Source organism: Emydura macquarii, unplaced genomic scaffold (assembly GCF_026122565.2).
Source record: "Emydura macquarii macquarii isolate MOO-44397 ecotype Brisbane River unplaced genomic scaffold, CSIRO-AGI_Emac_v2 contig_3603, whole genome shotgun sequence".
NCBI lineage: Eukaryota > Metazoa > Chordata > Testudines > Chelidae > Emydura > Emydura macquarii.
Window position 1 is genome coordinate 8,190,547 of NW_027133740.1, and position 288,358 is coordinate 8,478,904.

Sequence of the window (288,358 nt, forward strand, 5' to 3'; positions counted from 1 at the left end):
TTAACTTTAACTACCATCAGATTGCAATTTAGTTTTTTAAAATATATGCACATATCTTTTGGTGCATGTAAAAGATATTTACATATCTTGGCAAATAAATCATGAAATAATATACATACATCACTGAGAGCATCTTTTAAAAAATGTATAAATAACAAAACACAGGTCTAGTTTCTTCACCCATTCTGTACAAACAAGATCCTTAAATCAGCCAGCCTGCCTTCCCCATATCTGTAAAATCAATACCATTCATGTAATTAAAGAGCTCCTGATGGAGCCATATTGGCCTCTTACTATTCTTTCTGTCTTTCCTTCACATCAGGATAGTTTGCAGTCATGTTTTCAGTACTGTCTCCTTCAGAAACTGCCAGCTTTTCTGAAACACTTAGATTTTCTTCACATGGGATTATACCTACCATTTTCTGAGTTTGAGAAAATCTTTTTGAAGTCCCTTGTCCTTATTCTTCTGCTCTCACTCCCTCCTTGCCTTAGAATCATTAAATCTATCTGTTCATGATCACTTTCACCAAAATTGTCCTCCACCTTCACATTCACAACTAATTCTTCCCTATTAGTCCAAATCAAATTTAACATGTCTATCCCCTAGTTACATCCTCCAGTTTCTGTAAAAAATGTCGCCGGCACATTCCAAGAACTTACTGGGAATTTTTTTGTTTTCCAGTATTACTTTTCCAACAGACATCTGGGTTGCTAAAGTCCCCCATTATTACCAGGTCTTGTGTTTTGGATATTTGTTATTTATTCTAAAAATGCCTCATTCACCTCCTCTTCCAGATTCAATGCTCAGCAGTAGATGCCTATCATGTTGTCACCTCTATTTTCTTCCATTTTTATCTCTATCAGGAGACTTTCAAGTGGTCTGCCTCTCACCTGGATCTCACAACAAGTGTACATATTCTTGATGTATAATGCAACACTTCCTTTTTATCCTGCTTGTCCTTCCTGGACAAGCTATACCCCTCTATACCAACATTCCCTCATGAGATGTATCCCACCAAGTGTGTGATGCCAGATAAGCCATAATTTAGCTTATGCACTGAAATGTGGAGGTGGTCTTGTTTGTTCCCCATACTCCTTGCATTTGTGTACATACATCTAAGATGTAGAGCAGATATCCTCACTTAATTTCATCTTGTTGCTCCTATGGCTACGTCTTCACTGACAGCAGCAAATTCGCTGCCGTCAGATCAATTTCTCTAGATCAACTGAGCGGTCAGTGAAGACCCACTCAGTCGATCCAGAAATCAACGTAGTAAGACCACCTTCTCAAGTGGTGTAGCGCTGCGTCGATGGGATATTAGAGAGACAAGGTGGGCGAGGTAATATATTTTATTGGACCATCTTCTCTTGGTGAGAGAGACAAGTTTTTAGCCATACAGAACTCCTCTTCATATCTGTATGGCTCAAAAGCTTGTCTCTCTCACCATCTGAAGTTGGTCCAATAAAAGATATTACCTCACCTACCTTTCCTTTTTTGTGGACAGTTTGAAACATAGTTTAAATTATATTTACTTTTGGGGGGAGAAGGTAGTAAGTTATATTCACTACTTTTAAACAGTTTTTCTTTCCTTAGGCAAAGAGGGAAACTTCCATTTTAAATAGGAAATTGTTAAACTTTTTTAGAATAAACTGATAAATTATAAAGGAAGTGTTTAAAGCTAAAACTTTTGACAATAATAATACTTGTCTATAGCTGTAGAGGTCTCAAGTTTAGGTAAAGATTTATTTCTCTCTCTCCTTTATATTGTAGTTCATGCCTCAGAGCTGCTTTATTTAAACAATCTCAACTTTGCTGAGTAACAATTAATGTTAAAATAGGCACCTTTTTTCCATAAGTAATGGCCATTTTTATTTAACCAGATTTTTCAACTATATTTTGAAAATATAAAACATGCCATTAAATTTTTTTGTGCATTAAGCACCCATCATCTTTCTTTGAAATGTAGCGTGGAAAACAGTGCAGTATTCCACATTATTCCATTACATTTTGGTGAATTTTTCTTCAGACTGTAGTTTGAAGAATTTCCTTGTATAATTCTTTTACATGTGTTCACAGAGGACATCAAAATAGCATAGTCAGACACCTCTGATGCACAGCACTAATTTGCATTCTTTTCACACAGCAGCTCATTAACAGATTACTACTGTGCCTGGCTTTTCAGCTTGCTCTGTATTTTGATTGTTAAATGGAATGAAGCAGAATTTCCAGCTGACAAATGGATCTGCAGACCATGTCCTCTCTGTCAACTGAATGTCATGACACCTAAACCAGTATGCTGTTGCGATAAGAAAGCTGTTTATGAAGTACAGCCAAGGGACATTCATCTCCACGTAGGCTGGAATCTGAGCACCAAGCAACAGGATGATCATTTGAAGGAAAACAAAAGGTGCCCAAGTGCCAAGAAAGCAGATGAGGAGTCTTGTCAAAAGCTGCTTTTTACAGACAGTGCGATTGCAGTCAGATGCATATGAAAAGATTAAAACAATTTCACTTGTAAAGGAAATAATCCGGACAGACCGCACCATAGTTATAACTTCTGGCCAACAAATCACAAGAGCCACACATATGACAAACTGGATGGCTAGGGATAGCCAGTGGCTCTGAACACTGATATAGGAAGGGCATCGATACGTAAAAAAGTGGTTCTGTATTTCTAATTCTGCAGAGACTGCTGGATGTTTCAAAATATAAAAGAGGACTGAAATCCATATAAAAACTACAGCAAGTATATAAAATAATCTTTGACCTTTGCTAGGAGGCTTAGAGGTTTGAGTTATAGTCATGTAATAATCCAGAACAGCCACAAGGCAAACTGGGTAATGCAAGACACCATACATAAAGGAAATTATCTGAGTTAATAGACAAATGTGGTACTTGGTAAATCTCACACCACAAAGTGCAAAGTCCTCAAAATAGGAGATGAAAGCTATAGTCACAAGAAGTGTGAAGTCAAGCAGTGCCAATGAAATACAGAAATATCCCATAAAACTTTGTTTTATATCTCGTCTTCTAACTCCCAACATGAAGAGATTGAGGGACAGTTTTCCAAGCATAATTAGGAGCAGCATACAGCTAGCTTCAAGCGGTTGGTTGATTTGGCTGTAGTATTGAAGGGAACAATTTTCACAAGACATGGCAGCCATTCTTCAAGGATAAGAGCCAGCAAAATAAATCTTACAGGACAGGTTCATACCTGAAAAGAGAGAGAATGATAGTCTTAAAGTATATTAACTGATTACTGCTGTAACTCTCTTGCCAATCATAACTCCCCTCCCCCACGACTGGATGGATGTTAATGAGCCACTTCATTTTCAATGATCCCCTGAAATATGTGTTATCTACTTATGCTAAACAGTCTGTTCCACCTTGTCTTTAGCTGTGACACCCTGAGTACATTTCCCAGACCTGAAGAGATCTGTGTAATCTCAAAAACTTGTCTCTCTGACCAATAGAACTTTGTCCAATAAAAGACATTATCTTACCCACCTTGTATCTCTAAATCCTGGGACCAACATGGCTACAACACTGAATATAATCATAACTTTGTTGTCAGTCGAACAGGTATAAAACTCCTACTTGAATTTTTACAAGCCTTTGATTGTGTATAAAGTTTAAATGAAACACCATTTTATTGCCATCATGTTCCTTTATCTTCTGTACATGTTCTCAGTTTTGGGAATTAAAAGATCTGTCATCTTAAAACATTTAGGTTTTGATTCTATTTTTTTACTGAATTATTTCACTGTTAGCACCATAACATTTGTTTTCCCTTTGGGGTTTTATGGGTTTCTTTTTAATAACTTGTTTACATATGTTCATTTCTATGCAAAGTGAGCCTGGGACAGCTTCTTCAGCTCCATCAGCCTGGCAACATCCTCTGGAAGAAGTCATTATGCTCTCCTATATTTTCCTAGGGAACCAGGATGTGGTAAGAGCAACTGTCCTTATGTGTGTGTTTAGAGAAATGAATAAGAGTAAATGCATTATACTGTCATCTAATAAAATTTTAAAACTCTGTTTTTCTAATCCCACAAAGCCAATAATTATCACTTCCATTTTTTAAAAAAGTGGCTGAAGGGAGAAAGCCAATCTCCTACAATGAAGCCACTATAAACCTGTGGGTGATGTCTGCTTGCTTGTTTTCTCCTCTGCCTGCCCCTTACGAGAAAATTGGGTGTGAGGTGCTTTAGGCCACAGCTTCTCCAGGGGTAACTCCTCCTGATTTGCTGAGGATGCTCTGGAGATTGCAGCAGTCCAAGTCTAGAGCACTCTTAGGAGCTTGTGCTCAGAGGCATATGTATCATGGAAGTATTAGTAATAGTTAAGGTTGAGTTAAGTTTTGCACTTTCAGCCAATGTTCAACTACTTTGTTACATATGAAGAATAGAGCATATCCTTCCCTAAATTACAGTACTTTGAATTCAGAATTAATTTTCTGAGAATTTACAAGTAAATCCATTAATTAAGTTGAGAAAATTAATCAAAAATGGGTCCTTTAAAAAAAAAATTAGTATTTGGTGTCAGACTATTTTGTATCTAATGGTTTCAGAACAGAGTAAGACACTTCAAATAATTAAAACTCAAATTTTGTGCATCAGCTACATTTGAAGAATTTTGGGGAGGATTATTGGTAACTTTTTGCCATTATTCTTCATAGCAGTTTCTCCTTCAGCAGAAACTGATAAATAATATTCTGCTATATAGAATTCCACAAAGAATTGCCCTCTTTCAAAATGGCAGTCATCTCCTTTTGTTCACTAGGAGACTGAAGCCATCAAATGCCCTCAATTTACAAATTAACTCAATTTACTGTGTGCAACATAACCCACATTTTCAGACGTGCACATGCAAGGGTTCACTCTGTATTTGTGTACTGGCTGTTTCATGTGCACAAGTCAAGCAGAAGCAATTGGGTGTGTGTGAAGGTAGAGAACAGCAAACATTATACTATATAAATAATGTAAAGCACTTATGAATGGATTGAAAAATAATTTGTACTATTCTGCATACATCAATTCTCCCACCTGCTGAGAACGTGAACGAGGACATGAGGTCAATCAGCATCAAAGGGGTTAGTGGTATTAACTCCTGAACAATACTACCCGAGTCCTTTATTGAAAGAGAGAACTTTTGGGCCAAAGGTTGTTGCAGTCATTTTCAGCTAGTAGTTGTTGTGTCAGCATTTCTATTATAAACTGCTATTTTCAAAAGGCCTAAAAGGTTCACTCTGGGGTGAAACTCAATTTTGTTGTCCAAATGCTTTAAAACAAAGCTTACTGTGTTAAAAAACAACTTTGTTTTGGTAGCATTGTTATAAGATATATTAGACACAAGGGGTGAGGGTTGCACCTAGTGGGAAGACTTCGTCTTTTCTTTTTCTTGGTCTTGTGGTGAGAGCAACGGGTCAGAGAGAATTGTTTAGGGAAGAAACAATGGGTGAACTAACCAAAGCATAGGTAAGTGACTGGCCACAGAAAAATCAATACTAGAGCTAGGAGTAGAATCCAGGAGTTTCAGCAGTGCTGCTCTGATTGTTATACACACTGCTTCTTTTAGACATCACAGGCGATGGGATTACCCTCTATCCATAGAGTGTGGTCCAGGATAGATGCCCAAGCGCAAAACAAAGCTTGTACTGCATCTATTCTGTAGAGACAGAGAGAGACTTCAGTCTTCCAGGCTGCATCTATACAAGCAAGCTTTGGAGCTGTAATTCTCTGCAATAGCAGAAGCTGTAGAGTCAACAGGATTGAGGTGTTTTTACACAGTACACCATCCACCAATGGTCGCATTGGTGGAGTTGTCCTCGTGGTGAATTAGATCTGAGTTTGCTAGAGAAGATGCAGCCACACTTGGATGAGTGGGAGTAGGAATCAGCATCAAAAGAAAAAAATTGGAGGGAAATTAAAAACATTAGAGCATTTTCTTGGCTTTGAATATCTGTCTCCCTCAAATTCAGTCCAAAGGCAAAGCTTAGCTTTCCATCCTACCTTAATACTCTGCAGCCCCATCTACACTACAACTAGAACTAAGTCAGGTGACAAGGTTACAGCACTGTTATAATACATAGTATGAATCAGATCTAGCTATCAAACGTGACTGAGCAAGGTTTTAGCCCAGTTGTAGGAAAACAATCCTTTCCACACTACATAAATTAAGCTGTTGTAGCCACGGACCCACAAAACTATGTTCTGTAAAAATAAGTTCTCAAAATCTGACACTAGAAATGTTTAATTTCATGTAATCAATTTTAAATTCAATATTAACAAATAGTCCCCTGAAGTGTGTCACCAAAGCAGATTACATATTTTTAAGTCTTAATACCAAAAAACAAAAAGTCACGATATTAAAAAAGTCAATTAAATCTCTGTAAACTTTCTGCTGCTAAGTTGGGCACTCAGACATCTTTGATCTAGATTAAAACTAGTAAATGAAATGACAAGTCTATTTTCATGTCTATGCTGAAATACAAGCGTAAATGAGCAGCAGAAGTGGTTAAATTTAAATTAATATTTATAAAATTGCTTTTAATAATTGAGAGTATTATGAATAAAGAAATCTAAGTGTGAATTCAAAGCCAGCTGCCCTTTAAAGAACAAAACAAATTGGCTATCAGAAAAGTGTACAGAGGATAATGAAGAGGCAAAGGATCTGCAAGGCTAGGAGAGAGATTTTCCAGAGAGAGTAACCAGCATTGTAAGAAAGGAGCCCATACTGGAAGGTGGATGATTTGTCTGTCTTTAGCATAGCTCTGGGTTCTGAAATCCAAACAGGCTGAGGAGGGGACAGTATGTTTATTATCATACTAAATGAGTGAACTGGGCCAAAGCCCAGAGCTCAGATCTGAGAGTGGGAGGTAGGAAACATTTTATGGGACTTTATATCATTGGACTATCTACACACTGTTTCTGGGTAATCCCATACTACTTTAATAGTCAGGGATTATGCTCTGAAGTTCCCCAACTCCAGGTTGTTGGGATCCTGCTCACACAGCCAGTCAGACTTAATCTGTTTCAGTTCCCAGAAGCAATTCACAAGCCTGTGTTGGTTGGGTTTGTTCTCCGCCTGGTGCTATTGTTTTCCCTCCTACCCCACAGTGCTCCTCTTTGCCAGGCCACAGCCAGCAGCATGGCTGGTACCAGTCCCTGTGCTTCATCCTCTCAGCTGAAGGCTGACAGGCTCAGGCACCTGCTTTCTCCAAGCTGGGGGTGATCAGAGCTCTCCTTCCACTTTGCTCACAGACAGAAGAGTTGGGGATGAGCCAGTGGGGGCGAGGGGAAGAACTGTGGGCATCTTCCCCAGGGAGTGAGTTGAGGTGCGGGGGGTAGGGGACATCTCCCATAGCAGGGGAGTTGGGGGGTAGGGCAGAGGTGAGTGCAGGAGTAGCAGTCCTTTCTCATAGTGGGTGAGCTGAGGTCTGGGAACGGGGAGAGGGGGCATCTGCCACAGGGGCTGAGTTAGGGTCTGGGGACAGGAAGGGTATGGGGCATCTCCCACAGAGGGTGAGTTGAGGTCCAGGACAAAGGTAGGGGCCGGGGTGCTGTAACTAGAAGGGCTGGAGGTGCAGCAGCCCCTGGCTCGAAGTGGTTTCCCTCCTATACAGGGTTGAGTTTTCTTCACTAGCTTTCAGCACACCCCCCCCCTATAAAAAACGCCACTGGGTGGGGCACATCTCTTGCAGAGGGTCTGTCGGGAGCGGGGTGTGCGTAGGGAGCAACTCTCAAGACAGATGAGATGGGGTCTGGGGATGGAGGTGTGGGGGGGAAGGGGTCCTCTCATAGTAAGTGAGCTGAGGTCGGGGGGGGGGGGGGCAAGTCTCTCTCCGGAAGAGAGAGTGTGTGTGTGTGTGTGTGGGGAGGGGGGGGGAGGTCGAATCTCTCCGGGCGCGTGAGGTGAGGTCTCGGGGCGGGGTCGAGGCTCTCGGGGCGAGGGGCGGGCTTCCCCAGCTGCGGGCGATTCGTGCCGGCGGGAGCTTTAGCCTAGGGTTGGAGCCCCTCCACCCAGGACTCTGCACAGGGACGCCCCTGGTTCCTGAGCTCTGAGGAGCCAAACCCACCTGCGGCTGCAGACGCTGCCTCCTCGCCTGGCAGCTCGGGGGAAGCGGCTTGCTGCACCCCAGGCTCCTGCCCCCCAGCCCCGGACGGCTCTGGCTACGCGGGGGATTTTGCTGCTCCCCCGGGGGTGGGGGAGGAAGGCAACTGCGGCTGCAGGGTTCCCCCGGGCTCCGCCCCGGGAAGTGAGCCGAGCTGGCTTGGCGGAGGAGCAGCAGGCAGCCGCCCACGGGGAGGGGACTGGTGGTGCAGAGCGGCTCGCACGGCGCTGCCCTGCCCCAGCCTGGAGCCGGCGGCGCTGGGCGGACCCGCGGCGCAGAGCCCGGCGTGTGAGAACAGGGGGTGTAACCGCACCGCGGCGTCTTCTGCCTCTCCCCAGGGGGCGCCGGACCGGACCGGACCGGACCGGCCTCCTGCACCCGGGGCGGCGATGGGGCCCCTCACGCGCCCGGGAAAGGGGGGAAGATTGTTCGCCCCCCCCCCGTCCCCTCCCCATGCGGAGGGAACAGGCCCCCGAGTTCCTCAGCGGCAGAAATGTTGTGCGCGCCTTCTTCGGCCCCGGGAGCGGGCTCAGCTCCAGCCAGTGCCGGAGGTGGGCAGCGTGATAAATCGCACGCAGCGCCGGGCTGTCGTTGTTGGGTGGGGGCAGGAGGTTGGGCTCGTCCCGTTTCACCTGGAGAAAGTCATCAATCCCCAGGACCAGCCACGAGGGGTGTGTCCCGCCCGTGCTTAAAAACTCCACTGCGGGCGATTCCTCCAGCTTCCGTGGAAGCCTGGTGTAGAGCCGAACCACCGACCCGGCGCTCTTGGGGCCCACTGGCGGAGAGCGGAGTTCACTGTAGGTGCCCTCTTGTGGGGGAGACCCTGAACCATTGTGGGGGGCTGCTAAGCTGGAAGGAGAAAGATCGTGAAGGGAGCCGGATGGAAGAATTATTGTGTAGATTGAAGTTAGTGACTGGGGACTGTGCTCGTGCTGCCTGAGTGGGAGATGGAGCCAAGTGCTCCTATCCATGGGCTAGGGCAATGTTTCCCAAACTGGGGGTCCTAACCCACCAGTGGGTCGCAAAATGCTGTAGGCAGCAGGTCACAGGCCCAGTGAGATTGAAAGAGCTGGGGGTGAAGGAGAGAAAATCTTCCCTGCACTCACTCCACAGCAGCAGCAGCTTCTCTCCTGAGGGTTGGGCCCTGCTCCTTACTCTGGTACTGCCACCTGAAGCACAGGATTGCACCACTGCCCCTCTGTCATGACAAAGGGGCAGCTGGGCCTCTTTTGAGTGAGTGCTGCTGTGGGGTGAGCTCACTGTCCCGTCTCTTTCCCTCCCCCCCACACACATACAGGGGCCTCCTCTGTGTGCTGGATTGGGATTGTGGTGCTGTTGTGGGTGGTTCCCTTGACGGAGAGAAGCAAGAGGAGGCAAAGGATGCTGGCCTATGATTTTGGGTCATCCTCATGAATTTGGACCCTGGGTGGGTTGCAATAAAAGACAAAATGCATTTGGTGGGTTGCCTTAGTAAAAAGTTTGGGAACCACTGGACTAGTGCACAGTCATGGGGCCCAGCCCTGGGGGGAGCTGAATAGCCAACTCCAAGTGAAGTCAACCTACCCGATCAAGCTCTGGGAATTTTAACGTTTGTGGAGTGTACATGTATTGTTTTGAAATGATTTTGTTTGCAATTTGAATGTTTAGTGTGCTATTGTATTCCTTTTCCAGGCACTCAGCTGATGTAGAAAATAATTTAAGGTTTGTATGGATACTAATTCCTACTTTGTTACAGTGATCCTTAGATTGCAATCTGCAGGCAACTTGCCAGCAGTTGACAGTGAAATATGCTGAGACCCAAACAGTGAGGGATGGGGATGTTGGCCCAGGAGAGGATTTATTTTATAAATTGATCCACAAAACAAAAAAGATGAACCAAAAAAATACTGCTTAATGGTAAAAAGCTGGGATCAGAGCCTGGCTCTTGCTCCAGCAGTGTAAGCAAACAAGCTGACGTAAATTGTGTAGGTAGGGTAAATAAAGCTAGTGTAGCAGTTCTCATCCCATTGCTTCTTTCCAGCATAAGGCATGTAGCCAGAGAGTCATTATGAGTGGCCAATCCCTGACAGCCACAACAGCTGCTTGGTAACTCTCTGTTGTTCTTCAGAACCAGACCAGCAGCTCCACTTCATGAGACATGAAGCAATATAATCCTGTAATTGCTCACTTTAGGCATCTGCACATCTTGAATTTATTATCAGAATGTAGAATAAGCTCTAGGTCAACTGTCTGTTAGCCTGTATCTAATCTCTTTGTCAACACTTTAGGAAGCATTCTATAATCCAGATGTTAGAATTATGTGATTCTCAGATGGTTGAGTGTTTCCCCTGAAACAAAAATATTCTAACTTGAAATGGGAAATAAAGAGTTAGCACATGAATGTGCAAGAAATAATGTTTGTTTTCTATGCAAAATTTTGTAATGCCATCAACAGTGGAAAGACAATTCTCAATGGCCCTTGCCATGTTGCTAAAGCTCCTTCATGTCCTGAAAGTGTAATTACTAAAGCACAGTAGGAACCTGATGCAAAGTCCATTGAAGGCAATGAAAAGAGACTGATGTTAAACCCTACGGTGGTTGATCAAAGTGGAAAACATACCCCCAATCAAATATTAGCACCTAGAGCTCATAATAGGTGCTTTTTAAAATAAATTGCCATAAATAAAATCTTTTATATTTAAACTGATGTGAACCTGTGAAATTTGCAGGTATCACTACAGCACTTACACAGCCTTTACAGCATGCTGAAATTGCTATTAATATGTAAAGACTGCTACATGCTGGATAACAGAGTACAATACTTTTACATTCCAAAATGTGCAAGAATAAAGAGTGTGATCCTTCAAGTTGAAAAGTATCCACAACTCTCACTGATTTTAATGCTTGTTAAGGTGATAACAGGTGCTCAAATCATGTGAAAGGTGTACTGGACTCTATTTAATTCCTGAAATCAACACTACCCCATAGTTGCATAATAAATCACCCTGCTATCACCCATGCCCCGGCATCACGTGTGCCTGCCTGTCTGACACTTCCCTGATATTTGCATGCAATAAACCACACCAAAGCCTAAAGTGTAACCCTGGTGCACACAGCTGTGTATTTGAGAGTTACTTAAAGGCAGATGGGAGGATTCCCTCAATATCTCCTGAAAGCCACAGAGCAGCAGCAGAGCTATTCTTCAGCCTCAACTCCAATCTGAGGACTGGAGTAAGCCCTGTGACATCTCCACCTCAGTGCCTGTATACAGTGGGGATGGCCAATGGATCTGCTTAGTGATTCACAGTGAATCTACCTGCCCAGATAGCAAGCTCCTGTGTGGTGGCACGCAGTAAGCCCTGAGGAGCTGTGCTTTCTGGCACATCAGGTGCTTACACCATATCCACTATGCCCTCAGCACAAGGAAACCACACTAGCTCCATTTCTGCAGAGTGTTGCGTAGGAATTGTAACCAAACCTAACTGAAGACTTCCACAATGTATAATTTTAGTTCCTACCTCATATATTTGGATCTACATGGCCATGAAGATGTTATGGTTGTCATTCCCGTATAGTCAATGGGAGTTACACCCATGTAACATAGGGCAGGATTGGGCTCTGAATCTTCCCCCTTACAGAGCAAAGCCTCTGAATACTTGACAAGTCAAGCCTTTTGCACCATGCTTCCACACTTAACATTGATTAAAAAACAGGAAACAAATTTGAGCATTTAGGAATTCTGCCTAGTGTCCTGGTTACAATGGCATGAAAATTATTAATATTACTTAGTGCTTTTATTGAATGTTTTCATATTCATAGTACAGCACAAATGTTATCTAATCTCATAGCCATATTTGTTCTTTCACAGGAGTACTTCATATCAAACTGGTAACCGCCTACAGGTAACAATAGTTAGACTGTATCTGCCCTGGGACTCTTTCTTTGAACAGAATGTAAATATGTTAAAGGGACTCGATCCTATCTGGGAATACATAATTTAGGGAGTGTCCAGGGTGAATGCATTGTCATTGTTCTGTGGAGCGGGGGTAGGCCCTCTCTCTGGAAAGTGGGAGGTGGCCTCTCTCTCCGCAGAGGGAGGAGAAGTGAGTTGGAGGAGAAGAGGGGGACAGTTGAGGGACAGAGGCAAGCAGGGGGGAGCCTGAAAGGCATGGAGAGGAACGAAGAGTCTGGGAATAACCTGAGCAAAAGAGGGGTAGAGAAGGGGGCAGCCAGAGGGAAACCAGCACTGAGAGAAACCAAGACTGGATGGAGAGGCTGAGACTTGGCAGGACAGACAGACGTGCAGGAGAGGGGCCCTTCAGTTTAGAACTGGCTGGTCATCAGTCCAAGTTTGATAGCATGTTCCTGAGCATCGAATCTAGTCATCTCTTATCACTAGTTCATATTGTCCCAGCGATCCAGAACAAGAGAACTAAAGGTCCTTCAGATCCCGTGGATCTGATCTAATGTGCGCCCCAGCAAGCAAGCATCACTGGAGTTAAGTCCCTCTCTACAGGAAATCCTGAGAGGTGCTTGAGGCTTAAAGACTCATTTTGGCATTAGACAGCATCCAGTGAGAGATTGGGAAAAGGGGAACCTTGAACTAATAATAATAATCTATAAGATAATAGCCTGTGCATGCAGAGAAACAGATTTTTTATTGAGGGTTATATGTAGTTAATTACACTTAGTAGTGAGGTATAGGATGTGTGTGTGTATTCAAAGTTATTTTTTGTTATATATATATCTCCTTCATATATTTAATGTTATTTTAGGTAGGTGAAATCCAGTTCTGTTTGTTCTGGTTTAAATAAAATCCCTGTTATGTTATTTTTTTGACAACCAGTTCTATTATGTTATCTACCATTAAAATAACCTTTTTACATGGTGTAGCAGCCGCTCAGCTTTTACCTGCCAAGTAAATTATATCACCACTGTGACGGACCATTACTAAATCTTCGTCAGTGGTTTCAGGACAGGGTGACCCTCGACTGTATTTCAAATTATAACCAATAACTGAGAGATCAGTTTACAATAAACTTTGGAAGAGGAATGATTAGCATGAAAAACAAAACACAAGCTATCTCTTCCCATCCTTCAATGTTCTGAAAGATTAAGGGTTCTTTAGTAATGAAGTGAGGAAACTGTGCTACCCATAGCCTGTTTTGGATGTAAACAAAAGCTTTTGCAACAGCTGTAGGAAGGAAATGTATCAGATTTGGAGCTAGTTTACTTGGATTGCATATCACCTTTGATGTCTAGCTTCTACTGTTTTTTTAATTGAAGTAAGAACTTTCCTTGACCAATTTCTTCTTGTTTCCAAATCAAGCTGTTGACTTTTGTATTTTTTTTAAAAAGCCACTTGCTGACAATAGGATGTTAAAGATATTAAAGTATTTTGGATTGTGTCCATAGAAATTCAGAAAGGAAGTCGTTTGGGATTGTTTCAGTGCCTATGGAAACCTTGATTTCTCTGCAAGTACAAACTCTTATTTAACACATTACATTAATACTTTAATATTTTTTCAGGAAAGCTTGCAACTTAACTCCTTTAAAGATAAAAAGTCCTTTAGATTTGCTGCCTATTGCTATTTCCTTTCACTTAGTTAATTTAGTTGCACTTAGTCACTTTAGTTTGTTTAATTTACTTAGTTGCTTTCCTTTATTTAGTTGCAGTTTCTGGAGGCGGCACTTCCGCTTACCAGAATTCCCCAAGTACCAAGCATTGATATGAAGGAAATTGCCTTTTGAGACATTTCCTTATTCTAATTGCCACAGTTAGGTCTCCATCTCCCACCTCTCTTCATGCTCATCTTCATATTTTACTTTAGAACAAAGAAGGACCCAGGCCAATAGTGACAGGGGCAGAGGGACAATTTGGTCTACTCAACCCCTAAAGCAAGCCAAAGAGAGCTGTGGAATCCACACAACTACCCACACTGCTGGGTTAGCAACAAATCAAGCCATTTTCATTCAATAAACATCCTTAAAGTAAACAATGTAGGAATGTTGGACTTGAAATAGACTTCCCAATTTACTAGGGTCCTTAGGAGCGGTTGCCTGTGTCTGTATCAAGCTGGTGGAAGATCCCTTGTAACTCTTGCTTTGATTCTCACATCTGGCTTTTTGTTTCTCAGGGTGCACATGGCTAGGAACAATGCAACTACAACAAGCTCAGTCTTGGGGGTGTGGATTCTTTCACTTTCCATAGCGCAAGCACAGTTTTGTTTCGACATCTGCTTTATGAGAAGCAATGATCGTTTATTAAGGGAGTCATCGTGGATCTTATGTGGATTGGAGGTGGGGTGGGAGGGAAAGAAGGCAAAGAAAGTTCCCTAGCTGCTCTCTCTCACACAAAGCCAGAGAAGACCTAAGTAGCATTACTATCTATCTCTGCCCACCTTCATTTGCCGTGTTAATCACTGCTGGCCTTTTACAGCCATGTTGGAGCTCATTTGCATATCAGGGAGAAGCATTGTCCCCTCTCCCTGACCAGATATAACTAAAAGTATTTTAGAATTAAGGGCTACAAAGCTAGATCACCAGAAAACCCACCATCTAATCCTTCATCAGATATCTGATCAAAGAATACCATTGCACTTACTTACACAATCAATCTGCGGTTATGTACATCAGCTGCTTGGGCAGCAATGTGTGTTGCCCTTGTTCTCAACAGATGCTAAGGAACTGGACACCATCCCAGAATAGAGATCTAGCTAAAGTAGGTAATTTCTCTTGCAATCACTTCTTGTATTCCATAAAATAAAGAAAGCCGCTGGCTGGGTACCCTTAACATAGACATCTATATCACCAATCATCTAACTCTTCAGTTCAAATATGTTGTCAAAAGCAGGATACACTGCTATAACATATCTTTTCCTGGGTGAGCAGCCAAACTGGAAACATTTGTAGTTCCTTTCAAACCCTTCTGATAGGAACTCCCCTAAAGTCACTAGGAATCTCTAAAAGGCTATGGGCCTGTTAAGCAAAAGGAGTTCTTCTTCAGAGAATCTAGCCACACAGATAATACTAAGCAATTTATTTAGCAACCCGTTGGGAAAGCTCAGCAAGTGACTTCAAAATACAATTGTTACAGCAGTGTCTTAAATACATTTCACTCATCAAGATTAGTTTAAACCGGTTTAGTCTATCACCAAAAACAGTTCTTTACAATTTGGGGAAAACAACTCCATATATGGTGGGGAGGGGAGAATGAGGGGAAGTGGTGTCAATGAATAAAGAATATGTTGTGAGGGGCATGAACATGTATTCGTGACGGAGGGCAGGGGCGCAGTGAGTAGTATGTGATAACATGCAGGAATAGTACAAAAATATCTTGTTTGCTGCTTATTTAAGTACTCTCTGTGCTTGCAGTCCCTTGAGTGTGTTCTGCATAGAAGTCTTACCCTAACAGGCCAAATTCTGCCCTCATCCATGTGCAGCCACAGTGAAGCCAATTATAATTACCCCAGTGTCTTCTCCCAGTTACACTGGTGAAAACCCATAGATTTCAAAACGCAGGTAACAAACAGCATTTGGTTTATAAGCCATCTGACCCAATTCCCATGCAAAATTTGGTCCATAGCCATATTCTCAATTCCCCATTTTTGGAGGGAAAAAAAATTATTTCCAACATTATAACAAGGGGCTCCAAATTGCCTCTTCCTTGGGTATCATAGCTAATGTAAATGGTCATAATTCAGTAGAATATATATGGAAAGTTTCTTGCCACTGACTTAATCTGGCTTCCTGAACTCTCCAACTTTATTAGGGGCATCTGCCCTTTTAAAGAGCAAGCTTGAGTCCATTTTTGACTCCTTCTTGGCTACATTACCTCTCATTGCTATAGTAACTATCTCAAATAAATAAAAGACAGCTGTGTAATGGACATGAGAAAACGCTTAATTTTAAAGAGACAGCTTCACACAATGTTTTATCCATTGTAGAAAATTATACACTTGAATCAGTATATGATTCTTTGCATGATTGTTGTTGAAATACAGAAAATATGTAGAGGCCAATGGAGTTACACCGACCTACACTAGTTGATCTGACCGTTGATGCAGAATGTTAGGCATCAGAGGACATCCCTTATAAAAAAGGACAAGTGGACTTCACTCTAAGACATAAGAAACATTCATGCAACTCGTCTCGTACCCAGTGAATTTTCAAACTGCTATACTATGGAGAATAGACCAAATTCAACTCTAGCATAATGACCACAGCTCCAATGAAATCAATGGAAGCGATGCCTTACAGCAGGAGCAAGCATGACTCAGGATTTCAAATGACAAGTGCCACTCTTAGCTCTCTCTTCCTAGGCGCAACCAGTGTAGCTGCACTGAGAGTATCTCATTTTTCTTAACCTAAAGAAAAAAAAATCAATATGGCAGGTTTCACATCAACACTGCAGAGTAGAAACCATAAACCATCTTAAAATGCAGAGAACAAACTCACTTTGGTCCCAGTGCCACTCCCCATTTCCTCATGCCAAGGAGAGCTCACCACACAGCTGAGCTGGAAGGAATTGTATGCAGGTAATTGACCTTGTATAGTATTGTCTCTTATACAGGCTCTTCCTAGAGAAGGGAGAATTTGGCCCTTTATTAGGAAGTTGGAGGGTTTAGACTGACAACCTGCTGTTCTCAACTGCAAATTGAGATACTGGCTCAGATTCCACTGCATTAAAGTGACAGTACAGAATTCAATACACAGTCTACTTATAAATAACATTACAGTTTTTTTTAACGCTGACCTGGTTGCCAAGTAAGTTCTATCTCACCACAAGTTATCCAGGACCCCCCTTCTTTTCTTAATTTCTTCTATCATAACTCAGTTTTTTCTTCTGTAATCTCCTTCATAGCTGTGGTGACAGCAACTCAATGAGCGGAATTTACAGTTGTCTAATGACCCCAAATGATCATACAGTAAGCACATCGTGCAACAATTCCACATTACTCTGAAAACCCTCTTCTGATCTTTTCTAGAGACCAAACTGAGCATTACTGCAGCATGTAAGCTCTAGATGGACAGTTTTATACAGACAAATGAGCTTCAGAACTATGAACTATTCAAATGAATGAAATGCCCCTAAGAGATCAAGTGAATCAGGTGTCACTAGCAATTTCTAACTGTTTGAGGATGATCATTCTGATAGACTTACAAAACCTAGGGCCAGCAAGTGGCTGTGAGTGTGCTTGCTTGTGACGGAGTCCCCCAGGAACAGTGCTCTGGAACCACTCGGGATACAGCCAGTCAGGATTCTAGTGCTTCAGAGTCTGCCCCCTCGGAGCTCCACACACCAGTGCAACCACCTCCTGAATCTGGCCTTGGAGGGTTCAGCATCCCTACTCCACCTGACAACCCTCTTGTGGGTCCCCCTGGATGGGACCTTGGGGAGCTCTTCCATGCCTCCAAAGGGGCCACGCACCCCACCTTGCAATCAGGAGTGATTCACAGCCAGCGTGAAGAGTCAGAAGGGTTTATTAGTTCTCAGGATCACAGCGTAGAAAGACTTTGTTAGCAGATTAATTAGAAGTTACAACAGCAACCAACTGGAAAGCCTCAGAGCTCCCCACTCTCGGGCCCTACAGCCCTCATGGAGCACTCCTCTTCCTCCCAGCCACCACACAGACACACCTCTCTTACCCCTCCCTCGTCCTTTATCTTTTTCCCAGGCAAGATGTTACACCCTGTTGCAGCTGGTTTGACCCAGGAGAGCAGAGGGGAAGGCCCATCCACCCTCTAATGAGCTCTGCAGTGATCACACACCTGTGTCCCATCTCTGAAATGCATGAGTAACATATGAGAAAAACTGAGGTGCGCACGCAGCCCTCAGAGAAAACATTAGGAGCATCTCCACTTTGTCATACTACTATCTAAGTTGAAGGATAAGGAAGAGGTAGAGGCTAGTAGCTCGAGCACTCAGCTGACCTGCAGAAGACTAAGACATGGAATTGAGGTTTAGGAGCTAGGGCTGTGTTCTAGTCTCTGTTTTGCCACTGATTTACAGAGTGAGTTTCAGCACTTTAATTAGATTAATCTAATCAGAGAGTAAACAGACAAGCTCCTCTTCCTGGAGATCAGCCTGGTCCTGTGATCCCTAGCTGTGGAGCCCAGCATTTCCAAAGACATTCTCTCCCTTCTGGCTCCCAAGAAGCCACTGTTTAAGATTTTTTTTGGACACCTGTGCAAGATGAGATAGAATTAATCTCTTATCACTGGGACCAGGAAATGACCTCTTGTGTTTGTGTCTGATCCAAAGTCTGTTGAAGTCTATGGGAATCTTTCTACTGAAGTCAAATGGGTAAGATGGTTTAGGGTCTGTGTCTATTTTTCATTGTTGTGAAAGCTGTCATGCTGATGTTCTATTCCTTAGATTAAGAAAAATGAGGTGATATCAATCTACCTACACTGGCTGCTCCCAGGAAGAGAGTTGCTTTCTAGTGAATCTTACAGTTAGAAATCATGAGCCATATTTGTTCCTGCTGTGACTTCACTGGGAGTTGTACTCCTTACACCTCTAGTCACTTAACACTTGTAATTCTGGCATGTATTCACTTAACATTTGCAATTCTGGTATTGGTATAATCAGCCTTTCATAATCTAGGCCCTCAGTAATTGAGTAATGGTCTCTTGTTCTGTGTCTCTGCTCTGAAGTTACAATCAGCTAGTGGGGGACTGGCTCTTGGTTCCTAGGAACAAATCTACAGCAGAGCTTTCTCAGTTGAGGGTTGATGATAGGGCACTATGCAAAGTCCATGTATTGTGTCAGGCTCGCCCCTAATTGGCTTTTGATTCCCCATGTGTTCTCCCTTTCTTTTTTTGTTCTAAGTATATTAATCCCATTCCTTTCCCTAGTCCTTACATTACCTGGGAGTAGTTTCCTTGTGTGTGATTAGGAGAACTGCATGAGGGTTATTTGGCTTGTGGTGGATGTTTTGGTTCTTGTTGGTGGCCTGCCTACTTGGCCTTCATTTGTGATGTTATTGTGTGCTGGTTTCATCATAGGACACTTAGATGCCAGTCTCTTGGACATAAATAATCCACTTCTCTCCTCAATTTCCTCCTCTGCATGAGATGGGTAGTGATATTTACTCATCTCACAGGATGTTGTGAAGCTACATAGCTAATAGTTAATGCTTGCAATGCCCTTTGAAATCCTCTTTAAGTACAGGAGTGCAAGGTGTTGTTAGTATAATAATAATTGTCCGGTGCATCATGTTTGTCAGAGTATAAGTGCCAGGACCTGGTCTTAAATATGTTTTATAACACTGTCTACTGTGCTGTTTGAATAAGAATGGGACAAATTATCCCACCCCTCCCAAAGGCTACAGCTTTTCCTCCCAAAGCTCATGGCCTGGGATATAACTTATAATGTGTTATGCTGATACCACTTTGCCTAATACATATTCAGTGGGAGTTTTTCCCCTCCCCCTCCTTATTTGTATTTCCTCACTGTACTAATGTTGGGCTGCCCTCCCATCGGTACTAGGCCTTGTCCCTCAAGCTTATCAGAATATACGTCAATATGTTACCATGGCACTCGTGTGAACAGACATCTATAAATATTCCTATCCTAAAATATCCAAAAGCTGATATCAGTTCATATTCCTGTGCTTACCTATTTCCATTTTACAGAAAAATCTCCTAAATGTAATATTCCCAGTTCTCTAATAACTCAGGGTCACTGTAGGGTAATTCACTCATGCTAAGGCTCATAGGCCTCAAAGCCTTATACTAACTGCTCAAGCTAACAGGATGTAGGTCTGTAGGTTTCTTGAATCATTGATACATAAAATAACTTTAAGCAGCTCTATCGGTTACACCAATCTAACTACTGTACTTATGTGACTCCACTGTTGTAGTGTCTAAGCACCTGAAGCTGTATGGATTTTTGCATGTGCTATTTCTGCACTTTGTATATATCCCCTCTGTCTTTATGGAGTATTTCAGGAACAGTTGCCTCTCTTGAATGTAACTATGGAACTGTTATGTTATTTTCTTTTTCTGTACTGATCCTTTAAATGTCTAAGAACTCAGTGTGGGATCCATGAAAGTACTTCGGGATCTAAAAATGGGATTTAGGTGCTTAAGTCATCTACTGCAATTCACAAAACTCCTGCTGAATGCTGTTGGCAGCTAAGTTCACTCATCGCCTAAGTCTTTTGAAGTAAAAATTCCATAGGCACCTAAGTTTTTGCCTCTGGGCCACTGCTGCTTTACTCTAGGTGTCTGGACGCCTATCTCCCACCTAAGCCCCAGGGAAAGATAGACATTTGGCTGCCAAACTTGCTCATGGGACCTGATCTGGTATGTGCCCTCTGAGCATGCTTGTCAGATCAGGTTCCATTCAGAAGCCAGCCAGACGAGGAGGAGATGGTGGCTGTCTTATAACTTTTATCCCAGTGGTTAGAGCACTCACCTAGGATGTGGAAGACCCAGGTTCAGTTCCCCCCTCTCTGCAGGAGAATGGATTTGAACTGGGGACTCTTAACTGTAAGGAGAGTGCTCTAACCTCTGAACTCAGGGATATTCTGATGTGGGGGGCTTCTTCAGTCTCTCCTGTTGAAGCGGTAGCACTGTGGATAAATAATGTAAGACTGATTGGAGCGGAGGGACTTGACTCAAGGACTCCTGCCCCCCAGGTGGGTGCCCTGCCCACTGGACTACAGAGTCATTCTCTCTCTGGCCAAGTGACTCTTTCATCGTTTATTCACAGTGGAGCAGCTTCCTCTAGCTCATAGGTGCCTCATCATAAGAATGAAGTAGGACCCTGGGTGCTTGGAGAGGCTGCAGTCATTGTGGAAAAGAAGAGAATATAATATTGGGGGGTGATGGGACACAGCACCTGGACAAGGGGACTGACAGAGTTGGAAATCAAATGAGGATTTTCTGACTGGGAACTAACTAGATATAGTTGGTACTTGTGTATTGCAGAGACAGGTACCTTAGAAATATCCAGGAGACCTGTATAGGTATCTAGAGTGTGTCCATCACCATAGATCATGGTATCTGAGTGCTGTCAAACTTACATAAGAGACTTGGGCCCCAATTCTTTTTCTCTGTGCTGAGTGTAAGAATGGCTTTGAGGAAGTGGGGGGCAAAAATGGCTTTAGGCCACTTTTTTATTCTGGGACAGTTTGGAAGTGATATAGCCCCAGCATCCCTTCCCCCAACAGTTGATATGATAGGTGTTTGATGGTTTGTCAGGCTCATTATTTAATCTCATCTGAATTAATCTGGTAATTGCTATTACTGCAAATGCAGCGTCTCATGTCCGTTTGCTTAAAACAAACACATTGCGTAGAATAAAATTTCTCAAAAATAAAATACCTTGCACTTGAGAAGAGAGGTCATTTTGGGCCCTATCCTGTGAAGTGCTGAGCTCTGCCAGCCTCTTTTGGTTGCAATGAGAAGTAAGTGCGGCATAGGATTGACTTGTTTTTCACTCTCTCTTCTTTAGCACCATGTTGATTTTAATTATGTAACAAAGCCACAAGCTTTTTGTTAGGCATCTGTCAGTAAGTTTTGTAAATAATGGGCTGGATTGCCCCTTCAGATTTGGGATGTTTTACTCCTGTTTGCACCTGCGGAAGCATTTTAGGGTGATAGCAGTTATGTTTGCTGAGTGGTAGCTGAGCCGGAGAGGGGATTCACCCAGGGTTGTTGCATGCAGGAAGTGTTGCCAGCTGTGCTAGGGGAGAGCCGTTTTAAATGCTGACAGGAACTCCATAGCAAATACCCTTCCAGTAGTAGTGTGGGACTGATTCAGTGTATCATCCAGGTACTGTTGCACTGGTTCGGTTCAAGGCAGGACTTTTGCTAGAGCCAGGTTTGCAGTAAACTTGCACAGTTGTGTCCCCACTCCTGGTGCACCTTTTGCTGCTGAGAGCTCACAGCCTGAGTTCTGCAGTGTGTTTCGTGTCACATCGTCCTCAAAATTGTCCTACAGCGAGGACAGAAAGAACAAAAGGCTGTTGCAAGAGAAAAGCTGTGGTTTGTTGCTTGATCAGCTTCCTGTGTTGACCAGTGTGTAGAAATAGTGTTTACTCCCCCACTGCTAAGTCCTTGCTATTTCTTCCTCTCCCAGAAAAGAACTAGGGATTATGCTGGAGGAATGGACAGGGAATGCTGCCTTCCATCTTGGAAGCAGTCAAGTTTTCTTTGCATTATTCATGCAGCCCTTTGAGTTTGTTTGCTTCTTTCTCCCCCACCCCTCAAACAAACATCTCAGGGTCACCCAGCCTACAAGAGCAAACCAGCATGCAGCCCCTTAACTCTTGTTTTTCATTCAGTGGGCCCCCTACTCTCAGAAAAATGACTCTCCTCCTCCTCCATATCTTCACCTGCTTTAACCCTTCCACCAACAAGGCTATTATTGCAGCCTCCATCAGCCTTCCAGCAGAAGATGGTCTAATGAGTCTCCCTTTGAGACTGTTCTGAAATTGCTCAGAAGGACTGGCATAGAAAAGCAGAATGGACTCCCTGCTTCCATGATCAGAAGTTTGTGTGCTGCTTCTCCATCATCCCCAGCTCTGGCTGGTTCAGGTCAGGTCGTTCTCATTAGGCACTGGGGTACGCTGCATGAGTAGTTCCATGCACTATGTCCCTACATCTCCTTAAGCTTCTAAAGAGCCCAGGCTGCAGTGCAAGCTGCACCTTTAGAAAGATGCAAGCTGTGTTCTCCTCATGGCAGCCCTCTCTCCTTTCCTCCCATCCCCTTCCTTCCCCTTGGCTTGTGTTTCCAGGGGCTAGTTGATAATGGTCCCTGCACCCAGGAAAGAATGGGGAGTGCAGTTATGACTGGCCTCTGCATAGGCTCACAGAATCTTCTCCCCCAGTTGGGCATCTCACAGTCTGGCCCTCAGGGAGCAAGATATGAGGATCAAAAGCATATCTGGATTAATAATGTAAGTGTGTACTGAGAAAAATGAAAGGAGCTGAGATTGAAAGGAACTTCTCTCAGGAGTATTATATGAGAAACTAATATGTAAAAAAAGGAGAGGTTGGGCTGAGACAGTATGTGGAGATCAAGGTTTTATTGCATTAAGGGACACTTAATAAAATATTTAATTGCGGGAGGAAAAAAGAACCAAAAAAGCCAACCTGTTACATCTAAGGAAATACTGCACTACCCTTCCATTAAGGAATGTTTTCTGTTTCTTATAAGGAATCCCTTAAAGGGACAGATTATTCTATTAATTAGGGCTCTTGTTCAGACCTATTTCATACCATTTGTTCCTGGGCTGTTCTTCTTAAGTAGATACTTCAACAATTTCCTTTGTCAACTTTTAATTCAAAAACGTCTCTTAGTTGTAATCTGGTTCCAGATACTCAGTTAAAGGCCCAGTAAACCCTACTGTACTCAGGTATCTTCTGCTGCTGCATGTTGCAGCTCATCTTTCACAGGGGGTCACAAATGATATTCAAATCCAGCCTTGAATCATGATCAGTATCTCATTTACTAAACAGCAAGTTTCCTTATCTTTTATAACTGCAGCATGTTTCCCTATTTGTGGTGTAATCATTGCCCCTGTATGTTGTTATGACACTACATTTCTCTCTGCTTGTCTTTATCTGGTTGTAATGGTTTTGACAGATGGATAGGAGAAGGATATATAGTGTAAGGTTCTACTGAAAACACACTCAAGAGCTGCTCATTTCAAGAGTTCATTTGCATGGTAGGGTTATTTTGTCCTGCACTTTATCTGTAAATGAGAAAGCTACAATACAGCTCATAGGGTATGATGCAGCCTCGCACCATTTTATTTCACTCTCCTCAAACTTTTCAAGGCACTTGATCGAAATCAATGATAAACACCACTCAGCAGTAAAGCACATACCAATTCTGAAATAAAAATGTGCACAGCAATAAAACAGGATTTTGACTTCCAAGTGTTTTACAAAGGATGATTCATACATACTCTCAGTGCCCCTGAAAAGCAGGTAAAGAACTACCATGTTGTTCTCATATTACAGAGAGTTTAAGAACAAAATTCTGTTTGTAACAAGACTTGGAATAAAGTTGCAGTCATGCCTCTAACTTGCAATGGTAGTGGAGAGGTTGACAGAGAAGAACTTGGCCCTACATTGTTTGACTGGTGCCCTGGAATGAGTAAGTATCAAAGTTGGCATTAGAATACAGAAGTTCCTGGTTCCTAGCTCTGTACTCTGATCACAGCACCACCCCTTTCTTTGAAATGCTGAATAGAAATGATCCCTTTTTTGTTCTAGATTCAAAAGTTTTGACAGCTGCTTTAAAAAGTAATGGGCCCTGTAGATTGGTGAACACAATGGAGATGGGAACCCTTAATTAAAACACAAAACATAATGGTACAATATTCACTGATGATCTAAATTATTACAGCCTAGAGTAGAGCTACTAAATTTTTTTTGGATCATAACTGCAGACTGTTTGCAATGGAAAGACTCTCCTTACATTGGATGGTCAATAAATATTCCTCAATAAGGACAGGACAAGAGAGAGTTTAAATTAGACCAAGATCACAGAAAGGTTACTGGTGCAGGGTGGGGGATGATAGCACCCCTTAGCTTGAAGTAATAGCAACAACCCAATGCATGGCTTTCATTGTACACAGAGGTTTCAGTTTTCTCTAAAGGTTTTCAGCACCGTACTATAAAAATTGTTCCAGTATCTCTGCAGATGTTTGAGATTGCTGTTAAGACATACTAAAAGGCATCAGATATGAAACTCTGTGACAAGTCAACCAAATAATAATGAATTATTAAAAAAGTAACACTAGCAAATAAACACGCAGCCTCCGAAGGGAATGGGTTTTGAAACCAATCTCTCTGACCAATCATAAAGCAGCACTGACTGTCCTTCCCCACAGGTGGAAGCAGAGTGGCTGAGATAGAGGAGCAGACAGATCCTGGTCTCAGCTACACCTGAAGACAGCAGAGCTACTATGGACTGACACCTGTATGATTCAAAATAGAATTTGGTCCCACTTATGAAACATGTAAAAAGTTAAGAATGTGGGGTTTCCAGAGGTCTGACAGTAACAACATTCACATAACATCTTTCATGGTGAAGGATTCCAACACAGCACTCCTGAAACACGTCTGAAGTAGAGTGAAAGTCTCAGTATTTTGCACAATGACAATGGGAAGGGATACTTTAGTTAAGGACACTGGATGACTCCTCTGTTCTTAGAAACAAGGCATGGGTACTTTTAAACACCTCATAGCAGATAGGAGCACAAGTTTGAAGTCTCATCTGGAAATGACCAACAACTAAATTGCTTGCAATAAGTTTCTCTGTATTTTAGCATAAATGCTAGTGATAGTGAAACGCATAATAAATAACTTAGCTGCCTTAGGAGGATGAGGGGATAAGTCAAGACAGCTGGTCTAGGAACTTGTAGGCTCATGGAGTCTGAACATTATGTCCCTAAAGCATCTCTGCAATTAGGCTCTTTTCCCTAATCAGACATAAAAAAAGACTTATGGTTAAAATGTAATTTAGATTTTACCAGTTATTTGTTTGAGCTATTCCCCATCCCCTTTGTCTTGAGACTATATGACACTCTGTGGATCTAATTCAACTGAACTTCACTAGGAGTTGGATCAGGCCTCGACTGAGGCAATAACAAAGGCCTTTTATAATTTAAAATATTTATGAGAAAATCTGAAATACACAGCGCAGGATGGATATAATCCCACTTGTCTAATATATATTAAAATTCTACTAAGTTTCTAGTAATTATATAGTTGATCAGCTACACAGTTACTAATAAACCTCTTGTCTACTGCCATACCCTCTAATGCAGGGGTAGTCAATAGGCGGACAGGGGGCCAAATCCAGACCCCCAGATTTTTTTTGACAGACAGTGAAATCTCTTTATTTACTTGTTGTTTTTGTGTTTTCTCTGAAGTTTGACCTTGACCAAAAAATGTGAACCTTCACAAAAAAATAATTGATTACCTCTGCTCTAATGCATACAGTACTGAATTGGGAATAGGATTTGATTGAAGAATATTTGAGTCTTTTAAACATTACCAGATAAAGAGCTGAAAGAAAATTAATGTACACTAGTTGAGAGATTAGGTTGAAAGTTGTAGTCTACCTTTTACCCAGAGCATGGTTTGGTATAACATCACCTTTATAAGTTGAGCTGCATAGAAAGTTTCTGCTTAAGTTTACAATTGTATTTCAAAATTAACAATGCTAATCACGTTTTATTGGAAAGAAAAATAATCAGAAAAGAGTAACTTTATTATGCTTGTTATATAGCTATAGGGAGAAAAAAATCAATGAGACTACTAACATTTTATTGCAATAAGGCAATTTTAATAGAGTAACTGTTTAAATGTTCCACTAAATATAAATAAAATTGTTCCCATTAAAGTGATCCTACTAGACAGGTATAGAAGATAAGGAAGTAAAGTCAAAACCAGGGAGGAGAGGAGAAGCAACTTAGTCTGAAATACTTTTGATTTAAAAAGTAGTCATATATCTTAAGAGAACCGAACGCTGGTTGGTACCTTCATTATTTCCGTATCTGTTTGGATACTGTGCCCGTTTTGGAAGTGTATATGCAAAAAAGTCACATGTCCACTGCTACTTTTTGGTTGTTGCTGGCATATCACATTATAGCCACTCATCTCCTATCTAACCCTAAAATATTTTTTTAAATAATTACAGTAAATTTAGTATTTGTGGAAGTGTTTTTATAGAACTGGGTAGTGAAATGCTTTATATATCCACAAAAGAGCTCTCAACGCAACCCTGTCCACGTGTTTCAGAGTTGATCACTGCAAATTAGGGTTAAGGCTAATCAGGGGTACATGAGCTTGGTGTTCCATCCACTTCACAACAGTTCTTTTTAAAGGTGATATGTGAACCAATAAAATTTGGGAACCAGGGGATTAGAGGATAGTTCCATTTCCATGCCTAGTTAAGCTGTGAACTCTCTACCAGGGTTGATTTGGGTTTGAGATTCAGACACCTGTCCACGAGGAAATGGACTGACACTACAAGCTCATTTCAAACAGGCCACTGCACAGACAGCAGGTGGAAGCTTTACTAAAAAGGTGTTTAATATTCCAATTTAAAATGATTAAACTTAATTTTTTCAACAGGATTAAGATGTCCTTTCATTTTAGCTGGGGAAATAGAGCTATAATTCTTTGCCCTAAAGGCTTCAAACTGGGGTAGCCTAATTGCTTATTACTTTGAACAAATGCAGGCTCTTATTTTCAAAGTTAGTAAAACCATCTTCAGCTTATTCCATACACAAATTTTCCCCTCAGGGGCTATTCTACAGCTGGCTTTTAAAAACTAGATAGAGGCCAAATGTCAGTCTTACTTGATTTTAATTCACTGATGTTATTTTAATTCACTGGAGTTTTACCTGATTAAAGACAAGATTTAGCTTCAGTATAGAATATAAAAGGGTTTTACCATCCTGCATATTATGGTAAAAACAAGGGTTCTGTGCTGTTTTTGCTCATCTGAAAGAAGACTGCATGTGTACTATTTTATATCTGTTAATACTGGGTGTTTAGAAGGGTACTGAGACATCACAGAACCAAATAGTTAAAGAGTGTCGTACACCAAGGACTCCAATTCAGTTCCCAATGCTAGCAATGGAGATGGGAACTGCAAGCATGGTAAATATTAGCTTCTGTCTGAAGGCAGTGTATTGTTCAAAATAGCTGCTAAACTGAGTGGAGAGAAGAGTTTTGAGCCAGTGTACTATCCCCTTACACATGCACATATTAATAAGGTGGTGGATGGTATTGACAGGGGTCTGTTAAAACGACTCATTGTAAACAGCAATAACATAAAAATGTCAGTTTGCCAGGGAATAGGTTAATAACATTTCTTCTGTATCAACAGAAAAATGCATAACAGAGCCAATCTCTGTTCCCCCATACAATAAATATTCAGAAATAGTAAGCAAATCAGATCATATCCATGACATGTTTATCAACACACATGTAAAATGTATGTATTTGCACAATCAGAAAAATTAACATCTTCATTCAAAACACTGGTGATGGAAAAGAGCAATTCAGGAAAAAAAATCTTTCAGTCAACTGTTGAAAATTCAAGCAATAACTAGCATTCTTTCCGCACGGTGGCATCAGGGAGCATTTATATCTGTATTCACTATTTCAATTTCAGTCTGAAATTGAATGATTCAGAGGAATGATGCCAAGTCTTTAACTTTTTAAATGCTTATATAACTAAACACGATACTCTCCAACAATCTAGTAAATAAGATGTGTGAGACCAACTGAAAATTCAAATTGCTTCAAGAATTAAAAAACAAACACTTTGATCTTGGCTGTCTTTTGAATTAACTATTTATCTGTACTTCTGAACAAGTGAGTACTCTCAAGCAGTACCCACTCATCAGTTAATACAGTACTCTAATTTCTGAATATTGAAAACATTACGATTAACATTAAGGCATACAGACAGCTGTATTCTCTGCTTTTGTTTAATAAGGATCAGTTTACTCACTCAAATACATGGAATGTTGGCACGAAACTAAAGCTCCTGGGACAAATCTACCAGTCACACACAGATTCTGTGAGGTCCTCCGACTTGCATGTCTCTAATAAACACACCCTGAAATGGCTTCAATTATACAAATTGAAATCTGATAAAACTTCTAAATAATAAGTAACAGTTAAAATGAACAGGGTTTGCCTTATTTTTAAATTATGTACAATTTATTTTCTTGAATTATGAGGCTGTAGTGGGGGAAAAAGAAGACAGCCATAGTTTCCAAACTCTGCTGTTCCTTTTGTCTCCTCGAGATGACATCTTTCTCTGAACCAGATGTACAAAACAGTTTGGATTTCTTAAGTTGGTGGTATACTAATTGTAGAAACTGAAAACACAGCAGCCAAATAAGCACTACCAGCTTGTATGTCTTTAGCAAAATACTTTAAAATAACCTTCTGCTAAAACTACTTTATCTTTTCTTACAATTTTATAAAAATCAAGAATATCAAGAGAGCCATGAGCTAAGAAGTGCTTTACTTAACTAGCTATCAAATGAATATACTAGGAATAATCTGAGACTTGGTCATTCAACTGTTACCATTTTACAAAGCTATTTGGAGTAGGCTATATGTTCTGAAAAGTTATGCAAGTTCTAGAAAATGACAATAGAGAAACTGTTCTTCAGTATGTTTGAGGACTATCTGGATAAATCATATGACTGAAAACTTGTAAATTGACAAAATTTTTGTAAATGTGTATTAATGACTTCAGATTGTACCAAGTAATCAAGTTAATAGTTTTAAAAAAAATGAAGAAGCTAGATATAAAACTGTTTGGATAACGTGTATTTCAGCAAACAAACGGAAAGAATGTTACTTTGACTACATTTTGGTGATCAGCCAACGAAGAAAATCCAATTGTTTTGCACATATTCAGTCCCAAAACTATAATGAGTTAGGATTTTTCATGTAAAGACCTAGTTTCTTCCTCTTCCTCCTCCTCCTCCTCGTCCTCCTCACAATCTCCATCATCTGTTTCCTGTTCAAGTTCCTCTTTTGTGATCATTTCAAAATCGTTTCCATTTCCACTACTATGCTGGGATCGGTCATCCTCACGCTTGTCACTGTCTGTGTCTGAATGCCGCTCTCCTCCAGAGCCTTCTGCTCCTGAGTTGCCTGTTGCTTCTACTTTTCCATCCTCCTCTTCCTTTTTCTCACTATCTGATTTCTCCTCACTGTCAGACTTTGGCTGCTTTTTGGACTCTGATTTCTCCTCTTTCTTTAAGTCTGCTTTTGGTCCTTTGTATTCGTGTGTGTACAGGGGTCTGAAGGAGTCAATGAAACCCACATCTGCTGTCAGATTTGGCAAAAACCAGAAGTGATGCCTTCCTCCAGTTATGAGCCAAATAATAAGGAAGAGGATGCAGCGGGCTGTGAGGAGAGAAAACCCAAATATTTTATAGTATAAACATTTACAGTATATAACAACTGTGTTCATTAGATGTCTCTCCCCTGCTGTACTCAGAATCAATTAGGGGACAGAAAAAGCACCCAAAATATAATTAAAACCAAATTCCTGGTCTGGAAGAATGGGTCTACCAGCATATTCTCAGACTTGGTGGTGTTGATCAAGGAGTGGGTGAGGGGGAGAATTAAAAAGGTGCCATCCCCTTCAGCCCCCTCCCAAAAATAAGTCTGATAGAACATTTATGATAAAAGTTAGAAACAGCAAAGATCTAATGGATAGAAAAATCTCTCTCCTGCAATGGGATATGATCATTTGATTTTAGCCAAAGACCAAGTTCTCTATTTCGTTTTTTGTAAGTCTCCATGAAAAATAAGAGGGTCGGTGATCTCTCCTCTGAATTTTAAGCATTGCTTTGCTGAGCTGCACACCATGCAAAGAAAGCTTGATTACGTGGGTCCAGATCAGCAAAGGTAGTTAGGCTCCTAACTTCCATTGATTTCAGATTTGAGGATCTGGGCCGTGATCCTTAATAGGTTAATCACATTCTCAGTTTTATTTCTTCTGCAAGTGCCTTTGTTTTGGTCCTGTGCCATTCCTTAAGGGCTCAACATCTAATTCTAGATTAGATGAACTCTAGAAGGAAGGCGGGTGGCCAAAATGCTGGCCTCTGATACCAAGATGCAAAAAACACCTGAATGTGAATCAAGCTGTTTTACTTTCCTTTGAATTCTATCTACAAGCAATTCCGACAAGTTTATAAGTAACACACTGTTTCTAGGTCAGGTGGTTCCAACTCCGCCCAAAGCCTGAACTGGCTTTTCAGGAGGAAGCATACATTCTCTGCCCGACAAGAAGCATTGCCTCTAGTTCGTAGAGGATGGTCCTCTTCCCTCATTTTCTCAAACTTTTTCTCTTCACCGTGGCTGTTTCTCCTGCAGTTTAAATATCCCACTCCCTTGGCCATCTTTCTGGTCTCCCAACCTTACTAATAGTTCTAGCATTAGACATTAGCAGCAGCTCTAGTGTCTGAAACAAGAGTGAAGCAGCAAGAGAGCTCTGACAGGACAGAGTGCTTGTGCTATCCCAAGGATTATGATCTCCACTATGCAATATCAAGATTGCACATCCTAGTGCAAGCCTTCAGCCTGCAATGAACCCTGAGGAACATTTATTTCCATGCCACAATAGTGACATACAGTGGCCATTAAGGAACTACTCACATAGGATTAGTCTATGGCTATTTTAAAGAACAGGGTAAAATTTTCAAAAATAAGTTGAAAGTCAGAGATTTAGACGTCTAAGTACTTATGTCACTTTTACAGGTCAGACAGGGTCCTAAGTCACTTAAACACTTCTGAAAATGTTACCCTGCCTGTCCTGTTCAGTTAACTTCTGTTGATAACAATTGACACTTACCAACAGCAAGGAGGAGAATACTGGCTACAAAACAGCCTGCACCCACGCTGAGGTAATAGACACCTACTCGCATCTCTGCAGGCCAAAGTGGGAAGAGAGTTGCAGCTATAACAGCAATCACTAAACATGAAGAAAAGAAAACTATGAGAAACAAGAATAATTTTCAAATTACCAATTAAAGGGCTGTAGTGATAGGATGTTGTTGCCTGTATTACAGTTTGTACAGCACTTTGAATAGGCATTCCCATTATTTAAGTGCCATTCAGAAACAGAGAATAGGATCTCTCTTGGCCCACTAATACACATGTATAAGTGATCAGCTTGGGACAAAAAAATAAATTTAAAAAAATACATGTTTGGAGAGCAAGTGAATGCCCCCTATCCTTTCATTTTGTTTTTCAGCCCCCACTCCTCTGGTCTTCCATAGAGGTATGCAGTTTCTATCTTCCTGCTATTTGTTGAAATCTACAAGATTGCACATACACATAATTTGCTCTCCACACCACTTTAGAAGCCAGGCTCATCACCTTTCAAGGCCCTAAATACATCAAGGTCATAAAAATTACATCATCACCTTAGAGAATGGTACTGCTAGAGAGATGATGTGAACATGGAACTGGGAGCCAGCAACTCCTACATTCTAATGTCAGCTCTGACACTGACTTACCCATGTGGTCTGGCCTTGACAAGTCGCTTCACCCCTCTGCCTCAGTTTTCCTGATCTTATAATTGGAATAAACAATAAATACCTGCCTCAGAGGGTTTGAAAAGATTTGTATAATTCTCAAGATAAAAAGTACTACATAAGTAGTAAGTATTCCCTGGTAAGTGTAGACAGATCCTAATCATGCTATAAACCCAATATACAAAACATACTGTACATAAGGCTCCCACCAGTTGTAATATAGCATGGCTTTTATATACAGATAAAAAATATTTATCCATCTATCTTGGGTATTTCCAAGGTGCCCATCACCATAGTGGTTAGGCATAAAGTGTCAACATGATTCTCTAGAAAGGTGCTACCATGATTTCTAAACTCAGGGAAGTTGGGTGCCTTTTAGACCCCAACTTTTTCCATTTCCCCATTACACAGCAGCATCTAATGAAAATAATAGAACAGTGTGTAAACATTAAAATTGGTCTAGACTGTAAAAAGAAATTGCTTGGGCCAATGATCTACATAAGTAAAATTGGGAGGTGGAAGGGAAAGAGAATCAATTATGAGTGCCCAGTACCTGTTAAGGACACAATCTATGAGCTTTAAGTAACTGAAATCTACAGATCGGTTAGTAGGTGTAACTCTAAATTAGGTGCCAATTGATAAAAATGTTAATTCTCTGTCTGAATATGAGAAAATAAAAAGGAGCCTCGCTATTCTGCGGTTTTTACTGCATGCACCTTTTCTCTCATTGGTACCAAGGCTAAAGCAGGTATCAAATTGGAGCAAAGTGTAAACACCACAAGGTTTGCCCATGGGAAAGACAGATGTCTTGAGGAACAAATACGTCAGTTTGGTAATATAGCCTATACTACACATTAACATCCATTTTTACTTACCAAGTACAAGTCCCATAGCAAATGTTTTAAAATGAACTGGGTCATAGATCCACACATACACCTGCAGTAAGAATAATCAGGTTAAAATTAACACATTATATTCCAAAATAAAGATCTTTGGTCAGAGCCTTCAGATTTGTTTTCCCATCAGCATGTTTATTTATGACCATATTACTTTAGTAATCTGTTACATTCTCCACCAGGTGCCACTCTGCCCTCCAAGTCAGCACTGAACCATGTTACAGCACTGTGGTGCAGAGCACTGCATTGCTGGAGGTTTTGAATTTTGGCAGATACGTGAAGCCAAGGTCTATGTCAATTCTGCTCAGTGAAGTAGCTGCAGAGGCAAATATATAACCTTGTGACTACCACCTTTATAAGCCTAAACAAATTGCCTCAGCAACGCACTGATCTCAATCCAACCTAGTTAGCAGAAGGCCTAAGCGCAGTACTCTTATTGGAGAAGGATGTATAATGTAAGTATTTAATATTCCACTGGCGCCATACCTTGCCAGGCACAAGGCTGAAGGCTGGGAGCTTTCAGCATCTGATAAATGCTATTATTAGAATATAATGCTCACACCACGGTGTGTGTTGGTGCTTTTATTTAAAATAAATATTTTAATAATGTAACTTACTAATATTATTTTCCATTAATAATACATGGGCGTTTTACACTTTCAGCATCTTACAACCATTAATCCTCATAGCATCCATGTGAAGTAGAGAAAGGAAAGTTACTTTCATCTAGCTTATCTGAAAATACCATTTAACTGTATATTTTTACTCAGAACTGGAAGTTTAGCATGAGACAGGCATAAAGTCCCCAAACCCTCAAAGACTGACATTTTCAGGTGCTAGTGGTTGTGTCTCATTTACTGACCAATCAGTGGTGCCTCAATCACCTGAACATTCATTTGTAATTCTTTAATGAGCAGGAAGCATGGAGCTCCTTAACTTCTAAGAATCATTTGTAAGGTTAAGATTCCGTCACAGATACTTTTAGTAAAAGTCAGGGACAGGTCACAGGCAAAAAAAAAAAAATTCATGGAAGCTTGTGACCTGTCCCTGACTTTTACTAAAAATACCCTGGCAGAGGGGGGGAAAAAACAGAGCTACCAGGGCTTGCTGCTGCTCTGGCAGGCTGGCTGCTGGTCAGCTGTTTGGTGGCCATGAGGCTGACAGCTGCTCCAGCCCTACCCCAGAAGTCACGGAGGTCCTGGAAAGTCACAGAGTCAGCAAGCTCCATGACCTAATCATATCCTTAATCCTTTGTGAGCAAAAAATGTGCTAGATGGACAAAAGGTTAAGTTATCAGAGGTGTTCATCTCCTAATTGACAGCAAGATGGGTAAGCAAGCAGGAATATATCAAAGGATATTTTCAGAGAAATACAGGTAAATAATTTTCCCTTTTCTTAAACAACAAAATCACCTTACTGAATGGATTACCAGAAGCGTTATTTCTTAAAAGAAGTTTTAGCTAAAGGCTAACTTTTGAAAGACGTTTTCTCCAGGAGTTCACATTAGGTCACAGACTCTCAGAAATGAAAGAGCATCAGAAGTGTTCAAGCAGCTTTGGAGATACTGGGCATGAAGCCATAACTTTCAGTTAAAAAAGCCGCAAAAAACAATGTTCCCAAAGGGAAAAAAATATATACTCTCTAGGTGACAAGAGGCATCCAGAAGAAAGAGATCAGAGGGAAACAGGCAGCAAATCAGGATGCTCAAAAGTAGGAATAAACTGAGATAAGGGAGTTAAGCCCTATTGACAAGATTGGATAAATGGCAATTAGGAGCAATAGTTTATACCCAGTACCAGGGTACACTGTCATCTTAATCCTCACAGTTGCACCACTCGTGTTTATGGGAACTACACAATCCACTTGAATCAGAAATTCACTCACCCTAAGGAAAAAGCTTCTTTCCAAAGAGTAAAGTACTTTGAACTAGTATGATTAATTAATGTCATTAAAGCCAGATAGTGTCTTCATCTAGTAGTGAAAACTCAAAGAAGTACCTGACAGCAGTAAACAGTAACCTTCACAGCTGAAAAGAAGGTGACTCTGTTGTATCAACTGCATACCAGACATATACAAACCCACTACTGCATGTACTCACCAATTTTGTGAAGAAAGTTTCTCTCGATGCATAGTCTGCAGGATAGGCAGAGAACTGGAACCAGCCATAACGGTCACAGTCCTAACGGGACACTCATTTGCTGACCACTGTCAGAAAGTAGTTTAAGGAAACATTCCAGGGGCCACTGAGACACAGTAGTTGGTCTAGGTATGAGACACACTTCCCTCTGTTTAAATGGGCAAAACCACTGAGAAATACAGGAATTCCCTCTTGTCTCAAGATATAAGTGCAAGAGCAGGAATCCAGACAGTATGGCAGCATTAGAGAAGTAAATCGTCTGATTTAAAGAGGCGGCAAGTGAGGCACAGAGAGGTTAAATAACTTAAGGCCACGCAGAAATTTGGTGGCAAAGCCTAGTTTAGAATTCAGGCACGCCTGACTCCCAGTCCCAGGCTTAGACCATGAGACAAAACTATCAACAGGGCAGGAAGTAACAAGAGATATTCATCAGTCTCACTATTTTATTGTCAAGGTACTGGTCACCATTAACAAATGTAGGAAGTGTAAAAATATAAGTTACACACAAACCTCACCTCATTTCCATCCAGAAAAACTTGATCTTCATGTGGCTCAAGTTTAAATTTCCTCTTAGTTTCCTTTTTCTTGGGTGTTCCTGGGCTCTCATCCTAAGAACATATATCAATCATGAAACAGAAGGAATAATTAAGAAGGAATTTAGAGCTTGTAAAAGGTCCCAGACACATAGGTCTTATTTTGAATTTTTGGCTGCATGCATATATCACTATTACAAAGTTGCTTACGAGTGCTGAACGACAAGAATACTACTTCAGAAACACTCCCCATACTCGCAAAAATTTCAAACTGGGACTTTCGTTTCTATGCATACAACAGCACACACAAAATTGGTGCACTGTCTTATAAATGTACAAATGTTAATATACTATTACAATCACTGCACATGCCAACTTAAGACAAGTAGATTTTGTTTGTTAGTGTAAATTTTATCTTCTCTGTCATTACTATAAAATGATGAGGTGCACAAATGGAGGCTAGGTTGGGATCCCTTGGAAAATTTAGATCCAGATATTTAACAAACTAAGTATATTTTAAAGCCTAAAGTAATAGAAGAGCAAGGAGATGGGTAAGGTTGTTTGATCCAAAATTTAACCTACCATTAAAAACTAGGTTTTTCACAGTAGTTAATATGTTATCTGCTAATAGTTTTGATTGTCTTCTTTTTTGGAACTTACCTTCTTGCACTCTTCTTTCTCACCATCCTTCTTCTTTTCCTTTTCCTTCTCTTTCTCCTTCTTAATCTTTTCATCTTTGCCACTTTCCTTCTTGCTCTTTTTCTCATCCTCTTTCCCACTCTCAATCTTTCCTTTCTCTTTCTCTTTCTCTTTTTTTGTGTCCTTATCAGGCTTCATTTTCATCACTTTCAATGCTCGGTGAAAGAACTGTTTCTTTAGGAGCCTTACAATAACAGGGTTACATTACTAAATCATTTAGGAGTTACTGGCGTGGTTATATATTTATAACGCAATTATGTTATTGGATATCTGTGACAGCATGACTGAAAGACAGTGTCACCCCCAGCAGGACTGGTTATTAGTAAACACAATGGACCTGATTCTCCTCTGCCTCACACCCTATGTGCTTTCTTTGTACACCAGTGCAAAGTGCGAGTAAAATCTCTGCCTTCCTGATTCGGTTGCATTTTGCAGAGATGTAAATGACAACACCAGGAGTAAAAGAGTGGAAAAATCAGGTCCATTGTTTAATTATTTTTCTTACACCCTCTCATTTGATACATTTCCTTTCAACATTTGTCTTTAATTACATGTCAACACTTTCCATAGCAGCAGGAGATCTGGGAAGTGGATATATAACTTACCAGGCTATGTGGTTCAGAGCTGCAGGTTCACCCAAGATGGGCTACTGGAAGCAAGGTAACACACTTAGGCAACCACATTCTATGCGGTCCTAAGCAGAAACTTGGTGCAAAGTGGTGGGGAGGGGGGATTGTCGGGGAGATTGCTACAGCTGAGAAACATGCCAAATGAAATAGCCAGAGCACAGAATATTCTGGTCATGGCCCCTCCCACTACAACGGTAGGTGGGGTTGGGAACTGCAGGAGGCAGGGACTAACAAACACAGGAGAATCTGGCCCTTTGTGGTCTAGTTTGTTTGAATTATTGCCATTGCTTCACCCAGTAACTAATTGTGCTCTCTTCATTTATCTATTATTACTGTAGATCAGGTGCTTTTTGTCAGAGCTATTTATGACAAATTTACCTAAATATTTTACAAGGAAAGAAATCAGATGAACTATTTAATTGGAAAAACTATATGTAGAATGTTATTAAAATGAAACAAATACAACTGGAGCCACAACAAAAATTAAACAGAGGAAAAAAAAAACCCCAAGGTTTCGTTCTTTTTTCCTTCCCTCCCCACCCTTTTAAGGCAGAGTAACTTCAGTAAGAATATGTTTGAAAAATAGCCTCGTTCTGCTAATCTGATCCTAAACTACATTGCTTTCAGCCTGACCTTGCAGTTCCTATGCACATTTAAACTCCCACTGACACCAGTGGGAATATTTAATGCAAAATGGCAGTAGAATCAGGTCCTCAATCTCTTATTCAAAAAAACATGGTTTGGTAACTGCAGTTCTTTAGGATGTGTTTTCCACGTGGATTCTACTCTTACAGGCATGAGGAACAGCGTGCCAAGACTGGATACTTTTGGACAGCAGTGTCCGTTGGGGCCACACCTGCGCCCTAGATATCCTTGCCTCCCACCCACTCCCCACCTGAGGCATAAGGGTGGAGTGGCCCCAACCTTCAGGTCCTTCGCCAAAACAGAATCCCAGGGAAGTAGGATTCTAATAGCAGGAAAGGAGGGCAGGGTGTGGAATTTACCTGGGAAACACATCTTGCAGAACCACATACTAAGATGGGCATCCATTTTGGAAGCCTCTGCCAAAGAATAAGTGTCCCCGCAAGTTATTACAGAATTGGGCTCTATGATTTTAATACTTGCAAAATGAGTTATTTTGATTGTTATTGATTATATAATTAAAATTATTAAGCTACATTATTTCTTTGTCACTGATAAAACACCACAAATATTTTTTCAAATAAACATTCTAATAAAAAACATACATGGCTTCGGCAATCTTTTTTGAAGTAAACTATAATGTACACACAAAGGGTAAGAAAAATATTGAAAATATAATTTGCAAAATTATCTATCCCATTTTCAAAAGGTCACTTGGGCTTTTGAAAAATGATACTGTTACTAAGACTATTTATTTTGACTAGAAGGCCATACCTGTTGCAATAGTCAACCACAGACTCTCGAGTTGTAAATAAGGCCTCCTCTCCCTTCTTGGCTTTTGTCCATTTAGAATCCAAAAGGCAATCCACAGCTTTTGAGGCTGAAAGGAAAAAAGAAAAAACAAACCTGTGATATAAATCGGATCAAATGTTGAAGTAATCTATCTTCTATCCAAATACTGCAAAAACAGAATCTGTAATTAATTCTCAGTTTTGCTAAATGCAGAAACAAACTCTACCTGCATAATGAAACAAACAAACAAAAAAACCCTTAGAGAGGCAGGCCACAGTGTTGCAACAGAACTCCCACTTATGCCAACGGGAACTTTGCCTACATAAAGAATCCAGGTTCAGATGCTTACTTTTTACAATATTATTTTACAAACTAATTTTTAGGGAACATTGCAAGGTCCAACTCTATCTAAAATAAGAATTTTGTTAATCAACAAAGGCCTTTACCAAAACTAAGGTGTGGAGGGTTTCTGTTTCAGAAATGCCAATGGAATCTTAAAAAAATAAAAAAAAATTGCCCTCTACAGTGTTTGTGATCAAAAAGTTAAACTGATTAATCCATTTTTACTATCCAAGCTGAAATGCAAAAAGTAAAATATGTTAGTAAAAAAAAAAAAATTCAAATTTCAAATCACAAAATTTTTATTTTTAATTTGACAGTTAAATCTTTAAATATCCCTTCTCCCTTTCAGCAGCTAGAGGTAGAATGTGGTGTCAGATTTATCAGACACCTACTGCTCAGTGACTGATGTGAACATCAAGCAGGGTATAGGGACAACTCCCTGTTAGAAATCTCAGTCCTCTTCCCTTCCTAGCAAATATGGGTGGCAGATAGACCAGGCTTTTCACCTGCGTGTCTTACTCGACTTCATTTCTGCTTTCCTGACTGCGTCCTTTGCATCTACTTCAGGTTGGTAAATTTAATCTTCTGTTACTAAGGGCCTGGTTAATTTCCCTGGGCTATAAACATTATACTACTTACTAATTAAAATACTAGTAACCTAAATAAAAAAGATATGTAATAAATATGCAGTATCATTATTTGGTTACAAGTAATCTTACCAATAAAATAATCAACCCTGTGGCCCATCATGTTGGTAGATTTTGTTGGACAGTTGAAACGTAGGTATTTGGCTACAGCCTTCTCCTCTTTGAATGGCTCACCAACTTCCTACAATATAAAAATATATAATTAATACTGGTTTAAACACACAGGCAAGATAGTTTCATTTGAACTTCAATCTCAACTGCTTTAAAAACCCACATTTTTATGGCAATATATAAATAATGAACAGCATGGAATAAGATGTGTAAAAAGTTATGCTTTTTGCACCAAAGGGTTTTCAGTCTACCTAAGACAAACTGAGCCAGAAGTTCAGTTCTGAGATGGTCTGAAGACAATGTGATGAGATCAAATCTTGAAGACTTTGCAAAAGTGAGTTAAAGAAGGAACTGAGGAGGAGGAGAAGGAAGGTGCTTGGCACATGGAAAGTGGGATGTTGTTCCAAGTATACAGGACTGCATGAAAGAGGTTATGAAGTTGAGAGTGGGAAGAGACAAAATGGAGAGCACCCAGGAATGAGAGACTGTCAGGTGATAAATGTACAGACACACTGGCAGAGCTGAGTGCCACAGAACTTTTAATGCAATGAGAAGCTTGAATCTAATGTGGAAAAGGAGTGAAAACCAAAGAAGTGTTTCAAGGTAGGGAGATACTCACAGAATCTTATGGTTTGACTGGTAACTGTAAGTGATACCATATGACTAGAGAATGACCTTACAAGCAGAAACTGAGACTACAATTGAAGAGATGCTACCAGTTTGGAGAAAGGAAGTGTCAAGACAAAACATGCTGGGCTAAATGTAAGAACCTCAATTATCCTCACAAAAATTGATATTTTGGTGGAAGGATTAGTTGTTTTCAATGTGTGACTATTTTTGTTCATTTACTCATTTTGCACTTACAAATGGGAGTTTTGTAGTAAAAATGCTTAAAAATATTGCCTCACTATATAAAATTTAAGGATGAAACATTAACATATTTGTAAGTACGTAAAGTGATGTATTAAAATTTTAGGAAGTTGGAGAGGACCCTTCTATCCTCCTTGAAGCCCAAAGGCTTCCTCCATGTTACCAATAATTCCCACACCCTTCCCCAAGGACCTTTATTGGAGTTGCCTTCCTTCTGGTCAAGAGTGCTGAATTAGAGTCTCTGAAATCCAAACACCGCTCCTAGAGCAGTCATCACAGAATAATGCTATGTCATCAAACTGAAAGTACTCTCTTTGCCTGACCTTGTCTTTCTGGCCTAAGGAGCATGACACTAGATCAGACTGGATCACCTACACGTCACTATGGAATATGAATGCTCAATAGATACTTAGTAGTTATTTTAAATTGATAACATGCCGGTCATGAACCACCTCTGGTCTTGCATTTAAAATGTATTGTCATAATTCTGCAATGAGCATTTTAAATGGAAATGCAAAGATTAAGTATTTTTTGTTAAACCAAACTGAAAAGTTTTTAGACAAAGTGAGAGGCTATTACTAAAATTAAACATTTTTTACATAAATGTGAAGAGCTTGTAAAATAAATTGGTGTATGAGTGGTCATCTCATCTGAGCACACTGTTGCCTTTCCTATCTGAGTGGACAACTTTAAAAGGAAATTACACCCAACATATGACACCCAAGTTAGCAAATAACAGAATGCACTGGGTAATTCTCAGAATGCCAACGTTTCCAGACTAAATCCTTTGGAGGATGTATCCTGTACGCATATATATGCAACATACATAAGGTTAAAGACACAGGCCTGTATTACAGCGGATGATTGGACATTAGCATAGGCAAAAATGTATATAGGCACAAAATGTACATAGGTATAGGCAAAATGAATCATTTATCCATGCTCATATTTGATTTCTGAATTTTAACTTGAAATATTTGTAAGTCTGTCTAATAGCAATGCACAGAAAAGTATCTGTACATGTAGACATACACAAACATCACACAATTATGCATCTATAATCGATATGAATTGACTTGCTCTATTGTGTTGATACTATGGTATGCATACTGATGCTATAAATACAGCAGGTTAATTTTCAGTTAAAGCTTTTATAATATATGTGAGTTGCCCCCCATCAAATAAGCTATGTTTAGTACAATAGCTACCTGCAGGACAAATGTCCTTCTTTCACAATGCAGAAGCATGGAACTGTTCTCTTGGAAAAGCTATGGTCATTCACATTTTAGCATCAATGCTTAATTTTACTGCTATTCTTGTTTATAAATACTAAAGAAGGGGGAAAAACCATAATTACACTAGATCACCTACTCTGTTATCCAGCCAGTTCAGGATTGCTCCCTACATACAGGGCATTTTCTAGTGTTCTGTCCAGTCTCGTTTTAAATGTTGCAAACAATAGGGTTCTCTTTCTTAGACCATTCTATAAATAGCTTTTACTCTTAGAAAGTTTTTCCTTGATATTTAGCCTACATGCTAAATCCCATTACTTGCAGTTCCAGATTTGTATTAAAATGTTAGAACAGATTGCTGAATGAAAAAAAGTTGACGTGACAGACACCAACTGTACATATGCATATATATATAAAAAAAAGAGCACAAGTGTCAGAGATTTAAATACATTGCTCTTTTTAAAGATGCAGTTTGACAGACCTTTATTTCAGGCTAAGAATATTTAAAAAACTAAATATTTCAAGTTACTCTACAAATGTTGAAAAGATTACAAAATTTAACCAAGATATGTTGCCAAAATAAATAACTATTTAAAACAGATGACATAGTTTCAATAATCATTAAAGCACTCCACAGCATTTAAAGTTTTTTTTGTACAATTCCATGAAAATACAGGTACGCCAAGAAACATTTCAGGGGAAACACATTTCTGGAATTTAAATATTTTAAACAATGTATAAGAAAGCAGTTTCTGTAATACAATATCTTCTCAATTACAATGTTTCAATTAAACTGTCCACAATTAATATAAAGCTGGTTGGTTTCAAACTTCCAAGTCCTGATTATTTTCCACCTAGATTTTCTACTTGAATTTCTAATAAGACTGTAATCCTAAATCTGTTTTCATATCTGCCACCATCTATAGCAGGGGGAGAAGACTAGAAACTCTTCACTAGAAAACATGTAAATATATGGAGCTAATTATACTGATTTATACAGACTGGAAGAAAGTCACTAAAACAAACCAAACTGAAAACGAATTTGTAGCAAATCAGAAGGATACCTCCATCTACTATAAAAGATAGGAAATAAATAATCACATTCAGTAGCGCTCCCCTTTATTTGAGGATGATCATGAACTGTTCCTCATCTTTCCATGTGCTAGTAGGAGAATACCATACATCTACCCAGACTGCTGGTATTAGAGATGGTTTTAAATTATATTAAATGAATAAGAATCCCTTTCTCTTCATTCTGTTTCATATCACCATGAAACTAAACATCACTACTAAGGCTCAGAATTTAAAAACCTGTAGTGAAATCCTAGCCCCAATGAACTCCCCTTGACTTGTGTGGGGCCAGAATTTCAGCCCTAATTTCCATTTTTGCACACTCGTTTGCTTGTAGGCACATTTTATGTCATCTAGATGCCTAAATAACAAATTATGTACAAAGAAACCACAAAGGTCTAAATGCCCTAAATATATCCTAAAATGATTGCAGTTTCAAAAATATACCTGCAAATGAAGCCTGGTTTAGATCCACATGAAACAATTAACCCTATGTACTCTAATCTCCCCTCAACATGCATTTATAGTTTTCACTGATGCTAATGATGGCTCTGTGTGGGCCCATGCAGAGAATGGAGCTACAGAGATTATTTGAAAATTAAAAGCTTTTGAAGCCTGTGCATGCTAAGCTGGTTTTAAGCTTCTTTCTCTTTAATTCCCACCGAGGTGTGACTTGTTCATTGGGGCTCTTCTGATTTGTAAGAAGATGGGCATGACCTAAGACAAGATTTTTCCCTTCAACAATATAAACAAAGTTTCTGGAAAATCAGAATAGAACTAATGATGACATCATTAACAAGAGGTTTAACGTGAAGATAAAATATTAAGAGTCTTGGTGCCTTTCTATCATTAAAGAAGTGATCACACTTCTAAATATTCTTTGAACTTATCCATATGAATATTTAGTAATAATACTTTGTACTTCTATAGAGCCTTCTACTGGAGGATTTCAAAACATCTGAAAACAGAAACGAGAATTAACAGGCTTCATTCTCAGAGCTGCTTGACATTCAAAGGTCCTACTAACTTCAGTGGGATTTGTGGATGCTCTGTAAGTCTGAAAAAACAGGCTGTATGTGACCTCTCCATTGTTACACAGCAAATAGTGGAGCTGCCAAGTCAGAATAGATCCCGACTCTCAATCCCTTGTTCTAACATCCCCTCTCCTATTATTATAGTAATTCAATTGTGCTATTTTAGTTCAATCCTGTTTTTACACACAAAACACTGGGATGGATCCTAAGGCACACCAGTGCTCTACTTGATGTATAGTAGGGAGGAGGCAGAGGTGTCATAACACCATCTTTCCATCACCTCCTCCCACTTTGGGGGGCATAAATTAAAGCAGCTGCAGTCCTCAGGAGTTGTTCTGTTGACACAGGATCACCAGAGTACAGCATCGTGCTATTTCCGCCTGTTCCCCAAAAGTCCCCCAGGCAGAGTAGGAGAGCAGGTAGTACAGAGCATTCTATTATACCAGTTCTGTGCCACTAAAGGATTCCCTGGCTACCACTTTACAGCATCTTTAAGACCCCTTTGCACCAGTCCTGTAGAGATTGAGCCCCAATTTAAAAGAAATTTGTTAAGATAAGCTATTAATCATGGCAAGATGGGGCTCCTAATATGAGTGAAGTAATGGATATTTTATAAAAGCATATAAGCATCTATGGTCTCAAGTTACAGTTGTGAGTTGCTGAATTTATGGTAAAACCCAATTTTCACTCACTTGCCTGTCCAAATATTTTGCTGTCTGGTGGGAGACATTTATGGAGAAAAGACTGTGCTCCTGTTTAGTCTGAAAAGGATTGTATTTGATAAACTGATTGGCAAGGGTGCCTAGAACCTGGGACTGGCTTCAGTTATGAATTCATTTATTTATTTACAGTTAACTAAGTTAATTTCACTCTTTTTCATAGATTTATGTACTCATTCAGGACACATTTTTATACAAAATGTAAGCAAGTGAACTCAAGCACACAGCATGCCTAAGCCTGTGAAACTCAATTATCTTGTCTAAACCACATGAAGGATGGGAGACTAGAACAAAATTAAAAATCAAGGCTTACACTTTGTCCTAGAGAGAGAACATTTATTTTCTGTTTTTTGTTGGTTTGTGTAACATCTTTAGTGCTCATTTAAGAAATCTGTTGAAGTAGGAAATCATAGTGAAAAACAAATTGCTCTTTTATAACACTTTCATCCAAGGATCTCAAAGCATTTTACAGACATGAATTAGACCCACCAAGCAGGTCAGTACTGGAAACTCAGTCACAAAGGTTAAGGGCCAGATTTTCAGAAGTATGTAAGATTTTATCTTGCATCTTCTGGTGCTTAGTGGAATTTACAAAAGCACCTATCTGAATCCCTAGGCACCTAAATATCTCTGACAATTTAGCCCTAAATGACAAGCTAAGACTAAGGCTAAGTCTACACAAGCACTTTGATCAGTAAAACTTTTGTTGGTCAGAGGTGTGAAAAAAAACACACCCCTGACCGACATAAGTTTTACTGACAGAAGTGCGGGGGTGGACACTCTTTTGCTGACACAGCTAACGCTATTTGTTGGGAGTGGTTTAATTATGCCGACGGGAGAGCTCTCTCCCGTCGGCATAGCATGGCTACATGGGAGACCTTACAGTGACACAGCTGTAGTCGTACAGCTGTGCTGCTGTAACATCTCTAGTATATACATAGCCTGACACTAACTCTAGACTAAGTGACTGGTATGTGAGTTGCCTCTAATCCCTCAAAGGAAGTCTGTTGCAGAACCAGGCCTAGAAGCCAACTCTCTTGACTACTAGGGTCCTATATTTTAACCACAAGACATGCATCCTTTCTTTAAGGAAAAAGATGAACAATACTGCTCATTGCAGTGTTTTTGTAGCCACGTTGGTCCCAGGTTAATAGAGAGACAAGATAAGTGAGGTAAGATCTGTCATCGGTCCAATTGAAGATATTGCCTCATCCACCTTGTCTCTCCTACTATTGCTCATTGACACTGTGTCCCATAAATCTCTCTCATTAAAAAATAATTATTTATGTTCTCCTTTGTTGTATTTGGTCATAGCTTTAATTTTGTTGTGTAACAACTAAAAGCATCACATTTTAAAATTAATAATAAGAGGATAGGACAGGACAACATTTTAAAAGCAACATCATGCCTGATTTTTTTCTCCTAACCTTATGCCAGGTGATTTGGCCCCTTCCCCATACATGATTTGGATTTTTAGGAGATCAAATACTTGTCTGACTGACAGTAAGTGCTGTCATCATGGAATAAATTATCTTTGTCTTTATATCCTGATTTGCTACTTTTCCTGTTTTTCTTGTTCTTCGTGTCTTCCTTCTCTACTATCCGACATCTCTTATGTGCACACTCTTCTCTACCTCTTGCCATTCTCCCTCCCTGTCTCTCCACCAGCATTTCTATCTTCTGACCTCTTACCTTTTGTTTTTCAAATCATCCTGAAACTAACCGAAAAGAGCCCTATAAAATGGGAAAGTTGGATTAGTTTTAGTGAAAAGTGTTCTGTTGTCATTTCTGAAGACCAGTCCTTTATTCATCTACTGAACGGGTAAACCACAGGAAGCCGTGGTGCAAGCTATTGTACAATGTCCTGCCAACAGATTCCAACCAAATGTGGAAGAACCAACTGTAGGATAAGGAAGTTAATGGCTTCATAAAAATAATGACCAATACAACATCTTTCATCTAGTTGAATCCTGAAAGCCTGTGTATAGTGGTTAGAGAAACTGACAAACTCAAGAAATCTGGGTTTCTATTCCCAGGTCTGCCATTAACTTGCACTCAGACATTGGCCAAATCACAATCTTTGCGTCAGTTTCTCCATCTATAAAATAGTGGTAAGAGTGGCCATACTTATTAATATTTGTGAAATATAAGGGACACTGAAATGAGAGGCATTTAATAAGTACTAATTATTTATTCAAATGAAAGTATAGATAGAATTTTAGGTAGGCACCATATAATTATCCACTTTGGAATCTGGCCAGTGCAGTTCAATCTAAGCACCTATTCAGTCAATAGCATAGTTTCTGAAACTGCCAACAAAGTGCCAGCTGTGATGACCAACTGAACACCTGTCCAAAGGAACTGGACTAAGACGACTTTGTGTTTAAGAGAATACTTTCATGGTAGGTTATAAAACATGTTTGTTTGGTTTTTTACAAGAGATGAAAGAGCACCTTGGATCAGGTTTCTTGGATAACAGGTATTCAGGGGTAGGGGTATTGTGGTGGTGTTTTTTTCTTTTTAGAACATATGCATTTAGGTTTTTTTTTTAAACAGATGTTAACCTGGAGACTCTAAAGGAAAAGGTTGGGTTTTTTTAAATAAATCCATTTATATATAGAGAGAGAGTTGTTTCAGTGAAATTGAAGTCTTGGGTACCACATCAGTTTTAGCATTCTGATTCCCTCAGGATTTTCTCTTTTCAACATTTTGTTTAATACAGTTCTCTTCCTCTTACCTCAGTTAAACTGCCACCCAAGTAAAGTTTACTAGAATCTTTATCTCCAAAATCCCTTTTATTGACCCTTCAAAAAGACCAGAATTTTAGTACATTTCACCTTGATACCATGACACTACACAGAAAAGAGCCGTGTGGCAGGAAAACACCAAGTGGAAACAGAGCAAAAAGAAAAGAGATGAAGGTGGGATTCCAAGAGGGAGAGAAACAACACAACTAGATATGGGGAAAATGTGAGGCTACATAACTATGAAAAGGAAATAAATCCTGGTGAAGTATGAGAAATGTATTTTTTCTCATGTCACCTAAGTCAAGAGGCTAAAAACTCCTTTGTTGTTCTGTGTCTAGATTCGTATATTCCAAGGCCAAAAGGACCATTGTGGTCATCTAGTCTGATCTCCTGTATAGCACACGCCACAGAATTTCCCCAAAATAATTCCTAGGGCATATCTTTTATAAAAACATCTGATATTGATTTAAAAATTACTAGTAATGGAAAATCCACCATGACCCTTGGTAAACTGTTCCAGTGTTTAAATATTCTCACCCTTAAAAGTTTACACCTTACTTTCATTGTGAATTTATCTAGATTCAACTTTCAGCCATTGGATTGTGCTATTCCTCTCTCTGCTAGATGGAAGAGCCCACTATTAAACATTTATTCCCCATGTAGTTACTTGTAGACTGTAATCAAGTCACCTCTTTACCTTCTCTTTGTTAATCTAAATAGATTGAGCTGCTTAAATCTATCACTATGAAGCAGGTTTGCTAATCCTTTAATCATTCTCATGGCTCTTCTCTGAATCCTCTCCCATTTTTCAACATCCTTTTAGAATTGGAAACACCAGACCTGGACACAATATTCCAGGAGCAGTTGTACCAGTGCCAGATACAAAGATTAAATAACCTCTCTACTCCTACTCGAGATTCTCCTATTTATGCATTCAAGAATTGCATTAGTCTTTTGACAACAGCATCATACTGAGATATCATGTTCAGCTGATTTATCCACCACAACCCCATATTTTTTTCAGTCACTGCGTCCCAGTATAGAGTTCCCCTCTCCTGTAAGTACGGCCTACATTCTTTGTTTCTAGATTTATATATTTATATTAGCTGTACTAAAACACATATTGTTTGTTTGCGTGCAGTTTACCAAGCAATCCAGGTCTCAGTGTATTACTGACCTGTCCTCATTATTTATCACTCTACCAATTTTTGTGTTATCTGCAACTTTATCAGTGATAATTTTATGTTTTCTTCCAGGTCATTGATAAAAATGTTAAATAGTGTAAGGACAAAGAACAGATCCCTGTGGGATGCCACTAAAGACACATCCACTTGATGATTCCCTGTTTCTAATTACATTGAGACCTATCAGTTAGCCAGCTTTTAATCCATTTATCGTGTGCCACGTTAATTATATATTGTTATCTATGCAACACATATCAGGCAAAGTGTCCTTTTTAAAACCCTATGAATATATTACTAGCCATTGCATTCTGTTGAAAGCTACCAGCAAAGAACTATTTTAAGAACATTTTACAGAATTGTACTTTTTATTGGAACTAGTTTTCATCTCTGTCCTCCTGTAAAATCATTTGACTTAATTACCATGAATTCAATGTCAGACAGACATAAAATCCTCTAAGAAATTATTTAAAATAGTTTTTCTAAACATAAAATTGTTTTGACTGAACTGTTACCTTAGTGCCTTCCATAGCCAGATGTTCCATGGCTGGGAATCTCTCCCTTCTCAATGGGATAAAACTCCTGCTTACTGCCTGGCAAGACCACAAGATGCCAGACTTTAAAGTCAGGCTTTTTTATAGCTATTCACTAGCAGACAATTGGAGGCCTAAACACCAGCCTAAAATAAACAGTTGAGGTGGAATCCACAAAGCAACATAGGCGCTTAACTTCTAGTTAGGCTCCTAACTTCGACTGATTACAATAGAAGTTGGGCACCTATGCTGCTTCATGGATTCCACCCTTGGTTCCAGAAAATCTGAAATACACTTATAATGGAAAAATGGACTATTGCTTAGAAAAGTGGTGACCCTTTTTGAACTATGCCAAGTCAGTCCTAAAAGCTAAGAAAAACAACCTCAATTGACTCATTTTGGCCAATTAAGAACTGTGTGTTAAACAGTACTCTCTCTTTGTGGACTCCTCTCCTACATTCTGTTTGATATAGGACAGAGAAACTACTAAGAAGGCAACATATGTTTATCCTGTTAAATTAAGCAGAACTTCTTAAATGCTTTAAGTACGCTTATGCGTGTTTGCAGGATTGGAGCCGTAGGCTGTTATAACACCAGACAATAAATGTCACATTTAAATTGTTATTAGTGAATGTTCTCCCTGTACTGTATTTAATTTTTGTTTGTTTGTATTTTGTATACTATATAAAGAATAAAGAATAATTCAATCACTGGTACTTTATAGAGTATTGTACCATATTATTGTAATGGATGCAGCTCTATCTTGTAAGAACCTGATTATTTTCTTATTTTAACAATGCTTTTTCCAGTTTTTTATAATAATTTTTTTTAAAAAAAGTTAGAAAAAACATCACAAGTCACAAATCTTGCCCTTCTTGGGCCTTAAACCAGGTTTGTTTGGTTTTTGTTTTTTTGCTAGGGTTTGTTTTGGTTTTGTTTTGGGGTTTTTTGGGGGGAAGGAAAGGGGGAGAGAAGAGGTTCAGAAAATTTACATTGGGAAGAAAGAGGAAACATTTCTTCGACAGGTTTTTTTAATGGCGGCTGTTTGACACCGCTCACTAGAATAAGCCCCAGTGAGATAATTAGTTGGGGCACAAGGCAGAGATGATCAAAGTGAAAAATAAATACATGTACTGTATGACTGCAACTCATTACATGAATACTGTCTCCATGAATTCACAAATATGCACACACACACATATATATATTCCCAGACAAAAAAAAATGTTAAAATGAAGTTAAGGTTGAGAGTAGTATCAGTAATTTAACAGTAATATGACACTGGGGAATTATTACATCTCTGTAAAGATGCATTACAAACCCAGGAAATTCAGAGTTAAAGTTACATTTAAAAGAACTCCAAAGATATTCAGGTAAAAAATACATGGTGAAGAAATCTAAACAATCTTAACTCTGCCCTCAAGTGATAACACACAATAGCCATGCCATTATGATTAAGGGATTTTAGTATTTGTGATCCCAGATTAAATTTATTTTTAAAAACAGATTTTCTTACATATTCCCCTCCCCACATAGCATCATTTCTGGGTTTGTACTTCTCTATAATGTTTTCAGCTGTTAAATTACTAATATATAGGATATATATTCTCAATCTCAAACAAGAAATTCAAGAATATTACCATACAATATTTCTAATGATTTGAAGATCTGTAATATCAACCTCAAATCATTTTTTTGAAATGTTAAACTTAGGGGAAGATTTACCAGTAAACCAAAACAGCCAGAGCACATCAGCTACTTAAGATGGTTTTACAGCTTACAGAGGTTTTACAGAGCAGCGCCAAGCATAGTGGAGAATCTGACCCTCAATTTGCAATTGATTTACTGAGTGAGACAGCTGTATAAGCAAAACTGGTGATATGTGTAGGAGGGAAAGAGACTTTATGTAAATCTCTGTGCTTCAAGGGTTCCCCCTATGCTCCTGCACAAGATTTCTATTAACTATATAGGAAGTCTGAAATTCCTGCATTATTCCATTGTTTAGATCATTTGGGAAGAAAAAAATGACAATTTTTTAAAGGATTGCTTTTAATTAACAAACTAATTAACAAAACTTGTAAATTCTCAGAAACTCCCTCTCACCCAATGACTGGTCCACTGTGGATAAATCATTAAACAGTCATTGGACTAGAGAGAGAGAGACAATGACTGTACAAAGGCATCCAGGTAGGAGATGGGAAACCCCAGATTCAGTCCCTCTGCTCTACTTACTTACTTATTATTTATCCATAGAGGACCAGTTTTAACAGGAAAGATTGGGAAAGCCCCACATCAGAAACTCAAACAGCTCAGTGGTTAGAGTACTTTCCTGAGAGATGTAGAATGCCCCTGTCCAAATCCTGCCTCTCTCTTTGCTGGGTGGAAGGGAATTGAACGTATGTCTCCACATCCCAGATGAATACTCTAACCAGGGGGCTAAAGTTATAAGGTGGGCAGCACCACCTCCTCTGGCCAGATTCTGAATAGGACCTGATCTGGTAGGCATAGTCAGAGACCACCTATCAGTTTGGGCAATGCATGTGAGACAGACAGCCAAATGCCTACCTTCCCTAGGCTTATGAATCACCCTGGGGTTTAGGCAGAAGACAGTGTCTCAACATCTTGAAGGAAGCAGCTGTGCACACACACAGCGGCATAAACATAGGCACAAAGGAACTTTTACCCTGAAAACGTAGGCACCAAGTGAGTCTAGTCACCTACAGCACTTAGTGGGAGTTTTATGCATGGCAGTAGAGTCAAAACTGGGACTTAGGCACCTACCTACCATTGTGGATCCAGATTTTATTGCTCCAGCTGTAATAAATACTTTATTTCCCCAACTTGAATATTTACTGAAAAAAGCTCCTCCCCACTTTGTTAGTATTGGTGTAAATAAACATTTTAATATGTACCTAAGACTACAGGATGTGGGGACAGGGGCGGACTTACTATATCTCCAAAAATACCCATTCACAAAAGTAATCATTTATCCATGTACATTTCAAGGAAGCTTGTCTCTCCCACCAACAGAAGTTGGTCCATTACCTCACCCACCTGGCCTCCCTGAGAAAAATGATGAGAGGGTTTAAACCATATTAAAAAGAAAGTCACTGGCCAAGAATTGTTGTTTACAACTAAATAGGTCTTAAAGCGACAAGAGGGTGTAAGAAAGTCCGACGGTCTTTAGAGCATACTGGCTCCTTCCTCTCCCAGGAGAAGAAAACTGTTCTGTCCCTTAAATCCATGGACCGCTGCGCTTCTGCTACAGGTGCAGCGCGAGGGGGGGGGGGCGCACCTCTGCACAGGTGTGAGGGGGGTTCTGCCAGCAGGCACAGGAGATGGGGGGAGGGGTTGGAGCGGGAGGGGGGGATGGGGATGTTGTTGTTGCTACGCTACCACACCAGGAGTAACACGTAGTCGCAGGGGAGAGGGTGGCCGCGGTCCCTGCGTGCTCACGACGATGCCGGGGGCCAGGTGGGCTGCGGGCGGCGCCGCTGGGGACGGGGAGAGGGGCGGGCAGGCGGAGGGGCGCCCAGGCGGGTGAGGGCCAGGGGCGCTGCAGGGAGGGGAGGGGCGCCCTGGCAGGGCCCTGCGGGAAGGAGACAGGGGCTGGGGCGGGAGATTCGTGGGGGCTCCCAGGGGTGGGAAGGCCAGGGGCTCGAGCGGGGCCGGGGCAGGAGGACGCAGCGACTCCCGGGGGCAGCTGCACTACCTGGATCCGCTTCCTGTGTCTCCTCCGCTCCGCCATGTTGTCCCCGTCTGGTCTGCCGGTGACGTGGGTGGGGGCGGCGGAGGCGAGGGGCGGGATGGGAGCCTCGCGAGAGGCCGCGGAGGCTGTTATGTAAGCGAGGCGGAGCTGGCGAACTGGAGGGGGGTCGGTTCACGTCAGGCGGGGCCGGGGCCGGTGGGGGGGGACGGGAAGCCCTGCTGCAGCCCTTCTCTCCACGCTGGGGGACGAGGCGGTTTTGGCTGGGGAGCGGGGCTCGAACCGGCTGCGTGCGCTGTCGCAGCGCTGCCCAGTGCGGGGGGTCTCCCCTCAGTAGCGCGCTCCCTTCTCCATCGCTCCCCCGTTCCTCCTCTCCGGGACGGGGGAGTGGCTGTAGCTGTGGTACCCGCCCTTTACCGAGCGCCCATGGCGGGTCACACATGGTCGGTGCTAGTCATCCTTCCCCCCCTGAAAGGCTGGCGTGGGGTCTACACTAGCGTTCACACGGGTGTTAGTTAACGCTTATTAATTAACACGTTAATTAACCCAACTGGCCATCTCCTGGGGTTCTTTTCTCACCTTTGTGTCTGATGATTGACATGAGCCAAAATAATGGGTCACTACCGTTTCTGGGCATTGGTGCCCTTGGTGATGCCTAGTCTCTGCCTGTGACACACAGTAGTTTAGTCTGAGGAGGACTGTGATGTTTTAGTCTAATTCAGGTTATTGGGCTCGATTCAAGGGATAAGGGGAGGCTCTTTGGCCATACTGGGTCCGACTAATGATTCATCTAGCCCAGTATCCTGTCTGCCGACAATGGCCAATGCCAGGTATTTCAGAGGGAATGAACAGAACAGGTAATAATCAAGTGATCCATCCCATCGGCCATTCCCAGCCTCTGGCAGACAGCAATCCCTGCCTACCCTGGCTAATAGCCATTAATGGATCTATCCTCCACGAATTTATCTAGTTCTTTTTTTGAGCCCTGTTATAGTCTTTGTCTTCATGACATCCACAGGTTTTCTGTATGTTTTGTGAAGAAATACTTCCTTTTGTTTGTTTTAAACTTGTTGTCTATTAATTTCATGTGATGATTCCTAGTTTTTGTGTTATGAGAAATAAATAACACTTCCTTATTTACTTTCTCCACACAAATCATGATTCTATAGACCTCTATCATAACCCCCTTAGTCATTTTTTTTCCAAGATGAAAAGTCAGTTTTATTAATCTCTCCTCATATGGAAGCTTTTCCATACCTCTAATCATTTTTGTTGTTCTTTTGTGTACCTTTCCAATTCCAATATATCTTTTTTGAGATGAGGTGACCAGATCTGCGTGTAGTATTCAAGATGTGGGCATACCATGGATTTATAAAGAGGCAATATGATATTTTTTTTATTATCTATCCCTTGCCTAATGATTCCCAACGTTCTGTTGGCTTTTTTGACTGCTGCTGCGTATGGAGTGGATGTTTTCAGAGAACTATCTGCAATGACTCCAAGATCTCTTTCTTGAGTGGTAACAGCTAATTTAGACTTCATCATTTTATATGTATAGTTGGGATTATGTTTTCCAATATCCATTATTTTGCATTTATCAACATTGAATTTCATCTGCCCTTTTGTTGCCCAGTCACCCAGTTTTGTGAGATTCCTTTGTAACTCTTAGCAGTTTGCTTTGGACTTAACTATCTTGAGTAGTTTTGTTTCATCTGCACATTTTGCCACCTGAATGTTTCCCCGTTTTTCCAGATCATTTATGAATATGTTGAACAAGTACTGGTCCCCTGGGGTCTGAAATTCTGAAAATTGACTATTTATTCCTTCCCTCTGTTTCATATCTTTTAACCAGCTACTGATCCAGGAGAGGACCTTCCCTCTTATCCCATGACCACTTACTTTGCTTAAGAGCCTTTGGTGAGGGACCTTGTGAAAGGCTTTCTAGAAATCTAAGTACATTATATCCACTGGATATATTCTTGTCCACATGGCCCCACTCCAAGAATTCTAGTAGATTGGTGAGGCATGATTTCCCTTTATAAAAACCATGTTGATTCTTCCCCAACAAATCATGTTTATCTATGTGTCTGATAATTTCTATTCTTTACTATAGTTTCAACCAATTTGCCTGGTACTGAAGTTAATTTTACCGGCCTGTAATTGCTGGGATTGCCTCTGAAGCTGTTTTTAAAAATTGCCGTCACATTAGCTATCCTCAAGTCATTTGGTACAGAAACTGATTTAAATGATAGGTTACATACCACAGTTAGTAGTTTTGTAATTTCACATTTGAGTTCCTTCAGAACTCTTGGGTGGATGTCATCTGGTCCTGGTGATTTATCAGTTTGTTCCAAAACCTCCTTTAATGACACCTCAATCTGGGACAGTTCCTTAGATTTGTCACCTAAAATGAATGAATGAATGGCTCAGGTTTGGGAATCTCCCTCACATCCTCACCCATGAAGACCGATGCAAAGAATAGATTTAGTTTCTCCTCAATAGCCTTGTCATTCTTGAGTGCTTTTTTAGCAGCTCAATCGTCCAGTGGCCCCTGATTCTGATGTACTTAAAAACAAAATTGCTGATACTTTTTGAGTCTTTGGCTAGCCGTTCTTCAAATTCTTTTTTGGCCTTCCTAATTATATTTTTACACTTTGCTTGCCAAAGTTTATGCTCCTTTTTATTTTCCTCAGTATTCAGCATATAATCTGATGGGGTGTTCTCTTCTGGCCTTAAACTCTGACTCCCTGTTTTGAAAATGTAGTATGTTGAATACAAATACTGGACAAAATCTGTGGTCAAAATTTTCAAACTGAGTGCCCAAAGTTAAGTTCCTAAATCTATATTTACTCAGGTGCTTTTTTTCATCTCTGACTACTTTGCTCATGTGTTCTATTCATCTGCAATACAAAGCATGTCAGGATGTACCAGCTGTGTATGGCAGCACTCCAGGTACATTCTGCCAGGTATACTATTTTATGCCAGGCAATAGGTTAAACAAACCAAAAAGTATCTGTAAATGACCATAGATGTTGTTGTTTATCTTGAAAGTTAGTCTGCCTCAAAGCTAGATTAATAATAACCCAATGTTTTGACAATAGGCACACAAATTTAGGATGGATGATTGACTAAACATTCCTAGATGGGAGATTAGACTGAAGCAAAAATAATTAATGCACCATTCCTCCATTTGAGTTGCCTATTGATATGTACACAAGTTATGAAGGTGTCGTACCTGTTTAGGTTGGTCAGACTCTCTTCCCCATAGTTTAATTGATAGGTGTAGATATGTAGCTTACATAAAAGCTTACCTTTTTATCTGAGACTGTTTCACCACATGCTTTTACTAATAGCCCATGAATATTAGCAAAGCATGTGTAGTTCTGCAACCCCCATTACCATGAGAAAAAAATTGGGGCTAAATTGTAGATCATGCCTGAGGATGTTTATAGAAACTTATTTCCCTGTATCTATTGTCCAGATCTTGTGAGATTTGCTGGAGCCAATCAGAAGCAGTGTTAGAGCAGTCTCAAGCAACATTCTGAACAGAAACAACAAGACTCCTGTAGCATCTTAAAGACTAACACATTTTTGCGGGCATAAGCTTTCGTGGGCTGCAACCCACTTCGTCAGATGCATGAAATGGAAATCACAGATAGGAGGTATATATATACATCCAAGGGTAAGAAACAACAATGGGGAGGGCAAGTGCTAACAAAGTCAATTCAGTTAGAGTAGATAAGGCGTATTCACAACCGTTGATTAGAAGGTGAGAATTTGTGAACAGTGACAATTCTTGTAATGAGAGAACCATTCCAAGTCCCTGTTCAGACCCAGTCTGATTGTATCAAGTTTGTATATGAGTTCCAGCTCTGCAGTTTCTTGCTGAAGTCTGTTTTTGAAGTTTTTTTGTAGAAGTATGGCAACTTTCAAGTCAGCTACAGAGTGTCCTGGGAGATTGTCCTGTCTATATTCGATATAGAGACTCTGTCTGTGGCACTGGCAATTGATGACAAAGAAAAGCTGCCAGAACATGCATCATGTGTCTCCAAGCTAATGCTTGAAGATAGTCAGGTAGTATCACCATTAGCACCACCACATTCAAAAAGTTTACAAGAAGCAGGAGAGAGTAGTGCTACACTATCTGATTCTTGTCTTTTCAAAGATCCGGGCTTGTGGCCTGAAAAGCCACAAAGTTGTGGTCTGAAAAGAACGGTTAAACCATCTAGCTATCTTGTCTATTGAGAGTGAACTTACAAGAAAAATTGACTTGACAGGGCTAATTCATGATTTTGCAATGAAAAAGGCCAGAAAAATAAAGCTTTAAAGTTAATTGGCTTAATTTTGTTTGCAGTCACATTGGTTCATTAGAATAAAAAAATCAAGACATTGACAGGATATAATACCTTTATAATGACCAAAAAGTTACAAAATAGTCAGCAAACTTGTAGGATTCTCAGGCTGTTGCCCTTGTACAAACATATAAAAGGGCATGGTCCCTGCCTTTAAGATTTTACAATCTAGAGAAGAGGGCAGTCCACCTCTACTTAACAAACTGGTCAACTCATTGTTTCAAGCCTGAGACCTGGATAGTAGGAGAATTCATGATATTGGAGCAGTATGTGGAAAGTCTGCCTGGAAGAATGCAAACTTAGGTGAAGTTGGCTGTGCAACAAATAGAGGACTACCCGGAGGCCAACACAGCAGAGGAACTGTTGTGGCCACAACCTAGATCTGAAGGATGGTTGGATAGATGGTAGAGCCATCCCAGAGAAGAATGAAGGGACTTTGGAACTCCAAGGGATGAACCAAATAGGAATAGGAATGCACACCAATAATCCAGAAGGGAACTATTGGCCTTCCCCTTAATTGCCTTTCATTGTGGTGGATATGTGGCATATAAAACAATTCTTTCCCTTGGTGGAACCTGACCATGGGGAGATGTGGTTTTACAGATGTCACAGAGTCCATTGCTCTCAGGGGACCTCCTGTGCCAGTGCAGCTGAGAGAGATGGTATTAGCCCTCATGGAGTCGGGGTGTGTCCAGACATTAGTATGATAGGACTTAGTCAAAACTGAGTGACTGTAGGTAGCAGAACCTTTCAGGTGATTTGTGTCCATTTGGATTCCAGATGTATAACTCGGTTATTATCTCTCAATGAGTAAAAGGAGGCAGATTTGTCAATTGATAGTGTGGATATCTCAGTTGTTCCAATGGCTTATTGTCTTGTGGAAAGTGGGAGCATGCTCTTGCTGGAGTTCAGGAGTGGGGAGGTGGATCATAAAACCTATTTATGAGCATGGTAAGAGAAATGTAGATAAGGAGGAGACTGGATCTGCTGGCAGCAACATAGGACTTCAGGAATTAGGTGCTGAATTTTGTGTATTGTGTTAGGAGTAGAGTGGGAATACAAGCATTTTACACAGTGGGTTTTGGGTAAGTGAGATTCAAATAGTCAAGATTATTCTGTATTGTATCCATCTGATTTAGATAGTAAGCTGCACGGGACACAGGCAATGTCTTTGTAAAATGTCATCCACAACTATGGGAATGAAATGTTACTGCAGAACCAGTGTTTACAGATTTCCTTACAAACCCTGATATTGGGTTCTCATACTTTGATGTTACAAATGATGCTGCTTTTAAAAATCAAGATGGCTGTCACTACACGTGCACCCACATTTGTCCATTTTAATTAGTAACTCATTTTCTAGTACATTTCACATGTGATTCATGGTGTGAAAGTCTTGCAACGATGTGAACTTTCAAACTGGTCTGCTTTCTTTTTTAAGGGAAATCCTAGCATAGCTTTCTGTATCCTTTAAGGCAAGTAATACACAATTGACTGAAAAGGACGATTCAGAAGTCCCCCCCTAACCCACTACAGGGTCCAGACAAAAGAATGGAATCAATATGGTCCATCGTGTAACATATACTTAGGGACAACTTAATCTGAAGATCACTGGCACTTTAAGCTTTACCAGCTGTTTTAAAGCTGTATTGCGTCAATTGTAGAAAGGGAGCCTTTAATCAGAGAATCTAGTTGACATGAATAGTAATACTCCATACTAAAATAAAAAATCCTTGTGCAATTTGATATTGAAGTAATAAATGCAGATTTGCCAAAAATATTAAATGTATTTTAAAATGCATAGTATGTATTGAGTTACAAGTATAGCTCAGAAACAAAGAGAAGGCCATGATTGCAAGTGAACTATACTCTATTTTGCCCAGTCTTTAACCTTCTCTTTCCAGGAAGGTTATTAAGAAGGTTATAGCAGGGCAACTTTGGTGTCATCTGGTGTCAGATTTCCTTGATCTCTTTCAGTCTGGCTTTGGGCCTGATTATGTCAAGAAGAGTGGTCTCATTGGTTGATGATCTCCTAGAAATAGACAAAGTACATGTTGAAGCTGATTTTTCATTTTCTGTTCTTTTCTTTTCAAGATTTTTAGCAGTTTTTTATACCAGTGCCCATGAAGTTCTGTTGAGACACCTGCAGACCCTGGCTAGGGTAGATGGGAAAATGTTATTCTTCTCAGATATATCCTAAATTGTGGGGTTACAGAATTGTTCATAATGCCTAAAAGCGCTCTCATATGGGTTCTACTACTTTGGTACTACAGTAGAACCTCAAAGTTATGATAACCAGAGTTATGAACTGACCAGTCAACCACACACCTCGTTTGGAACCAGAAGTACAAAATCAGGCAGCTGCAGAGAGAGAGAAATAAAAAGCAAATACAATACAGTACTGTGTTAAATGTAAACTACTAAAAAATTAAGGGAAAGCAGTATTTTTCTTCTGCATAGTAGTGTTTCAAAGCTGTATTAAGTCAATGATCAGTTGTAAACTTTTGAAAGAACAATCATAACATTTTGGTCCGAGTTACAACATTTCAGAGTTACGAACAATCTCCATTCCCGAGGTATTCATAATTCTAAGATTCTACTGTATTCAGTCGCTGCTTCAATTAATGTGTACAGTATGTGAGGCCATTGGAAGAAGATAGTAAGAAATTATGTGAGCTATGTTGCCATCAATGTTCAAGTGACACACAGCTCTATATCTGATTTTTATTGAGCCTAGGTGGTACAGTATCTTGCTTTCTCAATGCAGATCAGGATTGAATTTGGATAGGGTGAGGTGGTTGCAGCTCAGTCCAGACAAGTTGTTGAAGCTGGTAGGATGGGAGAGGCATCTAGAAGGTAAGAAGGGGTGATGCCTGCCTCTGTCATTAAGGAGGACTGACCGCCCTTTGTCAATGGAGTTTGCAGTTTAGGCAGAGGAAACATTTGGATCCCCCTTTGCTCCTGAATTCTCAGGTGTGTCTACAGCCTAAAATGCTTTTTTTCATATAAGTCTGGTTAGGAAACTAACCATTTTCTGTGATGTAGGCCTTGCTGCTGTTACCTGTTCTTCTAAGATTAGATTATTGCAGTGTTGTGCTCCATAAGGGGGATACCCTCAAGAAACAGCTCAGAAACTACAACAGATACAGAAAGCAGCTGTCCATCTGCAAGGAGAATTTAACACCAGTTTTCCAGATTGATTGTGCTTCCTATTTGCTTCCAAGTGAAATTCAGGTTATTGATAATGATCTATGAAACTCTGTATGACCCCTGTTTGGGATCTGACTACTTGAGATGACACCTTGTGTTATATGTTATTTAGAATGTTGAGGCAAGCCAGATACCTCCTTAGCTGTAAACATCTTCAAGCTGGAGTCAGGGCCTTTGTTTCTGGTATGTATATTTCTGCTAGTCTAATAGAACCAGGGTTTGTTGATCATCTTAGATCTATTTTCACAGGTTCTTACTTCAAGGAACTGATTTTGAGGGATGTATACAGCTCACAGTGTGGAGGTGGGAATTTATTTTACTTTTGCTTAAAGTGGTCAATAAATTGTGTATGAATTTAGTAATTTTATATTTGCATTTGGAGACAATGTAATGGGCACATTTTACATATAAACACAATGAAATAGATATTAGAAATTGGGGGTAATGCCCCATATGTGATATTTTACATACAGCCAATGGTAAAACTGGGAGTATATTCCATAAGCTCTTAACAGTAATGACTGGTGGATTTTAATGTGTGCATATATAAAGTGAGGCATTCTGGTTCTAAGAATCATAAATTAACCTGTATGATGCCATGTAAAGAGCTGGAATATACGGACAGGCATAGGTGGCTGGTGCAAATATTCTTGGAGTTGGGTCTGAGCAAGAGGGTAGCCATAAGTGGGCCATGGTCCATTCCAGTTAGCACGCAGGCCCAGCAAAATCTGAGCAGCAGGCACAGTGCTTAAAGTGAGGAGGTGGGGGTTGCAGCTCCAGATTGAGCAGAGTTGCTGAGGGGTGCGTTCTTCTAGTTAAGGTGCTGCCTCATACCAGTCAGCTCAGCTCTCCATCCCCACCCAGTCTGCCCCATGCCACCCAGCTCCAGTTGGAGCCTCCCCGTTGGCTGATTGTTTAGGAGCTGCAAGCCATTCTGGCCAGGTCCCTGCCCCACCCTCCCAGCAGTGGGCAGGGGCATGGGACAGGGCACACCTCCCCCAATGGGGAGTGACTGTGGGCAAGACGAGTGTAACTCTGCCAATAGGGAGGCAGTAACCAGAGCTGGGTGGTGTAAAGGCAAAGCCCCTTTCCTGCTTACATGGTGAAGGGAAAGCCAGATCAAATGTGAGTTACTCTGCAACTGAGCGCATGGACTCCTGGTCCTAGTGCCACGCTCTGCCCCACAAGACAGAGCTTGTGTCCAGGGGAAAGCAGGGCAGAGGCAGAGACAGGACTCTGTACGCCTAGCAGAGAGAGATTTGTGGGGACTGACCCCCTCTAGCCGTAGCCATCAGCTGCCTATACAGACAGAGATTCAAGTCACCAGTATGGGAATGTGTTGTTCAGTTGTAGCAAAGAAGACTAGTCAGTTCCTGAGCTGCATCAAAAGAAGTATTACAAAAAGAGAAGTCATTATATTATTATACAGTAACTGAGAGAAGTGCCATGTGAAGTGCTGTATCCAGTTTTGGATACTCGTCTGTAAAATGTTTGTGGGCATGCTCAAATTCTGGAGAAGATTCTAAGGAGATCTGCACCACTGATAAAAGTTATGTAAAATCTTAGCTGTGACAACAGGTTGGTGAGCACAAGCTTATAGAGTTTGTAGAGAAGTTTATGAGGATCATAATGCAGTAGTTAACAAAGACATAAAAAGTTTAGGTGAGAATCTATTTGAACTAAGCAAGAGCAAGAGAATATGTGGACAGCCCGGAAAATAAAAAAAATTAAATTTAAGATAAAAAGTTCAGATGTTATTTTCTCCTCCACACTCAAAGAAATTAACATTTTGCATTCTCTGTCCTGTGAACTCACAATTCTAGGATTTTTTTTAAATGAACAATTATTCGGTCACTGAATGGCCTGAAATATCAGTGGCACATGAGTCTTAATTGGCATTTCCTTCTTTCATGCACTGAATTACAATAATTATCCGATTTGGGATCAGTTGGGAATTCTCCTCACTGATCATACTCTGCTCTGTTTCCTTTAGAGACTTTTCACCTTACTCTGGGCTATTAAGAAGGGAGTCATCTCTTAGGACTGTATAGGCATAGTCCACATAATCAAATCCTGCAATATAGGGGTGAGAGAAGACTGATATTGGTGGACCTTCCAACTTCTATTTTTTCCTCTTGTCAGAAGTATTTCTAATTCAGTTATTCCTAGCACAGAGTGATTTTCCATGCACCCAGTATTAATTTTTATTTATTAAGCCTTGTCATTGGGCTTGGCCCTGTACAAACAAGAAGTCACAGTCCCTGCCCCTATTCACTTACACATCTAGTGCAGGCACAGGCAAAATAATCTGGACACATATAAGATATCTTATAAAAGATATATGCCCCTTCATTAACTGCTTCACTACTGCCTAATGTGGCAGGTATATTAAGTAAAACATTTCCATTGCTACCACATGTATTCAGGTACATCATCTGCATTCCATTGTGATTTCAGTGGCACATCAGAACAAAAGAACGCAGAGGTGGCATGGACACTGGAACACCAGTAAGTGACAAAGCTCAGCCAATGTGGGTTACATATTTGAGATTGTTAGTTACATCCATGGTGTAGCATATAATATTTGTTTAAAATAGAGAAAGAATGTGCAGGTATTGATAATCAATAAGGCCTCTAATGTTTATATATAAAAATAATCTGAAAAACACAGCAAGGGCTGAATATGTGGCCCTGTCTAGTTGTGTTGTGAAGAATTTATTTTGCTTTTCTTTCTTATTCCAGGAGCTAGTAGGGAAATCTTGGAGAGAACATTCACTACTAGAGGTTTCTCTCTGTATATAAAGAGAATGGATGTGTCTGTTTGTATGAATCCTCTTCCTTCCCACTTCACCCCACCACTGATTGCCACCCTGCAAACTTGGGTTCATTATATTTTGGCTCCCCTAGGTGAATCTTCTCCCCTCAGGCATAGAAAGCTGATAAGTAATTCTTTTTTTTTAGCCAGGGGCAGAATAATCCCGCATGTGCAAAATGATCTCACATTTGTTTCACAGTCCAAACTGCAAAGTTCGAATCCCAGTTTTCCCCGCCTTTTGGAGTTGTTCAGATTTGATCCCATTTACAAAGATAGGCCTAAACCCCAAAATTCAGCTCTAGATCTGAAATCTCTGTATTCTAGGGTATGGGATACTGTGTTAAGTTTCTCTCTGGTTTCTTTAAAAATAAATTTGGCTCCTTCCTATTGTTGTTAATAGGTAAACTGTGCTGCAAAAGTATTGTACTCAGCTCCAAAGAGATGTCCCATTAGTCTCTTGTAGCTTTACAGTGACATCTTGTGGCCAATTGACCTGAGAGACTAGCCGAGCTCTACCCTTACAACTGGAGGAGAGTCTCATGTGTGTAACCTCTTTTTATATAAAAAGAAAAACAGTAAGGCTTTCATGAAGGTACAAGTTTGAAAGTCTTTCTTGCGACTTAAAATTAAGTCATAAATGTAATGTTCCATACAATGAGAGGGAAGAGAACAACTGGAAGACCATTTGCATTAATTGTTTTTAATAAGATAAAAGGACACTGCCAACTTGAAATATAGTCAATTTTATTTAAAAAAAAAAAAAAAAAAAAAAAGTTAATAATAGCTTCAGGTAGTACATCTGTCTCTGAGTGTCCCTGAGAATTTTTGTGGTTTTACAACTACATTTTTTTTTTTTAAATTCTTCTCTCCTGTTGCTGTGTTGAAAACCTACACAAAACAAAAGGGAAACTGACTACAGTGAAACTTATTATGAATAAAGAGCTGCCATGAGCACAAATGAAAGAATGAGGAATAATTTTTTTACTTTAATCTCTTTCAGTTTCAGTAATCATAGGCATTACTTACTAGAGTAGTAGGTAAAGATGTTTCAGGAAGAATGTGATTTTTAAGTTGACAGTGGCCTTTTATCCAAAAGTTTTAGAAGTAAACTTTTGATTATTTTCCAAAAATCCCCAAAATTGTTTCTTAGAAATTTTTCAGCCATGAAAAATACAGAAAAGTTAATGAAAAGGGTAGAGGTAAATATTTGCTAAAGTTATTTGAGAAAAATTGAACAGCAATTGCCATTCTAAGTTTAATAATGCCCACTTAGGGTGCTGGGTGGTTTGTTTTTGTTTTTTATAGAGAACCTTATGGAGTTGTATTTAGGCTTTCCGGCTTCAGGATTTTATTTTTTTTCTGATTATAGATTTTTATTTTTAGGAAAATTTTGACTCATATTTTAGTAGTAAACAATATTAGTTTTATTATCTCAACTTAAAGAATTGTTTTCTTTTTGAATTATGTCAACATTTTTTCCCTTTTGTAGCCCTGTACTCCCAGGGATGAGCTCCAAAACCTGATCCAAAACCCAAAGTCTATGGAAAGACTCCCATTGACTTCAACAGGATTTGGATGAGGGCCTTAATGAGTATGAGAAGACTTTAGGGTCCTTCAGCAATATAAATAATTTTAAATACTGCAAAAATGGCAAATTTGGGATATTTATATATATATATAAATATATCAGACATATACATCAGTAGGATTTATTGGGTTTTACTGATTTAGCCCTAAAACTGGAAACCTTCACTATAGTATGTAGAGAAATACACATATATATCAGTAATAGAGTCCAATCCTGCTCCAATTGAAGTCAATGACAGAACTCCCATTGAAAGCAGAATCAGGCCCCCCTACTCTTTTTAGAGCAAAACTTTGCTGTTTCAGAAAGAGAATACTCCTAAAGGCTGCACAATGTGAACTGTACAATACAGTAAGATAAGCCTCTTCATTTAGTTACTGCTGTTAGCATCTTATCACAGATTATCTAACGCACAAAGGTATAACCTACAAGACCAGAGACATAACATAGTTTACTTAAAGATAAAACAAAGAACAGGTACCCAGAATTTAAAATGTTAAATTACTTTTCCCCCACAATCATGGTGAATTAAAAATATACTTAGACACTTATTATCCTAAGCATCAGTTTTCTTTTTGTTTAATTACTCAAGGCCGCATAAACTAGACTAGGGGAAAGAGACTCTCTGTTAATGACATACAGTAGAACGCCAGTTTATCAATCCCCAATTACAAAACTCCATTTTATCCAAAATATTTGTGTGTCTCCTGGCATAAGGGCTCAGTCCTGCAGGGATGCGGATGAGACTGGGAGACAGCATTGCAGAGCCAATATTAAGGCTACTGACTGTACCTCTCAGCCTGCCAAGGCCTGACTGTGGGACACTGTGCGATTAAAAACCCACAGTGAGGAACACATAAAATAGTTAATGCGGAAAACATAAAATGCTGTGAGATTTATCCCTTTCTAAAACCTCAGCTTCACGATCCTTGTTTGCTCTATTGTAAATAATTTTCAACAGAAAAAGTGAGGGGACACCAAATTAGTGCAGAATATAGATAACTTTGGCATTAAAATAAGTGACATCCCTTGAAATGAGTTACACTCAACAGGGTATGCTGCTGAACATGGTGCTTTTTAATACATGGTCTAATAAGGTAAATTAAGACATGGGAGTGGGTGCTGCTGCATGTTGATGGGCCAGCAGGAATTCTGAGCTCAGCATTGATTGTGAGGCATTGAGCCAACCAGCTGCAAGAACCTGGGAAACATTTCTTTCTTGGCTGGTCTTCATGACAGCCTCAACGGCAGCTGTATCTTGGAATAATGAATATGGCAGTTGCATGCATCATTTTAATGTCCAGGATTTAACCAGTTTGCCCTGTCCACCCCCTGCCTCCACTTCTCCACTACTCACAAGTGCTCAGTTCAGGGTGGCATTGAGATTTATTCAAATTGCAGAGAGAGCACTGAGCAAATTTCTCTATAGTTTTAAATTGTTTCCACATGCTTCCATTGAATTCCATGTGAATTTTGCCATTGACTTCAGTAGAAGCAGGATTGGGCTGTCAGCGGAAGTTGCTAACAGATGCTGAGCAAAAGCCAATTGCTCAATGCAATCCCTTTCCCTCTCCCACCTTGTTCCTCAGCAGCCTGCAGGATCAAGCCCTAAGACAGTATTATTTGAATCCCTAACAGTTTTGATTTAAATTTAGGTTTTAATTGCATTAATATTCACTTATATGAATTGCACTTGAAATTAATTGCACTGATGTGTTTTTGCACTTTTTAAAAAATGCTTTTAAAATACCTTACTAAATCCTGCTTCATTTGTAGGTTATGTCACCATCCCTGATTTTACAAAGTTTTCAGATGTTCTCTGAAACTATTTGTAACATAGGAGTTCTACTGTATTACTAAAAACATTGTACATGTTGGACCAAGCTCAGCTCTTCTGAAAACTGATAATCTGGAAGTCAGCCTGGGCTCCAGCTGTGTCGCATGGATTTTCCTTGTTTTCCGAAACAGTCTGCTCCACTGTTTTTGAAGTTTCTGGGTCCTGGGAGCAGGGACTGCCCAATGTATCCCCACTGCTATTGCAGTGCGTGGGAGAGGCCATGTCGGAGGGCTGATCTGATGGTTTGGCTGTAGCAGAAGGAAGGGGCATAGACAAAGGAAGATTCATCATGCAAAACACATTTCCCAGACGCCGAGATACCTTTAAAGACATAAGCAATTAGAGTAATTAGTTCAAATAACATCAGTTTAAATAATTGCCCAACTTAACCTTAAATTTGAATCTAGGGCTAGGTTATCCACCTGATGGGGACATGGCCTCAGAACCTTCAGGCTGTGTGGCCTCTGGCCCTCTCCTAGAGCCAGATCTAATTAGGATGGTAGAAAAAGTTCAGAAATGTCCTCCACAGCCCCTGCCTCCCCATATCTGCTATACCCAGCTTCTGCTGAATTGGTTTGGCTGTGGTCAGGACAATCTGTAGGGGAAGGGGAGCAAACACCCTGTTGAATCTAGACAGCAAACTTCTTCCTTCCCAGTAGGTGGTGATCTTTAGCATGCATAATGCAGGCTATTGATGGTACATAAGATAAATGATTGTGGGACAGAGAGAAGAGAGGATAGAGGTTTAATAAGAGGAGAATGAGAGATATGCAAGGGTTTAGAGGAGGAAAAGGAACATGGGTTAGGAGAAAGACCGAGGAGACAAACAGAAATGAGAATAGATTTAAAGTCAGTGGATGAAATTAAGAACAGGAAATTTGTAACTGATGGGCAGGAAACCCTTTTCAGTGAGATCTGTAAAATTGTGGAATAGACAGTGTCCCAAGGAAAGTGATGGAAGCTTCATCCCTTGAGTTATTTTAAAAGACAGGCCAAAGCATTGGAGAATATACAGCAGAGAACAATCCTCCAATGGTCAGAGGAGAGAGGGAAATAGGGGAGATGGACTAATTGAGTAGGCAAATCTTTCTCATTTCCAATTTCTCCCCAAGCTTATTTCCTTGGCTGTGGATCCTAGATTTCCCAAAGGAATTCTCTCCCATCACTGTCTCTCAAGCAGCTGTTCATAGTTCTTTCCCTGGGCACTCATGAAAAGCAAAGGGAAGATGAATTGGAGTTAATGTGCTGTCCACCAGGACTAGATAGTGCAGCTTGTCACAATACTATTTCAGATATTATATGGGCGAAAGAGTGTTATATAACTTCAAAGAAAGTTATCAAAATTTTATCACAAAACTTTCCCATGCAACACAAATCTTTCATTCCCCTGTTATTTGGCATTTCAGTACCTGAGAACGAATTTTTAGTGCTGGTCCAAGTTTTAATCCCATTGTGTCCAAAAGATGTTCTTCTGTGAGTAGTGGCAGGATTTCTCCATCAATAGCTTGATCTTTAAATATCTTATCAAACAATAAAATGCACATAATGGCTTGTTAAAACAGACCCATTTATATCTTCTATTTTAATCCTGATACCCAGGCAATAAAGGCAGGAATCAGTAACATGGAAGTAATTCATCTTTATATTAATCTGATAGCAGATGGATATGGCTGTCATCATCTGTGCCTGTAGCACATCCACTTGCTCTCAATGAGTTCCAGCTGTGTAATGTTGCAACATTTAGTTTTATTATTTTAACAAAAGTGATCAATTAAAGGGAGGCTCACATCTTAGTCATTCATTCTTTAATCATGAATATGCAGATTTTCAGCCTCCTGTTGGCACTGCTTTTGATTTTTCATAAAACGAAATGCAGTAATTCCACTATTGCTTAAAACATTGCTTAACATCACAAGAACATACAATTGCTTCTGCCTGTTTGAAAGTTGTGCAAGTGCTCTACTAGCATAGTGTGGGAGATTAAAACACTTTCCTGTACAGTTGCTTTGCTATTAACATTCTCATGTTACGCCATGATAGAACACTCTGTATTGCAGCATACAACCACAAACGAATTTTCACTTTAGGATCTTGTACTGCATGGTGTAGATTGTCTAGCACAGTGGAGCCGCAAAATACTATTCTAATGCAAATAATAAAAAGCAATAATAATGTAACTTCTGTAGATAAAATGATGTTAGCTGAACTTTAAACCCAGGGCATGTATCTTTAAACATCTAAAAAGGTAAGTATGATTAATACTTATGATCACCTGTGCATAGTCTGAACAACCTGGAAGGCTAACAATAAAATTGTATACATCATCAACAGTCCATTTGCGAATGTCTTCAATGGAAGAAATATCTTCTCCACTCAAAATCAGGCCATGCGGTCCTTTGAGAAGGAAACAAAAATGTTGTATTTGTCTGACCTTGACAGGCAAAACAATAGGAAAACCTTATTAAAAGTAAGAGTTCATACATATCTACAGGCCTACTTCATACACTAACAATACTGTGTGGTCACATATGTATAGCATAGTCCTAAGCAACATACTAAATAGTCACTCATCACTTTCTAATTCTGAAGGGTTTGTTTTTTCCTTTTATTTGGTGACTTTTTTTTTCTCTACTCATAGTGCTGTACAGGCCGACCATGCTGCAGTATTTTTTCTAACATTATCTGATTATTTCAGTTTGTTATACTTTACCACTATTTTAACTTGACTGACTAATATTTCAAGTGAATAAACAGGTAAGCCGATAAGAGTGCTCTGTGTCACACTCATTCATATCACAGTACTGATGGAAGCATGAACTGCATTATGTGTGTCAGTCTCCAGGTAAATACTAAAAGGCAATATCTTCTATACTGTTTGAAGGCACATCAGTTTCTAAGTGAAGAACTGTACTAGGGACGTCTTCTGTAAAATGACAAAACAGCACTTCATAAAAAATATAACAAAGCTAAGATTGTATGTTATACACAGATTATACATGCACCCAACCTCAGCCCATCACAACAAGTGTCTGCTGCAGAAAGAGTATGGACAGAAGAGATGGGCTTGTTCAGAAACTTCAGTAATTTCTTTTAGTTTGGCATTGCATTAACCTACATTCATTTTGCAAACAGGAAACAAATATGTAAGGCGTGTCTGCAAGCTAATGAATTCATTTTGCAACAATACAAACTGGCTTTTGTGGATGTTTTAGGATAAAGACCTGAACCTGCTGCCATTTAAGTAAATGGAAGTTTTATCAGGATTGGACCCATTGCTGTTAGAGCATTTAGCAATGGCTGCAAAACTTTAGAACAGTGATCCCATGAAGCTTTCCTGCCAACATAGCGCTGTCCATGCCAGCACTTAGGTTGGTGTAACTTATGTCATTCAGGGGGGTGGTTCATTCACACTCCTCAGTGACATAACTTACACCAGTGTAAGCTGTAGTATGTACATAGCAAACCTGAGGCATGAATTTGGTCTCAAGCAGAGGGCAGCTGATGGGATGATTCCCTGTGCTGCCTGACACACATACAGGACTGTTGATCAAATGGGCAGTTGCTGCCAGGATCCCACCAAGCAGCCTGGGGCAGGTGGGAGGACGGAATGCATCAAATGGGGTTGCAGAGAACACAAAATAATCCTGCCATGATATGTGTATTAGCATCCTATTAGCATGTGATGAGATCATGTTGCAACAACATAATGGCATGACACACTATTGTGATGTTTGCATCAGGAGGTTGCTTTGTGACTTTGCTCCTCTCTAACTCCATCTGCTTCCAAGTGGTTCTCCAAGATTGAACATCATTGCCTTACAGAATGAAATCTTTATATGCCAGCAAATAACATGTGAAGATCTCTATAAATGGGAGAAAAAAACTGTTTTCCATCACTGATGTGTACTTATTAGGTCATTTTTACTGTTAGCTTCAGCACATGCCCCTGATTAACGAAGTCCACTTTTTGAAACCCTGACTCTACTGTCAATGTAAGTGAGAGTTAAATAAGGAGAGGATGATGAAAAAGCTAATTAAAAAAAAAAAAGGCCAACAAATTTTATTCATGGAGACTTGACAAACCTGGAAGCAGTAATGGATTGCTGGGCACTGGGAAGCTGTATGGCAGTGCTGAGAATGGGATCGCAGAAGAATACGTGTACTTGTCATCAAAGGCTGTGCAAGAGTTACTGGGATCCTTCTCATTTGAACTGCTGCAGCCATTTGTTTCAGGGGGAATTTCATGAGTAGCACAACTTTTTCTGAGGCTGTGTTCATACTCTTTACAGCTTTTTGCAGCTGTAGCAGATGGCTCAACGTGGCTTTTGCTTTGCTCACGTTTGTTCAGCATCTCAACCTCTGTTTCTTTCTTGTCCTCTTTCTCATCATCGGGAGCGGTGGAAGCGGAGTCTGCATTTTTGTCTTCAGCTTGACTCTTGGTGCTATTGGCATTGCAATCAGTTTTGTGATTCCCAGCTCTTCTCCCTGGCCGTCGGCCTCTTTCCCTTTGCAGACTGCTAATAGGAGGATATGGGCTGGTTGCCATGAGCATGGTATTGCCATGAAGGTCATCAAGGGTGGTTCGATGAACATATAGGTCACTAGGAAGGTGACCTTCAGGCAGTCTGTGCCTGCCACAGAAGGCAACGGGGCTAGCTGGGATTCCATGGTAGAGAAAAGGTGCTTCCAAACCCAGTAGCCCTTTACGATGAGCTTTCTCAATTTCTTTTTGTTGAAAAATAGCACTCATTTCCATTTCCATCCTAAGAGATAAACAGCATTAGCAGTGAGAACTGATCAATTCTCTAGTCATTTCTTTTTCAATGACAGATTAAAACTAGAATGATTTAATACACAAATAGAAAAATGTTTCTCTTCCATGTTGCTGTGTGTGAAAGATCCATATGAACAACAGAGGAAACAGTGAAAGTGACTATACAAAAAGTGCTGTCAAATGCACAAAAGAAAACTAAAAAAAAACCCAGAAAAATATTATGCTTGTGACAATAGGGGACGAAATATTTTCTGACGAAAGCATGATTAGTAAGTTGACAACACAGTCATCACTGCATCAGTTAACCTTCAAAATGTAAAGTGAGTGTATCTTCATAACCATAAGGACTAGAGACTTAAAAACAAAAACATTTAGATTTCCAAGCAGAAAATTATACAACACCTTGAAAAAGGGCACTTATGTGCCAACTGATGCAGCAATATAATCACATTATACTTGGGGCCCTTACTACACTACCGGAGCCAGTTTACATCAGTAAGTAAAGATCGTGGGTCAATTCTCCATTGTACCATGGCCTCTGTCTAATGCTCAGATGGTGCAAAGAGCTGGATTCTGGCAGTAAATGACAATCTCAGAATTACCTTGGTGGAGAGAATTATCCATTGATATAAAGCCAATGGAACAGGCTCCTGTGCCAGCCTCCCCCCACAGCATCCACTATGCTATGCCAATCCTCTCCTGGCACTAGATCCTTTAGGGGTACAGGCCAGTGCAGAATCAGGAAGCTGTGGCTGGCTCCCTGGCAGCCCTTCCCCTGCATCAAATGGAGCTCAAATCCAGGGGAGAATTGAGCCGCTTTATCTGATTCAAAGTAGGGAAGGCTCTGCCTACCATTCTTGCCTTGAAACGTTAGCAAGTGGAACTCCCAAATTCTTAAATGAGAAAAGGATTGGGGCCAAACACATATTTTAAAGTGAGCTAAGACACCTTTCTTGTGTTGTCATGCAGACAAGGGTGAGAGAGAGTTTGGAGGGTTCTGGTTGGAGCTCTTACATTGGGGCAGGAGAGTTGTCAGGAGACAAGTTCGGGATGGAGGGGATTGATTTAGATGATTATTGCATGGAGGGATTGAGTGTCCACGCTGCAGATAATTGGTTTTCCTTTCTGTCTTTTCTCCACCTTTCCAGCAATTCTCTGCTCCTTGCTCCTACCTTCAAAGAACTGTTGGAGATCTATCTGTCTTTGTACTAGATTTGTGTGTGGCACCCCCAACTTTCCTTGCTACACTCTGGTGCCTAATGGAGCTTGAATAGCTTGCACAGAATACTGGTCTGAAACCTGGATCTTGTGCAATCTGGGGCAAATTCTGTGGTGATATAAATGGAATTCCAGAGGGGGTAGCTGTGTTAGTCTGTATACAGCAAAAACAATGAGAGACCTGTAGCACCTTAAAGACTAAAAAATTTCGGCATAAGCTTTCATGGGCTGCAGCTCACTTCGTCAGATGCATGAAGTGGAAATCACAGTATATATATATATATATATATACAAAGTTTCTTTCCCTTGGATGTGTATATATGTACTTCCTATCTGTGATTTCCACTTCATGCATCTGACGAAGTGGGTTGCAGCCCACAAAAGCTTATGCCTGCAGAAGTTTGTTAGTCTTTAAGGTGCTACAGGACTCTCATTATAAATGGAATTGTAGGTTACACAATGTTCAGAAGATGGATATAAGAGGTGAAGAGTGTAAATTGCAGCAGCTTTGGCATTCAGTGGACATGAATGGAATGAATGAAATGTGTACATGGAAAAGACAGAAAGGAGGGTATAGCAGGAAAAGCAAATAATAGGAGGATTTAAGTTGCTGCTCTGTCCTACCCCCCTTCTGTTAGTTATTTTTTCCTGCTGTCTTCCCCTCTTTTAACCCTTTGAAGTGAGAATTGCATTGGATTTGTGCATTCAGTCAGTACCATGTTGGTGCAAGTCACACTACTTTGCCACTTACAGTAGTTTTCTGATGAAATGATATCTTTTGTGTAACTCAAAACACTTTCCTGTCATCATAATTTTTGGCCTAGTGCCTTCTGTTTTGCATCCCTTTTTTGCCCCAAGGCTCCAGTGTACACCAGAGGTTACCACTCAGTGGTAAAGTGCCATATAAAAGCCCAACACAGTAAGACTGTTTGGATTCAAGTTCCTCTTTGAAGGTAATGGTGCGGTAATGAGGGGGATGCTGCATGGGAAAAGGAATCCAGCAGATTGGTGAATGACTAGCTGATTTTATTGAAATGGGGACAAATCACCAAATTTCCATATAATCATCTAGGACACCAAAATTGTCTAGGACATCTGGTCATCCTGTGCATGGTGTAGGAATTTCCAATCCTCCTCAGAACTCCAGCTGTAGAATTTAAAATACTCTGAGTGGTGGGTCCAAGCTGCCAAGTTGAGATCTGGTTCTGAGCTTTCCCAAGATATAGGGTATTTGAATCCAGGGTTCCAAACTGTGAAGTTTAGATCCATATCCAATTTTTAACCAAGTTCTGTGTGTTCCAGCTTGGGCCTATCTCTTAAATTTGCTATTTAGAGCTAAAAACAGTTTGAGGGAGACAAGCAGAATGTTTATCTGTGCTCCTGGTTTCTTGAAACACTGAGGACTTTTTGCAGAGCTGTATGGTTTGAACAAATACTGCAAGTACCTTTAACAGGGCACCAAAATGTATGTATTACAAAGCTTGCAGTTTAACCATCTGAGTCTGCCTCCTCCATCCCCACTACAGGCCGGCACCTCAGTGCAAAATTTACATTCAGTTACCTGGCAATATTTTGTTTTTGAACCAACTCCTGCCTTCTGGCCACAGCTTCCATGGATTCTGGCTGGAGAAAACTATATCCTAGAAAAAATAAACATATATGGTTAGAAATGCTTAGAATTGCACTCATAATTCACACATTCCCTTAAGTAGGTGGATGCACCTAAAAGTATTGCTAAAAGTTAACAGTTAAAAAGCCTATTGAAAATGTAGCCTATGGAATATTTTTCAAAGTCACTGGTATAACTTCAAGCCAGATCTTGCAAACATTTCTCTCTTCAATGGGACTAGCAGTAGTAATAACTAAGCTCAGTATGAAGTGTTTGCAAGTTCAGGACCTTAGTCAGGAGCACCTGCTATAGATACTTCTAAGGCAAGGGAGAGAACGGACATTTATGAGATGACTTCTGTTTTTGAAGTACATGCAGGACCCGCTGAGTAAATAATAAGTGTTAGTTAAAAAAGGAAAAGAAATGCAAGAACAGTCCTTAAAAGTCTATTTACAGCCTGGCTGCTGTGGACTTACATGTAATTCTTAATAGCATTTCCTCTCTGAGAACTGTTTCAGACCCAACTGTGGTAAATCAAAGGCAGAGAACCACAGAAGGAGGAGAAGCTGAAGCCAAAAGTTCCTGTTTCTGGATCCTCATGGCTTCTAATGCCCTTTTAATCATTTTAGACCAAATCGGGGGTCCTTGCTCAGTTTTCACTCAGACCTAAGTAAGAATCTCAAGATACGGCCCCTTATTATTAACGTATTATTCCCAGCCTGACATGTGTTGCGCAGTTCTGCAGCCATGAAATTTGCTATTGTATCCACCCCTTGCCTTAGGACTGTGCACCACAATCTAAACTTTATTAAAACAAATATATAGCCAGCCTATGTGGGAATAAATTATATTCAGGTAGCATGGACCCTGACAACAACGGGATCAAAGAAAGTGATCAGTGAAACAGCCCCTTAAAATAGCTAAGATAAAAAACATCCTATTACAGAGAGTTAAATGTGTGTAACACAAAGAACATTGCTAGTCAGATAAATGTTTCTGGCTAGAGCATTCAATTTACATGGAGAGAGATGCACAAATACCACGCTATTTGGAAAATGCAAAAACAAGGGGAGGGAACACACAAAATAAGTACATAGGATGGAGATGGCTCTTGGAAGCCCAGTGCACCTAATAAATTCTAACCTGTATGTCTAAAGTCTCATATTGGTGCAGATTGGGATTTCTGCTAGGCAGGCCCTTTCTCAAGGCTAATTTAAAAAAATAAGTATAATAAAACATATTTATTGCCATTAGTGATAAACCTTATGAAAAGCTAGGAGTAGCTGTTAACTTTTTCAGTAGTACCCCATTACTTCACAAGATCATTCATCTGGCTGTTACCTGGACCAGGATAAACCCGATTTGACAATAGGTTTGGCATGTTTGCATGCTGTGGGACTGAAGGTCCAAGGTGGGAAGCTACATGGATCTGTCGTGGGTCAGCTGGTGCTATCATTTCAGTGGAAGGCAACAAATCTCTAGGGAGAAGGAGAAAATTACAGTTAGACAAGCAAAGTATGTGCTCTAGCTTAACGTGTCCTATTCTACCCTCACATTGGTACAACTCCCTTTGACTTTAACAGGACTGGCACATTTGACTGTGGCAGAACTGGGATGCTATTTGCAAAATTTGCACAAAAAAAAGGCTTTGTGGTCCTTTACAAGTCCAAGTGGTCAGGCTCAATTGTACCTATCAGCTGAAAAACAGCATCTCCAATCTCAATATGGTCCTGGGACACAGATGCTTAAGTGACTCAGAGGAAAGATCTACTAAATCATTCGTGCCACTTATAGCAGCACTCTGTTTCTTCAAGGTCTCCCATGCAAGTACTGACTAGTCACAACTCTTTTCATTTCTAACTCTCAAAAAGGTATGTCTACACTGCAATAAAAGACCTGTGGCATGGCTGCAGCTGGCCCAGGTCAGCTGACTTGGGTATGGAACAATTTGTATAGTGCGGGTGCTGAGAGCCATTGGACCAAAGTGTTAACACTGTATATGATGGAGATCACTTCAGGGAGGGTGCAGCAGTATCCTCAGCACCTCTAGTTCCAGCACCTATGCCCACAGGTCTGGGCTGCGGGGCCATAAAATTTCAGTGTAAACATTCGGCCTCAAGTGAGTCCAGGCTCCAGCCTGAGCCAGAACGTCTATACTGCAATTTTAGAGCCCTGCAGCTGGAGCCCTGGGAGCCCAAATCAGCTGACCCAGGCTCTGAGACTTAGTGCTGTGGGTTTTTTATCGCAATGTAGACATACCACAAGTCTCCTTAGATCACAGCCTAGGGAAGTAGTGGCTGCAGACCTTTATCAAAGAAATTACTACTCTGTTGGTTTGTATTGTTTGTGTAATGTGTTGAGGCCCATTGGCCTTTCTGACATCTCTCCTGGCACATTGGTCTATACCAATAATGGCCAGAAGGGCATTATGTCCTAGGGAAGTAACTCAACCAGCCTTCCTGTCCTTGGCAGATGCATGTCTTTCAGATATTGGTCTTTCTAGGTACAGATGGAATAAGCCACCCGGTTATGTCAGAAAATGTTCTATGTTCACTTTAGGACTTGAAGGGGACTTAGTAAATATTCTCCAGAGCAAAGTGACTGGTGTTAGTTGCCTCAGCAATTATCCATGTGGAACTTAGAGCTGTGTGCATAGGTGGATAGTACCATAGCAGGAGCTAAATATTCTGTATCCGAAGACAAGGATATTAAATTTTTATCTAGGGTAGAGCTAAGCAGACGCAGCTTCATCCAGCCCTTAGTTATGAAGGCTATTTTAGAGACTAGAGACCAAAGTGTTAAAAATAATCTCAAATCTTTACTCTCTACATATTCAAGAATATAAGGTGATCTGCTGTTCTTTAAATGCGGTGGAGAAGTGGTGAGAAATACCTGTCTACAAATCGAGGTTCAAACTGTGAAGGAATTGCCTGCATTCTCTGCTGGCTTGCTCCCATTAGCTGCGGGTTTACTGCCATCATCTGGTTTCTCATTAGCAATTCTTGTCGCTGTCGCAGTTCTAATACAAAGCATATAAAATTATATTGTAAGTGCAGTATATATCCAGTATGAACCTTACCAGAAATACAATAATTAGCATATAATCTTTCTTTATATCCCACCTATTAAAAAGGAAAACGAGACACAAAAACTTGCCTACCACTTTAAAAAATGTAGCCTTATATCTCCCTTTAGCTACACTGAGCAGCTCATTGATTAATATAGCATATTACACAATCTCTAACTCCACCAAAAATAAACAAGACTTGCAGAGCCTCACGTAAACACAATGACAATTTATGCAGTCCATATTGATGCATGCCTCACCACTATTAAAGGTGAAGGAGTAGTGAACTCCTTTGTTTGTGGAAATTTGTATTTAATTATAGGGCAGATCTATGAAAAATGCCAACATGTCCTGATATGAAACAGTGCAATCTAATGGAATAAGCATGTGGCTATGAGCCAGGAACTATTTGAGATTTGGCAAGCTAAAGTTAAATACAGAATTCCATACATAAGCACCTCATAGGAGTCTGATCCAAAGAACATTGAAGTCATTGGAAAGACTCACGTTGATTTCAATGGGTTTTGGACTAGGTCACAAGTGACCTGATTTTCACTGCACCCTTGACTCCCCCTGACATCAGGTAAAAGAGAAATATGTTTTTCCTGTTTGTTTTCATTGTTTTTAATTATTGTTAAATATCAAATTAATTAAAAGTTCCATGGGCCCAAGGACCCTTCACATCCTTAAAACTTGTGGGAGGTGATGCTAGCTTCTTGATTCTGGCTTCAGCCTCAGACTTTGCATCTGAAGTATCAGTATCTTCAACCAGAGTCAAATTCAGATGATGGGGGGAGGGAGGGGAGGGTGATTTTATTAGAACTTGTCTTTCATTCTGTTTGCTGCCAGGACATGCATCTGCAGCAGCTCTATTTCTCTCATGTTAAACTCCACTGATGTTCTTTCCTCTGCTTTCCCTTGCAGATATGCAGGGTCTGGGAAATGGTCCTTTCTGTATTAATTTCTTTTGGAAGACTTGCTATGTTTGAGGCTAGCATTTGAAGTTTGCCATTAAAGTGATCCCACTTTACATTGGGGTAATAGTTTACAAAAGTTTAGTAAATGATTAATAGATGTTTTAATAAATGGTTATCAATTGTTATAGGTCAACAGGTCAATAGGCTGCTTATAACCATGACTTATACCTTCCACACCACTTTCTACTGATGTGCTTATAACCCTCTATAACATACGCTGCTCCTGTCTATGACATGCTTATAACATCTAATAACCCTTTGTTAACCCTTTATAAACAGAATCCCCAATATAAAGTGGGACCATTCAAGTTTTATTTGGTTCAAATACGCTATGTACAAAGTATTTTGGGGGGCATATTCCAACAGATAGAAGATCCAAGCTCCACACCAGCCTGCTGGAAACGGAGGAGGATAGAGGAAGAGAACGTGGCCAACTGAGTGACCCTTCTGCTGCTCTTAGTCCAGCCAGGATGGGGCTGCAAGGGTACAGTCACAGTGCCTCCTTTCAGAAATCCCTCATTTGTATATGTCCAGAACTTGGACTCGGCGCTTTATAGGGCTCACCAGCAAGCAGTCAGTTTTTCCACAGAACTTTTGAAAATGGGCACCATTCTCACAGTGTAGTACAATGTTCTCCAACAGGAGACATTGTGGGTCCAATCCAATTCCTTGAAAATTTGTCCCTCAAATTATATGATTAAGCCTCCTGGCAAATTATTACCCCTTGCCCCCAAATTAACCAACAAAAATATTTTAGTGTTATTTAAAATAACATTGTTTAATAGTATATTTATTATTTTTTAAAAAACCCTGTATGACCACAAGTTGTTAGACAGATGCACATCTTGTACTTCTAAGTCTGTATCTCACAGCTTGTGCATGCCCTGTTATTGTGTCCCAGAGTTCTGGGAGTTTCTTGAATCAAAGAAAAGACTTTGCATTGAGGAACATAACTATCTGTTGCTCATAGTTGACTAAGGGCTTGATCCTGCAATGTAATAAGTGCCTTCTGTAAGACACAACCCTAAACTCAGCTTTGTCGGTGACAAAGCTGCCAGTGAATGGTGCAAGATCAGGGCTCTATTCAGTACCAAGCATCTTGCAAGATCGGGCCCTAATGGGATGGACTAGGTCTATGGGAGTTGCAGGTGCGATGCCCTCCCTGGTGCTGGAGCACCTCTCAGTATCAAACTTTAAGTCCCAAAGACCCACTCCAACATAAAATGGGCTCCATATAAAACCTGGAGTGAACTTTTTGGAAGCCATTAATTCAGTTTTTCCCCAGGTCCTGGTCAGGAATATGGAGGGGGATCTTTCCAGGACATTAGACCTGTCAGTCATTATTTCTCACATATTGTATACATGTTGTGAATACTATAAACACGGTCTTGGAAAATTCTAGTTCTAGCTTACCTCCTGCTGCCATGCCACTTGCTAATCGGTATAAGTGCTTTTCATCCAGTGTCCCTTGTTCCCCAAGCATAGACATCTTTCTCATGTGATCTCGGGGAGTCATGTTATGAGGTGATGCAGCAGACCTCCCTTTTCCAATGTAAAGAATGAAGTCAGAAAGGCCCAAGAAGATAATAAAATATTCAATCTTTTAGAAGAGATCAGGTTCCACATATAGGCTTTATGTTAAGCAGATAGGCCTGGAAGGCTGTCGTGCAATGCTTGTAGGTGCTGTAGGGCATATTAAGAAAGATCTGAAGTGGGATTATGCCTTTCTGAATCTTTGCACAGCTAGCGGCCATAACAAAGGTGCCAGAATTCTAGTGCTAGTATTTCCTTTCAAAGTTAAAAAAAAAAATCTTTGAGACTTAAAAATTCAGCTTAAACCAATGCTAATTTTCCTGTATGTTCCAATGGTCCCTTGATATTTTTTTAAGTGAAGCTAAACGCCAGGAAATTTACATTGGTAATAAAGTGAAGAAACACAGAGACAGGGGTAAATCTAGTACATCTCCAACGAATTCAGTGAAGGTGCCCTAGAATTATACCCGTTTAAGTTAAATCAAAATCTGGCCCAGAGTTTAAACCTCCAGTAGCACAACAGTTGCTGTTCTTTGTAAAAAAAACAACAATAAACCCAACTAAATGTAGCTACACTTTTAGTAACCTTTCTTTAAAAATAACTCTAATGTACCTACCTGTTGCTGATGTGCCACAAGCTTTTTTTTTTCTGTTCGGGTCTTCAGAACTATCAGATGTTTTCTGTTCTATCATTAGGAGACAAAACAAGATAGAAAGCCTTTGTACTGGTGCTGAATCAAAACTCAGCTGACCAAGCTCTCATCTGTGAACACAAGACTGTACCAACTTCATTCTAAATCAGCAGTTCTTAACTCAAGACTCTTCACAACCCTGCACTGGGGAATGGAGCTAAAGCTAGACAAGGTGAGTCCCTGCTCTGCTGCTCATATTAGACGTGGTCCTGCTCCTATTGAGAGTTTTGTTATTGATTACTACTGGAACAAGATTGGGCCCATGGACATAGTTTGGTACAAGGTAAAGGGGGCATTGCTCCCCTAAATGGCAATCCTTGGGCACCCATGCACAGCCCCATTGGCCTAACTGCAGTTGCCCTCCCCAAACATAGAAGTCAAACTATGCCTATGATTGGGCCCACTATTAGCATTTATTTAGCCATTTTAATGACCATTTTAATTGTTACTCAAGAATGGGATGATCACATCTAAGCAACAGCAGCAAAACATTGATAGATACTAAATATTAACTGCTTTTTCCTCAGCAGATAATAGATGTGGATATCCAGAGACATCAGTCTCATGGTAACTAGCAATAGCTCAGGCTAACTTTTTGCCTCTTAAGGAGCGTAAAGCCTGCTTTGAGCAATGAACAAAGACTAGAGGATAGATAGGAGCTCAGAAACACAATTAACTTAAAAGCTTTGCTGAGAAAATCTTGCTGAAGGAAACAAAGAAGGTAAAATACAAGTATCCCTGGACCAAGTCCTGAAGCTTTTATGCAGGCAAACCTCCCATAGCTTCAGTGGGGTAATTATGGTTGTAGAATGTGCTCTGAATTAAAAATCTTCGGTATGAGATTGCAGTAAAGTGATCATGATAAGGTTAACTGGGTTACCTAGAGAATTATGGGATGGAACCGTACTCCACTCCTTCCTTACTTCCTGTTTTGATCAGTGGGAGTCCCCACCCTTCCACCAGTTCTGACGTAGTTAAACAAAGCAGCAAGTTCCCAGCCAGCAGTCCTGAGAGTAGACTTTTTTTGGTTGCAGAGTGGTTCCTTTACAAAAGGTAGGATGTCTCTTACTCATTATGGGTTTAGTCCTCCATTCTCTAAAGTCAGTGACAGTAGGATTGGGCCTTATTGACAATACTCCTAGTGGCTGTTATTCCTCTAACAGATCAGAATCACCGTAAGAAGGGAAAGAGAGGCTACACAACCACATTTTCTAGACCCAAACTGTCACAGTGCAAACCTACGGATAATCCAGGATCTGCACCTCTCTCTTCTCCCCTGCCCCAATTCCCACATTACCCAATAGACTGCAAAGGGGTTTGCTGATAAGATGAGAGAGACCAGAACCAGAGAGGAAACAAGAAGCTGCAGCTAGAATTTCTGGACCCCAAACCCTGTATATCTGTTACTGCTTTTTAGAGTTAGCCAGTGGTCCCACTTCCCTCACTGAACAGACAACAAAGGGGATAGGAGTGAATGAGGAGTAGGAGTGGTGTGCTAACAGAGCCAGAGATACCAGGACTTGGAGGAAAGAGTTTGCCTCAGCAGTGCCACAGACTTGTAGTAGTCCAAGCAGCTTTTGAGAGTTTATGGAAGGAGATGTGGGAGTCCCCAGCTCAGTAAATAAGCAATGGGTCAAGAGGTGGGAGAGAACTCCTGGAAGAATGTTCACACTCCACATTCTGTAATACCTCCCATCCCACTAAAAATACTGAGCAGAGGATGATAGGAGACAATGGATTTCAGGCAACCATCTTGTATGCAATGTCTCCCTCAGCCCACACAAAGACTGAATTCAGAATAGGGGTGAGGGGAGAAACTTTCGTTTCTTCCATTCAGACACAGCAAGGACACAGAAGATTTACTATGTCTCCCCGAGAAGGGCATGTTGCTTGTCATTTTCTATCATATTTTAAATTGTATTTGCAATATTTCAATTTTGTCATGTTTAAAAGACATGCTTATCCATTGCTCTGGGTGCACTCAGAATTAATACATGCACTAAAATTCAGACTTCAATGTTAACATTCTTGCTATCCCCACCCTCACCATAAAAACCTCCCCTCCCTCAGGAAGGTACTAAGGAAATAGGCCTTGGTCTTGCTCTGCTGGACCAAGCAGGGGAAGTAAACCCCAGAGTAAAAGAACCTTCACTGAAAATCACCTGCCACCAGCCACCTCCCATTTTAACTGGGAACCGGCAGCTGAGGCACCTCAACTAATTTCAAAAGCCACGTTGTCACTCAAGAAGGGACATGGTCTCTGAACCAAGCAGGGCCCAAACCATTTCAGGGCTTTGGTTTATCTGATTTTATATGGCTTGTTAACCAATTTATTTTTGGAATATGGTGGTAAGTTTTGATATATTATAGTATCATTCTCCTCTGAAAAGTGTCTATGTAAAATCGGCATTTTCTTACCTAGATCTACTCCTTGTGTGTTCAGTCATTCTGTAACTAAATTTATAGATTTTATAAATGTCATTTTTACTGACATTTATAAAATGTCAGGCCAAACAGCAATTAGCTTGTGCCCTAAATCATGGGTCAAATTCATGATTCTTTTAAAAGGCTCACGCTGTTGCCTATCAGCTATCATATTGGAAACTGACACATAAAACAAAAACACTTCGAAAATAGGGAAAGCATACTTCTGATTCATATATCAGCGGGGACGTTGGTGAGAACTCAAAGGCTGCTCAAAATTTTGAAGCAGAGTTCATATAAATGCATACACACCAGCTGGCCAGTGCTACATTCATGTATGACTCTTCTCTGATCCTATTGCACAAATCCTGGCTGTACAGCACATTACAAGGATGAAGACAAGTTAATCTCTACCTTTGGAGTCTTACCCTCAACAAACCCTTCTTGGCAGCAGGCAGAACCACTCACCCAGTGCTAATTCTGTCTCAATTTATTAGACAAGAGGTGGCAAGACACAAACTTCATGAACTAAAAGCACTTGCAAATCTAATCATGTTATGTGGAGTGTCAAATTGTGTATAACAGTTGTGTATTTAGAGAATTTATTCAAAGCCATCTACTGCTTTTGGCAAAACCGACCCTAACAATCACAGTATATCATATATAATATGGGCTTGTTGGAAGACTGTCATTCTTTACAGTTATATAAATTAAGATTTCATTAATTTAAATACTGCTTTGACATACTTCATATGCATATACAATTACCATTTAAAATGTAATTTGCAATATATCATTGCAATGGCTCTGCTGTACTCTTTTGGAAGGACATAAGTATAACTTGAAATGCTCAAATAAGTTAAAGAAAAAGGAAGCATTTAAAAAAAATTACATCTTATTCTTCAATAGTATTAAACGTAAGTACATTGATGTAAATATTGTAAATTTCCATCCTGACATTTTTTTGCCTTTTCTTTTAGAAAAACTTTCTAAAAGTTGCTTCAAATATAGCAAGTTTAGATTCTGTTTATAAAGGGAAACAAATTAAGTCCCAACAGTAAAAACTGAAATCTTTATTGTTTTTGCCTTAAAACTACCCGATAACTACTAAAGTTAGAAATTGTGCTGGATTCATGAGTCCACAGTTAGCAAAATAAATGACAGTTGTTACAAATAAAGAAAAAATATGCTGTCATTGGATCAGACAACTGCATAAAACATGCTTCCTTAATTGGGGTAAGGTACAAATTGAGAGACTAGATTTAGAGGGCTAAATTCTAATCCCAGATACGTGGGCGCAAACTGCTCTGAGTCTGAGATTAGAGTCTAGTCCTAAAACTGAATTGAAAACAATACAGTCCCTCAAGGAGGAAAAATAACTATATTTACTTTATGTATGTCAGCCAGTGGAGTTTGCATTGCATACTTTTATAATGTGCGTACACTGTATAAAATATCTCCATGTTACACCATTATTGACCCATCTAAATACTAAGACTGGAAGTTGTAGTCCATTCAGCTTTTCTTTTAAGTATAGTGGCCTTAAGAAATAGTTCTAGGGCCAAATTCAACCCTGATTTTAGTAGGTGCAACCCCCACTAAAGTAAATGGAGTTTAATTTCCACATGCTGAGACTGATTTTAAAAGTTGTTATTATTAGGATTAAACTTGTCCCATTGAAGTTAATGGGAGTAGGAGCACATTTCTAAAGCAATCTTTAACTGTACTTATTACACTAGCATCTAAAAGCAATGACCAAGGTCAGGGCCCCTGTGTGTATCCAACGCTTAGTAAGAGACAGTTCCTTCCCAGAAGATAATACAATATAACAGACAAGAGGTAGGAGAAAGAAAGAGTTATTTCCATTTTGCAAGTAGGGAACTATGGTACAGAGAAATTAAATGACTTGGCCAAAGTCACAAGGAGGTCATGGGAGAACTGGGAATCCAACCCAGATCTTTTGAATCTCATTGTAGTGCTTTAATCACAGGACCATCTTTCTCGTAACCATAGCTCTATTGATATTAAGGTTTATTTGTGCTAGCAAATAAAGTTTCAGTTGATGGCCTGTTGTGCTAGGCACTTTACAAACATGTAGGAAGACACAAGCCCTGCTCTAAGAGTTTATAATCTAATATCAATCTGAATTAGATGTTTAGATTAAGGAAAATAACAAAAGATAGAGCCCTGTGACCCAACCCAAACCCAGAGGAAACCAACTACAAATTTTGGGTTCGGGTCAGGACAAAAATAAACTTGACCCTCTTGGTTTGGGTCCAGTTGGCTCTGATGGCCTTCTCCTGTCTGTGAGATAGGAACAGAGGCAGCTGCATGTCCCACTCCTCCCAGTCTCTGTGGTGTGTGTGTGCTGTGGAGTGAGTGTCCTGATGAGTTGCAGCATCCACAGGGCAGCATAAATCAATGGCTGGCAGGAGTGGGGTGCACAGCCATTGTGCCAACCCCATGGGCAGGAGGTACTGGCAGTGCTGGCTCAGGTTTGGTGGGGAAGGGTTGGATTGAAAAATGGCTTGACCTTCTTGGACTCGGATATAATCCAGGTGGGCTTGGAACAAGATCAGGTCCGGGTTGGACTTAGGCTCAAGAAGACCTCTAATGGAAGTGAAATTTAAATAAGAGCACAGTATGTTTGTGTCTCTGTGTGTACACGCTCTCTAACATTCTGCATCCACCATGACTCCCAATAAAGCAGCTGCTCCTGAACACAAAGTATTTAGAAACATAGTACAGTGAAAACAAAGTAATAATAATTACTAGACTTCATACATCACACTAAATACCTCAGACCTACAACCTTGCAGTAGATGGTCCATTGTATTATGTTGATTTATAATGGGAGATCAAAACATGATGGTGTTTTGTTTTTTCTTTAACATATTCATAGTTCTTGATGAACCTTTATTTCATCGTTATTGAAATATTGTTACCTTGTCTTTGTTACTTTTACAGGCCTGAAGTTTGCCAGCGGAGTGCTAGATTAATGAGGATCGGCAAAGAGAAAAAAATTGAACTTGTGCTCTTTTAACTGTTTTGACTTATAAAGATGGCATGAAAAGGTTGGTTTTTTATATTTTCTGTTTTTTAACATTGGAAATATAGGTACTGGACAAGCTGGAAAACTCTTTGACAATTGGAGAGCTAGACTTGAACCTAAGGGAGTTAGGCTCCCAAATCCCATTGAATTTCACTGGGATTTGGGCATCTGATTTAAATTTCTTTGAAAATCTTACCCTACTGCAGATAACATAATCACCAGACCCAAAAGAATGAAAACTGTTTAAAAGTCTTTGGGACTTGGGGGTTTTAAACACCTGTTCAGCTTCAGTGTGACTAAAAAAGCCTTAGTTAAATATTCAACATCTTGCCCCTTCAGTTAAGGTATTAGAGATCACAATAAACATCCCTGAAACCTCCCAGAAGTTCTCTAGCAAAATCAGGGAAAACCACACTTGACATTTCTTATATATCTAAGATAAAACAAGCTGATTTTTTAAAAAAAATTTCAGGCATTCTTTATGAAATATGAAGCAAAAAGGGGCACAAACCCAAATTTAAAAAAAATTCTTTGGAGGTCACCATAAATTATATATAAGCTGCTGTTATCAACTACCAACCCTACAACAATGACCAATGTTATTTTCTGAGTTAATATGCAAAGGCACAAGACTTAAGCCAAACTACATTTTACTCGGTGAAATTACTACATGAAATCTCAGACTTCAGGCCTGATCCACTGATCCCCAGCGGCTTCAGCTCAGCACTGTACAGGATCAGACCCGTACATGGTAACTTGGGTCAACGCTGTCTTGTACTGTAAGTACAGTGCTCTCTCTATAAGATGGTGACTGGAAGATAGGAGCTTGTTGTACAGAATATGGAGAGAAGAGCCTATCTTGATTTTTCCATGGACTTGAGAGAAATTATTCACTATAAAAAAAGACAACATGCAGTTCATGTTCATTAAAACGCTATGGAAATTCCAGGGATCTTGAAATATTAAGTCTACAGTGCAATATAGGAGAGCCTCAGTCTTTCTCAGTCTACAAACCTATGAACTCTCTTGAAGTCTTAGTGGTCACACTCCCTGTAAAAGCAGCATGTAAGGAAGTCTCATCTTAGTGAGACATCAATATTTTTACAAAATATACTGCAATGTATAAAGATGTACAAAATACTGGTATTCTGCAAAATAGCATCATTAGGATCCATTAGATATCAAGAGGCTACACACTCTAGAGACATCTTAGATCAATCTAAACTAAGATTGTAAAAATAAATAAAACAACATTTTGTGATTCAGTAGCCTTAATTAATCAAATTTTTATACTTAAAAATTCAGTAATCCATACAGTATCTCCCAGTCATTAGTGCAAATAATTGAGGTTTCTACTGTACTTCAAGTAATAGAAATTAACATGAAGACTAAGTTGTATCCACTTAACAGCTTGTTAATTTTAAGGAATATTTTATTACCATTAGTCATTCAATATTTTTAGTTCTTCTGGATCACAATAAGCGACATTCAATTTTCTATTGTATCTCTTTGAGATTTTCTGTTAAGTATGGCAACATTTTTTTAGAAGTGTAAATGTATATGCAACAATGAACCATTTGAAAAAACAGGACATGTTCTGTTTATGAAAGAGATTTTGAAAAAATCTTAAAACTGATCCATTTGATTTTGTAAAAATTGTGAAGCTTCCACTTGCATGTGGAAGGAGTATTCACTCAGGAGAATATTTCTAATAGATAGCCAATGCCCCAATGCACATAATTTATCATGTACATTACCTATTATATACCATACCTATCTCTTCCTAAAGTTCCCTTTCTAGAGTGAAATACCATGGTTTAAAAATGCCATAAAGGAGACTAAGTAGATGTGTGATTTTTCTATTTTGATGTAAGGATATTTAATACCAATATCTGAAAAATCATACATTTCCTGATATTGTATAACTGTGACTATACTGTACATTACAGTAAAATAATTAGCATCTTTTATTCCATTAATTTGTATACTTACACCTATTATGAAGACCTTAGTTTCCAGATAAAGGAGGACACCATGAACATCCAAGAGTTTGTGTGTTCACCATCAGTCTTCGTTTCAGGCTGCCTTAGTCACATGATTGGCAGCTTTTAAAACATATGAAGATTAACACATAAAAAAACCGTCTTAACTAACACTGACTTTGCTTTAAATACAAATTCAATTTATCTTGATTAGCTCTCATCCCTCTTTTTAAGCCCTACCCACTCTGACATCACAAGCCCTTCCCCTATACCATCCCCTAAAGAGGCTGTAAAAACATAATTACAAGAGAGCATCATGCTGATCTGCTAAACCTATTTCAACAGTTAACCTGCTAATCTGTTGTTAGCCTCTAAGATGCTTGGTCCATTCACTTCAAATCTTACTGTTCTCAAAAGAAATACAAGAGAGGGTTCAGAATTGCCTCAGGTCTTATCCATTATATGGTTGTTTCTATTGATTTTAGGAGCTATATGCTTCTGTCGTTTGGCAAGCAGATAACTCAGAATTATATATCCTATTGGATTGGGGGGGACTAGAGGATGAAAATCCTGTTAAGCATATTGTGAGGCTAACACAGGGATCAGTTGGTTATACTGCTCAAGCTGACAGTTTACTCTTTAATTCTCACAGTCAGTGAGTTAACACCTCTCAGAGTGACTGCATGGTCTTACTGGGTACTGGGATGTGGCCTAAAAGCCCCTCCACACCCTGAGGGGAGGAGCTACTGAGCCTGGGACTCAACTAAGTTCGGGGGGCAACAAATGAAAAAAACAGAAACAGGTGTGAAGGTCAAAGGGTCAAAAGTAGGGTACCTGAATGGAACACTGAGCAGAGAACCCCAGACAGCACCCACTGCTCCTCAAAAGTGTCTAAGGAGCCAGCAGACATGGCCCAGAGGAACTCTGCCCGGATGTGTGATGGAATAGGGAACAGAAATAGGCCCCACAGTCATAGAGTACCTCCTCGGCCAACATCCTCTCCCTGGTGTTATAAATTGCCCCTTTGGCCAAACCTAGGAGGAGGTTGATGAGAAGGTCCTGCAACTTTGTGGGGCCATGGATAGGGTGTGCATACATCAGGAGGTGTGGGGAAAACTGCAATCAAAACCTTAGAGAAGGTTCTGGAGGAGCCAGAAAAGGGGCTGCAACCTGGTGCACTCCAGGTAGACGTGCACCAGGATCTCCCTCAAGCCGCAGAAAGGGCAGATGTCAGGGAGAGAGATGAACCACACCAGGTACACGTCCATGCTCACAGCTCCATGAAAGAGCCGCCAGCTGATATCCCTGGCAGGCCCTCAACAGGTGACAAAATGTCCCGCCACTTAGTGTCAGGGTGGGACACGAGGGTGAGGAAATGGAGAGTGTGGAGCACAAGTGTGTACAGATGTACCCTTGCTGCAGTTCGGAAACAAACTAGCTATAGATCTCACAGCAAGTTCAGGGTGGGTGGGGGGTTGCCTGGCAGGATGTGGAGCTCATGGGACAGAGGCCAAATAAAAAGATCCAGAGGACCTGGGTTGAGGGATGCATGGGGAGCTCCCTCCTGCAGGATCCGCTCAAGGAAAACCCAAGAGGTGGGCAATAAGTCTGCCCCCACCTCCTGGAGTACCTGCCGGGGGGTTCAAGAGCACCATGCGCTGACCCAGCACCTGGGAATCCATCCAGTGCCCCTGGTTGTAGTCCAGGAGGTCTCCGATCCTGGTGATTCCCAGAGGAGAAAGATGCGAGATCAGACAAAAGCACCCTGAGCCCGAAAGTCTTCGAGGGCCCAGAGCTCCTCCCACTTCTCCCGGCATGCTCTGCAGAGGGATGGATCCTCAGGGCTGGCGGCCAGATGCCTCTCCAGTTCCAACACCTCCTGCTTTGACTGCTCTATTGCCACGTTCCTCCACCGGCTGGCTCCTGGCATAGTCACGGCAGAAGAGCCGGGTGAAGACCTTCCCCACATCTCATCACCACTGTGCCAAGGGAAAGGCGCACCTCTTCCCTTGCCAGACCAGCCAGAACTCCCGTAAGGTCGCCACAAGCCCACAACCTCCAGCAAGCTATTATTAAAGTGCCAATAAGCCAGCCCCAGCCTCTCTGATGTGAGGGAGGCCGTCACAGCCACCAAATGGTGATCCAAGAATGGGGCTGGCTGGATACTAGAGGAGTGGGCCCACAAGAGATGGAAACAAGATAAATAAATGTGATCTAACTGGAAGTGACACGACCGATCGACCTCTACCCAGACATAAGTGAAGGTGGACACATTGTCCGGGTGGTGGTCGCACCAGACATTCACCAAGGAATGATGGTCTATGATCTGGAGGATGCCTGCAGCGGCCGGGCACTGCACTGTTCCTGTGCAGTGATGCTCCTCAAAGGTGGTGTTAAAATCCCTGTCCAGGAGCAGGCACCCGCGAGTATCCAAGGAACTGAGGAAGGCGGACGCCTGCTGAAAAAATGCACCCGCTCCAGGCTCAATGTTAGGGCATAGGCATTGACAAGGTTCAATGTCAGCCCCTCCACTCGAGCCTGAAGATGCAGCAGGCAACCCGACACAACCTCAGCAATCCCCAGCACCTGGGGCCATAGGTCAGGGGAAAACAGAGTGGCCACTCCAGGTGCACAAACTATGATGTGGCTAAAATACACCCTGTCCCCCGCTCCAGCCGCCAGTGAGCTTCGGTGGCTGGGTCCGTATGCGTCTCCTGCAGGGAGATCATAGAGCATCTCCCTTTCCTGGAGGAAAGAGAGCACTTGGCTCCTGCAGAGACCCATCCTACAGCCCCAGTTGTTCAATGTGGCGAAGATGGTCAGCGTCATAATGGGGCCTGGGGAGAATCCTCACAGACGGGAATGCTAGCAGCCCCAATAAGCCCCACAGAAATTTGTGACCAACTCTGAAAGTCATCAGGGAGTCATGGAAGCTATGGGCCCACTGGTAGGCCACGGCATCCTGCCTGTCAGTCCCTTTACCTTCCCCCAAAATGGCCTTCACAGCCAGTCAGACAAGGTGGCGAGCTGACAGTTTACTCTTTAATTCTCACAGTCAGAGTTAACTACTCTGAGTGAATGCATGGTAAAAGGCAGACTTTAAAATGTCAGACAACTACTTATATCTTCTAATGTCAGTGTCAGCCACCTGACACTGCCAACTTGCTAATGTTGTTGTAACTGTTAATTCTCTGTGCTGTTAATGTTCAGAGAAAGGAGATAACCTAAATGAAGCAACAATAAAATGGCCCCAAAACCTGCTAATTTAATGGCTAACCCTGAAAAACATTCAGCCACTCCCACTAACCATTGCTCCTGGAAAGAAGTTTTCACCAGCAGAGAGGTTATTTACCTTTAATGATGCCTTTTCCTAAGGAATCTGACATTAATTTTGAAGCCTTTTTAGGGATTGGCATAGCATAAATTTTCCCTTTTGTGGACATTATCATGGCTACTGGATTGCTTCATGTAGTTTCAACACAAATTAAAACGTGAAGACCAGATCCACAATCTTCAGACAATTTCCAGTATCAGTTCTTGAAAATCATTTCGGGAACATAATTTTGCCAGTAAACACCAGCTGACGGTGACTGAGAAACTTTTTTAATACAGTTGTTCAAACCCATACAAGCCTAGACAGTGCTAGCTAGCATGCTATGCTCAAGAATCATTTTTCCCAACTGGTTTTCCCATCTAGCCAGCCAGGTACCTACATGCCAAACCTTGTGATCTGAAATGTCGTTAGTAGAATTAATCTGCAAAAATGTTTCCTAATTGGCGGATTTTTAAGTAACATGGCTGCAGCCTAAAACTAGGAAACACTGTGTAAATTGGCAGATTTCCCCAGTAAGACTAAGAGCAGGGTCCTGCATCAGGAGAGTTCTCTCACAAAGTTTGTTGGGAATCATGAACCAGGTTTCAAAAAAACAAAACAGAGGGTTTAATACAGATGGCCAAAAAGGCTCTCTCAGGCTGAAGCAAAATCAGCAACATAATTATGACTTTTTTCTTTGATTTTACTTAGCAGCATTAGGCTGGAGACAGGAAAATAGTTTGCAAAATCAGTGGCATCTAGAGTTGGTTTCTTGAGAAGAAGCAGGATTATTGCACACTTCAGGGAAGTGGGGTTACAGCATTTTTGGAAGGAGTCACTAATATAATTGGTCTTGACTGGATTAGGAAACAGACTTTTTTACACAAGTTCCAATTATTGAAATGTTATCAGCTTTTCCATACTATATTATGATTTATGAAAAGTCTTAATTGGTCTTTAGCTTTAAACTCTCTTCTGTGGCTTATTAGGATAAAAATTTGCAATCTGTTCTGGAACTAGGTACTTAAGACACATTCCACGTGGCATTTATGCTTGAGAATTTGAAGTGCAATTTTTGTATCTTGCCTTGTCATGTCTTCATGGCTCATCCTTATCTCTATTAGGGGGCCAAACTTGAGCATAATATCAAAACAGCCCTGAACTTTGGGAAAATCCAGACTCCAGTACAAATCTGGTTCTGAACTTCAAGAATAAGGGCCATTTCTAAATACATATTTTAAATTTACCTTTACCCAATTTCTTTCTCTCTTTTTCTAACCATGGTTATTCTAGATGGATGGCAGCTCCAGAAAAAAGCAACAGAGTATACCACACTAACCTAATAGACACAAAGCACAAAAATTCTGTTGTTACATGAATGTAACTTCAGAGTAACTCTACTGACCTCAGTATCCAATAAACAAGAGTATCCTTAGTGAGGCATGATCTTTGCATGTTTCTTGTTTAGACAGAAAATACCTGTTCCATCATGTAATACATGCCTACACTATAGCAGTGTAATGTAGACATACCCAGAGTTATGTTAGTTTTTAGTCTCGTCTACAAACTTGTCCAAGGCTGCTTTTCATGGCTGGAAGTGCTGTATTGCTTTTTTACCTGAGTTATCCACAAACCCACTTTCACATTGAATTAATTCACCACATCTGTGTAAAATCTTCCCCCCCCCCCCCCTTTGAAGCTCTTACTTGACTAAAGTCAGCTTTTTAGCAATGCCAATCAGAAATGCAAATTCCAGCTACTCCTCCTGTGATGCTCCTCAGGAGTACCCAGGGTTGTGAAGCACCACCTGCTCCTATCATAAGGAAGTCTTGTCTTTGTCTGCTGTGAATCAGCTTCCTGAAACCACCAGCCTCTGGCAGTACAAGCACTGCCTTCCAGGTCTTTGCAAGCTTCATTTTCTCTGTACAGATTGGCAAAAGGCACATACCAGTCCCTGAATCCTCAGACTGTTCCCTGTAGTGTCCAGTCCCTTATCCACTGGATACTCACAAAATTACCAGGCCTGCTGGTAGGATTCAATTCAGGATCACCACTTTAACGCCACAGCATTTACATATATTTATAGTGAAAACAAGAATACATTTATTATCAAAGAATAGAGACTCAAGTGATGATAAGAGTATTGGACACAAATAGTTACATATAAAGCAAAATCATAACCCATTTTCTAGAGAGTAAACGTATCTGACAAGTTACCCTCCTGTCTAAAGAAGCTTTTCTCACCCAAAGTTCTCTGCGGCATTTTCAGCTAAGCTGGGCTGAGACCCCTCTTTCATTAAGCAAGCTCACTTTCCATTTATTTCCTAAGTGAAGGATTACAGGGTGTCTCCTTTGACCCCCAAATATACTAGAGTAAACCTTTGATGTGCAGTTTAAGATAGGGTTCTCCTCCCTCCCACCCCCCATGATGTTTACTTCTTCGTGTTACCTTTCTCTCTTTGAAATTTTCACAATCCTTTATTAGCATTCAGTTCAGACTGGAGATCCTTTGTGAACCATACCATACTTAATTTACATGTAAACAGCCAGATAGATAAATATTTCTTGTCCAACAGAAAATCTGTTTTTCATCTTTGCTGGTGCCCAGTCCTTAGACACAGACCTTTAAGAATATAATTTTCAGTGTACAGTATATACATAATTCCTTACACAACATCTATATATGCATTTCAGGATGATATTGATGAACAGTGTAACACCGGTTTTTATTTGACACCTCACATGACACTCTTTGGTGAACTAAAATGTACATCACAGACCTAGGCGATCCCTTTGCACTGCTTTGCCAGTCAGCATCAAGACATTCTTGTGTCACAACTTCTTGCTGGCAAGAACTGTTTCTCCATTTCTTGATTCTATGATCTCAGGTGAAAGACTGATAACCCTTATTGAGAAAGTAGTAACATCTAACAGAGTCCTAGAGCACATGGTGGGGGTTAAAAAATTATTCCAGAGTCACCATCAGACACATGGTAGATTAACTGCCCTAGTCTTCCTATGACTCTCAGTGGAACTCTTTGGAAGATTGTGTCTCTACATTTGTATGAATGTTGAAATTTGCAGTGAACATATATTGGACTTTCCCCGAAACACAGCATGCGTGTTATACTGCAAGCAGTTCTACTAAGTTTACAAAAGCAGTTGAAGGAGGTTTTGGAGAGATTTGGCGGATTATAGTCTGATGACACAACCGTCTCCGTCTCAATGAAAATCAGACTTGATCTAATTAGCAACAAAGAATGGGAACCACCCAGGGATAACACTGAAAAACCATACAGAGAAGCCACTGAACCTGTCCATGACCGATCCCAAATACAAGGGTCTGAGGCTGAGTAGAGAACAGTCACCTTGAGTTCCTTTCCTTTCTTTTAGCACTTCATAGAATCATAGATTTTAAGGCCCTAAGGGACCATTAGATCATCTAGTCTGATCTCCTGTATTACAATTTAAAACAGAGGCTCCAGATTTCTACCCCAAACCTATATTTTCAAAGGAGATTGTGTCACAGCTCATTAATCAAAATGATAGGTTTAAAATTATGGGTTTAAAATTATGGAGTATCAATGAATTCAGAATTGTCAGTTTTTAGAAAACTTACACTCCTTCCTAGCTACTAAGTGTCAAGCAAGTGTGATTGTTTGGTCAAACTTTCCAGCTGAGTGCTGAAAAAGCAAATCATTTGGTAAAAATGTACTGGTATTTACATGCAGATAACTGGGGACCCTGGCTCAGATCTGCAAAGATATTTAAGTTCCTAACTGCCATTCAAATAAATGAGAGTTAGGTGCCAGAATAAATACCGTTGGGGATCTGGGCCTCTACCGAGTTCCTGTGTTTTACATATAGAATTGCAAACTTATCATTTTGGACAGTATGCATCCTTTTATGTTTGAGAAATAAATATGCTTATGAAGGTAAACCACATTGCATATGTTTTGTGTTTCATTTCATAATTTGGGGGGATGGGAGGGAACAGTGGTATTGTTGGTTTGTTTTCATCAATACAGCTGTTTTTTGAGTTAGGGAAAATCACAACCATCCTGATATCTTGGTCAGAATGAGAAGTATTGGGTAAAATACTATACCTATAGGCTAATTCATTAAACAAAAACTGGAAATACGAAGTCTGCCATCATTTAGGAGACTATTGAAGTACTTTAGAATGAATTGCTAATCACCAAACACAAACATGCGCAGTCCAGAAATGCTTATTCTGGCAGAGGTTCCATAGAATTTAATGGAGAGTTTTTCTGAAGTGAGGCCTGTAGGATCAGATCCGTTACACCAGATGGTACCGTATGGAAGAAACACTGATCCTTTGACTCTGTTGATTTCTAATTAGGTTTCTAGTAATTAATATAGTTTGCAGGCCTTGCATGAACTCAGCAGCTTGCCCATTCATGTAAATGATTAACTGAAAGGGGATTACTCCTGGCATAAGTTCAACCAAAAAGAATTTTCCAGCACTGAAGGGCTGCTTTGATAAACTAGGAAATGGTAATACAGCATGGAAAATTTTAAAAGTACTTTTCTAGCCTTGCAGTTTTTCAGAATAATCTAATATCAAAGCATTACAAACATGGTAATATAAAGGTACATTTCATATTATCAATCACACTTTTTCCTTTTATGAAATCAAAGCACATTCTCAGTGGGATTCTGGAAAATGGAAATTAGCACAAAGGACAATTAATTTTTAAAAATACTTACAATGAAAGAATTTTAGTCCCAGTCTTACAAACTCATACATAGGGGTGGACCTCTGTGCCAATGTGGATGAGAATGCATGCCTGGCATTTTTATTGCTACCATGAACTTTTGGAAGGACCAGATAAGTACTCTGACAAGTCATACCTTTCCTTCAGAAAATCACTACAGTGTCCTAACTGAGAAAGTTTGGAAGTCACGGGTAGGACTGAATAAAACGTCCAGTGTGGAAGCATTAACATCTCAATCACCTTCTCAGGAAGAAAAATATTGTGGATACCAGCATCATAATTTCAAAACATTAAAAAACCCACATCTAGTGAGGAACATTTTGAATGGTATTTTTGAAATGTAAAAAACATAGTGAAAAGTCAAAATCTGACAAAATATTCCTGCATGAGTAGTCTCACTGAGTTCGGCTGGATTACTCAGGTGCAAAATTACTCCTATGCATAAGGGTTTATGGGAGTGCTTGGTATGTTCTCTGTAATACAATCAGTGCAACTTCAAGGACTCTTTTTTGTCATGCTAAGACATTAGATAAATATTAGAATAAGGCGTTGGTTTAAGTTTTCATGGTGATACCTGATTTAAACAGCCATCCAAGAAACCAGTGAAAAACAGATTGTCTAGCAGAATCAGCTAAAAGCCAAACATTATTTCATAGGAAACCTCGAGGATACGCCAAAGACTTTCAGCTGAATTCAGTCCTCATGTATGCACACTGAAATCAATGGAGATACACCAACAATGGTCAGTGGAGCTGCTTTCCCTGCACCCATCTTCAAGTAATGACATTTTCTGCTAACTGTAGCCCAGTCCAGGATGGTTTTCAGGGTTTCCAAAGACGTTTTAACCAGCTTTGTACAGCTGATGCACATCTGTCTTTGGCAGGAGTTCCCTTGGTTTAAATTTAGCCAGCAACAGATTAGTGGATGACACCAACATTCGAGGGGTAGCAAACAGAAAATTTGAACCAAACAGGGAAGAGGCATGAAGAAATTATAGCAGGGGAGGCAGCAGATAATGAGATTATCCCAGGAAAAGGAAATAAAATAGCAGATAAAATAGCAGATATACAAATTAAGGGGAGGGAAGAACGGGCAATCATAACAATCATATTTTCAAGTTTATTTGCATCCAATCTCCTTAACAGTGTTGTAGCATAACATTTTAGTATAGCCAGGATCTGAAATTGCTGCAAATAAGGTATGGGACCAGTTTTGGAATGGTGATTGGTAAGAAGAGGTGATGATTTCTGATTCTGCACCATTGAAGTTAATGGGAGCTTTGCTATATTGGCTTCAGTAATTGAAAAGGATCAAGCCCCAAGAGAGGATCTGTTTTAAGAACTTGCCTGCATTAGAAAAAAAGCATGGACCATTGGGCCAATAAATGCTGTAGTCTGAATTCAAAATGATTTTTAAAAAGAAATTCTTGGTTATGAAATATATAAATCCCTTACATTCTATATAGACTTTGGGCCAAATTCATCCCTATGGAACTCCATTAAAGGGACTGGAATAAGAGCAGGGGTGAATTTGGCTCAATGTACTTACGTTCTGTATTATTTTAGCTAAGTGTATTTTTTTAAATAGGTACATGAAATAAATAATGGGGAGGGTGGATTTATGCCCAGATTTATGTTAGAAGAGGCATTACTAACCTGAAGAGAAAATCCCCAAAATGCTACTCAGTGATTAAGTACATGGAATATAGGATTTCATTGTTTGCAAATCCTTTTTTTCAAATCAATTTGTGGCACTAATCTTCTAATGGCATTATTCTCTTGGAATATATGCTGGATTAAGGAGTCACAATGAGGCAAAGTACAAAAAATCCGAATTAATCTCTCTACAGTGGATGCTGCATAATATGCATTTTTAACTAGCTTGTTCCAGAGCAGGTTATGTTCCTACCCTCACCCCAGTTATTACACAGTGCAAAGGGTTGATACAAACGTGTTCATGTGGGGCACTCAAACAGTGGTATGGTCACAAACTACCTCCCTGCATATCAGCTGGGAGATACAGCTGATCTTTCTTTAGCTATAAAGGCCAATCCTACCTGGTCCAGTGTGGGGGGGCCAGTGGGGGAAAGGACATAGAGAGTCTCTTCATCACACAGCAGTAGAGCAAGTACCCAAGAGTGCACCTTGGAGGGAAAGTCAGCCATTGCACTATGACACCAAGGATGCAATCTGCTGAGTAAGGAGGATGTGGCCAGGCCTATACACTGCAATCTGCAGCACATACCAATCCAGGGCACAAACTGTGCCATTCCAAAGCAATATCAGTGTTTACCCCACCACAGTGCAGCTGCCTGACACTAAAATACTCTGCTGCCTTCTTTCCCTATCGCTCCTGCAAGTAAGGCCAGAGATATGCCCTAAGGGAAGAGGAAATTAGGCCACTGCCAAACATAGTATTATAGTATTACTAGATGTTGTTGCAGTGGCACAAGATTTTCTATACAATCCTTTAAAAACCTGTAGCAATGAAAGCATTTCTGAATGGAACGTACACCACATAAAGTGTTAGTGTCAGAGGATTCGGGCAAAAGAACTTCAGTCTTTAAGAAATCCACAAATGCCATGAGCACAGATTGTCATAAGTTGCAATTTTACAGTCTCGGTGGACCTGCAGTGAAAGTTTAGCATTCCACTCCATTGGCATCTGAGCCTTTGTCGTAAGAAAGAAGGAATAGCTTGTCCACATTTCAACCCCTGCCACTGGACGGGGTTGAAAGCAGGCAGGAAAAGAGCAAGGCAAGGCAGGGGGCCAGCTAGACTGGAGTTGGTCTGACAGTGGCAGCAAATGTGGGTTGAGGTGCTTGGAGACATGATATGAGATGGAACATGGTGAGATGATAAAAATGTAGCTCAGAGGATGGGACTAGTCGGAGTGAGTATCACCCATGCAAAGATACTGGCATCAGGAGACAGGATAGCATTACCATTCCTGGCGTAGGATAATACTAAAGAATGGTAAAGGCCAGTAGAGACCTACATGGTGAATTATAGTAGCTGGAGATGGAAAAGACCTACTATGCCAACCCCTCCTTCCCCCTGCCAGAGAAGTGCACTGAGATCACTACCATATATTTTCTACTCTTTTTTCCAGTCTAGTGTAAACACTCCAAACACAACGGGGAGACTCTTTCACAGCCTAATACTGTCAAGAAGATTTTCCTGATATTCACTCCAGGTTTTTCCTGTCTTAATCTCATCCTGTTTACTCCTAGCTATACCCCTGTGCATTGCCCTAGATAATTCCTCCCTCTCCTTGGTGTTTAAACCTTGCAGCTATTTACAGACTGGTATCATGTTTGCCCACACCACCTGTCTTTTAGCCAAACTATATAATTCCTTTTAAATCCGTCCCTGCAGCCCCCTGATCAATTTTGTTGTTCTTTGCCAAATGCCCTCTGGTTTGCCAGTGTCGCTGGTGGGTTGGGTGGATTTTGCTGGGTTCATGATTTGTTATCAGTGGGCCTCTGTTTGTGACCACAGTAGCTTTCTGTGTGTTGGAGACACAGACTTCTCTGAGGAGGGATCTAGTAACTCGTGTTCCTTAATTTTTACTAATGTATTATTTGAATGGATTTAATGCTCACTCAGGGGGCCATTCTCATAGTCCTGGTGATGAGGGTACCCACAAAACAGATACAACACAGGCAATGGCACAGCAAGCTTCATATATTGCTCTCTCCATAAGCCTCCTTGACCTGGAAGATCCGCAGATGAGAATAGTTCAGTCTCCGTGAGCCATACAGTCCTTGGTCTTTCTTCTGTGACGATAGCCAAAATTGCTTACTAGAGGTAGTCATGATGGTGTGTCTTGGTTTGTGGAGCCCTGTCGACTAGGAACTGAACAGATAAAAATCACTATGTTGAACACACAGGGCCAGCGCCTGCAAACTTTACTCAGGCAAAATTGACTTCAATGGAAGCTATGACTGAACAAGGATTTCAAGTATGGCCCATAGAATTGCATCAGTTACAGTCCAGACAATCGACTACCTAAGGCAGGGGTTCTCAAACTTTTTTTGCTGGGATCCCCTTTGAAAATATTTCTGGCTGTGATGATCCCCCCACAAAAATGATGACCTCCGATACCATGCCATCCTTACTGGCATGCACAGGGGATGACAGCTCATGACCCCCCCATAATAACCTCACGACCCCCTGAGGAATCACGACTCCCAGTCTGAGAACCCCTGACCTAAGGTGAACGAAAATGAACTAGCTCCTATTATCCCTCTTTCTAAAACATTTCCAGCCAAAGTATGCAAACTTTTTAAACTCCCTGCTTTGCTCACGCTCCTGCAGTTCTTTTGGAGTTTACTGAGGGTGAGAGAAGAGGTGGAGGAAACAAAGAGCTTTTTCTTCAGATAGTCTTGTAATTTGATCTATAAATTGACTCAGCCCTTCTAAAAACAGCTGCTTTCAGCAACCTGTAGGAGGTAGAAAGCTCAGTATCGAAGTCCATGCAATGACTTCCTGATTTTTTTTATTATTAATTTATTCTAAAAAGAAAACTGACAAGGCTATTCAAATGAATTATTCGTGCATCTGGTTACAAAAAGAGTGTTTGCTAAATATTTTGTGAGACCTGACTGAATTTAGAAGACAGCTCACAATCAGCAGAAGAAACAGCCCAACAAATTGCATTTGATCAACCGTTTTTTGGCTGAGCAGCTGATTTCACATTTGTGAAAACAGAAACTCTCTGCCAGACAACAGCAACAAAAAAAGAAAACACCCAGAAAAATCTGTCACTGAAGGAAGAAAGAACTTCACGTCTAGAGCATGGTGCATTTGTTTTCCAAGCCACGAAAGTGTTTTAAAAGGTGCAACTGATCCTTTATTCCAGAAATGGAAAAGACAGGTACGTAACTTTGTCTATTACAAATATTACAGTCCCAGTGCATGAAAAGTTACAAATGTAAACAAAATTGCTTTACATCATGTATATATAATTCTGCTTTATATTGTATCATTTGTTTTGTACATTAGTCATGAGAAACATAGTTGTGACTAATCAACTAATAAATAATTGTAGTTAGAAGTTCTCCTTTCCCATCTCTTAAGCAGATGTCACGGCAAAGACTTTCCAACAGAACATTATACAAATCAAACAGAATATTTAAAAACAAAACAAAGTGGTATAAAAAATTTGATGTATACAAAAGTAATGTTTGCTAACAAACTTTTTTTTACCATTTCTTCCTTCAGTCTAATTGCTGGTAAAATAGTATAAGAACGATATATGAAGGATCCAATGTTTCTGGTGTTACTTTACAATTTTGCTTTTCTTTTGAGGGACATAATGCTTACATTGTTCCTGAAATTAACTGGTAAAATCGAATCACCGGGCTTTTCTGGCTGGTGTAAATATAGAAGGTAAAATTCCAGCTCCATTGAAGCCAGTAGGAGTCTTTCCAGGATGTCATCCCCAACATTTGGCACTGTTACAAATAATTTCCACGTGGACTGTTAGGAAGGGGGTGACATAGGGGCTGCCCACCTAGCTATCCCCCTCCAGTGACAAGATAAGCTGATTTTTAGGGCTACTATGCCCAACGAACTAACATGAAATGGTACCAGCAGAGTAGAGACTTGGGACCATTAGGTCCACTTGTGCAAAATACTAAGCCCCTCCACTGTGGTGCTAAACACCCTCAGCTCCCTTTGAAGGCAACCGGGATTGCAGTGAGTTTAGAGTCTGATCCCCTGAATGATGTATCATCATTGATACTGACATGGAGAGAATGGTGGGAAAGCAGCTAAGACATTCCGGATCATATCCACTATTATGACAGGCAGGTAACCAATAGTAAATGTTGCTAAATACAGTTATGCCTATGTTTGTCAATCTTCTGAAAGGAACAGAACAGTGTCCCCAGGATAGATGTGAAGATGGCATCTTGAAGAGATCCCCATTTCAGTTGATTATGAACCAGATCCAAAGGAAGAAATCCCCTGTGGAAAAGGGAAAACATCAGTGCTCATTAAGCACTAGATTCTTCAGGGGCTTAGACACTGGGAAATCTAATGGCAAAAGCAAGAGAGAAACTGAAGGAGCAGAAATCAATACCTCTAGACCAGCTAATCAGAATGAGGAGCAAGCTTCCCCTGTAGCAGGTAATGCTAATAACACAGTGATGGGTGCATGAGAAATGTGTTGATGAACGAGTGCTTGGATTTACTGCTAGCCAGAATCCTGTGATTTGTTTGTGGTGGCCTATTTTGTATGTGTTGTTTTCTTCTGATTAAGCCACTATCATGCTGTGCCTTATAATCTGATGGACACCAAGCAAGAACTGGGACCCATGTTGCTAAGGCTCGAGGGAGGGTTAAAGCTTTTGAGTTACCTTCCTCTTGATTCCTAGTGTCAGAGGTCAATGTCAAAGTCAGCTCATCAATTGCAGAGTTTATGTGGGATGTCAGCACCCCAAGTGGTATCTTGATTTGCTTGTGTTTAAGGTCAGCCTCTGCCCACTCTGCTGCTAGAGCAATTTTAAGGCAACGACAAAAGCAGTTATTTCTCTCCACTTGTATCGTGAGGATGGAAATCAATCTTCTAATAGTTGTGTGTATCCAAGGTTGCTATTAACTTCTGCACCATGGAGGAAACAAAGCTATCATTGAAAGCAGGGTGGAAGGTGAGGTTTGCAAAACCCATCCGTTCTCCCAAGCTTTTGGGGTTGGGAGGGTGAAACATTTTGAAACAATGAGAATCGAAGTGTGGAAAGGGGGGGGGTTATTGTATTTTGTGCAGCTTTTGACTGCTCATTTTTGGCCAGGGGTATTAGGTAAAATTGCTAGAGGACTATTTTTACATAATTGTTAAGGGTTCCTAAAGCCCAGGGTAGGTGCACTGATACTCACTGAACAAATTGGAATGAATGAATAAATAAGAGGAAAAAAGAGTTACAGTGCAGATCCAAGACCCACCAAGAGCCACCTCAGAACCTACTGGGCATGCATCAAACAGGGTTAACAGGTGATAGAGAGAGTGTTCAGAGCTGTCACTGAAGAGTGGGCAGAAGCATTGTGGGATTGCACTGCCAGGACTAAATGAACTGGTGCAGCTCTGCCGTCTGCGCTTCCAGAATACCAGCCCTGTAATAGTCAGGCAGAACTGAAGTGGTTATGTGCAGGGCTAGTGTAGGGGTAACAGTGCACAGAATATATTGGTTTAGTGATTTACAAACATTCCGTATGCTTGAACTGGTGCTGTCAATGTCAAAAGTCCTTAGTGTAGATCAGCCCAAAGACTCCAATGGCAGATTCTTCTCTCATACAGCATCAGGTACCAGCAACCAGGGTATGGTGCACCTGTTCCCATTACTCAGGATAACAATGGAGAATTGACATGGTCCAGAGGTTTCACCAGTAACCTCTAAAATGGGAATGCAGCCATTCCACAAATTCTGCCAGGATTAGTATGTTTCATTATGTCTTAAGCTGACAGTTGTAGTTACACAAGACAAAAATCTCATCAATAAGATTACTTGTAGAGGTAACCACAACCCTATTTTTTGGTTATGCAGACAAACCTCCACATCTCATTTCCAAAACAGATGCAACATCTGGTATATGGAGAGTTAATCAGTTCATGCAGAAATTGGGCAAGAAGCCCAACAGCAAGAATATGGACCTAAATAATTGTGCATTAAGTGCAACAGATTTAATGGATCTGGGTAAGCACAAGTTTTCCCACCTATCTACTGAAAGCTTATGGAACAGAGTTTTCTATTCTCATTTCCCAATGAAATTGTCCAACCCCACTCCTTTCCCCTCTCCTTCTGATAATGATACTTTCTTCTTATTCAGCATTTTCATCTGATGATCCCAAAGCATATTGCCAATATTAATTAATGATTTAAGCTGCACAGCAACTATGTGAGGCAGATAAATATCCTTATACCCATTCTACAGATAGGGAAACTTAGGCACAGAGAGTTTATTCTGAAGACAAATCGCTCTCTATCATATTATCATACTAGTTTTGAAAAGCACCTCTGTATTAAGGCATACTGACACACACACACACACACATTCAGAAATTAAGTGGGTTATTTCTGCTGTTGTTTGTTTTACTTCTAGTTGCTGTATTACCTTTTCTACCAGAGCTGGAGGAACTCAATCTTTCCTGGAATGATTTTGTAGGAGAGGCTCTGAAACCCCTTGCTCTTCGGCTCCATCATGTGAGCAAGTTAAAAATCCTCCAATTAAACAGCTGCAGGTTGACCACTGAGGATGTTACTTGTTTAGGTATAGTATGACCATTACATTTACCTTCCAAACAGCTCATTACCAAGGATCTATTGTGAGCCATTAAATCTGTACTTCCATCACACCACAGCAGCCAAAATCTCATTCTTTGTCTCCAAACCTGACAATGTAAACTCTCAACTATAAAGAAGTATAAAACTCTTACACTTGTGAGTAACTTTATACATATGATTAGTCCCATTGAGTTCAATGAGGCTATTCATGGGCAAAAAGTCTCTCACATGCACAAGGGTTGAAAACTCAGGGCTTATTAGTACAAGAGCAACAAAATTACTCAAATTGGCTTAGCATTTTAAGCAACAGGCTTCAAATGCCCAGTGGTAGATTCCTCAGAACTGGATGATCAAATCACAACATGATCAGTTTAGACCTTTCTCCTTCAGCGGCAGATACAGGGAGTTCTATGTAGATGATGGTGTACTGAGATCTTTTGGAAAAGACCTTAAAAACAGATGGGCTGCCTATTCAGTGTCACCATTCACGATCCCTCTGCATTTTTTGTAAGAAATCTGGTCACGTTTTCACTTCCTCTCACTGTTTTGCCATAATTGTCTGTAATTAGCTGCAACCCGTCATCCCAAAATGGATGAAGTTCATTTTAGAGATTGTATTTGTATACAGGCCCTGATCTTGCAAACACTAACCACTGAACATAGAATTTACTACTGTGAGTGAGCTCATTGTGTACATACAAAGGAATGGCAAACCCAGTGGAGTGTGAGGTTCTGCAAAGTTTATGGATTATTCTGGAGGTTCACAAACTATTGCATGAAATGAGGTAGAATCTGCTTTTAATTTTTTGTTTGATTTTTTTCTCACCCCTTTTTCCATACTTTCTACAATTTTTCCCCTTTCTTCTGTGTTTTATATTCTACCTTTTACAATGGGTATTTTTTTGTCTCTATCCTGTCACTGCTCCCTTTCCCACCACAGCCTTTGCTTATGGGGATGCAAACCTGATGATGGCTGTGTTGAACTTTCAAATCGTGGATGGATTCGAAATTAGGCAAAATGAACTTGTCCACCATTAATTCTTATAGCTGTAAATGCAACTCTAGCTGTAAATTCTGTCTCAAGGCCCGATCCTGTGAGGTACTGATTTTCATCTGTAATGTACATAGAGCCCTCAGCTGAAGGTGGCTTTATTAGTAGATGAGCTGAGCACCAAACCAGATCAGTACCGTAGTTTTATTTTAGGGATATGTAATACCAACATTGTGTCTACAAGCCTGATTCTCTTCTTGTTACATCAGTGTAAATCAGGAATATTTTCTTGGAGCCAATGGAGTTACACGGATGTAAAACAGATTTAAGTGACACCTGGATCAAGTCCGGGGCCTTCAGTGTCTCTGGCGTGTGCTTCAGAGCTAATTGTTCAGTTTATTTATTTATCTTACCATGATGCATTTTGAAAACAATATGCATGTTTGGTGATAAAGTGGTTAAACTAAACAAGTGCCTGCTTGAATATGTAAATACCTGCTTTTGAAAAATGCATTGAATGTGTTCACAGTAAGAAAACGTAAGTCTGAAAACACAATTATTTAATTACCATCTTTCTTGTAGAGGCTCTGACTATCTTATGTGAGAAATGGAAGAAAATTGTTCTTCATAGTCATTGTCCTTTATTTATCTTTAGGGTGGGAAAGGTGTCTGGAATGTTAACTGCTGTATCAAACATTAACACACTGCACTGCTTAGGAAAAACAGCTTCTCAATGGAAAAACACTGGTCCATTTTCAAGATTTGGGAAATTATTCTAAGTAGATATCAGACAGATAAAAATTAGGCCTGATGAAGAGCTCTGTGTAAGCTTGAAAGCTTGTGTCTCTCACCAATAGAAGTTGGTTCAATAAAAGATATCACCTCACCCACCTTGTTTCTCTAAAATATTAAGAGGCATTTAAAGATTTTTCTTTCTCTCTCTTATTTAGACTTCTATACTCATTTAATATAGAATAACAGGCATTGTTATTTTTGTATTATAAACCTTATAGTGAGAATCCAGTATTAAAACGCAGTGTCATATAAGGATTTTCCCATTAAATTATAACTGTAAATTATCATGTTGGTAATGATAAAAAATAACTTAATTAAATAAATCTTCATTTGGTTTTGAACATCCTGAAATTGCATTGACATGTAGGCTGACTAACTGATTTCAATTGAGAACTAATTTATGCTAACAATTTTTTTAAAAATGTCCAGAAAAAGGAGCTAGCCTTTTAACCATTGTGTACTGTGGTTCATAACTATTATTTCAGTCAAAATGCGCATGAGGTGATGCCTCATGCCCTGTTCTGAAGCATGAGCTTTGCAATGGAATATTAGCTAACACTTTTCACTTCAATGCCAATGGCAGTAAAGAGATGTCAAAGGGGCAAGGAGCAGCCTAGCTGCCTCTGAGTGCATCCAAGATGGGTAGTGCCTGCATGCTTTGCTGAGCCTTAGAAATTCTGTTTTAATTGGGGAAGGTCAGTTTGAAGTTAAGCAACACTCAAGTTGATTCTGTTTGCCAGAAATGATGTTTTTAAAGGTTCAGAAACAGCTATGAGAGGACTTCTTCCTTCTCAGCTATGCCCTTATCCAAGATGGCCTCAGCATTGACAACTCTCATGATTTTGTCATGAGTCTCATGATAATTATTGTTTTCCTTAAAGCCCCAGCTCCTGGAGTCAAGTGGACATGTCATGATTTCAGCCTTCTTTCTTAAAGAAAAAGTAACTTGTGGCTGTGGAGAAAACTTCAGAATTTGACCTCAGTGCACCCTAAAGGCATAAAAAGCAGAAGACAAGTAAAAAGAACACCGAATCTATTATTTTTACATAATGTCATGATTTTAATAACACTCTCATGATTTTTGTGAGCCTGACTCAGGATTTTTGAATATTTGGGGTTGGCAATACAGTGGCCTCCAGATGCAGTACAGAGGATGTTGGAAAGTTGCCAGATGTCTAACAGAGCAGAGCAGAGCTATAAAGGATAATCCATACATATCTGCCATTTATACTGATTTCCCTGTAGATTACAGAGTCTGGGTCCTTGACAGAAGTATACAGGGAAACAACCAATGTGTTTTTTTTCTGAGGCCAAGCTAAGCATCAGGGGTGGGGAGTAGGAAGGATGCGTGTGTGGTGTGACAAGGAGTTTTGGTCTATATTTACATCTGTTAAAGAGCATGTCTATTTATGCAACAATAAATCACTTTCTGACATGCACTTTCTTTTTCAAAGAAGAAAACAAAGCAAAACTGCATCATTTAAATGAGAATTAAATGACTAATGACATAATTAATATTATGTAAAACTGTATTTTTATCCTGTACTCAAAAGTGTATATAGAATGATTTATCTTAGACTTCTGGGTGCTTTGTATCAGGAGAGGCACTTGAAACCATTCCTCACCTTGAAGAACTGGATTTATCCTGGAATTATAACATAGGTGGAAAACTATCCCTCTTGACCAAAAAATTCCAGAAAGGGTGCAGAATCAAAATCCTAAAATTTACAGATTGCAATCTAACAGCAAAAGATGGAGAATCTCTAGGTAAGTGTATTTCACATACCTATGCTGAAATATTGGCTCCTCAAAACTGTAACTACTTTGATTTCAGTTTTAGCATTTTACAAGAATCAATATTAAGCTTAGTATTGATAGAAAGTTAATTAATTTCTGGCTGGCCACTATAACTGTATCTGTATTGGTTTCCAAATAAGTCATTTCTTTCTAACCATGTGAGGTAGGATGATTTTGTGGTTAAAGCATGAGGTTGAGAAGGATACCTGGGTTTGAATCTCAGTGCCTTCAATGATTTCCTGTATGACCTTGGGCAAGTCACTTAGGCCAAAATGTTCAAAGCTGAGAGCCTGAAGTTAGACAACTAATTGTATATTTAAGCATGTGAATAAAAAATCTGGAGGCTCTTCAAACAGAGACTTAAATGAGAGTTTCAAGTGCTGAGCCTCTTCGAAAATCAGGCCATTTATATTGATGTGACTAAATTTGGAAACTCAAGCCCCAACCCTGTGAAGCTCATTACATGTTCAGGGCCCAAGTTTATAATCGTTGGCCTAAGTCTACCTGTGCCGTGGCTTTTCCCCATCTCCATAATGGGAAAAAAATACCTGTCACACCGAGATGGTGTTAGGCCAGATTCATGAATGTTTATAAAGTGTGCAGGTGTAGATGGAAGGTACTATAAATGTGCAAAGTACTGTTTTTTGTTCACTTATAGGGCCTGATCCAAAGCTATGGAAGTCCATGGGAAGATTCATTGGGTTTTGCATTAGGCCCATTGTTAGGCAAGTTCCTTCAAGTAGATCTGGTAACTAATCAATTCTGTTTTCCTTTTTTTCAGCTCAGCTTCTAAATGTGATCCACGACCTTGAAGTATTAGATCTTTCTATTAACAGAAACATTGGCTGCAGTCTGAAGAGTATTGCTCAGGAATTAAAAAATGTGCCAGTTTTGAAAGTATTAAATTTGAACATGTGTGGATTAAAGCTAGATGGCCTCCAATGTTTAGGTTAGTCCAGCTTAGAGTGGTTTAGATTTGGAATCACAAGTCTAAATCTAAAACCCATCCAAGAATATGTCAAGGCTAAAGGCAATGAAATAAGTATTTTGTGTGATGGAAATCATAAGAATTATTTAGCTTTGAAAATAGTTTTTAAAATATTGATAGACATTGATTCTCTTCTGTTTGGGGACTAAGTTGTTTAGTAAAAGGAAGCAGAGACTTTCAGCACTAGTTTCTTCAAAATTCAAAGTCAGCTTAAGGGACGAGTGACACAGGGTATGTCTACGTTGCAATGTAAGCCCAGAGTTAGTGGGACTTGAGTTAGCTGACTCATGTTAGGGAACCCTGGGTTTGAGCATCTACACTGGATTTTAACCCTAGGTTAAGAATTTTCTGACCTGTGCTCGAACCTAGGGCTCTGGTGTCCACACTGCGCTGCGCTGATCTGAGTCAAAAGTAACCATATCCCAGAGTCCCTTGTGCTCTGTCCCTCCTCTCCTGAAACATGGCTGCTCTAGCCCTAGGAATGTGGTGCACTGAGGGAAAAATTTAATGCCTTGCCTGCACATTACCAGGAGGCAGCTCACTTTGCGGAAGGCTTGTTCAGTTCACTCTCCATTGCAAACCCAGGAGCCTCTCTGATAGTGTGCTTGCAGATCGGTGATAAGAACAGAATGGGTTAACGATTTGCCACGGGGTGGGGGTAGGAGAGAGAAGTGAAGTCTTCTGTTTTCAATAGAGTGGATTGCAGATTGTTGGGATAGAGAGGACTAAAGAAGTTGGCCCATGGAATTGTGGGATACTTCCGATGACTCCTGGGACCTGAGTCAAGTGGGGCTGTGGCTACACTGTAAAGCAATAGGGTTCAGACCCTGGGCCCCGGCTTGACTTGAGCTCGGACCCTCCAACCCTGCAGGGTCCTGGGTCCCTGGGTCTGAGCCCTTGGGTTAGCACAGTTGCAGTGTAGATGTAGAGGGAGTTAGCCTTGAGCCTGGGCTCAAGCCCAGGCTTACATTGCAGAGTAAACATACCCTAAAAGTCATCACCTGAAAGTCTGTCCAGATTATCTTTGTCTAGTTTGTAGTGGACTAATTATTCACCATGCAAAACTCAGTACCACAATTGGTGCTATTTGGCACCCTTGACAGTCTTCTCAGCAAATAGACTAAATAAAGAATTAATGGGTATGAAGGCTGAGCTGTTCTCTCACTTTTGGGTGGTTCTTTTAGAGTAAGATTGAATGACACTGGTGGGAAGAGCTTTGCAATGTTGCTTTACTTCCGTTGTGACTACGCAGAAAACCTCATTCTCCAGAACTGTCATGCTGACACCTTTCACAAACATTAACACTAGGTAAAACAAATGTTAAATCCACTGTCTGCCTTCTGTGTTAGAATAGTCAGTGACAATGAATTTTGCCTTTTTCATTTTAGACAGTGCTTTCCAGTACTTACCAGAGCTAAACAAATTAGACCTATCGTGCAATAAAGAAATTGGTGGAGGGTTGAAGGACTCAGCAGCTCATTTGGCCAGTGTTAAAGACCTAGAAGTTCTGGATCTCCACCGGTGCTGTGTAACAGAGGAGGACATGGTGGCTCTCAGTAAGAACATTGTTAGAAAATTCGTTACAAATATACATGTTTTTAACTTTTGAAAACTTCTCAAAGGCAGAAAAGAGGTCCACCTTACACTTTCTCCATCAGATTTTAGTAGTCGGGACTAGTCTTTATGCACATGGATTTGGTAGTGCAGTGATTGTGGAGAACAGCTAGCCTTTTGGTTAAGGCACAGGACTGGGAGTCATGACCTTGGGCTAATCACATGGGGTCTGATCCAGAGAGGTGCAGAGAACCTGCAACTTCCCTTGTTCAGCACCCTAGAACTTGTCTACACTTAAAAGGCTACAGCGGCGCCACTGTAGCTGAGCCATTGTAGTACTCAGTGTAGACACTACCTATGCTGACAGGAGGGATTCTCCCATTTGCATAAGTAATCCACACCCCCAAGAGGCAGTAGCTAGGTTGACAAAAGAATTCTTCTGTCGACCTAGTGCTGTCTTCACACCCCTAACTGACGTAATTAAACCGACTTAATTTTTTAGTGTAGACCAGGCCTTAAGATAGCCTCATGTGTAAAATGGAGCTAGTAACAGTTACCTTTCTCACAGAGATTTTGTGAGGCTTAATTCATTAATGTTTGTAAAGCACTTTGAGATTCTTGGATGGAGGGTGCAATGTGAGAGAAAATAGTGTTATAATATTATTTTTGATAGGCCAGAACACTAAAGGGGCATTTCTCAATGCAAGCGACATAAGTATTTTGGACAAATGTCCAGATCATAGGTGCTAGCACCAACGAGCAATCTTGCTGATAATTGATCATACTGGAGAGACCAAGGGCCAGATCCTCAGTTGGTGTAACTTGGCATGACTCCAAGAGATGAATGCACATGAAAATTGAACTGTCCTGCATCCCCTATTGGTAACTCCATGTCAAGGCAGAAGTTCAGTGGCAGGGTGGTGCTAAGGGAGCATGCACTGCTGCTACCGCTGCTATCTCTGTTCTTTGACAAAACTGAAGACTTGTTATTCAGACCCCTCTCAAGAGCACTAATTTCACTTCCTGTTACAAGAAATATACAGTTCCCCTCCCTCCCACCAAGGAGATGGTTTGGTTTCAGCGTGTTTTCTGTTACCATTGTATTTTAACATGGATTTTAACCTTTAGAGTAAAAAAATCTTATGACTTGAAGCCTACAACTTAATTTTCCTGATGGGGAAGATAATGAGAAAAGCTACTGATAAAGTAATACTAGTAAGGAGAAGAGTTAACTTAATCATTTTATAAATAATTTTCAGTTCTAGTGATTTATTTTTTATTTGATGCACATTTAATAGGACTTTGATAACTATCTGCTGGTATATATTATATGATCTTACAATACTTGAGATTAGCAAAGGCAGTGAGTTATGGACACAGATCCCTCCCCCCATTCATTTTAATAGGAGTTGTATGTCTAAATCACCTAGTTGGCTTTGAAAATCTCAGCCACTCTATCTATTGGAGGCCAGACTTACTCACACTAAGTAGTGCCTTACTCCTGGAGTACTCCTATTGAAAACAATGGGGCTATTTACGGCTATTTATTAATGGGGTTTACTCAGCATGAGTAAGGGTGTCAGAATCTGGCCCTGTGTTTTGCGTTGAGTTATAAAGAAAAGAAATTGTAGCAAATAAAACTACAGCTAGATAATCATTTAGGATCAGAATGACTCTAATATATATTGTATATTTTTAAAGCACAGGTGATACCTTTACTCTCGAGTCTTCAAGAGCTGAACTTATCATCCAATAAAAACATTGGAGTGTCTTCCAGTCACCTTTTCAGCAGGCTCAGATTTTTACCAAAGTTGAAATCTGTGGCCATCAGCAGTTGCTCTTTAGGGGAAGATTCTTTGGTATCACTTGGTAGGAATGTTTTTTAATTTATTATATATTGTCTGTATGCAGCTTAATGGGATAATGCAATAGCTTTGCACTGTCCTTTGATGGGACTCTGCAGATCTGTGGTTGAATTCTGGTTTTGCTCATGAGTGAAAATGCATTTTTCAGTCTCACCCTTGGCTCTGTCTGCCCACGTTACAAAACCAGCACATAAATTGGCTTGACTGCAAAGGGAAGTCTGAGAGTGCTATAGGTCAGGACTGAGGTACCTTGTAGCTTCTGACCATATTATGCCTGATTTGAATCTAGTCCTATTAATCTTTCACCTTCCAAAGAACTATAATTTATTAACTAATTTTAGAAAAGAAAGCTACAGTATATGATCTCATACTATGCTGGAATTGTAATCATTAATGGGCAGACCTTGTAATAATTATCCATTTAATACTGATTTCTTAATATTTACCACTCCTGAGTGGCTAAGGGATCTTGACACATGTCCATAATAGAGATCAATACACCAAGAGCATACACCTTTGTGTCTGAGTAAAGATTTTTCATCTCTATGTACCAATAGAAACTTTCTGGTCTTCAAGTAAGCACTATGAGTGCAAATCAAGAGCTTATAAAGGGATTATAATAAATGTGACATACAGAAAGAAACCCTGTTATTGTTTATTACTGCTGCTCCCACTGAAGTCAATAGCAAAATTTCCACTGACTTAAGTGGAACCAGGATTAGGCTAACACTGGCTTGAGGTCTTTGCAGGCAATATGCTATAATATATTATTATTTAAGAGTGATTTCTTGATATCCCGGAAGTCAACATTGTCAGAAAATGTAATGAATTTTGCCTTGCATAAATGAGTTTGCAGCAAGAATTGCTCCCTTTAAATTGTTGTAAAATGGTCAAAATTGCTCTTTACATTCAATTGACTTCAGTAGGGCAGGATCAGGCCAACTTTGCTAATATTGTAAAACAAAACGACCCAGCTGTGATGGTTTGTGTTTCACCCAGGCCAGTAAAAGGTTCAGTGAACACCTGCCTTGCAGCTCTGGATGCCTTAAATGCTATGCTGCTGTGGCTCACAGACCAGACACCAACAGTCCACATTCAAGCATGCAGATCTCACTGTGGCTTCCACTTCACTGGTACTCTTTCCAGGGGGGTCTCAACAACCTTTCCAGTCCCAATTTCTCCCCCAAAAACATCTTTCTGCAGTCCACAGCCTCTCTCATTGTGACACTCAAAAAACCTTTTCACACTGCTCCTATCAAGAGACAGCACATAGCAGCCTGTTAGTTTAACTGGGGTTAACATATCTTACTCTTCAGTCGCAATGACAAGCTGGTTTATAGTAAAATAAAATTGGTTTATTAACAAAAGGACATAGGGTTTAAGTGATATCAAATAGGAGGACTAAGGATAGAAATGGTTACAAACAAACACAAGTTAAAATACTTTACTAAGACTGAAACACAGCTTAACAAATTAAAGTCTTTTGTTTATCATTTTCTAACCAAAATCATTCTTCCAGTATGTCTGACTAATCCTTAGCCAGGATCCAAATATACAGTTCAAAGCACTTAGTTTCTTTGTCTGCTCAGATGACAGATAACATAGGGGTTCCCTCCCACTCTCTGTGTAGTTCATTCAAACTTTAAAATGTTTTCTTCTGAAGTGTATCCCCAGATAAAGTTCCTTTCCTCTGATGAGTATGGATGCAATACTGTCTGGTGTAGATGCCATGCTGGCTTCTCCCCCACTTGTGATTTTTCATAATGCAAATGATCTTCCTGCAATCTCTGATACAAATGAATAGGCCACTGTCCTGGGCCACACCTGGCTTGAGGTGTCAGTCCTTTTTTTTTGTCTGGAAAAAGTTGTTTATCAGTTTCCCCTGACATGCCTTGTTTAAATACATTTTAGTTACAAATTTCCAGCACATTTGGATGTGCTGAGCTGTTCACACCAACTGAGACTCACTGCTACATACCAGGGAGCTCCATGCCATCTGATATCTAGATGCTCAGAGGGTCACATCATCCCAACCCCTTTTAAGAAAGACAACTCAAGGACTTGTCTGTGTTCAATGCCCATTCTATATGTGAACAATTGAACATTCAACTCTTCAGAGAGTACGTGAGATTTTATTTTGTCTAACTTTTACCAAGATCCATTAAACCTAAGTTCTTAGCACAAGTAGGAAGGCAACATACTTAAAACCTATTTACAGGTGAATAGAAGGTGAAATGTCTGCTAAGGCCATGATGATTTTTCTTAGTAAGCAGAATTGCTGATGTTAATCTTTTCAGCTGAGACTGCCCTTCACCTCCCTGAACTGGAGATATTAGACCTTTCTTGGAATAAATGCGTTGGTGGGAACCTAAAGCTGCTTTTGGAAGCACTAAAGCTTGCAACGGAGATTCGAACGTTGAGACTGAGCAGCTGTAATTTGGTGGCTGTGGATCTGAGTCTTTTAGGTATGTATAATGTGATATTTATTAGCAGTCAAGCAGTTGCATTTAGACCATAATTCAGAGGGGATTTGTTCCTTGGGTAGAGCAAATTTATGCATAAATCAGATGACAGGAGGCAGACTGCAGGAGTATCTTTCCACCAGGGAATTTTCAACCTGCTGAGAGATAATTACTCAGTACTTTATACAGTGAGGGGGCAAAAATTGAAGAGAGTGTAGACAACACAGGAAAAACATGCAATGACCCATTTTAGCTGAGCTATTTTTATTACTTCACAAATGCAATACTTAGAAAAATATAAGTGTACAATATAAATATGAGATTTAAAGCTACCTCTGAGTAGTTTTATACTGCACAACCAGTATTTCTGTGCTCAGTAATTCCATCTAATTATATTTTGACAGCATTACATGCAATAGCAGTGGAGCCAAATCTCTTGATTTTAGGTGTTTTTGTGAAATCCCCAGCTCCTGGAGTCATGTTATTAGAGGAGACATCAGTTTTTTTCTTTTTAAGTAAATTTCTAACCCTGTTAGTTGCTGAAAAATGCTGGAAAAATGTGAACCCTGAAGGCTCAAAACTCAGAAATCAAATACAAAATTCTCAGAATTTAAAAAAAATCTCATGATTTTTAGGCCAGTCTCATGATTTTGGGGAGCCTGACACATTATTTTTAAATGCTTGGGGTTGGCAGTACTGTAATAGCTGTCTTAAAACTTTTTGGATCCTTGTAGACCATACAATGGTAAAAAATGCCTGAGCCCTGTTAACCCTACAGCCTTCACCACTGCTACCACTGTCAGAGTGGCACCAGTAGTAATTTACAGGTCCTAATTTTCTTAGGGTAGACAAGACTTCAGCCTCCACCTTGGCCCCAGCCCCCCATAACATTCTACCATTACGTGTGGCTCTTTCAACATTTTTCTCTCTCCAAACCTCACTGTAAAATCTTCCTGCTCATTTCATCCTATACTTGATACTAAACTCCATCTGACTGATCCATCACGAGGTCGTTACACACTTTTAACCTAATACCTTTGTAATCCCTTTAATTCCCTCTGAATTGCATGTTGTAAACTATACAGCTTCATTTGTAATAAAATAGGCTTTGTGAGACCGATAGCAAGTTTCTCCGATTAGCGTGAGCAACATGTTTTATATCACTGAGTAATTAATCATTGCCATGTTTTAGTGCTGAATATGACTATTCTTAGTCAGAAGTGTTTTTAAACAATATTTGTATGTATTCCACGTATGTTCCGATGTCCATTTCTTTCAGCATTAGAGGTCCAAGCTGGTCATCTTACCAAATTACAGAAGCTAGACCTGAGTTATAATGACAGCGTTTCTGATGAAGGATGGGCCACTTTCTTTCAAGGCTTAACTGCGCTCCGAGAACTTTCAGAGTTGGATGTCAGTCTTCGGCCGTCATCTTGTCGTGACGGTGGAATGTGGTTCAGCAAGTTGTTAACAGCTTTGTCAAAGCTGCCTGCATTCACAGAGATAGGGATGCAAAGGTGGGCCCTTCCTGAATCACAGCAGAAACAACTGGAAAGTTTTAATCAGGACAATAAAAGGAATGTTCACTTTGACTACTGATGCAGGGCCTGGGTTTCTGAAAAGACCTTTCCAAGTAGCACATGAACTATGTATTGTGTGATTCTGACTCAGAAAATAGCCTAATTTTTACTAGTAAATCTATTTTCATCATGTCTCGAGATAATTCCCAACTACATAATGTTATTTAACCTGTGAAATACTGATAACTCCATTTGATGACATAAACTCCAAATGCCTGGGTATGCAAGGAAGCTCTGTCTTTCTTATATACAAATCTGTTTTTTATAAGCCACATTTTAAATTTAAGCCTCTTCTGCCTTATTTATACTGATGCTCTTACACGTATTTGCTGATGGAAAGGATGGAGCACATTGGAACACTTATTCATAATTCAGGACAGCACACAATTCTAGCATACAGGGGACCATAAAAGGACCACAGCGGGCTGAAGGACAGTTCCTGTGGCACAGGAATAGCATAAGAGCAATGCAAACAGCCGGGGTGTGCTGGGGATAGGAGTGGGCAAGACAGGATTATGCTTAGAACTCTCAGTGCTGCAGAGATTCTAGGCTGCAGAGCCACCCATAGGCATTCTGGGTACAGCTGCAACAAGTTACTGGACCCCTTCGGGCTGTTCCTGCTTATGTGAGGAGATACTTCAGCCCCTGCAGCAGCCTTTATTGCCCCTCTACTCAGACTACACCTTCTGTGTTGCCTCACTCAGTAGGCACAGCCCTGGGGTCTAGCCATTAGCATGAAGGGTCTGATCCACTGCTCATTGAAATCAGTGGGAGGCTGTGCTTTGTGCTCCCTACACCAGCCGGGGGAAGAGTTGAATTAGGACAGGTGGGCCCAATCAGCCAATTAAGATGTAATATGGGGGGAGGCTTAGGCTGCTTGAAGGGCACTAATTAGGCAGAAGCTCACCTGTGAGGGAGGAGATGGGGCTTCTATAAAGGCAGGAAGCTGACCCCTGTGTAGGGGAGCAGCAGGGAGGAAGTTTGTAGAGCCTTGCTGTCAGCTAAGGGCGCAAGATGGGGGCAATGGGATAAAAGCAGTTAGGTGGGTGTAGACACAGGCCTTCATAGCTCTGTGCAGGGTCCTGGACTAGAACCCAGAGTAGTAGGTGGGCTTGGGTTTGGATTCTGCTGCTAAGCACTGCAGAGTGGTATTGCTAGGGGTAGTGAATGGGAAGCCTGCCTGACTCGCTGCAGGAGTGACCTAGGCAGGGCAGTAGGCATGAGGACTGCCTGATGCTGCTGGTGGAAGAGGCTGTCTTAGAAGGGGAAATTATAGTATGACCTGGCTGGGGAGCTGAGCTATGAAGCAGCAGTATTGCAACTTGGAGAGTGGTATGTAGGAAAAGAAGAAAGGGGTTGTTTGAACCCTGTGGGGGCTAATCTCTAGGAGGTGCCACCCAGAGTCCTTTAGTGACTCCGCTAGGTACTGACTCAAGCAGGCCCACAGCAGAGGTGTTACATGTTAGAGGTGCAGCACAAGCCTCCCATCAATTAATTCTCAGTGTTCCTGTGAAGTAGGCACCGTTAGTATTATCTCCGTTTTACAGATGGAGAAAATCAACACAAACAAATGGCGTGTTTTACTCCAGGCCATATGGCACGACAGGGCAGAATCACGAACAGAGTGTAGGATTTCCTGGCTCCCAATCTTGAGCTCAGCCACTTGACCCATTAAAGCCGGGAGCTGACTAGAGAGTGCTAAGTAGCCTGTCTGTTGTTAGTCCCTTATCCAGTGTTGTATCCTACAGGGCCAGATTCAACCCCCTTGCTCATGTTAATTACTGCCTTACAAATATTTTGCAACATGTACTTGTGCTGAGTCACACCTTAATCCCTGAGTAGCCCCGTTGACGTCAATGGGATTATTTGAAAAGTAAGGGACATTTACTAAGGCTATGTCTACACTACCACTTATTTCAGTGTAATTTGTGTCACTCAGGTGTGAATAAACCATCCCCTTGAGTGATGTAAATTACACTGACAAGCACCAGTGTAGACAGCACTATGTTGGTAGGAGAGCTTCTCCTGCCAACCCAGCTATCGCGGCTCATCGGGGATGGATTAATTATGTCAAGGGGAGAGCTCTCTCTCCCCCATCGGCATAGAGTGGCTACACTAGAAATCTTACAGCGGTGCAACCACAGCAGTACAGTGGTGCTGTTGTAAGCTCTCTATTGTAGACATAGCCTAAGTGGTAATATCAGAATCTGCCCTAAGCGAGGAGTCCTACTGAAATCATGGGACAGTTGGAGTAATAAAGTACTGCTCAATTAGCCCTGAGCCTCCAGGCAGAAACCCTTTCCCGGGGCAAAGACATACTAGGATCATTCAGCTCTAGTCACTTAACGCAGTAAGGAGCCCCACTCGGAAAGCACTGCTCTGCAGGAGCTTAGTGGGTTGAAGATTCTCTGGCAGCTTTCAGCACTGGCTGCACTGTAGGAATTAATTTCTGTAGAGGAAAATAATCTTCTGGCTGGTCAATATGTGTAACTGTTTACTCTTCCCATACTGAGTCACTACTCTGTTTACTCTGAGTTCATCTGGGCATCTCTGTGAACTGCCTTGTTCCAGTCACAGCTTGATTGTAAAAGCACACTTCACTCCCCCACGGAGGCAAACCTGAGCTCAAATGGTATGTTTGGTCAGACATGGCAGAAAAAAGTTAGTTTTCAGAAGAGAAATGCCCTAAAGGTGAGACCGAACGCTAATCATGCTATGGAACACGGATATTAAAAAGGCAGAGCTTCCGTTTCAGTTCTACACAGGACTAATATTTACTTCTTGAAGCCTGTGCTGTCAATGTATCCAAATAAATATTAGTTCTAGCACATGCTGCTTTATGTGGCATACCAACTGAGAACATTACAATGATCTACTGAAACATCTGGGTTTCTGTCTCCTTTTCTACATCCCATAGCACGTAGGTAAGTCCAGCTGAGTCTTTCTGATATCGCCAAACCCCTAGCTTCTCCTCATTGTCCCCAGTGCAGAAACCTTTGTCCATATGCAGGTTCTCTCTCCCCTTGATTACAGTAACCGGGCTTGTCTCACTGCGTCTCACCCCAAAGTCTATCCATAACACAGTGCAAAACTCATTCTCTTCTCCTCCTCCTCTGACTGCCTTTTTTAATCCGTCTCCCTAGCCCTTATTCAACAAAGCTCTTAAACACAATTATTTGTAAGCATGTGCTTACGTCCTTGATGTCAACTGGACATAAGTGTGTGTATTAGTTAAGCATGTGCTTAAGTATCGGGGCCTCTTGCTGCATCAGATTCAAGCTCCTTGCTCTCAACTATGAAGTGCCACTTATTCTCACCTCTACCTACCTCTCCACTCGAATTTTACCCTGCTCCCCTTTTCAATCCCTGGGCTGTTCCTAAAACTCCTCCCTTCTTGCTCTGGCTCCTGCCTCTCTGAGAACTCTCTTCACATCTGCCAAATCCCCTAGCTCTCACTCAAATCCCCCCATCTCTTCCAGCAACACCCACTTCAATCAGTCCTGTACTCTCCGTAACTTAAAAAGACACGACACAAGACAATAATCCATTTAGACTGCAAGGTTTTCAAGGGCCAGAAATCTGCCTTATTTATTCATTCTTTTAATTAAAAAAAAAGTTTACAAAGAAACCTCTCTGCATGAGCTCTAGGGGCCTTAATAGCAATTATGTCCCCAATCAATTAAAATATCACCCGCTAACCCAATACAATGGAAGTGTTAGCATGCCAACTCAAATACAGCTGCAAAACTCCATCCAAAGTGCCCTGGTCCCTGCTGTCATCAGAAGACCTATTAAATAGATGGCTTTTGCGGGAAGTCTGGAAGGTCAATAATCTATTGACCAAATCCTTAGTTGTGGAATGTAGGCCCAGCCCTGCACTGGGAGCTCCAGGAAGCATTCTATCCGAGTGCCTGTGCCCCTACATCCCTTCAGCGAGTACTGCATACCAAGGGATACCATACGTCTGGGTTTTCCCAGACATGATTTCTGTTTTCAGTCCCCCGCCTTCTGTCTGGATGGATTTTTCAAATAAGAGGCAATGTCTGGGACTTTTGCAGAGCAGATGTTGCAGCTCAAAGAACCATCTTCATGCCCCGAGGGTTCCCTTCCTTGCAGCCACATGCCACTCACACAGGCCCTGGCTCCCAGCCCTGGGGAGCAGGAGAGATGGCTGGTACTGCATCCCAGGCCTGCACCGGCGGCCAAGCCACCCTGACAGGGAGCAACGCTGCCCCCCCACCTTGAGAGTGAGGATGTGGGTACCCCCTCCAGTTCCTCCATTCCACTCCACCAGGCAGGGTCCTCTTTTGGGGAACATGAAATATGGTAACCCTATGCAAATGCCTCCCTTTCTGTGAGCCAATGGGCAGGGGACAGAGGCAGTCCTACCTTCTCCCCACCTCTCGTACAAGCTGGGAGGGAGCAGGACTGCAATTGTGTCTCACCCTCACACAGACCACCTGAGTGGGGTGGTCAAAAGGCTTCTTGCTTCCACCCACTCATGCTCCGTGCAGCTGTGTAAGAACTAGTCACAACCTGACTCTTCGTTTGGAGTCAGTCCTCACCCAGGTAAATCTCTTAGTGAAGTCAAGGGAAGGCGGCATAGCCTGAGCAGTACTAAATAAAACTAGGCAGGGCCTCTGAATATGGCCCTCTGTGAAGTGTTGTGTGAATGTGCGGCACTATATAAGTGGGTTATACTAACACAGCCAGCAACGTCCATAACAATTGTTTTAGATGAGCAGGGGCACGTTAATATGTGAAATCCAGTAATCACGGTACAATTTTGCAGTTTGGAAATTCACTGTATGTTGCAAATAAGCTTTTTATACGAAGACATTTTGCAACTGAATATATTGTTTTTGGGACTCGCCATAAAACGGAGGACCTTTCCATTTGCAGTTATTAAAAATGCTGTGATTAGACCTACTCAAAAATGTCGCTTTTAAAAAAGGGACAACATTTTTGCAAAATTGGAAATTCGTTGGACTTATTTTTTGGTAAGAATAGGGGCGGTAATCCAGATGTTGGTGTGTTAGTACGTTCACCTAATGAACACTCCTCTGGTATTGCTGAGTGAGGCCTTCATCACTTCTAGTTGTTAACTATAGTGTCGTATTGCTGTGTTCAGTGCTACAATGGTGGCTGCACCTCAGTTGTGGCAAAGTGCTTTCTAAGGCCATGTGTACACTTACGTCTACAGCTGTACAGCTGCACCAGTGCTGTGTAGTGAGTCAGTGCAGACACTACCTACACTGACTGGAAGGGTTCTCCCCTCAGCATAGCTAATCCACCTCCCCAAGAGGTAATAGCTAGGTCGATTGGAAGTATTATTCCGTCAACCTGGATTTTTCACACCCCCGACAGAGGTAGCTCTACCGATGTAAGATCCTAGTATAGACCAGGCCTCAACGTGCATTCCAAATATCACTGTAAAGTGCTTTGGGATTTTTCTGCATGGAAATCACTAAACCGGATTGTAAGACCATTCTCCTCATTACAGAAGACATGAATTTTAAAGCATTTAGCTGGGACAGAGCTCCACTGATACAATTCACTTCCAGTTAATCATTTGCCCATAAGAATTTATATGATTGCAAAGCATATTTTACCATCCAACCTCATTTAATTGGAGTAATTTTGACACAGGCACAAAACTGGTCATTAACCCCTAAATTTTTTTAATTGTAATTCTCAATATTCTAGAAACTTTAGTATTGATTATCCCTTATTTTTTTGCCTCTTCCTGTATCTGCCTTCCCAATCTACAAGGGCTCTAAAGACTTTGATGTACAAGTCACACACGAATTACTTTTTTTTGCCCTTTGCGCCTTTGTCAGGCTTTTCTTTCCCCTTTTCTTTTCCTTTCTTATCTTTCTTTCCTTTCTTCAACAGTTTTTGAAGCTCAGCAAAAGTTCCAAACCCCTTCCGCACCATCTGCCCACGCCACCATGCCTGGATCTGAAAGAGAGGATGGAACAATACTGTTACCCAGAGAAGAGGGTGATGTCAAACAATTAAATTGAGCACTGAGCTGGTAGTATTGATGCAAAAAGCTGAATGCATTGAGGTCTGCTGGAGTAAACCTGGGTTAAATTCATGATTTGACTAAATTAAGAGGACCTGCCAACCAACTGAATTATATTTTCCAGATTATTTCTACGTACGATTTTAAAATTAGACTAAACTGTCTTTAACAGAGGGAACACAATGCTTCAAATGAAGAGAAGTCATCTTCCCAACTTTAAATGTCACTATTTGTTTTTATATTAGCCCATGTAACCAGAGCCAATTTGGATGTTGGTGATGGTGTGGCGTTGGGCAGAGAAGGGGACTTGTGTTTCCTTTCAATTGTTGGATAGCAGTGTGTTAGATCATGAAATAATAAGAGACAATAACTAGGAAAGGGAAAGAATTTGGAGTATGGGAGAATCAGGGATTGAGGACCTGCCCCTTGTTCCTCATCCCCATTGTTTGAGCAAAATGACTCTGCTGCCCATTGGTGATGTCGACTGAGATTCTAATAATCCTCTAGGGCCATTCCAGGCTGAATCTCTGTGCAGTCAGGGAGTAGAGGATGCAGTTTATAGCTTCTTCCCTAAACAGGGACTTGGCTTAATGGCTCTGCATCGTGCATGGACCCAGTGGCCATTCCCCATCTGGCAATGAGATAGATACCTCACTATGTGCAATGGAGATCTGCTGTTTTACTCCCCATCATAGCTGACATAGGGTTTTTAAGATGCTTTTGGGCCTTGCATAGCATACATACCCTCTAGACTGTCGTGTAAAACACTGGATTACTAATAATGCAGTTTGTGCAGTGTAGTAGCTCGTTCATGCCTTGTACCTTTGTAGCCTTGGCCTTTTGATTCCTCTTTTCCTGTAAATACTCCCAGATAGCCAAGTTCCCCTGGCTGCACACCTCGATTGGAGGGTCTGTCATAGGGTTCCCATCCAGCAAGACAAGCTGCAACTTCTGAAGACTATCCAAATTTTCTGGAAGTTGGAATAACTGATTGTTTTGAACAAGCAATTTTTGCAAACCTGAACAAACAAAACCACATAGCTGCAATGAACAGAATAATAATAATCTGGAGTGTTTCAGTGGATGGGCTTCCCATAAAACACTATATTGCTGGGGTGTGAAATATTTATCGTGTGTGTATAAATATTTCCCAGACCATCAATACATTGTTTCACTGTAAAAGTATAAAAGGCCTAGTTCCCAAACCTGGAGAGATTTTCACAGGACTTTAACAAAACCAATATAAGTTTGGTTAATGGTGTGATCAAAGGTATTTTTCTATAAAAAATATCAAGAATTGTGTTATTGCTGTTGTACCTTTCTACTTCCACATCACTGAGTTATGAGTGGTTAGACTTGGGCTCAAAGTATAGCAAAGCAAGAATACAAAACTGTTTTTCTCCAAAATGGGAAATAGATTGAAGAACTCAACAGAAAACTTCACTTCCTAAATAACTTGCCACATCCCTGGGTGGGTTGCTGGCAATCAGAAACAGACTTGGGAGCTGGGGATCTTAAAGCATGATCCTCTACTGCACTAGCTTAAGACACCTGTCTCTGAGCCAAGGCTGAAGCAGGCTTACTGACCTCTATTTGTGGCCCAACCATCGTTAGGAGAGAACAGAAGGCCACACTGAGTGGGTGTGGGTTAACACCACCTACATGCTGCATCTGAGCCTCCTACTCAGGGGAGTTTTGTGAAGTATCAGAATGTTTTCTTGGTAAGAAATCTCCAAGCATTGTTAATTGTGCTACTTTGTCATCAATTGATCAATTTGAAAAACCAATGCCACGTATGATATCTGCAGATCATTACCTTGCCAATGGCGTACATCACATCGAAATCTATTCAGTAGGGGTAAGTCTTCAACAGACCATTAGACAATAAGAATTTTTAACACAGATTACTCAACCTAGTCTCTTATTTGGACCAGGAAAAGTGTCTGAATGGGTGAGAAGATTATTTTTAACTCTGAAATCCCTGCTAAAACATGTGCCTTTACAGACACAAATGCACATTTGCATATTTTTTCACCTTGTACTTGACATATGGAGTCTGGGAGCTCTTTAAGGAGGTTGTTGTGACAGTCAACTATTTCTAGGTTGTTCAGCAAGCCTATGGAAGGTGGCAGGTACTCCAGACAATTGTTTTCTAGGTACAGCTCTTTCAGATTCTGGAAAAAAAATGTGCATGGATTTTCTATAAATAAAGGATTTGTTTCCTTACATTGATCTGTGAGCAATGCACAGCTGACCATTGGCAAATGCAAAACAAAAGACCGGTGATGATAACATCACTAGCTGCTCAGATCCTATGGTGATGAGTGTGATATAACTGGATAAATGAAACTCAAAGAACGCTGCTGGATAATGAGCATCCCTTTAAAGTGCAGCATGACCTATCAAGGTTTGAGGATTTACTTCCTTTGCCTTGGTTCACAGTCTGGCACATGTTCTCTGTGTGGTCTTGCTGCCACTTCTGCATGCTAGCAAGCTCTTGAAATGTACAGCGCTTGCTCTGTAGGCAGCCAGAGAAAAGGCACAACATGACAGCCACCCGCAATTGTAAAGTGGCTTATTGCCTGGAGTTTGGTGGTGATGGGTCACCCAGTAAAAGCTGGGTTTAACAATGCTGCAGCCATGGGAGTAGAGGCCCAACACATTTTATAGGATCAGAAATATATAGATACAAAATAAAATATACATAAATAAAATGTGGAATGGGTTACGTTTTGGGCCCATCAACTTTAACCAGGCCTTTTGTTACAAATAGTTTATTCAACCCTCCCAGCCCTCAATGGGCCCAATTCTGCAAGGTGCTGTCCTTTTGAATTAAATGGGAGCTTAATGCACTCGCTGCCTCAGAAGGTACTCAGCCCCTTCCATTACCAGGCTTTGTGTGCTTAATCTCACTGAAGTCCATGCAAGGTCTGTTTGTGGAGGACCTGCAGGATTGGGCTTCATTCTCTTCAAACAGCTTAATTTTCCTGTGCCGCTTTGTGATACCAGGCAGAGTTATTATGGAGCTCCTCCCCCGACTGTTTTTCCTACCTGCAATTTGCTGATGTCTCTTGGTAGAGTTAAGAATTTGATCCCTTTATCTTGTCCCAGATACAATTTCTCTAATGACTCAAGGAGAAAGATTTCCTCTGGAAAGACACTGAATTTGTTTCCAGTCAGACCAAGGCATTTTAAGTTAGAGAGTCCTGTCACCTCTGGCGGTATCTAGGCATGTTCCAAAACATACATTTAAAAAAAAATTATATTGGTTAAATAGCAATATTTCTGTTCTGTTCTGGGAAATACTCTGTCAATTATTATTGATCAATGCAGAATATACTGGCCACATTCTATTATATTGCCACAGTATGGTTGAAATTTTTGCAACATTTCCATGCTGTATTCCTTTACTGAAAGGTCTGTCTCTGTCAGGACTTAAATTCTCAGAGTATTTCCCAGAGCCTGTGGGACTCTGTGCTTCAGCCATGTGGGGCGTCTTGGAGCTTGGGGCTTCTGCCCCCCTGAGTTTGAAACTATTTATCAGAGCTCTGCTCTGGACAGCTCGGCTGAATTTAAGTCCTGCTCTCTGTCCATCTTATCTGAATTGGACTAATTCTTAGCATATATGTTCCTTGCCAGAAGTGTCTGTAATGTAAGAGCACTTCCCAGTCCCTCCGACAGTATCTGTGCATTATAGGATAATTTACATGAATTAAAATTTAAAATAGACTCATTTGCATAGATTACCCATTTCCACAAATTTAGCCTTTAAGGAAAAAAAACTTGCACAAGTCACAAACTCCTGGCAGAAAATGGGCAGGGTTGCATTACATCACAAAAGGGAGATGTGCTTGATACCCTAACAGGAAGCCATTCATTATTATTGGTCACATAGTGACATATTTCAGCTGTATCATTGTCCCCTAGGGTAGCATAAGACAATGGTGCTAATGGCATTAACAACTCATACATCCATTGTCAACTTGCCTCCTGCTGTGTTTCAAACAGTATGTCACATTTATTGCTACTAAGCAAGTGCAGTTCTTCTTAGATAGTTACTTCAGAAAAGATGAGAATAAATGGAAGTAGGCCCTTTTAGCATCTAATTGCTATTATTCAAAGCAGATTGCCATGTCTAGCTTTTCACTTTGTAGTACTTGGGTTTTTTTCTGGTTCCTTTTTTCCTGACTGAGTACCTGACTGTCAGTGGCAATGGGTTACAATGAGGAGTGAGGCTTTGATGCACCCTCAGGATTAGGGAACAAACTCTTAGTTATGATGTTTACAATTAGTAGTTTTATTGACTGTGATTTTAATCTAAAGTCACTCAGCTGCTCTAATGGCTTTAAGAATGTGTTATTTTAGCACCTTGCTGCCTTTGGGTAGTGTATAACGTCTCACATTACAAACAGCTTGTACATGACGCCTTATGATGAACACTGCACAAGCATCAAAGAAAATATCCAGTAAGTAAAGCACTGAGGTGCATGAAATACAATTCTTCCATGTCATGTGACACTTGGCAAATATAGGCTCCCATCCTGAGTGAAACCCATGCTTTGCACCCCAATACCTGCATGGACCTTATTGCAGGATTGGGGCCATCGAATACTTAGAGGTGAAAGGATTCATAATGCCTTGGGATATAGTTTCAAGACTCCTGTATGTGAAAGGAAAACAATGAATAATTAGAATACCTTAGACAGCAAAATACTATCTTGTAAATATGTGTTAAAGAAGAGAGCGCTGCAGACATCTGAAGAGATTAAAAATTCTCAGGACAGCTTCAGTATCGACACTCATTGAATGGGGCTAGTAGGGAGAGGGGGAACTGTCAGGTTACTGATACCTTACTCCACTGCCTAATGCAGGGTAGATTGAATCATGGGAAAAACAGCTCTGAATTGTAATGAAGGAGAAATTAGAGAGGGTAGGTATGTTATATTTCTTCAACAGCTGCCCTCATCTAATGACTAATGTGGATGAAGCCATTACAGCAATAGACATGGCTCTAGGTTGGGAAGAGAGAAGAGGAATGACAACAGGAAGTCACATTGTACAGGAGGTTGGCCTTCTGTACTGGGTAAACATCTTCCCTGTAAAATAATAATTAACTCTGTTATATTAGCACTTTCCAGTCAAAGATCTCATAGTGCTTTGCAAGACAGTGCAAGGATCATCAGTTCTGTTTTAGAGATTGAGAGACTGAAGCAAAAACAGGTGAAGTAACTTGCCCAGGATCACACAGCAGATCAGTGGCAGAGCCAGGAACAGAATCCTTTGTTTCCTGCTTCCCCAGCTAGTGGCATCTCCATGTAACCTATGCTACCTGACATGAGGATTGCTGGGGTTTGCAAACCTTAGAAGGTTATATATTCTTGAGTCTGTTTGGTCCCTAGAGCCAGATTCTGCAGTTCTTGCACATGCTTGTATTATTATTAATACTATTTATTATAGCACCTAGGAACCCCAGTCATGGACCAGAATCCCATTGTAACAGGTGCTGTACAAACACAGAACAAAAAGATGGACCCTGCCCCAAAGAGCTCACACAGATTATCTCCTCATGTTGCAGAGTTAAGTGGTTCAAACTATTACATTTGAGAAGCATATAAGCCTAGTAAATTTGAAGAATATATAGAATCCCATGCCAAAAATAAAGAAATCAATACCTCACGTATTTGATTGTCATCCAGTGACAATATTTCCAGATTTTCCATAGCACAAATCTCTTTAGGAAATTCATCAAAGAAATTTTCACTAAGATCTAATATCTTGATATGGGTTAATCTGGGAAAGGAAGAAGGTAACGTTTGCAAGCCAGTGTTTTTCAGGTAAACGAGGCAAAGGGACATCCAATGGCAAATCTGACGTGGAAACTTTTCCAAGCTGTTACCAGACAGACCAAGTTCGTTCATTTCTGTGAGCTGCTTGAAGCTTGGAGGGAGCCTGCGCAGGAAGTTATTAGACAAATCAAGTACAGTCAGGCTCCGGCAATGATGCAGTGTATCAGGAACTGATAACAGGTTATTGAAAGCTAAAAATAGTTTCACTAAATTTGTCAAAGAGACAATCTCTTCGGGGACAAAACTCACTAGATTTCGTTCCAGATCTATTATTTCCAGATCAAGAAGATGACAAAGCTCCAGGGGGAAAGTTTCAAATTTGTTTTTTTGCAAGTAGATCTCTCTCAGTTTTCTCAGATTCACTACTTCTTTAGGCAGATACCTTAGATTATTGCCAGAGAGTCCAAGCAGCTCAACATGATGAAGGCATTTACAGATCTCCACTGGGAACTCATCCAAGTTTACATCATACAGCCTGAGCTGACGAAGAGCCTGAAGTTTGCTGATGATATGCAGCGAACTGTAAGAGAGCGGATTGTTACTTAAATCTAAGCTCTGAAGATATTTCAGCTCCCCAAGTTCTTCACATAGGTAATGTATGTAGTTCTTATTCAGATAGAGAACTTTCACCTTCTTAAGATGATGGATGTCTCCTGGGATGCTTTCAATTAAGTTTTTTTCCAAGTGCAGTTCTTCCAGATCTTCCAGCTCAAAGACTTGTAATGGGATAGTTGTCTGTTCTTTATTGGCTAAATCAATAAAAAATATCCGATCTGCGACCTGTACAGGTAGAAGAGCTTCCTTCTCTAGCTCTTTAATCACTGGTGTTTCCTGTGAACTCTGCAAACTGTCATCCTCAAGAACTGTTGTGTCTGCTCTTGAGAAATGAACATCCACTGTGTTAGCATCAGGGCTCTGCTGAAGCTCAACCATCTGTGCTACTTATTTTTAACTCTAAAAGAGAGAAATAAGAAAACAGCAATACTCTAACTTTAACCCAATTAAATAAATAAAACCATGAAATAATTCCCTATTTAGGGACAGCTTCTGATCTCAGATGCACCCATACAACTGAAGCTGATGTTACTCACTGACATCCAAAGCTTGAATGGGTGTAAATGAGGCCATATTTTGGCCCTTATTGTATTGGTAACGGCACAAAGGGCTAAATTCAATGGATGAAACTCTGTTAAATCCAGTGGAGATACATCTGCTTACACAATGGCTGAATTTAGCCTAATGAGCCAGAAAGTCCTAGATATAAAACTATATGGGTCAAATTTTGTTCTCAACTACACCAGTGTAAATCTGGAGTAATGCCATTGAAGATAATGGAGTTACTCCAATTTACATATTGTCAAGTGATTATTTTAAATTGAATAAACAGTTGTTACATAGTGTGTCTTGCAATAAATTCAAGACCTCTTTTGAAGTAAGTTTTATGGGTCAGATCCTCATTTAGTGTAAATTAGCATAGCTCCATTGAGCTATAGAAATTTACACCAGTTGAGAATACATGCTCATATTCTTAAAATGTTTTCAATACAGATTCATTTGGATTTCTCCTCCCAAATTTCAGTGGTTTTTTTCAGTGTTTACTAGAGCAGGCAGTATTGATACATAATGGAAATTACATCCTTCCTATATCATTAAAATGTCCTGATTTTCATTTCTGCTGTTGCTCTGGAATTTTTGCTCAGTTGGGGCATGATCTTGACTTCAGTGGGAGTTGATGGCTCTATGCAGTATCAAGCCTTTATAGGCTCAAAGGCAGCAAAACACTTAACTTAAACGTGTGCCTATGTGCTTTGCTGAATAGGAACAGGATTACCCACGTGTTGAAGGCTAAGGATGGGTTTAAATGCTTTGCTAAATCAGGACCATAGGGTTGTTCTATGGGTTTTTTGTAACAGCTATTATGTTGCATATAGTTTTATGTTTGTACTGCCCCTAGTACCAGAGGCTCCCCCCCGATTCATCTGAGGCCTTTGACCACTATTGTATTTAATAATAATAATTCAATATCAGGAGTTTTATAAATGATAGCACCCGTTTACATGATACACGCTACTGCTGTAATTTCTGATCAATATGGACAAGGTAAGTGTCATTTGACTCTTTTAGATATATACGTGTGTGTGTACATTTAAAATTCTAGGATCGCAGAATGTTAGTGAATAAAGGAAAATGGGGAATAATAGGAAGAGGAGGTGATTAGCTCACTTACCTGTGCTGTCTTAAATTTACTGGGGTAGATGTCACAATCCTACCAGTCAATTTTCAAAGAGCAGCAGCCGAGAGAGCAATGGGAGGAGAAACCAAGAGGGTAGTGGCTGACATTTATCTCTGATATCATAATCTCCCCTGAAAGGATGTCATAATCCCAAACATTACAAGCAGGGCCCCCACATGGGGTGGGGAAAGGCTACACTTTACTGGGGCCCGGAGGCTGGTCCAGGCTGCAAGCCCCATTACCATGAGGAAAAAATATTTCATGGTTCATGAGATTGTACGTATGGGATGAGGGATTGTGGTATGTGTGTGGGACGGGGCCTGTGCTACAAGTTTGTACTGGGACCGAAAAAATTATGCTTGGGCCCTGATTACAAGCACCAGCAGAGAGGGGGGAGAGGAATGAAAAATATACAAAATAAGTTATCTAAAGAAAGTGGATTGGGAATTTCTGTTCCCTCTGTCTCATAAAGCAAGAACCAGGGGACAGCCAATGAAACTGAAGGAAATACTTTTTCACACAATCCATAAATTAGATTGCAGAACTCATTGTCACAGGATGCCCTTGAAACCAAGAAATTAGCAAGACAGAAACAGAGATTGGACATTTATATGGCTAACAAGAGTATCCAGATTTATAATAAATGCTTTAAAAAAACCCAGAGTTTTGGAAGCTATATAAAACTCATGCTTTGGGACTTAAACCAATCTCTAACTATTAGGGGCTAAGAGGAGAATTGCTAGGGGGCAAATTATTCCTCATCTGCCTACTGCAGGGTTTCTTGTACCTTCCTCTGGTCACTGTCTCAGCAGGATATTGGACTGGATGGACCACATACCTGATATACTATGGTGATTCTCGTGTTCTGTGAATGGAAAAAGAGATGGGAGAGTAGAAAAGAAGCTGGGGTTTGGAGATAAAAGCAGTAGCCATCATGACCATCCAGGTTGGGATTACCAATGAATAGTATAAAGTGAGAGTCCCCAGTTTTCTATTTTTTATGTAGAAACCAAGTGTGTGCACTGTTGGCACTCTCATAGGGCCTGCTTCTGCCCTGTAATCCAGTATACAAGGATAATATTAAGATGGTGACAGACAGTAGAAAAAAATGTATTAAATGAGAGAGACAGACAGACACCTATGTGTAATGGGGTGTTCTGTGCCTTTAAGGTCAGGCAGCTTGGGACCCACCTGCCCTGTTCAATTATCAGACACAGCTAGGAAGGGTGGGCGGGACAGGTGCTCGCTATAAAGGTTGAGAAATCACAGTTGGATACTAGTTAGACTCAGTTAAAAGCCTGAGAGAGGGCTGGGTGTGGTAGGCATTAGTCTTTCCTGGGTGTGGGGGATAGACCAGGGGCCTACGTGTGGTGTAGAATGCAAGTTGGTGAAGATGACTGTGAGTCTTCCTCTGCGCCTCTGAGTGAGTGACCATCACTGCTGGCTGGGAGACATCAACTTGGGCAGTTAGGATGATACCATACCTGCTAGGAAGAGGCCCAGGCAACGTACTGAGCGTTGAGTGATGAGCAGTCTGGCTCATAGCCTGATGTAAAAGCTGCCACTTTAGACAGACAGGGAGCAGGGACTGACTCAGAGGCATATTGGTACTAGTCTGGATTGAAGCCTTTGCCCAGGATCATGCCCATCTGTAGTAGCTCTGTGGTTACAGGACCTTGCTACCTGTTGGTTGTGCCCAGAGACTAATTCTGTGGGGATAATTGTTGTGGGAGTGGTCCTGGACCCATTCTTGCAGCTCCTGCATGTGGGAGCCCAAAGTTGGGTGAGGGGGTTTTGGCCATCATCCATGGAGAGAACTGAGCAAAGTGGGAGTATCCCATGGAGGAAGGCAAGAAGGGGAGGTTGGGGGAAACTCGCAAGCGGCTAGAATCCTGGATAGCCCTAGATGTAGGGTTTGAGGAGCAGTCAGCCCCACAATGTTGGGGGAATTTTCCCTTGAGGGAGAGAAGTCCTATTGCTAGGTTACCCATCTAGCAAACCTGGGCACATCAAGAGATACTGTCTGGTAATAAAGTGCAACTATGCAAGGTGCTATGTCAGCTGAGCGGGAGGCTGGGACCCCTCTCTTAACAACTCATCCACTAAGCCATAGTTTCTCAACCTGTGGTATGCATACCCCAGGGGGTACATGAGACACAGGCAAGGGGTACATGGCAAAAAACCCAGTGAAGGGAAGCAGGCGGTAGCTACCAGTTTCTGGGGAAGCAGGCGGCAGCTGCCCGCTTCCCAGCTGGGAGGTAGATGGCAGCTGTCCCAGTCCGGAGAATCTGGGAGGCAGCTGCCAGCTTCTTGGAACGCCAGGCATCAGCCGCTGGCTTGGGTGGCAGATGCTGGCGTCCCGCCCGGTCCCAGCTCCCAGGTGGGAGCCCAGTGGCAGCCTTTGCACCTTGCAAGTTGGGCTCATAGCTGGGTGACTGCTACCCGTGCCCCAGCTCTGAAGCAAGGGACAGCCTCCCAAGCCCTGGCTTGAAGATGGGCAGCAGCTGCCTGCCACCTGCCCACATCCCCGGGTCCCAGCCTGCGCAGAAGCCTCCTCCGCCCCAGCTCGGAGCAGGTGACAGTTGCCCACCTCCCAGGTTGGCAGCCGTCTGCAACTTGCCCAGGTGGCAGCTCCCTTCCCTGGCTCAAAGCCCAGTGCCCAGAAAGCCAGGGGAAGAGCCCAGTTGCTTGCCCAGTCCTGGAGCCAGGCTCTACCCACAGGCTTACTTATCAATTTCACTTCTCTAGCTGAGCAGTGAAATTGACAACTATGACAGCCCCAGATTGTACCAGTATAAAAATGTTAAGAGGGGCCCACAGTGTGATTTGCCCCAGGCCTGCACCCCTCTAGGGACGGCCATGGGGAGCGCTGCTATCTGCTCTGGGGGGCTGCTAGTGCCTGCTCAGACCTCACAAGTTCCCACCTGTGTGAGAAGACCACCAGGTGACCCCGCCATCAGGCCATAGTGATTGGCTGGCATGGACCTTTGCTCCTACATGGAGGAAGGAGGGGAGAAGCAGCAGGGGTTTTGTGAGCTGCCACAGCCACACAGCATTGCAGAACTTGGAACTCCTCTGCTTTATGAGAAATACAGTCGTCTAGTGGTAAAGGGGAAAGATTGTATTCCTCAGAGTGGAAAATTGAGTGTTGGGGTACTTATTGAAATGTTCAGAAGTTAGGGGGTACTTGCTACTTAAAAGGGTGAGAAACACTGCACTAAGCCATGTGTGAGACATCCTTTAAGGGAGAGACAAAGTGGGTCAGAGCAGCAAAGAAGTGCTCCCAGTGCAGTCTGTAAGGGGCACACCGATCAACGCTCCAATATCAGGGTTCTGAAAAATTAATGCCTTCACAGGGGGACTCAAGACACCACCAAAGTGAGAGCTTGTGCGCGGAGGGGGCTGGACAGCTCATGCCTTTGCCAGGAGGATGGATGCCCATCCAACATCCTCCTGTGGAGGGCACCCCTCCCCCTGGTCTGTGGGTTTTCAGGATGAACCGGCTGTAGGGAGGGGTATTTTCGTGGCTGTGTAGCCCTAGGTTCACGGAGAGGGGCTCCCCAGGCTCACGCCGCTGCAGAGCACCCCAGTGCAATGCATTCGCTGGGAGGGATCCCGAGTCCCGCCCCAGTTTCACGGCTCGCAGGGGATCCCCCCCCCCCACCCAGCCAATGCATTTCATGTCGCCGCAAGCCGCTGCCGAGGGGCTTTGGGGGCGCAGGGAGGGCTCTGCGCCAGCAAACCGCAGAGGCTCGGAGTCACCCCTGCAGTGGGGGAGCAGGGTGGGTGGGCTCTCGAGCGGGGTCAGGCTCGCCCAGATCCTTCCCTAGCAGTGGGAGGGGGGGGTCGAGTCCCTCCCACCCCGGGACTCGCTCCGTTCCTTACCCAAACGCGGGGCGCGGAGTGGGGCGAGGGAGTAGTACGCAGGCGCACTGGAGAACCCGGCCGCACGCTGGCTGGAAGGGAAGAGGAGCGCGTGCGGCCGGCGTCCCCCTGGCAACCACGGCCGGAGAGCAAAGAGCGAAGCGCCGAGCTCGCGCGGGATGGGAGGGAGGGAGTCCCCATGGCAACGGCCGCAGGCGCAGGTAGCCGCGCGGGGAGGGGGCTGCCTCCCGCCCGCGCCCCCACGCTCTGGCCCCGGGAGCCTAGGGCATTCAGAGCGCAGGGGCCGGCCGGGGCGCAGGTGGAGACTCCGGCCCGTGTAGGGCGCAGCAGACGGGCCAGGGTGGGGATCGTTCTGCACGGCGCCGTGCCGCGGGAGAGACAGGCCCCGGGGGGGCGCCCCCCACCCGCCCGCCCGCCCGCCCGCAGCGGGGCGAGCTCGGACGGGCACAAATGAACCCCCCACCCCGCAACCGTGCCCCCTTCTGTCAGCAGCGCTGCCTAGCGGGCACAGTGCGAGCGCTTCGCCCACCCTCCGCCGGGGGCTTTGCTCCACCTGGTTTTAAAACAAGATTATTTTAAACTAAAGTCCTGCTGAGAGGATAGTTAGTGTTCTACGGATCTGCCCGTAATTGCCCAGCAAAAATAGCCACGTTTGCTCAGCAAAGATACGGACGGATTAAAAGGGGGGGGAGAGGGGTGCAGAAAGGGAATTGTTTTATTTATTAATATCAGGCTATTACTTTTTCCCCCTGTAGTGTGACTTCAGAGTTCTTAGTAAGAGCGCCTGGGTTACAGTGTGTTTTGTGAAGGGACAGCCCGCACCTCTGAAGGTAATTTTATTGCCAGAAAAGTTACGCAATACATGAATATTTCATTTGTGTTGACATTCTTCACGGCTGCGTATTGACGTATAGTATTTATTAGTTAAGAAAATATCAATATAAGGTCCAGGCCTTTGAGAATATGGTTCTCATTTAAAAGCACGTTCAACACAATCAAGTGTGTTGCAACAGTGAAATCACACTCGTGGTTTTGTTTAGTAAAGAAAAAAAAATCTGTACTCACACACTTGAGCTTGTTGTGTTGCCATGGAGGAACGCATGCCTATGTCTACACTGCAGCTGGGCGCAGGCAGCCAGACTTGTGCTAGCCAGGCTTGAGCTATTGTACTAAAAAAAATACCAAGTCTAGAATCTTTCTACCAATGTGGTGGGTTTTGGGTTTTTTTTTTTTCCAAGTTTGCAATCTTTCCAATGGATCAGTCTTGCTATCAGAACTGCTGACTGTTGAACCTCAGCCCAAAAGGGCAGAATTGCTCTGTGATTTACTTGTCAAAAAATTGCAATTATTTTTATTTGAGTTATTTTAAAAGTTCGTGTGTCTGTAAAGTTCACATCTCAAGCTTATTCCAGGTAGAACTGAAATAATGTATATAAGGAATTTGATTTCACTCCCTGGAGTATCTACCTCTCAGTCGTGGTCTATACTACAAAATTTTGCAGAAGTCTACATTCAAATTTGTCTCATGCTGATGTAAACCCCACGTTATAGTGATGCAGTAACACCACCTCCCGAATGGCATTAAGGCATGGTGGACATACTGTGGTTGATGCAGTGCAATGTAGACACCATGTGATTTGTGTTGATCCAAACAGTCCTCCAGCAGCTGTCCCACAATGCCTGAAACTGACTGTTTTGGTCACAAGTGTGAATTGTGCTGCCTAGGGGTCAGGAAGATTAGAAGCTAACCACCCACCTTCATTAACCATCCCACATGTTATTTAAATACCTTTTCCTGATTGCCCAGCTGGTGGAGCACACCATGTAGCTTGTTGTGTGCAACTGCCGAACCGACTATGCCAGCCACATGCTCCATATACACTCCTGCCTGGAATAGACAAGAGGTATTGGATTTCCTTGGCCTCTGGGGAAAAGAGGCTGTGCAGGCACAGCTATGGAACAACCATAGAAATATGGCAGATTGAACAGGGATGCAGGTGAAGGGGTATGACAAATCAGCAGCAGTGACATGGGAAAGCAAAGGAACTGCAGCAGGCATGCCAGAAGGCCCAAGATCTGGTGCTGAGCTGCAGACCTGCTGCTGTTACAATGAGCTGCATGCCATACTTGCTGGAGACCCCACTAGCACCCTGCAAAGCACCATGGCTACCGCCGCGGAGTCTGAGACAGAGACCCTGCTGTGAACAGCGAGGAGGATGGGGGACATGCAATCGGGGGTGTCCAGCTATGCTACAAGCCAGGATCTCTTTGAGGCTCCACTGCTGTCTAGTCAGTCCCAGCAGCAGAGCTTGGGTGAGCAGGGAAAGGAACCTTGGGTAAATGTGTAAATGCAGTTCCCATTACAGTGATTAAATGTACAGATGGTGTCCAGCTCAACACAGCAGGAGACAGGTATTGACTTATCATTAATTTATTCATACTAAAACAGGTAGCAGTACAACAAACAGAGGTAGATTTATCTGGTTTTCATTCCCGTGTAGAGTTAGGCAAGAGGGGCCGTGCAGAGCAGTTTGTTTACGTATACGGGGATGTCCCTTGAATCCTCCTGAGAGATCTCAATGAAACTTTCATAGGGATTCTCTGCAATCCACTCGCAAAGATTTCTAGGAATGACACCCTTATTTCTTCCTCTGTGGTAGGATACTTCCCCACACCAGTCCTCAATGACTTCAGCAAGCAGGCTAGCAGCTTATGGGCCCAGGTGGCTTTGGTGCTGTCTGTGCCTTTGTTACCCTCAGAAACAAGATATCAACTAAAATCATGACTGTCTGTGGAAAATAGTGGCAGTATTCAGTACCATTGCCCTGCATTCATACCCATAGAAATAGGGGCCAACATTTTATTGTTTCATTCAACAGAACAATTTGCTGATTTCCCCCATGCCCTTGCTGGGGGCATACTCACCATGGCTGAGACTGGAGAGCAGTGCTGTGCACAGGTGCTCCAGAGCAGAAGGGTCAATAAGCATGACTTGTTTTAGGAGAGCAAGGGAAGGGAGTTCTGAAACTTAACTTTCACTTTCCGTAATGAATATAAATACGACGACACTTCTGTGTATTTTATCTCTGTCTGCTGTGGTTGTGGCCTTGAGGGGTTCCCTTCCACACCTGTGGAAAGTCTGACCTGGATAAGGAGGAAAAAAAAGAGGACCCAGGAGGATATGTTCTCTGAGATCCTGCAAACCAGTGCTGCTTCAGACCATGAACAGAGGGACTGGTGGGTGAATATTTCAGACAGCATGGAGAAGGGCCCAGGAGTCCCATCAAGAAAAGGAGAAGGAGATGCATCAGGACATAATGGGGCTTCTCTGGGAGCAAACACGGATGCTGCAGACTCTTGACCTGCAGGTTCAACAAGCATAGGTTCACCTCCCGTTATTATCAATGAAGAACTCCATTTTAGCACCTCACTGTGCCCCCAACTTTCCATGTGGGGCCGTGTCTCTACACCTACCACCCATTCTGGAGGACAGAAAGAACAGCTTAACATAAAAGAGCCATGGTTGCTGTATGTATAGGCAAAATGGACTGAAATGCATATGAACATTCTTTCCCGTTGTATGTTCTGTTCTGTTAATTTATTTCAGAATTTTTTATTGTATTTGTTTTTTAATTGCACAGGTTTTTTACACTGGTTTTGGGATGCAACAAAATTATCTTTTTTAGCAATTAGTGCATCTTTTTACTTCACAATATACGTTGCAGAATGTCTAGAACTAGTGAAAGTAGCTACTACTTATTATAGTACAGGGCAACATAATTTATAAGATCAGTGACAAACACAGTGTAATAATTATAAAGGTACCCCTAGAACTGCAAAATGAATAGCTGCATTAACAGACAGTGTTACATTCATAAATGTACATCAAACACCACATAGTTCCCAACAGCTCTCAAAACTTCAGGGCCAGATAGAGAGTGTAGTCCACCACATCACATTACATTATGGTGGCTAACTGTTAGGAAGCTTCCAGCGCTCCAGCTCCCATGGCACAAAGGCAGCAGGGGACCGGTGCATCTCCAAAGGGAGATCTGGCATTTGCCTCCTGCATGGCCGGCCTTTTTTATTTTGGGGATGCTAAGTCTCCCCAAACCTTTTATACGCCCCACCTGTCTCTGCACTATTGTCATGAGCGTTACAGAGCTTCAAGAACTGCAGCAGTGGGAAACATAACAATTTCTTGGAGGCAGGCAATGAGAAATACTGTGTGATTTTGTATGGTTTTTTTAAAAGGCACCAAATGATAAGCTATTGATGACATGGTATGCAGAAAGTTGCATGATGGGAACTTGACCCCATGCTCCCAGTTACCGCTGCACAACTTATTTCTGCCCTGCCAGGCGTTGCCTAAATTTCCCAAAAGACAGTGTGCTGGATGATGGTGAGTCACACACTGGAATACCTATCCACAGTGCACCACCGTACATCAACACATGCACTCCAGGTGAATATGCACCTCACTGACACAAGGAGCAAGTATACTTCCACCCAAGCAAAATACTGAAGGTGGCAGATTTATGCTTGTGTTGACAAAAGTTTGCAGTGTAGAAATGGCCCAAAAGTCAAGATGGTTCCGAGTCCCAGATACTAATACTTGTCTTGTATCATCAAAAAGGAGTAGCCTGAAATGCATTTTTCTGTCCAGAAATGACTAAGTAGTTGCACCATTCCCCTCTGTTATGGCCTCATCACAGAGATTCATGCATATGGATCCTCCAGACTGGATTATTGCAACACACTCTTACCTGGTGTTAACACTAAAGATCACTCTGGGCTTGTCTGTATGGAGAGTTAGTGCATGGCAAGCTGGGGTGTAAATCTACGGCACATTAGCCTGCCATGTATTAATTGGCCATAGGGACACTCTTACAGTACCCTAAAAGTTCCATAGCATGCTTTGACTTACTGCTGTATCTCAATTTTGTAGGGAGCCCAGATTCTACATGATAAGCACATTAGAAATGCATTAAACTGTCTACTAAATTTATTTTATTTTCAAGCTGTCATGTCAACTCGTCTAAGTCTCCACAAACAGTATCTGCAAGCCTGCCAAGAGTCGAGCCAACAAGAAAACCCTTTCGTTGCACATGTGCTCGAAGAAGCTGAGAAAGCAGATATAATGTAAGGAGATAACAAATAGCATATTTTAAATACTTCTGAAGACTTTGGATAGAGTAACAGGACCAGGAATGGAATGATGAAAAAGGAAAGTTCTCCCGAGTCTCAGGCTTAAACACAAATCACAGTTTTTGGGTTTAGGTTTTGTTGCAGGAGTCCGGGTTTAATTCAAATTGAAACCAGCTTGGCAAAATTCTCTAGCTGCATTTCCCTGCCAGGCAGAAAACTCAAAAAATACAAAACATTTAGGATAAGAGTTTTCAAACTACATGAGCTCTCGTCAGGGTGTATGCGAGAAAAATCCTGTAATGGCAAACACTGCATTTTATTTAGACAAAGGTTTTCAAACTGTTGGGTGTGCCCTCCTAAGTGGGCACGGAGGAACATTCAGGGGGGCAAGCAGCAATACCAGGCGGCTTGGGCCAGCCCAGGCAGCGGGGCTTGGAGAGGAAGCACCATCTCCACCCCCTGATTCACCTCAGCAGGCCACCCAAATTTGAGCTGAGCTCCCCCTTGAGTTAATTTTTGGTTGTGCTCTCCTCAACCCAGACAGGCTGGGTGGCCCGCTGAGGTGTGTTGGGGGGTGCAGGTGGTGCTCTCTACTTGAGCCCTGCTGCCTGGCATCACTGCTCTCCCCACCTCTCCTCTGTGAATATTTCTCCATGCCCCACAGTTTGAAAACTTCTAGAAGCTGTTGCTAAATGGAAGGCAGAAATCAGTGGGGGACGTGACCCCCCCACCCACACATCGCCTCTGCCTATCTCAGATGGGGGTATGTAGTAGACTACATTATTTGGAAAGGGGTATGCAACCTAAAAAGTTTGAAAACTACTGATTGAGGGTGACACCTATTTTTCCTAGAGCAATCTCTCCTCACTTCTGATTAGCACATGCCCCTTTTTATACCTCTCTCAATGCAGTGTATACCTTTCTTGTAAATTGCTGAGTCTAAATAGGTTCAACTGCACCTGATTAGCTCCTACTGGTTCCCTGAGCCATTCCTGTCTGGGAATTAAACACCAAACCCTAGTCCATTGTCTGACTTGATAGAGCTTCCTTGTAGGAACACCACTGGGGCAGGATGTAGCTGCGCTTTAGGCAGAGAAGTATGCAGTGTAGTTGTAGTCGTGTCAGTCCCAGGATATTAAAGAGACAAATTGGATGAGGTAATATGATTTACTGGATCAACTTCTGTTGGTTATGAGAGAGAGAAGCTTTCAGGCTCATCTTTTGAAAGCACATTTTCTTTGAGGATGAGGACTGATAGGTCAGATATAGAGTGATTGCTTTGTGAGAAGTGTTCACCCACAGGTGATAGGGTGGTTTTGTCTTTTACCCTTTTTCTATGTGAGTTCATTTGAGAGTGTAGAGATTGTCTGTTTCACCCACATAATTGTTATGTGGGACATTTAGTACACTGGATGAGATATACCACATGTTGTGATAGGCATGTGTAGGATCTATGGATCTTGAAAGGTGTGTTCTGGAGGGTGTTGATCACTGGGAGCAGTGGAGATATGCAGGTTTTGGATCTGGTGCTGCTTTGAGTGTGTGTGTCCTGGTTTTTGGGGAACTTGCTTCTGATGATAAGCTTGAAGAGGTAGAGGGGGAATGATTGAAGGCCAGAAATGGGGGTTCAGGAAAGATTTTTTTCAGGATGGCGTCTCCATCGAGTCTGGGTTGCAGTTGTTTGATGGTACCCTGTATGGGTTCTAGTGGGGGGTGAGTAGGTGACAACTAGGAGTGTGTGGTCCGAGGGCATTTATTTCTATATTGAAGCAGGTTCTCTTGGGGTATTTGGATGGCCCATTCCGTGATGTGATCTACTCCTCTGCTGGAGTGTCCTTGTTTGGTGAAGGCGGTTTTAAGTGTGTTAAGGTGTATATCCCCGACTTTCTCCTTGGAGCATGTTCTGTGGCATCTGAGTGCCTGGCTGTCGATAATAAATTTCTTGGTGTGATGGGGTAGTTTGAGGGAAGATGATGTAGAGAAAATGGAAAGAAAGCTGCTTTCTTCTGTGCTCAATTATTGAGGGTAGAGTGGAGTAAACAAAGGAAAAGAAGAGAATGGGACTTGCAGAATAATCTCCTGAATCATTTTGCCACTAAAATTTGAAATGTGGCCTTGTGGCAATACAGTGTATCAGGCAGCCAAAATGAACAGTTATGAATTACAGCTAGTATAGCATTGTTCTCCACAGGTTTTTTTGAGATCCAAATTTCACGTTCCTGATAAATATACCAGAAAGCACCATTGCATCTCTGTGCTGTGTTACAGATAGAACTAATACTTTTGTATAGAAGTGTTTCTTTCTCCTGCCATCCTTACGTTTCAAAGTATTTCTACATTATAACAGACTGACAAAAGGGATCACATTAAAAATAGCTGGAAATAACCACTTGGTGCCAGTACAGAAAGTTACAGATGAGGATTTTCGAGTGCTTGCCTGTATCTTAAGCAGTAACACATTTGTTACAGGTAGGTTGTCTCATATTAATACAAATCTCTTTATAAATTTGAAGCAAGAAACATTTTTAAGCCTTGGTTCTTTGCTCTTCCCTTCATGTAGAGATCAATTAGTTATTAATAAGTATTGTTAGTGGTATTTATTTCTGTATTCTTGTTTTCAGGGCTGGACCTTAGATATAATATAATAACTGATGTTGGAGCAGAGCATGCTGCAAAATTCCTTCAGGTAGTTTACTCCATGCCAAAATATTTGATTTTTACTTCAAGTTTGTGGTTTCATTGGCCATAACAACATTTATGTGCAATATGTTGGTGACAGAATGTGTTGTTTTGGAAAAATTCTAGGAATCTTGGCTTTTCATATCCGAATCCATCAATTTAGAATATCAGATTGCATTCATCATAGAATTTTTGCAGTTGTTTCAATATATATGGTCTTTACAATACAATCTGCAAAAGAGGCATTTGTATGATATTTTGGTAGTATATGGTCCATGAGAAAAGACTTACGGACATGGACAAAACCATATATCCTTAGTATGTATGGAAACGTAAAAACACAGGCTTCCAGTGTCATCCGGAGGCACATTATATACAGGAATCCCTGTAATCTGCAACTTGACAGCTATGGAGTCAACTCATTGCTGCAGAATCATGCTCCGAACCTAAACTTTCGTTTTTAAAAGAAAATGTATACTTCTAGCTCCAACAGTTGTGTAGAAAATCTTGAAAATGTGACCACAGTGTAAACCAATGCAGTATTGCTGCCTGAATTTGCTGACAGCCTGAATCAGTATCTCTGGGGCATATATTATCCCAGTCTTCTCAAAGGGCTTTTAACTGAAATCTAAGGATGACAATTTAAATATTAACAATATTAACCTTTTTATTGATGATCGTTTTAGCACCAGTAAGAGTGCTTATCCCCCCAGTCCCAAGCTGCCTTCCATGCCTATTAAGTATTTAAAGCCCCTCCCCACTTGCCTAAACCTTCAATTTCTCCATTGTCATCTTCTGTGATATGGTTATTTGTTGTAGGTACAAAAACCTTTGGCATATTGAAAACTGAAAATGCAAATTCTAGCAGTGTGAAGCTGGGCCATTGGTTAATAAGGATGTTTGTTAGTTTTTGGTTAATCACTGCTGTGTTCCTTTTTGTGTTTCAGTTATTTTTAAAGTTTGATGCTCAATACATTAATTATACGCAAAACTGTTCTTAAACTAAGTGTCTTTCAAAACCATGTGAGGCATCATCTCTTTAAAATGAGAAAATGCTCTATAAAATATATTCTTGAGCTTGGTGGTGTTTTCCTTTATGTGTACTCTAGGAAAACTCAACCCTGCGCTACCTCAATCTGATGTTTAATGATATTGGCACCAGAGGAGCAGAACTGATCGCTAAAGCATTATATGTAAGCATTAATCAGTATTCTATAGTAATTATGACAATAGCATCTGATTTGGTATTATATCTTCTGATAGACAACACTAACTCTTTCATCAGCATCAAAGTTAATCTGAAAAAACTCTTCTCTTTCCTTCTGTCCAGTGTTTTGTTGTAACAAAGAGATTGCTTGTCTTTTCAAGACAGACTGTTTCTCTGCTACTTTTGGATAATTTTTCAGAAGAAGAAAAAACTGCCCTCTGTAGCCATTGATATTTATTGATTTCAACTATAAAATAGCTGGATATCTTTGAAAATTATGAAACTGAAAATTAAAACCAAATTTTATGAATTTCATCAAAATTTGATGAGGCAAAATTTCACACAATTCCATAAATAGTCAAGAAACTTTTAAAAATGTTTTCATTATGTTCTGAAACTTGCTACCAGATGATAAAGTTGCAGTTACTTGCCTATTTTTGTGTTTTTTTAATTTTCCTTTTTTTATGCTGTCATTATTTGCCTTGACATCAGTTTGTTGGGACATCACTGCATAATCTCACATATTAGCATTATAAAATATGTTTTTTGTAATTTCATATTTAAATTGCTCATAATGGATTTTTGAGCAGAATTTCTGTTACAGTGGCACTGAGGAATTAAAAAAACATTATTGTGTATACACTACAGCTGGGTCCAGATGGGAGTATTTTCATTGACTTCGGTGGAGTTTGAATCAAGCCCTTAGTTTGCCAACAAAGGGCCCAATCCTGCAGAGATCTGCACACAAGCTTAACAGTCTGCACATGAATAATTCTGCTGAAGTCAGTTGACTTCAATGAATTTGATTACTCATGTGATAAAGGCAGATGAAAGATGCTAGAAAGATGAAAGATGCAAACTTCTAGTTTTCTACATTAAAAAATCCAGCTGTTATCTAAATATGTGAAATGAAAGACATTATAATAAAATATAATGATGAATGGATTTAACTCAATTTTGAAGTAGTTTGCATCTAGGCTGTGAATTTAGACACAAATATCAGTCTGGCATTCTTTATGAAAATTGGGAGATTACAGTGGAAGCACAGATACCCATAAATAATTCAGAGCTCCAAACCCTTATGCTCGTGGGTAGACCTTACTCAGGCAAATAGTCCTAGTGAAAAGAGAGTCAGTTACTTAGTTACTGTTAACAATTGGCCATGTTCCTTACACAAGAGGACATTTTGTCTTTTTGCCACAATGAATAACTATAGTAAAATGTACAGTGTCACAGCTTGGATGATTTCAGGGAAATCGTTTTCAATTTTTTTCCTCTAGAGGAATGAAACGCTCCTACACCTGAGAATGACTGGAAACAAAATTGAAAACAAAGGTGGGATGTACTTTGCTTCAATGCTGCAAATTAATTCAACCTTAGAGAAGTTAGATCTTGGAGACTCCGATCTGGTGAGTAAAGTATTAGTTTGCAGTTTAAGTTTATAATTTTAGTCTTTCAGGTGTATTATAAAAGTCCTTTGGTTAAATTAGTGGAAGATGCCATCTGTTGCCGCTTGTTTTATGATTGTAGTATCTTCAACTATCACAAAATATCCTGTTGCAACTAGCAAGATGCACTCGGAAGGGCCTGTAGCACAGTGTGTCTAGAGGGGTATGTGATGTAGTACATCATAGCCTCCAACTGTCGGTTCCTTTACTCCCAAAGTGCCATTAGAGGAGTTTGACTGTTGCACTGTAATCGCTAATATTTTGTGAGATTCAGTTTGTGTTATATATTTGTCATATCATCTAGATCTCAGGTCAGAAAGAGATTCTTTATTCCCTAAGGGCTCTTTTCATTCTGAAACAGCTTCTGCAGGGGTTTGAAGCAATGGAAGCTGCACTCCCTTTTCAGATATTCTCTCCTCTCATTATCAGCCACATTGTGTCAAAAGCAAAGTTATGTGGGTGCCCAAGGGTGCCCCCCAACTTTCCCTAGACAGAGTCACAGACTACCCAGTTTAGTTGTCAGGCCATCCATATTCATATGGCAGTGGGTTCTTTTCTGGAGAACAGAGCTACTAATATAAACAATGTGGGTTTCTAGTGAAGGGTACTATCTGAGTGAAGAAACCTATGCAAAATGAGGTTTCATTTTAAGCTTAGTAATATTTCTGGTGCTCCCAAAGAGGAAAGTGAAAATGCCTTTTAAAATGAAAGGTATTACAAGTATGTATACTGGGAAGATATGGTCACCACAGATAAACACATCTCTTAGAAGCTTTGGATAATTATACTTTTATGCCTGAGTAAAATCAGTTTAAGGGAACATCACCTGCTTCACGGTATGAGCCTAACCGGCTTGTCAAAAGACAGTGTCCTTTGACAGATCAGAGTGTTACAGAACTGACTAAGGGGAAAGGAATTAAATTTCAGAACTGGTGGCTACAGTAGAACCCAACTAGCTTGACTTCATTCACACACTTCGTAATTTTCATGTGGAAGATGATACATATCCACTTAATATGAATATAATTAATAGAAGAGTGTTAGCTTGAGTGAGTTCTCATCTACCTTGGCCTGGGCCTAGGGAGCCATGCATTCCCCAGTCCTAACCCGAACCCTAGTCTGAGGAGCTCTATCCTCCAGAACGGTAACCTTTAGCCCAAGGAGCCCTACGTGCCATAACTTAGCATGGAGGGAACTACCTTCCATATCCCTAATACTCACCTACCTTCCATATCCCTAATACTCACACAAACCCTAAACTCCCCAACCCCAGCCTGGGGAGCCCTGCACACCACAACCCTCACTTTACCCAAAGAAGTTCTACCCTCCAAAACCCTAATCCAGGGAGGCCAACCCACCTCAGCTCCAGCCTTAGTTTAGGGACTTCCTATCCTTGTGAAAAGTATAACCCCCAGGACAACGCCCACCCTAACCCAAGCCTGCGGAGTTCTACCCTCTACAACCCTAACTTTAGCTTGGAGAGGCCTACTCACTTGAACACTAACCCCACCCCTATCCACAGCCTATCCCCTCGAGCCTACCTGCCAAAACCCTACCCCTAGCCTCAAGAGTCCTACCCACCTAACTACTAAACTTAGCTGGGAAGCATATACTCCACAACCCGAACCCTAGCGCAGTGAGGACTACTGACCTGAAAGTTAACCTTTGCCCAGGGAGCCTGTTTAAGCATACATACCTGAACACTAACTCTAGCTCTGGAAAGCCTACCCTCCACAATCATAGCCCTAGCTGAAAAAGGCCTATCCACTTGAACCCTAACCTTAGCTCAGGGAGGCCTACCCACCTGAACCCTAATCCTCACCTAGAGAATCCTACCCTCCATACCCTCACTTAGAGAGTCTTACCTCCACAACCCTAACCTTAGTCTGGGTAGCCCTGTGTTCCCCAACCCAGGGAGCTGTGCTCTCTATCCCCATGATATTACTAACAATTTTACACCATACATTAGGAAAAATAACACAATGTAAGTAAGTGTTCTGTTAAGTATGTAAATCAAACTGTCATCAAATAAATGTACAAATGTCACTTTGTTAGCTATTTTTCTTGCCTTTGTGTATGTTTTCTTATTCTCCGGTTAATCAGATTCTCTTTATTTTCAATAGGTCTCCTTGTAATTGGTGCCAATTAGTTCACTTCCTCTTTCTTAACATCCTTTGCCTGCTGGTATTTTCAGGAAATGTAGTTTGTATGTATTGCAATATTGCAGAGACAGATGGTCACTGAATATCTCCAAGACACATGAAGCCAAAAATAATAGTATTTCTAACTTATGTCAGTTTGATGTTTATGAGCTTCTAAAAATACATCCTGTAAGGAGGCCTGGCATCTTTGGTATGTCGCTTTATTTATATATTGAACAGGTTTCTCTAAAGAGTTTATCTATTTTTGTTTTCAGGGTACACAAAGTCTAATAGCAATAGCAACAGTTATGAGCCATAACAAAGCAATGAAAGCACTAAACTTAAACCGTCCTATACTATACAGCCAAGAGGTATGTACATAAACTGTACGGTCAGTTCAATTAAACAGATATATGCCTACAGAGAATCAATAGTGGTAGCTTTATGGAGGCCTTTAGTGGTCCAGGACTGTGAGACTCTCTGGGGCTTCTTTATATGCTTGTGTGTGAGCTGTCAGAGTTGTGCACAGTTTAACTAAAAGTATGATTTTAAACCAATTTAGTTAAACCCATGCAAACCTCTGTGTGGACACTCCCATGTCAATTTAAAACTGACTTATACTAGTTTAGCTTATGCTGGTAAACGTACAGGTGCAAGCTAAACTGCATACCACTTTTTAAACCAGTAAGGCTGTCAACAAATGGGTTTTGCACTAGTTTAATTTTTTTCAACAGATTTTAGTTAAACCAAGGCAATTGCTGTGTGTAGACAAGATCTCATTTTCACTGAGTACAGCTGCTTGTCTGTCTTGAGTACTCTGCTGTGGCATTGAGTAGCTTTCTCACAGACCTTTCATGCCTTTATGTGGTGGCACTGACACCAGAAGGTGATAAAAATCACTGGGCCAGATTCTCATTTACGGTATGTCTACACTTCAGAGTTAACTCAGGATCTTACCCACGCTTTAGCCTTAACCTCACCTACAATCAACACCAGAAAACCTGACTCAGGTTGGTGCTGCTTTAAGCCTGGGCTAATTTACCCAGATAGGGGTGGGTTAGAGCTAGGGTTGTATTTCAATAATAAGGGACTATTTTCTTAGCACCCCCACTCCACTCATTCCCTTATTATTATTAATAATGATAATAAGCAGTACTCCTCTACATTTGCCAGGGGGTATTTCTTGCTGCTTTTTTCAGCCCTCAAACTCCTGATTTTGTTGTACAGAGATGAAAAAATAAGGGATATCCCTTGTAATAAGGGATTGTTGGCAGCCCTAGAGCCCAGGTTCTACTTTAACTCAGGCTGGAACTTGCCCACTTTGCTGTGAGGATGCAGGCTAAATCACTTGAGCGCTGTTAGCCCTCAAAAATCTTTCCACAGTTCCTCCCAAAGAACAGACAAGTTCTCCCACAATTGACTGGGAAAGAATCCTAGAATGTCTCAACACAAAAAAAAAAAACATGGACTGTGTTCTTTCTGTCAATATAGTAAATGTCTGCCTTGAAGTCAATGGCAAAATGTCAGTTTTGTTCATTAGCACAGGATCTGCCTCTAGAAGAGGGAACAGCAATAAAAAGAATTGTAGACTCAGACTTAGTGGCCATTTTCATACCTAGTTGCCTAAAGTTATGCTCCTGAATCATAGGTTAGGCATATGAAGAGACAGCCTCCTTTTTAAAGTGCTCAGTTTTTGGCGTCAATAGGAGCAGTTGGATGATTAGTACTTAGTTAAGGGTTGTCTAAATAGGAATTGCAGAGCAAGAGTGGCTTTTTTGGTTTAGCTTAAACTCCTTCCTAAGCGACATAAACAAAACCAAAAAAAGGCCCTCTTATGTTGAGGGAAGTGTCCATGTGGGGGGTTATACCAGTGTAACTACATCAGTTTAAATTCACACCTTGGCTTATGCTGAAAAAGCTTTTCGGTGTAGACAAGACTGTAGGTGCCTACCCATGGATTTAGGAGCCTAATTTTAGGCTCCTCCTTTTGAAAAAAATCTAGACCAGAATGAGCCTCACACTATAGTAAGGGCCCAATCCAACCCCCATTGATGTTTCTGGGAGTCTTGTCTTATTTGTCACTTCTTTCTGGTCTGTAGGCTTCTCCATTGTGTCTGCCTGACTGAAGCCTCTTATAAATGATTGTCTTAACCAAAGGTGATAACTTTGAAACCAATTCACTGCCTCTTATAGAGGCAGGATGTATGTTTTTTCTATAGTTAATCCCTTTTACCAAGACTTCTGCTCTTCATAAAATAATTATTGATACCTAATTCTGTCACACCATTGACATGAATGGGAGTTGGATCAAGTGCTAAAATGGGTCATGGAAGAGAAATGATCAAGGTGTCTGAGAGAACTAACAGTTGTTAGAGTATGGACTTACCTGAGATTTACGCTGCAGTAAGATACAGTTCTGTAAATCTGCAGCCACATTTTGGTAAACTTCCACTATTTTTCCAATGACGACAATCAGAAATTGTTCCCCAGTGTTTTTTTTAATATATTAAGTTGTAATACATTAGAAGGAAGATTAATTAAGGCTAAATTCTGCTCTTGGATGTGTGTAAACATCTACTGTTGATTGCAGGGAAAGTTGCATAGCAAAGGGTGGCATTTGGCACCAAGAACAAATCTGATGTTAAAATTATAGTTTAACTGAGATTTTATTTTTAGGAAGAGACCACAGTTCATACAGCTCTAATGATGAAAAATAACTCTTGTCTTATGGAACTGCATTTGTGCAAACATGAAATGAAGAACTTCGGTGTGGAGCGACTTTGTGATGCATTGTATGAAAACCACAGCCTACGCTATCTTGACCTCAGCTGGTAAAAGATTCACCCTCTCTTTGTTTAAATTACACGAATATAGAGTATGGTAAAATCTATACACAATGCAATGCAATACAAAATATAATGCAATATAAATATAGCAGACAGGAAGGGTATTATATGGTAATTGCTACTGTTCTCTCCAGAAAAATGTGATTTTTTTTCTAGGTGAGATGGAGAGTTGGGGTGGAAGTCATAGTTGGAAGGTGTGCAACATTACTAAGAGAGAAACTGGTATTTAGCCACAGCCTTGTCTGTGGGGGTGGTGCAGAGCTGTGCCACTCCAGAAGGAGTATCAGAAAACATTCCTCAGGGAAGTGCAGTACCTCCTGGATAGGGAGGCATTGTATATATGGAGGAGCAATTGAAAACACCCTTTTAAGTGGTTGGTGCAGCATCCTCCACCCTCCCCAGCCTGGCTGACTAACTTTGCTATGATGCTGAGAAACCCTCACATGGACAATGGAAGGAGGGGCAGAGGAGTTTCTCTCCCTCTTCTCCTCTGCTGCTTAAGGGCTATTCCATAGTCTAATCCTAAATTTGCAAGATTCAGGTATAAGGTTTGGCTCTCTCTGGAATATTTTCTCTTAAGGCCCAAGTGGTCAGCTATATCTCATTAAATCATTTTCCTGCCTTGCAGAGACCTCAGTGCATTTCAGTCCCTCCGATTCTCTACCCATTGGCATACAATAGTTTAGTCTCCTGAGGGCTTTAATAGTAGGGTCTAATTTTTGCTGTTGAGCTTGGTGTGGGGTTGGTTGGGTGGCGTTGGTGGCCTGTGATATACAGGAGGTTAGATTAGATAATCTGATGGTCCCTTCTGGCCATAAATTCTATAATACCATACAGTTGAGTGAAGAAAGAACACTTACTCTACAGTACATACTAATCAGACTGTGAAATTATGACCACTCTACAGAAGTGGTAAAAATCAAAATTGGAAGAATACATGACACATTTAGGACCTGATCCTGTTAGCCAGCAACTATTGGGAGTGCCTGCACATGAATTGCAGGAATGGGTTCTAAAAATCTCATTAATCTATTATTTTGTGTTAATGGTTGCCAGTTGGAGGGAAAATCCAGGTAGAGTACGTATTGTACATTGCTTCAATAGCTGTACATTTCAGAAAAGTTTATTTAGAAGTCTGAGGCATTTGCTGCTTATAGACTAATACAGCACATTTCTCCATAGTATCCCTCTTTTAAAAATATTTCTCTTTCAGTAATAAAATAACTCGAGATGGTGTGAAATTTTTGGGAGAACTGCTGAAACGGAACCAGACCCTGGAAATCTTAGATCTTAACTCAAACAGGATAGAAGATGATGGCGCTATCTATCTGAGTGAAGCCCTGGCTTTGTACAACAGGACTCTTCAAGCGTTAGTATAGATAAAAATCCCCAAAAGAGATTGCAGGTGTAAACAGTGGAAAATGTGACACAGCAGTATATGAGCCGGTACTGTACATCCCTTTTTTTACACTAGTGATCCAAACTGAAAAGTCCAACAAAGTTTCCAAAATCACATCTGGGTGAGGACACTGACAGTCCCGTGTCTTCACCTAGGCTTTGGCAGAACCAGTGAGATTCCAATTCAAGGAATGCTCCCCACTCAGAAAGGCAAACCTGAGTGTCTGGACTGGGTGGTATTGAACTGGTGGGTCAATCTGTGGGAGTGAAGTCACATGGACTCTTCTCTCTTGGGAGGACGGATGCTGGGAACAAGAAAGGCTAGGTGGGGAAAGGGGAGAGAGAAAACATGAAGATGCTCCCTGCCCAACAGTGATAAACCCTTAGCGGTCTTCCTCTCCAGCTTCTGACCCCTAAATTTCATCATCCACCTGACAAAAAGAGGCCAAACTCTACCCTCTCAATGATTAAACCCTTCCCTGCATTGCAAAAGTCATAATCTCTCTCCTCCCCACACCACACACATTTCCAGGATGCTAAATTTTCTGGTTTACCCTTCCCACTGCCAATTCTACTAAAAGCCCTTTAACTGTTTTCCATTGTACTTGTTTTTTCCCCTTGGTTTAAGTTATTAATTGCTATGAACAGTAGTTCCTGTTGGAAGTGTTTTTACTGCTTGTTCTCAAATTTTGGTATTTTAGCAAGTCCCCCCCCCCCCCCCCCAGATTAGTCTAAAATTAATTGGATAGTCTTTTCCTTTGTATTATACTTCATTCACAGTATACTTCTAGCATCACTCTAATGAACATTTGGCTGTTAGAACTTGGTTCTCGATTCCTTCTAGTATCTTGACTGTCTAGGCCCTTTCTTGCAAAAGGATTGGCAAACAAGAATCCTTATTGCAACACAGAATGCTGTTTAAGTCATTACTGCACTTAGCAAGAATAAGGGTCTGTGTTTGTTGTTTCAGGACTTAAAAAGGATTTTCTTGAAGCCTTCTTTTAGTTTATTTCTGGTTCACCAGGAAGTTGTCTAATCTCTCCTAGAGGGTATTTCTTGTGTCTTGCAGAAAATCATACCTTGGCTGGATGTAAGCACTGATCATAGGAGTCACCTGAAGCCATTAGTTTGAAAAACTGTCAGGTTCACCAATACAAAGATACCTTTCCCAGCTCAGGGATCAAAGTTTAACTTGTCTAGAAGCTCGGGACATGCTTCAAAGCAGACTAAATAGGAGAGCTGGCCAACAAGCTTAGAGCAACCTGCTTTGAAGAAATTAATTGTCAAAGCCTTTGCCACCCAAATCGAGGAAGTGCCTTGAGGAATTATATTGGACTTAATGATAGAATTGAGCTATAATAAAATAATCTTTCTTGCTAATTTGTTTCATATACTGTACTTACAAGTTAGGAATCAAATGGCTTGGAATTTACTTATATAATTAATTTATCGTTTATTTATTCTGTTTACTAGGTTAGCAGTAGTGAGCAACAATATAAGTGGAAAAGGACTTGTTGCTCTTTCAGATTCAATGAAAACAAACATGGTGCTTTCCTACATTTATATTTGGGGAAACAAATTTGATGAGGCCACCTGTGTGGTAAGTGTTTTCTTCATCACTAAGCTTTTCCACAGCTATCTTCCTTTTACCCAACTAGTATGCTCACTAAAACTATTTGTAAAACTAATGTGTAGTTCATTATATTTTATTTCATTATAAAATTATGGTAGTTGTGACATGGTCTTCCCATATCAAGCAGTTATGGGATTGTAAGTGTATATAAGTCATAAAAATGCCACTGAGGGCTGACCTAGTGCGCATCATCTTCTAGAGTTTGCACTTTCTAATCCTCTGGAAGGTAGAACATGGTAAAAGAACGTTAAATTTAAATCCTTTGCATTTGTTCATTTCAGGCATTTTCAAACTTAATTAAAACTGGCCGCTTGAAACCAAATTGTACAGATGTAGATCCATATGAAGTGGATGGGTGTATATACCTTGCAGAACTCTCTCATGGCCTTAAAAGGCATTACTATTGGACACCAAGTTATGGGGAGGTTGATAACAAAGATGCGAATGCCAGTCTTGCAATAGCAGCAGCTGCAGAACATTTGTGAACAAGGTAACAACTTGATGCATTCATATCTATTCGCTTGAAGGTTTTTCTGGCTTATTTCTTTGTAAAATCAAAGTGATAATATGTAGTTTTTTGAGGAAGTTATTTTGGAATGCACTAATACACATTTGAAAAGTGTACTAGAGATAAAACCAACTCAAACTGAGTGCAATTAGTTTTATAACAAAGTAGTATGTTGTTTCTGTAGATTAAAAAGTTTGGTAAATGAAGCCCAGGCTATGATTAAAGGACTCTTATGATGAAAGTGCATGAGTTTTATTGCTGTCATTTTTCATTTGAAGATACACAATGGTCTCCTCTGTTACAGACTGTTGTCTTGAGCTTCTGTCTTCCTTCTCCAGCCCCTAGTTTAGTCAATATGATCCATCCTCCCACAGAGCAACAGAGGAAGAGCAACTACTAAGCAGTACTTTGCACTGAGATCTTCCCCCAACTACAGCACAAAGTTGGGGGGGAGGTATTCTTGGTGATTTTTTAAGTGACAGATTATACTGCCCTTAAACAAAGAGTGTACAATGGCAAGAAAACCAGGCTTTTAAAATAAGGCATAATTGTCAGGTAGCTACAGCAATGCACTTAGAAAGCAACTATGTAAGTACTATTGTTAGCTTGACTCTCAGTGCCACAAGGTTACTATCCTAGAGCTATAGGAGTAGTTAGGGCCCCACTGTATCTGGGTCTTTAAGAGGGTATTGATACTGATTGTGCGTGCTCACTTAGAATTTACTTTAGCTGAGGATGAGTTGCTCTCAAAAACAGTTACACCCATAAGAGGAAGTAACAAAATCTGATTGACACAAAATCCCAACTAGTCAGTCAGTTGCTGCGGAGCAGATGTATTACCAAGCAATAGCTAAGCTAATAAGGCAAGCTAAGAGGACAGCTTGGGCTTGTCACTCTGCTGAGCCAAAATGACTCCTCCAGTTAAGGGGCCGCAAAACAAGATGGACAGATAAAATAGGAAGAATGGAGATGATTTGGTTACTTAACGTGGTCATATACTTGCTATGTGAACAAATAACCAGGTTCAAGAATAACCTGAGTTTTCTGTCATTTTAGATGGAGAACTGAGGCAGGAGAAACTAATATGCTATCCTGTAAACCAGCTTCTCGTTTTCTCTGCAAGACTCTAAACAACTTCAGTATAATTCTTCATTGTGTTTCCCATTGAATGGGTTGTGAAAGCTCATTAAAAACATTTAGCACCTTTTATTCAACTTTTCCCCCTTTCATAAAACTTAAGTACTTCAGAACAGATATTGTCCTACTCAAATCTCATACACATAGTTGGTGAGGTTAGACCGATTCAGTTTTACTTCATCTTCCAGACAATAACCAAGTATATGTAGCATTTTATAAGAAGGAGAATGTAATGGAACTTAAAGAATAATTATACAAAACTTACCATTATTTAATAGCATCTAAATCATTCTGAAGCAAAGTTAAGAGACTGTACTTTAACAGAGCTGTTAGACCTGGACACTGCATCCTTTCCAAAATCCTGCAAGACAACTTTGCTTCACAGGACTAATGTCGTTAGATAGACCTAGGTTCCGACTATCAGGCACTGTGAATAGAACATTCACTGGTGTGACCTTGTCTGTGGAGTTTCTTGTCAGAGATAAGCCTAACCAATTCATGCCATTTAGCTCAAGGTATGAAATATGCCTTTTCAATACAGCTTTCTTTCAGCACAATAATAATAAAAAGAAAGCCATGCACAAAGTCAGCCTTAGCCTGGAAGTGGAGAGATATTGGGGTTTTGTGCAGATCAAAATACCATGCAGATCAAAATGTCATAATGAGTCAGGTCAGTGTTTGATCTGTTCCAGTATTGTATCCCATCTCATCGTGTCCATGAGAGCTGCATATTAGCCTATGATGGACAGTTATGGAATAGCCTGCTCCCAGGTAAAGTTTCTTCCTACTGTTAGTGGAAAGTTTATATTTAGAAACATGATAGTTTGTTTATATTCGTTGTCAAAATCTGAGCTAGATGATCATTCCCACATATCTGCCTGATCATATCATCCTCTCCTTTTGCTGAACATGTATATTCAAACTATTTCTACTGATTAAAATTAACAACTTAGCTAATGACAGATAATTTTATTCATAAAAGTAACATACGCTTAAAAGAAGCTGTGATAAGTAACCGTGACTCTGCAAAAAGCAGTGTTTTAATTTTAATTGGTTTGATGAGAGCAATAACATCACAAACCAAATGTCAAAGGATAAATGGCATCTACTTTCAAAATAAGTGGTGGGTATTTTCAAAGAACACCTTCGCTGCACCTCATTATTCAGTTTAACAATAAGAGTCTTAGCCTGTGACAGCATTGGTCTATCGATATTATCCACAAAAGTTGTCTGTACCTTTAAGACAATTAGTTCTGTTACATGCTTTTTATAAGAGAGAGTTATTCGATGACTACTACTAACTCTATTAATTATAGTACTTGTTTCCGCAGGTTTCTTCAAATTAAAATAGCCAAAACCACACACTCTTGTCAGAGGAATAAGTTACCTTGTATACTTCTGAATTTAAAAAATTACTATAGTCAAAAAACTATTACTTTATTCCTGTGAATAAAATTTAATAGGTAAAATAATATCATACCACTTACTTTTTATACCATCTTTGGAGCTCCATGCACTTTACAAGGGGGAAACTGAGGCACAGGGAGGGGAAATGACTTTCCCAAGGTCACCCAGCAGCTCAGTGACAGAGCCAGGAACTCAGGTCTCCTTAGTCCCAGTCCAGTGCTTTGGACAACAGGCTGTACTACCACCACTGAAAAAATAAATACAAATGATTTAAAAAAAAAAAAAGGTATCCTCTGTGAAAGACAGTTTCCCTGCAAAGTAGTTTACATCTGCTTTAAAACATGGGGGTAAACTTTCAAAGCAATGTGCAAAATAATGTATCTTTTACTGCACAGGAATAATTATACTAAGTAGTATTTAGAATAAAGTTTTTGTTTTGGCACACACAAAATATTACCTTGTACCAAGGGATTTTGGTGTTTTTCCTGTTGGAAGGAAAATGTAATGAATGATGTGCCCAAGTAACCTCTATACAGTTGTATAGTGCTAAGGGCGGTCTCTGAGCCCTCTATGACGTCAGTGTAGTGTGATGCGATGCTGGTTATGTTAGACTGCTTCCCTCCTCCTTTAATCGCTACCCTTTGTAATTACAAACACCAAACACAAGCTGAGAGAAAATTACAAAACAAGTTTATTAAAGTCTAACATAAACACTGCAACCTAAATATATACAAAACCCCCACAGGGGATTATAAAAAAAGAACTGAACTATATACACATAACAGAAAGAAAAAACTTTGTATATACAGGAAAAATACTTCAAAAATAACTTAACCCAAATCAGTTACTAGTTCTTATCTAGACCTATTTCTGTATGTCTTACCAAGAGCCTCTCACAAAGCCCAATCTTGCTGCAATCCTTACTCAGGGCTTTTCTACACTTGGAATTTACCAAAATAATTATTGCAGAGTGGCTATTCTGGTATAACTCCCCATGTGGACACGTTTATTCTGGGATAGGTATTTTGATAAATTTCCAAGAGTAGATAAGGCCTCAGGCAAAACTTACACTGAAGTTAGTGGAAATTTGAGTAGGGACTGAAAGAGTGGACTTGTTGAGATTTGGATCACACTAGAGAGATTCTCTAGGAGTCTTTTTTAAGCTTTTAAAACATTTTTCATGATCCTGCTTTCATTTCTCAGAAAGGAGAAATCTGACTATTAACTGCATGATACTATTCAAGATGTCCATGTTTTCCCTCTATTCATGGACCATAAACCTTCTTGATGTAGCTTCCAGCTCCAAACTGAACTTGAGTAGTAAGCCTCCACATAAGAGATGCAAGGAACATACTCAATATGTTGTCACAGATATTCAGTACAGATCTCTCTCAAAGTTCTACAGCACCCAGCTGGAATGCTCTTACAATTTTTTTTTAAATATTTAAAGAAAATCAACTCAGCTGCTGAGTCATTTTCATGAAAGCTGAGGATAAGAATTGATACTTGAGTGCAGATCGTTAAATTATTGCTGCAAGAGAACAACTTTATCAGAACCTGTGTATTCTGTGAAGAGAGGTTTAAAATCGTTGTCTTGTAAAAATGACGATCTTCCTGTGTATAAAGAAAACTAAATGAGTAATATAAAGCAAATGTCACCTCTATAAATATCTAAACTGGAACCTGTATAAATCTAAGCACTGATTATTTTTTTTTAAAAAAGTCTGAAATGTAAGAATACTGTAGTAATCTAAAATTTTAGAAATATAAAAACAGTTGAAACAAACATTCTTATGGAATGTATATTCTACATAGGAATGTTTTTCAGAGTTAGTTTGCTCTTCTGGTCATATATGCATTTCTCAATAGTTCTGAACAAGTTAAACTTCTTTTTTTGTTTTGTTATAGTAGTAGTATCACATCAGAAGAGATGTACTTTTATACATTTAAAGATTAACTTGCCAAATAGCAGTATAATCATATGCATTGGCAAAGAGCTTAAAACTGCTTTTCTTTTGTGCTACACTAATTACTAAAACTGCATTCATCTTTATACCTTTGCTGTATTTTTGGTCAGAAAATGCTGCCTTAGATCTGGTCACAGGGAGTGGACCTTTGTCACTTATATTCAAGGCCCTGCTTTTTGGTGCGATTCTTCAGTCACTGAATTACCAGTTGGCCATGGAATCCTTGGGAGATTACGAGGGGGGAAAAAAAAAGATTTCAAAAGAATGAAAAAAGCCACACTTGCACCACTGAAAACCCAGAATGATTCATCCAATGTCCTACACCCTGTGCTGAAGGACGGTAGATGCTGACAAATGCTGTGGCATGAACATGATGGAAACAAGTGCAAAGCAAATACAGTGAAGGTCAGGAAGCAATGGCAAGGATTAGCTTCAGTGCAGTGAGAAGACGCCAGGGAGACTTAGTTGTACTTCGTGCTGTCCAGTAACCCTCAACAGCAAACTGATCACATGTAATAAAGTATTAAACAATCAAAACCAGCATTACACATGCCACATTTAAAATGATCAACAACAAAAAAGGATGAAAGGTCTATTTCACTTAAAAGGTACAGACAAAGAAGAAAACAGACACATGGATGAAGAAAGCAGTAAACCCAGGATCCAGGGGCCTATTTGCAGAGGATTTCAAAATCCTCTAAGAATTTTTTTTGAAACCCTTTTAATTAAGGTGAAGATGAGTTACATTACTTCATGCAATAGGAATTCTATTAAGAGGCATATTCTACGCTCTTCTGGTTACCAAGGCCTGCACCCAAGGCACTAATGGAGATAAAAGTATCAGCAAGTAAATAACCAACAAAGAATGCACTTAATATCACTGATGCTGTGTCTTTAACTGGAGAAAACATGCCTCTGTGGCTCTATTTGATGAGTCTTGACAATTCTAAGATTAGCTTGGTGAGGCATAAAAACAATCACAATGGAGCTTAAGCAGTGACACTCTCAGACACCAAAAACGCTGGTTGTAAAAGAAAAAGATAATGTAACCTCATTGGGCAGGGCTTACAGACAATGGGATTCAAGCTACTGCGGCCACAGTTGGATATTAATATAGGCAGAAGAAGAACTGGATAACTCAAGAGACATGGCATCTCACTGAGGGAAGAAAAGTATTGAAATGAGAACTCCTGAATGTTAAAACCAACCAGGTTTTGGTATTGGAAAAAGCAAAGAAGTACATGAAAGCAGATAGAGTGGTGAAAAGCAACATAAGGGCAGATAAATGGAGCTACACTGAAGATCTAGCAACTGAAGCTGCTGCTATGATGAGAAATCAGGGCTATTATTAAGTGACTAAAATCCTGTGTGGCAATTTCAGAATAGGAAATGGGCCAATAAAAAGCACAGATGGAAAAATGCTTACAACTGAGGTAGAACTGAATGCTCTACCCATTTTTCTAATTCATTCTCAACTGACCAAGGCCGACTTCAGCACCAGACTTCGATTAAGCATGCAAAGCTGACCAACGTGACATTAACATCAATCCAAGAGATGTCAGAAGCACAGGTCACAATCAGTAAAGCTGAAAAAAAATAATGAAGCAACAGGAGATGATTAAATCACAGCAGAAATGCTAAAAAAGCACTTATCACCTTAACAAAACTGTTAAGGTGTTTGATGAAGTTTGGGAAAAAGAGAAGCTTCCTGACCAATGGAAACATGGAATCACTGTCAGACTGTCCAAAAAGGGTGATCTTACTGACTGTAACCACTGGAAAGGAGGCTACACTACTCTCTGTTACAGGGAAAGCCTTCTGTAGTGTGATTCACACAGGATGAAAGAGGCAGTGGATGCAAATCTTAGAACAGGCTGAATTCAGGCCGAAGAGATCCTGTGTAGACTAGATATTCACACGAAGGACCACCAAAGAAGAAAATATAGAATGGCAAGCTTCTTCTCATCAATTTCACTGATTTTTATTTTCAAAAGGCATTTTTTTTCCAAAGACAGACATACATGATGGACTATTCATTCTTCAGTCCTACGGAACCCTAGCTAAAGTTGTAATATCAAGGCCATGTACAGAGATGTGAAGTGCTCTGTAAGGGTGAACAACCAGACAATGGAGTGGTTCAGTATGGACTCTGATGTGAAACGGGGCTGCATATTATCGCTGCTCTTGTTTGGCATTGTCATAGACTGAATATTAAAGAAGTGTATTAGCAACACAAACACTGGTATAGCATGGGGAGTTGGCAAATGTCTAGAAGGCCTAGACTTTGTTGATATCATGCTGAGTGACAGCCATGAAAAGTTACAAATAACAGACCGACAATTTTGTCAACAACAACAGACCAAGCAGGGCTTAAAATGAGTCATGCTAAAACAAACATCTTTGAAACCTGGACTTCCAACGGAAACATCATACTGGAAGGCAAAAATACCACAAAAGTAAAACTGTTCATCTACCTGGGCAGCACCATATTGACCAATGGACACCTCAAGAAGCAAGTGAAGTCAAGAATAGGAAAGGCATCCACAGCATTTACTAACCTTAATAACATATGGAAATCAATGAGCAAGAGAGAGATATACCATCAGAACAAAACTGAGAATTTTCTATTCATATGTAATCTCAGTGCTAACGTATGGCGGTTAGAGTTGGAGATCTACCAAAAGGTTAGACAGAATACTAGACATATTTGAAAATAAGTGTCTATGAAAGATTCTGGACAGTGGGAAAGACTTCATTACCAAAGAAGAGATCCATGATCTCCCATCAATCAGCAGTTCATTTCCACCAGCATCAGAAGGAAGTGTTGAACAGATATGGGGCATGTACTCTGGATGCCAACACAAAGGCTCCACATGAAGCTACTGAGTGGAAATCAAGTGATGTGAGGAAATGAGGAGCTCAAGAGAAACCTTAAGAAGAACCCTTAGCAAAGAGGGTAGAATAGTCTGTATCAGCACTAAAGAGCAGACAGAAGCAGCAGCAAAATACAGAGAGGACTTGAAGAGCCTAATTTCTGCCCTCTGCACCAACCCTGGCGTGAGAAGGATGTAAAAAAAAACAAAAAAACCCAAAACAAAAAAACCCCTCATATTGCCAGTATAAAAAACCTGTTTTCACATGGGTCTTGCTATAAACTGCAGCAACTGCCTAACACTGCTTTACTGGCATGTGAAATAAAACAATAGTAAATACTGCATTTATTTTTTAATAAAATGTTTTTCTATTATACCTTCCTGAATTCTGTCATGGAATAGTAAGAGCCTATTGTGGGTAACCCCAAAGTTTAGGGCCTTCAGTCAATCTTCCTTACTAAAACACCCCATATCTTTAGCTTTCACTTAATTTTTTGAAAGTAAATTTATTGTAAGATCTTCAGGGCAGGAACTGTCTCCTCTGATGTGTCTGTACAGTGCTTAACCCTTATCCTGATTGGGAGCTCTAGGTGATACTGTAATATTAATAACTATGATGATGAAAGTCAGACGTGCTACTCGTGCCTCCTCACAGCTAACTCAACACACCTTCTTACCCACAATAATCTTAATCTAATCTGATCTACAGCACTCAGCATATTCCGTTTTTTGACCTCTCCTGAGCAGAAGACTGTCACTTATGTCAAACTACGAGATGTTTGGAGGGATGTGGAGAGATGACAGCTAAGGTCAAACTCATTTTTGTCACTTCTGAATGTGAATCCAGGCCTTGGAAAGGGAGAGGCTAGATAGAACAGCTTTTGACTCATTTCTCAAGGAAAAAGTCTCCTTCAGCTATCGGTGGCATTTGCCCCACGCTTTCCATCTAGTCTCATACTGGAAGTGCACGCAAACAGCTGCTTCTGATAAACACCAATATTTCACAAACATTTCACCAGACAACTGGCCCAGCTGCCATCATATGCCCCTCTTACATTGGCCTGGAGTGTGGGAGCTTGTGTTTAATAAATTTAAGTCATGCAATTTTTTTTTTTTTTTTACAATGCCGTACACAAGGACCACACCTGTGAGTTAAGGTATTTAAAGTAACTAACAGTAACAAACATATGGCTCGAATGTCTGCTCACAAATGACATTGTATGTTCAGTCTGCATGAGCATTGAAGTCGATCTCCAGAGTACAGTTACGTATCTATTTAACAGACAATTCTTAAGGCAGATGCTACTGGAAAGGTATTACTTCCTAGGAAACGGTGGTCAATTACAATGGTAAATATGATTCTGGATTAGCAAAATTTAACAAGTGAAAAACAGCACCGCACAGGGTAGATACATTACCAAGTGCCTTCTCTCAAAAGAATGAGTACGAGTAAGTCCAACAGCTTGGATGATTATGTTCACTACCAGGATTGTCTTATTGGTTCCATATCGCACAGAGAGTCAGTACAACTGCTGCAGGAAAATAAACTGAGGTTCTGAATATCCAGTCACAGCAGACCTCAGCAATGTGTCTGAGGAAGGAGACTGATTACCAGTTATAGGCAGCAGCATCTGATGGTCTTCAGTCCCAATGGGAAGAGGAAGTGATAAAGACATCTCAGAAGGCTTCACATCTGCAGACTCTGACAAAGGGCTTTTCTGATTCTGAATGGATTCTTGCTCATTGTAGGAATTATCTACTATGTTAGAATCAAGGGGGTTTTCAGATCCTCAAAACAAAAGAAAACAAAACTTGTAACACATTCATTTGTGAGGACAAAGTAAAATGCCTGAAATTAATGTGAGGAAAAAGTATACTAGTGACAGGAAAAACAACTGAATGGGTGAGGTAAGTGAAGAGAGGAACTTTTTTTATCCTTCAAAACTCAACACTCCCTCACCCCCAAATAATAGAATCATAGAAATGCAGGCGTGGAAGGAAGCCCAAGAGGTCATCTAGTCCAGTCCCCCCGAGCTGAGACAGGAACAAGTACACCTAGTTCAGTCCCCTTAAAACACTTTGTTACACAACCATTCTCTTCTAGGGAACAGGGACCGGATAGAGAACTGCTCAAAACCCTTCAAAGGTGCTCTGCAGCTGGCTGGCAGGCTTAAAAAAAGTTCTTTAACTGTAAGCATTTGGGGTGTCTGAGAATGACACGCCTGAGACTCAACCACCAAGCCAGTTTGAGCTTAGCCTGAGCATTAATTATCAAGTCCCCTGGTATCTGTGTCCAGGTCATGATGGCTCAAGGAATGATGCATCACAACTGAGCCTCCATTATCTGGGCCAAAGCAGTGTAGCAAATCCTTAATGTCATAGTAATAGGGAACTATGGGAAAATCAGTTAGCAGGGACTCCTTGAAATACTCTAGCAGTTGGCCGTAGAACCGGGGGCATGTCAGGCATCATCTCTTTCAATTAACACATTAATTTGCTATACATTATTCCACCGAAAGTGCTAGGAAGAACGGAACATTTGAAGGACAAGGTTGTTTTTACACAGTCACTGTCTAGAGTACAAGTGAACTTGAAAAATGAGTTTTGTTCAGTTCCCAACTGAAATGGCTGACAATGGACCTTTCATTAATTTACTTTCACGTTACGTCTCCCCCACCCCCAAATCTTTGTAGGGCTTTCTGAGTCGGGCCCTGCTGAGGGTAGATAAGGATATTATTTAATTGTTGCATGCTAATACAACATTATGGTAACTTGTAGGGGCCACACTCTAAGCAAAGGTTTTCAGCTCTCCTGTTAATGCTATTCTACCTCCCTTCTCTCCGTCACCACTTTTGTTTCTTCCTCACCTCATCTTCCATGTCCTCCTATACCCAGCCTGCACAACATTCCAGCTCCCAGGGCCTGCCCCTCCTTTGCTTGGCAGTCTCTAACCTCTCCCTCTCCCAGCCTGTCTCTTTCCTATTGTTCCAGTTCCACTTCCACCAAACCCTTCCCAGCAGCTTACACCTTGTCTCCGCCTGACACTCCCTTCCCTTATCTTCCTGCTCTGCTAGAGCCTCCCCACCCATCTCCAAAATGCAGTTTCACCGGTCCGTAACCCTCAAAGCTGCCACTGCACATTACTCTCCTCTCATACTGCTAGCCTATCCCCAACCCTCCTGTAGTGGCCAGGCCCGCTCTCATGATTTCTTTTTTCATACAACTAGAGGCAAGGGGGTTATGGTATTAATGCACTTAAATACGGACAGATGCGACCCACTGTAAGAAGGCACGTGGACCCAATCTGGAAGAAGCTAGTTTACATCATCATCTGAACTGCCCACATAGTTTACAGTACTGAGCATGGAGGAGTTCTATCTATATGTCAAAGTTACTGCCATTCCAACATGTATGTAAATCTAGGAAGAACAGGACTAGGTATATCTGAGAAATCTTTTTTAGGATAGAATTCCTAGTCATTAGCATTGCACCAGCTGTCTGTCTGAGTTTGAGTGCCTCTTAATCCATTTTAGACATGGATTAACTTTGACTATATAAAAAAAAACAAAAAACAAAAAACACCCACCATTTTTAACAGCTGGATAAAGGAACATTTGGGCCTACAAAGAATCAGGAAAGGTAATTCCTGGAACTGTTGTGTCTCATTCACCTGAAATCTTTATCTTGAAGAGCCATTAGAATGTAGGGTACAGCCATACTGAATAGGATTCACAAAAGTATTTTGTGACCCAGATGACTTTCACAGCTGCCTTAGAGAGCAGAAATCTTTCACAATTTTATCAGATGAGACCAGATCTTTAAATATTAATATTCTTTTCAGCACAGCACCCCTCCCCCCCCCAATTGATAATAATGGCTTAATGCTGTAGTCTTTGCTGCATTGTCTTTTTTAAAATCTCCCCAGGTCCTTTAGTTTTACCAATCCTTATCATCTGAAAGGTTTGGGTGCCATTAGAGCAGATATTCTAGGCATCAAATAGAGCTACTAGCCAGACCTTTTTTCTTATCTAATTTTGTTACATTTAAAAACATTTATTTAGCACTAAAGCAGAATTGTTATTCTTTGATCCCAAAAATTCATTTTACAAGACTAACACTCACCTGTGTGAACTTTTGTTTTGTGCTTTTTTAAATTTTTTATATCTGTGTAAGAATTTCCACACAGTTCACAGATAAATGGTCTTTCACCTGAAAAATGGTTTGACAGTTAGAATTTCAGAACATAGATTTTCTCTGTTGTCATTTTGCAATTATTTCTTAAGCTCTCTATAGGCAAAAGGCAAAATAACTGCAGTAAAAATTACTTTAACAGCTTTATGAACTAAACCCATCAAAAAAAGTATCCAGAATGAAAACATTTAGAGGATGATGAGATGAAAATGGTGAATAAAGGATTGCTTCATTTGAAGAAGATCAATCTATGAGCAGATCATACACCCAACTTGTCTTTGTACAAATGTTTATTTGACAACTGCAATACTACAATATGAATATTTTCTTGAATATTTAAATAGTTCCCACATTATCCCGTATTACAGTACTTTATAATTATACTGAACTTCATAATCCAAGGAATAGACAAAAAAGTATTATCTTTATTTTACAGTTGAGGAAATGGAGGCACGAAGAGATTAAGTGACATGCTGACTCACACACAAAGTTTATCATCAGAATTTCTGATTCCCTGCTTTGCAGGAGTCTCGTTAGTTTAGATTTACAATAGTTTAGTTGTTTTTTTTTTAAAGAAAAATTATATGATCAATTTTTAAATGATTCAAAACAGATACTTAGTACGTCCTCTTAATTTATGTCTCAATTATAGCACAGTACGTTATATTTTAAATGCAAAAGAGCATACTGAAAAATATCTATAACACAGGAAGTGGCCTGCCTGGAAACTGACCTGTATGGGACCGAAAGTGTTTATTGAGCTCTCCTGAGGAAATAAAACTTTTGCCACAAATGCCACATATATATGGTTTCTCTCCTAGAGGGTACACAAGAAGGTTAGCATTTCAATATAGACGTGTATATAAAATATAAATTAAACAGAATCAGTGCACAAATGGTAGGAAGAGCTCCCCAAACCACAATGAAAATTCAGATTTCCACCACTAAGCAATCCTCAGGGAAAAGCCTGAGGAAAGAGCTCATATGTGACTCTGGTACTTTCTCCTATACAGATTCCATACTCACTAATGCAGACTCCACTGCTCCATTCTCTCCCTCAATCCTGCTCTGTAGACTCCCATATCACTAATTGCTCCTCCCTTCACCTTTTGCGCTGCAGCCAGCCCTCCTCAAGATGAATCCCCAATTTATGCCAGCTCACTCAGCAGCCCATTTATCCTCACCTGTATGTTTTCGTGAATGAGTGATAAGAGAACTGGACACTGCAAATGCTTTCCCACAGGTGTCACACACGTACGGCTTCTCTCCTGTATGGCGACGAACATGGTACGTCAGTGTGCTGGCCTGAGCAAACCTCTGTCCGCACCTATCACACACATAGGGCTTCTCACCACTGTGCTTCCTGTTAAAAAACACACACATGAGGGGAATCCCACACAAAGGAGGAGAAGAGAACACAAGATGAAAGGAACTTTGTGTAACACCGCTTAGTATCTTATCCCCTGGTCTTGCTATGGTGATATTTTGTGGCCTAAAAGGAGAAAAATTAGAGTCTGGTTTTCAGATGGAAGTTTCTCACCCTCAGGGACTGCTCCAATTCTCAAACTCAACAGAAAGAGTCCCACTGACTGCAGTGGCAGTTGGATCAGGCTAAGGACATTGCACAGGCAATAGGTCAATCCTGGAAAGCAAGTAAGACTTGTATCACTATAATATGAAAGCTGGCTACCAGCAATACTGACAGCCACCGCAGAGAGACACATTGTACCTTGCCCTGCCAGAGAATATAATGGACCCATCTCCTCACCAAAACAGCACTGGGAGAGAAGTTATCTTCTCTTATGGTTAGAGAGGGAAGAAATTATCAAATGCAACAGGGACCCTAGTGTGAATGATTCAACATGGACTGCTGTTCCAAATTACTGCCTTGGGTGGAGGAAGCATGCAGAGTACATACCCTACCCTGCAATGAAGACTTGGACCTGAAAGCAGGGAAGAACTGGGAATGACAAAAACAAGTAAACATTTCTTTAGGTCTGATCCTGCCCACACACACACACTGAACTTCATGCGCAAGTAGTCCTGATTAAGTCAATTATTCACATTCATGAAACTAATCTTGTGCATAAATGTTTGCACGATCAGGGCTTTTGTTAGTACTTTCACTCACCTGGCATGGATCTTCAGATTGCTTGAAGTTGCAAACTGCAGATTGCATACGTCACATTTATATGGTTTTTCTTCTCCATGGTGCATACGACTGTGGAAAACTAGCTGGCATTTCTGGGCAAAGCCTTTGTCACACAGTTCACATTTGTATGGCTTCTCCCCTACGGAAGAGATAAAACTGTTAGACACCAAGACAGTGGAAGGGTATGTAAGAAAGCCTTCCTTTAAGTTAGTTGACTCACAGTCAAGAGTCGGCCCTAGTACTTCTTGTAGTGATGCCACACAGCACCCATCAATCAAGCAGCTATGCCTGCACATTACAAGAACAGCAGCAGATAAATAATCTTTTAAAAGCATCACCATTTGAAAATCCTTTGGTAATTAACTATTAGTTTTCATAAAATCTATCCTTCATAATTAATACTAGCAATGCACTGTCGGTAGGCAGAGAATCATTTTAACTTATGCAGAATCCTTGATATTAGAGATAGAGAAGACCTATTAAGTCATCTGGTCTGTCCAACTAGTATGCTCTTCAGTTCTTGCTAATATTTCATTAGCATCTGCTGCAGGATGCTAACAGTGGTTCCCTGACCATTCGCTATTTCTTAATAGATATCATGGTATTCTCTAATAAATATGTGCTAGGTTTCATGTGACTATATAGTAAGAGAACGTGAGCTTGTATTACTATGGTAGCGCAGAATCTATTAGGAGGCAGAAGTCTCAGAGGTCTTTTAAATACATACATAAAGATCAAGGCTTGACAAAAAAAATAAAATTACCAGACACCTGCTTTTCAGAGGACTAAACCTGCCATCCAGTGGCTAATACAAACAATAAGATTTCCCACCCATCCATGCAAAGTCCAGGTGAAAGAAGAAGGAAAGGAAAATGCACTGCTGATGCCTCTACAAAAGACCTGTCATTGGACCCTTGTCATGGGCTCCATCTTTCATATCAAACTCTGACTAATCAGTGTCTAGTAGATTTGAAGACCCCCCTCTCCCCTACTGGAAGGGGAAAGAATTCTTCCTCTGCCCACTCTTATACACTCTTATTTCCCCCTACTCTACTCCTTCCTGAGATTCCTAGAAATAGCTCCACTGTCAGAATCTGCTCATAGTTTTCTCAAAGAACATAATGAAACTGACATTTTTTCTGGCAGTTTCACTACTGTCCCAGACTCCTGAAGAGCAGCAGTAAAAGGAGCCTGGGTGTAAACAATTTTGCTCTGTCACCCACTGAGAAGGTTATGAGCAGCAGCAAAGGCACTGAAGCGCTCTGCATATAGCACAGCATCAATTCCTATTTGAAAGATTATTTTCATAACCACGTGCTATAAACTTTTTAAAATTAAATGAAAGCTCAAATTCTGTAATAACTTATGGCTTAACAACCCCTCTCCTGTAAAAAGATATCACTGGGGAACTTTCCTACTTGCCACTGGAGAGTGGATTTTTCAACCCCTGATGTTATCAAACTCATTCTAGTACATCAGGGCTTGACAGACATAAATAACTGTACAGATTACTATATTGTGTACATCATGGAACTCTGATAGACAGTGAACTAATAAATTATAAATGCCATTAATGTGAGACAGCATAAAAGGACAGTCTGACCTCTTGTATATCAGTCATACATTTTCTGCATTGCACTACCTTTATCTTAGAAGGATAAAGGACAGCGTCAGCTCTGCTGGGACTTCGGGAAGTCAAAATATTCCCTACAGGGTGCTTAGACTGCAATGCTCTCCTTTCTAGCTATATTATTTTTCTATACACATTCATAGTGTCTATTTTAAAATATTACAGGCTGGTGGAATGCAATTAGCAGTGACCAGCAGCTACCATCCAAATACACAAAACATCAGCCTGAAGACTGAAAACTTCTGAAACAACGTATTAGAAGAAAACCTGGTTCCTTTCTAGCTATGCTTCCCCATGCTATCAGTAAAACCAAAAGAAGCCCATATAAACAAGACCAGCAGCTTACCTGTGTGAGTTCTAACATGTGTTTTCAGCTGATTACACTGTGTGAATGCTTTCCCGCAGAGCTGGCACACATAAGGCTTTACTCCTTTGTGTATTCTCATGTGTCGTCGTAGACTACTGGCTTCTGAAAATATTTTCCCACAAGTGTTGCACACTGGTTTGGCCTTGGAATATTTCTGATCAAGTTCTTCTCCTGAGCTCTCCAGTTGATAAGAGTTCTTTTCACTAGCTATATTAGACATACAGTGTTCTTTCAATGCACAGTGCTGCTGTGGCTTCCCCCGTTTTTGTTTCACTGTAATTGTCTGAACTAAAACATCCTGTGCTGCAAAAGTTTCACTTTCCACCACAGACGTTAGCTGTAGCTCTGAGTTATCGCTCCCTTGGGCAGCTTGTTCTGTTATCTGTGTGGCCAGTTTATTTGCATCTAAAAACATATCAACTGATGAGTTCTCAATTAAGTCGCTCTGATTTTGCACTGGTTTATTTTTCATGTTTTTCTGGGAGTTAAAAGTCTTTTTTCGCCTTCTGGTTTTTGATTTCTTTTCTAAACCCACTTTTTTTGCTTGTGGCTGAACTGAGTCTGCAGAAGGAGCATCTGATTTCTCCCGATTATTGTAATCTCGAAGGGTGAGGAGGCAAGTCTGTTGGTTCAGTTCAATGTTTCCAGTGATACTAGAAATCTCTGTAGAGGAGGGATTAGCAATAAAAGCAAAGTCTTCCATCTTTATTTTACATTTAGTGACCACCTCCTCCACTTTGAGATAGTCAGCAACCTGGTGAATTTCTTTAACATTCCAGCTGCAATGAAACAATGCTAAATGACAATATTCTGGACAAAGAAAAACATTTGTCTCTGAGTATCAATATAAATAAATACTAAGAGAACAGCCATGTAAAAGTCTTATTTTAAAATAGTTTCATGATTAAAAATTATAACAACTGTCGGGAGAATCCAGCAAAATCTAGCCGTATATCTTTGATATTTTAAGAGATATTATTTAACACTGACGTATGATAGGAGACATACAAGCTGACGAGAATAATAATTCCTTATTGGTTTCATTCAAGGCTCTTCACAAACAATGAATAAAGCCTTAACACCTCTGTTAAGGAGGTATTAACCCCATTTTATAGACAAAATTGGTTTCAAATGGTCATTACCGTGTATCAGTGGCAGACAGGAGTAAAACCCAGGAAGTACAGCTTTAGGCCACTATACTTTTGCTATACCTGAACAGAGCTCAACCTATAGTGATTTAAAAAAAATCTAAAAAATGTGTTATGCAGTATTTTAACAAATAACTATCTCTAGAGCTTACAATGCTTGAAAACAATGTCAGTGGTAAACAAAGTGATTTTAGCATAGTAATAGGTTACCTAAATAAATATTTTAAATAATGAAGCTATTCTCCATCAACACAATATACACAGCAATTACTTTCAATACAATAAAATGACTAAGAGTGATACAGATCACCTTGGTCTAAGCTTATATAGATTCAGTATAAATGCAAAAGGGATAAAACCATGATAAAAAAAGAAAAGCAGTGAAGTTCAGAAGGTCAGCCCAAATTTTGATATTTCGAATATTCCTCAATGTGAAATAATATGCAATACTAAAGCGAGTAAAACAGAATTTACCACAAGTGTTCTTTCAACCCTTTTTTTCTTTTTCCATGTCTCCTTCCCATTCTCCTTTCTTGTCTTATCTGTCTTTCTTTCCTGCCTTTCTTCTTGTCCATCTATTTTCTCCTCCTCTCGCTCTCTCTTTACCTCTCTTCATTAAGGGCAAGGCCAGCAGTTACAGAAGCATTCTAAGGATGCTGCAGTGGTTTGTAAAAGCACTTTCTTAAAGAAAAACTGCAGTAATTGGTTATAACAGCTCAGAGAGTTAAATATTAACTACAGAATAATATCTTGAACACAAATCCCCAAGTTAGTTCAGCATTAGGGTTGCAGAGTTCAAATCACAACAAGCCAGGAAATATAAAACTCAGGTTCCATCTATTGGGTTAACTTGTCTGCATTGCTGATGGAACCTTATATTTTACTATACATAAGGTACATGATCGTACCACAAAAATATATATCAAAAATTCACAAAAAATAGAAAATACAATGGAAACTATTAAAAACTAGACATTTATCATGGGACATGAAGTATAGCCTGTTCTAATAATAGGGACTATCACAAATACAATAGTATAAAAAGTAAATGCAGTGGTGCTGTAAAAAATCCTTATTTTTAATAATGCCCACTGTATTGCATATGTGCAGTGTGGCAGAACTAATGATGCTCTTACACTGCTTGACTTTTTGTCATTTTATTTGTGTAACCAGGATGCTGTACTAACAGTTTCACATTCAGTTTCTGCCAGAGTGGATCCAATTGCAGGATCAGAGCCTAAATAACTAAAAAACTGCTATTCTTTGTACTCAGATGTAGTGATTAGAATACCTCGTATTATACAAATTTTCCTTTCAAGCATTGATTGCAGAGTGAAACTGTCTATGGCTCCAGTCCTTTAACTACTTCTGCACAGAAGTCAATGGGGTTGTGTGTGCAGGTGCATGTAACAAGTTACAGGATCAGGGCCTAAGAAGGCACACTAGTAGACCATTTTGCCCTGCATGTGGTGCTGCTAGTCAAAAAGCTGTGCTCACTGCATGCCATTAGTCTATTCCTCCTTCAGTTGCCAGTACTGACTGCTTCATAGACCTCAGCTGCTGTAAGAAAGAGTCCAAAGACTAGTCAAAATGCATCAAAGGCAGGAGTAATTCTGTACCAATCTGTTCATGGCTTGAGAGTTTGCATAGTGTGAAGAAATAATATAAGAAATAATATTGCATTCCTTTATTAGTAGGAATGTTTATCTCTATTTTAAAGGGACACTGTGCACTTATTCTAATCAGTAAAAAAATAAAAATAAAAAATGTAGGGGCTAAACCTGCTTAGATCCCCCTGTCAATGTTATGGTTTGATTATCATATTTTTCTATTCTTTAAAATTGTTTTCTTTCTCTAGTTGTGTGAAAGAGCCACACGAACAACAGGGAAAACTGACTAAACACAGAGTGATGTAGAGTGCACAAAGTTAATAATTAAAAAGATGGAGAAATATTTGTTCTCTAATTCCTTTCAGGTACAGTAATAAGAAGTGTTACTTGTAACAAAAACAGTTAAAACAAATTCAGACAGAAGTGCAATTTTTAAATTGATGATGTCCCTTAAATTATCTGTCACAGAGTGACTGGCCCCTTTAAGAGGGAATGGATCCAGTTCACCTGTGATTAGTTAGCTACCTCCCAACAGACCTGACAGAAAGCATCTCACCTCTATAAAGACCAGTTGAGAAAAGGGAGCAGGTAAGAGTTACCTGGAGAGTCCATGAGACTTGAGAGAGCACGATAGGAGCATCTAAGAAAGAAATGTGGAAAACTATTGGGAGAGTGAAGCGGATGGGAACTGTTGGAAAGAACTGGGCAGAGGAGGAAACCCTGAGGAATAGAAGACTCATACAGAAGCCTCTAGGTAAAGGGGAAGAACTGGTCAGTCAGGGTAGGCCAAGCCCATGAACTAGAGAACTGATTCTTAAGTGGGGTTCCCATAAGGAGGGTAGGACTTGTAGGCAAAGGAGCCCAAGGAAAATAACACTGTGGAGAATCCTCTAGAGGGGTGGCAGCTTGGGCATAAGAATTGGAGAAGAGGAATTAGTGACTCCTGGGTGGTGGCCAGGAGTGTGGGTCTGGAGGACTGCTACATTTTAACCTGCCTTATTTTGGGGTTTCTGAGATCTGTCTTTCTTGGAGGGACTTGCTGAAGGTTGCAATTCTATTAATAAGTTATACCTGGAAGCACAGCTTGAATTGGATACAGAGGGACAACATTCCTTTTCCACGTAGGGGAAAGTGACCATGGGGAAAAGATGGGCAATTCACTTAGGCCTGGAGATTGTAGGGGAAACTGAGAGAGGACTAGCCCTAATCCATTACAGTTGGTTGCAGGAAGGTGCTGTGGTGGTGGTGAGCACTGTTACATATTTTCTCAAACTTTGGTATTTGCCTTTTATGCACATGTAGCTAAATCAGTCTATGTATATGGGGGAAAGTGGGCTCTTGTACAACCAACATTACTGTGGTGGTTATCCTTCTCAGCCCAAAAATCAAGTGGGATGCCTTTTTAATATCAATTCAGAGAGCAAGAGTCACAAATATGAAAACTCCTACCAGCAAGTCATTAGACCAAATTAGTTTGGAGAAGACTTATACAGACACTATTGAAAGTACAGAAAGTTGATTCTAGTTAGACCCCTAACAAACTAGTTATAGAACACATGCCTCTTAATATGGATGTGGATTGTCTGACCATTCCAGACACCTGCTAAATGGTTTCTGGATGGTTTACACTAACAGTTGCAATACTTATCTAGCACATGTACCACATGAGGTCAGGGTTGCCATTGTGAATCTGGCACATACACAAAGAAAGAACTCTGGTGTAGAAATTGAGTAGCTGAATGGGAGAGGGGGCAGAGAGAACTGCAGCAACTCAATCTGAAAAATAATTAGGTAACCGATATTGTAAGGGCTAATATGAGATTAAACACCTTACCAAGAGAGAAAACAGGAAACCACTTTCAATTTTAACTGGTTAGATGCCATCATACATTTTCAATAGAAAATAAGGGTACCCCTAGTTGGTTCATATGCATTAAAATACTGTCATGCATGTATAGTAAGTCATGTAAACGGGTGACCTTTATTCTTTGGCATGTACTGTATCTGCTATTAAATGTGTTCTTCCATAACTTATGGCAAATCAGTACTTGATCTCTTTGTTAAATCAACCTTTTAAAAAAAAAAAGAAGTTACCTGTCAAGGTTTAAGTTTCCTGTGTATATAAACTCCAGGAGTTTCTGAAATCCATCAGCCTTCACTTGAGTCTGATCCAAAAGCACATTACTGTCAGAGGCATCCCTGTAAAATGCACCGAAGTACTCGCTGAAAGAGGCAAGCACATTTCTGTGAGCTTTGAACTGGAATTCACCAATAACTACCGTACAGTCACAAAGGAAGCCTGCCTCTCGCTGCTTGTTCAGTCTCTCTAGAAGATGCTCACTGTGATGGGAATACTGCATTTTGTAGAGGGATGGAGCGTCTTCGTTCTGGCCTAAGAAAGCAAAGGAACTTGTTTACAACTGTAATTTTAATGTTCTTCAAGCACAGTAAATGAACTAGGAGACTGTGTCCAATGCTGTTCCTATGATCAGTGCAGTGCAACTCACTTTTATTTAGTGTCCTTTGTACAATATAAAAAAACGGTGAAAAATGGAGCACTGAATCCCTCTGTGGGGAACCTGTTAGTTTGAATGTGCACAGAGACCAGGTGTGGGAGGGAAAGGGACACATCAGTGTATATGTAAAGTGCCCCCCCCCCCCCCCCCCAAAATCTGAACACTAGGTGAATTGTTCATTGGCCAAAGTCTATCAGCCTGATGCTGCTACAGAAATGGTCCTGTAAGATGAATCTTAATGTTTTTAAGGGGTGCAGCATCTTCCTACGGCTTTTTCCATTGGCCAGATCATGGGAGTGGGTACCAGGCACGCCGGAGTTCTAGAACCAGCTCCGCAGCTGACTCAACGTGGCTTTTGGCAAGACTCAACCTCTCTGTGCATAACTTTCTCCAGGTACAATAGAGGTTATAATGATAAGGTTTACTGGCAGCGATGTCACAGCTGTGCTGGGAAGAGCAGAGGCCCTATCAACCTTTTTTTTTTAAAAAAAAATCACTCCGGCTTGCTATAGCTGAGGGCCCTGGCTAGGCCCTCTCCTCACTACACTGCAGTCAGCTGCCCCTGTCTGAGCAGGTCATTCGCACAGCACCAGGGAGAGGAAGACAGCTTTGTAAAGCCAGCCCAATTGCCAGGGGGATGCACCTCACGAGTAACCTAGGGCTGTCGCTATTTGCTTCTGAGGCAGCCAGTCACCGCAGGGGGAGTAAGCGGGCACCTGTCCTCTGCCACCCCCACTTCCAGGGGACTGCGTGCACTCTACCGGGGGCGCTTCCCTTGCTCACTGACTGGACCCCCCCCACCACTTACTTGGCTCGGTCCTGTCCCCACCTCTCCCCTCAAGGAGGTAGTTCGGTCCCATCTCCAATTCTCTCCCACTACGTCAGCCCCCCTCCCCCGCAGGCTGGCTCGGCCGCGCCCAATGAAAGGACTGGCTGACTCGATACTCTGCCTACCCCCCACCTATACGCCGGGTGGTTGGTTCCGGTCCATCTCGCTCTCTGCCGCCGCCCTCCCCCGCCCGGAGCTGAGCGATTTGGTCCCGTCCGCTCCTATAGCCCCCAAAAGGGGTCAGTGTGGTCCCGCCTGTCCATCCCCTCCCAAGCGGCGGGCCCAGCTGATTGAGGCCCAGCTGAGGACGGTACACACACCTGAGTGGGTTAGGGGAGACCGAGTCCGTTCACCTCAGGCCGCCATTTAATGATGACGCCACACACACACGCACCGTCCGTCTCCGGAATGTCGCTTCCGGTCTCGTTCTTGGAGGTGTCTGCCCCCTCCAGATTGGAGCCAACCAGGCTCCGCGTTACTTAGCGAACAGGACCTGCCTCCCACAATGGCACGGCGTCAGCCTTCCAGCTTCCGCTCTCAGTCTTGTGAGGGGCAAAAGGAAGGGGAGGGCAGCGCGTCAACTACAATTCCCGTCATGCACCGCAGCACGGTGAGTGGAGGCCCGACGCAGCGTGGAGCAGTGCACTATGGGAGACGTAGTCCCATCGAGGCTGCCCCTCTAATCCGTGGGGGTGACGGTGGCGGGTCATGTGGCTGACAGAAATGGGCCTCCAACGCTTCGTATTACAAAGCCTGGCCAGTTCCCTCCCAAATCCCAGGAGTCCCCTGCGTTACTTACAGGGGGGCTCCAGCTGGGGATGACCTTGGCTGGGTGGGATAGTTTACCAGCCATAGGGGCGCAGCGCCTGCAGGGGCTCTCTTATTCTGCTGTCCCAGTGGCTTTACTTATCTGAGCTTACACCTCTTCCCAACAACACTGAAAAGGGGCTGTCCATCAATTATGTAACACATTTCTGATGATTTTTCAAGACCCTCCTTCCCCCGACCTCTTGAAATACTGAAACACCGTCAGGCAAAATTAAGTGACTACCCACACCCCGGTCCCCGTCCTCTAATGCATTACATAATTGATGGGCAGCCCCAAAATGGCACCTTCACAGCAGAATTGGAAAGTCTATTGGAGGATTAAAATGGTATAATTATATTGGTACCAATCATAGAAAAGCTGAGGGAAGAGGATAGGAAACAGGGTGTCACCCTCCATTTCTAAGTGTAAGAGAAGGCTTGGAAGACTGTAAACTACATGGATTGATGTCATACAAAAAAAGGATTTGATTAGCTGTGAGGTTTCTGAGGAACTGCTTCAAGACAGACTGGAATGAAGAAAAAGGACTCAAAGAGCTGACCTATATAGATGGTACTAAGACTGGAAGAAGAAAAACTATATTGACTTAAATTCACACCGAGCCTTATACTGGTAGGGGACTGAGGGGCAGAGGGAGGCTTCCTATGTAGACAAAACCTATTAAAGCAAGGAGCCTACTTGAACTTAAGATCCAGCTCTGAAGCCATGATTCAGGAAGTCAAGTTCCTGGTGGTTCGTTTAACCCTTTCTCTAGCAGAAACACACAGAACTCTTTAAACATAGTTTCAATTGGAAAACAGGATGTAGACACCAATGAGGAATATGTATCGTGAGACACACAGCCACATGCATGCGTATGTGACAAGACAAGAGCACACGGACATGCACACAGAAACATGCCCATAGAACCACCTGCACTCACTCTCACAGATAACTGCCACAGTGTGAAAGGTGTAACAGTTGGGTCTGATTAGTTAGATCTTCACAGATGATTGTGCAGCATTCTTGGCTTACTTTGCCTCATCTAGAAAGGGAAATTGTAGGTATTTATTTCTGACTTTATGCTACCTCACAGCTATCTTATCTGTAAAATGAGGGGAATACTGGTTGCCTGTCTCCACACTAGGAATATGAGGCTATGGTCAATAATTAGGATTGTGAAGTGAAGAGAATCTTAAATGACACAGTCTAGAGTTAAAGGAGATAATTATTTAATTAAGCCAGTAGAATACTCTATTTTAAAGGTTCCATCTTAGTAGATGAACTAAATTAAATTCAGTTTTATTTGCTGTTGAAGATTGTGAGCTGCCTGGTCTGTCTCTTTGATTCTGTTGCATTTGTTACCAAAGTCCCTAAATTTCACATGTCAATAATATGAATGAAAGTGACAATATTACAACTGTTATTTATGTATCAGTACTAATACTGCCTGTCAAAGGTTCAGACAGTGCATTTCAGGCTAATTGTCTGACAAAGATAGCAAGATATGTAAACCCTCTATCTACCCTTTAAATATATGCACACAACTACACTTTCTTGTTGCAAATCTCTCTGATGGCCAGGTGTATTATCTTAACATTTATATTTTAACAATTGTTTCCAGTATTGGCATTGCAAAGTACCCTATTTGCAACATTAATTTTATTAGTGCTTGCTGTATTATTATTTGTTGTTTACGTGAGCCATCAGTATGCTTTGCACCATTCAACACACAGAAGAGAATAGGGTCCCTGCCCAAAAGAGCATACATGCTAAAGTCCCAATCCTGCAAGCACTTATGCACATGAGCAACTTTACTTGAACACAATGGGATTGCTCAGAGGAATAAAGCTATCTGTGTGTGTAAATGTTTGCATGGTCAGGACATGCATTAGACAAATAATACAGTTCAAACAAAGAATGTACCAGCTTATTTTCTCTCTCTCTCTCTCCTTTTTAATCTTTGTCCTTTCTTTGGTTGATGAACATTGAAAGGCTTTGTAAAAGAAGTGTTTTGAATAATTAATCAATATTATTCAAATAATAAAAATAACACCTTAATAATAAATACTCTACTAATTTTATTGTATGTTATTCATAGAGATCACAGAATGGTACAGAAGATTGAGTCAGCTTTAAGTTAGACAAATTTTGCTGTCAACAAAAAAAGAATAGCAATATTATGATCTGCTAAACATTACTTGCTATTTCAAGGGCTTTGATAGTGCCTATAGGCACTTCTCATATATGACGTATTATATCTTCACAAAATACACATTACTGAATGCTGAAACCTAAAATGGTGCTTAAAACTTTTAATCAAATGCAAATTATGTATTTTTGCACTCACTGAAACTGCTATTTAAAAAAGACTGTAGCAACATTATTAATTTGAAACAGATTCCACTCCTGTACATTCAAGTATTAATTATTTTTTAAAAAAAGCCAGCAGTCAATGCTATAAAGCATTTGAGTTACTTTTTCCAAGATCTCATGCTGGTAAAATGAAATAATTAAAATTGTACCAGCCAAAGAGTCTTTAAACTTGGATATGTATCCTTTTTTTCCTAATGCGATAGTATCCAATGTAGTATAATGTCTTTAAAAGAGGTTTTAAATTTCCAGCCAAAATTGTTTCCGCCCGGTTTCGAACCGGGGACCTTTCGCGTGTTAGGCGAACGTGATAACCACTACACTACGGAAACTTGCTCAGAGTTAGTTTTTAGAATTGTCTCTTTTATGATTGTGCTGGAGGACCCTGTTCACTCTAAGAAGTCAAGCAATCAATTTACACACCGTTAGTGCCTCAAACGGCCACATTTACCCGAGAAGCAGCCCCTGTCTCAGTGCAGCTCCGAGCACAAGTATGGGTTAGACTGACGCAAGAATTGCTTGGCTGAAACACCACAATGCAGACTCAGAGCAAGCAACAGGCGAGGGCGACGGTCGCTCTCCCCGGCTGGACCAGCGCAACAGGGCTCGGCTGCACTGTGCCTGAGTCCGGAGCATGCACGGCACGCCAGGACTATGGATTGCCCCCCTTCATGCATGCACGGCTCCCCAGGACTATGGATTGCCCCCCTTCATGCATGCATGGCACCCCAGCGCCTGGGGGGCAGCACCCTCCCCTGAGAACTGTAACGGATCGTTGCACAGCACGCAATTTACTCACACACACACACACACACACCCCCGCGACTTTCCTGAGCATGCACAACAGAGCCGCCGCTCCGGAGCGTGCATTAGAGCCCCCTCCCCCCGCCAAGTCCGGAGCAGCTGCAGCGCCCAGACCCGCACATGAACGACTCAAACGGTCACATCTCCACACAGCCTCCTGGACCCACAGCTAAGCAGCAGCCTCCTCTTTTTGACCCCGACCTTGCCACAAGCATCCATTAACTCTTTCCAGTGCTTGGTGCAAAGACAAGGGTTAATCAGGGATCAACAAGGGCAAAGTCAAGGAGAGTTCTGGAGCACTTTAGAGACTCACACATTTAATTTCAGCAGGCAAAAGCTCACTTTTTGTAGGGTGTATGTTGTATGTTGTAGGGTGTATGTTGCTGGTGAGTATTTGCTTCAGGTTCGGGTGTTGTGTGTAAGCCAGGATGGGTCTGTCGCCCACTGCCTGAGCGAGTGAGGGATCATCTGCTAGGATAGGTTGTAGATCCTTTATGATGTGTTGGAGAGCTTTTAGCTGGGGGCTGTAGGTGATGACCAGTGGAGTTCTGTTGTTTTCTTTCTTGGGTCTGTCCTGTAGTAGGTGACTACTATATATGTTACCTATTTGCTGTATCATTTCTACCAACTGCATCTGAGGAAGTGAGCTGAAGCTCACGAAAGCTTATGCCTGCTGAAATTAAATTTGTTGGTCTCTACAGTGCTACAGAACTCTCGTTGTTTTTGCTGTATACAGACTAACACGGCTACCCCTCTGGAACTCAAGGGCAAAATGTTTCTTCCTTGGCATTTCCAAAGGCTACCTCATTAACTGAAACATACAGAATACGGATGGGAGGAGCTGCTTTAATTTCACGAGCAAGGTGGTGCTCTTTTAGCAGCTTCAGCGTGATTCACAGTTTAACTTTCTTTCTAGTAACACACGGTTTTGTTTGTTTGTGTTGTTTTTTGCTGGCATATCATCATTACTGTTTAGTTTTTTCGTTTTATAGATTGAATGGTTGGTGGGAGATATTCCTCCTTCAACTACAGTGCATTAAAATTACTAACTGAATTCTATTAAAATGTTATTCCTGCAGATCAGGTGACTCAATATTCTTTAGCAAGGTAGAATTAAAGGGAACTCAACTTTGGACTAAAATTTAAATGTTGTTAAAATATGTTTTTAGCAAACCAATGATCAATCAGATATTTCTATTATTTGTTTTTAAAAGGGCTGTAGAAGCAGTTTAAAAAAAATCAGAAAGCAAACTGTCCCCCTGCAGTGTTTGCATCTAAACATTGCAGCATTGAGTTAGTAAATAGTGGAAGTTATGCTCTGATCCTGCAGTTGGATGTGCATGGCTAGATCCCAGTGGCCACCTACATAGACCCAGTTACATAATCCTGGCCTTAATTTGTAGTTCCAAGAAAACAAGAACATTATAGCAACATTGAAAAGGGTAAAATTCCTCATATAAAAAGCTGAAAAGAACTATACGATGAAATATAAATAGGTTGTATTCATATTAGCAATAACATATACCTACGTCTAGAGTCTTTAATTCCAAAGAATAGCAAACCCTTTTACAAATGTAACAGATTGATATGCAAACTATATATATGTTCCAGAGGGGTAGCCATGTTAGTCTGTTTTTAGCAAAACAGCAAGAGTCCTGTGGCATCTTAAAGACTAACAAATATATTTGGGCATAAGCTTTCGTGGGCAGAAACCCACTTTGTCATATGAAAGCTTATGCCCAAAGAAATTTGTTAGTCTTTAAGATGTCACAGGACTCTCATTGTTAAACTATATATAGGAATCACTTCATTTCACCTCAGAAATGCAATTGTCTTTGGAATGAAATTCACCCACTGTTTAACAACATCACACAGTTTAGAAAAAGTAAAGAAGACTGAACCCAGCTAAAACTATATTGGGAATCTAAACTGAAGAATGGAATTGCCTGAGTTGGGATTTGTCTTGGATACCATGGTTAACAGCTTGATTCTTACAAAAAGTGCCTGGGATTCTTTCATGACTTCAAATCATCAAGACCTCATATCCTATATTAAATTAAACTGCTAGGACCTGCATTAGGCATCTATTGGGAAACTTGTGTATTTGGGAACCCAGGGAACTAATTCAGCACTGTAGGGTCTGTCCAAGCCCAACCTCCATTTTGAGCAACAGAATAAGAAGAAGTTCCCCTCCACTGGCCAGGGCAGAACTTGGGCCTGTCCATGTGATGAGGAGCCAGGCTTGCCAGTCTCAAAGTGCTTGCCTTAGACTCAGAGGCGTTTCAGAAGATTTCGTTACGGACTCAGAGGGAAAAGTTCCACCATGAGAATCAACACCATCAATTCCCAGGGGCAACTTTAAGATCCTGGGCCTCTTTAGCAGATTAGTCTAATTATTTTTAAAAGTATATTCATACAATTTAAAGAAAAAAATCTCACCCCAAGCAAAGATTTTACCCTAAAAAGAAAGAAGCTCCACACATGTTGTTATTGCTGTCGATTTTCATGTGTACGGCACTCAGATACTACAGTAACAGGTAGCAAGTTAAATTATTTGGCTTCAAGCCAGTTCCTCCCACAGTCTAAGGGAGTTTCTCATTCAGGTAGAGAACAGGCTGGACTCCTCTTAGCTTGATACGGGGTGAGGGGAGGGGGTGTCTTAGCAACCAGGGCACTATCCCTGTATGGGCTGCTGTCACAATAGGAGGGAATTATCACATGAAGGGGAAGTTGCTGGCCCCCAGCACTCCCCAGTGGCCTGAGTGGGAAGTGGCAGGAGGAAAGTCACCACCTCCTGGGATGGGGGATCTGTCACCGGCTGTGGTTATAGACAATGGCTCGGGCCTGATCAAGGCAGGCATCGCTGGGGACAAGGAACCACGTTACATCTACTCCAACATAACAGGCCGGGCTAAAGCCAAGTCTGTGATGTTAGGGGCCGGCCAGAAGGACCTCTACATTGGGGATGAGGCACAGGCCAAGCGGGGGATCCTCTCCATCAGGTATCGGGGGAGGGGGCTAGGCCTCGGGGAATGAGGAGAGCAGGCCAAGGAGGGGGTCCTCTCCACCTACTACTAGGTAGGAAAGGAGAGGATGGGGTCAGGGCCCCCTGCCCAAGGTGGAGAGGGAGCCTGGCTTAGTGAAGAATGTGTCCATTGGGTACCACAGGGGGAGGAGGAGCCATTCTCGCTTACAGAGGGGAAGCATGCCAAGCAGGCGTGGGGAGGTCCTGTCCATCAGGTACCATTAGCCTTGTGGGAGGGAGGGGTGTTGTGAAGCAGCAGTTAAGTGGATGCAGGGCTAGGAAGGCTGGCATCTGAACAAGGAAGGTCTGGAAGCATTGCCCCAGACAGCAGTTTTCTTTGCAGGCCCCTCCTTATAGAGAGAGTTTGGTATACGAGTAAGAGTTTTCCTCTGCACCAGTCATTTAAATGTTTGTTCATGGAAGGGGCTGCAGAAGGAAATGGCCAAGGACACTGCAGGGCCTTTTCCAGGTGAAATGCTGTTGCTACTGCCTTTCGCTCTGCACAGACTGATTCGGGCACCCAAAGGATAAACATGAACTAAGGCCAAAAAAGTGGGAGGGAGAGCAAAACAAGGAACAAAGAAGAAAGAGTAGAGACTCCAGAGGAGGCTGAAAGTGCGGAAAAGAAGGGAGCAAGGGGCCACAGAAACAAAGATAGAGAGGGTAGAGACAGAAAGATGCATCCCAAATTCTGTGCAGTTCGACAGCTGCTGCTGCACCATTTGTAAGCATTTTTGCAGCCAGTGTGAAGGTTTCCAAAGGGCATGGGGAGGTGTACAAAACAATCTCATCGGTTTGTTTTCTTTTAAATGGTATAGCTCTTCGCCAGCTATGGTTAACTCCTACAAACCACTGCTTTGGGGGCCTATGCTGGGAACTATAAAATATTGCACCCATTTTACAGTAGAAGTACGATGATTGAAAGGAGTGGTGTATGTGACATGCTGAACAGTTTTATAGTAGCCAAGATGGCTAGTGTGTCCACACTGCACCATTACAATTTACAACAGTTCACAGGAACCACTGTAAAATGTAATGGTGCTATTTTCTGATGTAGATAAAGCTACTGATTGACAATGCACCTACAAACAGGTGGGAAAGTTGTGTAAGGAGTAGAACAGCAGGGAGAGGAATGAGGGAGGGAATAGGAAAAGCTCTGGATTAGAAGAAGAAGAAATCAGGGATCAGGTAGAGAAAAGGAAGCACTAAAAGAGGAAAAAGAAAAATTGGAGAGAATGAAAAGAAAGAAGAGACCTGGAAATTGGACATAATGAAGAGAAAAAAGGAGATAGGAAAGACAAATGCATAGACCTCTCAGGGCTTGTCTAGACCAGTGTTTCTCAATTGGTGTTCCATGGCACTCTGGGGTTCCGCGAGATGAATTTCAGGGTTCCGCGAAAAATTGAAACAGCACCTCCGAAAGCTGCTGAAATCGCGCCGCTGAAAACAGCTGACAGCACGCGCCACCGAAAACAGCTGATATCATGCCGCTGAAAAGGGGAAGATGTCCCGGATTTTTCAGCGGAGAGTATCGCATGGCCCCGCAGAAGTTAAAAAGGGTTCCGCGGCCAAATTTAATTGAGAAACACTGGTCTAGACTATCTTACCAAGTAATTCAAATGAGAAAAAAGGTGGGGGAAAGTGATAAACTAGATACTCTACAGACATTTTACCTTAGGACTCAGCCCAAGGTAAACCATAAACAACCAGTTCCTCAAGTTATAACAGAACTACAAACTCTAGTCTAGACAAACCCACAACTTCTGCAGGTTTGGAATGTAAAGACAAAGGTTCCTAGCACCTAATGACTGCAAAGAAAATCTGAATGTGAAGACTGGGCTCTCTTTGGAGTGGTCTGTGCAGAAACTTGCACTGATATAATTAAACTGCTTTTAATGAATACTTTTTGTTATTTCCATGCAAGTCTGTGTGGATACACTTCTTTACACACACACACACACACGCACACACACTTTACATGGAATAACAAGAGATGTGAATTTAAACCTTCCATTGCTGTAGGCTACATCTACACTACAGCGTTATGCTGCTATAGTCTCCAAAATGTAGATATTTTCTGTTTGTTCTCTCACACAACTACATACACTTGGTCACAGACAATAACCAGTTGAACCCTTCGCTTACATAGAACCCTTCGCTTGTTCTAGTTTCTAGGCAGAGTAGATTCTATTAGGCTTGGTTTTAGGTGTGGCATTTTAAATGTTTCTTACAACTATCTTAAGTGAAGGCTGTGTTCAATCTCAATGAGTTTTTAATTCAAGCCATAACAAAGTTTCACCCAGAGCATAACATTATTGTGAGGCAGATTTGTGTGTAGACCAGTCCTTCCTGTGTCTGCATCCAGCCAGCCAGCCTAAAAGAAAAGAGAGTTACAAACTTCCTCCTTTCAGTGTTAACAGGGAGGACTGTGTAGAGCCAGATTCACTGCAACTTGTGCCAGTTTAAATCAGAATAGTAGCATTTTGCACCCACTTTGTATACATTAAGTACTGGTGTAAATGACTGCACAAGATGCAGGCCAATGGAGAATCTGGTCTTCAGTTTCTGCATACCATTGCTAGTGCTAGTTGAGCTCCAGGCATTAGCAATGTTGAGAGAACTACCATAGGCATAGACCACTTAACACCAGTGATATTTTAAAAACCTTCTTATCCAGCCCTGCCCAGATCAGAATGAATAGACATGGTGCTTAAAACTCTGCCAGTATCCAAGGTATGCTAGGGCTCCCAATGTTAATGGTGAATTTTTGCAAGATTTCTCTAGTTTAGACAATGCTAATGTCTGGGACTTTCAAGAAGCTTTAATCATCTTTCTCCACCCTTTGCACTCCCTATGCTTGTTGAACACTATCAGAGAGTAAGGTAAATCTTCTAGCTACTAATCTATTGGATAATTTTTTGAGGGCTGGCAGAAGAAATATTCCCATAATAATGTTTAGTAAATATACATTAACAATAATGAAATTAATAACTTGCAAATTATTCTTATTGACCTTTTCAGTAATATTTAAAAAATCATATTTAGATACTTTTAAAAAATGTAGGTCCTAATCCTGTAAAGCGCTACATCCCTTCTTGGATGTGCTGAGTACCCTCTGCTACCACAGATATTGAAAGTCAAGGTTGTTCAGCAGATCCAAAAGGCAATCATAAACTTACTTAAGCCTAGGCATTATTCCATTTTTTTTCAATGCAACACTTGTGACTTAGAGTTTTATATATATATTCAGTGTACTTCATAAAATGCTATAGTTGGGAAGCATCTGACAAGGCAAACCTGGTAAATGGTGTATGCTGGGGTTATGGGCCTGGTGACTAGGGTAAGAGAATACTGCCTTTGTCTTTTGTCTGTTTGAACCCCATGCAGATACCCAGTGGAACATGGGATTGTCACATCCTGGGCAGACATGGAGGCTGTGTGGAAGAATGTCTATGAGCAAGACCTGAAGATGAAGCCTAGTGAGCGGCCAGCACTGATCACGGAGGCACCGCTCAACCCAATAGTCAATCGAGAGCATATGACAAAGCTTTTCTTTGAACGCTTTGAGGTACCAGCCCTTTATGTGGCCATCCAGGCTGTACTGGCACTCTATGCTTCAGGCCTTACCACGGGTTGCGTGATGGACTCTGGTGATGGTGTTACCCACACTGTACCTATCTTTGAGGGCTACTGCTTGCCCCATGCTGTTCTCAGGCTTGACCTGGCTGGCCGTGACCTCACCGACTACCTGATGAGAATCCTGAAAGAGACTGGTGTCTCCCTGGTCAGTACAGCTGAAAGGGAGATTGTACGAGACATGAAGGAGAACTTGTGTTACGTATGCCTGAACCCAGAGGAAGAGTTGGCTAAGAAACCAAGTGAGGTAGAGAAATCTTACAGGCTGCCGGATGGGCAGGTTATTAAAGTCCAGAATCAACGGTTCCGCTGCCCTGAAACCCTTTTCTGCCCATCTAACATTGGCATGGAGGCCCCAGGGATTGATAAGCTCTGCTTCAACACCATCATGAAGTGTGACATTGACTTGAGGACCGTCTTTTGCTCCAGCATCATCCTGTCTGGCGGTTCCAGCCTCTTCCCTGGCATGGCTGAGCGCTTAACTAAGGAGATGATCCATATGGTCCCCAGTGACACTGAGGTGAAGGTCATGGCTCCCCCCGACAGGAAGTTCTCTGTTTGGATGGGGGGCTCCATCCTCTCCTCCCTCTCTGCCTTCCAGGAGATGTGGGTTACCATGGCAGAGTACAGGGAGATTGGGCCTAACATAGTGCATAGAAAATGCTTCTAAAATCCAGTTGTTTCAAAAAGGATCTTACCGAATGTGTTGTGGGAAAGAAAAGAACCTCAAATTATAGTAATCCTAAAACTCTAGGAGGCCTATGTCTGTAGTATCTGTTTTGTGAAAGGCTAATAAAAATCATGACTCTGGGTATGCTTGTTCTAGAATATATCTTTATGAATATGTGTAAAATGTTCTGGATTTCTTGTGAGTTTTTACACAAGGATAAAACAGTGGAGAAAACAAGCGAAGTAGATTAAATTGACAAGTCTACATGACGTTCAAAATCTTATCCCATTATTACTGCATGTATGTGGAAGTGTAAATTAAAAAGGAAACAACTGAGGGACACAGGCTGTTGCAATTTTATTATGAATGTATTTGATAGATTGCTTTTCTAGTGAGACTTAGTCGGTAGATATTCACAGAACAGAAACTCCTTTCTTTTGAGTTATGAACACATAACAAAGCACTCCACCGTGTTTTCCTTTGGGTGGAACTAAGGTCATACTAAGGGCCTGCCTCATCATGGAAAATTCTACCTAGACGGGGGTACAGAACTGCAGCCATATGGGTGTGATGCCCATGTGACTTTGGTGGCTGTCCCTGTGTGCTGTGACTAATGACTGAGGTAACAGAGACAGAACCAGCCAGAGACGTTCCTGGGCCACGTGATGTACTGCCGCAGGAGAGGCCGGGACAGCGGGGAGAGAGGAAAAAAGAGCTTCTTAGGCCACGTGATTTGCTTGGGGGCGGAGTCAGGCATTTCAATCTCCCGGTAGTGAGCCTATTTCCGCCTCCGTGCCCCTCAGAGCCAATGGGAACAGAGGAAGCTTCCGCTAGCCTATCAGTGCGTGGGGGCGAGGCGGAGGAGGCTATATAAACCGCCGCGACTCCATTTCCAACGCTGCATGCGGCGTTGGGGGGGGCTCAGTCCTTCTAACCCTAAATGGAGGTGGCCCTCCCTGCTGCAGCCGCCCGCTGTTTTACTCGCTGACTTTCAGCGGGCGGGGGGAGGGGGTAGAGACACAAGCCAAAAAACGTCAGCGCGGGGCCCTCCCCTGCCACGTCGGCCCGGGCCCGCGATGGGGCCCGCCAGGGAAGCCCCCGCCGCCCCGCCCTATGGAGGCCGCGGTCAGCCGGCCCGTGCCACTGCTGCCGCGAAGAGTTCGTCTCTGTCAGCCTCGGGGGCGGCCGGGGCGGAAGGGCGGGTCCCGTGAAGGGGGTGGCCGGGAGAGCAAACGTGTGAGCGGCGGCCCTTGCGCAACCGCGGTCCCCTGAGCTGTGGGGCCCGCGGACAGGCCAGCTCAAACACGCCGAGTCGGGGGCGGGGTAACGGCGTGGCCTGGGCTGAGAGCCGACGATCGGCCGTGCCGTATCCTCCAGCACCCGCCGCTTAGCCCCGCTCTTGGGGGCGCGGCGGGGTTGGACGTCTGCCGGGAGGCGGCTGCCCCGCAGCGCTGGGGCCTGCAGCCAACGGGCGGTGGGGTGGGCGAGAGGTTCCCGGGGTCCCGCTCTGTGACGACCCCTGCGCCCGCGGGGCCCCGCTCTGTGACGACCCCCTATCTCCCGAGCCCAGGGTCCTCGCTCTGTGATCACCCCAAGACACATTCCCATACTCTGACCTCTCCACCCCGCGGACACAGTTATGCTTTGTGATCCTCTACTTGGCAGAGTGAGAGTATCCAAGGAGGGTCACAGGATGGCTCTCAGTGTTTGGGGGGTTTGTTGAGTAGCAGGGTCAAAGTATTGGAGGGTTGGGAGAGGGGAGGCTTATAGAGACCCAATTTCATGATCTGTGGACCTGCTGATGCAAGAGGAGATCTACATGTGAAAACAAAAGTAAGGCTTCTGGGGCCTTAAACGTTCAACCTCTCTTAGAGGAGAAAACCCTTTCTCTGGGAATAAAAAAGTCAGACTGAGGGTTGATTTGCTGATTTCAGTGCACTTGCCCATCAGTTATGCCATGTATAGTGAAACAAGATTTTTAAGTGCTACAACTCAAAGATGTAAAGGCTAATTGTGGGGACAATGCAACAATCTTGACTTTGAGCACAAAGGAAAACTGTGATAATGTCATGGGTTGTGTAATGGGAGGTAAAAGGGTGTAGGAAAGTGTTCAGGCTTGTCTTCCAATTTTGTTACAGAACCTAGATCCTGTTTTGCTAAGGGTATGTCTACACAGCAAGTGCTACAACTCTGCAACTATGCTGCTGTAGCATAGATACTGCAGTAACAGAAGGGGTTTTGCTGTTGCTGTAGTAAATCCGTCCCTCTATGTCAAAGGAAGAATTCTTTTGTCAACCTTGTAGTGTCTATACTGGGGCTCAGGTTAGCTTAACTGTCTCTCAAGGATGTGAATTTTTCATACCCATGAGCAATGTAGCTAAGTCAACTTAAGTTTTATGGGTAGACCAGGCCTTTGGAACATATTTTGGATGGATATGCGTATCTTAGGCCATGTTTACACTATGCGGGTTATACTGTGCTGGCATGACCCTGAAGTGTAGATGCGCCCTACACCGACAGAAGATGTTTTTCTTTTGGTGTAAGAATACCACTTCCCTGACTGACAGTAGTTTGGTCAACAGAAGTATTCTTCTGCTGGCTTAGCTGCATCTATACTAGAGATTAGTTAGTCATAGCTACATTGCTCAGGAGTGTGGATTTTTAACCCCACTGATTGACATAGCTTTATGTTTTAAGTGCAAACCAGGCCTAAAACTCAGTGCAGGCCTAACTTCTAGTATCTGCAGTTCAGTAACTTAATTGATGTTTGACCAGCACCACCTGGTGGCTGTTTTCTTTCTTTACATGTGAAATGGGAGTAGACAGCTGCTTTATTCTTCTGTTTCAAGAACAAAAGTGGAGCTAAGGGGGAAACCTACTTAACATCCTCCATTGCCAAAGGGAAATTAAGAAAGCTGTGTGTCCTGTGCCTTGGTAGAAGAAAACAAATGGGATATGTTCCTGCTTTGATAAAGGCTATGTATAATACTTCTAATGAATTTGTTCTCACTAAAAATATAGAGCGCTACAAACCCTTTTAGCATTGTTCTGTGGTCCAATTTCTTATTTCAAATTAACTGCTATACTCACCTTTACTTGATAACTTTGGGATATCTTTTGTTTTCTCAGCTATAACTTTCACTTAATAGCTATCAAATATTGCTTCTGGCCCTTGCAGCTAACCAAAGGAAAGAAGATTTCTTTATACTCAACAAAGCATCCTAAAGTAAAATATTTTCAAGTGGGAGTTCTGACCCTTCTGTCTTTCAAGAGTCTCCCTTCCTCATCCTCCTTTGTCAGCAGTTAAATAGAATTATATGGGGCTCCGACCTGTAACTACACAAGCGTCAGTCCTTGCTTGATGATGTTAATTGCTATAAGATGCTTACTTTCCTAGAAACTAAACATGCTGTCTTTCTGCCATGTCTCTGAATAGTGAGAATCCCCTTCACCAAAAACCCCACTCTTCTTTTCTCTCCTTTCAAATCCCTGCAAGTTAAAAGTAAGCACGGAACAGATCAAGGTACATCTGTTATGTTTAAGATGCCTTTTTGTCAAACAAATCTGGCACAAGATGAAATAATTACCTCCAGACAGACCATTGATCTAGGGGAAATGAAGATGGCAAGTGCCAAAATACAAGACTGGGTGGAAAGAAGGGTCCAGATGAAACAAGTAGATCCTAACAAATGCCCTAGGACCACCTACAAGGTGAAATTGGAGAAGAGAGTCCTGCAATTAAATTATGCTTGACTGAAAGTCTCTGTTTGGCCAGAACCTAGTGCCTAAGAAACTATCCTTGGCTTGATTTACTGGTTGGATTGGATGCTTTATAAACTAAAATGAATAGAGTAAGAAGTGATTGTTCAAGTATTTGGGGTCTAGGTGATGGTAGGCTTTATGTTGGTAGTCGTAGCTTGCAGAAGGTAGATGTAATTTCTATGCAAAGGAGTGAAAGATCAGCCACATTCTGTAATGATTGCAGCCTCCAGATTAGTTGCAGGAGAAGATCGGTGGTGTGTGCTTTGCTATTGGTCAGCCTGGGGATGGCCGTGGCAGTGAGTGCAGTTAGATCTTTGTATAAGAGAAATGAGTGAGCCTCAAGCACATGCTGGAGTTGAGTATATTTGCAACATCTCTAGAGAGTAGTCAAGAGATGAACCCTGGAATGTCCCTTCTCTCCATTTCTCCAGGTTCTGCATCTGTCTGGTCAGCAGGGGCTGTGCTCCTTGAATAAATGGGTACTCTCAAACACAGTGAATCCCTGAAAGCACTCCCATTGGGCTCTGAAAGTCACCTGTCATATTTGTTTTGCGTTTGTTAGCAGTCTCATCAATGTAAAAATGTTGGCTACACAGTTGAATAGCTAAGAGATGGTCCATAATGGGTCAGTGCAATACAAAGATCTAGAATTGTGTGTCTGCATATTGATACCACAATCCACTAACCCATGATCTCCTCCTGTTGCATTCTGAACAGTAAGGGAAAGAGAAAAGAGCTCTTTGCAGATCACAAAAGGGCAGAGGACAACATTCTCTTTTCAATATTTCTTAAATAAAATTGGAAATCCATTACATAGTTCATTATCCATGATTTTAAAAAAATTCTTAGGCTCCTACACTTAACAGTATTTAATCTGGTTTCCCAGATTTTCAATCCAGCATGTGAAAATAGCACTGGGCCAAATCTGTTCCTTATGTACCTCATTTTAGTGAGGTTTACATATTATATACAAAATTCAAGAAACTTAGGTCTTTAGGAAACTGGGAACTATGTTCATCCAATTTTACTTTTGTTGGTTTATGGTAGCAAGCACATTTTGTGTGAGATGGCTGCCTGGGGACGTTACTACTGATGATGCTACAAAAAATTAATCAGGAAAGATTCAGCTACTGTGGTTGTGCTGACTTCTCAGCCGCACTAGTGCTTTACCACAGAAATGGTTCTAAAGAGCACTGCTGTGGCTTTTCAGGAATCAAAATAACTGAAGCTCTCAGCAAGTTTTCACCGCAAGAGCTTAAAACTATTTGTATGTGGCAGCCACCGCAGAGACTCAAGGCAATCATGTTGATGGTTCTACCCTTGACAAAACTCAACTGGTATCAAGCAGCAACCCTTGTGAAAGCGAGCATCTTGGGAAAGCAGGTCTGCCATAGTGGTGTCCTTTGCCTCATTTCATGTTTCAAGTTTTAAATTCTTTTTTTTTTTAAACCATAACTTTTTTTGCAACTTATTTAACACTTGTGTACAGCACTATGTGTACACTTGCTGTGTGCAAAAAGAATAAAGACATGATCCCTGCTTCAAGGAACTCACAATCTAGGGTAAGTATGACGTGATACAAGGAGAGATGACGTCACTCGAGGGAAAAGGAGGATTTACATACAATAAGGTTAAGAAGTTGCTTTCATAAGGTTTGCATCATGTTAGGATTTAATTTTAAAAAAATGACCTAACTGTGCCTTTGTGATTTATGCATGGAGGGTGCACACCAGTCTTTGGTATTATACCTCTTTTTACCTTGGTGGCAAGATGGCAGGGAGATGCTGTGGCTAGGGGCAGGTTATAGGAAAGGGAAATGTTCCCCATCATGCCACCAGCCCTGTGGAGCATGTGTCTGAAAGTTAATACAGTGTGGGGCTGTATTAAATTTCCTTCAAAGACCTACACTGACACCCTTTCCTCCTTCAGAATAGTGGCAGTGCTGCTGCCAAAGGGAAAAGGGACCGCAAAGTTAGTTTGCAAGTGCACAGTGCTACACTCCCATGTATCTCCCAAGAGCTGTGTAGTTCTTGGAGAGTGCAGGTTTTGAGGCATCAGCTCCCAGTAAAATAATTTGGAGAAAACTCTGTGATAAGCACCCCCTAGCATTTCCTTGCCTCTGGGTTTTTGTCACATGCAGGCACAAACTGGACCTTTGTTTTAATTTTTTGAAAAATTGAATTTACTATTTAAACAGGTTAGTATGGGAGGAATGGTAGAAAGAGGGGAGTTTGGAGGAGACACTGTCCAAAGGTGCTGCTGGGCCTGGTGAAAACATGAATCTAGTTCCTTTCTTTGAGGCCTCTCAGCCTGCCTGCATAAAAATAGTAAATTTGTTGAATTGCATCAGGTAGGAGGAATAACAATGCAGCAATACAGAAAGAACAGTAATAGCAGCAGGAAAGGCACACACTGTAGAAGACCTGAAAATGCTGTAATAAAGTGAATCTTGATGGTCCTGAAGAATTTATATTTGTTTAGTTTGACACATACAAATGTGCACATTTTCCCCTCTATTTTTAATGTGTTGTTTTGGCTGCATGTTTTGCAATATGTATTTTGATTTTTTCTGTGGTTCAAACAGTGGGCTGGAGATGGAGGACCTATGTTCTATTGCTGGTCCTGCCAATGACTTCGTGTGACTTTGGTCAAGTCATATAACCTCAGTTCCCCTATGTAAAATATGAATAATAATGCATAGCCATCTAAGGGCTAAACCAAAGGACTTATCTGTAGGCAGAAGATGCACAGATTTAACTAAAATTGATCTAATTAAACTGCTGCAACTTGTGTGTGTACATGTGTGAACTCTCCTATTGGTTTAAATTAGTTTTATTGGTTTAGTTTGTGTCTGTAAATTTACTCACCTAAAATAAACCAATATAAGCCAGGTTTTAACTCATATAAATGTAATGTCCAGACACAAAGTTGCACCAGTTAAGGTAAATGGGTGTAAAATCACATCTTTAGGTAACTGGTACAACTTGTGTAGATCAGGCCTGAGACACTTTGAGATCTATGCTTGAAAAATTCTGTATAAGGGTTAATTATTTGTTTTATTATTATAGTTAAAGAAAATTCCAATAAAATATAGAACATTTTTTTGAAAAACTGTGTGTGGTTTTGTAAGAAAATGCAGGTAGCATTGAAACTGAACTACAGTATTAAGTCTAACAAAACAGCTTGACCTTACTTGTGGAAAAAAAAACAAAAAAGTGTCCTGATGAGGAATAATTGTTATCAAAGAATGAAGAAGTGATTTATTTAAAGACTGTTTAACTACTGACAGAGCTGGCTAAACATTAATAGAACTTAACCTAGCCCTGTAAATAGACTAATCTTACCAAAGGGTATATGGCAATTCTTAAAATATAGGCGTGATGTCATATATACAGATATATGAATCAGTAAAAAGGCAATCAGAGAGACATAGCTTTTTTAACCATTATATTGATTTTTGGAAATAATTGTTATATGTAAAATGTTATTCAATTAAATCTGTATAACTAATAAAAATAGAAGAGGAACTAAAACACATCGTGGATTTTCATATTTGTATATTCCCTTTTGCTTTGCACAGATCTCCATTTTCAAGTTGACATGCTTGATTCAGGAAATTGAAGCCAGAAGGCTGAATGTGTCATTCAGAGTCTCAGGAGTTCTCTGGTCCCATTAAGTCCATTATGCAATCAGCTGTCTGGGTTGTTCTCACAGTTCAAATAAAACTTCTTTCTGTGAATTGCTGGTTTTTTTGGTCCTTGTATTACCCAATTACATTGTCTTTCATTAATTCTGTATTTACTATTTAGATGTTATTTGGACAAATGTGAATTTGTAACAAAAAGTAATGAAATGACTTAAATGCTTTCTCTCTAGCTAATTGAACTTAAGTCAAATTAAATAGTAATACTATTGTATCTTTATAACAACTAGCAAATTCTATCTTCAAAGTGCTCTGCAGACTTAAGTATTATCCTTGCTCTACTGAGGGGAAGACTGAGACACATTGAAATCTTGACTCCATTGAATTCAACACAAAACTCTTCTTGAGCCTGGATGTCGTCCCCAGAGAAGTTCAGGGTCTTGCCTGATGCCACATAAGTCAGTCCCGGAGCCAGTATTAGAACTCAGGAGTTCCTATTGCCCAGGCCACTAGACCAAGTTGCCTCTATATGGGTGAAATTCCATAGGTGAAACTCGTGCACAGTTCTAACAAGGTCTATGCATGTTTGTGGGACTTTAGTAGTGCATAGGCTTTGCACGGACTCTGCACAGAGATGAATTGTTTCCTGTGTGATTGCTGTTTGCTGCTAACAAAGACATAATAATAATAAAAATTCAGGATCAGGACTCATGTTATCTTAAAAGTAGGTTTAATTAATGATCTGCTTCAATAGGGTTTCATTTGTAATTAAAGATGCCAAGTTTTATGTGCACAAAAAACCCAACCACAATATTCAGGCTAATGTACAGCTCCTAGTAGTATCGAGCCCCAATATAAAAATGGTTTAGGAGCATAACTATCTTTTTCTCCTTCCTTTTGTCCAGGAGAATGGTAAGTTATACAGATTTCTGTTTAATGAGCTGCTTTCCTATAACTTTATAAGTCTTTGTTTTTACTTTTTAAATCAATGCTTTGAAGCACGTCTGTCCTAGATGTATATTGTCTTGGCTGATCCATCTTATTTTTTTCCAACAGTAGATGGCAACATCCATTCATCTGTAGCAAAAACGCAAGACAAATATTAAGCACATTATACAACCTAATGTGCAATTCAGAAAATATCAACAGTGTGAAATAGAATCATTCTTAAAATGATCATTTACAATTGTTGATTGAAAGTGAAACAATTTATATGAGCTCTGATATGCTATGGTTGTGTTTATTGGTTTTCCAAGTCAGGAAGGGCTTACAGTGAAATTGCAGTCTGCAGGTGCAATTGTTGCAGATTTCTAGTTCTTATACTAATGATTAGATGGATGTTAGTTAAACTTTGCAGCAAGAAACAACTTTGAAACCTCATTCCTAAGCAATGGAAGTATGGTAAACTTTGTAAAAGACTAAGGGTTGTTGGCTGAGCACCTATACTTGATTGCAAGCAAGATGGTTTCCTTGCTTTCAAACAGGCTAATAGTTTTGTCTCTGAGATGTCTGTTGCACTTCATAGTTTGCATTTGCTTAGGAAATGTGTTAAATGTACTTACCACCCAGGTTGGAGTATATGATTTCTAGACCTTTAACTTTAGGATTTACCTTGAGAAGTTAGAGTTTCAAATCCTGGCTCCATTGAAATCAATCGCAAAAAACTCCCATTGACTTCAAAGAGGTAGGATTTCACTCATTATGCTTAATAATTTGTTGAGATACCATGGTCCCTAAATAGATAATGGCCAAAATTTTCAAATTTGTGTACCTAAAGTTAAGCTCATAAATCTCTGTTTAGGTACATAAATATGAATAACCTGATTTTTAAAAAGGAGTGAGTACCTGAAGCTCTATTTGACTTCAGAGATTTTTCATTGCTCAGCATTTCTGAAAATCAATCCCTGTTATTTAGGTACTTAAATATGAAAAAACTGAAAAATTAAACCAATACGGATATATAATAATAATGGTATAGAACATTTTAAATGTTTTTAGTTCTTTTACTGTTTAAATAATTTCACTTTTTGATTATGTGGAATATCTGGTTTGCTCCCCAAATGTGAATGTTAGTCATGTCAGGTATCTCAGTGATTGGTCAAAATGTCTGTTGCCCAAAGTTACAACCACGTTACAACACTGGTTTTCAGTAGTTACATTTCCAAAAGTTCTCATGAGTTATTGTAATAATTAATGTTCTGAGGAGACAACAGGTCTCAAGAAAAGCAGTTTTTATTAAGATGACCAGACTCTTATGTGGTGATAATATATTGAATTATAGATCATACACAGAATTATAATATTGTATTGGTGATGTATTTTTTCTTTAAGATTTTGTTTCTTTTTTATGCATATCTGGGTCAAGTGAATTATGCAGTTGGATGGTATGCTGTGATCTGTGAGAGGGAAAGTATGGTATAGAGGACAGGGGATTAGACTGGGAATTAGGAGATGTAGGATTTATCCCAACTTTTCTAATGACTCCTGTTGTGTCCTCAGGCACTTAACTTCTTGGTGTTTCCATCCATAAAATGGGGATAATGATAATTACCTTCTTTTGAGATCTACAGATAAAAAGTGCTAATTATATTATTCTCTTAATCCCCCTGACCAAGGGCAAAAGTCCCATATACTCCTATTATTTTCTGAGAGGCCATGCCTTTCATAATATGAACATATCTTCTAGTAGCAAATTCTCAGGATCAGTACAAATCCAGGCTGCCGTGTTTGCACTAAATTCTGTTTCCTTCAGCCTAAGAGCCTTCTAAAGAGCAGAATTACATCACTCCTTTCATCACACTAATATTCTTTTAAACAACAGTATCATGGGAACTATTGTATTTAACTATAGTATGTCTACATACAGTCCATGTTTTTCATCACAGGAAACAGCGTGAACTGCTTATAACACATAGAGTATACATTTGTTTTGTTTTAGAACAACTTTATGCTGTTCAGCTGCCTTTATGTCCCTTTCTGTGTCTAAAGATAAGTATGTTTAAGTATAATTCTGAAGTTTTTATCTTCTGCACCATCAGCTTACGTTCTAGTTATAATTTCATATTACGCATCTCTAGGCAGCTTTGCATAAGCTTAGTATGACAATTAAGGGAGTGAACTGGCAAAAGTCTGCTGATTTCTCTCCCTTTCTTTTCACTCTTATCTCAGATTTTCTAAGGCACACCTCTTTATCAACATGTTTCCAAGAATGTGTTCAATTAATAACTCAAGACAAATTGTGGCTGATAAGATCTTTTCATGTATTAATTTAACTCTTCCTTTTAAACAGAGTGCCAGAAAATTGCTGTTTTTGTGTTTTCTCTATTTATTCTGGCTGGATTTTTTATAGGTCTGCAGTCCTTGGATTCTGCTCCCAAGAAATTATCAAGGATTACAGTAGGGGCCTTACAGTTAAACTGGGATCCTCACTGCTGTATTGAATAGCAGTTTTGTTGTGTACTTATATTAATTTTAGTGTTTTTATTTATAGCAAAAGGCAAGCCTGTAGACTTGGACGTGTCTGATCTTGATCCAGTTAAATAGAAAAATTTGTAGTTGTTTCACTGCCCAGTTTCTTGTTGCTGTTGCAGTTTGTAGAAGAGAATGATGCATCACAGCTGACAAACGCAACAAAACTCATTTTTCAGCGGAGACAGTCATAAGACTCATTGAAGGGTAGAGGTTTATTGTCTTCTATGTGCTAAAATATTATTTAGTAGTTAAACAGAGCATTGTTTAAACACATTCTGCTCTTTCATTAGAGGTGACCAAGAATAGGTTTAGTTTCTATCTTGTGACAGATACTGCAACCACAGGCAATGTCTTTGGGAACCATATTGTTTTAAGATGATGTATCACCGTAGGCCAGAGATTGTGTGCAGCTCCAGTGGAGAGGGTTACCCGAGGAACCAAAAACAGTGGGGTGTGATTAAAGTGAATCACTTAGGTTGTAAATACCTTCAGAGAGGTATTGCTTCATGGGGAAGCTTGCATATACTGGTTCAAACTAGGCTTTCAAGAGCCCAACAGACAAAGAAAGGACTTTTGGTATAAAAAGGCTGAGTTTAAGCTGGCTCATGGCCTTTTTTCTGATCCAGCAAATGGACAAGACTTTCTGTTGCAGAGAAGGCTCCAGTCCTATCTACTAGTGGCCCCATAAAACTGATGGGTGACTTCTGGCAGCTTTTAGCATGTGTATTGGAACTTTTATTGTTTTTTTAAATATTTCCTATACAGTGCTTTTATTTTTAAGGTAAATGTGTTTCTTTAGAAAGAGTTATGTGGTAACTTGTAACTGGTGGCAACACACTTTTCATAGAGCTTGGAGAGGAAGCAACTCACAGGCCTGGCTGTTAGGCAGACTGGCTTGCTGCAGATATCACAGTGTATGGCAGGGGGCTGTGAAGGTTTAAAATCCCATCAGAATGGACAAAGGTTCCTACCCAGAGATAGATGCTGGCAGGAGACCTGACTGGGAACTCCTGGAATGGACCTTGGAGGGGTCCCTGAAAGTGTGACACGTCTGAGTTGGTATAGCAGCAAGTTTAAACTTAAGATGAGAGCTAAGATGAATTGATTGTTGTTATAATACATTTTCTTGTCTCTTGTCTACAATTTAAGTACAGCTGTCCCCCTGAAGCACCTATATCACTGTCGGTGCATAAAAATCGTACTCAGCTTTGTCTAGGATTGGAGCTGAAGGGATGCAGCCCCTCACCAGATTGGGACCTTTATTTAATAAATATGAAATGAATATGTTTCACACTGAAGCTTAGCATCAGTGTTCGGATCACGTTGCAGTGAACCTAGTTAACTGGCAATTTGTGGATAAAGGAAGAAGAGAAAAAAAATTAGTCGAGCTCCCATATGGTCAAGTTTTAGATTGAAAAAAAAAATCAAGAATATTCAGCTGAAATGAGACTGGTTTTAGGGGTCTGTGGTCTTTATGGGTATGTTTAATAATAGCTGATGAAAGTTGTTAAATCAGCCTGCTTTTGCCAGTTTCATTGGATTAAAACTGAATCCCTCGCCTTTACCATCAAACAGCCTCCAGCTCTAGATTACAACCAGTTCAGTATTAACTTACTTGGGTGGAACATTAAGCAAGAGGCAACTGTCAAATATTTGGGCAGTGTCACAGACAGTGCTGGAAGATACTCCAAAGATGTGGATGCTCATGTATCAGCAGCTGCTGACATGTTTCAGGCCCTTCAGTGGCTTCTGTGCGGATGTCATTGGCTTCAAGCTTGCTACAAAGCCACAGGTTTATAGAACCATAGTTATACCAACTCTTTTGTATGGAACTGAAATCTGGATGCTGAGGGAGACTGAAAAACACCGGACTGATGTTTTCAATTCTCATTCTCATTGTCAGCAGCTCCATGTCAAGTTGCAGGACAAGGTCGGAAATGAGGATATTTGAAGCCAAATCCAGCAACTGCTTCCATCAGCACTAGTTCTGTTTTGTTGGTGTTCTTAGTAAGGACATATAGACTGGAAGACCAATGAATTCTGAAGTGTGTACACTCAGGAATACCACTACTTGGTATCACATGGGCATCAAAAGCTTCAGTGGCGCGACAAGATTGCGATCGATGGGCATAAATACACTTAATACACTGAAAAATAAATACTGATTACCAGACTACCTTAGGTACCTTGCCAGAGATTGATCTGGGTGGTACTCGATTTGCAAGGAGGCCATGTCCCTTTGGGTTTAGCCGTGTTGATGATAATGTTAAAAGTTAAAAACTTGTGAAAAGTTGCATTTATACGACTTACTTTTCTTCATTCTAAATTACAGAGTTCAATTCTACTGTTGAGGTCAGTGGCAGAATTCTAATTGACTTCAATGGGAGCAGGATGAGGCCCATAATACAGTCAATCTCTGTACATTTAAAGCAATCAGAATGAATGATAAATATCAGGAAATGCAAACTGGGATCCTGCTCGTTCACTATTTACTCATGCAAACACCTATGGACTTCAGTGAAAAATTAGCTGAAACTGGCTTATTGAATTGGGATCTCTCTTTTATAAAAAGAAACTTAACCATGAGGGCTAAATGTTAAAAACATTTCACTCCTCTAAAATAGGACATGAACATGTTTTCAGATATTTGATACGTGTATTGAGAGTGATAATATTTGTGATCTGAAAGTGAATGTATTAGAGAGGTTGTTAGTGGCTTGGGGTGACTGAGTGTCATGACGGTAGTGGGCTAATGCCTGAAGACTGGTGCTGTGTTGGATGTGAGTGCTGCCTTAACTTATGATTTCCTTCCTTTTTAGTGCTTATGTTGTAAGGAAAAATGCTTGGGAAACCTCAATTCCAAGTTAATGATGTTTTTGTATGGTGGAATTTCCTACTGTTTAAAATAATACATATGTACATATGAAGGTTGGGGACCCAGAAGTGGAAACTGGCTGAGAGGCTAGTGAGAGGGTCTAGATGGACGGGAGAGTGTTGCAGAGTTTGTCAAATTATCATATCACCTTCCTTTAAAACTCTGCATGCTTGGTGGAAAGAGCTTTACTGATGATACAGCTTCCTTAGTCTGGCACTTTCGTATGAAGCTGCAGGAACCTGGCAGGCTGAAAGCTTTGAGTGCTGAGCAGATTAAAAATGAATGTCATTTAAAGCTTTCTCCACCGGGAGAGAAAAGTTTTAAACAGAGCAGATATTACTGTTTCCCTGGCTCCCTGTTTTCCCTAACGCTGCTCTCTAGCCAATTCTGCTTCCAAGACCCTCAGCCAGTTTCCATCCCTTGCTTTAAGTCCTAGGCAGATACTTTTTCCTCCCCGTTTGCTGACTTGCCCAGTATTCCCCTGGTAGACTGTAAGTGCTTAACTTTTATGTGTATAAGCTAAGCTATTCAAAACCACTTAGGGGATTTAGATGCACAACTCTCATTAATTTCAATGGGAATTGTACATCCTAAAATCCCTAGACAGTTTTGAAAATTTCAGCCATGACTACTGCTTGCAAAAATTAGACACATAAAATTATAATAATATAAAATATATAACTGTATAAAATGTATATATTAAAATCATATGTGCTTACAATTTACAAGTAGAAAACTGTACAGGATAGTAGAAAGTGTCCAGTAACAGGGGTGTGGAAACAGCAGTAGAGGAGCATTGGACTCGAGGGTCACTGGTCATGATGTAATGGGTAAGGATACGTTTTGGTCATGGAGGTCATGGATTCCTTAACTTTAACTGATCTCCATGACTGCTCCAGCTGTCAGCCCTGGGCAGCGGGGCTCAGGCTCGGGCTGTCAGCCCCGCTGTGATCATATTCTAGTTTTGTACATTTTTACCATGACTGTTCTGTGAATTTTGCTTACTTTTATTGTCCATAAATCATATTAGTCCATTAATATGAATTTTGCTTAATGGACTGGGGGGGCTTTCCCAAGGTCTGCCTGGAGAGGAAGCCCTGTTCTGCCTGTATCAGGAGATGCAAAGTGTAGGTATGTTGTGCACCTAGGAAGTCTGGAGGAGAACAACTCTCCTTGCGCAGATTTCCTGACATTCATGTTCTGAGAGAGGACCCTTTCTTACAGCTCAGCCAGTGAAGCACTGAATGCATAATTGGCTGAGGTGTTGTAAGGACAGTTGTTTTGATGAAAATGCTTTTTCTGTTGGCCTTCCTATGAGTGATTCATTGTGCAAAAATACATTCTACAAACCATTTTTCATTGGAAGTAATTGATGAAAAATTAATTATATACCCTACAATTAATCATAAATTACATTTTATGACAAATTAATTTGATGAAAAAATATACAGCTAACATCTCTGCTTAAATGGAAATTGTTATTCCTAACAAAATAAAATAAATAAAATTAAAATACATGCATGTTAATAAGCTTTTAAAGATAGCCAATTTCTTTGCCCTCAGGAAAGGGTATTCCTCGCCCTCAGGAAAGGGTATTCCTCATTATAGCGTAACTGCATCTTATGGACAAGTCTCATATGACCTCTATAAAGCCCATGAGCATCATACCTCTTCAAGACAGATATGTGGACTAGTAGTTAAATTATTGATTCTATGGTAAATTCTTATTGGGCAATTTTTATTCCATCTGCATCACGATCATACATAACATACACATACACAAATCCATGGGGCAGGATGCAATGCACCCGAGGGTGCTGAGGGAGTTGGCTGAGGTGATTTCAGAGCCATTGGCTGTTATCTAAAAAGCTCATGGCAACAGGGGGAGGTCCCTGAGGACTGGAAAAAAGCAAATATAGTGCCCATCTTCAAAAAAGGGAGGAAAGAGGATCCAGGGAACTACAGACCGGTCAGCCTCACCTCAATCCCTGGAAAAATCATGGAGCAGGTCCTTAAGGAATCCATTTTAAGGCACTTGGAAGAGAGGAAGGTGATCAGGAACAGTCAACACGGATTCACCAAGGGAAAGTCATGCCTGACCAACCTAATTGCTTTCTATGATAAGGTGACTGGCTCTGTGGATGTAGGGAAGGTGGTGGATGTGATATACCTTGACTTTAGCAAAGCTTTTGATACTGTCTCTCACAGTATTCTTATCAGCAAGTTAAAGAAGTATGGGTTGGATGAATGGACTATAAAATGGATAGAGAACTGGTTAGAGCATAGGGCTCAACGAGTAGTGATCAATGGCTCCATGTCTAGCTGGCAACCGGTCACAAGCGGAGTTCCCCAGGGGTCGGTCCTGGGGCCGGTTTTGTTCAACATCTTTATTAATGATCTGGAGGATGGGGTAGATTGCACCCTCAGCAAGTTTGCGGACGACACTAAGCTGAGGGGAGTGGTAGATACCCTGCAAGGTAGGGATAGGATACAGAGTGACCTAAACAAACTGGAGGATTGGGCCAAAAGAAATCTAATGAGGTTCAACAAAGAAAAGTGCAGAGTCCTCCACTTAGGAAGGAAGAATCCCATGCACAGCTATAGACTGGGGACCGATGAGCTGGGCAGCAGCTCTGCAGAAAAGGACCTGGGGGTAACAGTGGATAAGAAGCTGGATATGAGTCAGCAGTGTGCCCTGGTTGTCAAGAAGGCTAATAGCATATTGGGCTGCATGAGGAGGGGCATTGCCAGCAGATCACGGGAAGTGATTATTCCCCTCTATTCGGCATTGGTGAGGCCGCATTTAGAATATTGTGTCCAGTTTTGGGCCCCCCACTATAAAAAGGATGTGGACAAGTTGGAGAGAGTCCAGCGGAGGGCAACAAAAATGATTAGGGGGCTGGAGCACAGGACTTATGAGGAGAGGTTGAGGGAACTGGGCTTGTTTAGTCTACAAAAGAGAAGAATGAGGGGGGATTTGATAGCGGTCTTTAACTACCTGAAAGGGGGTTCCAGGGAGGATGGGGCTAGGCTGTTCTCGGTGGTGGCAGATGACAGAACAAGGAGCAACGGTCTCAAGTTGCAGGGCGGGAGGTCTAGGTTGGACATTAGGAAAAAGTTTTTCACTAGGAGGGTGGTGAAGCACTGGAATGGGTTACCTAGGGAGGTGGTGGAATCTCCATCCTTAGAGGTTTTTAAGCTGAGGCTTGACAAAGCCCGGGCTGGGATGATATAGCTGAGGTTAGCCCTGCTTTGAGCAGGGGGTTGGACTAGATGACCTCCTGAGGTCCCTTCCAACTCTAATATTCTATGGTTCTATAACACTGAAAATATCAAAACACACTCAATGCTGCGTATTCTAGGCTCTTAAAAGGACTTCACGACATACTGCAGGACTGGTGTATTTCCAAGTGTTTTGCTATTACATTCAGGTTTATCAGTCGATGGTACCAATGTTGTACATGCAATATGACACCATAGAGTTGTCTACACACTTATATTCTTAGGAAAAAACAAACCACTCTTCCATTGCTGTCCACACAATCTTTTTCTTTTGCAACTCCTTAGGTTGACTAAACTTTTGATGGTGCATTAGATCAGTATCAAAATGTAGGACAGACATTGAAACTGGTTGTGCCATTGAGAAATTGTTATTGAGTGACATGTTTGATTGTGAGGAGTAAATATTACTCTTTGGAATTCTGGTAGGAATTTACCAACTGGGTGATTGTTTTTTCCACTGGGACATCATTGTTGGAGATATATCTTTAAATCAGCTATTTCTAGTTAATAACTGGTATGTATGCTACTTGGTTGAAGAATTGGGAACCAAATTTGAAATCCAGAGAAGACAATGTATTACCACTGGCCGAAAGGCATAGTTCTTTAGCTCTTTACATGTTCCTAACTAAATACCCTGTAAGGCTTGGCAGGGAAGAATAAATGTTGACAGCATTTCTTAAGATATGCTTCAAGGACAAAATTAAAATACTTCCATTGGGTGTAGACATCAATCACCAGAAGGATGTTCTTGTACACCAAGTACTATAGAGTATAGCTTTCCAATGACCTTAACACGCTGGCCAACACAAGAGTTGCTATAGTAATTACAGATTACATTAAGTATCAGTCAAAAGCCACCATCCAACTAGAAGACAAACCTTTTATGCGTTATTAAAATCAGATCGTTCCCAGAAGATTCAGACTAATAAAATTGAATTTAATAATGCATATATTACTGATGTTGGATATATTTGTGGATTGTAGTATAGGAAAGGGGCCTCTTTCATAAGAGTTTATAATATTCAATATGTGATTTCCTACCAGTCTAATCTTTAAAACAATCTACTTATATAGTATTCACATAAAAGTTATAGGTATTTGGGAGAAGACAATTGTAGAATCTTTTTCTACATTATCTTAGTTTCCTAGCTGTCCATCCTGAAAGGTTTGGGATTGGGCTGTGGGGCCTTTCTGAATGTATCACTCAGTTGACTCAACACAAAATATTTAGAGAATGGTTCAAAGCAGAACATTGTATTGATTCACTGGGTAGTGCACAAAAACTAATTTTTTTATAAGTATGGACAGATGACAGATCAGTTTCATCTTAGGAACAGAAAAGCAAGGTTACACAATCATTAGCATGCTGAAGAGAAAGAAAAGTCACATGCAGTGTCCATGTTACGGGCATGCCAAAATGAGGATCTACATGGCTGCCTTTGATTTCAAAATGGCTGGGAAGGTTACAACTTTATTTACTAGAACCCAAATATTGTTTAAGCCAGTGGTGTCTATTGACCCAATCCAGCTCCTATTGAAATGAATAGAAAGTTCCCCACAAACACCAGTGGGAGTTTGTTCAAAATTTGTCATTTATAAATTCAAGTGCATAAAATGTGTACAGTGTTGGTGAGCAAGGGTGATTCCAGCTCTCTTATAGAACAACAAGGAAAAAGGTGCATAGCCTTGGCTTTTTTGTTCACATACCGTGTGAGAGGATTTTTATCACAAGACACAGTGAAGGTCAGATCTTTATCCTAAAATCATGTTAAAATGCTAATTCTTCTTGAAGCAATGGTTCCTATTATATTCCACTGAGGTTTACACATGTGCACCATGTGGCTGGAGTTGGAGAATTTGAAAGTAGTGTCCGTTGGTCTGCTCATGGGCCTGAGCTCTCCTTGTGCTTTCAGCCGAGGTGATAAAGGGTGGGGCGGATCAACCACATCTCCAGTTCCTTCTACCACTATATGGTCCAGGTCTGAACTTCCAGGGTCCTCGTCTCTGATGCATTTTACAATAAGAAAGTTGTACACACTTCTTAGAATTTTTAGGAGTTTTACCAGTTTCTTGTAGTTTTTATTGTAGTTTTAGTGATTAGTTTAGATAGAGTTTAGGGGTATGTGTTTTCTTACCCCAACCCCTCCCCCACTTACTCATGAACAGGTACTGGACTATGCCCAGGACTCCAGGCTTCAAATTCTGCATCTTCAGCCTGCACTCCTTCTTGATCAGCGACAGACACCAAAGCTGCCTCTACTCTTTGATGAAAAATTCATATCGCGCTTAGGTACAGTGTTTGCCGGTCTTTCCCCAGCCGTACCTGAGAAGGCTGTCTCTCTGCCTCCAGAGGCACCTTATGGAGCCATGAGGCCTCATTCGGACCCTGGCCAGGGAATCCCTCTGTACAATTGTCTGAATCAATGAGGAGTGTACCTCCTGCTACCACGTCCGAAGCTGGTACTGACAGACCCACCCCATGGACCTTATGGCAGAGCCTAGTTGGGATGTAAGGAAGCAGACCCATAATCATGGGGCTAAATCTTCCTCAAAAACAAAGAAAGTGGATGCCCTTTCCACAAGTTTGAACCATGGTGACAGAACTTGTCCTAAGTCCCTTATGTATGAGAAGAAATCCCACAAATAATGGGATCTGGCAGCTCCAAGCTCTGGTTCACTGGTACCATTATCACTGGTACCCCACAAGACATGGGATCCTCCTGTTCCAGGAAAATCTATGGTGCTGGCACCAATACCAGGCAAAAATAGGGTGCTTCTGACATTGGAGAGATCCAGAATCGTAGCTGAGCGGCAGCATGTGTTTGCCTTATCAGACCTAGAGTCACCCCACCCATCAGGCCACTCCACCTCTAGAGAGAGTATTTCTCAATCACGGGATCTATCCCTGGTACAGGACCCCTCACCACTTGCTCCACTAGTCTACACCTTTCCACCGGCTACAATGGTACCCATTTGAACCAGAGTCAGCTTTCTCCTCCTCTGACGAATCAGAATCAGGAGAGAAACCAGCCTTGTCTTTCCCTACGCACCTTCACAGAGACCACAACATCCATTGCAGCATTCACCGCTTCCACCGCAGAGCCATTGGTGCTTCATGGAGGCGCTTGAATCCACAGATAGAGGAAGAACCCCTTAGTCCAGCCCTAGCGATTCTGCCAGAACCGGGGAGATTTGCCTCTTGATATCTGGACAAAGTGGTGACTGCAGCATCCCTTTCTTCTCTGGATGATGTCAGGCAATTTCAGGAACTGTTGTGGAGAGTTGCAAGGGAACTCCAGATTCCCCTGGAAGAGATCCAGGATACCCAACATAAGCTGCTATATATCCTCAATATCTTGGCACTGGCCAGAATGCCACTGCCAATTAACGATACTATCCTGGAGCCTGCCAGGACAGTATGGCACACTCCTGCCACATGCATGGGTACCCCCAAAGGGGCTGAAAAACATTACTGTGTCCACACCAAAAGGTTTGATTTCCTGTTTTTGCAACCTCAAGATTCTCTGGTTGTCCAGGCAGGTACAACTGTCACTCTCATGGTCAAACAAATTCAGTTACGCCTTCCCTCCTTTGCCATTCCTGCTGTGATGGTTAATCTGATCGCCCCTGCTGGCCCAGACAGTTCTGGTTTGCCAATGTTCTCCACATGTCATCTCACCCATGAACAAAGAAACGCGATTCCCTGACCTGCTGACCCAGCATGAAAGTGAGATCAAGCATCCCAATCCACATGCACTCCACCTCAGAGAGTGGTTATTTGGATGGACATCTGTTAGAGAACACACATATCCTCCAGTCATGCAAGACATCCTCTCTAGCAGTAGGAAGGCAATTACCAAGCCAAGTGGAAATGTTTCTTATCTTGGGTCCCATAAATAGGACTTTCACCTGAGTCAGTGGGAATCCCCCTCATCCTGTATTACATTCTGTCCTTGAAGTTATCAAGTCTCGCCCTCAACTCTTTGAGAGTCCATCTGGCAGTGATTAGCGCATTCCACTCTCCAATGGAAGGTTGCTTTGTCTTTACATACCCACTAACGGCTAGGTTTTGGAAAGGCCTCATCAGAACTTTCCCACCTGTCCAAATGATTGCACCCCAATGGGACCTGAATCTAGTTCTTTCGATGCTAATGAAAGCACCCTTTGAGTTGTTAGCATCATGCTCCATATCCCTCCTTTCCATGAAAGTCACTTTCCTTGTTGCTATCACTTCTGTGTGACTGGTTGGCGAGCTTGGCACTATGATGGCAGACCCACCTTCCATGGTTTTTCATAAGGACTGAGTCTGCCTGCATCTACACCCCAATTTTACCAAAAGTAGTCTCCCAGTTTCACATCAATCAATCCCTTCACTTACCTGTTTTCCCAAAGCCTCACGTATCCTCAGAGAAACATTGACTCCATTCCCTAGATGTCCAATGAGCCCTGGCCTTCTACTTGCAGAGAACGAAACCCATCAGGAGGAAGTACCCTACACTGTTGACTGTGGTAGCAGAAGACAAGCCATCTCCACTCAAAGAATCTCTAAATGGATTTCGGGTTGCATTAAACTCTACTACCAACTATCAGGCCTACCTCCCCCCACAGGGGAGAGGGCTCACTCCATGAAAGTTCAAGTCTTGACCACAGACTCCCTTTGGGATGTGCCACTTATAGACATACGTAGGGTGGCCATGTAGAGTTCCCTGCACACTTTTGAAGTGCACTATGCCCTAGTGCAGGACTCAGCGGTGGATGCCTCCTTCAGCATGGCAGTTCTCTGCACAACCATTCCATCCTCATCCTCGCATCCTCCTCTGACTTAGGTACTGCTTGTGGAATACAATAGGGACCATCACTCGAAGAAGAAGTGGAGGTTACTTACCTGTAACTGGAGAGTCTTCGAGATGCGTGGTCCCTATCTGTATTCCACTTCCTGCCTTCCTTCCCCTCTGCTACGGATCTGTCTGATTGGCAGTGAAGAAACTGGAGACGCAGTCTGTCTGCCTTGCCCTTTATCACCTTGGATGGAAGCATGAGGCGAGTAGGACGCATGCATGGACTAACAGACACTACTTTTAAATTCTTGGACTCCTGGCACATGGTGTGCATGCGTTACCCTCAGTGGAATACAGATAGGGAACACACATCTTGAAGAACATCCAGTTACAAGTAAGTAACTTCCTCTTTTAGAGGGAGTTTTGATTTGAAATGGTCATCATGAAAAGCAGGAGGTAGTGCAGTAATGTATAGGGTGGCAGTTTTATCTAGTGGTCTGAGCAGGTGATTGGACACTTTGATTCTGCTCCTGCTTCTGTTGTGCTTTTTGATCTTGGGCAAATTACTTAACCTCCTTGTGCCTCAGTTTCTGTCTGTGGGATGGAGGTAATAGTACTCACATTTGTGAAATGTTTGGAGATCATGAGATGAAGGGCGTTATGCAAGTCCAATAGTAGTAACAAATATTAATTTAATGAGATATGACTGGCTAGTGGATTGCAATCTGTTTTGATGAACTATTGTGTTATATTCGCATTTCTTTTTCTTTCCACAGATCTGGGAACGTGCAACGTGTCATTTAAATCATTTTGTCCTCAGCATTCACAGATGAGTGTAGATTCCTGCCTCCAAATGTTTAAAAAATGCCCAGATTCTATTTACCAGGATATACCATCAGCTACATTCTTGGATCATGAGTCTCAAAAATTGGAGCTTAAAGCCAAGTCAGTGGTCTGGTTGTCAAATATCTGAACGTTCAGCAGTTCAGAATGATTTTACTGGAAGCTGTTGGGTGCTCAGGACTCTTTAAAAATCAGGTTGCTTATTTAGGGAACCTAACTGTAGGCTCATATTGTTAAAAATCTTGACTTGAGTCTTTTCTCATGTCTCTCTCAGAAAGGGTGCCTTTAGCAGAAAGCAGAACTATCTTCTGTCAAATTCAGCCCTTATGAAACTCTGGTGCAGTCAGTGGAGTTGTGCCTACTTACACCAAGGGTAAATTTGGCCCTCTGTCTTTGTGATGTGAGCAGGGATTCCATTTATACATTACAAGCTCCCAAGAAAATTTTGTAATTGACATTTTCCACACATTTTCTTCTCTGTTTGTTCTGTGTTTCAGTCAAGTCATATTTCCCCACCCTCTGCCATACACTAGTGTTCTGGAAAAACTCGCTCTTATGCATAATCAAGGAGGAAAAGTTACAAAGGAGGAATTTATTGGCTTCAGTCTCTACTCCTGGTCTCTATCTTGCTCTACAAGATCATACAGCAAGTGTGTGGTAGAGCCAAGAATAGAATGTTCTGATGCCAAGCCCAGGGCCTTAACCCCTTCCTCCCAGGAGAGAGCTAGCCTTCTTACTCTATTTCAGTTTCCTGGATGTTGCAAAAATAAAATATTGCATTATTTTGGCCTATAAATTGATCCCTGGAGGGTGGGGGGGGGGGGGGGGAACAATGGGGTGGGAAACAACCAATGAAGAATAATAAAAATACTGACATAAAAATAGGCACTAGCACTACACTGTCTCAAACTGCTTCTTTTAAACCTGTGTCGGTAGATGTTTTGGAGTGGGTTTGCTTTTCACACTTTGAAGCAGTGTCTGTTTTAGAAGATATAGAACTATTTACACATTATACTAGATGCTTTGGCTTATTCAAGTCTATCCTGAGTGAACTGCCCATTTTAAAATCACTAAAAAATCCCTGTCTATCTAAGGGCCCAATTCTGCACCCACTGAAGTCAGTGAGTGCAGTGCGTTTCCGTTGTCTTCAGTGAGTGCAGGAACAGACTCCAAATCAGTAAAACAAGTAGTGTGACCTCAGTGATCTACAACCCAGAAATCAGATGTTGTACCTTGGCCTCTCTTCCCATCAGGCCTTTCTAGGCCTCAAACACACAATTAGATTTTCCAGACTGGGGCCTGTTCAGTCGAAGCCACTTGAGAGAGATGAGACCTTCCTCCACATTCTATTTGGTGAGACCAGCCTGTGGAGTTCTCGCCTGCCCTTATTAAAAGGATCCTGTTTTCCTCTCTCTTCGTAACACCTGCTGTGATAGTGATCATATTTTGTGTGTAGTGTCTGTCTCAGGAAACAAAAGGTATTCAGAAGATGATGAAGATACAGTGGATTGACTAGTGTGTGTTGAAGTGCAGATCACTGCTCTGTCATGATCTGAGTGTAGTAATGAGAAGAGGTATGTCTGAAGCCTCGTATGAAGATAACACCAGCCTCGTTCCAAATGCTCCCTAGTTTTCCTGCACTCATATTGCAGCATAAAATTAAAGAGCATCAATGGTCTTTGAGTATCTCCTGAATCAGCACCTGCATCTTCTAAAACAGACACTGCTTCAAAGTGTGAAAAGCAAGCCCACTCCAAAACATCTAGCGGCACAGGTTTAAAAGAAGCCGAGTACAGAGCTGATATGGGGACTCATGTTGCCTTTTATTGTGGTTTCCAGCAGACCTTTCATGAGATTCACGGCTGCTGCCGGCCTACGTTAGCAGTCTCCTTTTCAAGATTTCTTCTCCAGAAAAGCACATTAATAGTTTTAAGAAACAGCAGAGCATGAGGAAATGGATGATCTTGTAAAAGCTGGGGGATGCCAACTTGCCCTCACCCCCAGGAATTTGGATAAGTAGCCAGACTCTCATGTCTATTACCACACATTAGGCAAAAATCTGACTTTTCAGTTTCAGCCTGTTCCATAATATGAACAAGCAGCAGCTGCTAAATTTCATAGAAGAAAGTTCCTTACCCTGTTAAAAGGAAATCCCTGCTTTGTTTGTGCTCTCAGACAATGAGCAGCATGGTTATACGTGATGGGCCCAGACATGCCGTTCTAATGCCAGTAAAACTTCCATTGAAGACAATGGAGAATTTGGCCTGCCTAATTGAGATTTTGCTTGTGAGACCACTGCATGGTCAGGCTTTGTATGTGTTATTGTTAAGTATGAAAATGCAGCTTCAGAGGAAAATAGAACACACAATGGATCCTTTATATATCTATATCTATCTATATATATGTGTGTGTGTATGTATATATATATGTAAGAATATATGTGTGTGTGTGTGTATCTATATACATACACACACACATATATCCTTACATATATATATATATATGTATCTCATTTATACATATATATATTTATATATGACCAATCTAAATAGTGTGAGTGGCTCACTGTTGACCTTAATTATATTTTGTTCCAGGTATATTATTTAGCATGATTTTTATTACATGCAGCATAAGAACCCCAGTCATGGATCAGGACCCCATTGTTTTAGGCACTGTACAAAAATAAAAACACAGTCCCTGCCCCAGACCGCTAACAATTTCAATAATAGAACACAATAGGAGGTCATAGCAGACAAACTGGATGGAAGTATGAGGGAAGAAAAGGAACTGAGTTGAGTAGAAAAGCACAATTTGTAGGTCGTCAGTTGCCTAATTCTGCTTATTTCCACACTTTGTCCACTGCTTTACTGGAAGATTTCAGCTTGGCACCAAAAGTGCATGCACATCTGCATCTGTACAGGAAATTCTCAAAGGAGAATATAGGAAGTGATTGTTGGGAAGATGCCCCAGATATCTCTATTATCTTTTAGGAACGTATAGAGTTAATAAACATCTTTGGCAGAGAAGATTTACTACCAGGGTCTTCTCAAACTTCAATGATACATATAAAGAAATTGCCATAACAGTAGAGAGGACATGGCATTAATTCAGTTTTCTCTCTGGAGAATTCTTTAACTGCAGGAATTAGTTGTGTATCAACATTTAAGTAAAACCCACCTAAATGCCATTTGGGCTTTGAAAATCTCCCCACCTTGCTTTAAGCACACAAGTTTGAAATTTTGGCTTGTATCATTGTAATCCATCTGTGGCAGCGATGTCCTAGATTCATACCTCACTACTGCATCATGTAGTCTTTGTGAGTGTGGTTTTGCTTTTAATGAAAGAGCTCTCATTCATAAAGGCTGCTGTGAAATAGGCTTAAGAGACTTTCCCAAAGAACTAGAACTAAAAGATTAAACCTGAACTATCTCTGGAAGTGCAAGAGAGTAAGAAAAGATCTTTGTTCTTCTGCACATTGACCGGAGTTTTATTGTCAGTTTGGTTATTATCATTTATCCTTTTGAAATGCTCACTCAGGAAGTCACTCATAACAATGATAGCTTGATCCAGGTGCTTCCATTGATGGAGATCTGCACTTCCTCAAAACTGAAATATAAATGGAACACTGCTGTAGTAACACTGTCTAAGCAACGTACTGAGCTTCTAAACTGGCTTTGTACTGCAGAGTCAGCAAAATGTCTGAAAGAAGAATATGTATTGGCAACATTGTGTTTGATCCATTGACAGTTGACAACACTGCAAACTGTTCAGTCTAAGGGACACCACAAATTTATCTGGCTCATCAGCCAGGAATACATGTTTATTTTAAAAATAACTATTTAAAATTCCATACATTATTAAATTTTTTAATGAAAATATGTTGCCATCTGCTGTTCTTCCTGCAACCTAGCAATTTGTTGTTATATCATTTACTCACTTTCTGCTTTTGGTGCAGCCATAACTTTGTATAACTCTTAATCATAGACCTGAAAGCTTTTTTACCTGTCAAGATGTTGAAACATAAGGCTATTGAAACAGAAGGGCTGATTCTAATCTCACACTGAGGTGAATAAACTGACATTTACTGTCCATTTCTTTAGAAAGACCAATTTCAAGGAGTCTGTTCCTACAGCTTGCAGATCTGTATATTACTATAAATTTGGTTCTGCTATCTTTCCTCAAGGGATCAGATTGTGATACCTTTACTCACATCAAATGGTACATTCACTGGGTCACATCAAATTCAAAGCAAACAAACAAAAATCCTAAACAGCTCCCCCTGGGAAGAGAATGAAAGAAAGAATGAATTACACAACAGTTGTTGGTCATGATGCTTAATGCACTACTGGAAGGCCCTCATACTGTGGTGGTGAGTGCAGTATGAGAACCTATAAAGAATAGAATAGATGTTAGTAAGGCACCTGTGGAGAACACACCACTCAATATAAGGGTATCACAATATGACTTGTGAGTTTGTATCATACTTGAGGAGTCCCACTGAAAACCGTGGACTTTGTGGAATAGGTTGGTGTTCCATGTGAGTAAGAGTGGCAGAATTTAGTCTTATCTTTTGGGATTCTGTGATTCCAGGATTGTGCTGGTTTCTTCTTGATCACCTACATCTGATAATGTAGATTTGGCTAAACATTGGTGGCAATATGTGTCTCTGCAGTTGAATATAACTAGCAGAATATCGGGTTAAAGAAAGTGATTCTCAAACTGATGCATGAGGAAATATAGACACTTAACTTCTACTAGCATTAATGGAGAGTTACCCATGTATATTTTCCATGCATCAGTGCAAGAACTGACTTCAGAATGTGTCTTCGTATTATCTTCAACAGATCTGAAAGTGGAAATAGTGATAATGCTCAAAAGGAGATACAATTTTTATTTTATCTTAAAAATAGTTACCTTGCTAAATCAACCATGAGTTCAATTGCTGTGTAAAGAATATTTAATGTGTGTGTGTTTTAACAGTAATGAAGATGATAGGAGTTTGTGGTGTAACCTTTCAAGCAGAAAATAAAAGATGAAGAAAGAAAATGTCTAAAATATTGGTATAGAAATGAATCCTAAACAAAGCTCTTTTGTTTAAGGCCTACAAGGTGACTAAAATATTTGCTATGTATTGTAGGGCCAATTTGCCTTTAACATATACTTTAGCTTGTTTCATTCATTTAGTTTTAATAGATTTATTATTTTATTATGCTGTGCCTAATCCTGCAATTCTTACTTAGGCAAAACTTCCACTGAAATAGTTGAAAATTTTGATTCAGCAGGGATTTGAGAATTGGGCTATTTGTAATGTTATCATACAAATGTCATAACTGGCCACTATTTTCTACTGTCTGTGCTTATGGGGTTTTGTCTTTTATCTAGTAAGTTTACATGTTTGGTACTGCTGGCATCGAAGAAAAAGTTTAATTAAAAACACTATCAAAGGTTCAGTTTAAAGATCAAAGATCACATGTTATCAAAGATCCAATATTTTGGTACCATGGTAATAGGTACCTTAGAAATACCATAGATGGATTAGATTAGATAGTAAATTATTCTTCTCTTGTTTCTGTCTTCTTTTGTGCCTACTTCAGAGACTATAATGCACTAAATGTTTTAAAGGAAAATAAATAGTAATTTTTTTAAATAAAAAAAGGTTTTCCAGTTTAAACTGAATTGATCAAAAATGATGGAAATGTTAATGTGAGACCTCAAGAATAAATAGGAACAAAAACATCATAAACATTGACTTGGAACATAATCCTGATGCTAACATAGATCCATTTCCATTGTAGCAAATGTGGTCTAATTTAATCTCTAGGATGTGTTACTGCCAGGAAGAATAGAATTGACAAGTTATAATGCACTGGTTACTCTTAAAATTCCACTTTAACTATTGACCTGCTGAAGATGTCCACCACTGGAAAGACTATCTTAATTATCAATGTCATCCATCTCAATAAAGTCTGTGCATGTGTATTATTTACAGATTATTTCTGAAACTACTAAATGATTCATGTAGAGGCAAGGGATCAAGTGTTCAAATTATGTTATGTTGCTATGTTATCATCCGAATACAACAGGGCGATCTGGGGGCCATGTGTGAATTTGACCTCCTGTGAATTAAGTGTGAGCTGGTACTAAGAAGAAAGAAAAAGCTATATTGATATAGTTACACGGCCTACCTAATGGCCTGCAAGGTGCTGATTGCCTCCTGCCTGGTGCTGAAGTCAATGAAAGTTAATGGTACTCAGTGTTATGTTTTTACATTCACAAAAAGGGCAAACGCATACAGTACTTTCAGTTGAATGACTTTTGTTTTAGATTAAGTGTGTCAAAACCAAGGAAGGACAAAAGTAAAGTCTTCTGGAAAGCAGAATTTGTGTGTGTCTTTGTTACAGGCTAGAAACCACTGTAACAGCTTAACTGGCCAGTAAATTAAGTTCCAGCTAAACTGATTTCTAATGCATTTTAACCATCAACCAGTGTGAGTTTGTGTAAGGAATGTCAGTACTGGTTTTAAAAATGTTTTCTGACCTAGCCTGCGTAGTTAGTTTTAAAATGGTTTCTAATTCTATTAAATTGATACAAAGCATTGCCACGCTCTCTGAAGCCATTCCTGTGTTGCCCTAGAAGTGGCTGCATTTCAGTGGTGGATAGTGTGATCCTAGTATGTGGTATATCAGGGTGAAATCTGAGCAAAATTTCCACTGACTTCAGTGGAGACAGAGTTTCACCCCAGATTATTATGAAGTAAAGCACTTTGTGATCCTCCAAGATGAAAAGTGCAACATAAGCATTAATGATGTTTATTAACAATTATTTTACTATAACATATGAGTCCTTATTCTGTACTACCGAAAACTTGCTTTGGAAATACTGTAGGAATTGAAGAAACATAGGAACATGACAGGGAAACAATCCGTTAGGTCATATAGTCAGCCTTCTGGCACTTCTTTTAAGCATAGGAGGAGTAAACTACAAATGAGAAACAAACCACTGAAATATAGAGATGCCTTCTGCATTTTGAAATCTACATTTGTGGTTATATTTTGAATACTAATAATTTAAGTTTAAAATTGTTGCAATTAGGTTTAGTCCAGTAAGGAGCCATTATTATTTTTCAGGAGGAAAAAAATCAGTTTAAGAATCTTGTTGTCAGTGCAGACAGACATTTTGTCCAATTTTGTGGGTGGCCAGAAAGCTATAGGTGCACAACCCACAATAAGACTTGGATTAGTGGATAACACAGACACCATAATACATAAAATCTTTTCCGTTAAATGTTAACATTAGGTCTTGTGAACTTATTTCCAGTGCCTGTTGAAGTGGGTGCCAAAGACGTTATCATATTCTGTAGGATATTCAAATTCAATCCATTTTTGGGAAATACCGTTGCAGGATCCTACACAGTTATGCCTCATAGCTTGCATGTGGGACATTGCTAAGGGCAGGATAGGTGCCCAATTGCCTGCCTACAGTTTCATCGGGAAAGTTATATGATTTATTGCCCTGTAAAGGGTTTTGACATGAAGTCTGTGAAAAACACTGTATAAATGCCAATACAATGCAATGCAATATAAAATGTCACAAAAATACTTTATTCATTAATTTTGACACAGCTTTTTGCACTGGAGTGAAATAGGAGCCAAATATGAATGTGTTCCTTACAATATAAAATAAAAAATAGGTTTGTTGGTTTAACAAATACGGTAGAGTTGGCCTTACTGAGTGACTCCTTAGCATGAAAAGCAGAATTCTGTTTGTCTTGTAATGATACTACAGATAAATGCAAATAAACCACTGACTTAGGAGAATTGGGAGCATTCTTGATGATGGAGGCCCCAATCCTGCTCCCATTAAAGCAAGTGGGAATTTTGCTCTTGACTTCAAAGACAGAGGAGTAGGCCCAAAGTTATTAGTGTAAAGACTTTACCCTATAGGGCAATAGCTCTTGTATTTGGTAATACTAAAATCTTACTTAAATAGCCCAATAACCAAAGGAAATAGCTTCCCCAGACTTGTAAACTATTGTACAAGGTTGTTTCAAAGAGTGGCTTTAGTAAAAGAAACATGCTTTAAAACAAGTATTTTACTGACCCATTAAAATTGATCAGTTGGGGTTCTTTAGTTCTGCTGCTTCTTTTCCTCCTCCTGCCATCCCTCCCCAGGAATACAATATATTACTTTACAGCTGCTTCCACTTTTGGCCCCTGCACTGGGGACCACTCCCCCTTCATTTGCCATGCTTCCCATTGGCAGTCCCCATTTGCGAGGCTGAGGCATAGGCAAGAAGACACCAGGTCTTACCCCAGATTTTCCAATTTATGGGATTGATCAAGTCTGAGCAGACCTCAGCAAATGACAAAACTCCCATTGACTTCAGTGGAAGCAGGACTGAGTCCATATGGGTCATGTCTATATTATTATTAAAGTGTCTATGTGCAGGTCACATAATTAGGTTTTTCTTTCCCTTGCTTCTTCTGTTGAAATAAATTATCCTTTGCCGTACTGGTTATTTTACTGTGCCTTGTCCTATTCCTTTTAGATATAGGGTCCAGTCTTGTGGTTACTCAGGCCAAGCAGTCATGGGGTGAAATTTTGGCCCCAGTGAAGTCAGTGACAAAATGCCTATTGACTTCAATAGGTCCAGGATTTCACCTGACTTAAATGGCTATGAAAGAATGGCAGGTTTGGGCCCATACACAGACTCACATTCTCTATTATTTTCTATGTTTGTTTTATCTCCATGTGATTACATTTTATTCTATTTTCACTTAACATAAAGTTCACATTCTGTTGATCTTTCCACTTAGACTTTGAACTGCTGTATCATTACCATCTGTTTAATGTTTTGTCTACATTCAGAATTTTTTTTTTTTTTTTTTTTTTTGGTATTTCCCTACCCCTTCTCCCTGCCCTTCTTTTCGATTTTCTGAAATATTGTGTCTGCATTGTGCTGTCCTTTTAAGAGCAAGGCAGGCTGGGAATTCTCTCCAGAATATAAAACAAGGGTCAGTAGTAGGAAATCACTTCAGTCTATGGTAAAGGAAAGAGCTGCAGACCTTGAAAGTGTGAAGGTATTGGTTGCATTTGATTTTCTTTTGTTGCTAATAAAATGGGTTTGGTCTTGAGTTCTAATGCTGTTTAGGCTCTGGAATGCAGATAACTCTGTACTGTATACTTTTGTGTTTGCTGAAGCAGCCACGAGCTCTGGGATTTCCTGCTAACCCTGAAGACACCTCACTGAGGATGAAGTTCTAGCACCATTGTAGTCAATGGCAAACATCCCATGGGCTTGAGTAGAGTCAGAATTTTGCCTTTAAAGTTTAGGATGAATGACTAAGGGCTCGCTAGCATTTCACACTCCCTATGCTAGACCATACCTTTATAGATTCAGCCGGCGTTGCAGCATGCACTGAAAAAGATGCCACCCAAACCTACAAGGGTCAGCTGCTAGGGATGCAAATGCTGCAGTAATTAGTGTTGCAAACTCCACTTTCCAATACTTCCCTCAAGAGCTCCACCCTCAATAAATACTGCATTATGATATAAACTGATTGATGGAAATTAGGCAGCACCTCTGAGCATTCAGCCTGTTTTTACTGATTTCACCATGTCCATGATTATCATTACCCTAATCCTCATTATTACCTGCAGCTCTATAACCATCACTATTCACCTGTCTCTTCCTTATCTCTCCTTTTTTCCCCAGTCCCTTCATGTCCACTTGTCTCCCTACAAAAACCCCTCAACATTGATTGCCCATATAATTAATTCATTGTAAAAATGCAACCAGATATCTATAATGCCTTTACACCTTGCATTTGTAATCTTTACCCTCATTTGCCTTACCTGTTCCTCCGTTTTACCTTCCCTTATCTTGTCATATCTATTCTTATGCTGCAAACTCTTTGCAGGAAAGACTGTTCATATTGTATATCTAAATGCTGATTTGTACTTATGGGCACTTGGTGAATAAATAATAATGAGCAGGTTAGTCATAATTGTCTCTTCTGGGAATCCTTTAACTGAAACACCTGGGATTGGCCACTGTCAAAGATAAGAAATCTTACTATATGGACCTGCGTGGTAATTCCTATGGGATAATAACATTCAAAGTGAACTCAAAGTCTATTTGGATCCCTCAGATTACTGTAAACCCAACTAGTGTATAATTCCAGCTTTGGTCAGAGGTTTGCCTGGGTAAAAGCTACAGGACTGAGGCTGGAGATAGACTTCTGTGTCATCTTTATTTTATTTGCTGCATGCTCCCCATCTCCATAACATCAGCTTTAATTTATTTACCCTGACAATGCCCCTGTGAGGTAGGGAAGTGCTATTATCCCCATCTTACATATGGGGAATGGAGATGAGACATGAAATGACTTGTCCAGAGTCACATAGCAGAGCATTGAAGCCAGACTTCTTGCATCCAGGTAGTGATCCTTTCTTCAACCTCCAGTCCTTTTCTCATCTGCTCCAGATACAAGTGTGGTAATTTCCCTCCCTCCCTCCCCCCGGCCTGTTTTTTCTCTCTCCCCTGTGTGTACTGTGAAATTCACAGTCCTGCATGTAGGTGTATATAATAGGTATATAGCTCCATATCATTTTGTACCATATTTTATTTCCCAAGGGCAATATTTTGTGTAGCCTACTGGCATCTTGTATTTTGTTCCTCAATAGGGACCAAATACATCCTTGGGTTAATTCCACTGGTTTTAGCAAAGGTTATGCCAAGGATGAGTTAGATCCCAGGCTTCTGAGAGACATCAAGCAGGTTTTGCTCTTCTGCAAAAATCTCCATCTAATATTAAATGCATCAGTTAAATCAGTTTAACATCTATCTTCAGTTAATTGTCTTCATTGCTCATGAGAGGTGGCAGGTATAAGATCTGGGAACTAAATTCGGATGGAATACCATCCTCTCGAGCCCAGTGCAGCCAGGTAAGTCTTTTTCTCCACAGACAGATATATTGGAAGAGAAAACAAACAAGCTTTTCCCCATTACCTGGATGGTGTACCTCCGTACTCATTGGTAATGGCCAATTCCAGCAATATTACTAATGTGGACAGCAGAAAGTTTAGACTTCACTCCTAGCTAGTCCTTATCTTAGTGTTCCAAAAGCATCATGCACACTTAGGACTATAAAAATAATAATGATTATTCTTATACTGGACCTGATTCAATGATCATTGAAGTCAGTGGGGGTCTTTCCTTTGACTTCAGTGGGCATTAAATCAGGCCCCTTGTGTGGTAGCCATAATGGATGCATTTCAAAAGGTTCAGTACTTATCTGTTCTGCTTATCAAAAGGTTCTATGCTTATCTGCACTCTACAGAGCTGTAAGTTTATGAAATCAGACTGGAAATCTTATGTGAACCATTTTTTTCCCCTTCAGATTTCTAGCATGCCTACGTTTGGTCACAGCCTAAAATGCAGCATGGGCAGCTCTCCTAGTGCTTCGCTCCCACAGGCACTCAGAAGGGCAGAGAGGACTGCAAAAATTACAAACATGAAGACATTTCAGAATCTTAACAGAAAGGTGCAGTTCGAGGTAGGTTCTAGAAATGGATTAGTCCGTGGGGCAACGGTTTGGGGCTAGGGTTGTTGAAAATGCTTATTTCAGTCTGAACTGGCTGATCTGTTCTTAAGAGGGACACGTGTCTAGCTGGGGCATACTTAGGGAGAACACAGGAACAGATCCACGGGGAGGCTCGTGACATCTGAAAATGGGAAGGTACGTTCAAAGACTACTTACAGAAGCTGTTACGAATACTGCATCTAGCCCGGTAAAGAGCAGGCAGTGCCTGGAGCCCTCCCCTGAGTGTGTAGGTGCAAACACCGCACCGTTCACACATGCAGACCTACACACGAGCTTGGCTAAGCTACATCAGCCCTGCTCCTGCTGCTTTCCTCCAGCTAAGCTGCGGGGATCCCAGAGAGAACGGGGGCTCCTCCGGAAAGGGAGCAGCGGGAGCGGAGGGGAAATGAGCAGGAGCGTGCAGCTGAGAGCGGCGGGTTGGGCTGTTTGCATTGCTCTGCACCGCACAGCTGAAGGTGCCTGTGCTAATCTTTGAGCTGCCAGCGCGGCTCGCTCCCTCCTTGCACGTGGGGCACATTCCACCTCTTCCCTTCCTCTCTCCCCGTCTGCGCTCCATGACCTCAGCTAGCACGGGAGTCTGATGCTGGGGGCACGGCAGCCCCGGCAGGAGGGCAGAGAAGGTAATCACTCCCCCCGTGCTTCCAACACCGCTGGCTCCTGCCGGCCGCGCCGCCTCGCTTGTCCGAGCCAGGCTCTGCAGTTCCTCCTTGCCACCGGACGGGGGCGGCGCAGACCGGTCGGTCTTTGAGCTCGGATAGCGTGTGAAGCCGAACCTCCCCGGTTTGTGGGAGGCTGGGGAGAAGGGGGCGGTGTTCGGAGAGGCAGCTCCGCATCTGGTGTGAACCTGAGCGGCGCTGGCAGCGCACCACATTCCCACACCCCGGGAGGATCGTGTTGACTACCTGGGAGGCCAAACCCCAGCATCCTAAAAACCAGCTCTCTGTGTCTGCGGCCATCTGACAGAGCCGCTGCTCCCGCCCGAGCCAGCCCGTTGACATGCCCCTGATTCCGCTCCGCAATCAATAATAGCCATTCAGCGGCGCGCAGGCCTCCAACATTTGTTACTCCGATTTAAAGAGAGAGGGGGAGGCGAGCAATCCGCATCAAGTAAACACATTCCCTTCCGGCTTAGCCCAGAGCGAAGGGGGAGAAACACACTGTTAAATACACCCGTTCAGTACAACCATAGGTGTGCTAAGGGCTTCGGTGAGTGAGAGGAAGGAAAAATAAATGGCCGGGGCTTTGCAAGCCGGCACGTTTTACAAGGGCGAAGGAAACGGTGCAGAAAATGCATGTGCTTTTATTGTTGCTTTTCATTGCCTGTATGGTGGCGAATGCTTTATGCCACGGAGAGCAAGTTTAATTGAACAAGATCGCCGATTTCATGCAACCGGGGCATGGGTTCTCGGTGGGTTTTTGTTTTGTTTTTTTTTTAATTAACCATTAAAGGGCGGGGGAGGCTAAAAGCAGGAAGGTTTCGGGTTCTCCGATGCAAATTCCCCAATCCCAGAGTCCTAAGCAAACAAAGTAAAACCTTTCTTACCCAGGTAGCAAAGACTCAATCATTTGGTATCATTTTTTTCTCTTGTTTTCGGATTTTATTTTTTGTTTTAAATCGCACCTATATCTGTGCCCGCCTTTCCCCCTGTTTTAAAGCCCAGGACATCGCTTAAAGCCAACAACCCCTAAATGCAGGAGGCATTTTCTACTGGGAAACTTTCTAGTGTTTTCCTTTCTTTCTAGAATGCCAGACTGGGGGGGGGGGGGGGGGAGTGCAGTCTTCGCATTGATTAAAGTCTATGTATTTGTCTTTAGGCGTATCGGGTTTATCCAAACTTTCGTGTGTGTGTGTCTCTCTCTCTCTCCCCCCCCCTTCTGTGCATTTGTAAAGTAGCCCCATCTAGCAATGATAAATATCCCTGTTGATCACTTGATTGATTACCTCTCGGAAAGGTCATACGGGCTCGCAGTAATTTCCTTTCGCCTAAGGCTCCCTTTTCACTTTTACTCCAGCACGACAGCTCCAAGTATACAGGATCTTTAGTTTTTATTTTAACCCCTACATCGCCCCCGAAAACACGGCGGTGGAGAAAAGCGTAGGCAAATAAACTCTCCCCGTCTCCATTACGCACCCGGCTCATTCTCCTCCTCCCCCCGCTCCAATGTATTCTGTGCACTAGTGTTTAATAGCTACGGAACTAGCAAGAAAACTCAGTGTCTCTTGGGTCTGAATTTCACGTTTGTGAGTCTCCCTCCCTTTCTCTCCTGTGGACTGAGCATTCGGGTTTAAACAACCAGACAAGCTATTAATTTACCCGTGCTTCCCAGGGTCCTGAACCCAATTAATTTCTAATAATTACAGCCCAAAGGGGCTAGAGAGATCCTTCTGCCTCTCTCTAGCCTTCCCACTTCACGCCGTTGAGGCCGCATATCAGAATCAAGTGTATATTTTGAAAGTGATCCTCCAGAACACTGAGTTATTGCAATGAATGAAAATTGTTTCCATTCTGGCTAATTGAGCCCATGGCTGAAAGCTGAGTTGTGAGGCGAAATAAAGAGGACTGTTTCATTTCAGCAAGCACTGGGAACCCCTGCATAGCTTTTTGGTCACCCAGCAAGAGGTTTAATTTCTTAACAGCAAAGCAGGAATCAAGCGTTGGGTAAACAGTATTAATAATTGCATTACAATGATGAAATTAATCTTACTGGTAGCTAGGAGAATATAGGTCGAGACTAAATAACACGATGTAAAGTTCACTGCACAAAGACAATAGCACAACAAATACCTCGATGAAGAATTCCAACTTTCCTCCAAATAGACTGCGGGGCTTATTCAATTATAACGCGAGGAAGGGAAAATTTCCTGTTATATGGAATGCATTGAAACCTGAGGGTTGCTTCCCCTCAGCATGTATTAAAAATAGATTTAATCCCCCCCCCCCCTTAAAATAGTTTTTCGTGGCTCTGATTCTACTACAAACACACAACCAACAATTCCATAGTTCACTAGGCAGCAATTTTCCAGCTTGAAGGGAATTGAGGGCTAGGAACGCTTAAAAACGTGTCTAACCGGAATGAAACGGATTTCTAGGGGGTCTCGCAAGAAACTCTTTGGGAGGGTGCTAAACTTTGTGAAGGTTCTGTCTGCTACTGAGAGAGAGATCAGACAGCAGAAAATCTGTTCGATGCAACCGAAATAAACATCGAGCAGTTTGCTGGGTGTTCGGGAAAACAGAAAGACACCTGTTCGGGGTCCTGTGATCGCTTGGGACTTTCAACAGGTGAAACTGACGAGCTGGGGGTGGTCAGGGACACAGCTGGTGTCTTCCAAGGTCAAGAGATCTAAATGGGCTGCTTCGAAAAGTCTATATCGGCACAGATCTCTCTCTTTAAATATATTAAACTGTCGCTTGCCCCTTCTGTCACAGAAAGGCGTGTAAATACAGACGCTTGCTTTTCTTGTGCAGATGTGCTACAAGGGGCCAAGGGGTCGTTTAAAGAACCGCAATAGGTCTGCAGAGCAATCGAAAGGCTAGTGTTTTGGTTTTCTTTTTGGTGTTTTGGATCTCAGAGAAAAAGCTAATGAAAGACACCCCCCCAATTATTTTGTTGGAGGTGTTGCTAAAAAAAAAAGTTTGTAAAAGTTATCAGGCATTTTCGATTCGGTTTAGAAAGCTGGCATCGCCTGGGTTTCTTAAAAAGGGCGATTCATCTTTATGAGAAAGTCTTTTGAAGAACCCGACAGAAAACAGTGTCTGCGAGAGAAGGCAGCAGGTTCAATGCCGGAAAGATGTGGATTCCCACCCCTAAAGTGTGGGGGTTCCCTTCTTTTCCAGAATCAATAGTTTCTTCTCTCCCCGTCTCCCCCGCCCAGTTGCTCTGTACTCCCCTTTTACTACTTTTCATTTAGTGGAGCTGATCAGTTATTCCACCGCATATCACTTCATATCCTTTCACCGGGAAACCAAAAATGCTTCCAGTCATTCCTAAAAGGAGGGCAGAGGAGGGAAATAATTGCAGCACACGCTGCCCCCCACTCCCAAACACAGCGGGTGGCTGGCTGGCTGTCTCGGCTGGCTAGCGGATAAGAACGGTCCTAAAAGCCCAGCTTCCCAGCGTGCAGCGCCTCCTGGAAGGGCTAGGCTGCGGGGCGCAGACCCAAGCCAGGGTGCGCACTGAAGCGGGATGCTTCAGATGTCAGTGTGATGTTGGTTTTGGGGTTTACCTCCGTGACACAAAGAATCGGGGAAGCAAGGAAAGAAACCAGTGATTGCAGAGGGAGGAGGAAAGAAGGGGAGAAGTTGGGTCGTTCTACTTTAGCTGAAGTTCTGCGCTGGTGCAGCCTGGTGTACCAACCCTTCCAAGAAGGGACTACTTTCTCCTCCACCCCGCACTAGGCTCATTAATGCAGAGAGCTCGGGCTTTATTAGTGCTCCCGCTAGATTGCTGAACCCCCCCCCTTACAAAAAGCAACTGCGTGCTTTTTTATTATGCACACATTACAAATCATTGTGATGAGGCTCAAGAAATTCGCTCTGCAGTGGGATTTCAAACACTTGCGCCTCATTTGGAGAAGCGGCAGGGAAACCTGTGAGAAAGTGCCTTGGCCATAGAGTAATCTGAATGCAGTAGGGCAGGATAATTTGTGGTGCGTGTGTCAGCTGGGTGTTGGGGAAACATGTTTATTTGGGATGGACGCGTAGCGTTCGGAAATGTGCTGCCAGTATCCAAACAAAGTTCATGGGTTGCTTCGAAAACAAAAATCTTCATTAGGGTCATTGTGATCTGCATGGTTATGTTCTGCTGGCTATTGGGACTTTATGGCAGAGATGCAGAGGTGGCAGTTTTCTGCTGATTTCGCCCTGGAATGGCCATGATTCTGACAGTGAACACCGGTCGGTATTAAAAAAAAAGAGTGACGCTTCAGATTTTATTAACGCCCAAATTTGAGCAGCATGTATGTACTGGCGCAGCACCGAGTCTGAAAGATTGTAATTTTCTTTTATGGTGGCTGGCAGGATTTGCAACAGATATTAATGGGAACATAAATAGCGCAGGGAAGGTATTGAACAAAACTGTTTAATGCAAGGAGGTTGTACCAGAGGAAAATCTATATGTAGTTTGGATTGATTCATACCTTGGACACGGCCATCCCCTAAAGGGGTTCCCAGTTTAGCGGGTCCCTCTTTGATTGGCAAACCCTGTAATTAAAACAGATTTAAACAATACGGATGATCATTTCTAAAGTGCCTTTTTTTTTTTAATCCCGCTGGTGGAAACTGAACTCAAGCTGCAGCTGGGTGTGTGTGTTGGAAGAGTATATCATTTAATGATATGCATGCATAAAGTATATAATGGAATTATATCTGTCTATATCCATCCGCAGACCTAGGATAATTGCGGCCGGGTGGGACTAAACTCTTGAAATGTTGCAAATATGAGAGTATCATGAATATTATATACAGATCTAGAAAGAAAGTGTAATTTATTCTACTCTAAACCAGCACGAGCAGGGACATTTCTTCTGTTATAAATCATCTCCCTCCCGCCCATAGAGTCAATGTAAAATGGCTCAGAATCCATTCCTTCTCCGGATCTGCTCTGCAGAGTGGGACAGGATCAACTCTGGAGCGCGTTAACCCGGCTGCCAGTCTATTAATTAATACTGTTTGTTGGGGCTTGGATGGCGTGGAGGCGGAATAAAGAATAATAATAATAATAATAATAATTCAAGCATCTGGAGGTTGGCGACTGGATGGCTCTGGCTTGGTTGTTTCTGGTGGAGAGGAAGAGGGGTCCTCGCTGCCTTGCCCGGCCTCCTCCCCGGCACCGATTGCCATCTGACAAGATCCTGAAATCAAAGTGATAGATCGCTCCAAACTTTTTTTTGGCGGCGCTGAGATGTTGAAGAGTGGAGGGGAAGGGGGGTGGGGGGGGGGGGGAGAAGCAGCCCGTGCGCATGTGCGAAGGTGTCCAAACTGACAATGCTGGAGAGATAGCGAGCCTGGATTGAGAGAAAGAGAGAGTGTGAGAGAGAGTGATAGAGAGAGAGAGAGAGAGGGGGAGCAAAAGGAGGAAAAGATCCGAGAGGAAACCCCCCTCCCCACCCCCACCCACCCACCAGAGCCGCGGCGCGGGACTGGCAGCATGCGATCCAAAGGCAGGGCAAGGAAACTGGCCACAAGTAGGTGCAATCTCCCTTCCCACGGGCTTCTCCGCTCGCGCTCTGCCATGTTGCAGGGAATGTCGGATGCGCCGGGAGCGGGGGCGCGAAGCAACCTGCAGCATCCCGCACCCCTGCGCCGGAGCCGAGCCGAGCCGGGGCGCGCATCCCCGGGCGCAGCGCCGCGGCGGGGAGAGCGGCCGGGGGGGTGGATGGGGGGAGGCGGCGGCGGCGGGGGGGACGGGACGGAGAATTTCAGGCAGCCCCCCCCCCTCCATCTCCCCCCCCCAGCAGGCAGATCGCTGGGCTGGGGGGAAGGGGGGAGGGTGCGGGATCGCGGCTGCGGCGCTGCCCGGCCGCTGGAGCCGGCTGCCGAGGCGCTGGCGGGCGGGGAAGGAGTTGAGGAAAAGTTCAGTCAGTGCCGAGCGCTGGAAGTTGAGCGGCTCCTGCCGCCGCCGGCCGGCGCTGCGAAGAGGCGCTGGGACCATAGTGGGCGCTGTCGGCTCTCTGCAAGCGCGGGGGCGGGGGAGGAGGAGGAGGAGGGGGGGGGGCGAAGAAGGGGCAGGTCTCGCTCAGACCGTCCAGCGAGCAAAGCAGGAGAGCCCAGACAGGTGGGGGTGTGGAGGGGGGGAGGAGAGATCGCCCCCTCCCTCTAGCTTCCCCTGGAGGGCATGCCAGCCGGGGCTTTGCGCAGGTAGCTGGTCTGGCAGAGCTCTCCGACCTCCCAGCCCGGGGCCCCGGCTCCCTCTTTTCTCCCCCGCGGGCTGTGTGGCTGCAATCGGTGCGCCCCCCTCCCGCGGGAGGGAAGGAGTCGGCGCAGACAGCAATACCGGAGTGGCATGGCTCAGTGGGGAACTCTGCATTGATGGGGAACCCCACCCCGCGCCCCATTAATGTACACTCAGGACACAGAAAGAAAGTGTGTGTGTGTGGGTGTGTGTGTGTGTGTGTGTGGGGGGGGGGGATTGTCCCGTTTATTTCCCGTGTGCAGCGCTTGCAGACGCTGTCAAAGGCAGCCCCCCGAGTGACAGCGGCTAGGGCTTGTCGAGCAGATGTTGATGCATTTGATTTTAGTGCAAGCTGAACTCCTGCTGCCCGGGGCCGAGGCTCACACCGCCTAGTGCCAGGGCTCTCGGAAGGTGCCAGGTGACCAGCGGCGCTTTGCTGAGTTCCAGGGGCCTGCGCGGGAGTTTAAATCCCAGCACTCTGGAGGGGCAAGTTCTGTGCCCACCTCCCCGGGGAGCCGGAGGAGCGCGCGCCCTCCCCGCCGATTATTTGGGGAAGGGGGCCGTGCCCCTGCTCGCCCCCCCCCCTTGTACACGCCCTTGCCCGGATTTCTAACTGCGAAATGAGGCCAAACGGTTCTTCAGTGGCTTCCTGCAACTTTCCACTCTGTCTCCTTGGGATCCAGCGCTTCGGTCGGTTTCAAAAACAAAACACAAACCCTGGAGCCTGCCTCTGGCGAATAATACATTCAGCCTCCCGGCAACGGCGCAGAGCGGTGCTACTCCTCGTACATGGAGTATATGCGAGGCGCTGGGGAGGGGGGCAGAAGCGACTGGGCCGCCAGGGCAGTTCAAACGCTAGCTCAACTCTCAGCCCGCCGCAGTCACACGTTGAAGTTGGGCTAAATGTCATGTCCGGCGTTTTTCTAGCATTGTATTCACTTCGGCTGCATTTGGGTCTATCTTGTGTTGGCTTGGGGCTCAGCAATCGACATAAATACCGCCCTATTCGTTTATTTTTACAGGCACTCACTCCATCGTCTTCTTTTTGACAGTGATAATGGTCTTTTAATTGCAACACGGTCAAAAAAGTAGCCTGCCGTCCTGTTTTACTTTAAATACAACTGCTGTCTTTTATTTGTGTGGGTGAGCACGTATGGGATATAGGCACGTTTCATTTGATGTGTATCTCAGTTGCAATTTTTATTTCCATTGGAAAAGTGTCGGAAAATGGCAGAGGAAACGTTGCATAACATAATAAGTAACTAATCATCGGTTTTTTGTCTGCTCGTGAAAAAAAAATAAGTGAATAGAGAAAAGGAAAAGCAAAAGAGCTTTGGATCTTTATTTACTTTGCTGTGAAACTGAACAACAGCAAGAACAGCCTGTATTTGATTAGCTGTTTTTAAACTGGATCCATCAACACAGTTTGCAAACAAATAAACTTCCAGGTTAGCATCCCTGCTTTTAGGCTAATTGTGAAAATCTGGTGTTACATTCGCTGGCGAATCCATATATATATATAATACAATTTCCTCCTAACGTTTCTGGCCTGCTGTTGCTTTGCAATGCTTAGATTTGACCATTTTCAAACTTTCTGCTTTGGGTTGCACGTCTTGGCAGTCGCTGCAGCTGCTTTCCCTAGACAGATGCGTTGCATTATATAATCCTTCGGTTACAAGATGGTCATAAAGGAAATCATATTAAAAATAGAGATTTTTGTATTTTGAAACCCCCTTCCTTTCTCCTTCGGTTAGCGCGTGAGTTTCATAGCGCGTGTGTGTGTATGTTGGGGGGGGGGGGGAGGAATTATTGGTGACCCTGTAATTCAATCATTCAACAAGAAAAGTTTTCAGGTTTGGTTTCATCCTGTGACCCCTTCTCTTCGCTCTCTTATTGCGGAGCTGTGGAAAACAGAAACATTTGGTGGCTGTCATTTACTTGGAAAAACAACCCCCTCGGAATATAGCTGGAGTTGTCGTATTATTCCACTTCTGCCTCTTCGTGTGTGAAATAAACTCGAGATAACGCTCCCCGAATTGTGACTACTAACATCAGTGGGCAGGAAAGTCCTACCCACGATTAAAGAAGGGAGATCTCGAAGGTGTGCAGATTTCCCTTCTATGTTCTGAAATAGCAACTCAGGGGTTTTTGCTAACCTGAAAAATCTCCGAAGAAAGAAAAGAAGCCACGTTGTGAACAGTTTAGTGAATATTTTAAACCTCCAGCTGTAAAAATAAAGGAAAGGAAAAGAGGCAGGACACCTTTTTTTTTTTTTTCTTAAAGCATATTCAAAATGAAGTCTGCAAAAAGAAGGGGGCAAATTACAAAGCTGCCGCACAGTCTTAATGACAGTCTCTATGCTGCTGCCCGTTTCTAAAGTGATAGGATGGCACCTGCACGGCGAGAGTCATTGACATGGACCATCCGTTGCGAGATGGGTGGTGTCACACTGGCTTGTTTTCGGGCCGACTGCTGAAACGGTATTTATTCGGGAATGAAAACCAGCCCTGAACAGTGACACTTCCCAGAACTCAACCCCGTGCACCGAGCGAGTAGTTCAGTCTAAGCCGGTGGTAGCCATTAGCCACCCAGTAGTCTCATAAAGAGACAGAAGGGGATCAGATTAGGAGAGCGCACGTGAATAAGGGGGCATTTGTTACTTTTACACTTTATCACCGGGTTTTTTACAGGCAATTTAGTGCAGGCAAGGTAGGTCCAGATCCGTCCAACCGTCTGAGACAGTAAAATAATACTTGCCCGAGTTCCAGCAGCTTTTCCTGCGCCTCTGATCTGCCTCAGTCCAGTACTTAAAAGCCTTGATTGAAAAACTGAGCTGGCAAGTTTATTTGCCTGTTTAAGACTCTGGCCGGGAATTTATTTTTGAAAAGTGAAATGTTTGCCAGTGTCAGCCCCCTTTAGCAAGGCTGTTTATTTGCCATTACTGTACCATTACTTCTGGCTTAGTACTTCTTTATTGCATTTGGCACTTGGTGTAAATAGTCTCCTACAACATTTCTGTATCTTTCGTAAAGAAACCCTCCAAGTTTAGAGGGAGGTTAATAACGCGTTGCTCCGTTTTGAAATAGCGGGGGAAAGGGACGGTTCAGTAAGGGAAAAGATGGAGGGAGGTACTCTCTTCACTGATTTGGATGCTCAAAATTCCTCCACATATATATCGCTATGCAATCTGCCAATTCATAGCTCAATGGGTTTCTCCATATGTATATTTCACAGGTGATACATGGCATCTTTATCTTACGCACTGCGCGCCCATCACACTCATCCAGTGCAAACAGAACACGTTTTGTGTTGCTTGAAAACGGGTTTCCTAGTATTCCCCCCCCCCCGCCCAAATTTCGATTTCTGTGGAGTAGTTGACAACAGTCCAGTTTAGTTGAGTGATTTGATGTGGCCTTCCAGAGAAGGAGAGATGGGTTCTTCAAATCTCCGTCCTGCTTTTTAGGAAGGGGGCTCAGGGAAAGGGAGGACCTGGACACGTACTACGATCAGTGCTATTGTCTCTAGCCTGCCTCTTGTCTCTCCCCCACCCTCTTCAAATTTCTGGTGCACAGAAATCAAAAGACTCCCATTTCGATCTAAGGCACACAAGGAAGTGAATGTGTTCCTCCTCACTTTTGAGCAAATAATCTCCCTGATAATTCCTCCCCCGCTGCAAAACCTACCAAGACAATCCTCCAAATAGGGAGAACGGAATACAGCGGTAACCAAACCCACCCTCATTCCTAAATCGAAACGTTTGGTCAAAACTAGCCTCTCCAGGAAGGTCTGTGAAATTAAATCCCTTTAAATTGGGCCACTGAACCCGGGTTCGGGGTGTGTGTGTGGGGAGGGGGGCAGTTCTGGACGCTGAATCTGAAGAGATCTGGAGCTGGGGTGAGGTAGGTAACGAATCTGGAGAGATCTGGGTGTAGCAGGAGGTAGGCACTGAATCCGCGTGGATCCCCCGGAATGTTCACACTGCAGTTTACAATGTGGCGAAGCATCAGCAGGGCGCGTCGTAGTGGGGAAACCACTTTCCCTGCCTGGCACTTTGGAGGTGCAGAGGTTACCATCTGTCTTTCACGTGACGCTTATTTCGGATCCCTGTATGTGTACAACTTTATATGCAATATACAAATGGTATGTAGTTTGTCCCTGGATGGCTCTTTCACAGCCGGGGAGGGGGGTACAGGGCGAGACAATCGCATTATATGCCAAGCACATTTTCACAAGGCACTTTATTAACCCTTTTCAGGATGGAAAGCGTGTGTGATTTTTTTTTTCTTTCAGGGCATCCAAAGACTCACTGGGGTCGATAGACTTCATTGAATTTGGAAACAATTTTCTGCTCTCCCCCCCCGATGCTGTTTCTAAAATTAGATCATCCTTTACAGCAACTCCCACCTCTTCCCCACCTCGTCTGCCTTCTGTCTGCTTCCACCAGTGAAATTTATGTAGTCTACAAGGGTCTGGAAAAATAGAAGGACCCAAACACAAAGAGAGAGCAGGGCAATCGGAAAGCAGAGATCGTTATGAATAGAGATCTATTTGTACATGAAAAATGTAACCCTTGTTAATTAAGGCTGTTTACATGGGGGACAAGAAACTTAAAGAAATGTTTCTGCAGAGGGGAAGGAACTGTTTACAAAACTCTTTCAAAAGTGTGACATATTGCTGCAGTTCCAGCAGTAAAAAGCTAAACACACTTATGCGCCTTTGAAGTTCCCTGGCTGAGGCAACATTATTTGACTCTGATTCAGATATTGCTTGTGGGTATAACTAATGACTTTTACCTATTTAGTTCAAGTGGGAGGGGCGAAAGTCCTGGATTCCTTGTCCATTGGATCTCTCTAGAGAGTTGGATCTGGCTCCCAGCCAGCTCTGTACAATGTCAACATTGAATATTTGAATTCCCAGACTCTATTTAACAAGTTTCTAAATAAATAAACTCATTGTGTGTCTGTGTTTAAAATTATTTCACCTCTTTCATAAAAGCTGCAGCATCTTATTACATCGGCCTCGCAGGCTGATTTTCCTTTTCTTTCTAAACAAACACAGGGGAGCGTATTATTATTATTATTATTTTTTTAACTGCCATGTATCTCTCTCTTTCTCTCTGGCTAGCCCGAAGTGGAAGCGGGTGGGGCCCAGAAGTAACACATACCTTTTCGGACTGCTCTGCGTGCCGTGGTATCTAATCAGAACGCAAAACAAAGCGAGGTTCAGAAAGTCAGTTAAATATTAATCATTTCTAAAAGGAGGCCCATGTGTGTGCTATTGCTTTAGCAATGCCCTGTGGATACTCAATCATTTTGCCTGCTGTACCACATCCAGGCTCCAGGGACAGCTTTCATTGTTGTTGCCATAATTGTCTATTAGTGTTCATATTCACCTATTTATTTAAACTGGTGTGTTTGTGTATGTATATGTCTCTGTTTATACGTGTGTGTAAGATACCATGTCTATATATGCATGTCATCTCTATCTGTATGTGTACATATATGGATACATAGCAGATGTAGGTGGATGAGTGTGTGTATATATGAAGGCTGTAAATGTAGACACAGAGCAGCTGTAGATGTTTGTGTGCCTATATGCATCATCGCTGTCTGTCTACATGTACAGATTATGTGTGTACATGCAAAGATGATGTGTCAACCATATAGGGAAAGTAGATATAGTGGTGTGTGCACCTAGACATAATTACTATATTCATGTCCACATGCATAAGTTAGATACAGGTGTGTGTGTGTGTTTGAACACACTAACCTAGGTCATTTGTATGGGGGAGAAGGAACCTACTTTAAAATATTTCCTGACTTCAGTTTGTAAGCAGCCATGTCCTGACTGAAAAAATGTTCTCTTCAGGAGTGTAATTCCCCATCAAAGCTATCAAAGTTGTTGAGCAGTGAAGTGAAATTTACTCTGTTCTGTGACAGGCACATGATGCAAGAGAACAAACTAAAAAGTTATCAATGATCATTAAAACCCCCTTCAGTCACAATAGAGGGTAGATGAGGTGAGGGCATGTGGGGAAGTAGATGGAGGTTTATAAAAACTTAGCTGCTAAGTGTGTCCACACACACACAAGCTGACCACTTTAACTTAAATTAATTACTTAATTAAACTGATACAAAACCCTGTGTAGAACCTTATTTCAGACTGAATTATTTCAATTTGTTTTAAATCTCTTCCTCACTGATCTGAACTGGTCAAGATAAGCCAGGTTTATATCAATTTAAAAGTACTCAGTGAAGCCTTTTTCACCAGTTTAACAAAATCCATTTTACATTGTAACTTTAGTTAAACTCATGCAACTTTGCATAGAGGCAAGACCTTAGGTTGGGATGATAAGTGTATTTTTAAGATCTAAGCTAGGAATACAGCGACTTTCACTTTTCCATTTTACAAAAATAATCGTATCATGAAGAAAAAGTGAGTTCAAGGATCTTACTGACAGCCACACTACTGTTTTGCACCAGCTTTGTTATTTATTTGGCTCTCTTGCACCATCATTGTTATTTGTATTCCAGTAGCTCCCAGAGGCCCAATTGTGCTATGTACTGTGCATACATATAATGAAAAGATGGTCCCTGCCCCAAAGAGCATATAGTCTGCATTTATGGCAGGGGACAGCAGGTACATACTACAAACAGATGGTGAAGGAAGGAGGAATTTGTGGGGGGAGAAAGGGCACAAGGTAAAAGTGAGACAATTATGGTTAATGTCCTTATGATAAAAATGTTCTGTAGTGGCATTACAATATTTTCTGCAGCATCTTCTTTACTTTCATTTGATTACCACTACGATTATTAAAAAAATAAATAAATAAAAAGCCACACAGGATCAGTGTCTAAGCGGGGTCAGGTCTTTTTTACCATAAAAAATTATACACAGGCAGTGCATGGGTTAAAATGTTGGCACCACATCAGGTGTGTGCCTTAGTTCGGTGTTAATCAGGAGGCAGGTGCAAATAAGTAAGGAGCAGTGAGGATGTGAAAGGAGGATCAGTGTAGGGGATGAAGCAGTGTGAACAAAGAACGCTGTTGCTCGAATAAAGACACATGGCTGTTCGCCCATTTATGCTGCCATCTCTATTATAAAAATGCAAACACCCGATGGATTGAGAGAAACCTGTCTGACTGTTCATGGACATTATGCCCCTTCTCTTTGTTAGTATGTCAGTTTTTAGAAACCTCCTTGACATATTTCCAGGACATAGGTATAGGGCCCACCACTTCTCTCAGTAGTACATGCATAGCGCCCATTGAACTAAATGGGAGTCATGCAAACATGTCTAGCGAGATAATTTAGCCTATAGTGAATATTGTATTTGATGCCAAGTATTGAATATATTTAATTCAGACTAATATAGCAATAAGGAATGGAGAGTGAAATGCAGTTATTTTCTTGTAGGGCTTTAATACTCTTGTCTGTTTTACTGCAACGTTATCTTTCAAGCTAGGATATATACAACTACATAAAAAACAGTACCTTAAGGGAATGTCAATGTTTGATCTACAAAATAAAGGAAATTCAAATTTAAGTCTGAAATGTACCACATGGCCTCCGAAACTCAGAAACTACAGGAGGCAAGAAAGTAGCTAAAGGTATGTTCTGTGTTTTGAAAACAACTAGTCCATTAAGTACTAAGGGTCCAATTCAGATCACAGATATACAGCACAATGCAAAGCCTGACTTGTTGACTGGAGTAGCTGATTTTGCAAGACTTGTAATGATTTTGAAGTTCTTGAAAATCTCATTTGGACACTTTATGCGAAGTTAGGGCCCAGGAGTTTTGCTGGGGTGAGGATTACATGAGTGAACCTTTAATTTTTTAAAAAAACTTTATTTGTTGCTAGAAAAGTGCCTAGTGGAATCTGAACCCAATAAAACATGTTTGTTTTCTTCACAGAAGAGAGAGAACATATTTAGTGCTTTACTTTTTTTAGGAGGGATAGCTCCAGTGTTCGAATTATTTGCTAAGTTTTAGCCCAGTGTAAACTCATAATTGAATTTAAAATCCCAGTGAAATAAAAGGTAGAATGAAAACTACAGCCCAGCCTGAACTATAGCTCTGTGACAAAACCCTGTATTCCATAGCAAAGCTCTTGCAGAGTACAACTCCACTTTGTGATTGTAATAAGTTATAAACCAGAAGAGCAAAACTTCCACGAATGGGTTGTTTTTGGCAACTGTATCACTGATTACGTATAAAATTTCAAAAACTATTAGTTCTGCCAGTTTAATTGTTGGGAGGGTTACAAAAATAGGAAAGCTGGGGGAATGTTGTAATATCATACCATTTTGTCTATTAGATATCATTAGATATCGACTATGCTGAGCATTTCACATCAAGCAATCTAACAAAAACTTCCAGATGGTTTAAATTTAAAAATTAGCCATAAATATATTCTGCATAATGCAATTTATCATGTACGTTTATCGTGTGCTGTGGGAAAATGCTTGGCTTCGGACAGTTTTACTATATAACATGCACACTGTTGTTATTGTTTATATTGTGGTCGCATGCAAAGGCCCCAGTCAAATACCGGGCCCCATTGTGTTATTCACTGTACGTAGCCACAGGAAGACATGGCCCCTGCCCCCAAAAGCCACATAGACAATAAGATGTAATATAATATATAAGTAATACAGTAGATGTCATACAGCAAATTGATCAAAGAATATAAATATCTGTCAACGGTGGAAGAAGTGAATATTAGATGATTTTGTAGGATGTTTCAAAACAACATAAATCAGTGAAAGAAGGGAGGGAATAAATTATACTGGATCTCCAATGGTTTATATTATGATTTTGTAATTTGATTTATAACATGGTTCATCCCAGTCTAAAGTGGCTGGGGAAACTGAGTTAGCACCCTATCTGCCAAAGCTAGACTTCTTGCTAATGTGGTTCCAGCATGAGTGTATACAAGGCCCAGTCCTGCCATTCATTTCACTCAGAACGTCACTGATTTCAATGGGAGTTGCAGGGTGTGGAGTGAGTGAAGGAATGAGAGATGCAAGGGAATACTGATAGGGGCACAACGGAAGTACATGTCTTTTTGTTCCTTTTCTGGATTTTCCAAATATGTGGGGCTGAATTCTGCCCTCATTTATACCCTTGATGCTTGTCAGAACCATACAGGTTTGAGTCCTTCCTTAGCTTCAGTGGGACTCTTAATGACAAAAAAAGATTTGTAAAATAAGACTCACTATGGCCCCAGTGCTGTTCTCATTTAGAGCTTGATCCGACTCTTATTGAAGTCAACTGCATTGAGGTCAATGGGTGTTGTAAATCTGGAGTACCTCAGTTTAAGTCAGTGAGTGACTCCAGCTTCACACCACTGTAATTGAAAGAAGAATCTGACCTAGTGTAAAATTTTGCAAATGTTTAATTGGATCTAGGTAAATTTAATCTGGAATTAGGCGTTTGGACTTTCTGATGCCATCTGACCATTGATTATTGCTCAGTTAGCAAAATTGCACTTGAGAGGGCAAAGGACAGGAATCACCAAATACCATGTTTGACTGTTTGCTTGTTACCATGCTCAGTCATGCTCATCATTTTTACATGGTGCAGTATTTTCAAAGTTACCACATATCAGAAAATGGGCACCAGCCATCTAACTCCTGTGCCTTCCATTAAGATATATATGTTGTTATCCCTTCAGTGCCTCTGGGGGGCATTAGTGTGGGCTAAGAGAAAGACCGCTGTCTCTGTACTCACATGCATCCATGGGTAGGGAGCTCTCATGCAGAGGGCTGGAAAGGAGCTGTAGTGGGAATGGTAGCTGCAGAGGCCTTCACTGCAGGCTATCAACCTGCTTGCATTTTGGGAGGGGGATGGAAGGATGGGGGAAAGGAAGCTGTAGTCCAGTGGTTAACGTGCTAATCTGTGATTTGGGAGACTAGGGTCCAATCCCTGCTCTGCCACAGACTTCCAGTGTGACCTTGGGTAAGTTACTTAGTCTTTCTGTGCCTCAGTTGCCCATCTGTAAAATGGGGATGATGATGATGATAATACCTCACTCTTATCTAACCCTTTTCAGCCATTCATCTCGGAGCACTTTACAAAGGAGGTCAGTCTCGTAATCTCCTTTCTGTAGATGGGAAAAGTGAGGTCCAGTGAGGGGAAGTGATTTGCCCAAGGTCACTCAGTTCATTGGAGTGTTATTCAGGATAAACATTCAAAGATTGTGAGCCACTCAGATACGGCAGCAATGGGGCCATGTGAGTAGCTGGATAGAGGTAGATTTCTTGTTCTTGCACAAAGCCTATATGCAGGGAAGGATGAATTTTACCTTTCAAAAAAGCTACTTTGCTTATGTATTAACACCAACCTGTCAAAGTCAGTGGCAAAAGATTTTGTACCTTGGAAGCAAAATTGGCTTAGTGCATATTATGGGCCTCATCCCAAATTCATTGAAATCAAGGGCTTCTATTGACTTCAGTAGGCTTTGGGTCAGGGTCCTACAGCAATAGTAATCTACTTCCTTTGTTCCTTAGGAATATATTTTGTTAGCATCTTTTATTCTGTAGAGGGACCTGAATTGTGGCATTGTGGATTTACATCAGCGTATATGAGAGCAGAATTTGGCCCTGTAATCTGGCCTCATTTAAGAGCCATTTTAGCATAATGTGTACAAACCCCATCAGTGAAATACGAACAACGCTGAAGAGGGGACCATGTAAAACACATTTTTGTTTTATACTTTACCTCGTGACCTAACTGCCCCCCTGTAGGACAGTATTGGCTGTCTCTACTCAGCAGAGGCTCAGGACTGGGAATAGCAGGGTGCTGGAGATCAACATTGAGGTGCACTGGCAAAGTGTTGTAGGGAATCTTGTGCACTGCCAGCTCCCACTATGCCTGGCTGGTTTTAATCAATGCTATCAGTCTCTTGCTTCACAAGCACTGCAATCATCCAAATAAACCAGTTAACTGGTGCTGAAGGTACCTGGTACATCCAGTAAACACCTCCTGTGCTGCTGAATGTTCCCAGTACTTCTTAGCATTTCATGATTTACAGTTTAATTCAGCAGAATAAAGAGAAGATGGGATGGGAATCGGAGATGAGGATTACATCATAGAAAAAGTCACCCAAAATGTATCTAAAACATTTTTGGCTTTGGGCACCTGTAGTGCTTTCATTTTTAAAAAATCATTTTACATTTTCATTGTATTTTTAAATGATTAACTTTTCCCACTTGAAGTCTCTTTGCAGTTTTACCTTGATATGGTCATTTTTAAACCACAGTTTGCTTAATTGCACCTTTTTGAGGAATTAAGCAATCACTTTTGTGTGTTTTAATCTTTCGCCATTCTCTTTGTAGCTGGGTGTGAAGGGACAAAAGGAAATAAATTACTTGAAAGAAGATTGAAGTTGTGTTTTTCTTGTACTTTTTGAGCTATTGATGTATTTTTGGATACAAGGACCGGCCTGGGATGTCAGACTAAGCATACACAATACAGAAGAGCATATATAGTTCTAGGCTTAGAGGGTCTACCTTTTACTACTGATAACTTTGCTATACTGGGTTACTATAGGAGACTATAATAATGATTATTTTTTATTTCTTAGTGAACAATTGTAAAAAAAAAAAAAAAAGACAAAAGAAAAAAAGTAGCATTAATAGGATGAAGTAATAGTTAAGGACCAGATTTTGCAACCCTTACTCTCAGAGGAAAATACATGAGTAGTCAATGGTTTATTCACATGAGTAAGTACTACTCAACAACCTGCAGAATAAGGTGCTACCTGAGTTCAGTGATGATATTGTATCTGTCCTAATGTAATTGAGGATTGAAAATCTGACACCCCCCCCCCCCAGCAACACCAGGTCTGCCATGTCAGGAAGGGCTGGGGAAAATGTCATGCCTGATGAATAAAAAGTTTCAAACCCCCTGAATAAATTATACATTATTATTATTATTATTTATTATTAATGCTAGAGAGCAGAGCCAGCGTGAAAGAGCAAGGTGAAATTGGCTGTCTTAGCTAGTCAGGGAGCATTACGTGAATACACCAACCACGTGAGAGGCCTGGGTTGATCCAGAATAAGTCCTGGAGCTTCCCAGCTGGTAATAGTATTAAACCCCTTGTTCAAGGATCAGATACAACCCCAAAACCATGAGATTTATTTCCAACGTGACAGTTTTTGACATTTCTTTATGATCATTTGAATTAGAACAGCAGCTACAGAATCCATTCAGGGCCCTTTGTGGTTGGCTTGTTACAAATTTACACAGAGCTTAGAATTTAAGAAAAACGTACCTTAGCCCCATCTCCAGGGCCCCCACACATGCAATTATAACAGCACCAAAAGCAGCAGCATCAAGTCCTGAGGAGAGATGGTCACTTTCAGGCAAATCTCCTGGGATGGAGGTATCTGGTGTTGTGCTTCCTTCTTGCTGGCTGGCAGATGCAATGTCAGATTCAGCCACGTCGCACCGCTCCCCTGACCAGCAGTTGGCCCCATTCACACCCTCCTCAGATGCTTGTATTATTTTTGGCCGGGTCTGCAACTGTGGGTGACCCAAACCACTTCAAGCCTTGTGTATCCTTGTGGCATTACCCTTTCTTTTTCAAAGAAAATAGTTTTTCACTAAGACTTGCAGGAGAAGATGAGGGAAAATGCAACCAGACAACCCAATGCTGTAAAATCCACAGGTTGTGGTTCCCTCATGTTTTCTGTCTATTTGCGGCAAGGGAGGCTGAAGCAGTGTAGCTGGGAAGTGCCAGCAACCAAAGAATCCCCCAAGCCTACCAGGTCTATTAAAGTTCTTTTAAGTCAGTGCCAATAGAAAGGGTACCGGCAACCTCTGAGTGAGGCTCCATAAACTCAGTTTTATACTGGGATATTTTGGAGCCAAACCCACACAGATTTCACATAGAGAAATACCCCACGGAGCATAACATAGTGTGAATGAAATATACTCAGGAACAAGAAGACTGATATTATGACTTTCCAGGGCACTACCAGTAAAATTAGCTTGATGTAGCAATTTTCTTAATTGCAATTTTGTTAGCAGTGCAATGTTTTTAGAGAGAATTTCCTGTTCACAAAATGGGATATTTGAAATCTGCTAAGATAAGGCTTTGTGCAAAACATACAGAGATTTTAAGGAAAGGCAGGATGTTGTGATAATTCAAATAATTTGCACCCCCCTACATAAAATGTTTGATTTTGAGTCAGACCACTGGGCAGGTCTTTCCAGTACCACATAGATCTGCTGTTGGAGGCTCTCCATTGAAATCAGTGTTGCCGGATTGTTTCACTGGCTTTAAATAGTTTGCACTAGATTTGTCAATAAAGCACAAACTTTTCCGAAGTGGCTTCATTTTTGGGTGCCTAATTTGAGTCACCTTAAAGAGGTCTGATTTTCACAGTGGTTGCTGAGCACTTTCGGAAATTAGCCCTCAAAAAATGGAGACCGTCAAAATCACTCTTTGAAAATCTTTGCCAAAGTGTGTATCTATATTAAGGTATAAATGTACTTTTTACACAAGATTCACTTTACGTTTGTTGCTCGTTTGAGTAATTTGTTTTACACTGACCTGGCACAGGTTTGAGATCTTCTTGTGAAAGCATTTTACAAAGCTATACTCACTATCGCTTTTGCCTGGGGAAAGTCATTTATAGAAGGAGAGTTAAAGGTGGCTGGGTATTGAAATGCACACCTCCAGTGTATGTGACAACTACAAAAAGGTTGATCAGCTTTCAGGAGTTACTAGTTAACAGTGCTCTGCCCTCAAGATCACTGACCAGCCAGTGAGAGTTGATATGGGGATGTACGATTTCTGTCCTTAGTTGAGAGTCACTCAACTTTTTGTTGTGAGAGAAGTTCTGACCTTGATTGTTTGAATTTTGCTCCTAACAAAAACAAACAGCACCCTGCCCTCAAATTTTAATTTGACGAAGGACTCAAATATTTTTATTCCAGATATGACACCCACCTGGGTATTTAGACATCCTGGATGAATCTCTTGGTACTGACAGTTGCCGTTTAGTAGACAGAGTAGATTAGGGTAGAGCAGACTGATTCACAGTGTCCAAGTCATTAGCTGAAAATGCCTACTTGGGGTTGAATAGAATTTTATCTCATCATTGCTGAACACTACTTACATAGCATGAAGGAGAAAAGGAACTGCTAAGAAATACATGGAGTGGAGTAAGAAGCAGCAAGCCAGACAAAGGCTTCTTAAAGGGACACTATCATCAAGTTGACAATCATGTTTCGTTCTGAAAATGTTGCACCGGCAGTTGTCACGGAGTAACCGCTACCATACTAGAACAGAAAGAAATTAGAGAAATATTTTTATTTCATTCTCTTTTTTTAACTGGTTTGTCTTGTGCACTTGACAGCATTTGGAGTTTCACCGGTTTGGAGATGGTGTTCTCCAGGCTCTGTCAGAGGGTGTTTAGCAGCAAAAAGAGCAGCGGAAATGAAGTTGAAGGTGGCCAGGCAGTAGGCAGGTTATGCATACAGAGGGAGGGAGGGATGGGCAGAGCTTGTATGATGGTGTTGCTGTCAGGCCTGCCTACGTTTAAAGAAGCAAGAAGAAAAAACTTGGTGGGAATTTTCTAAAAAGGAATGTTAGAGGAACTCACGGCATGCTGTGTGAACGGGGCTCCCTCTGAGGACTGAATATTTTGAAATTAGTGTCCTTTTCAATGTGCTCTAGATTTTTTCTCTTTCACTTTCCACTGTATCCTCTTCCTAACACACTCTAAATTAGGAACGCATTCAGTGCTTGGCAGACTGACTAGCGCAACTATCTTTATCCTGCCCTCTCTGGTCAGTCTCATCCTTTGACAGGCTGAAAATGTATCTACGCTAGTGTAGCTAAATGCAACTAAACACGCATCGCACCAATGCTCTGTACCCTTTGCTGGCTCCCAGTTCGCATCTGGTGCCAATTCAAGGCACTGGGCTCACTCCTGAAGCCCTTTAATGGTTTGGGGTTGGAGTATATCAGAGAGCTTCCCATTCGTGACCCACAGAGACAGCTGCACACCTAGTGCTCCGGAATGAAGCTTACCAAACTGGAGATAACACAATCTTCTTTAAGGCTCTTACCTGTGGAATGACAAATCAGAAGAGATAAGTCTAAGCCCTGGCTGATGTCTAACTGTCAGAGCATGTTAAAAGGCTAATCTTTTTGCAACAGCTTTCTCACCCCTCTCACCCTCCTTCCCAAATTGAAGACAAGGAATTACAACAGCAATGAAACAGAGCGAGAGAAGGAAAAAAGAGAAAAAGGAAAGGAAGTAAAGCTGTTGATATAGAAGAATCTACTGTGGACAACCCTAGGCAAATCTTAATTGGTGTATTTGACGCCCTGGTACTACAGTAATGGGTGCCCTAGAAATACCTTGGGTGGATAGATAGTGTAAACTAGAAAGATACGTCTATCTAGGAAATTTCTATATTCATCTTTATACAGGTGAAGTAATTCACGTTAGTTGCAGTAAAACAGATCTGTCTGTCTGTTAAAATATACCAGTAATCCTGAAGGTGCATTCTGAGCACATGCAGGATACTGGGAAACTCAGACAAATAAAGTATTTTTTGCTGTAGGTGGTTTCAGCCAACTTCTCATTTCCCTATCCTGCGTGTGTGCATGTGTGTGTGGTTCTTCTCTTAACCCCTTCAATGCAAAATATCCTTCTACTGAATGACCAATTAGTTTACCTGGACAGTCCTTTTCCACGCAGATGAGGCAAAGTTCAAACCATCCATAAAACCTATAGCCCTCAGATACTGCATAGACATACACTGTACCCAATTCTTCTCTCACAGTGCTCTAAAATCAGGAATAACTTCATAGAAGTCAGTGGAGCTGACATAAGATCAGACTCAGGTCTGCCAGCTGTTTTCATTGCTGATGCTAGTCTTGGCATTACCAAAGTGTTACTTTCTTTTAGGAACCTTGTAACATGGGAAGTGCCATATTGATGGAGAATGAATGAGCTCAATCTATTTACCTTAACAGAGGCAAGGTTAAGGGGTGATTTGATTACAGTCTATGAGTACCTACATAGGAAATAAATATTTAATAATGGGCTCTTCAGTCTAGCAGAGAAGGTATAAACATGATCCATTGATTGGAAGTTGAAACTAGACAAATTCAAACTAGAAATAAGGCATACATTTTTAACAGGGAGAGTAATTAACCACTAGAACAATTTACAAAGGGTTGTAGTGGATTCTCCATCACTGATAGTTTCAAAATCAAGATTGGATGTTTTTCTAAAAGGTAGGCTCTAGAAATTATTTTGGGGAAGTTCTATGGCCTGTGTTAACCAGGGAGTCAGACTAAATGATTACAACGGTCCCTACTGGCCTTGGAAGCCATGAATTAATGACCCAGGCTCCATCTGCTCCAGTGTCTTGTCTCTGTCAGCGTTCAGCCCCAGATGTTTGTGAAGCAGATGCAAGACCCTTCACAGTTGGTAAACGTGGGATAATTTGACTCCCATAAAGGTCTCATCCTCATCCATAATAGACAGAGATTGGCTTACTCCTTGAAACATGATGTTTTAGCTCCCTTTTGGGTGTTCTCAGAGGGCGTTTTATTTCATGAGATGTACTGGACTTTAAAGCTTGGGAGAAAAATGAAGTAACCCTTTGTACTTTACTTATAAGAACATCTTTCCATGGATCTGTACAGGGTTATATATATATTATATCTATTATGATGAAAGTTCCTACCTGACATCCTTCCTTTTCTAATCATCTGTAAAATCTGAGGTCAGCTTTTAAGATAGGTTTCCTACCAATATGACTGCAATAGTCTTGTTTTTACTCTCTAAATTCTTCTTTAAAAAATGTGTCCACCAAGATGGTCAGATAAGGAGAAGCAGAAGCCTCATACTTGAGTTATATCATTGCTGAATTCCTGAGTGGCCTGTTCAAATGAGGAAAGGATGTTGAACTAAGTTGGCCACAAGATTCTAGTGTGTGAAAGAGAGCATAACATCTGCTTTTACAATTGTATGCTAGCTAAATAGGATTGTGTATTGCTTTGTGTTGTCCCAGAAGCCTTTCAAGCATGCAGAATACAGAGTGCCAATGACTTGGAGCATCCTGTTTCAGCCGATTTCTTCCTGCAGTTGGATCTGGATTTTTCTGGTCTTCAGAGAATGGCCAGTGTGTTCACATATCTTATGCACCAGCTGGTCAGAGGTATGGTAGGGCTTGCTTTATGACAAGAGACACAAAAAAATGAGGAACAGTATGGAACAGAGGAAACAGGGGAAAAAAGAGATTGCAATGGTGTTCTACACTGAACAGAATCTACACACAGTGGGCCAGATTCTCAGCTAGGGTAAATCAATGTAGCTACATGGAAGTCAAAGGAATTATGCCTGTTTACAACTGCTGAGACCCTGGCCCAGTACATTGAGTCCAAAATTTACCCCTTTCTGAAGTTTGGGTTTATTGGTAATTAAAATAAGAAACAAACAAAAAGTTAACATAGCCCAAACTTTCTTGCTATTCTTGTTTTTTCCTGTGGTTTTCTTGCAGAGACTTCTCTGTCTCAGAGATCCTTCTGCCCAAATAGGCACCCTTACTTCCCTTTGTATCCAGAGCCACACCTGCCACAATGAGTCAGCAGAAATCTGTCACCATCTCTGCGGAGTTCTAGCACCTACTATCAGGGTAGTTCAACAGCAGGAGCTTGTTACAGGAGGCTGCAGTGGAAATTGACCAGTCCCTCCTTTTCATGTGAGCTCATCAGAACAGAGTCACTTGCTGAAACTAATGGCAGGTAGATTTAGAACCAGTCAAAGGGAATATTTCCTTGAGCAACCCATGGAATTATGTGAGAATCACTGTGGGACAGGGAACAGGGACCAGTTATCTCTGTCAGGAATGGTACAGTAGTATCCAGAGAGGGAGTGACTCCATTAGAGACAGAGCTATAATCCCAGTCATCTCTTTAATCTGGTGGTGGAATTTGAATAAGGGGATGCTGGGATCTACCCCTACTTTCCAATATGGGGCTTTGATGCAGACTGAGGCCTCTTTTTTCATGGCCTTTAATCACTAGGGGTAGTGTTTCTGTCTCAAGGATATTTCAGTGTTGAAATGGCTGGATATCTGATCCATCCATTTCACCATGGTATCTAAACACCGATATCTAACAAATATTCCTTTCGCTGGGGCTTGTGTCGCAGATGAGACAAATGCTCTGATCCTTTCTGGAAAATGTTTTTTTTTTTTTAAAACATATGAGAGTTTTGACTTGTTTGATCTGGTGGTGCCAATGGCTGGTTAGTGAGAATAACAATATCTGCAAACAATAGAAGCAGGATTTTTTCTACATGCTTTGGAGGTGATATTGGAGTTGAGCTCACCCTTGAATTACTGCTTCTTGATGTCTTGCTGCCTGCCACAGAATTCGCTACCTGCATCAAACATTCTGCAAGAATCGGACCTATCACTTTCCCCATCTCCCTTCACCTCCCTGCCACAGGATTGAGTGACAGAGTTCTTACCCTTATTTTCTCTTCCTGACCTTTTGATGCTGTCCAATTCTCTACCCCTCACTGCAAATGGGTGATAGACCGTATTTAAATGTGGCTGTCATTTAGACTGATAGAGGACAATGGCAATGGCCAAAGCACTCTCCTATAACATCTGTGCATCAGTTAGTTCATAATTTTGGTGCTTCCCCAGTTTGCCTAGTTATGAAAAAGGAAGGCGAATAGACTCTTGCTGAGGTTCAGTAGTGTGGCTGTCTGTCTGAGGCTAGCAGCCGTGGCTGGCATTATGCTGGGCTTTGGGACCTGTGGTTTTGATGGATGGTTTCTGATTGCTGGTGGACAGACCACCACAAGCAGCAGCAGTGATAGACTCTGACCTTCTAACTCTGCTTTGGTTAATGAACCAGAAAAATGTGCAAAACCTGTTAGAGTGGGGCTTGCAAGAATAGTAGTGGTCAGCTTTTTCTGATAAGGCCTTCTACATTATATTGATCACCAGGCCCGCCAGCAGAAATTCCAGGCCCCAGGGCAGAACAGTCCCGCCTGTCCCACCACTTCTGACCATGGCTGCACCCCTTCTGCCTGTGGCCCCGCCCCTTCACACCAGGCCCTGCCCCTTTGCACCAGGCCCTGCCCCTTTCCTGCTCAGCCTGCTCGCTGCCGCACCCCTTCCGCCCATGGTTCAATCCCCCTCTTCTTTTCCACACTCCCCTTCCCCCAGGTGGTGAGCAACAGCTGGAGGGGCTGAGCGGGGAAGGGGAAGGAGCGACGTGGCGAGCAGTGGTGGGGGGTGAGCAGGGGAGGAGAGGAGAGGAGAAATGCATGTGGCAGGTGACAGAAGGGGGGGGGGGGGAAGACTCAGCGGGGAGGGGGGATGTGGCTATGGGAAAGCCTAGCAGGGAAAGGGGTATGTGGAAGAGAGTAGAATAGCCAAGCAGGGAGATGGGCTGGTGGGGAAGGATGCAGTGATGAGTAGAGTGTGGGCAAGGCCTGGGGCAGAGCAGGGGGGACTGTGGGAGGGGGCCATGGGCAGAAGAGGTGGGAGGGGGAGCTAGCCTACCCTAGGGGAAGCTTTCACCCTGCTGGCCGCCACCCATGGCCCAGGCCCCATTTAAAATCATCGGGCCCCCTTAAAATCTCCAGGCCCCTGGGCAATTGCCCTCTTTGCCCTCCCCCTTCCCCGTTGGCGGGCCTGTTGATCACCTTTGAGGCTTGAGCTTTGTCACAGCCTAGTGGCCAGTGAAACCAGCAGAGACCAGTGGCTAATGAAAGTGACCTTGTAGGAAGGTAAATTTTCACTGAGGTGGACACATGCTGGGAATAAATTTGCACTACAATGAAATTGCTTTGCAACTTATTGCTGTGCTAGCACAGTATCTTGGGTGCAGATCTTCCTTTACACTTCCAGTTTCTCCCAGTTTAAAGGGAACCAGCAGCCACAGGCTTTGCAGGGCTCAGGGCTGACTCTGGTTAGCTGTGGTACTGTATAATTAATAACAACATTAACAGTAGAATCCCATTTATCCGTATAGAGCAGGGATGTGGAATTTATGTACTAAATGGTGTTAAGGATACTTTGGGGCCTTTTCAATGTAAACGAGACTCATCAGGGGACATAATTCAATTTTAGATAATGGGTTCAGGTCAAACAATTTTCAGATAAGAGAGGTTCAGGTAAATACATTTATTTTGGGTGAAATGCATCTGTCTGCAGAGGACCCTGATGTAGAATGTCTATGCAGGAAAAGGAGGCCTGTCTGGAAAACCGCTGTGCTTTGATAATCCTGAATAGAGGGACCATTGCCAGGCAGTGGAATTTATAGCAACCCTATGGCTGCTCTAAGTTGCACTAGTTGCTAAAGTATCCCCAGGCTAGTTCCAGGATTAGGGTGTGGATGCATGTGTAAGAGTGCAAAGGTAACATACGATCGTGTTTGTGTTATGCTCTGCTCAGTTGCTGCTGAGCACAGCTTGCCTGCAGCTGTAGATTCAGCCAGATGTCCAGTGGCTGTATATGCAAAGTATGTTAAAACATGCTACTTAACCTCTGATCAGTCTGTGTTGTCATTTGAAATTTAAATAGTAAATTATGTGTTTAATACTCATGTGATGTAAATAAATTCCTGTGCTCTCTACTGGTACACAAATGACACTTGTTTATAAGTGCTTTATGTTAACATGTAGTAGAAGGCACCCATTATTTTCCTCTGGGTTAATATTACAAAATAAGGTGAAAGCTAGCCAAAAGCAGTAGCAAACTGATTAAAAAAAGAAATCCTAATTCTGCGAAAGAAATGTTGTGGAGCTGTAGAGTAATTGTGCTGGGAGCTTAATGTAATCTAAAAGTTTATGATGTTACATTTTGGTTCTATATACATTGGGACATTGGTCTCTAATGTTTTGATATTGCACTGCTTGCACATCCACATCTTTTAAAAGCCAGTGGGATTTTGGATGTAAAAGAACGTGGGTTTTGGTGTTAAAATTACAGAATGGCCTGTACCAAAAAAACTCCAAATCCAAATCCCTCTAGAGCTCAGAAGTGTTTGACAGCTGGATTTCGATCTGGATGCGTATGCTGTCATTTGAGCCCATCTCTACGCAGAATGTAGGGCCTGGTTCTGATCTCACTACATTGTCATAAATCAGTAGTATGGCCGCAACCTAGCAAAGCCTGTAAGCATGTTCTTAACTTGACTTTAATGGGACTACTTGCCTGTTTATAGTTAAGTGAGTGCTTAAGGGCTTTGCTGGACTGGAATCTAAATCCACTGAAGTCAATAGAGTTAGAACAGTATAATACAGGTGTAAATCAGATCCAAAGGTGACCCAAAATGTTTGCGTTTCTACCTGGAAAAATGCAATGCATGCCTTGTACTTAGTGCTTTCTGAACTGCATATAATACAGCATAAGAAATTCCTTAAGAGTGAGATTTTTAAAGTATAATGCACTTTGTGGTGGTATTCCTTTGCATTTTACATATTTTTATGGTAATCTGTCTGTTAAATACAGCAAAAATAAATATTCTTTGACTTTCCTGCTGTATTACTCATATTTCATGAAATTTTTTTATGCCAAGTGTCTGTTTACATAAATATATAAATTCATATATATATATATAAATGTTGTTTCTTTATTGATATTGGCAGGACACAAGAAGAATTATGATACAGTTAAAAGCTTGTAAACAGTTTTATGCCTCTTTTAAAGCGTTTCAAAAGAGTTTACCTGACTTGGTCACATTACTTTAACTCATTTTCTGTTTTGTACCTATATTACCAGTTAGAAAACATCATAATTTGTGTACAGTTTTAATTTTGACTATGGTTACATGTGCTTTTAAAAATATAAAACGTGTAAATGGCTTGAGAGTATGACTTTAAACGCAACCACTAAACATGATTTTTGTTTTGTGTTTTAAACTTACTTTCATTGGAATCTGCAGCTGCAAAAAGCTGTCAGTGAATCATTACATGAGAATACATTAGCATTGTTTAAAAGGCTGTGTATCACTTTTTGACTGCTGCAACTCATTATAAGCAGAATGTAAAAGGGTTAATTGAATGGACCTTTTAAAAGGTGATATGGGTGCAGACTAGCATCAGCAATTTAAAAAATACATTTAACACAAACAAATACTACATCAAGATAATAGTATTTTAGCCATGCAAATAATAATACAATAGTAATAAAAATATGAACTTGATCTTGCAAACATTTACCACTGTGAGTAGGCCCATTGAACTATTGGGCTATTTACAATAGTAAGCTATCCACTCAGAAGTAAATTTCTGCAGGTTTTGGCCATAGGTGAATTAAAACAGTGGTGTTCTATCTGTAGAACCTTATGTAGGAGTCTTACTAAATAGTGATTTGGTGGCCTAGGTTAAACCCTTTTTGGTTATGGAAATCAACTCATGCAATTTAGCATCACTAATATTTTCTGCTTGCAGTAACCAGGGTGTGAAATTTGACAGAGACCAGAGCTGGTAATAAAATGGGAATATTTTCTTACAAGAAGTCTTACCAAAAATTATCCCTTTTTTTTGGTGTTGAAATTTCAACCTTTTATTTGGGTTGAAATTCAGAACATTTTGAGCAGCTCTAATGGAGACTTTGCATTTTAACTCTATGTGCCTGTCTGGTTCTGTCTGCAGACAAAGTTTCAGCTCAGCTGTAAACTGGTATGGAAGTTTTTGTACAGTACCAATGGCAAGCTTTTCAATAAGGCTGGCTTATGAATACATAATAAAAGCATCAGTTTTCAGTGCTAATCAAGCTGAGTTCAGCTTGCAGTTGATTTCAGTGTACATATTCTAGATTTATATTGGCATAAATGAGAGGAAAATTTGGTCATGAACCTCAAACAACAAGGCCCAATGTTGCTTCTACAAAAGTCAATGGTAAAGATTCCTCCCAAATAAAGGAAATATGTGTTTGTGACTCATATATATGTTGTTACCCAAAGGCATTGTCCGTGTACTACATACTGTACTTTATCATACTCTTGTTATGGTCTTGATTCTGCTCTCATTCAAACCAGTGGCAAAGTTCCTTTTGTCTTTTATTGTGCAGAATCAGACTCTAAATGGATAATGTATCATTGAAAGAGAAGTCACTAAAGGATTTGATTACACAGTAAATCTATTCAGTATTTATGAACTGATTCTTGTGTATACAGAGCTAAACTCTGAATTCCTTACTCAAGTAAGTGACTGAATCAGGCCTAAGTAAAAATTAAGGGCTAAATGACTCTGCATAGGGTTGGATCCTGGAAGATGCTGAGCACTCTCCGTTCCTGTTAGCATCAGTGGGAGCTGAGAATGCTCAGTGCTCAGCACAGCAAGCACAGAGCTTACAACTCGGAATAGCTCTGCTGAAGTTATTGAGAGTATTGATTGTGGTAAGTGCAATGCATGGTAGTAAGTATAGGCTGGTTCTGGCTCTTCAGGTTTCGGCTGCTGAAACCAATGGGGAGCTCTGCTTCAAAATCAATGGCATGATATAGCTCCTAGTTTGTAAAATGCTTTGGGATCCTTCAGGATGAAAGAAGCCAGATAAATTGAGAATATTACTTCTTACATTATATACCTATTGTGTTATATCTCTAATGTATCAAAATGAAACAAAAACAGTTAGTGAAACAAGTATTTAACAGAAACATCTTACTATGTTTTCTGCTTATTTTCTGTGATTGGCATTTTTTTAAAGTCAGGCTAATACAATTTGTTGCCTGCCTTTGTTACAAATGAAATAGGAACTCTGATCTAAAGCCAAGTATACCTTTAACAATTCCCCCGTCTCCTGCGTTTACATATAAGGCAGTAGGGAGTTTTTAGGACAGTCACCAGTATCAGCTTTGGCACGAAGTTCTGTGCTGCAGACAGCTTTCTGGAATGTAGAGCCACTTTGCAAGAGGCCTAATTCAAATGCACGAGCATTAGCAAAGTAATGCAGATATAAAATATGGGAAAGTTCAGCTGCCTGGTCAATAGGTCAACATGTTTGTCCAATCCGGACAGAGTCTAGCTACACTGGGAGTGTCCCTGATTTTGGCATGGGAAAAAAAGTTTTGTTTACTACTAGGGAAGTGATATATATAAATAACAATGACCAGATCTAAACACTCCAGTTGTCTTTATGCATTGGGCCATCCTATAATGGTCATTTCATTATGCAGCGACATTTATATTTCTTCTAAAGAACTTGAGCTCCCGGCTGCAAAATAGCTGCCATATACTCAGAGCATTCCTGCGATTTTCCTTCCATTCAGAGGAAGCAATGCACTTGTTGTGTTACCTTGGTGAATCGAAAGTTGTTTTTCACTTTCCTTAATTAAGCCTCCTCTGCAGATTGCCCCTCCAAAGGTGGAGAGCAGAGCATACTCAGGAGCTCGCCACTGATTTGAATTCCTAAATTCCTCTCCTTGTAAACATCAAAGGGAAGTATATTGCACTGTCTAAGAGGCACCAATTATGTAAACCCTGGGCTATTCAGAATGTTCTATAATTATTTATTTCCAAGGAAAGAGGTTTTAACCCAAACTAGACAGAAAACTGGCATTTTTCCAGTTATTAGAGTCTATTGAAAAAGGTATTAAACAATGGATAGGGTAACATGGTAGATTAGTGTCCTGGCTCTTTATCTTCATGACCTGGGCATATGTCAGATCCATACAGCGCTGACCAAAATTACTTTGATTTGGTGGCCATTAAGGGTCATGAGCAGAACGGGATCAGATGTCTCAGCCGAGGTTGAAGTGCACAACATTATATATTGACAGTAATTAAGCAGTCTCATTTAATAAGAATCATTGAATTTAAAGGCATTGTTAGAGTATCAGGCCTTGTAAAAGGAACGGGGGTGTCTGGATTTAGGTGCATATATATATATATATACGCAGAGAGAGAGAGAGAGAGAGAAAGCGAGCTCTGGAATGAGTGAAATATATCCCTGGAGTAATTTTTTATTTTATAAACTGAATGCAAACCTGATGGAGAACTATGGAAATGAGCAGTCATGCTCAATACATACACACACTCTCTCAATATTCCTATACTGGGGATAATGAAAAGTGCCTTCAGGGATAGGGTGGCCTTATCATTCATCAGTGCCATAGCCTTAAGTGGGTAATAACTAAGGGCTCCCATATCTAGTATGTATATAAATTCCAGCTTCTCAGTATATTCACTGCAGACTGCATTTAATTTATACAATTCCTTAGCTTTAAAGCTGTCAATTGATAACATTCAATCTGTGAGCCTGACTGATAAAAGGGAGGGGAGGGAGTGCTCTCTAGTGGTTAGAACAGGAGTTGGGAGTTGGGGCTAGTGCTGTAGCAATGGGGTCCCAGGTCCTTCCACCTTACTTTACTGTCTTCCGGGGGGCTGTGGCTACCCACCCCATCTCCATTCTGGGGTCAAGTTCTCTTTGTTCTTCAGGGGCACTGGATGGGGCACTTCTTCACCCCAGAAGATGTTTCATGGGAATGTGTGATATGGCAGCTGAGTTCCCTGGTCTTTCTGGAAGGGGGTATGTGGGGTGTATTTGCCACCCCCTTCCTCATCCACTGAGCAGCAGGAGCAAAGAAACATTCCCGTAGCTTCAGGGACTCCTCTGTTTGGGGGCATCTCTCTACCTGTGCTCAATAGAGAGCTGTCTGGAAATGCATGTGGGAGTATTTTCCCTGCCCCTTGAGTTCTATGGAGGTGGCAGCACCCTTCCCCTATGACCTAAAGACCTTGTAAGGTTTGGAAGACGCTGCAGGTACATCAGGTAACCACTCCGCCCCCCCCTTTTGAAGAACATGCAGGGGGAGAGCAGCCATCATATTTGTGGGAGTCGCTGAGGGGACTATCTAGTCTTAGAGTGGAGTGGGAGCAGGAAAGAAACCCCTTGAAAACAGCAAGTTAAGGAGAATTCCAGCAGCTGGGAGGCTAGGCAGGGGAAGCTGCTTGAGAAATTAACATCTGCTCAGATTTGTGAATTTGGACTGATGAATGCAAATGCAAAAGACTTTAAGCTGGCCTGATTTTAAGCCAACTGGGGGTGGGTTGCGAGATTCCGGTGCCAAGATATTATGGTAATGGGGGCCATTTAAGTACTTATGTGAGATTTTCAACCACTCCAAAATTACAGAAAAACAGAATACTGCACATTTTAGTTAATTTGGGCAGGCAAAGGGAAAACTGCAAAATAGCTCACCATGGAATGTTTACCTGAATTCAGTGCTTGTGAATTCAGCTCATGATTTTGCTTTTGTACATTGGAATGCATGGAACTCATTAGTATCAGAAATGGGCTGAAGTCTCAAAGCTTGCATCTGGATCCAGATTTGAAATGGCCCAATGTTTGGCAGTGACTGGATCAAGAGTTTTGATTCAGCTTATTACAGTGAGAAGGTCCATTTGCAAACCTTGAATCTAGATCCCAGCTTGTATTTCAAACATCCCAAAGTTCAAGGATGTTCCAGTCCAGGTTGGTTTTTGGTTTAGGGCCGCCTCTAATAATTATAGCACAATCACAGCTGCATTTCCAAAAGTGGCCTCTAACTTTGGGTGCCTCCATTTTTGGATTTCCAAATTGAGACACTTAAGATGTGATTTTCAAAGGTGCTGAGCCCTTACTGCTCCGATTGATTTCTCTTGGACTTAGGGGTATTCAAAGCTTCCCAGATGGGCTCCCAAGATGGAGGTACCCAAAATCAGCAGCCACTTCTGAAGATTTTAGTTATCATACACAAGGCATTTTTCAAAACATGCAAAAAAGATGCAGTCTCTGCACCAGTGTGCTTACAACAGAGTGCAGGCATTTTTGGGTGCGCAGGCGCAAGAAAATGCAGAGATAGGGCTGCTGAGATCATGACTGCAAAAAAGCTCTATGCTGCTTCCTGCTTTTATGGATAGAGATCTCACTGCTACTTGCCATTTTACAGCATGCTCACAGCAGCACGAAGGTTATGTTGGCCCTCAGTTGCTTTGAGTAGTTTTCATTTTTTCTTCCTCTATAATGGAGATTTAGAAATGGGAACTCCCATGGCTGTAACGTCCTGATCACTAAAGCTTTCTACAATAATTTGCTATATTGATTAGAAGACAGCAATAACTAGAGTGAGCTGCACATAAACTTTGCAAACAGTTCCTTACCCATGTGAAAGAGCCATGGTGTACGGAGCTGGTGTATGCATGTGCGTTTGTTGACCGCAAGAGGAATCCCCACTATGCTCAATAATCTTTATCAATTGATTAATCTCTATGGTGGGTCCCTTTGAAGATGTCCTCTTCCCTGGGCAGTTGGGACATGAGGATTCACTGAAGAACTCCTGATGATTAACACTTCCTTTAGTTTTGAAGCTGTTGACTTGGTATAACAGCTGCATTAAAACCAGTTGTAGAGGCAGTAGTGTCCTTGCATTACAGTGCATACTGCTGCAGGTACCAGAAACAAGGACTATTATTACTATTAAAATAATTGTACAGAATAGTACATTCACTCAGTGTTTACAAGTTCCGACCTGGTGTAAATGGATGCAGCTTTACTGGCATTATAGTTGTGTACACCAGAACTGAATTTGGATAGTAGATTGTGGAGAGTTCATAATCTAACGGCTTTTTGTCCTGCTACCTTATTCATGAGAGTTGTTCGACCGGCTTCAACTAGTATCTAGTGGGATTTCTCACGTGAGTCAGGAAATGGCCCTAAGACTGATAAGACAGGTAGAAGACATGACATAGGATAATATTTCAAGGAAGGGAGCATGAGGAGAAGAAGGTATTAGTAGAATGGATTCATGGAAAGTAAGCTTTAAGGAAGTGTTTGAAGTAGCAGAGGGAGGAGACTTGTTATACAAGACATGGGAGACTGTTTCAAGCATAGGAGGCAGCATGACAGATGGTGTACAGCTAGAAGTGAATGTGTGTTGATTGGTTGTAGGTCGGGTTCATTTTTTGATTAGGACCTTAGACCAGGGCCCATAAAGAAAAGAACCTGTTGGCTTATTAGGGCCATAGCTACATAATATCTGTGAGCATATTTCTCACATACAGCGATAAAAGTTATGCCATCAATATTCCTGCACACTGGTCCTACCAAACATTTATTGCTTCTTATGCCTATAACCCAACTCTTAAAATATTCAGTTTTTCAATCCTTAGTGAGCACCTTATTTGAGCAAAATAACTCCTTTAGAAAGGTCCCAGCTCAATCAGTAAACAAGCATTGAGCAGAGATAAATAAACTTGAAACAGACATCATAATTAACCTACTCCAGTAAGAACAAAATGATTTAGTGAAGATTGAATGTTTGGCAAAGAAATTTTCAGCTGGCTCCAGCTTTGCACAAACTATTTCAATGGAAGAGGAATCTTTTGAAAAAAACGTTTGAAATGGCCGAAATTACAGTTAAGACCTTGCGATGTTTGGAGATAGGAAACAGAAAGAGGGAACCTTTGCCAAATAAGGGCTAGGACAGGTTTCGGAAGCCGGCAAATGACAATGGAAATAAACCTGTTGAAAGCTAAAAGAGATGCAATCTGATGAAGTACAAAAGAAGGAAGGAAGATCACAGTCACTGTGCATCAGTGTGCTACGTGAAAATTCGAAACCCTTCTAAGAATAAGTCTTCGAGTATATGGGTCAGGAAGCTGTGTTGCTTCAGCCTGGATGCATAGCAAAAACAAAATTTGGTGTTATGTTAATTTAACAGGTGCAGTTCCATTTTAAACAAGAGGCAGCTATTGTTTTCTGGAAAGTGTGGTGATTTACTGTCTTACAGCATGAAGCTCTGAGCAGCAGCAGGATAAGTGTCAAAGACTTCTTTTGTTTTTGTTTTGTTTTTAACCCTGTCAGGATAGCAGCTCTCCTGTCTGTCTGAAAAACATGTCATGCAGGCCATCACATGAAACTTAAAAGACAGGTCCCTGTCAGCCTCAACTCATCAAATCAAGCCAGGGGATTCACTCAGGGATCCTCAAGTGCTCCCAGGGTGTGAAATACTGTTTGTAAGGTATTGAAGGTGGGGAATTAGAGCTTGGAATGAAATGCAGAGGTGTTCTTCCTGCCCTCAGGTGTGACTGTAGTTGATTTTGGTGGAATTTATACATGAATATCTGTGGGTAGAAAAGAACAAGAATGATGAAGTACCTTGATTTGTGATGCTGACCATCAAAATCTGTTTTTTTTTTCAGCACAGCATTCAGAGCTGTCTCAAGTGTAACATTTGATTCATATATCAACAAAACTAATATTATCCTTCCTCTTTGTCCTCCTGTTCCCCAAATTCTAGATTTTTTTATTGATAATCATTACTTGTGGGTCAGTTCCAGAGCTGGTATGACTTGGCATAGCTGCATTCACTTAAATAGAGCTATGCTGATTTACTCCAGCTGGGTATATGTCCTATAAATCAATGGAGCTAAGCCAGTTTACACTAGTCTGGGATCTGATCCATAAGGCAGTGGAGCTATGCTCATTTACACCAGATGAGGATCTGTTCCGTTATGTCTGTCTGATGAGTGGTGATCTCAAGGAATCCTGAACTCTAAAGTGAAGGCTATATTTGCAAAACTATTTGCTTTTTAGAACTAGCAACCCATTCTAAAATAAGTTTAATGCTGGAAAGTGTGTCGTGTCCTATCCAGTTTCACTTTGGTTTTCTCATCTGAGTTGTACCTATTCTTTTTTTAATTCTCATTGTGTTTGTGTGCAGTGCAGGCCACAGGTAAAGCAGCCAGTCCAGCCATACAGCTGATAAATTCCATTATTTTCTTTCAGCTGTCTGGATAACAGCTTTCTAGAATTGACAAATTGACCTTAATTATGGTGTGACTGAGTAGAAAGGTTTTGTGCACTAGGTAAAATAGTACTTTCTAGCCCTGACAGTCTGCCGTCTTATTCTAACCAAAGAGTGGTGACTTCTAACCATCAAAAAAAGAGAGAAAGGGCTCTCTTTTTCAGTCTCTCTGGGGTAAATCGGGAGTAGCTCCATTGAAATCAGTGGAGTTACACTGCAGTGAATCTGGTTTAAAAAAGATGGGATTCAGACCCAGGTTTATGATTAATTTCTTCCCCATGATTATCTTTAACTGAGAGATATAGGTTCTTATGTTACTATATGACGACTATCTTTTTTCCGCCTAGGTTTGGGATTGAATTTGATGAAAGTGAGATAGGAGTAGCACCAGCTTCATCCAACATAGTATTGTGCCCTAATACACAGGGTGCATCCCACTTTGAAATTAATGGCAGTCATGGTCATGCAGCTGACGGAAGAATCGGGTCCATAGCGTTGACTTACTACTGTACAAACTGCCCCACTCAGCACTGAGTCTGTCACTGCACTTCATTCTTGACCAGCCGCAATTTCTTTCCTAGGCAGAGACTACCAAACAAAATGAACTGTGTGGGGCTTTTTGATGTGGACACATTTAAAATTAGAAGTGAATGTCTCCCCTGGCTCTCTGCCTGCTGCTCTGCTCTTCTCCCTGAAGGTGGCAAAAGCTTGTGGAGTGGCAGTTAACAACAAACAGGTGACTCTATGAGGTTGAACAAAATTCCTTTTACCTGGGGAGGTAGTGTTTCCCTAATATGAATCAGTATTGGACGATATTAGGAGAGTTGTCCTTTATTGCTTTCATGAGTTGGCTAGGATATCATGAACATTTTACTGGATACCTCTGCAACAAACAGGTGACTGTATGAGGTTGAGCAAAATTCCTTTTACCAAAGGAGGTAGTGTTTCCTAATAGGCAGAGCATGGAACCAGAGAATGGCTTCTTCCGTTCAGTTACTGGTTCTGTCACCATGTCACTACACCACCTTGCAAAAGTCACGTAACCTCTCTGGGGGTTGAATTCAACACTGTGCTGTGGATACTTCACAGCATCTCTGCCAGCGAAAAGTGGCTAAGACCCTGCCACAATGTGTCCCCCTTTCCTTCCAGGGAATTCCCCTGTGTAGCGGCGACCTCCGCAGGCACAGAATTGGCATAGGTGCTGTATGCCATCCCCTGCAGTTTAGGGGCATGTTGGGGCATCCCAGGAGATGTGGCTTGGGCTTCCGATGGCCTGGATATTCTGGCTATTGGAACAACCCACGGGATCCTTGGACCTGGGACACAAGTTAGATCATCCTCTCAGACTGCTGTAACCATGTGGGGGATCAAACCAGCCCCGTGCAGTCCCAGGATAAGGGAGATGTAAACCCACCTTTAAGCTTCCCCGTTGGTCCCTGTGCCAAGCTCAGCTCAGGCCCAGAGATGAAATGGCCCCTGTGTGCTTCACTTTCACTGTCAGTACTATGAGTGTAATAACATTGCCTTGGCTCCCAGGGGCTGTGTTATTACTGTGTATTATTATTTACTGTTTGTATTGTGATTGCTCCTACAGGCCAGTCAGGTCAGGACCGCATTGTGCTAGACATTGTACAGATCTAAAGAAAATAACAGTCCCTGCCCCATCGAGCTTGCTGTCTAAAATGAATAGTGATTTTCAAATGAAAGGTGTTTCATAATTAAGAATGGTTATTATTAATTTAGTTTTTTCTTAGAAACAGAACATTTTATTAGCGAGAATGGAGGAATCCTTGTTATCGGTTCCTTTTCACCCAATAAAAGGGCCTTCCTTTGCTCCTTGTGAAACATTAATTAGTTAAGGTTTGTATGGCCCTTTGGGTGTGGAAACACCAAACAGACTTCCTATTTTTCCTTCTGACCCGATTCATTTAACACAACACTCCAAGATTACTTCATCTCAAAAGGACTGTTCTGTGACATATTTACAGTCTTGTGGCTTATATCTTTCCAGGAAATTGTCTTCAAACAGACAGTGCATTTCTTCATGTCAGACTCACAAAGTTGGAGTTTGTTCTGAGAGAAATAGTTGAGTGTGCCACAGCTGAACTACTGAGTGACAGCAAACGCTTTTCGGCTTCTGGTGTGTGTGTGTTTTTTTTCTGAAAGGTTGGCAGTCTGAGCTATTCTCAAGGATTTGGAAAAGAGCCACGAACAGGAATTATTGAACAATTGCTCTGTGAAACTTAAGATAACAGTTTGTTCCACCACAGTGGAATTGCTTTGTGGTAGAAGGAAATTATCTTTTTAGCTCTTGATTAACATTATGTGAGAAAAATAAAATTAAAGTTTGATTGTATCGGTCCTAAAATGGAATGTTTGTACATCAGAGGGGGGGAAAAAGGAGAAATATTAACCAATGATATATATATATAGAGCTAAATATATATGATTAGGTTCAGATTTTAGAAGATTCAGAGATTTAGAACTGTTTAATGATTGGAAAAGTCCTAGTAACATCTTTAATATTATTAGGTTAATTAGTTACTCTGTGATCAGTGTGATTATCATAAATACCAGATAGTTAATGAGCGTGTGCATAGATTTGTCTTTATATGTAATCCCATGCAAATGGGAGAGGAACTGTTTGGTGGTCATTTTAGTTTTTTGAGTGAATTTGTTTTATTTCTATTATGTTTTTGGCATTTCTGATTAGTACATCATAATAAATAATAATTTATATCTATTAGGGAGGTCCTTATTTCATAGTATAATGTTTAATATTTAGTTTAATTATTAATGTTTATTAAAGGTAAACAAAATTGTTGACAATACAAATATATTTTTAACATAAGAAGTATGAAGTCAATGGGAGTCTTTTCATTGCCATCAAAACGAACTGGATCAGACCCGAAGACAGAGGGTGTCAAACATGTAAGACAAGAATATAGCGAGGATGAGGGAATATTAGTAAATATTGCATCTGAACTGGCAACCACTCAGCATGTGGAGCTCTCATTGACTTCTGTGGGAGTTTTGCAGGTGGAAGACTTGTTGGATTAGAGCTGTTATATCATTGTTAAACAAATCTTTGTTATAAATAATTTCTTCCCGGTTGCTTCATCTCTTTTCAGATAGTTCAGTTGTTCTTCATGGGCCTGATTCTTCCAGGAATGCTCACTAAATGGGAATTCTGTATATGATATCCTTGCAGAGATTTGTAGTTTTGTTGGAGAGTTGTTGATCACAAAAGCACTCTTTATGGTGCTATCAGAATCAATTGCACATTGTTATAAGAATTAAAAAACAAGGAAGTTTTAAAAGGAAACACAGTTCAGATGAAAACGTCAGGATAGATGAATTAATACTACCGTTAAGTTGATAACATTCGATTTGTATGCACAAAAGTGTGGAAGGATTTAAAAAAAAAATTTTCAGTCAGGGAACTCCCATAGGTTGGAGATGGGCACCCAGATTGTGATCTTGGTTATAGAGCTGCAAATCTAGAGCAACTCCACTGAAGTTGGAGGAAGTATTCAGGATTGAATCTGCTATATCTCAGAGGACTCTCCCTTATAACATTTCGGCTCTAAGACAGAAAACTCCCTTAATTAACCTCTTCTCTCCCATCCTTCTCATGTAGTTCATCTTTTTCCTTTCCTGATGTGACTGTTGTGCTCCATCTTCTTTTTGCCCCTTTTAGAGCCTAAAATCTGAGTGAAGGGGGCCATTCACATGGAGTTCAAAGCATGCTCAGCAATCAGTGTGGTAGTAATGGGATGAAATTAAGAGAAGGAAATTGATCATGAATAGCAGGGAAAAAATTCCTGAGTGGGTGGGGGATAGTTTCCCAAGGAAAGTGGTGGAAGATTCATTGCTTTTTGAACTAGATTGGACAAAACTGTAAAAAAAAGTGCTGCAGGGAATAATCTGCAGAGAGATGGATTAGGGGAAGTAAACACATTTATTTATGTTTGTGCCTATTTTTTTTTGAGTCAATCAGGAGCAACTCCAATGACGTTAGTGAAGTTACATCAGTGTTAAAACAGGCATGAGATCAGAATCCCGCCCTCCATCTTTAATTTCTCGATTTCTGTATACCTAGGCAATGTTAGTATATTGAGGGCAAAGAGGGCTGCACTTGCAGATCGAGCCTTCATATGACCCAAGTTTTTAGTTGGGTAAAAGAGGTCTCTCAAACATAAAACAGTGTAACCTTTTCCCATAAGAAAAGACCCATGTTAAAACAGATTTCTGGGTGCTCCAAAAGATTCATATTCTATTCTCAATCTTTACACAAAACTCCCATGGAAATCAGTAATAGTTGCACCTTTATAGTGAGGGCAAATGTTTCAGAAAGGGGTGGTTAAAAGGAGTGAAGTTAAAAGGAATTTTGGAGGAACTGAGCCAGTACCTCCTACTTTACTCTGAACACATACATACAACATAAATGGCAGTGTTAACATATGCTGACCACATACCACCCTTGATCTGCATGTAGAACTTCATACATGGATCAAGGGCAGGAGAGGGTGCTGGGCAGCTAAGTACATCTGTGCCCTGCTCTGTTTGCACCCACAAGCCATGAGCTTTCTCTTTTTTTCCCCCAAAGACAACACAGGTTGGTCCTGCCAAGTGCTGATCACCTCCTGCAAGGTGAAGCCAATGGGAGTTGAGGGCACCCAGTATCTTGCAGTGTCAGATGCAATCAGAAGGAAAAAAACCCATTAAAAACTGAAAGGCACAGGATATCAATCATGTCCATGTCAAAAGAAGGAGCCATGTTCATATTCCGTCCTGACTTACACTCCATGCAACTCCATTGACTTCGCTGAATTTGGCATCAGGCCTTTAAGAGAAAAAAAATTCTCCTCTTGTGATTAGACATGAGCCCAAACTGAAGCCCTGAGGCTCAGTTAGGCTGTCAGTTGGCTTTCCCCTCCATAGGAACAGCACATACACCAGTGATGGGATGATTTCTACAGCCTGGAAAGCTAGGGATGTTTGGATCCAAACTGTTTCTCAGGCAGAGTACTGCTCAGTACCATGGGAGCAGTGCTTCTCTGGGAGAGATGTGCTTCTCTGGGAGAGATGTTTCCAACATGTGTTGGGAGATAAGAAATATGCCCCTAATGAGGCAATAGGAAAGAGACAAGATTCTTCTTTAATCATATATGATAAATTCTCACTTGTAATGAGAGCCCTAATTAGGGGAAATTACCGATTGGAAAAGAGTTAAAAGGAGCCCCAATACTCTGTCCAACAAACTTAAAGACAAAAGGAAGTTCCTAACAATGGGTTACTGGAGATGCATTTCCGCTCAATTTTTAAAAACAAGGTACTGTCTAGTTGATGAGTGGTGGAGGCAAGCAACGAGTCTTTGATGAGCCATCTCCTGCTTCCTGATATTGTGACCCTCTTAACAAACACTGAAAACTAAAATCAGCATGCCTTCAATATACTGTAAATGCAGGCAGGCTATCTGAAGAGATGCCTCGTTTGCAGGATATGGTTTAAATCCTGTTTTGAATAAGGTTTACATCCTTGTCACTGAAATAATATTTTTGTACCGTAGCAATCAATGGTAAGAGGCAAATGGACAGATCATCTAATATGTAAACAACCTATCTTTGATGTCATATCTTGCCCAGCTATTTTGTCGCAAGGAAAGCCCAAGAGTTTAACTGCTTGATTTTTCTTTTATGTCTCTTTCTTTGATGCCCATAGGTGTGCACTACTTTTGGTTTCCAAATCCCAGGGATGGGAGTCATATGATTTAGTCTGTGTTTTGCCCTTCCAGGCACTGCAATCTGCTATTCCGCTTCCACTGGAGTGGTTTGGGAAGTTCTGGTTTTCTGGTCAACTGTGTGATTAGAATAAAAACAAGAGAGATTCTCTTTGGGTTTTGAAAAAAAGAGACTCTTGATCCAAAAGTTTTGGTCACTGGGATCATTTGGATTGAGCTTTCCATGTATCATTAATTTCTCCTTGACGGAGCATGCTGGAGTACAAACAGAATGCGGTTCTTCAGACATATTTTACATACTGATCTTTGTTTCAGTTGGTTTATATTCTCAGACCTCTTTGTGTCTTATAACAGGAAACAGTATTAAGAAGGAATATATCTACTTTCCTTCCAGGATTAGAATTTCAGGACCCATTTTAGGTTCTGGGGTAACAGAAAAGATGCACATATATTAAAAATATTAGGGCATTGTTTACACAACAGAGAGGCAAAACTCTGCAACTTCAGTATTAAATCTAGAAGCCTGATTAACAATGATTAACAATAGCTGTTTGCGGTGCTAGGACCAGATTCACCAGGCTTGCCAGATAGAGATGTAAGTTATACACCTGAACATTGGAAAAGTTTTGATCAGGATTTGAATTTTCCAATGCAGACCCATCTTCAATATATAGTGGGATTTACTTATTGAACCATTAGATTAATTTAACAATAGACTTTTTTTTTTTTTTTAAAAAAAAGGGAAAAAGCACCACCATTGGTCAGGATTTTGTATTGCAAAACCAACACCACAAACAGTGTTAAATTGGATCTGGATCCCATTTTATTTCTTTACTTGTAGGCTTAACATTGCATTCATCACTGTAGTATTTGAGCGCGTCACCCACTGGAATAAATTAAGCCTCGTAATTCCTCTGTGAGGTAGCTGGGTATTATTAGACCCATATTACAGGTGGAGGAAACTAAGGCACCCAGGTGAAGTGATTTGCCCGAGGTCACATGGCATAAACATCTGTTCACTTGTCGCTGATCTTATTGACACGTGAATCTTTACAGACACTGCAGGAGCCATATGTCTTCTGAGTTTTACATCCAGAACCTCATGCACCAGAGTCCCAAACCAAAAGTAAAATCTTCTTGATAAGTGAAATAGTGATCCCATTTCTGATTTTGGTCTTGGTGGCTGGCAGTAGACAGAGCATTCGTGAGAAGAGGCTTGAGACTGATCTTTATTTTCAATTTGACTTCCAGGGGCAATTTTTGACCCAGGAGTAGAACGTAGAGCACCTGATTGCCAGGCCTGTGTCCTAACCACAAGATCAGCCTTCCACTTCTAAATGCAACCTCTCAAACTTTATGGGTGTGGATGGTGGGACAGGTGGGATATGGATAAATGGTTCTGGCATGGCTCTGCTAGAGGAACACGAAATTAGTCTCCATTTGCACTCCAGCAATTCTGTGACTTCAAAACAAGCTCTGAGGCTATGGGACAATCTATTTATTTGATTATTGCTGGGTTACAAAGTTATTAATAGGACAGTGACCTGGCCTAACAGGGTGTAGAATTGAGTTTATTTTTTAATATGAAGAAAGGCTGGATGGAAGGAATGGTGTGGCAGCCAATATGCTCATGGACATGTAGATGGTGAGTTTGGAAAGCAACAGAGAATTCGGATGCAGGGGATTGGTATATTCCATGATTACTGAAAACCTAGAGTGCAGTTATGAGTCAATAGATGCACTGTCCTCTGACTGGCTTTCAGGCCATTCCACTTAAGCATATTATTGAATGAATTACTCCTGGAGTGGACATGCTATAACAGTTCCGGTGTTGGTGAAATTAACAAACCACTCAAGCTTCAGTCTTGAGGGCATGGCATTACTAGAACACTGGGTGGTATTTTACATCACCATACCAGGGCATGTTCAGGGCCCAGTCTTAGTGGTGTCTCATTTAATTTTATTTCTCTGTTTATGGGAACATGTCACGACCTGGGAAGCAGAGCTGGCTAGTGGAACACATTCCTGTGTTCTTCATCATCACTGTTGTGTCTCGTCAGTGACTCGTTTGCCATCTGTTGACAGACATATGATCACCCAACCGGTACCTTTTCAGAAGAAGAGCACCATGATCTGGTGCCATTCTATGTGTTTCATATGTTCATTGACATTTGAAATGTGCAACTGGAGAAGGTGTAACCGAACCCCCCTGCCTTTAAAAATCTAATATTAACTCAGACTTAAAAGCCTGCACATCCAAAGCGGCCTTCGAGATTCCTATCTGCAGTGTAGGAGCCCAGTACATACATTAGCATGAAAATGTGGCATGTGTGTGTGGGTTGTGTATCTAGATGGACTTTTGGTAGAATTTTGAAAATTGGTTTGTTTTGTACTGGCTTAAAATGAAGAAAGGAATGATTAATCGAAACAGGAGTGCACATTACTCAGGTTTAATTATGTTTGCAATACATCACGGTGATATGGGGGAGCATAAAGCCTTTCAGTTTCCAGCACACATGCCTCATAGCATATGGTCCTAAGGAAACAGTTTTGATTCAGAGCCCCCAGTAGCATATGGCAAAAAATCGCCCCCGAAGTCAAATTGAAAGTAAAGGCCAGTCTCAGGCCCCATAGGACCCTCTGTCTACTACCAGCCAGCAAGACTGGAATCTGAACTGGTGTCACTCTTTCACTCATCATGAAGATTTTACATTTGGCTTGGGACTCTGGTGCATGAGGTTCTGGTTGTAAAAGTCAGAAGAGATATGGCTCCTGTAATGTCTGCAGAGATTCTTGTGTCGATAAGGTCAGGAGCAAGTTAATAGATTTTTATCTTCTCATCACATGAACTTAATATAGTGCAACTGTTTGAAGGGAGGAAAAACCCCCCTGCCATTATTTTCTAATATGTTTCAGGGTTTTTAAAGATATTTTATGTCTTTAATGCACCTTTTTGCTTAAAGAGAAAATCAATAATTCAAACTTAAATAATAATAAAATACTCAAATATGAACTTAAGGCTAAACACTGTATAGCAACCCTGGTGAAAAATAATGACAGCTGGGTGAGGAAGAATGCAGTTTTCCACTATGATGGTTAAGGTACATATAAGAAGGAAAAATAAAGAGATTTCCTACTTCATGCTTTCAACAAAATGAGAGTGAGTTTACTTAAATGATACCAAGGAAATGTTCAGATCTACCCACCTGCCACGTGGTGTAACACAGAAGCGGAACTGCAGGTTTTATGCTACAAAAATAACCATACATGAGACTCGGTGTTGTTTCCACACAAATGTGCATAAGGCAATGGGACGCCCCAGCTGAGAGCTGGCACATCACAAAAACACTGGTAAGGGAGGGAGAAGAGGAGGCACCAATGTTGATAAATGTGCAGGCTGCTGCCAAGGAGGGAACGTAGTTTGCTGCAGTATAAAGACACTTGATTGCCACAAAATGTCAATATTAAAATATTCCTGAGAACAGATCATGCTTCAGACCAGCATGGCAGCCTTTAATACAGTATCAAGATCACAAAACAATTTTACTGCAACAAAAGCACCGCGAATATTGATCAGGAGAGTAGTCTTTCCAAGTTAGTGACAATGGTTGTGGCGCTTTTGAAATGCGGTGCTAAAATACGATGTCTCTGTCATAAGTAAAATCCATGAAGGGACACTGTTGGGTCAGACTGACTAGTAGGCCTCAGCGATCAAACGTGTCACACCTGTCTTGGCCACTAGTGCAGGTGTTCTAGGTCAGCTCTCACTGTGGTTATCAATCGCTGACAGTTGACAGTTTAATTTTACACCACAAGTACCTCATTACTTGTGTAGGCACTTGAAGAACATGTGGGCACTGGATTGGATCAGTGATCAATGACAAAGGTTGCATAGGGTGCAAGTGGTAGCAGTAAAAGTGAAGGTCTCCGTGCATGGGTTGGCAGTGGTAGGGATACATGACAAGGGGAGTTTAACTGACAAACAGTCTGTCAGGTCTAAAAGAATGGAGATTTGCCAGAGAGCTAGCTGTACATTATAAAATACAACTCACGATTAAAAAAGTGCCTTGCTTTGAAAAAGTGTTTAAACAAATTTAATGCATGTGGTGGACTGTAAATTTTTATTCTACAAGCATTTATTTCATGACATGAGAGCATCCGGGTGTTTAGGAATTTAGTATTAACTGAAAACGGAGATGCTATTTTATAAAGATATACACACGTACTGTACCAAATCCAAACCATTGTCTGATGGTTGCAGATCATGGATGTACAATATAGCACAGTCTTTCCATATGAGACTCCTCTCCTCTCTTTATCAGTATGACAATTTGTGATTAAATCCACTCTAATACACTTATTTTGCTGAAGTAGGAAAAATTCATTGTTTCAACATACTTTAAAGTGGTGCTTTAATCAGTCCCATCCAACTTGTTTTTTGTTGTTGTTGATTGTTTTCCTCTAAAGAAAGTTCCTAACAATCTTCTCCATTTGAGATCTACCAGTCTGAGTTCTGTCACTGGCTCAGTGACTGAAAATACAGACATATGGCATTACTTTAAAACAGCACATCTTGCATTAGTACATAAACGCTATTTGCTAGAGAAAACACACTGAAATATATTTTTCATGAGTTACAATATAGCCATGTTGCTGAATGCATCTTCTATTAATCTACACATAAGGAACAATAATGAGTAGACCATAAATTTGACCAAACTGTAGTAAACAAGGAAAAGACTAAACCTCTTTGCTGCCCTTCATTGAATTGAACATGTCTTAAAAAAAAAAAAAAAAAACCGAAAACACCCCAGATTATATTTTATGAACCCACAGGTGTAGCTTCACTTTGACCACAGCATCCAAGGTTCCCACCTGAAGTACAAGCTCCGTATGAGTCACTACTATTATTTGTATTTTTAAGTTCCAAATAAACAGCCCAGAAAACACAGTGTTGCAAGAAATGAGATGCACCGTTCTTGTTGTTACTTATTTTGTGGTAGTGATGGAGACCTGAGTGGAATTAGGGCCCCATTGTACAAGGTATTATACAAACAAAGAGGTGCAGAAGTTCTGTGCTCCAAACAGCTTACCATTTGAGGAGATGAAAACATGTGAAAATGAACAGCTTTATTAAAACTAGGAGCACATTTCTTCAGTACTTCTTTAGAGACTATGTATGTTTCTGCCGTTTAGAAAATAACCTCGTTTTACAATGGAAAGCTTTTGTTAGAGATGGAAAAGAGTATAAAATGCAGAGAAAGGCCTGAATCAAAACCCTGGATTCAAATACTTGTGAATTAGTCATTAAGTTTCAATCCAAACATCCACAAAGTTCAGGGCTGTTAAGGTTCGTAATTTTGATTCAGGTCTATATGTCATTTTTATATTCATTTTAATTACAGATAACTTTTTTATCAAACAGGAACACTAACTATATTTGAATGGCAAGTTTTTGGGATGTGACTGTTAATACATCTACACTACAGTGAATGCACAATAATATCAGGAACACAGAATATGACCAGACTATCCAATCTGGTCTCCTATATTTTGCAGTGTCCTATATTTTGCAGATGCTGAAGAGGAAAGTTGTGCTATTTTTTCTCTCTTTTAATGGACCCAGGTGTCTTAAATGAGCTACTTCACCATCTTTACAAACACTTCCATAGTGGAAGTGAACCCAGCCTGAACTTTAGAACCATTTTACAGAGATGTTAAAGTTAATTATATTTAATATTTAGTGGAAAAATTCAATTGATTAAATTTGGCCTAGTATGTACAGTCTCTGGTAATATTAAAGATGTGTTAAATTGTGACCAGATTTGTTAAAATGTAAATTTGAATCTGATTATTTGAAAAGGGACATTTAAAATGGTCTGAAAAAAGTCACAGGAATATGGGACAAAGGAATTCTGCATTGACTATTGATATTTATATAGAATAATCACATTGACTTCAATAGGAGTAGGAGTCAGCCTATAGGGCTCTGTTTACATCATGGCTTGCAACCACATTTGAAATCCTCTTCAAACACGCCAAAGACCTTGTCTGGGTCCAAATCTAACACAAGCCATATTCAGAAACTATAGGCGGAGGGGGCCAGAGTTTGATCAATGCTTACACCTTTAAATCTGGAGGAAGTCCAGTTAGGTCAGCGAGCTTCCTCTGAATTGGCAGATGTATAAGAGAGAGCAGAGTCTGGGCCAATGTCTATATTATAGAATGCTTTAAAAAAAATCCTCATCCACCGTAGGTAGGAAAACCCTATTGTAAAAGAGTAAAATGTGCTAGATGGCCTCTCTGAAATATTCTGACTATTCTTTATGTTGACATGGCTGGAAGTTGAAGCTAGACAAATTCCAGGCTGGAAATAAGGCATGCATTTTTAATAGTGAGAGTAATTAACCATTGGAACAACTTACCAAGGGTCATGGTGGATTCTCCATCTATGACATTTTTTAAAACAAGATTGGATTTTTTTAAAAAAAAGATATGCTCCAGGAATTATTTTGGGGAAGTGCTGTGGCCTGTGTTAGGAGGTCAGTCTAAATGATCACAATGGTCCTATCTGGCCCTGGAATCTATGAATCAAACTCCTCCCTCTACTAGGGGGTCGGACTAATGCCTGGCTCTGCACTCCTCCTCCGTGTACTGTATTCCTCATTCTCCTCCTTCCTATTGCCCCCTGTGCTTCAGGCTATCCACTGGAGCAGTAGAATACTCAATAAATCTCTGTAAGGCCAAGTTTCCCTCGAAGTACAAGAATGTGCAGCATCCTTCCACCCTTTTCCATTCACCTGCACCTCCTGAAATGTTAATCTATTCTGGGAGCTGTGGCCTGAGGTGATTGGAAAGGTGAGGTGCAAGAAGACGAGAAGGGGACTAGAGGGAGATACAAGGAGAGATGGGGGGCATGAAAAAGAGAAAAGGAGGAGCTGCTAAGAGAACTGGGGGTAGAGGGAGGGACTGAGAACAGAGGGAGAGAAATAGAGGAAGAGAAGGAAAGAAAGGAAGAGTCACAGCACGAGGCAGACTTTCCATTCCTGAATTAGAGAAAATATGAATGGGACAAGTATGGTAAGAAAGAAACTGAAGAGCTGGAGATGAGAGAAGAAAAGGAAAATGTACTGAGGAGAGAAAGAAAGAAAGAAAGAAATTTGGTTTGTGAGAAAAATGAACTGAAATTTGTGTTAGATATTATGGACAAATGAGAGAAAAAGGACCAAGAGAGGTGGAGGGAAGGGCAGGAGGAATGAATGAGGAACAAAGATGAAAGGGAAAGAGAAAGATGAAAATGAGAGAGAGAGAATGAGTTTAGGATAAATATTTTCCACAGTGTTTGATATCCAAGCGTTATAATAAAATACAGAACGCTTCAGTCCGTATGTGGGTGGGGTCACAGTGGGGTCAGATTCTTAGCTGGTATATAGCAACATAGCTTCATTGACTTCAGTGGGAATACTCCAATTTACACCAGTTGAAGATTGGGCCTAACATGCATACCGGTTTGGTGCATTGTACCAGTGAATGTAATTTTGCTTTGGTCCTGGCCTCAGATATTTGCCTCTGTTTGAACCCAGTGCAGTCACCCCAGCAGGAGGGAGGGAGATTATTTATGGTTGCTGTGAAAGGCCCAGTGGAGAACTCTGGCTTGAAATAAATAAATAATAGAATTCAGGTTAGACAATGGAAAGAAATGGTTTAGTAGAACAGACAGTAAGGCGATGGAATGACGTGCCTGGGGAAGTAGTTTAGCGGTGTGATAGTCAGACAAAACACACTTAAGGGAGTGGTAAACAGGAAAGCCCTGCTTATTGCAGAGCATTGGACTAGATGAACCAAGAATATTGTCTCATCTTCTGGGATGGTGGTTTCCATTCCCCAGGGATGTGTGCTAGTCCTCACATGTCACTTGGCTGGACACTCAGCAATGCCCGCTCCCTTAATAGTCAGATTGAGTGCTGCTATTGACACCACCCATTCAGCTGTGTGTGCTCTAATCTACAATGGAGCGTGGCAAGGGATTCTGCATAAGAGAAATACTACGCAAAAATCTGGTACATAGTGTTCTCTTAATCCAATGTATGGGCTGAATTCTGCCCTCTGTTATACCCTTGAGACTGATGTAGCTTTGTAAGGGTGTTGCAGGGGCCAGAAGTTTGCTCTGTATGAGTATATCAGCCAACCCGTCAGCTTCATGATTATAGAGTAATTTACACGTAGACTGATGTTCTCTCACCCCACTCTTTCTGTTGTGGGTTTTGTGGGTGCCTTGGCAGATATGGCCTTGGAGTAGAAGAGAAGAGCCACAGTTCTTGTCAAGGGAACCCATCATCCCTCTGATGGAAGGAGGAGAGGAATTGTGGGGAGCCGTTCCTGAAGGAGGGAGGAAGCAAGGAGTAGCTGGTCCCATCTGGGGAGCTTGTTCCTCCTTCATTGGAAATAGGAGAGAAAAGCAACTCACGGGGACTTGCTTATAAACCAAAGAAATTTCTTACCTCTGAAAAACATTGCTTGTGCTTATGTGAGTTTATATGGGAATAGTGTTGCCACTGAAAACCTCTAAAAAGGCCTGTTTGGGACATCTTATGGTGTAGCATTTCACTGAAATCAGGGCTGTATCCACGCTGTGCATGAACGCTGCCTTCAGTCACACCAGTTCACTCCCACTGACTTTCATGGGGTTGCAGTGGTGTAAGTGAAGGCAGATTTTTGCCCAAAACATACAACACCAGAACATACTTGGAATAAGACGAAGCACTGGATTCTGCACTAATTTAGTCTATGCCACTCCACAGACTTCATTGAAATTGCACAGTCAGCAAAAATGTGTATTCAGAAAATCATGGGTCAAATTCTTTCCTCAGCTACACTGATGTAAATCTAGGATAACTAAGTCAAAGTCAGTGGGTAACCCAGCTTTATACCAATGTAACCAAAGGTTAGATTTGGCTGACAGACATCAGTTACATTAGTGTGACCTCACTGAAGTAAATGTTGCTTTCCTGATTGATGTAAGTGAAAGAAGAATTTGGCTCAGTTGCTACTGGGGAAACGGAGTGATCATTTTTCCAAGTGAAATATCTCAACTGTTACTTTAAATATCTGGGATTTTCTTTTCCCATTCATTATTCAGAGACAAAAAGTGACTAGTCTTTTCTAACTACTTGAAAAAAATATTTTCCCCCCCAAAATTCAGCAATTTCAGCTCTGGATCTGTGGAAAAATAAAATAAAAATCACCTGGCATCTTCAGACCTTTATGGGTTTTACACAAAAACAGCCCAACTGATTAAATAAGAGAAAACAAATTTGGTATCCAGACTAAGAACCCGCGCTCAGTTTGAACCCAATGGGATTTAAACACATCCAAGTAGTAAACTCCTGAAAAATGTGGTTTAGAACGGAAATGCTGACAGACTCTGAGCTACAGTGGCCTGCTGAGCACTAATATATTACACATTCTGTAGTACTTTCCCCTTTATAGGGAGATGACATGTTAATCATGAACTCTGGGCAATTTATGTGTGCTAATGTTTGAAATTGGAGATGGCCCTCTGGATATTACAAGAATGTGCTTGTGTGTGCACGCCAGTGATGTGCGAACCCTTAGCGTGAATTATTTTCTACAAGCCTCGCTTTCAAATTTCACGAGGCCATATTCTCAGCCGGTGTTAACAGGCCTACCTCTGTTGACTACAGTGGAACTATGCCTGTTTACACCAGCTGAGGAACTGGTCCAATATTTTAAAATCTTATTTAACATGATGAAAATAAGAACATAAGAATGACCATACTGGGTCAGACCAATGGTCCATCTAGCTCAGAATCCTGCCTCCCAGCAGTGGCTGGTGCTAGATGCTTCAGAGGGAATTATCAGAAGAAGGCAATTATCAAGTGAGCCATCCCCTGTCTTCCAGTCCCAACTTCTGGCAGTCAGAGATTAGCAACCACAGAGCATGGGGTTGCATCCCTGACCATCTTGGTCAATGCCCATTCATGGAGTTATCCTCCATGAATTTATCTAATTATTTTTTAAAACCAGTTATACTTTTGGCCTTCACAACATCCCCTACCAATGAGTGCCACAGGTTGACTGTTCATTGTGTGTGAAGAAGTACTTCCTTATGTTTGTTTTAAACCTGTTGCCTATTAATTTTATTAGGTGATGCCTGGTTCTTGTGTAATGTTAAGAGGTGAATAATACTTCCTTATTTACTTTCTTTACACCATTGCTGATTTTACAGATCTCCCTTAGTCATCTCTTTTCTAAATTGAACTGTCCCAGTCTTTTTAATCTCTCCTCATATGGAAACTGTTCCTTACTCCTAATCATTTTTGTTGCCCTTCTCTGTACTTTTTTCCAATTCTAATATATCTTTTTTGAGATTGGGCAACCAGAACTGCACAGAGTATTCCAGGTGTGGGTGTACCATGAATTTATTTAGTGGCATTATGATAAGTTTCTGTCTAATTTTCTATCCCATTCCTAATGGTTCCTAACATTCTATTAGCATTTTTGACTGCTGCTGCACACTGAGCAGATGTTTTCAGAGAATTATTCACAATGACTCCAAGATCTCTTTCTGAAGTACTAACAGCTAATTTAGACTCCATCATTTTGTATGAAGAGTTGGGATCATGTTTTCCAATGTGCACTACTTTGCATTTATCAACACTGAATTTCATTAGCCATTTTGTCAATCATGTCACCTAGTTTTGTGAGATCCCTTTGTAATTCTTCTCAGTTGGCTTTGGACTTAACTATCTTCAGTAGTTTGGTATCATTTGCAAACTTTGCCACCTCCAAATCATTTATGAATATGTTAAACAGCACAGGTCCCAGTACATATCCTTCAGGGGAAGCCTGTTCTTGGTCTCTTTCCATTGTGAGAAGTGATAATTTATTCCTACCCTTTGTTTCTTATCTTTTAACCAGTTATTGATCCATGAAAAGACCTTCCCTCTTATCCTATCCTTGACTCCTTACTTTGTATAAGAGCCTTGTCAAAGGCCTTATGAAAGTCCAAGTATGTTAGATCCACTGCATCACCCTTGTCCATATGTTTGTTGACACCCTGAAAGAATTCTAATAGATTGGGGAGGCATGATTTCCCTTTACAAAAGATGTTGACTGTTCCCCAACATATTGCGATCATCTATGTGTCTGATAATTCTGTTCTTTACTATAATTTCAGCCAATTTGCCTGGCACTGAAATTAGTCTTACTGGCCTGTAATTGTTGGGATCGCCTTTGAAACCTTTTAAAAAAATTGGTGTTACATTAGCTATCCTCCAATCATCTGGTACAGAAGCTGATTTAAGCAATAGGTTGTTATGCCACAGTTAATAGTTCTGCAATTTCATATTTGTGTTTCTTCAGAACTCTTGGGTGAAAACCATCTGGTTCTTGTGGCTTATTACTATTTAATTTATCAATTTGTTCCCAAACCTCCTCTACTGATACCTAAATCTGGGTAGTTCCTCTGATTTGTGACCTAAAAAGAATGACTGAGGTGTGGGGATCTCTGCAGTGAAGACTGATGCAAAGAATTTGGTTAGCTTCTCTGCAATGACCTTGTCTTCCTTGAGTGCTCCTTTAGCACCTTGATCATCCAATGGCCCCTCTGATTGTTTGGCATGCTTCCTGCTTCTCATGTACTTACATTTTTTGTTGTTGTTGTTAGCTTTTGTGTCTTTTGCTAGTTGCTCTTCAAATTCTTTTTTGGCCTGCCTAACTGTACTTTTATACTTTACTAGTGATGATGATAGTGAGTGAAAAATTACTCCATTGATATTTTTTCCACATAGCTTTGCTTTGTTTTGGTTTCTTTTCAGCTGGCTCTCTCTGCTATGTATAGACATTCTGGGGTGATATCATCCTGATCGAACAATGCCTTGTGGAGCAAAGCTCTCACCGAGGTCTATGAGAGTTCTGAGTAATGTGTGCTGGACAGGGCATTCTGTGTTAATTTAAAACAGACTTTTCTATGCTTTTAGGGCAAAATCCACTCATCCCTGACCAATCAGGCTCCCATGGGGGAGGGCGGAGCTTAAATCTCCTTTGTGACTATGTGTTTATGGAGTCAAATAGAAATGTCACAAAGGGATTCAGGGTCTTTTGTTCCATGTAATCATGAATTTTTAGTTGCCTCTTTACTGTCTCATTCTCAGTCTGAACCCAGTGGTCCTCTGAGGGCTGGCAAAGAGCATACAAGGTGTGTGAAGGACCCAGGAAGTGGCTGCCTTCCACTCATGTTGCTGGATGTTATGGTGTGCTTTTCTTCAACACCGCATCGTGTGTCTCTTTTTAAAGCAGCTATGTTTTGGGGAAAACAACGTGGCACTTACTTACCACCTTCCATCTCCGCAGAGATGCTAATAAGTTCATAGAGCTTACCACTCTTTTATGCTATTTGGCTGTGTGCTGGAAAATATGGGCCCGAATCGTCTTGCACACAGTGAAAGCAGTTTGTATCTGAAATAACTCCAGTGAAGCTAATGTGATAACACTGGAATAAAACCAGTGCAAAGGATAGAGGATTCAGGACCTATATATTTAAGGCCTGCTCCTGCTCCCACTCATATTAATGCAATTTTTTCCCAGTGCCTTGAATGAAAGCAGTCTCAGGCTCATTATGCTCTTATTAACATCTTGTATTCAGTATAGCTTACGAATATCAGCTTCTACTGTCCATTTCACAATGTCAGTTTCTAAAATCATTAGAAACCTCAGAATTTTTGACTGAGTGATAAGAACGGGTCGTAATTTTATACACCAGTGTAAATCAGAATGAAAAAGAACAGCAGTTACATTTTGTGCACTTGATAATAAAATGAAAACACAGTGTGAGAGTCATGGAGGCAAAGGATGTATGTGGTTGTTAATTTTTTAATTTAGAATGACTGTACTTAATCATGCTGGGATTCTACAGTGCTTCATATTTCTGCTCGGTCACCTAGACGGCCCCATTGTTCTCAGTTCTGTACAAACACAGAGGAAGAGACAGTCCCAGCCCCAAACAGCTTACAGAACTTAAACCGAGCAAGAGTGGGAGGGGAAATGGAAATGATGAGAGATGCAGTGACTTGCCCCGGGTCACCAGATGGTCAGGGGCAGAGCTGGGATAAATCCAGAGCCCTGTCCAGTGAACTACACTGTCTTTACTATTCATTATAATTTTATGTGCTAGGTTCCTTTCAAAAGGAATAGCAAGATGCCTTGCATTGCTTACAGTCTAGTTTTATAGACATGGGGACGGCAGGTAAGGAAAACAGCCAACGGGCAAGGGATGCAGAGAGGAAGGACCAATGTACAAACAAGATTGCACAGTTACTTAGTTGAAGCATTGTGACTGATCAAAGAAAAGTGTCTGCAGTTGCATTTAAAAAAATATTGCTGACTGCCTTCTTGTGGGCATCATGGGTGAAGTAGGTTTCAAACAGGAATGATTGGAATGGGCAGAGAAGGACCAGTGGCTTCATCATCCAGAAGAGGGAAGCTGTGTGTATCCATGTGTATAAGGTAGTGCAGGAAACGATCGTAATGTTACAAACTAGTTCCATCATTACAGTTATGAAGCTGGGTTTTTTAAAGGTAAAATGAAATATACTGCATGTTATGAAGTAATAAGAAATAATGGCAAACTACTACAGCTGATAAAGTGAGCATCTGTTTGGAAAAAAAATGTATGTTTGTAATCCTGTAATTTCCAGCACAAAGTCTGAATTCATTAGGGCTCTATATGGATGCAGGGGATCACCTGCATGCTCTAAATTGCAGAATCAGGGCCCCAATCTACAGCATATGTTTTAAACCTGTTAACGATCAGGTTGGAATGCAGGGCAAAAGCCTCTGAAAAGTACATTTTAATCCTCAATTTAGGGCCAGATCCTCAGATGATATAAATTGATGTAACTTCATGGAGATCATTAGAGCTTGTTGATTTACACCAACTGGGTGTTTGGCCCTTTCTTGGAATTTGTAAGTGCTGCATTTTAGACAATAAATATAATTTAACTTGTAGGATGTAAAGTTGTCCTAAATGCTGTAAGTACATCTGACCTGGTATTGCTCTGATACTGCCCATATTTGGTGGTCTTTAATTCCGCATTACACACGCAGTGCTTGTCTGCAGCTCATATGATTCAAAGTTCTCCATGGGGTCTAATGTACAAGGGTTGGCCTGTTTTCATTAGGTTTCCCGAGCTCTCCTTCATTCTCCCCAGTGTCGCTGCACAAAGACACTTTTGTCAGCCGATGTTGGACTCTCCTCAAAATCCAAGCACTTTCAGGAAAGGACTTGGAAGTCTATCTTCTCAGTTTCCATATCCCTTTGCCCTCTGCTCTGGCATTCAGTTTGATTGGTTGTAGAGTTCCTTTTTTTTAAGTTAAGTTGATCTGTCTGCTCCAGAGTCTATCTTTCAAAAAATGTATGTTGAAAATTGCCCAACATCTCTTCCTGAATTACTGCACATTTTAAGCCATTTAACTCCTTCAGTCTTCAGCTGGTTTAAGCACTAGGACCAAAATCATGATAGGAATGTTACAAGATTATTATTATATTTTATGTTCATTGCCACAAGTTTAGTAAGTAATTTAATCCCTTAAAAGAAACAAACCCCCACAAATTGGCACAACATTTTCCATTTGACTTGGCAACTTTTTCACTAATGTGATTCGATATGCTTTACGAGAATGGATAATGTGCTAATGTTTTAGAAGAGTCTGATTTTCTATTAATAAAAGTTTGGTATATAAAAGATCAGGCATTGCTATTAAGCTGTTCTGTCAATGAATTTAAAGCCTATTCTAAATGGTAATGACAGCGGAATGCAAAAGTTTAAAAGTGGAAAATATGTTTGGTTTGATGTTTCAGCCACGCCAGGAAATATGTGTTATTTATACAGCTACATCTATGTGAAAATTAAAAATAGAAAAATAATAACAATGCAAAAAGAAATGCAGCTAGTTAGTTTGAGATCAGGCTATCTGAAATACTTTTACAATATATCATGTACAAATAATCTGTCTGATATTTTCATTCCTTTATCTGTTTCTGCATGATATGCATTACAATCCATATACACAGATTAGCAGTATCAGAAATATACTGTTGGAATACTATTTGGTTGTACACATTTTTTTACATCAGTTTGTAGGTTAATTTTCTAGGGATAAAAATAGTCTTTCTGCCTATGGGATATAATTGTATTATGGTTGCCACGGAAGAAGACACAGTTCAGCCCCATTGTTTCAATTAATAATGTACTGTCAGCTCTGAGCGATGGTATTAAACACCATTTGATCAAGAATCCTCAGTGTCAGCGTAGGCTTCTGCTCTGCATTCCTTTCCTCTTTTTTTTATATACCAGATACACTCTTTACAGTTTACTTAAAAGTAAAATAATGTATTCTCGCAAGCCTGCTGATGTTGTTTTTTAAAGGCAGAAGTAAGTAAAATTGCCTTATTTGAGCAGATGTTAAGCTTTTTTAAAATTATATTTTAACGTCTAACATTTTGCGTATACCTTTTAATTGTTAATGGGTTAAGGTAATACATTTCGTGTCTTAGGGGTTCTAAGAATAATTTTCCAACTTTCATTCTTTCCAGCCAATAGCTAGAAAATCCAAAATGCTTTATCTGATATGGTATTCAATGCATTTGCAGTATATCAGTTTAATATTTATTCTGTGTTTCTATAAAATTCTCATCAAAAGAGAAAGCATAATAAAGATACATTTAGTTTTGGTAGCATTTAGCACCAACTTGAAATATACTACAAAAAATTATGAACCCATTTTAGAATTGAATAGTATTACATTTTTTGAAATCTATCAAGACTTATTTGAAATAATGCTTACTTTTAAAAATAACTCTTCTTATGTCTCAGAGTTCTGCACTTTTTACTGAAAAATGGTTTCCCAGTAGCATACATATCCTATATCAAAGTAACTAAATTTATATTGTTATAAATTTTTGAGGTTGGATTCTTGAGATTTGAAATTAAATAACTACAGTAACTGTATTAAGTGTAGGGTTGAATTTGATCAAAAATAAGAAAAACATTTATGACAACCTCTGTAAATGCTTAAATACTTTAGTTGTGTTTGTGAGCATTAAATTGTATTATGAGGAGGCAACATTGACTATAGAGGCTCCTGTGGGACAGCTTTGACTTTTGGGAGATTAAAAAATCTTGTATTAATGAAATTCTGCTAGTTTTTGATTTAGTAGATAGTGCTTTCAGAGTATGCAAAATAATTGTAAAGTGGAGTGTATATACAGCTACACTTTCACAGATATATAATATACATAATTACTTGTAGAAACTGTTTAACTTTAATGGGGCATTTCTTGATCATATAATAGGAAAACTAACAGCTTTAATTATGATTTATGAAGCAGAGATGTAATATATTCTGCTAAATTAGGCAACTATTGGTGGGTAGTGTGTGTTTTAGCAATTAAGGGCCCAATCCTCCGATCTCTTTCTCAATCAACCAATCCTTACTCATGCAAGTAGTTTCATTTACTTCAGTGGGGTTACTCACATGAGTAAGGACTATAATTTTGTACACACGTTTTTATGATATCAAGTGGTACGATTAAAAAGAATTACATTTATTTAGTGGTTTTGTTAACTGTTAATTTTTTGATTCCCCCCCAGCAATTGGTAAGAAATGATTATCAAACATTATACAGGAGATCTGAAATAGAATCCCCACTTTTTATATTGTATATAATAACAAATGCTTACCTCTTAGTTTTGATTGAGACAAACTGCTGAGTCTGCAGTTGCAAGGTACGTATGTAGGTACGTTACATTCCCTGACCGCAAACCCCCTTTCAAAATAAATGTATCTTGTGGTGTGCAAGTGAGTATCTCCAGACACAGCCTGACACACAAACTGGTTGCTATACAACCTTTATGTGAGTCTCGTAGGCAGAGTAAATGCTCTTGGCCCTGACAACTGTTCTCCAGTCATGGCCTCCAACTTCTACAGCAAGTAGTTTTCAAAGGAACTAAATAAGGGTTGAAGAAATCTTGAGTACAGTAAGTGGGGTAGCCATTGCTCAACTGGATAACACTATTTGATCATCAGAAGTGATGTGCAAGGGGCTTGCTCCTGAGGCTAGTCAAAAATAGTCTTCCCTTTCCTAGGACAGGATCATCCCAGGTTGTTATAGGCCCAATATTGCATGCCTTGTTGGATGTAAAAAGAATCCAGGATAAGGTCCGAAGTCTGTGTATTACACTTGTATAGAGCTCCCTGAGCCCCATGGTTTGTATATATTTTGTATCACACATTTAGATCCTTTCCTTGAAATCCTTGGACTCTTTAATCCTGTGCTTGTCATTGCTATTTTTGTATCTTTGTATTCCTTTCTGTTACCCACAAGTCTGTCGAGAGAAATTTTGGATCCTAGTACATTATGTTTGCTGGCCCTCCCCCAATTTCACTGCAGTTACAGATGTTTTGAGAGTCCACCTGAGTTTGGGTCCCCAGCACAACTGTTCCTTCTTTCTCCTCCCAGTCCCTCCATCAGTCCTGATTGCACAGATGTTTATAGTGTTACAATGTAGCTGGAGTGAAATAACTTGCATAAGTAAACTTGAATGACAGCTCAGCCATGTAGTCTGTTTCTTCTAGTAATTTTGTATGTTGTGAAATTTCTGTTTCGTTATAAATTGCTCTGGTACACAAACTGCCCTAAATAATTGTTGCCTCTGTTTAAACCTCAGCAGAAGGGCATTGTGTTCCCAAACTACAATTCCAGATTCTGCCCTCAGACATCAGATACAGAATCTATTGATGTTTATGGGAGTTGTGTATGCTTATCTGATAGCACAATTTGCCATACAGGGCCTGACTCTTCATTGTTTTATACCCTGATGTGTATACATTTATACCTCTGCAATGTGGGTGTAAAATGCTACCATTGGTGTGACTGGGCAAATCTGAATGGATAGCATTTTGCACTAATTTAGCACAGGTGTAAATGGCTGAGTTGCAAGGCAGTGGAAAATCAGGCCCATAAAACAGGAAAATCACCACGGACTGATATACCTGGTTATTTGTACGCTCCAGAGGGCTCTTCAATATTATTGTAGGTGGAGTTGGCAGTGACCACTATAACTAAGGTTGCCTAACACTTTCCATTATAAGGCCCTGTTTTTATTTGCTTATAACTTTGTCAAACTATAACTGTTCAGGCTGATATTTTCCATGTCTGGTGTTTGCCTCAGCTGTGCACTGAATGTGGCAGGGGTCCTGTGGAAAAAATCATATGTGATCATATAAGTTAAGGCTATATATCATAAGGCATACTCACAGGGGGCCCAAATTAAGCTTGCATAGGCAACAATCTTCCTAGCCGTCTAACAGCTTCATATTGTTGGTCCCTCCTGCCTGGAACTGTTTTGATAGAGCAGCTGGGAAAGGCAATGGAGTAAAGTGCTGAGGGTGTGGGGAAAAAGGCAAGCATAGGAAGAAGAAGGATTTCCCAGCAGGCTCAGCCGTTACTTGCTCGAGGCAAGACTCTTTCTGGTCATGTTTCCTAGACTAAGAAATCCTGTCTCCTTCACCACATTTCCTAGGGATCCTTAGAGTTTACTTAGGAATTGGCCAGTCCTTCAGATGTTTAACAGTTCATGATTAGTCAGTGTTTTAAGGGTTAAGAGATTTTGCAGTGTTGCCAACTCTCACGATATCAGGTGCTTTATTTAAAGCCCCAGCTGCTGAAATCAGATTATTTCATGAGAAGCTCAGCTTTCTTTCCAAAAAAAAAAAAAAAGAGAAAAGAAATAAAAAAGGAAGGTGCTCAACCCCATAATTGCAGAGAGAGGCTTGGAAGCTTGACCTGCCTATAGCCTAAGGTCCAAAAATCAGAGGGCAAATAAAAAGAATCCCAATTTTATTATCAGTTTATGATTTCTAAACTAATCTCATGATATTTTGAGGCCGGACTCAGAACTGTGAACTTTTGGGGTTAGCTCTTAACAGTAGACCACACTGGTACCCATTCCACATGTTTGTTTAATGTGCATGAAGATGTAAGACAGTTGAAAGTTCACATATTCAATCAGCGTGACATTTATTTTTTAATGAATTTGCACTGTGATTTCTGAAAAACATACAGACATGATACTGAAAGGAAAGGCCACAGAAAGCGCATTTAAACCCCCCCCCCCACAATAAAAACAAAAAATCTAACCACTAGATAAATAGACATTTTGGGGGGGGGGGGAATGAGAGTAAACGGATACAGAAACTCACTTAGCTATAGGATGCATAAATTACTTTTAACCGAAGGATGTGATAAGTTATCCACTCTTTAAATTCAAAATCTGTATTTTTTACAAGTCCATATTTTATGTGTGATCACAAAGAATGCCCTCTCTGACTTGATCCTCGTCTGCTATCGCGCCCTTTGCTGAGAAGGGTCCATTTGTCATGTGGGGAAAATGGTTTAATTAACTATGGAAAATGTACCTATGGTGGAAACTGTGAGCTCTGGCAACGTTTCCATATAAAGTACATGAAAAGCAAGTATAGATGAACAAAATAAAAAGGACAATTTAAGTCTCCCACCCCTATCACTCTTCAAAATCCAAAAAGGCCTCTTTATATAGGATTATACAGAATTAATTTACGGAATAATCTTTATACAGATTATACAGTTATATACAGAAACAAGTGCAGAATGACCTTTTTCTCCCACATGAAATATGCAGTTTCCAAATTCAGTCCTTTTTTCCCCACTCCCCCACCAGTGCGTAAGCAAATATGTCTCAGTTATGCACTCAAGAGGGAGGCAAAGTTTACAATAGGGAGGAGTCAAGAAAAAGGGTTACTCACAGACCCTGTGCTAGAAATTCCATGTAGAAAATTAAAACAAACAAAAGTGAAATGAACCGAAAGGAAATTATCCGTGGAAAGTGTTTAAGTTGCTGGAACCCTAGAGGAAGCCTTAATTTTCATGCCAATAATTTACAGTTACATGGATTTTATATTGTATTATTATTTACTCTGCTGCTCCATAAAATATGAGTGCTTACTGTGGAAACTGCAGAAGTGTACAGAGTGTATATGTAATCTGTAAAACATGCAGTATACTCATGAATTCAGAATAGACTTTATGGTATCTTTGGTTATGTTTTCAAACCAAAAAAAAGAGACGTTTTCCTTTAAGCAAATATATTGTTCCTAATTTTCATTCTAAGCCTTGGCCCAGAAAACATGTACAAACATGGGTGGCTTTGCACTTGTGAATAGTCCCAAGGGACTGACTGCTCCTGTGCAAGAAGTGGTGTGTTTGCAAAAGTATTTGCAGGGTTGGACTTTGATTTGTAACAAATGTTCCATTTTTTGAAGAATTCATCTGCTATATATTTATTTTTTTGCCAATTCAAGATGAACAATGATCATGAAAGGGCAATGAAAGTGGGGTAGTTCTGGGATAGACGGGCGGAAAGGTTAGTGTAAGGAACAGTTGAAAATACATGACCTGTCTTTGAATTTCTGAAAGACGGGGTGGGTAAGGTGATATCTTTGATTGGACCAGTTTATGTTGGTGGACGAGACAGGCTTTCTTCTTCAGGGCTGGGAAAAGTATTCAGAGTGTCACACCTAATTATAAGGTGGAACAGATTGTTTAGCATGAGGAATTAACCCGCTGTATTATCGTCTTGTTTTGACTAAAAGAATTTGATAAAAGATGGCTACTGACTTAGCGAAATGCTGTGATGACTGGGTAAGATGCGGCTTTGCAAGAGATCCAGTTATAGGAAGGATCACTTCCCAGTCCACTGGAGAAAGAACATATCTCCATTAGGGCCTGACCCTGCTTCCATTGAAGTTAGTGGCAAAATTCCCATTGATTAGCGGAAGCAGAATTGGGCCCTCGTTGTCTTGTGGCAGGCTACAGTCCATGTTCCTCTTAAAGAAGCCCATTTTGGCAGGTCCATGGAGTAGAATTGGCCTCCTCTCCTTCCCAAGCTTTATGTTAGTCTTCTCAAAGCTGGGGCAAGATGCTCTGATGGTGATTCAAATGAGGGAAATGACAGGTTCTATTTTGAAACTAAGCAAGTTAATTTCCACAGGACCGCACATTCCTTTTAAGGATGGGAGAAGTTTAAAATAATTTTAAAAAAGGGAGGGAGAAGAAAAAAAAAAGGCTAGTGATTTTATCATATACAATCCTCCACTTAATCTATGAATTAGCTCTTGTGAGAGCAAAAGGGGAAGTGTGACAGGTTCACGCAGGACCCCTGCACCCACAAACCATGCACAGGCGTGCTTTCACCAGTGCTCTTTATTTACAGGCTTCCCCACCCCCAACTATTTACAGGTACCGTCCCAGGCTAGGGCCACACAGCCTCAGCCCGTAATCAGTGCAGCTCGCCTCCATCTGCAGCTTCGCCCTTGCAGGCTGAGCACTTGCCCCTTCCCTTGCGGCTACCCCCTGCCACCACGCTCCCCTGAGCCTTTATAGGGCTTGGCTGAGTGAGCCTACCTGCTGCTCCTTGCTAGCTCTGACCCTGCAGGCTCTCCCAGCTGGCTCCACTCTCCTCTTACTTAGGGCTCTGGTGGCAGTGGGCTGGCTTAACCCCCAGGACTCAGCCAGCACCCTGTCACAGGAAGTTCTTACGTTTGTGCCTGTAATTCCAATTTTTGAATACAGAGTGTAGCCAAAAGAGAGAACAGTTACTCCTTATATGTAGAACTGGGCCCACACCAATCTCCCTATATTCAGATACCCCTGGGGAACAGATGCAGGGGGTGCAGATTGTTAACAATTTGTGTCAATTTAGGAGGTGAGAGGAGTGGGGACAAGGCTGGTGTATCTGTCACGACATGGAGCCACTAGCTAATATCCCTGGCTCTCCTGGATAGAGGGAGGCATAACAGCAGCCAGAAAGGGCAATAAAACTCTTATGACTGCAATAATGGTCTCAGAACTCCAGTCAGGGAGAATTCCTTGTCTCTATCTTGTGGTATGCACCAACACCAAGTCCAGCTATTTGGGTTTTAGTGTAGAGGAAATTTGGGTGGCAGTGGAGTAGATTTTTTTCTTTATTCAGAAAAAGGAATGTATAATTGAAGACCTCTTCTTTTAATGGATGAAGCTGTAGTTCTATTAAGCCTATTAAGGTTTGTGATCATAAGCAAACTTTCATACAAGGTAACTTTATCTTGTCTCTGAGCAACAACAGCAACAAAATATTGTAACATCCTCACTATAGTGCAACTTAAAAGAATAGCCACCTTTATCTGAGGCCAAGAACACTTTTGTATTGAAGGAACAGTATGTATTTGATAGATAATAGCCTCTGTGTTTGACTAGCGTCAATACACAATACTGCTTGCCTTAGAAAGTGACATGTCTTTCTTATTATGTGGGACAACATTTTGCAAATATGCCCATGGGTGAGGCACCATCAATAAACGGTGAATACACATCATGTTACAATCACAGCTTGTTTTGTAACTTCTGTTGGGTCATGGAGGAGTGGCTACAAACAAAAAATTTTATATACTGTCTGCATTTAGTTTTATCTATCCATGGGACTAAGGGCAACATATTCAAAACTGGATGCTTAAAGAACAATATATATTTAGACCTCAATGCGGCAAAAGGTTTTTATGCATGTGCCTAACTTTACACACTGTGAGTAGTCCCACTGATGACAGTGCATATTGTTGTCATAGTGCATGTTGTTTTTATTTATTACTTGTATTATCCTAGTGCCTTGGGGCCCCAGTCCTGGAACAGGATTTCCATTGTGCTAGGTGCTGTATATACACAGAACAAAAAGACAGTCCCTACCCCAAAGAGTACAATCTAAGTATAACTCAAGAAACAGATGGATACAGACAGATAGAAAACTATGAGACAATATTGATCTGCAAGATAGGCAGTGGTCTCAGCACACCAGCAGCCTAACTGCTGTCAAGTTTTTTGTATGCTTCACAGCAAAACAGAATTTTAAGGATGGATCTGAAGGAGGATAATGAATTAGTTTTGTGGATGTTGACAGGAAGCTCCTCCCAAGTATGAGGGAAGCATAGAAGAAAACATGAAAGGGCTTGCTTGAAAATTTAACAAGTGTGTGCTGGAGGCCGATATCTTTGGCCGACTGGAGATGGGAATTGACTTTTTGATATTAAATGAGCGATGATAGGTAAGATGGGGATAAGTCATGAAGGGCCTTGAAAGTGAAGAGAAATAGATTATGTTTGATATACAATAAAGAAGAGAACACATTCATAAGTCTGTGCAGCCATCTGAACCAAGTAGTTGTTTTTTCCTAAAATATATTTAGTATATATATAGTAAATTATATACCAAATAGGTTAAAGGCTAGCCCACTGGGGCACTGAAAATCCCTGGGGATTCCTAATGGAACAAGAAGCCTTTCACTAGAGCTGGCTGAAAAAAAGGGGAGGGAATAATTGAAAATTTTCCCATTTTTTTCTCCCCCTGTCAAAATTCATACTTTTGAGGAAAAATGTAATTGGAATTTTGAAATTGGAAAATTTTTGACCTTTCACTGCTCAGACTGAAATGATGTCCTCTGTGAAATGGCTTGGTTGGCTCCATCCAGTTCTTATGGATGGACATCTTTATCTCACACAAAACCACCCCCCCTTTGTTACTAATTGGAATCCTTCCTGGCAGTTTCCACAGAAAGCCTGCGAACTGAAGAGTTTTCTATGCTAGTCTTTTATTCTATATTGGTTCTTCTACTGCTCTCTTCAACATAGTATCTAAGTACCTTCCAGCAGTGCATTAAGCAATGTGATTAACATCTGTCACATGTTTTTTCTCCCCTTTTTCTCAGGGGGGGAAGTGTGTGGAGTTTTTCGTTTTGTGTGCATGTATGTGTGTGACACACAGACAGGTTGCTCTGTGTTTATGTTAGAGAAGGCAAGACAGTGTGGGGGAGAATGTCCCAGTATTGTCAATACCAGCATTAAAAAATCTTGGTTCTGACACCCAACATAATGAAATTGGTTTAAAAATTGTGAATTTAAAAATACCTTGGGGTTCTTTTTATTTGTCGTCTTGTTGCTGAAATCTTTGGTTATTCCTCTAAGGTTTTCTCTCCAGTCATGAAGGCTAGAAACTTAAAGAAACTTTCTTAAAGTTGAGATTTTCTTGTATTCACATGGCTCCAGGAGCTGAGGCTTTAAGAAAAATGCTAAATATTGTGAGACTCATGATAAAATTGTGAGAACTGGCAGCACTGCAGTGTCTGCACTGTGGATAAAATAGAAGGCTTCACTTTCCTGTAGTTTTTCTAAGCATGACATTCACCGCGTTTAAAATTGGCAATTCAGGAAATTAGGTTTATGTTATACCGGATTAATTATGAAGAGAATTCAACTTCTTTAATGATGGATGGTGAGCCAAGTTGACATGTCTGGGAAACAGGCTTCTTTAATGGGGCTCAGAGTGCTTGGTGCTTTTGGTGTTGTACTAAAACGAATGAATGTTCTGCAGAAGAGTGCCCCAAGGACAAGTGAAAGTCCCTACAGCAGTGAATGGGTTAAGCAGGAGAAGTATAGCTGCAGGCCAGCCACCCTCCCAAGGAAACAGAAGGAGATGGTGAAAATGCTTTGTAATTTTTTTTGATTACCTAAAACTTGCAGTAGAAACAAATATGCCTGTCTGAGTCCCCAGTACTTTACATAAAATTGTTATGCATTTCGAATAGTAGCAGCCTGGGCCTCTTGACCTCACAAGAAGAGCTGTTACTATACATTTAACAAAAACAAGGTATTATGTATTAACCTACACATTTTGCAATAGCTCCTGCAATTTGGTAACTACAGGCCAATTTAAACTATGCCTGGAGGCAACCAAAAAATTGAACAAAATGGCAGCTAATTTATAGAAGGTAGAAAGGAAATATTTGGGGGTCTATTCCTTCAAGCCATCTGATTCATATTATTGACTCGTTTAGAAAACAGAAAGTGAGCAGAGACAAGTTTTTAAGGAGTTTGGTTTCACACAAATGACTTGCAATTGCAGTCCATTATTTTTATACTAAGACTTCATTAGTCATATCCCCGTCAAACCTGCAACCAGTGTCAAATGTTTTCAGAAAACACACCAGGACAGGTATGGAACTCATCAGCTTATGTCAAAGGTCGATCTCATTAAGGAGTCAAAATGAAAACTTTCAGTGTCTCTAACACATTGCACAGACTCTCCCCGACTTCTGAAATCCAGGGCCAGTTAAGCACCTCCTGCTCCCCAGACATTCAAATAAGATCAAGATGACTAGGCAAGAAAATGAATAGGATTCTTAACTGGCTATACTTTATAATATGGTAGTGATTGAAACAGCCAGAGA

At 41.1% G+C, this 288,358-nt stretch overlaps 9 protein-coding genes, 2 long non-coding RNA genes and 1 other non-coding gene across 25 annotated transcripts in view; 6 read left to right on the forward strand and 6 right to left on the reverse strand.

Moving 5' to 3' along the window:
* Nucleotides 1–1,468: 1,468 nt before the first annotated feature.
* Nucleotides 1,469–8,180, reverse strand: GPR160 (G protein-coupled receptor 160). The gene is made up of 2 exons (XM_067536511.1): nt 8,079–8,180; nt 1,469–3,215 (listed from the first exon to the last, which is right to left on the reverse strand). Exon 2 carries the CDS (start codon nt 3,163–3,165, stop codon nt 2,152–2,154), a length of 1,014 nt encoding a protein of 337 aa, XP_067392612.1. The 5' UTR covers nt 3,166–3,215; nt 8,079–8,180; the 3' UTR covers nt 1,469–2,151.
* A 9,758-nt stretch (nt 8,181–17,938) lies between these two features.
* Nucleotides 17,939–25,278, forward strand: LOC137145694 (uncharacterized). Its single transcript, XR_010917729.1, has 2 exons — nt 17,939–18,399; nt 24,950–25,278. It is a non-coding gene; the product is annotated as an uncharacterized lncRNA (long non-coding RNA).
* Nucleotides 25,279–28,030: 2,752 nt separating this feature from the next.
* SEC62 (SEC62 homolog, preprotein translocation factor) lies at nt 28,031–52,776 on the reverse strand. The gene is made up of 8 exons (XM_067536430.1): nt 52,674–52,776; nt 39,536–39,644; nt 38,457–38,562; nt 36,373–36,595; nt 35,695–35,787; nt 33,022–33,082; nt 31,462–31,581; nt 28,031–30,008 (listed from the first exon to the last, which is right to left on the reverse strand). Exons 1-8 carry the CDS (start codon nt 52,707–52,709, stop codon nt 29,533–29,535), a joined length of 1,224 nt encoding a protein of 407 aa, XP_067392531.1. The 5' UTR covers nt 52,710–52,776; the 3' UTR covers nt 28,031–29,532.
* Nucleotides 52,360–85,836, forward strand: LOC137145589 (uncharacterized). Its single transcript, XR_010917682.1, has 3 exons — nt 52,360–52,435; nt 80,341–80,508; nt 85,728–85,836. It is a non-coding gene; the product is annotated as an uncharacterized lncRNA (long non-coding RNA).
* SAMD7 (sterile alpha motif domain containing 7) lies at nt 66,515–79,627 on the reverse strand. Its single transcript, XM_067536673.1, has 8 exons — nt 79,525–79,627; nt 76,960–77,086; nt 75,409–75,545; nt 74,020–74,098; nt 70,550–71,229; nt 68,739–68,860; nt 67,876–67,986; nt 66,515–66,787 (listed from the first exon to the last, which is right to left on the reverse strand). The coding sequence occupies exons 1-8, from the start codon at nt 79,625–79,627 to the stop codon at nt 66,515–66,517; spliced, it is 1,632 nt and encodes a 543-aa protein (XP_067392774.1).
* Nucleotides 85,837–101,676: 15,840 nt separating the features above from the next.
* Nucleotides 101,677–116,256, forward strand: LRRC31 (leucine rich repeat containing 31). Its single transcript, XM_067536533.1, has 9 exons — nt 101,677–101,980; nt 103,393–103,542; nt 103,949–104,116; nt 107,516–107,683; nt 108,495–108,662; nt 110,090–110,257; nt 111,957–112,124; nt 114,418–114,585; nt 115,862–116,256. The coding sequence occupies exons 1-9, from the start codon at nt 101,677–101,679 to the stop codon at nt 116,179–116,181; spliced, it is 1,782 nt and encodes a 593-aa protein (XP_067392634.1). The 3' UTR covers nt 116,182–116,256.
* Nucleotides 116,257–121,407: 5,151 nt separating this feature from the next.
* Nucleotides 121,408–128,969, reverse strand: LRRIQ4 (leucine rich repeats and IQ motif containing 4). The gene is made up of 5 exons (XM_067536508.1): nt 127,863–128,969; nt 125,242–125,415; nt 124,226–124,364; nt 123,013–123,209; nt 121,408–122,123 (listed from the first exon to the last, which is right to left on the reverse strand). The coding sequence occupies exons 1-5, from the start codon at nt 128,967–128,969 to the stop codon at nt 121,971–121,973; spliced, it is 1,770 nt and encodes a 589-aa protein (XP_067392609.1). The 3' UTR covers nt 121,408–121,970.
* Nucleotides 128,970–134,323: 5,354 nt separating this feature from the next.
* Nucleotides 134,324–154,519, forward strand: LRRC34 (leucine rich repeat containing 34). The gene is made up of 13 exons (XM_067536631.1): nt 134,324–134,354; nt 134,910–134,984; nt 139,176–139,296; nt 141,650–141,771; nt 141,924–141,988; nt 143,091–143,174; nt 144,469–144,597; nt 147,053–147,148; nt 149,454–149,608; nt 150,837–150,992; nt 152,495–152,621; nt 152,936–153,144; nt 154,219–154,519. Exons 3-12 carry the CDS (start codon nt 139,181–139,183, stop codon nt 153,137–153,139), a joined length of 1,254 nt encoding a protein of 417 aa, XP_067392732.1. The 5' UTR covers nt 134,324–134,354; nt 134,910–134,984; nt 139,176–139,180; the 3' UTR covers nt 153,140–153,144; nt 154,219–154,519.
* A 1,860-nt stretch (nt 154,520–156,379) lies between these two features.
* On the reverse strand, nt 156,380–175,367 carry MYNN (myoneurin). 5 transcript variants are annotated; one of them, XR_010917737.1, is made up of 10 exons: nt 175,310–175,367; nt 173,739–174,036; nt 168,866–169,665; nt 166,869–167,028; nt 165,922–166,100; nt 165,471–165,554; nt 164,669–164,755; nt 162,159–162,335; nt 157,763–157,895; nt 156,380–157,320 (listed from the first exon to the last, which is right to left on the reverse strand). XR_010917737.1 is itself a non-coding variant. In XM_067536630.1 (9 exons), exons 2-9 carry the CDS (start codon nt 174,002–174,004, stop codon nt 157,867–157,869), a joined length of 1,782 nt encoding a protein of 593 aa, XP_067392731.1. In that variant the 5' UTR covers nt 174,005–174,036; nt 175,310–175,367; the 3' UTR covers nt 156,380–157,866. The 5 variants fall into 5 exon arrangements, 3 of the variants coding, with proteins under 3 accessions (XP_067392731.1, XP_067392730.1, XP_067392729.1); XR_010917736.1 differs by having other exon boundaries at nt 156,380–157,895; nt 161,965–162,335; XM_067536630.1 differs by having other exon boundaries at nt 156,380–157,895.
* A 3,059-nt stretch (nt 175,368–178,426) lies between these two features.
* Nucleotides 178,427–178,499, reverse strand: TRNAV-AAC (transfer RNA valine (anticodon AAC)). The gene has a single exon. It is a non-coding gene; the product is annotated as a tRNA-Val (tRNA).
* Nucleotides 178,500–181,770: 3,271 nt separating this feature from the next.
* ACTRT3 (actin related protein T3) lies at nt 181,771–186,302 on the forward strand. Of its 2 annotated transcripts, none has more exons than XM_067536649.1 (2): nt 181,771–181,973; nt 185,384–186,302. In XM_067536649.1, the coding sequence occupies exons 1-2, from the start codon at nt 181,771–181,773 to the stop codon at nt 186,300–186,302; spliced, it is 1,122 nt and encodes a 373-aa protein (XP_067392750.1). The 2 variants fall into 2 exon arrangements, with proteins under 2 accessions (XP_067392750.1, XP_067392751.1); XM_067536650.1 differs by having other exon boundaries at nt 181,885–181,905; nt 185,400–186,302.
* A 31,696-nt stretch (nt 186,303–217,998) lies between these two features.
* Nucleotides 217,999–288,358, forward strand: part of MECOM (MDS1 and EVI1 complex locus) — a 452,391-nt gene continuing 382,031 nt past the window's right edge. For 4 of the 9 annotated variants that reach the window (XM_067536640.1, XM_067536637.1, XM_067536641.1 and 1 more), the window contains exon 1: nt 226,614–226,746. In XM_067536640.1, the coding sequence (XP_067392741.1) occupies nt 226,710–226,746 (37 nt within the window). In that variant the 5' untranslated portion in view covers nt 226,614–226,709. Of the gene's footprint in view, nt 218,037–220,358; nt 220,515–226,613; nt 226,747–288,358 lie in introns of those variants that run through there. The other 5 variants (XM_067536636.1, XM_067536638.1, XM_067536639.1 and 2 more) reach the window with 3 other exon arrangements.

Bases quoted from the DNA above. Each gene is read 5' to 3' on its own strand.
- GPR160 (XM_067536511.1), bottom strand. From the start codon at position 3,165: ATGGCTGCCATGTCTTGTGAAAATTGTTCCCTTCAATACTACAGCCAA.
- SEC62 (XM_067536430.1), bottom strand. From the start codon at position 52,709: ATGGCGGAGCGGAGGAGACACAGGAAGCGGATCCAG. The intron at 39,645-52,673 runs GTAGTGCAGCTG...TTTATATTGTAG, and splicing joins GACACAGGAAGCGGATCCAG to GAAGTTGGTGAGCCATTCAA. The intron at 36,596-38,456 runs GTATGGCCTTCT...TGTTATTGTAAG, and splicing joins GTGGTTGACTATTGCAACAG to GCTCCTAAAGAAACAGTTCT.
- SAMD7 (XM_067536673.1), bottom strand. From the start codon at position 79,627: ATGACTCCCCGAGATCACATGAGAAAGATGTCTATGCTTGGGGAACAA. The intron at 74,099-75,408 runs GTAACAGCCAGA...TATTTTTTCTAG, and splicing joins TCGGGTTTATCCTGGTCCAG to GATATAGTTTTCTCCAGCCA. The intron at 67,987-68,738 runs GTGATCATAAGT...TTGTTTGATAAG, and splicing joins GTTGTTCAGACTATGCACAG to ATATTTAAAGATCAAGCTAT.
- LRRC31 (XM_067536533.1), top strand. From the start codon at position 101,677: ATGTTGCTAAATACAGTTATGCCTATGTTTGTCAATCTTCTGAAAGGA. The intron at 101,981-103,392 runs GTAATGCTAATA...TTGGTTATGCAG, and splicing joins GCAAGCTTCCCCTGTAGCAG to ACAAACCTCCACATCTCATT. The intron at 103,543-103,948 runs GTAAGCACAAGT...TTTTACTTCTAG, and splicing joins AACAGATTTAATGGATCTGG to TTGCTGTATTACCTTTTCTA.
- LRRIQ4 (XM_067536508.1), bottom strand. From the start codon at position 128,969: ATGGTTGAGCTTCAGCAGAGCCCTGATGCTAACACAGTGGATGTTCAT. The intron at 125,416-127,862 runs GTATTGATTTCT...GAACATGCCTAG, and splicing joins ATGACAATCAAATACGTGAG to ATACCGCCAGAGGTGACAGG. The intron at 122,124-123,012 runs GTACAAGGCATG...CCTCTCTTTCAG, and splicing joins AAAAGGCCAAGGCTACAAAG to ATCCAGGCATGGTGGCGTGG.
- LRRC34 (XM_067536631.1), top strand. From the start codon at position 139,181: ATGTCAACTCGTCTAAGTCTCCACAAACAGTATCTGCAAGCCTGCCAA. The intron at 144,598-147,052 runs GTGAGTAAAGTA...TTTTGTTTTCAG, and splicing joins ATCTTGGAGACTCCGATCTG to GGTACACAAAGTCTAATAGC. The intron at 149,609-150,836 runs GTAAAAGATTCA...TTTCTCTTTCAG, and splicing joins CGCTATCTTGACCTCAGCTG to TAATAAAATAACTCGAGATG.
- MYNN (XM_067536628.1), bottom strand. From the start codon at position 174,004: ATGCAGTATTCCCATCACAGTGAGCATCTTCTAGAGAGACTGAACAAG. The intron at 167,029-168,865 runs GTAAGCTGCTGG...TCTCTTCCGTAG, and splicing joins ACATGTTAGAACTCACACAG to GGGAGAAGCCATACAAATGT. The intron at 162,336-164,668 runs GTGAGTGTTAGT...TTTTGTTTTGAG, and splicing joins CAAAACAAAAGTTCACACAG to GATCTGAAAACCCCCTTGAT.
- ACTRT3 (XM_067536649.1), top strand. From the start codon at position 181,771: ATGGGGGATCTGTCACCGGCTGTGGTTATAGACAATGGCTCGGGCCTG. The intron at 181,974-185,383 runs GTATCGGGGGAG...AACCCCATGCAG, and splicing joins CGGGGGATCCTCTCCATCAG to ATACCCAGTGGAACATGGGA.